General features: G+C 43.6%; 8 protein-coding genes and 1 pseudogene across 13 annotated transcripts; 5 read left to right on the top strand and 4 right to left on the bottom strand.

Annotated features, from left to right (window-relative positions):
- Window positions 1-5,071: 5,071 nt before the first annotated feature.
- fpgt (fucose-1-phosphate guanylyltransferase) lies at window positions 5,072-7,914 on the bottom strand. The gene is made up of 4 exons (XM_035775521.2): window positions 7,640-7,914; window positions 7,304-7,471; window positions 7,057-7,149; window positions 5,072-6,856 (listed from the first exon to the last, which is right to left on the bottom strand). Exons 1-4 carry the CDS (start codon window positions 7,710-7,712, stop codon window positions 5,460-5,462), a joined length of 1,731 nt encoding a protein of 576 aa, XP_035631414.1. The 5' UTR covers window positions 7,713-7,914; the 3' UTR covers window positions 5,072-5,459.
- Window positions 7,915-32,490: 24,576 nt separating this feature from the next.
- Window positions 32,491-62,357, top strand: ssbp3b (single stranded DNA binding protein 3b). 4 transcript variants are annotated; one of them, XM_035775396.2, is made up of 17 exons: window positions 32,491-32,668; window positions 33,379-33,451; window positions 33,591-33,652; window positions 33,744-33,828; window positions 41,194-41,283; window positions 57,105-57,179; window positions 57,750-57,812; window positions 57,963-58,100; window positions 58,352-58,416; window positions 58,498-58,546; window positions 58,933-58,968; window positions 59,192-59,246; window positions 59,436-59,500; window positions 59,843-59,921; window positions 60,301-60,329; window positions 60,586-60,687; window positions 61,074-62,357. In XM_035775396.2, the coding sequence occupies exons 1-17, from the start codon at window positions 32,613-32,615 to the stop codon at window positions 61,101-61,103; spliced, it is 1,152 nt and encodes a 383-aa protein (XP_035631289.1). In that variant the 5' UTR covers window positions 32,491-32,612; the 3' UTR covers window positions 61,104-62,357. The 4 variants fall into 4 exon arrangements, with proteins under 4 accessions (XP_035631289.1, XP_035631282.1, XP_035631307.1 ...); XM_035775389.2 differs by having other exon boundaries at window positions 61,071-62,357; XM_035775414.2 differs by lacking the exon at window positions 57,105-57,179.
- A 4,872-nt stretch (window positions 62,358-67,229) lies between these two features.
- Window positions 67,230-69,913, bottom strand: dio1 (iodothyronine deiodinase 1). Its single transcript, XM_035775388.2, has 4 exons — window positions 69,372-69,913; window positions 69,113-69,256; window positions 68,619-68,818; window positions 67,230-68,011 (listed from the first exon to the last, which is right to left on the bottom strand). Exons 1-4 carry the CDS (start codon window positions 69,709-69,711, stop codon window positions 67,946-67,948), a joined length of 750 nt encoding a protein of 249 aa, XP_035631281.1. The 5' UTR covers window positions 69,712-69,913; the 3' UTR covers window positions 67,230-67,945.
- Window positions 69,914-73,320: 3,407 nt separating this feature from the next.
- On the top strand, window positions 73,321-203,435 carry LOC118387194 (zinc finger protein GLIS1). 2 transcript variants are annotated; one of them, XM_035775371.2, is made up of 11 exons: window positions 73,321-73,922; window positions 74,105-74,421; window positions 149,827-150,052; window positions 151,579-153,010; window positions 172,167-172,328; window positions 175,725-175,823; window positions 179,336-179,513; window positions 182,441-182,627; window positions 200,807-200,949; window positions 202,294-202,452; window positions 202,746-203,435. In XM_035775371.2, exons 2-11 carry the CDS (start codon window positions 74,151-74,153, stop codon window positions 202,880-202,882), a joined length of 2,994 nt encoding a protein of 997 aa, XP_035631264.1. In that variant the 5' UTR covers window positions 73,321-73,922; window positions 74,105-74,150; the 3' UTR covers window positions 202,883-203,435. The 2 variants fall into 2 exon arrangements, with proteins under 2 accessions (XP_035631264.1, XP_035631260.1); XM_035775367.2 differs by having other exon boundaries at window positions 73,323-73,922; window positions 175,725-175,835.
- Window positions 203,436-203,697: 262 nt separating this feature from the next.
- elovl8b (ELOVL fatty acid elongase 8b) lies at window positions 203,698-208,232 on the bottom strand. Its single transcript, XM_035775380.2, has 8 exons — window positions 208,060-208,232; window positions 207,577-207,640; window positions 206,860-207,047; window positions 206,659-206,739; window positions 206,509-206,565; window positions 206,176-206,290; window positions 205,019-205,146; window positions 203,698-204,678 (listed from the first exon to the last, which is right to left on the bottom strand). Exons 1-8 carry the CDS (start codon window positions 208,132-208,134, stop codon window positions 204,511-204,513), a joined length of 876 nt encoding a protein of 291 aa, XP_035631273.1. The 5' UTR covers window positions 208,135-208,232; the 3' UTR covers window positions 203,698-204,510.
- A 6,970-nt stretch (window positions 208,233-215,202) lies between these two features.
- Window positions 215,203-239,808, bottom strand: mutyh (mutY DNA glycosylase). Its single transcript, XM_035775358.2, has 15 exons — window positions 237,600-239,808; window positions 237,130-237,254; window positions 236,575-236,614; window positions 236,416-236,489; window positions 236,240-236,281; window positions 236,065-236,136; window positions 235,412-235,525; window positions 235,190-235,287; window positions 234,585-234,729; window positions 234,372-234,459; window positions 232,310-232,492; window positions 226,121-226,266; window positions 225,730-225,882; window positions 217,668-217,718; window positions 215,203-217,467 (listed from the first exon to the last, which is right to left on the bottom strand). Exons 1-15 carry the CDS (start codon window positions 237,709-237,711, stop codon window positions 217,339-217,341), a joined length of 1,572 nt encoding a protein of 523 aa, XP_035631251.1. The 5' UTR covers window positions 237,712-239,808; the 3' UTR covers window positions 215,203-217,338.
- A 4,181-nt stretch (window positions 239,809-243,989) lies between these two features.
- On the top strand, window positions 243,990-254,396 carry LOC118387176 (galectin-3-binding protein A-like). The gene is made up of 6 exons (XM_035775354.2): window positions 243,990-244,137; window positions 248,779-248,869; window positions 249,072-249,263; window positions 249,889-250,020; window positions 250,629-250,902; window positions 251,032-254,396. Exons 2-6 carry the CDS (start codon window positions 248,809-248,811, stop codon window positions 252,125-252,127), a joined length of 1,755 nt encoding a protein of 584 aa, XP_035631247.1. The 5' UTR covers window positions 243,990-244,137; window positions 248,779-248,808; the 3' UTR covers window positions 252,128-254,396.
- A 3,278-nt stretch (window positions 254,397-257,674) lies between these two features.
- LOC118395560 (DNA methyltransferase 1-associated protein 1-like) lies at window positions 257,675-261,914 on the top strand (annotated as a pseudogene).
- A 432-nt stretch (window positions 261,915-262,346) lies between these two features.
- Window positions 262,347-266,010, top strand: LOC118395543 (uncharacterized). 2 transcript variants are annotated; one of them, XM_035789372.2, is made up of 3 exons: window positions 262,347-262,905; window positions 263,752-264,383; window positions 264,602-266,010. In XM_035789372.2, the coding sequence occupies exons 1-3, from the start codon at window positions 262,888-262,890 to the stop codon at window positions 264,948-264,950; spliced, it is 999 nt and encodes a 332-aa protein (XP_035645265.1). In that variant the 5' UTR covers window positions 262,347-262,887; the 3' UTR covers window positions 264,951-266,010. The 2 variants fall into 2 exon arrangements, with proteins under 2 accessions (XP_035645265.1, XP_035645272.1); XM_035789379.2 differs by lacking the exon at window positions 262,347-262,905 and adding an exon at window positions 263,162-263,529.
- Window positions 266,011-288,358: the final 22,348 nt, after the last annotated feature.

Genomic DNA, 288,358 nt, shown 5'->3' with positions numbered 1-288,358 from the left:
AAAGGGCCTAGCCCTTAACATGAAAAACAGCTCCAGACCATCATTCCTCCTCCACCAAACATTACATTTGGCATGCATTCGGGCAGGGAGCGATTTCCTGGCATCAGCCAAACCCAGATTCGTCCATCAGACTGCCAGATGGTGAAGCGTGATTCATAACTCCAGAGAACACGTTTCCACTGCTCCAGAGTCCAATGGCGGTGAGCTTTACACTACTCCAGCTAACATTTGGCATTTCCCATGGTGATCTTAGGCTTGTGTGCGGCTGCTCGGCCATGGAAACCCATTTCATGAAGCTCCCGATGAACAGTTCTTGTGCTTACGTTGCTTCCAGAGGCAGTTTGAAACTCGGTATTGAGTGTCGCAACAGAGGACAGTCAATTTTTACGTGCTTCATGTAACGGATTTCCTCCTCTTCGTCTGAGGAGGAGTAAGGATCGGACCAAAGCGCAGCGTGGTAAGTGTTCATGATGATTTTTTTATTCAAACTCAGAACACTAAACAGAAAATAACAACGTGAATTTACAAAACCGAAACAGTACCGTGTGGCCAAAACACTCACACGGACACAAACACCCACAAACCAAAAGTGAAACCCAGCCTACCTAAGTATGATTCTCAATCAGAGACAACTAACGACACCTGCCTCTGATTTGAGAACCATACTAGGCCGAACACAAAAACCAACATAGAAAAACAAACATAGACTGCCCACCCCAACTCACTCCCTGACCAGACTAAAACAAAGAATAAAATAACAGAACTATGGTCAGAACGTGACACTTCAGCTCTCGGCAGTCCCGCTCTGTAAGCTTGTGTGGCCTACCACTTTACAGTTGAGCCATTGTTGCTCCGAGACATTTCTACCTCACAATAACAGTACTTCTCCCCTGCTAGCAGCTCTAGCAGGAAATTTGACGAACTGACTTGATGAAAAGGTGACATCCTATGATGGTGCCATGTTGAAAGTCACTGAACTCTTCAGGAAGGTCATTCTACTGCCAACTTTGCCTATTGAGATTACATGTGCTCAATTTTGTGTGGCTAAAATAGCCGAATCTACTACTTTGAAGGGGTGTCCACATCCTTTTGTATATATAGTGTATAATATCAGATAGAGAACATAAGCCAGTCAGTGAGTATGACAGAGTATCCCAGTGATCCCTTTCTCCTCCACTCATCTCCTCCGAGCTGGGAGTACTCATTGCAAGGGGAGTCATCCAGGGGACGCTTGTAGTGTTTGAGCAGAGTGTTTGGCATGACAATGAGTGACAAGGAGTTGACATGATAGCACAAACAGATCAGTGACCTGGCTAAATCTGTACTGCTGATTCCCTGAAACACCAGGACTGGACGCACTCTAGGCATTTTATCGGGAAAGAAAAATAGAACAATAATGTGTATTTGATGTGACTTGCGCTCCACCATGTGGTAACACCATGGAAATATCTCCATGCATCACAATCACTGTATGAAAGGTCAATGGATAGAATCATTTTTACAAAAATATTAGGCAAATTGCAATTCATTACTCACTAAGGAGAACACATTTAATGAACTTGTTAAACACATTATGTCCAATGAACTTGTAAACATATTATAAATGCATTCATATATAGGGGACATATATATACAGTATATATATATATCCCTATTATATATACTGTATATATCCCCTCCTGAAATGACATACATTTCCTTTTGAGAGGAGTGTCACCACACTATCATCTTAAACACAATCAAGGTATAGAGCACTGAGCCCATTCCCGGTCAGTCTCGATGGACACAGGGTCCGTGTGTGGACTCCTACCCAGGACCCAAATCTGTCTGTGCTATATTGTCATGACCTTAGGAGTTGGCTAGACAACATAAATTGATATGGGACCAGGCTAACAAAATACCGCAGCCCAATCAAAGCTGATGAGCTAATGGGTGTCAAGCCAAGAGCGTAACAGTACTGTAAAACACTGTCATGTTTTGGTAATAGGATATTAATAGTAATTGGTCATTCATACCTCCAAACATGCAGCAGAGATGCAACAGGGACAGCCCACTCCCTGCCCGGTAATTGAAGTTCACCTTTTGGGAAGCTTAATCAGAGCTGAGCCATACAAATACAACATACTGTAAATCGAGTGTAAAAACATATAATTCCATTAGTTATTACATTGTACTTTACACTAATGTAAAACATAATCGATGCCATTAAAATATAATATATTTAATAAAACATATACCAATGGTAATAATCATCCCAGAATACATTTTTTTTTAAACTGTTGCAAAAACTTTGGACATTGTCTAGAAATATGAAATGTACATGGAGACTAATATGAGTCTCATATTATTTCTGTGATGTTATGATGACGCGGTATCATGACATGTGAAATACTAGGAAGAGGGATGAATGCATCACTTTAGTCACAGAGAGCTACTGTTTCCTGAAAACCAGTTTGAGGTCTATCAGCTCTCGTCTTTGATGCGTAGGTCATCCTCAAGCCTCTCGATGATCACGCAGTACGACTCACTCAGCTTCTTCCACTCATCTTAATATGAGTTAGCATTATACATTGTTTGCCTGACTTACTGAGTTACAGTGCATTCGGGAAATATTCAGACCCCTTGACTTTTGCCACATTTTGTTACATTACAGCCTTATTCTAAAATGGATTTAAAAAAAAAAACATTTTCCTCAGCAATCTATACACAATAACCCATAATGACAAAGCAAAACCAGGTTTAGAAATTTTTGCAAATGTATTACAAATGAAAAACAGAAATACCTTATTTACATAAGTATTCAGATTCTTTGCTATGAGACTTGAAATTGATCTCAGGTACATCCTGTTTCCATTGATAATCCTTTAGATGTATCTACAACTTGATTGGAGTCCACCTGTGGTAAATTCAATTGATTTGACATGATTTGGAAAGGCACACACCTGTCTATATAAGGTCCCACATTTGACAGTGCATGTCAGAGACAAAACTAAGCCATGAGGTTGAAGGAATTGTTCGTAGCGCTCCGAGACATGATTGAGTCGAGGCACAGATCTGTGGAAGGGTACCAAAATATTTCTGCAGCATTGAAGGTCCCCAAGAACACAGTAGCCTCCATCATTCTTAAATGGAAGATGTTTGGAACCACCAATACTCTTCCTAGAGCTGGCCTCCAGGCCAAACTGAGCAATTGGTGGAGAAGAGCCTTGGTCAGGGAGGCGACCAACAGTGTTGGAAAAGTACCCTATTGTCATACTTGAGTAAAAGTGAAAGTCTCCCTGTAAAATAGTACTTGAGTAAAAGTCTAAAAGTATTTTGTTATAATTATACTTAAGTATCAAAAGTAAAAGTATAAATAATTTCAAATTCCTTATATTAAAACACACCAGACAGCACGATCTTCTTGTTTTTTAAATGTACCTATAGCCTTGGGGCACACTCCAACACTCACACATAATTGACAAACTAAGCATTTGTGTTTAGTGAGTCCGCCAGATCAGAGGCAGTACGGATGAGCAGGGATGTTCTCTTGATAAGTGTGTGAATTGGACCATTTTCCTTTCAAAATGTAACGAGTACTTTTGGGTGTCAGGGAAAGTGTATGGAGTAAAAAGTAAATCATTTTCTTTAGGAATGTAGTGGAGTAAAAGTAAAAGTTGTCAAAAATATAAATAGTTAAGTAAAGTGCAGATACCCCCCAAAACTACTTAAGTAGTACTTTAAAGTATTTTTATTTAAGTACTTTAAACCTCTGGTGACCAAGAACCCGATGGTCACTGTGACAGAGTTCCAGAGTTCCTCTGTGGAGATGGGAGAACCTTCCAGAAGGAAAACCATCTATGCAGCACTCCACCAATCAGGCCTTTACGGTAGTGGCCAGACGGAAGCCACTCTTCAGTAAAAGGCACATGACAGCCCTCTTGGAGTTTGCCAAAAGGCACCCAAAGACTCTCAGACCATGAAAAACAAGATTATCTGGTCTGATGAAACCAAGATTGAATTATTTGGCCTGAATGCCAAGCATCACATCTGGAGGAAACCTAGCACCATCCCTACGGTGAAGCGTGGTGGTGGTAGCATCATGCTGTGGGGACGTTTTTCAGCAGCAGGGACTGGGAGACTAGTCAGGAATGAGGCAAAGATGAACGGAGCAAAGTACTGAGGATTCCTTGATGAAAACCTGCTCCAGAGCCCTCAGGACTTCAGACTGGTGGATATTTGATATTCTCTCTGGTGAAACCAAACAATCATACCAGCATGACATCATAGACTGGAAACTTGCCTCTGATTGAATGCCGATAGGCCACTACCTATATATTACTGTGTAGCAGTGTTTCCCAACTCCTGACCTCGAGTACCCCCAACAGCACACAGTTTTGTTGTAGGCCCCACCTGGACAAACTCACCTGATTCAACTCATCCAGGGCTTGATGATTGGTTGACAAGTTGAATCAAGTGAGTTCGTCCAGGGCTACAACAAAACTGTGTGCCTTTGGGGGTACTCAAGAACTGGAGTTGGGTAGCACTGCTGCAGGGCCGGCGACAGTCGGGGCTCAACTTACTGTTGAGTTAGAAGTAGAATACACAAGATGCAAGTTCGAAATGTGGTTGTGCATCAGCAGTTTTCCTCTTGTTTTGTCAGTCACTGACAGTCACTCAATCAGCCCATGTCAGCTGACAATTTTTAGATTGATAAATTAATCTCGTCAATTTGCTAATCTTGTAGTAGTCATAGCCGAATTACCAACCCGGGCAAGCAGGGCACGTGCCCAGGGGCCCTGACCTCCAGGGGGCCCATACTGATTTTGTTCGTCACTCTCACTCAGATATCATTAACATGGAATAAGTCATGTGTAGAATTGTAGGAAATCAGTTTTAAAACTGCAGAAAATTCTCTCTGCCCCATTGCAAAATGTGTAGAACTGCAGAAAACTTGCTTTAAAACTTAAAATGTTCTCTCCGTTGGGGGGCCACCAAAAATAATTGCTCACTTGGTGGGGGCCCCCCCAACCAAATCTTGCTTCATAGGGCCCCCCAAAAGGCTAGAGCTGGCACTGCTGTACAGGATGTCAAAAGCTGTCCCTTAAAATTGAGCACAGTACCAGAATATATTTTAATTCTGAGGTAAGTGTCCCACACCAGCATAGGACAATGAAGAGAAACACAAATCTAAAATATTTGTCATTATTACAAAATGGATTGTCATTACCCAATCGTTTCCCCATTATTATTTTTTTATATACAACAGAAATAACATTTTTGTAACAAACAAAAGCTACATCCAAATGTCCCGTTTATGTATCAAATAGCTGATCCAACCATTGTACCCGAATGCTACCAAATGCCCACCACATTGTATCCCTACTTCAGTTCAATTTAACACACAATCCTTCCTATCATGATTACAAAAGGCACAATGGTATTACAATCAATAGTAGCCTAATCACTATAGCTCACAGTCAGCTCCATTTCTTCATCTTTACATCCTCCATTAGTTTCTTCCTGTACTTGAGCATCTCCTCCAAGTTTTTACATTGCAGGGCCTCCTGTAGAGACATCAGCTTGGTGCCTGGGGGCAACGTGACAGTGGACCCGCCCGGCTGCAGCATCTCCAGAGTCAGGGAGAAGGAGTTGCGCATGTCCGGGCACACAGGGAAGAGACAGGCGTTCCAAAGACTACAACTCGATGTGTCACCAGAGAACCTCAGGCTCTCGGGACTCAGGCCCCACTTGGCCAGGCACTCGACCAAACTGGCCCCGAACAGGTTCAAGCCCTCCATATTCGCAGGGGACCCCACGCTCTTCTTGAGGTCATCCTCGATGCCGAAGGTGACGGTAACAAAACCGGTTTGGCCCTCCCGGTTCACGCAGAGGGAGTGCATGAAGGTTCCATCAGGCACTTTCAGGCCCGCACCCACCCAGCAGCCACTGAGTATGGTCCGCCCGCCAACATGAGCGCCGGCATCCAGCCTGCAGTACTCTACCACCGAGCCTGGAGTTAAAGAGCAGCCGGGCTTCACGTCACTGAGCATCACACAGCAGACCTTAAAGCTAAAGTTTTGGCTGTAGCCTAGCACCTTGTATAGTCCCAGCTCACCCCTCAGGCACGGGTCCTCTGTGAGGTAGAAGAGGTACTCTGTGGTGGTGCCGATGTGGTAAAACTTGGAGTGGTTGAGAGCCACCAGGTTGAGCGGGGTTCCCTTAAGGCAGTGGAAGATCTTCTGACGCATCTCCACCAGGTTGCTCTCCTGCTTGGTGACGTTGGCAGTGTTGTTGGTGTAAGCCACCGTGGCTTGGGGACCCAGGGCCTGAAGGAAGTCCCCATAGGCATCTATCTCACAGCCCAAAGGACCCACTTCTCGGAATAGACTAAGCAACGACATTGCAGTGTTGTAATCTACATAATATGTACTGTCTGTGTACACAAACTCTGCATCACTCAGAAGTGACATACAGCTATCCTGGCTCTTACACACAGCACCGTTTTCGTGCATCTTCTTGACGCTAGGTTTGTGCAGAAAATGGAGGCAGGTCCTGTATTCCATGTCGGCCAATACAGACTTCTCCTTCCGGTCCAGCACAAAGACTCCGTGGGTTGTTCCAATGGAGATGGGGGAGGGATGGGCTAGAGCAGTGAACCCAGACCTGTCAAACCTGATGTTCTCATCCTCCGCTATACTGTAGAGCTCTATGCAATCCGCACTGGTTACCAGCACACCCGGTTTCATGTGCTTGGGTAAATCCACAAACACGGCCAGTTTGAGCTCCAGCATCTGGTAAAGAGGGTCACCCAAGGGCATGGGGGTGAAGATTTTCCCCAGGGCACTGGCATTGGGCAAACGCTGACTGAATCCACCTAGGAAAATCAAAGTTATTTGAACAATCAAAAATATACACCATTTAGCAGAAACTTTTATCCAATGTGACCTACAATAGACTTACAGTAGTGCTTGCATAATTATGTTCAATAATATAGGCCTACCCTACACTTATATCACTTTGACATAATTTCCTATTAATATACAGTTTTACAATGTAATGAGCGATTGATTATACCTGCATGAATCAGAAGGATCCTGTATCCACCCAGAGCCTTCCCATAGATGTCCTCCAGCCTTTGCAGAGAGTACAGTGTTGCGCCTCCATTTCCTGCGAGAGAAGTTCAATTCAGTCAAAGCGTATCAAGGTTCTCCGAATAGGAATCTAGGATCAGGTCCTCCTTGTCCATGTAATCTTATTAATGTGATTCAAAATGCAAAACTGGTCCATAATCTGCACATAAATCAGGATGGGTTATCCTCACCTATTTTGGCTCCAGGTGGATCTGAGAACACGTGATATGAAATGCCAAGTGGGATCTCTTTCCTCCCAAGTTTCTCTGAGATCTGAAGTTCGTATGCTTCTCTCTGGTTGTCATCTACAGCGGTTAAAACAACTAGATCCCAAAACTCTCCAGGTTGCACCTGCTTACCTAAATGACAAGCAAACATTACTTAAATGACACGGATAGCCTATGACTGGTGACTAGGCTACTGTTGCCTATCAATCAATCTGTCAATCAAATTTTGTAGAAGTCACTGTCCTAAAGCTTTTACATTGAACCATTCAAGTTTGAATAGTTACAACAGGCTACACTTACCACGTAATGTATCGAATCTCTCAAGTTTCTCCATTGTTGCAATTTGCAACTTTTTACTTCCTTGTTCGTTCATTCTCCTGGCTCAATGTCAAGTGGTCTAATGCATACGAAACGGGCATCCGCAGAACAACTAGCATCACATTTGCGTCATTCAATTTTTAAATGTAGCATATTCAGTTCTTGTGGATATGGAATGGATTGAAATTGAAATGTTCTGACTAGAAACTGCTGCAGTGATGTCACCTGCCTAATTTCCGGGTCTAGTCACATGATTATTATTATGCCCGAGAGCTACAATCAGAGAGGGAGGAGGATGCGAGATAACCCACTCCCTCGTTTTTTCTCGTTCATATACATTCAACGAACCAAGTAGACCAGGCCCAGCTGCTATCGCATTGGTGTCTATGGGACCGTAAGTAGACCCGGAAATTAGAAAAAAAAAATCAATGGTAAAGGACATCTTTATTTATCCACCATATTTGACCACAACGTTGTACAAGGCTGCCAAAAGTTGCCATTCTGTCTGGCAGCGAGAGACTAGTTACGAAGTAACGAATTATTTAATCGATTCAATGACACAGAAGGTTTTAGCCCAGCGATTCTCAACTGGTGTGTCGAGAAGTTGAGTGGATTGGCGGTGTCCGAAAAAAAGAAGAAGAATATATATATATATATATATAGGGATTATTCAATGAAGTCATTGTTGTCATTCAACAAGAGACGAATAATTTTAATGCACATTTGATTTCTTGAGAAATTTTTCGGTGTCCGAAAAAAATAAATAAAAAAAAAATAATATTTTTTTTTTTTCTTCTTTTTTTCGGACACCGAAAAATTTCGAAAAAAATACTGAGAAATATTGAGAAATACTGCACCAGAAATACTGCAATTAATGACCGATTTCTTGAGTGATTTTAGATTAATTCTGGCTATTTTGAGGAAGTGTAAACTGCCTATGGCGTCTCAAAATGGACAAACAGTACTATTGCCACTTTTTAAAATGTATTTAACCTGGCAAGTTAGTTAATTACAATGACGGCCTACCCTGTCTATGCTGAGCCAATTGTGCACCTCCCTATGGGACTCCCAATCACAGCCAGATGTGATTCAGCCTGGATTCAAACCAGGGACAGTAGTGACACCTCTTGCACTGAGATGCAGTGCCTTAGACCGCCACTTGGGAGTTTTTCAAGGGAATGTCTTTTCAGGGATTATGCGAGCACACTCGTCTTTATAAATAAATCCATCAGACATGGACACCTGCAAGAACATGTTTGATATAGTGCTACAGAAGGCCGAAAATGACATTGATGAGCAGTGGTGTGTATCCATGGAAGCCAAGGGAAGCCAGGCTTCCCCCAAAAATATATATAAAAATGAATAATAATTGATCTTTTGTCTCTCATATTTTTTTGTGTTTCATAATTTCCCTTCAATTCGCAAGAGGCTGAATGTAACTCACAGGAGAAAGCATCCAGGGGAGCGAAACAGCGCCCCTCTGTCTCTCTACTTGAAGGCCATCTATCTTATGCTGTCTGGTCCAAACGAGTATGACATTGGTGCCGTCCGTTGCATTGAATGTAAGCGAACTCAGTGAGCATTTGGCAACACTTGACAAAAATAGTATAAAACATTTGCCAATCAGCTTTTAGCTCAACTTTGAATGGTCCTGCCTGGAAAAAAGTGTCAAAGGAAGCCAGCTTGGATTTGGCATCTCTCCAATCAAATCACTTAGATAACATAAAGAACTTGAATTGTTGCGTCTCATTGTGTTGTTGTCCTCTGGTGACTAGCTAGCTAGCTAAAATGGTCCCTTTCCTAAATTACCCATGGATGGAGATAGTGATTTGGACTTGTGGTTTTACTTAGTTCTCCGTACTGGCCAATGATTATAATGGCGATTCTGATCCAACCATTAATTTACACATTGTTGTACCCCTGGCCTGTGAGGGTGGAAATGCAATATGTAGCTAGATGTAGAAGGCTAATGTTAGCTAGCTCACGTTGTCCATGAATGGAAGTTAGACTAGGACAAGAAAAAATAAAAGCGTGTACTGTATGACAGAGTGATAGACGTTTCATCAACAAGAAAGAGAGGAGGATGACATTGGCGTTTCCCGACAAGTAAGGTGAGTCAACATGTTTTTCTACTTGCACGAACGCACTCGCGCACACACACATGCGCAATCAGAACCACTGCCAGACACATCATATTTAGCTTATGTAGATTAGACTAAATCGTTTTTGGTATCTTTTAGTTGACACTGTATTAGACTAAGCAGAGGTGATTTGATGATGTTGAAGTTGAAATGGTGCTGGAATATTAGAGGCAGCTCCTGTTTTCTTTGCGACGTGTGGTAAATCTCTGTGGTTCTAAATCAATAGTTGGTTAGTGGTCCGAAAATGTCGGAAACATTAACTTGCTTGACCATGCTGTAGGTCATGTAACTGCTTGTTACATGTAATATGCATTGTGGACTTCACCTGGAAGAGGTTGCTATCCGGTTTTGCAATAAATCAAAGCTGTCTTATTGTCTCGGCCTTTAGGATTCTATATCATAGTCGCAAGGCATATGCATTAACAGGTTATAGAGCAAACAAAGCAATTGTCACAACACATAGGTTTTAATATGGAGGGGGGAGATTGATGAGAAGATGTCATCAATCTCTTTTTTTGAGAAAGCCATTGATAAAAAGGCTGCCCGGCCCCAAAACAGCCCTGCTGTTAACATCAATGAGACAGTCTTTGGGCTCGTGGGGACCGTCCTGGTGAAGATGAAGAGAAAGAAGAGTGCACAACATGTGGATTTGAGTTCGGAGTCCATTGCCCCCGGCACTGAACCCAGAGCATCTTCAGAAACCTCCGAGAAGGGCCTGAGGTGCGGTGACCACCGCCGAGTTCACGCCTGTGGGAGCCCAGTGGGAGTGAGATTTTTGGAGAGAAGGAATCCTTGCCTTCTGGCTGACCCATATGTGGTGTCAGCAGGAGCGCAACTTTGGCTTTAGAAGTGGGGGAGGACATAATTACTATAAACAGCCTACCCGACCGCTCAGAGGTGTCTGAGGGGGGGGGGGGGTTAGAAATGCAATTTCAGAATGTCATGTCCTCCCCCTGTCCCCAGTGAAAGTTGTGCCCCTGGGTATCAGGGTGGGTGGAGAAGAGGTTGGGGACTGTTAAATCGTGATGATTGTGTGTGTGTTGTGTGTTTTTTGTCCAGACGGAGCAGGCACCACGTGCCTCGGGACAAGACCTATGACTTGCTTTGCTTTCCGGATCAGGCCACCATTGAAAGGAGTGATAACTCGAATGATGTTAAGTGTTGAGGAGGACCAACTGAAATGGAAGATTCCCAGTGTCTGTGATGCCCGCCGTTTGGAGCGACGCAGACCTGGCGTAGAGCGTGGTGAAACAGAGAAGGCGCTGTCTGTCCTGCTGAGTTCTGATGCCGTCTTTACCCGACAAAGTCAAGTTAGCATGTGTCAGTTATCCCGTGAGAGCTTCTGTCCCAAACCCATTACAGTTTGCCAAGCTTATGCTTATGTTGCAGCAGGGCGTTAGGAGGGAGATTCATACGTGTGATAAGTGTACGGGAGGGCATGAGACAAAGGAATGTGTAGTATCGGTGGGAAAAGCTGTGAACTGTACGGGTACCCATGGTGCTGGAGATCAGAAGTGTCCGGTGAGAGAAAGGCAGGTCGAGGTTGCCAGGATCAGAGTAGTATCGACCCACGTCACGTCAGTTACATGATCAATGTGGAATAGATGTTCAATTAACGTCTGTGCCCAGTGGGGAAGGTGTCGTATGCTGAGACAGTGAAGAGAGTAGTAGAGGAAGGTGGGTCCAGGGGGAGGGATCCTAAGAGGCTCCCTGTGAGTAGGCCCGAGGCCAATAGAGAGTGATAAGAATAACATGTGTTTCAGTGAGGTTGGCGTCTTAGCATTTATGGCCATGGTTTATCATCTGTACTGCAGAAAGTGAACATAAATCACAGAAAATATATGTTGTGGTGGCAGCGTCAGAGAAGTACTTGGGTGTAAGATGTGTTACTGCAAAGGAGTTACAAGTTGTGTTGGCTGCCAGCCTGGTGTAGGATCAGATAGGGTCAAGTGGTAGAATAGTGGTGAGGTTTTAATGGGTGTAGGGTTAGATGGGGGGGGGCAACTCTTCTTCCCTTTTTTCTGACTTTTTTTCTCTTCCCTTTTGTGTCACAGTGTAAGGAATTCACACTCCAGAACAGTAGGCGGAAACACGGGGCTCGATAAGAGAAATAAATGAAAAGGAACGGCCTCAAACTCCAGCACGGTAGGTGGCGTGTATGCACCTTTCTGTTGGTTGCGATCTGCCTATACAAATTTAAAGAAGAAGAACAAGGAAAAAGTGTCAGCAGGCAACAAGGTGTGGACATCATATCCATCACAAAACAATCAAAAGGGTGAGTTGTGAAAACGAACGTAACGAAGAGCTTTTGGGATTTTGCCAGTGTTTGGGATGCTACTCTTAAAATGTAGTTTACCAAGCTACCAATGATTTCACACTGGACGAAGTTAAGCTACACTAAAGCGACCCTTAAGAAAATATAGTTTACTCAACTAAAGTTTCTTTAAAAAGGTAGTTGGCTAACATCTAAACTACTTTGTGATGAATCATCATATCTAAATCTTCAATGTCATAGACTACAAAATTGCAAAAACAAATCACTTTGGAGTCATATATAGACTACAAAATTGCAACAACAGATCACTTTGGAGTCATATGTTAACAGAATGTGTAATTAAGCCTATTAACACAAAAATGTCAGGTCTGATGCCGACAAAGAAAGCAAATGATTGTCTACCTCACCCATATGTTTTTTATTTTTGCAAAATAAGTAGTGTGTAGTGTCCAGTAGTTACACCGCTACATCACAAAAAAAGTAATTTATTACTAAAAACACTACCAGGATTTGAAATTAGTTAAACTACCACCAAGGCACTGCAAGATGTAGTTAAATTACTAGTTTAGCTACATGTAACTATACTCCCCAACACTGGATTTACCATTAAAGTTTTTGCTCACTCAGGTCAGGGCTGCCATGTGTAAAATGCGCAACATAGGCTGTTAGTGTAGGACTAGTTGTGATGCTTGAAGAAATGTGTATGCTAAAGGTTCAATGATGAATGCAGTTCAATTCATAGCCTACATTCAGAGAAACATTTCTTTTCAACATTTAGTCATCCGTTCGTTTCTTTCAGGCAGGCTTTGCCCCATTACCTACAGCTGTTGGTAGTCTTTTATTGAAACTGGACAAAATGTTATGAGAATACCTTTGTCTTTTACTTGATAGAAGGTGACAACAAAGTGAGAAACACACCTTGCTTGCTCTCTGCCTCTGCAAAGCCAAATGTTTGAAGGTGTGCATATGAATTGTAGCCATGGCAACACGAAACATATTGATGTTCACTGACACTGGGATGGCAACACTGCGCAGTGAATACCTTAATTGTTATCAGAAATCTAATTCTCAACAAAAAAAGCTAAATATTTAACATGATTTCTATTTAATATCATTGTAGGATATTTTCTTTATTGGCAACTTTTGGTTTTATTAAATTTTTTGTGAGATGTAATTTCAAACAAATGTGGCTAAGCTACTACTATTGTAATATTCACGACTAGCCTATAATATGTCTCAACAAATTAGAGGGAAAATATGAATACCCCTGGAGAAAATGATTCACTCAATGCCCAGGGGACTTTATACTGAGCCATGGGCAGGTTTAGAACAGGAAGAGAACGAAACTGACCCTCAACAGGTCGTTATGGCAGCTTACTGCTGAAAAACCTGGACAATCGGGCATGCTGCAGGTCATTTAGAATATGCATCTTGGTGGACAATTTCGTAACCAAGATAGATTATCTTATTGCATGTGTACATCTATTTCGTTCTAATCGACCTAATTAGGACCTAAAATGAGATTGGGTACTTACATTTTTTTAAAGCCTAACCTTTATTTAACCAGGAAGTCCCATTGAGGTCAGACAACCTCTCTGGATACGACTCAATTCACGTGATATTTATGTGGTATATCGTATTCCTTCGCAATACCTGGATGCTACTGTCTCTATCTTTTGTGTATGTGATTGTTTAACATAGTGATCCATTTATATTCTGTATCGTACTATAACATTTATGAGTCATGACTAATATCTTGCTCTCTTAAACGGTTTGTCCCAAATGACACCTTATTCACTATAGTTCCATACAGGCCCCATTGGGCTCTGGTCATGAGAAACAGCCTGAGTTTTACGGATGCTTTGGATGTGTCAGACTTCTACCCCTTTTTTTAAAGGAGTTTTACATTATGTGGAACAACATGTGTGTTAAATGTGTGAAACAACATGTGTGTGACGTGTGGAACACTTGTTCCACATTTTGCAGAACATGAAATGTGAGCATGATGCATTCGAGCTCTGGTCCAGGGCATTAGTACACGTTCCTCCACTAGTGTTCGCTGCTCTGGCTCCCCAATGGTGGAACACACTCCCTCACGACGCCAGGACAGCGGAGTCAATCACCACCTTCCGGAGACACCTGAAACCCCACCTCTTTAAGGAATACCTAGGATAGGATAAAGTAATCCTTCTCACCCCCCCCCCCCTTAAAAGATTTAGATGCACTATTGTAAAGTGGCTGTTCCACTGGATGTCATAAGGTGAATGCACCAATTTGTAAGTCGCTCTGGATAAGAGCGTCTGCTAAATGACTTAAATGTAAATGTAAATGTAGTGTTCATGAGGTGCACTAGTGGTGGAACGAGCACTAACGCCCTGGACCAGAGCTAGATGTTTTCCATCTGTCTTTTCCCTGCCTGGCGTAGTGTTCTAGGACAGCCTGAGATGACTCCAGCTTCTCCATGATAACAACATGGGGACTAGGAAGAACATTGAGGATCTGTCAGGCCGTCCTAACCTCACAGCGTTGACCCTCTACGACAAAGCCTCCTGTGCTTAAAGGGTAAATACAGACACTGCATCGTCAACAGCATCTGGTTACTGAAGACCCTGGATAACTCTGTGATCGCTGACGAGGAGATCATTGAAAACTGGAAACTCATCAGAGGGATGCATTGAGGACAGGTACTGTATGGTCAACAGGTGGATTGTATCTGTTCTCTACCTCTAAATGTACCTTAATCTCATCATTGTCATTCAGAATGATTTCGAAACTCTTTATGAAGCCAACATAGATGCTTCACATGACATTTATAATCATAATGTATAAAATATGTTAAAACAGACCCTTTTCCCCCCACCACCTACATAGCATCGCAAGCTCACTGATAATTTGAGATGCATCTATGAAGATCTTATAGTCGCCGCCTCTGGTACCCCCCGGTATCTATCCTCCATTGCAGCGCTTGTCAAGGGTTAAATGCCATGTACAGTTTTTTTGGGGGGGGGTATTTATTTCTCTTTTATTCTGTTTATGAAACCACAAGGAGTAAAGAACAAGGGAGAGGTCAAACAAAAGGGGTCACTGGTCTATTGTGTTTATTGTTTCGAGTGAAATCATGGCTATTTGTTCACCTCGTGGCGTCTACTCATGTTGAAATACCTGTTGTGAAGCAAAGTGTATTTGGCTCATTCTGAGATTAGATAGTGCACTAGTCTCCCAAATCAAAAACACAAATACAGTAGATGTATAGATGTATATCTCGACTACAGATTCAAAAGGCAAATGGTGGATTAAGAATGTGATTTAAGGAGGTAGAAAATAGCCTATTATAAAACAAATTGCATGTAAATACTCCTACCTGAACTACTCTGCTTTTTTATCCACAGTTCGGTAGCAAGAGACAAGACAAAAACATGTACAAACATGTCAGACTCAACTGCATAGCGAACCAGTTTGCATACTTCTCCTGTTCATAGGGCTACTAACTGTTTAATGTCCAGATAAGACCTAACTAAACACAAGTATTGTTATGTATTGCACGTAATATCAAAAGATGAGGTGAGTTCGATATAATATTATACAAATGGACATTCACCAGCTGACAGTCTTGAGAGGTAAGAGTAACCTGTAGTGTGGAAATGTACACTGGTCTAGAAGATCATGATGTAACCTCCAAGAGAGTAACACACATTAGTAATCCCAAAACTAGTCCCACATTTGAAAATCCCACATTTTAGAAATGCAAAAGTACAGATTTCCTTGGCAGTTGGGGTCGGGGGATATCCCAGAACTGGTGTTCTCAGGTCTCCCAATGATAAGAGTTAGGCTGTTCCTCAGTACAGAATGTGTGTAAAGGGAACTAGCTATCCTGGTCCTTTCCAAGTGCACATATTGGTAGGGGTGCAGGGCAGCAGGACGGTGTCATTTAGTAACAAGGCAGAAAGGTGCTGGGTGATACCATCTTTCACAGGCCAGAGTGGTGCAAGGCGGCCAGGAGAATGGTACCATTCTATCATAGGTCAAAGGGGCAGCACTTCCAGGACTGTACCATGTGTGACAGGACAGAGGGGATCAGGATGATACCATTCCGTCACAGGTCAGAAGGGGGCAGGGTGGCTAGGCTGTCTCTGTTCTCCTCTCGGTACTTGCTGCAGGAGTGAAAGGTGGAAGAAAGGCCTGCGATGTCGTTGGAGATATAATGGAGGACTCCTGGTGTGGCCTGGTTGTAGTAGGAGATCTGAGGCAAAATACACAGAGACAATGAGATCAGTGGTCCATATAGATTTCCACATTCTCAGCTTATAGAATAAGGGTGAATACACAGTGTGAAGAAAAGAAGCAGTTAGCCTGGTCCTAGATCTATTTGTACTGTCTTGTCAACTACGGTCATTGTCATGTTTGGCATGTGAACGACCAAAGTAGGCTTTACAGCACAAACAGATATTGGACCAGGCTAGCTTTTCGCTGAGTTAACAAAGAGCCCCATTGGCCCACCCTGAGTCGGACTCCTCTCAGATACCGAAGCCTGCACAGAGAACTTCTCCCCGGGTGTATTCCTTAGTGGCAGGGCAATCAGGTATGGGTCCCTAAGAGAGACAGAAGAGGCAGATTGTACCATTAAAAAAGTAACACGGAAATGAAATCTGGAAGGTGTAGGTGCACTGTGGGATGCAGTCAAGCAACATTTGGGGGTACAACCAAATCTGGGTCAGTTAGGGTGCAGTGAGAGAACAGAAAAATAAATGCAGTGCCATTGGACATTCGTAAGGATTATGGAAGCATTGGGGAACAGTGACCAAGCAACACCAACAAAAAAGCATACTGGTGATTACGGGAATTAAGTCCTGTCCCTTTCCCCCCTTACTGACACACGGAGTGGCCACACGGTTGATGGTGTCATTCTCATCTGCCTGGACGATCACATCACATTGTCTACATTGGACAAAAGGGACAAGTGGAGGTTGCAATCCAAGGATAAAGACTGGTTATGACTACTTGTGACCGTGTTATAACTAGTTGTAAATAACTGTTGTGACCAATGAATGTATATATGAATGGACAAAGCCGTCGATCACGTGACACCATTCATTCCTATGTGAAGCCGCAACAGTGCAATGAAGCAAAATGAAGTCGGTTAAGATGATGTTTCATGGAGAAACTCATTACTCACTGAGTAGCTCAAATTGAAGGCTGCTATTAGCAGGGTGCCAAATTATCCTTAAAGCTCTTGTGTGCCATTTTAGAATAATCTGTTCAAGGACATACATCTGGTGTATTGTTTTTTTTAAATGAATATTGCCATTTTTCCATTCCCTATAAAGGGGGATCCTGTTTTCTGCAGTACTGTGGTGGGCCTTTAACTTCCGTGGCTTCAATGAGAGGGGCAGTCGTTCTCCCGTGGTTGTGACTAGCTGTGTCTAGTTATGACTTAAAGTGACACGTTAGAGTAACAGATTAAAGTAACACGTTAGAGTACTCAAACACGTTTAGTTTTTCAATTTAAGTAATGAGTTCATTCAAATAAGCAAATCGTTACTTTGAAATATTATTTCCCTTTTTTCTTTCCCCTAAGTTCACGCTCTTCCTGTTTCTACAAGAACGTTGTGGTGGGAAGCTAGCTAGCAATATGGCAGACACAACAGGCGTGGAAGTATTCACAGTATTTTGAATTGGAAGAAGAAAATAAGAAAAACACATCAAATGCAAACTGCCTTTCGACTGCGAAGAACTTAACTTGAAATATCAAGAAGCACCTTCAGGCCAAGCAGGACTGGTGGAGAAAGACCCACGCGCCTGCCGATTGCCATTGATGCTGAGGATGACGGTCTGCTCCAAAACAGCAAAAGCTAGATTTCTGTTCGGCTAAACCTGGAACTTGAAATTGCATGCGTTTGATTATTGTAATTCCTTTGATTGCGTGCCATTTTGTTTCAATGCAACCAGGTCTGATCTGACAGAAGGCATACGTGGTCAGCAGTTTAATGCGTAGGTTATTTTAATTTTCACGTCAAAATTGTGACTTAATAGCCTGTATTAAGTGGCTTTAATGTGTATATGTCATTTCATAAAGCTGCCTAAAATGTTGGTTTGGATTTATGGACAATGTTCCTTTGATTCGTTGGATTCATCAAGATAGAATTTTGTTGTGATGCAGCACTTTTCTTTGCATTCATCATACATTTTGATAGTTTAATATGGAATTTTGTTAGAACACTTGGACATAAGCTATTATTTATACATTTGTATTATTTATACATTGTGTGTGTGTATATATATATTTCTCCTCCATCACACATTTTTATGTGGAACAGTTCCATTTCAATATAGGCTACTGAACTATAAAGGTAAAATAATGCAATTTAAAAAATACTTTGTTTATTGCTGTAATGAGTTTCCTCCTCTTCTTCCGAAGAGGAGAGGCGAAACGGATCAGAGGACCAATACGCGGCGTGGTAATTTTCCATGGTACTTTTTTAATGCTTTAAGGTACACATGAACAAACTAACAAAACAAGAAATGTGAAAACTCAAAAAACAGTCCTATCTGGTGCACACACAGAGACAGGAAACAATCACCCACAAACACACAGTGAAACCCAGGCCACCTAAGTATGATTCTCAATCAGAGACAACTAATGACACCTGCCTCTGATTGAGAACCATACTAGGCCGAAACATCGAAATAACCAAAACATAGAAAAACAAACATAGACTACCCACCCAACTCACGCCCTGACCATACTAACTAAACACAAAACACAGAAAATAAAGGTCAGAACGTGACAATTGCAAAATACACAGTTCAATTAACTAAAACAACTGTAACAACTAGGCTATTAGGAAATATGACAGAGATCTCGGTCTTTAGCTACTCTTTACATGCTGACTAGACCGGGCACACACGTGCGTCCACCATCGCGTGCATGTTGATTTTGTCCATCCACACCAGAAGCGATCTGGGCACGCAGGATGAAATATCAAAACGAACTCTGAACCAACTATATTGATTTGGGGACAGGTCGAAACACATGAAACATTAATGGACATTTAGCTAGCTAGCTTGTTGTTGCTAGATAATTTGGAAATTGCTCCCAAGGATGAACCAGACTTGTGGAGATCTACAATTTGTTTTCTGAGGTTTTGGCTGATTTCTTTTGATTTTCCCATGATGTCAAGCAAAAGAGGCACTGAGTTTGAAGGTAGGCCTTGAAATACATCCACAGGTACACTTCCAATTGACTCAAATTATGTCAATTAGCCTATCAGAAGCTTCTGAAGCCATGACATAATTTTCTGGAATTTTACAAGCTGTTTAAAGGCACAGTCAACTTAATGTCTGTAAACTTCTGACCCACTGGAATTGTGATACCGTGAATTATATGTGAAATAGTCTGTCTGTAAACAATTGTTGGAAAAATTACTTGTCATGCACAAAGTACATGTCCTAACCGACTTGCCAAAACTATAGTTTGTTAACAAGAAATTTGTGGAGTGATTGAAAAACAAGTTTTAATGACTCCAACCTAAGATTATGTAAACTTCCGACTTCAACTGTACATGTACATATTCCCATTCACCCCTTTAGATTTGTGTGTATTAGGTAGTTGATGGGGAATTGTTAGATTACTGCAATATTGGAACTAGAAGGACAAGCATTTCGCTACACTCACATTAACATCTGATAACCATGTGTATGTGACAAATAAAATTAGATTTGAATTAGATTTAAAGACGGGTGTGCCAAGCTTATAGCGTCATACCCAAGAAGACTCGAGGCTGTAATCGCTGCTAAAGGTGCTTCAACAAAGTACTGAGTAAAGGGTATGAATACTTATGTAAATGTGACATAAGTTTTTTAAAGTTTTTTATACATTTGATAAAAAACAGTTTTTGCTTGGTCCTTATGGGATATTGTGTGTGGATTGATGATGGGGAAAAAATGATTTAATCAATTTTAGAATAAGACTGTAACGTAACAAAATGTGGGAAAAGTGAAGGGGTTCGAATACTTTCTGAATGCACTGTATGTGTACATTTATTTTGCAACTCTTCCGCACACAATGCGGCCAACATGTTAGATGCTTGAGCGGATTGTTCCACTTTGAATCCCTCAAGTGCTAAGTAGACAAGCCATTCTCTACTGGACGTAACAATGACCAACACGCGCAAGGCATTTTCAGAGGGTTTTCTGTTTTGGGTAACTCAAAAGTAATGTAACAACTAAGAAGTTACTTTCCACAGTAAGTAACGGTGTAACGTAACGACATACTTTTCATGGCAGTAACATTGTAACCTAACAAGTTACTTTTAAAAGTAACGTTCCCAAACACTGGTTATGACTAGCTGGGATTTTGTTGTGACTAGCTTTAACTAGTTACTACTTGTGTCCTCCGTCTTATGACTAGCTATGACGTTGTTGTGACTAGCTCTAACTAGTTACTACTTGTGTCCGTCTTGTGACTAGCTATGACGTTGTTGTGACTAGCTCTAACTGTTGTGACTACTTGTATCCGTGTTATGACTAGTGGTGACTGTTGTGGCTACAGTAGTTGTGAACAGATGTGACTGTTACCCACGGGTAATGCCTGTCCCACTCATGTCTCCTGCGCAGGTCTGAGAGCAGATGGAAGGCCTGTTCATCGGGGACGTTGACATAAGACACTCTACCTTAAAACAAAGCATTTGGTTCTCCAGAGTGTGCAGACTGACCTGGGAACAGATCAGGAAGGAGGGGGACAATGGAAATTACTATAGAATCCATATGGGTTTAAACAGAGCCTTGTAGGGTTCTGTTCATATACTGCTAGATCATTAAATCATTGACATGTAGTGCAAGTGTAAATGTTATACATAGCTCCTTTAAGAAAGCAGTTGACTTGTTCCACATTGCTTCCATCCAACTTAATCTGAATTCCAAAACACTCACTATGACTGTGCATTTTCAGCTGGCCATCGAAAGTCATAATTGGATTAGCCGGTAGGGAGGAGAGGGGGAGAGTTAGCAGGAAACAAACAATACTATGAGCTTATTCTAATTTAGTTGAATAACGTTTCTAATGATTGATGTCTTTATGTTTAACTGTTCCACAAATGAGACGTACCTTGTTTTTCCTCAGAGCTCAACATCCAGTTGCTTGGAGCAGCCATTATTTTCAGTGCAGACACATTGTTGTAGCTGAGATACAGCTGAGAAAGAAACCGGTTTGGATTCTTCCGTGTAAGTGTGTGTATATGTGTGTGTGCTTAGTCTTACCTAGTTGCTGATGTCCCAGGGTACAGACAGAGGCACCTCCGTTTGTTTGCAGGAGATAATGTACTTCCTGTAAACATATAGTGATCTCATAACAGACGGGATTGCAATTTGAGTTTTCATAAAACTGGTCAAATGGAAAGACACACGGCACAACTATGGTTTAACCCTTACCCTAACTCTAACCATAAACCTAACCCTACCGCAACCATAGCAAGTGGTTGCAACAGTTGATAGTTTGTCGCTAGTGTGAGCATCTGTAGATCATCTATAAGGGACTGGATGAATGAGGATTGGATGAGCAGTGGCATTTGTCTCGTGACATTACTGTAATGGCATTTCTCAATCTACATTCTAAAATGGTACATTTGGATCCTGGATGGTGACTGGTTGATAGCCCTTATTTATTCACAATAATCTACAGGTAATGCCTGTTAACAGTTTCATTTGAATTATCAATGCGCATCTACTGTCCCACAGCCGGGCCAGTCAATTCATAAACTTTATCTCCACATGAAAAAAGCATCTCAACATTATCTCCCCATGCTTCGAGCCTAGCATCTGGTTTGCAACAGTGGGGGGGTTGTCTAAACCTTGCTTCCTGCCTCTCCGACCTCTGCAATAAATGTTTCAAATTACAAATGTGATTTCCACCTTGCCGTAGAGAATGAACATGTCTGGATGAGACAGAACGCTTCTCTGAGCCAGGCGATTTCATGCATCAGCATTCCTTATTATGGATACATCCAAATAAATGGCATTAGAAACAAAAGTAAAACAAATTAATATACACATAGCTTGCTGTCATTTCAGCTGCTCAATGTGATTGTGTTAGCTTTAGTTGTCTAGCTAGCAAAGGAGAAGTGCCAGCCTGCGTAGCAACCTTTTTCACTTAGAATGGACAATGACCATCCACTTGGCTAGCAATCATGCCAATAGAACGGACGACCAGTCTGCTTGGCTAGCAACCTCAGAAATAGAACAAACAACTGGGTTTTGTCCAGACTATATCGTCTGGTGGAAGGATGAAATAAAAAATAATTGACTCATTAAAATAACATTTAATGAAAGTCGTTAATCATTTTTTAAATACAGTTGAAGTCGAAAGTTTACACCTTAGCCTCCTTGTTCGCACACACTTTTTCAGTTCTGCCCACAAATGTTCTATAGGATTGAGGTCAGGGCTTTGTGATGGCCAATCCAATACCTTGACTTTGTTGTCCTTAAGCCATTTTGCCACAACTTTGGAAGTATGCTTGGGGTCATTGTCCATTTTGAAGACCCGTTTGCGACGAAGTTTTAACTTCCTGACTGTCTTGAGATGTTGCTTCAATATATGCACATGATTTTCCTGCCTCATGATGCCATATATTTTGTGAAGTGCACCAGTCCCTTCTGCAGCAAAGCACCCCACAACATGATGCTGCCACCCCCATGCTTCACGGTTGGGATGGTGTTCTTTGACTTGTAAGCCTCCCCATTATGGCCAAACAGTTCTATTTTTGTTTCATCAGACCAGAGGACATTTCTCCAAAAAGTATGATCTTTGTCCCCAGTTGCAAACCGTAGTCTGGCTTTTTTTAATGGCGGTTTTGGTGCAGTGGCTTCTTCCTTGCTGAGCGGCCTTTCATGTTATGTCGATATAGGACTCGTTTTACTGTGGATGTAGATACTTTTGTACCCGTTTCCTCCAGCATCTTCACAGGGTCCTTTGCTGTTGTTCTGGGATTGACTTGCACTTTTCGCTAAAGTATGTTCATCTCGAGGAGTATGACGGATGCATGGTCCCATGGTGTTTATACTTGCGTAATATTGTTTGTACAGATGAACGTGGTACCTTCAGGAGTTTGGAAATTGCTCCCAAGGATGAACCAGACTTGGAGGTTGACAATTTGTTTCCTGAGGTCTTGGCTGATTTCTTTAGATTTTCCCATGATGCCAAGCAAAGAGGCACCGAGTTTGAAGGTAGGCCTTGAAATACATCCACAGGTACACCTCCAATTGACTCAAATTATGTCAATTAGCCTATCTAAAGGCATGACATAATTTTGTGGAATTTTCCAAGCTGTTTAAAGGCACAGTCAACTTAGTGTATGTAAACTTCTGATCCACTGGAATTGTGACAGTGAATTATAAGTGAAATAATATGTCTGTAAACAATTGTTGGAAAAATTACTTGTGTCATGCACAAAGTAGATGTCCTAACCGACTTGCCAAAACTATAGTTTGTTAGCAAGAAATTTGTGGAGTGGTTTAAAAACAAGTTTAAATGACTCCAACCTAAGTGTATGTAAACTTCCGACTTCAACTGTATGTTGCTAACCATTTGATAAAAGCAATAAGGTACTCGACCCATGAATTATGGTGAATAAGACACTCCTAAGGGTTATTTCCCCTAATTATAGCCCTTAGCCGTGTGTTATTCACTATTCTAAACTGGGTGGTTCGAGCCCTGAATGCTGATTGGCTGACAGCCATGGTATATCAGACCATATACCATGGGTATGACAAAACATGTATTTTTACTGCTCTAATTACATTGGTAACAGGTTTATAATAGCAATAAGGCACCTTGGGGGTTTGTGATATATGGCCAATATACTACGGCTAAGGGCTGTGTCCAGCCATTCCGTGTTGCGTTGGCCGTGGTATATTGGCCATATACCAATCCTCCTCAGACCTTATTGCTTCATAATCCAGTGGTTCACGTGCCTTATTGCTTAATTGACCTCCATACACACCTACATGCACACTTTCTTGCACGTACACTACCTCCCTCTCAAACACAGACACGCATACTCACCCCCCCCCCCCCACACACAAACTGTCTCTCTCCACAGGTACAGTAGCTTGTGCATCAGAGGTCATCTGTAGAACTCACCACCAGTTTGGGTCGTATCTGGGGCAACATGCGTGGCTTTCTGCCTTTGTCCAGCACCTCAAATGTTCATAAAGGCGCCGTTGATGTGCCGCAACGCACTCTGGTAGGCCTCTGTACACACACCTACCTACCTCCATACTGAAACATAACACACAGACAAGCAAACACACATTGACAGGTTAAATAGAATGAGACCAGTTTCCCATTTCTTGTTTGTTGTTAGTCCAGTAGCTATACTGAACAAAAATATAAATGTAACATGCAACATTTAACAATTTTACTGAATTACAGTTCATATGAGGAAACCAGTCAATTGAAATAAAAGCATTAGGCCCTAATCTATGGATTTCACATGACTGGGAATACAGATATGCATTTGTTGGATACAGATTTTTTTTTTAAAGAAAATGGGCCTCACAATGGGCCTCAGGGTCTCGTTGTGGTATTTCTGTGCATTCAAATTGCCAATCGATAATCGCCTGCCCATTTCATAACCCCACCGCCACCATGGGGCACTCTATTCACAATGTTGACATCAGAAAACCGCTCGCCCACACAACGCCATACACATGGTCTGCGGTTGTGATGCCGGTTGGATGTACTCCCAAATTCTCTAAAATTATGTTGGAGGTGGCTCATGGTAGAGATATGAACATTCAATTCTCTGTCAACAGCTCTGGTGGACATTCCTGCAGTCAGCATTCCAATTGCACGCTCCCTTAAAACTTTAGACATCTGTGGCTGTCACGCCCTGGTCGAAGTATTTTGTGTTTATCTTCATGTATTGGGTCAGGCCAGGGTGTGGCATGGGGTTTTTGTATTGTGGTGTGTTTTTGTCTTGGGGTTTTGGTGTGTATGTATTGGGATTGTAGCTAGTGGGGTGATCTAGCAAAGTCTATGGCTGTCTGGAGTGGTTCTCAATCAGAGGCAGGTGTTTATCGTTGTCTCTGATTGGGAACCATATTTAGGCAGCCATATTCTTTGAGTTTGTCATGGGTGATTGTCCTTAGTGTCCTTGTTCCTGTCTGTATTAGTTTTCACTAGTATAGGCTGTTTCGGTTTTCGTTACGTTCTTTGTTTTGTAGTGTTTGTGTTTTAGATTCGTGTTACGTTTTTGTTCATTAAACATGGATCGCAATCTACACGCTGCAATTTGGTCCAACTCTCCTTCACCACACCTAGAAAACCGTTACAGTGGCATTGTGTTAGGTGACAAAACTGCGCATTTTAGAAGCCTATTATTGTCCCCAGCACAAGGTGCACCTATGTAATGATCATGCTCTTTAATCAGCTACTTGATATGCCACACCCGTCAGGTGGATGAAGTTTCTTGACAAAGTAGAATGCTCTCGTGAGCACAGGGATGTAAATAAATACATTTGTGCACACATTTTCTGAGAATTAACCTTTGTGTGTATCGAACATTTTTGGCATCTTTTATTTCAGCTCATGAAACAGGGGACCAACACATTACATGCTGTATTTATATTTTTATTCAGTTTTCTTACATGTTTTGTTTACATTTTTGTTCAGTGTACTTTTCAGACTAATTCCTTCTCACTTGTTCTTGAAGGCATTATTAACAATGGCCTTCAGCACCAGCCGGTCACCAATGTGAAACGGAGCCCGAAAGGGGAACATGTCTATGATCCTCAGGGTGGGGTGGGCGCTACACAGACGACTGGAGAATGGATGTGTGTGCGAAAGTGGGGAGAGAGAGGAACAGGGAGGGAGGGAGACTTAATCCAGCTCACTTCTTCTACAGAGGCTCAACCCTGTTGTGGCCAATCTACTACAACTATATCCACATTTTGGCACAATGAGAAACCTCAGTATCTCCATGAGTTCAGAAAGACGGGCAGGTCACAGATATAATAGGACTCAATGGGCTGCGATGGTGGCCACGTTCTTCATCCAGGCCATGATCTGGCCGGCCGACGGTGCTGACCAGGTGGTTGGCATGGGGCGGCAGCACCAGCGCCACACTCTCTACCTGCGTCCGCTCGGCTGGCACTGGGTCCTTGTACTCCTGGCACACAAGTACATACACACATGCACGAGAGCGCAATGCAACTGCTCTGGACAACAGACTGTGGCATGGGTGTGACTACCACTGATAAGGGCAGCTATTTTACATTCGAGATAAGAGGGAAATTGGACGTTTAAAGTATTTTGTGACCTTCCTAGTCAGGTCATGTAAGGAAAAACTCCATGCCTTAGTTCCAACGCTTCCTGTTTGTACTGTACCTAGTTGAGCTGTGCTGCTGCTCAGTAGGTCTGTGATGATCTCAGCGGGGATCAGTCTCATCCTCCTCCTCCTCTCTGCCGCGATGCTGTACTCCATCTGCTCTGTCTGTGTCCGTGGAATCACCTGCATCTGCACACACACACACAGAGTGTTGGTGGGCGGTGTGTGTCCTCCTATTGGAGCATGACATGTTGATATGTCCAACACTGTCAAACAAAGATGGGTGCTTTCTCTCCCTCTTTCTCGCTCTTCAGCCCTCACCTTCCCGTCGCACCACAAAAGATGGCAAAGGCATTTCACACGTTCCACTGGCAATTACTGAACGGGTCCTCACAGCTCACCGCGATGCCCACCTGAGGGCAGTGCCCACATGGCATCACATCCAGACACCAGGCAGTGTGCCAGATATTTTTTTTTACAACACATCTATTACTAAGGCTGTATCCCAAATGGCACCCTATATGCCCTATGGCAATGGTTTCCAAACCTCTTCACTCTGCCCCCTCCTACCCCCCATTCCATCAATGGGTAACTCCCTCCCCCACACCACATCTATTTCTATGGGCACAAGCACTGTACATCAAACAAACTGTACACACCATGTTTGTTGGTGGAGAGAAAATGTTGCAGGTTTAAAGCTCATTTCCTGCAATTCTATACATTTTGCCATGTCTTGTGTGTATTCATGTGATATCTGAGTGACTCAAACATTACAACAGAATCCATGGGCTAAAAACCTAGTAAAAAAAAGTTGCCGATATGGGCTAGTTGATCTGGACATTATTGACAGGCTGGAAATAGCTCTCTAAGGTCTGCATTGACAAAAAGGAAAACCTGCTGAGGCACCACCCAATTTCAAAATTGCTCCTTGTGCCTTGTACAATTACAACTTTCAAGAGTAAGTTGAAAGCCCGACTTGAGTTCCTGCGCCTTCCCCGCCAATGCCTCACGCCCCAGAGTTTGGGAAGCTATGAGCCTTGGTTAAAAGCAGTGCACTATATAGGGAAAGATATGCCATTTGGGATGCAAATATTCTTTTGCATACATTATTCAACCCAGGTCTAGAGGGACCACTTTCTCTTTAGAGGTCATACTATGAGGTCAGAGGTCATAGCTCACCAGACAGACAGGCTGTGGAGTCCATCCACTTGAGCAGCTGGCCTACACTGACCAGTCTTGATCTAGTGCAGTGGTATTCACACTTTTTCAGCAGGGACCCCGTTTTTATACCAGAATTTCTTGCAACCCCACCCACCCCAATGACACAATTTTAAAAATGTATATTTTTACATCAACAAAACCTTAAATTCATTACATTTGAATGTATCTTATCAAAATGAAAAGAAACCAATAAATATAGTTAATCAAACCATTTTTCTAATTATCTTTCTCAAAAATGTTTGTATATCGTCCCATACAGTTATATGTACTTTCGAGATCCCACTGCGATTTGGTCACGGATCATAATACAACATGACATTGACCCCAGGCTCAATTGTTACCCGAGATTTAGCTGTTTGGTGGACGAGATTATATATTATAACGTTTCCTCATCATACAGGTGCTCCGAGAATAGTTTTAAAACACAAACAAGGAATATTGTAGTTGTATCAAGCTCTTTGAATATATTATTTAATTACGCAAAGGTCTTAATGGCACCACATTCATCACATTCGTGGAAATCCTAATATATCATGACTAGGTATGAGGAAAACAGAACAAAACCGTTTTTTTCCTGTCTGAAAACAATTTGGCTCTCAGCAGGATTTGATCTGTCTAAAACAATGCTCGATGTGAACAAGAGGCAATTCCCACCCTAAACTACTATGGGTCTCATCCAAAATTCAAAAATAACTTCTGAAGGAGTCACATTTCTCAATGAAACAAATAACTAAATCATTTATTGCTGTTTTTTACAGTTCAATTCACTCAAGCAGCACAGTAATTTTGGACCAGAGCCACTGCGCCAACAAAAGTTATTGTGCTTCACAAAACAAGATGCTTTACTGGGGAGTAATCTGCAGCTCAGTTTGTCCTCTGACATATGTTTAACACCATTATTTCTTCCTCGAAGAACAGTGAGAAATACTGTATAATATATTTTTGGATTGGAATCTGTTCCATACATTAGTTCCAAAGAAAATCAGTATTTATGTTCTGGATAAAACAGTCAGTTTAAAGACTATGTATCCATCACGGCTAAGAAGGATAGAATTGTCATAGGGCCATTTGGCATAAAGTTACCTGTCTCGCGCTCACCGGACATGGCGACATAGACGTGACCTCCAATAACTGGATTGGTCCCGTTATCAATCTCGTCATTCGACTATCCGGTTATCGTCCCACACTCATGAGATAGGCTATAGGCTATTAGCGTGGTGAAACTACCGAGGGAGTAGAAAACTGTAGGTGTATATCCACACAACAAAAAGTCTCAAGTCTATCTGCAGAGTAATTAGACAGAGCAGACTAAAAACAAAGATTAGGCAATCGCTTATGAAACGTTTTTCATAATTTCCCAAGACACAAAAAATGACTTACCCAAACTGAAATGATATGCAGACGATCCGGTCACATTTGCTTGAATGACTGTGCACAACAAAACGTACGTAGAGGCAGTCTCTCGGATAAAAGTCCGCACACCAGAAACCACCCCCTCTCTGCCCATTCCTCGGACGCAACAGTGTGGTGTCGCGGCTAAACAGATCACACGCCTCCTGTTGGTAGAGTTGCGTGACCAATTTAATTTAAACTTTTTAAGGTGGAACTTTAAGATCAATACCACTTTATTGGTCTATTGCACATAGCGGCGGTTCTAGCTTCTATGGCTCCCCTTCCCTCTTCAACGCCCCCTGCCAACAAAAAAAAGCACCATTCTGCACTAACTGTAATTTTTATTCAGACATTTGGAACAACACAAATAATTATAACATTTAAAACACATATACATATATTAAAACAAATATATATACACAAATTAGACTAATAAATATCAAAGATAAGTAATAAAGACAAATATAAACAAATTTGTGTTGATTTGGCACTTGAGCATCAATCCCCCAACACTGTCAACCAAGAGTCAGGACTAAACCAATTCACCTTGGTGGTGTGCAGACTGGTTTTATATTATTCTTAACAATTTCGCACAAACCAGAAAAAATGCAACAATAGGTCTGTGAAACTATACATTCACAGTATTATGAATGAATTGTGGTATATTTGGTAGCATTTCATAGTGTGACTGATTTTACGAGTTGCAATAGTACTGTACAAAGTTAGAGATGCGCTATTTGATATATTCCCCCGCTCCCCCTACCTCGGGCTTCCAGTGGGGAGACCTGAGGTCAACCTACCCCCGCCCCCCTCCCCACCTCACACTTCAGAGTGGGAGACCTTCCCAGGCAGTAGCCTGCCTAGCACACAAACTAGAATCAGGGCGCCCACTTAATTGATCCACAGTCCCACACGGTGACATGATATCATTGACGTGACGTGCAAATGAGCGATGGAAAACCGATCGCCAAATGTCAACATTCAAATTTTTTGAAGTGCTTCCCCTTGGCGGCTGCCCATGTCGCCTATACCTAAATCCGCCACTGATTGCACACAAGGTCCAACCAAAAATTGACTTCCGCTTTTAACTCAACCCCTCCGAAAGACACACATACATACATACACATACTATATAATGCTCTCGCATTTATTAGAAAAAGTCCATGAAAGGCATGACCCAGCGCCCCCGCGGAAATAGAGAAAGTACATTGCCACCTGTGCCATAGGTCCAGACCTACTGGCAGTGTCCAAGGGAGGTAACAATATTCCTCCACTCTCCTGAAGTGTTCCATATACAAACCCCAATGTGAACAGGGGACACTTCCATCAAAAGCCTTAGGCCTAGGCCCTATTTATATGTACGTTTCAGCCATTTAGCAGATGCTCTCATCCAGAGCAATTTACAGGGGAAATTAGGGTTAAGTGCCTTGCTCAAGGGAACATAGACTGTTTTTTCACAAAGCCGTCTCGGTGATTCAAACCAGCGACCTTTCGGTTGCTGGCCTACTAACAACAATGTAGCGGAAAGAGAGAAAACAACCAAAATGGGGGCTTCAAATCAATGTGTATTTGTCACGTGCGCCGAATACGACAGGTGTAGTAGACCTTACAGTGAAATACACCAATAGTGCAAAAAAGGTGTTAGGTGAACAATAGGTAAGTAAAGAAATAAAAACAACAGTGAAAAGACAGGCTATATACAGTAGCGAGGCTACATACAGAAACCGACACCGGTTAGTCAGCCACACCGGTTAATCCAGATCCAATGACCCTGCACTGAACGAGCGAACGATCAACTGTGCCATAGGGGTTCAGACCTCTTGAGCTAGGCTGTGGTAGCATAGGCACATGTGAATCATGCTTTTTTTCGGTTTAGTCTGTTTGGGAGGAAATTAGGCCCTATACATAAAAAATATAAAAAATGAAACGTGGATATATCACATTAATTACACAGATAGTAAATTCATTTTTGTTATTTGAGTTATTTGTTGTCAATAGATATGCAATATAACTCATTTTATAAACTGGTTGGTTCCAGCCCTGAATGCTGATTGTCTAAAAGCAGTGGTATATCAGACCATCAAACCACATGCCACGTGTATGACAAAACATTACTTTTTACTGTTGGCTGTATCCAGGCACTCCGCGTTGCGTCATACTTCGTTGCGTCGTGCATCAGAACAGCCCTTTAACTGTGCTATATTGGCCATATACCACACCCCCTCGCGCCTCATTGCTTAAATAGTCTATAGTTGTTAGAAGGTTATAAGTTACAGGTTACATTATTTTATAGGTAATATTTACTGTAGGCCTAAAGCCATGTTCTTCATTGCAGAGTGAAACGAGCGCCGCACTATGGCAGGTTTGTCCTGTCACATTTTACCCCTATGAGTAATAGTCTACTGTCGGTTTCAAGTTCCCCCTATAAACCAACTGTGACCAGATAGACAGAATCCTGTGGGTTCTCATAGTGGAACATCGACTGCTTAGTTGAAATTCATTATCATATCTGAAGGCTACTGTAGGCCAATTTGATTTACATAACGCCAGGTAGGATGATACATGTATGTACAACTGAAAAATGTTTTTCAGCGACCTAGTTTGAGTCAAATCGGATTTAAACTAAATGAGAAGACATTAATACATTCTTAAATCATGTTGGGAAAATTATCAACTGCATATGAGCCTACAGTAGGCTATAATTTGCAAAATTCCCAATAGCAGAAGGCTAATGACAACACAAACGGTAGAAATGTGATAACAGGACATTCTAATTGCAACATTTGTGAAAGAGCGTGTAGAACAGTCAGCGGTTTTAAGGAACCCGTGAACTGATTCCATATCAACAACCAATAAGGTCTCTTTTTACTTTGAGTGTCCTTAAAGGGGAAGATGCTGTTACTTCAGTTCAGATAAAGCCGAGTCTCTTGAATGGTCAATTATACATATTAGACTAGATGGAAACAGGTGGTAGCCTAGGCCTACGATAAAAAAAAAAACACAATTTAATAACCTATTTATTAAATTAAGGGAATAAAACCTTTGTATTTCACAATAGTCTATGGTTATGCTATTTTAACCATGGAAATGGAACAGGATATGGGTAAAAATACATAACGTGTTTTATTTGCTTATGTCCTATGGATGAGGTATACTGTGGATAAGGCTATAATAATAACTGACAATTTAATAAGTCATCATAGAGAGGGCTGAAACTGGAGTGTGCTGTTATCTAATGATTGTTGAAATGCTGAAATAATCGTCTAGAGATGATACCTCTCAATGTTGAAGATAGCTTGCCTTTTATTCTAACATTGCATGACAATAAACATTGAGAAGTATATTGCCTACTGTAACAACCACCTCCAATTGGCAACAAAAGGCATGACATAACTTTAGGGCAGGACTAGATGGAAGTACTGTACGCTCATTGGTGAAAAATAATCGCCAGTCAATTTAGCCCCATCCCTTCCCATTGACCAGGCTCGGTTGAGAAGTGCGGTTGGAGTGTGAGAGGGTCGCGGCCGAGGCTGACTGATGGTCTGACAGATGAAATAGCGAAAATACAGAAAGAGAAGACGGGCGTCCTCCTCCCTCAGAAAACCATGTTCCCTAAAGGCAAAGTGTCCGCTGTACCGTCGGATGGCCAAGCACGGGAAAAGTAAGTTTTAAAACCTATGTCTTACCTAATGCAAATTGTTTCCCTCCTCGGGTGTGTGGTTTGCTGGACAGCTGAATTAAAGGAGCGAATTTCCTCATTCGAGGATGGAATTGAATGAACCGCCTTGTCTGCTCGCCATTCCTTCCTTACCCTGCCTTCGGCTTTATATTCTTCCTGGGCCTCATTACTGAACGTACATATGTGTTTGTGTTTGCAATTCAGCATCTAAGTATCTTTGAATTTTTTTAAATATTTTTTTTTAACGGGAAACGTGAAATGAGTAGCGTAAAGAAAATGTACTGTCCAATTTGGCTTTACGTCGTTTCTGTTGCATTAATTGATACACTTTTGCTTCCACCAGTGCTTCGGTTGCTACTTTGTTTCAGTTCGCGGCTATGAGGGCAGTCTCCAACACTCAATCTCTTTTATTTATAATAACGGGTTTTCTTGGTTAGTATTTCCGATTTGAAGTGTTTGGAAAAAGCCATTGTGCGAAAGGCCTTTTGGAGTCGGCGGTCCATGCAAACTACCGAAAAAATGAATGTCTGTCGATCATGTACCCCTAAGTGCAATAAATATTAGTTGATTAGAGACACTCATTAGTCCTAATAGAGTCAAAGTAGTTTAGTTTAGAGTTGGCTAAACTGTGTAGTTCTAACACTTTTTTGTTGTTGTATTCAAACTGTTTTTTTTTTGTAATTTGTTCACAGGTTAGCTTTATACGTCTATGAATATTTGTTACACATAGGAGCACAGAAGTCAGCACAGACCTTTTTATCAGAGGTGAGTGTCGTACTACCAAACACGGTAGCATATTAACAAACACATTTCCATATGAAGCCATTATTAATAAAATTATTATTATTAAGTAGGCCCTATTGTTAATTTACTTTTTAAATATTTATAATTCTCCACTTTCCAGATACGATGGGAAAAGAACATCACACTCGGGGAACCACCTGGGTTCCTACACTCTTGGTGGTGGTAAGTGTTACCTATGTCACTATTAACAATACACCAAGTTCTACAGTGTACAGTATTCTATTGCTTTATGACTTGTGTGTCTTGTCCACAGTGTATTTTGGGACCTGTATTGTGCCGCACCAGAGAGAAGAGAGACATGTGACCACTCCAGTGAAGCGAAAGCCTTCCATGATTATGTGAGTTCTGCTCCTCATGAGACTTGCTGCTGCGCATGTTGCTGGTGTTCTACTCACGAGCCTGGGGCAGTATTTATAAAGGGTCTCAGAGTAGGAGTGTTGACCTGGGATCAGGTCCCCTCCTGAACATGATTGTTTTGAAGATGATCTAAAAGTGGAAACTGATCTTAGATCAGCACTCCTACTCCGAGACCCTTTATAAATACGGACCCTGGTTTCATTTGCACCTACTACATTTTCAAATGTAGAACGAGATTGCACCCAGATGGGCCTCGGCCCAGTTTACGTAACACATTTTAATTTTCCACCAGTCCCTTTTTTGTTGTTAGTGTAGGCCTGTCTTCCTTATTCCACCATCATACCGTTTTGATGCCATGTGTAGTGGCAATGGAGAGATGTTGTTCTGACTTGTTTCTACTCTTAATTTAAATGGACCCCCATGTAGTTTTCAAAAAAAGTGGATTTGGACATGTTTTGGTGTGAAAATGTAAGTAGGGACAACCTCATAATATCCACACAACCTCATAGTGTGGATATTAATTTTGACATGTGCAATAACATTTTGTTTCAATATTTTATTTATTTAATAAAAAATTAAGTACCTTGAGCTTTTAAGAGTTTATTACAAAAATGTCAAAATAAAACTTAACACATTTTTGTGGGTGGGGGGAGTTTATTTTTCTTTTCTAAAAACATTTAATTGAATATCTAAAGTGTAAACTGTAGCCACTTATTTCCCTTTGCTTTTTTGTGTCAGCAACTGGACATTGTTTTTAGGGGGGCTAGTTACCCCATGTTACTTTACACTTCTGCTTAGATGTTTCCAATAATAAATGCTTATTTTGGTTTAACATTTGAAGTGTGTCCTAATGAACACGATCCAGCTCTCCCTTTGTTGTGGCCAGTCACTGTTGCACAATGTTCAAGAGCAGAGATGGGTTCAGATTCTCAACTATCTTGAGGATGGCAGGGGCCAAGAGTTGTTATTTTAAACTCCAGATGAACCCGTCTCCATCTTGAGCTACATTGGGCTTTTTGTCCTGAGCTAACAGGATAGTAGTACTCTATTGCAACTGACATTTATGGAGCCTGTTACTTATTAAAGATTCTTCTGTTCAAATAGATTATTTTCCCCAAAACGGATGCACAGTGCTTGTGGCCTATCACTAAACTCTGCTTTTGCATATGGTCTTTACATGTTCAGAACACAGCATTTGGGGAAATGGCTTTAGGCATGAAGGAAGACTATCTCGTACAACTGCTGGTCCGGTCAGTCTGCCCCAGGATAGGCAGTCAGAAACCCCATTGGAAGCATCCAAATAACCATGGATACATCCCAATTATCTCCTCTTCCTCCCAAAGGGTGTACTTGTTCACTTCCCTGTACTGATTTGAAAATAAATGACTGGTATTAGAAATTTGGTAGGAAGTGAACTACACTGCTCAAAAAAATAAAGGGAACACTTAATTAAACACAATGTATCTCCAAGTCAATCACACTTCTGTGAAATCAAACTGTCCACTTAGGAAGCAACACTGATTGACAAATGTCACATGCTGTTGTGCAAATGGAATAGACAACAGGTGGAAATCATAGGCATTTAGCAAGACACCCCCAATAAAGGAGTGGTTCTGCAGGTGGGGACCACAGACGACTTCTCGGTTCCTATGCTTCCTGGCTGATGTTTTGGTCACTTTTGAATGCTGGTGGTGCTTTCGCCTCTAGTGGTATAGCATGAGACGGAGTCTACAACCCACACAAGTGGCTCAGGTAGTGCAGCTCATCCAGGATGGCACATCAATGCGAGATGTGGCAAGAAGGTTTGCTGTGTCTGTCAGCGTCGTGTCCAGAGCATGGAGGCGCTACCAGGAGACTGGCCAGTACATCAGGAGATGTGGAGGCCGTAGGAGGGCAACAACCCAGCAGCAGGACCGCTACCTCCGCCTTTGTGCAAGGAGCATTTTAAAAGTGCTGTAATCCCATTTTAGGGGAACAAAAGTATTAGGATATTCAGTTAACTTTTTAATAAACATAAGTATTGGGTCCCATATTCAATAGCACGCAATGACTACGTTTTGGTTTCAGATTATTTTCGTGCCCAATAGAAATGAATGGTAAATGGAATTCTAAACCTTTACATTAATGTGGATACTAGCATGATTATGGATAATGAGTGAGAAAGTTGGATGCACCAATATCATACCCCCAAGACATGCTAACCTAATATATTAGTACAAGAAGTGCTGTAATTTCTAAACAGTTCACACGATATGGATGAAAATACCCTCAAATTAAAGATGACAACCTCCTAGTCATTTCAATTCCAAAGTGCTGGAGTACGGAGCCAAACCAAATGTGTCACTGTCCCAATACTTCTGCAGCTCACTGTATATCACATTTGCAGTCAAATAAAACACCAATACAGTACCGTGTACATTTGAGGGTAACTGGTATCTTTATTAGTTTTACTAAGTATTCATACCACTGACTGACTTTGGAGCTGTTTTGACTGCAACTTAGCATATCTCCGAAGGTAATTTAGTTTAGTTTTTGTTTTTTTTACACGGTCAAACCTCGTTTATAACCATTTAAAAGGTGATCTATCTGGTCAAACTGATACAGGGCCCTATCCACCCTCTGTTTTATATAATTTGTAATTGTCTACAGAGAAACCTAGATTCAAATATAGGTCCTGTTCATCAAACATGGGATCCCATTTGGAGTTGGGATCCCTGTGAATCGATGTTGGTTCTGTCTGTGTTCATCTTAGGCTAATACATGTATGTGAGCTCAGTGCTCTCTTTGTTTGCGTCGGCCCAGGCTTTCTCCTTTCTCTGCTCTGTGTTTGCGTACAGTAGGCCTAGGGTTTATCTTTCGTTCTCTCTATCTTTCTCCCTCCATGGCCAGTAGTCCCAGCGCTGTCTTTGTCTCTGTGGGCATTGGGTGGGGGGAGGTGGCTGGCTGGGCTGCTAGCAGGGAAGCAGCGATGCATCACGGCTCGTAAAGCGCAGGGCCCTTCCTCCCTGGCGTATTCACGCCTGGTTGGATGGATGCTCCCCAGGGGCTCCGCGCAGCTGATTGATGGCTGTCAGGGAGCTGAGGGACAGACTAGAAAAGGGGAGTGGCCACTGTGGCATATGCCTGGCAACCAAGGGAGGAGCAGAGAGAATATGTGAAAGGGGGGATGGGGAGTGGTAGAGAGCTTGTTCTTTTCTCTGGGTCTTACTGCCAGACCTTTCACCATCAGGGACAAGGAGACTGCTATGAAAACAACAACAGAAATTTTTATGGAGTTGGTGGATGGTTGAAGATCGACTAGCTTAGGCCCAGGCTTCCTTTTTTTATAGCTTGGTTCAGGTGGATGATTTGAGATGGTAAAGCAGTCCAGGGGCCGTATGTATCAAGCGTCTTTGAGATATCACTGTCCATGAAGTCTTATTCGCTGTGACGTAAAAGACAACTGGTCCTAAATCGGCACTCCGAGACGCTTGATGCATATGGCCCAGGTCAGGACATGGCCAGTTAGTTTAGTGTGGTCTCTCTGGCCTGTCCCTTTTCTCCAAGCTGTGCTGAATCCCCCTTGTCCCTTTCTGTGTCTACCTTCTCAGAGCTACCTTAATCAAACACTTTCCTGTTTTATTTCTCCCCTCTCCACCACTTTCTGTCTGTCTTTGTACAGAGACAACAGCTGCTGTGACCTACCACACACACACACACACACACACACACACACCCAAGGGGGTGGGTCTAGTCTGTCAAAAAGAAGCCCCCCCTAGGGGAGGTTTAGAGATGGGCCCCCACACCACCCCACTCAGCTGCCCCCCAGGCAGCAGAGTCTATGACATCTGCCCCATCCTGTACCAAAGCATCTGGGAGTCTTGGCCCTCCTCTCCCGCAGCAGAACAGTGGCTTCATAACAAATGGCACCCTATTTCCTTTAGAGTGCACTACTTTTCACAAGGGCCCATAGGGTATATGGTGCCATTTGGTGGGGGACACAGAGCTACAGTTGAATATGCACCGCAGTGGGCTCTAGTACCAGAAGATAAGGATCAGAAGGAACATTCCTGGAGACTTTCCATGCACACTAGTGCATTTGAGAGCTTACAGTTCATGTGTTAAGGTACAAGAGCAATGTAGACTTGTTTTAGAACATAAATATGATTGTTACCATTTTGAAGTAACAGATGATTCTTAGGTGCAACACTAACATCCCCATAGTCCATGACGTGTCAACGTGCTAATATCCCTCCACAGCTACCTGACGCCCACATCATGCATAGCAGTGCTTATTATTTGACCATGCTGGTAATTTATGAACATTTGAACATCTTGGCCATGTTCTGTTTAGAATCTCGACCTGTCATAGCCAGAAGAGGACTGGCCACCCCTCATAGCCTGGTTTCTTCCTAGGTTTTGGCCTTTCTAGGGAGTTTTTCCTAGCCACCGTGCTTCTACACCTGCATTGCTTGCTGTTTGGGGTTTTAGTCTGGGTTTCTGCACAGCACTTCGAGATATCAGCTGATCTAAGAAGGGCTATATAATGATCACACTATTCTATGACAACCATCCTAGTCTCCCAGAGAGACATTTATCTATAAGCCTCTGCAGACCTGCACGCAACTACGCAATTCTCTGTCCACGTTCGAAAGTACGAGATCCGAGATCCGAGTTAAAAGTATGTAAAATGAATAGGGCCTGTTTTTTTAATAATTATTTTTTTAAACATTTGAATTACATTTTTTTAATCAACGGAGTAAATCTTAACATCCTGATTCTCGAGCTGCAACACACAGACTTGTACAGACACAGACATGGAGATTAATACATCATTATTCAACGCTACACCGTGTCTGCCCCTCCTGTTTGTTGTGATGCTGAGTCTGCCGACCTTTCAGCTGTACGTAAACGAGGACCAATCCCTTTTCGACTCTGTGCGTTGTGGAAAGGTTAACAGTAATTGTTTCAGGCTAACGTTAGCGAACATACGCTGGACATTCAGTGGGCTCTAAAGTGCTAAATATGCTAGCTAACAGGTAAATCGGTCTAGGAAATGATTTCCTGAACATTTTGAAGGTCTCCAGAAGATTGGATCTCACCCACTGTTTACTATCGTAGCTTTTTTTCATTTTTATTACGGATAACCTATTTAATTGATACTGATCTGCTTCAAACATTTATTTCCATAATATCAGAGTAATAGTTATTTATTTATCGTGGCTAAGACGTTTGTACGTTTTGTACCTCAACTTATTTGTTTAAATAAAAAAAATAAAAACCTCCAACAATAAAGGCCCTTTAGTGTGTTCTAATTAGATCTTGTTGGTGACTGACCGTGTGTGTAAACGGAATGCTGTCAAGAAAGTATTCCAAGCTATAGACTTCATTTGGTGAATCTCCACTTTGCCGTGCGTATCTGGTACTCTAAAAAGTTGGACAGGGTTGGCAGGTCTGCCTCCTGTAGGCTCAAGGCAGGGTTGTTCTCATTAGGGTGCGCTGTTGCAAAACATTTAGCAACCATACCCAGCATTACCCATGACCTTTTTTGTTTTAGGTTAGTCTCTCCATTCCGTTTTTAGTCAATTTTCTTCCGTTTGGTTCCCAGTGAATAGCTTACGACCCATCATACAAAGCAGGATCATGTTAGCCAGCTAACTTAGATAAACAAATACATTGTTTCTGGGTCATTTATCAAATCTACATTTGAATATGGGTCAAATCAATACAGTCCCATTTTTAGCAATATCTTCTTAGAAATGTGAAGTTATTTCTGAACATTCAAGCAAGTTGGCTGGTTGTCATTGATCCTACTTTGTGACCCCCCCCCAGGTGTCCTAGGGTTGAAGGATGCCTCCTGAATGTAGCTAACTTTGTCAGTGTGTTCCAGGTACGACTGGGCTGGATGGGTCCTTCTGGCCTCACTTCTCCCCCTACTGTGGTATTTCACAGTGGACCTGCAGGACCCGGCTCAGATATAATTAGGAAGGGGTGCAGTCAGTCGATATACCAGGGACTGCGAGTGTGTTCTGTTATATCCACTAGTGTTGTCTGTGGAGGTTGAGCACTATAGAGAGTGCAGGGAGGTGAGATGGTAAGGTGTGTGTGTGTGTGTGACTTAATTTTCTCTAGATGTGTTTTTTGATGGTGGTACTTTATATACTGTTACCCTCCTTGTGATTACTCCATGCTCTCACAAGCCACCTGTCATAACTAGCCTTTGATTCCAGATGCTAATACCAGTGTGCAATGTAGGCATTAGCCTCTGCTGAAATGCTTCTACAAAAAAAAAAACAGTAAATTACAAGCATGCGACCAAAGCAAATGGCACATTAGTGAATTATGGCTGTGGTTGGGACAGGAAATGGCCTAGCAGTGAGACCTTGCTGTGTATAAGCACTTTGAAATGAATCCCACAGATTCCTATCAAATCTACTGGATACTTGCTGGATCAGCACGTTTGGCTGTGCAGTTAGATTCCACCCCGGTCAAACTTGAGGCTTGTTCTGTCTGTGGTGTGTGTGATACTTATAACGGCCAGTTTCATGGACACAGATTAAGCCTAGTCTTAGAATGATAAACATGATTTCTTAGTCAGTCTATGCAAATTGATTTAAAGGTTTGACTCCTGACATTTTGCGTAATAGCATACGTTGACCGGTTTTCTAAACTTTTAAAGTGCTCATAGAGCCAACCAGTCAATGATAAACTTGAACGATCAATATGCAAACCTAGTGGTAATTTACCGAAGTAACCATCAATCTATAGTAAATTAGGTGATTTATACTTGAATAGCTTTTAAGAAATAAAATGTTTTATTTGTGTCCAGTGGATAAATCATATGGGTCAAGAGAATTTGCCTAATTAATTTAAAAAAGCATCTGAGAAACGATGACATTATTTTCAATTAACTCTGCAACACTTCCAGCTATTGACTTTTTCAAAACTGCCACCAGTTTGGAGCAAAAACATTAACAAAGACCTTGACAGTTTATTTTACAGTCTCAAAAAATAAAGGATATTTCATGCTGAAACTCTTGTATTAAACACCAATAGTAACTACAAAGTTGATGGTTTATATTTAGGATAATGTTTTACAGATTTGTCATTCTATTTGAAATTCTATTTTGCATATTTTATGTGATAAGGGCCAGAGATAATTAGACACCTGTGATAATCTGAAGTACCCAAAATGACACTAGATTTCCTCAGATGAATTCCTCCCAAAACATGAAAGTTACCAAAATTCTGGTATCTTACTGGTAAACCTCAAGTTTACATAAACACCCTACCTTTGCAACCCTACACAGACAAAATATCCTTATCTCAGTTCTAACCTCTAACTCTTTATTGTCTTATGTTTACAGAGTGCGGCTGCAGCCCCCAGTCCAGTGATGGGGGGGATGCCCCCTGGAGAGGGGATGCCCGGTGGACCCATGCCCCCGGGATTCTTCCAGGTCAGTCTCCTCCTACTCTCACACACACCTCCATCTACACTCTATGGCAGTGGTTCTAGGGTTGGGTGATATATCTAATTAAGTTTGTGCATCAAGTGTCTTTAAAAAATATATTTTTTTCCCCCATTTGAGCGTTTTTGTCCAATTGTTCTCGTTGTCTTTTTAGTCTCGGCTCCTTCTGTGCTGTGTGCACCTTCACACACACACACACACACACACACACACACACACACACACACACACCAAGCTCCTACCCCTGCAATTCACAGTGAAGATGAGAGATCACTTTGTACTCTCTGACAAATGGTTTCAACTTGCTATTTGCGGTTTGGTCCCCAACAGAATAGATCATATGGACACTGAAACACAGTGAGACATTATTTTACTGTAATCGAGGTTAATTTTTCTAATGATACCCTTTTTGTGTCTCAACTCTTCAAAATGCGAGTGGACTACTAAAACTGACTTTCGATGAGCATTTTCCAGAATATCGTACCATGTACTGCTAGCAGCATTTTAAACAGACTTACACTAGCTGTCTAGTCTGTTTTTATAAATGTGCCATTACACATGGAACACAATTACCGTGATTTCGGAATGTATTTGGACCCCTTCCCTTTTTCCACATTTTGTTACGTTACAGCCTTCTAAAATGGATTAAATAAAAAAATATACACACAACCCACAATGACAGTGAAAAGCTTTTTTTATTTTTTAGAATGCAAATTTATAAAAAGCAGAAATACCTTGTTTACATAAGTATTCAGACCCTTTGCTACGAGACTCGAATTTGAGCTCTGGTGCATCTTTCCATTGATCATCCTTGATGTTTCTACAACTTGATTGGAGTCCACCTGTGGTAAATTCAATTGATTTGGAAAGGCACACACCGGTCTATATTAAGGTCCTACAGTTGACAGTGCATGTCAGAGCAAAAACCAAGCCATGAGATCGAAGGAATTAGCTGTAGAGCTCCGAGACAGGACTGTGTCGAGGCACAGATGTGGTGAAGGGTACCAACAAATGTCTGCAGCATTGAAGGTTCCCCAAGAACACAGTAGCCTCCATCATTCTTAAATGGAATAAGTTTGGAACCACCAAGACTCTTCCTAGAGCTGGCCAAACTGAGCAATCGTGGGAGAAGAGGCTTGGTCAGGGAGGTGACCAAGAACCGGATGGTCACTGACAAAGCTCCAGAGAACCTGGCACTATCCCTATGGTGAAGCATGGGTATGGCAGCATCATGCTGTGGGGATGTATTTCAACGGCAGGGACTGGTAGGCTAGTCAGGATCGAGGTAAAGATGACCGTCGCAAAGTACAGAGATCCTTGATTTAAAAACCTGCTCTAGAGCGTTCAGAACTTCATACTAGGGCCAAGGTTCACCTACCAACAGGACAATGATCCTAAGTACACATCCAAGACAATGCAGCAGTGGCTATCGGGACAAGTGTCGATATTTTTGAGTGGCCCAGCCAGAGCCCGGACTTGAACCTGATCGAACATCTCTGGAGAGACCTGAAAATAGCTGTGCAGCGACGCTCCCAATCCAACCTAACAGCTTGAGAGGATCTGCGGAGAAGAATGGAAGAAACTCTCCAAATACAGATGTGCCAAGCATATTAGCGTCATACCCAAGAAGACTCGAGGCTGTAATCGCTGCCTAAGGTGATTTCAACAAAATACTGAGTAAAAGGTCTGAATACTTATGTAAATGTGATTTGTTTTCAATTTTAGTAACAATAAACATTTCTAACAACCTGTTTATGCTTTGTCATTATGGAGTTGTGTGTGTGTGGATAAGGGGGGGGGGGGAAATGTTATGCATTTTTTGAATACTTTAACCTAACAAATTGTGGAAACAGTCAAGGGCTCTGAATACTTTCCGAATGCACTGTATATAGTCAATTGGCTACTTGTTATCATTCTGAGAAATACATTACTTGATTTCGACATAAAAGTGGACAGGCTAGCATTATGTTCAAACAGTTGGAGACTGACCGAAGGGCAGTGGTGGAAAAACTACTTGAGTAAAAGTAAAAATACCTTCATAGAAAATGACTCAAAGTGAGTCACCCAGTAAAATACTACTTGCATAAAAGTCAAAGTATCTGAAATCAACTTAAGTATCAAGTTTAAATATTTTCTAATTGCTTATATTAAGAAAACCAAAATGGCTTAATGTTTTTTTAAATTCTCTTTACAGATAGCCAGGGGCACACTCCAAAATTCAGACAATTTACAATCTAAGCATTTGTGTTTTAGTGACTCAGCCGCCAGATCTGAGGCAGTCGGAACGACCAGGGATGTTATCTTGATAAGTGTGTGTGAATGGAAAAATGTTCTGTCATACTAAGCATTCTAAATGTAGGGAGTACTTTTGGGTGGCTGGATAAATTAAGTAAAAAGTACAATTTCTTAGAAATGTAGTGATTTAAAAGTTGTCAAAATGACTTTTACATAAGCACTTTACACCACGACAGAAGGGTGTGTTTTATAATAATTCAACAGTTCCACATTGTTAGCTAGCAAATGGATTTCAAGTTGGCTAAATTAATATAAAGATTAGCTGGCTGAAACAGGAAAGGGCCTTCCCCAAACTGTTGCCACAAATTTGGAAGCACAGAATCCTCTAGAATGCTGTATGCTGTAGCATTAACATTTCCCTTCACTGGAACTGAGGGGCCAACCCGAACCATGAAAAACAGCCCCAAACCATTATTCCTCCTCCACCAAACCTTACAGTTGGCACTATGCTTTGGGGCAGGTGGCGTTCTCCTGGCATTTGCCCAACCCAGATTCAGCCGTCGGACTGCCAGATGGTGACACGTGATTCAGCACTACAGAGAATGCGTTTCCACTGCTCCGATTGCGGCAAGCTTTACACCACTCCAGCCGACGCTTGGTGTTGCGCATGATGTGGCTGCTCGGCCATGGAAACCCGTTTTCATTAAGCTCCCGACAAACTGTTCTTGTGCAGACTTTGCTTGTTTGGAACTCTGTAGTAAGTGTTGCTAAAGAAGACAGATGATTTTTATGCGCTTCAGCACTCGGCGATCCCGTTCTCTGAGCTTGTGGCCTAACACTTCGTGGCTGAGCCGTTGTTGCTCCTATACATCTCCACTTCACAACAGCACTTGCAGTTGATCGGGGCAGCTCTAGCAGGGCAGAAATGTGAATAACTGACTTGTTGGAAAGGTGGAATCCTTTGGCACTGCCATGTTGCAAGTCACTGAGTTGTTCAGTAAGGCCATTCTACCACCAATGTTGGTCTATGGTGATAGCATAGCTGTGAGCACAATTTTATACACCTGACGGCAAAGGGTGTGGCTGAAATAGCCAAATCAACTAATTTTAAGGGGTTTCCACATGCAGTATGTGCCCAGCAAAAAAGAAATGTCCTCTCACTGTCAACTGTGTTTATTTTCAGCAAACATAACATGTATAAATATGTCTGAACATAAGATTCAACAACCTGATACATAAACTGAACAAGTTCCACAGACATGTGACTAACAAAAATTGAATAATGTGTCCCTGAACAAAGGTGAGGTCAAAGTCTAAAGTAACAGTATCTGGTGTGGCCACCAGCTGCATTAAGTACTGCAGTGCATCTCCTCCTCATTGACTGCACCAGACATGCCAGTTCTTGCTGTGAGATGTTATCTGACTCTTCCACCAAGGTACCTGCAAGTTCCTGGACATTTCTAGGGGGAATGGCCCTGGCCCTCACCTTACTATCCAACAAGTCCCAGACGTGCTCAATGGGATTGAGATCCGGGCTCCTCGCTGGCCATGGCAGAGCACTGACATTATTGTCTTGCAGGAAATCACACACAAACGAGCAGTATGGCTGGTGGCATTGTCATGCTGGAGGGTTATGTTGGGATGAGCCTGCAGGAAGGGTACAACATGAGGGAGGAGGATGTCTTCCCTGTAACACACAGTGTTGAGATTGCCTGCAATGACAACAAGCCCAGTCCGATGATGCTGCGACACACCTTCCCAGACCATGACGGACCCTCCACCGCCAAATCGATCCCACTCCAGAATACAGGCCTCTGTGTAACGCTCAAACGCGAATCCGAACATCACCCCTGGTGAGACAAAACCGAGACTCGTCAGTGAAGAGCACTTTTTGCCAGTCCTGTCTGGTCCAACGACGGTGGGTTTGTGCCCATAGGCAACGTTGATGCCAGTGATGTAAGGCAGGTCCTCACCAGACAACAGGCCTACAAGCTCTCAGTCCAGCCTCTCTTAGCCTATTGCGGACAGTCTGAGCATTGGAGGGATTGTTCGTTCCTGGTGTAACTCGGGCAGTTGTTGTTGCCATCCTGTACCTGTCGCGCAGGTGTGATGATCTGATGTACCGATCCTGTGCAGCTGTTACGTAGTCTGCCACTGCGAGGACGATCAGCTGTCCGTTCTGTCTCCCTGTAGCGCTCTCTTAAGCATCTCACAGTACGGACGTTGTAATTGATTTCCCTGGCCACATCTGCAGTCCTCGTGCTTCCTTGCAGCATGCCTAAGGCACGTTCACACAGATGATCAGGGACCCTGGGCATCTTTCTTTTGGTGTTTTTCAGAGTCTGTAGAAAGGCCTTTTTTTTTGTGTGCGTCCTAAGTTTTCATAACTGTGACCTCAATTGCCTACTGTCTGTTAGTGTCTTAATGACCATTCCACAGGTGCATGTTCAGTAATTGTTTACGGTTCAGGGAAAGCGTTTTAAACCCTTTACAATGAAGATCTGTGACGTTGTTTGGATTTTTTTTTTTTTTTTTTTGCTGTGTGTGTATATACAGTGGGGAGAACAAGTATTTGATAACCTGCAAAATCATCAGTGTTTCCTACTTAGAAAGCATGTAGAGGTCTAAGTTGTCATAGGTACACTTCAACTGTGAGAGACGGAATCTGAAACAAAAATCCAGAAAATCACATTGTATGATTAAGTAATTCATTTGCATTTTATTGCATGACAAGTATTTGATACATCAGAAAAGCAGAACTTAATATTTGGTACAGCGATCATACCATTCCTGTAGTTCTTGACCAGGTTTGCACACACTGCAGCGGGGATTTTGGCCCACTCCTCCATACAGACCTTCTCAAGATCCTTCAGGTTTCGGGGCTGTCGCTGGGCAATACGGACTTTCAGCTCCCTCCAAAGATTTTCTATTGGGTTCAGGTCTGGAGACTGGCGAGGCCACTCCAGGACCTTGAGATGCTTCTTAAGGAGCCACTCCTTATTTGCCCTGGCTGTGTGTTTCGGGTCGTTGTCATGCTGGAAGACCCAGCCACGACCCATCTTCAATGCTCTTATTGAGAGGAGGTTGTTGGCCAAGATCTCGCGATACATGGCCACATCCCATCCTCCCCTCAATATGGTCCAGTCGTCCTGTCTCCTTTGCAGAAAAACATCCCCAAAGAATGATGTATCCACCACCATGCTTCACAGTTGGGATGGTGTTCTTGGGGTTGTACTCATCCTTCCTCCAAAACCGGTGAGTGGAGTTTAGACCAAAAAGCTCTATTTTTGTCTCATCAGACCACATGACCTTCTCCCATTCCTCCTCTGGATCATCCACATGGTCATTGGCAAACTTCAGACGGGCCTGGACATGCGCTGGCTTGAGCAGGGGGACCTTGCGTGCGCTGCAGGATTTTAATCCATGACGGCGTAGTGTGTCACTAATGGTTTTCTTTGAGACTGGTCCCAGCTCTCTTCAGGTCATTGACCAGGTCCTGCCGTGTAGTTCTGGGCTGATCCTTCACCTTCCTCATGATCATTGATGCCCCACGAGGTGAGATCTTGCACAGAGCCCCAGACCGAGGGGGATTGACCGTCATCTTGAACTTCTTCCATTTTCTAATAATTGCGCCAACATTTGTTGCCTTCTCACCAAGCTGCTTGCCTATTGTCCTGTAGCCCAGCCCAGCCTTCTGGAGGTCTACAATTTTATCCCTGATGTCCTTACACAGCTCTCTGGTCTTGGCCATTGTGCAGAGGTTTGAGTGTGTGGACAGGTGTCTTTTATACAGGTAACGAGTTCAAACAGGTGCAGTTAATACAGGTAATGAGTGGAGAACATGAGGGCTTTTTTTGGCCTTTCTAGGGAGTTTTTCCTAGCCACCGTGCTTCTACACCTGCATTGCTTGCCGTTTTAGGCTGGGTTTCTGTACAGCACTTTGAGATATCAGCTGATGTACGAAGGGCAATATAAATAAATTTTATTTGATTTCAAAGAAAAACTAACAGGTCTGTGAGAGCTGGAATTCTTACTGGTCGGTAGGTGATCAAATACTTATGTCATGCAATAAAATGCAAATGAATTACTTAAAAATCATGTGATTTTCTGGATTTTTGTATTAGATTCTGTCTCTCACAGTTGAAGTGTACCTATGATAAAAATGACAGACATCTACATGCTTTGTAAGTAGGAAACACTGCTGATTTAGCATGTTATCAAATACTTGTTCTCCACACTGTGTGTGTGTGTGTGTGTGTGTATCACTGCTCCAAAAAAATAAAGGTAACACTAAAATAACACATCCTAGATCTGAATGAATGAAATATTCTTATTAAATACTTTTTTTTTTTTTTACATAGTTGAATGTGCTGACAACAAAATCACACAAATGATCAATGGAAATCAAATTTATCAACTGATGGAGGTCTGGGTTTGGAGTCACACTCAAAATTAAAGTGGAAAACTACACTACAGGCTGATCCAACTGATGTAATGTCCTTAAAACAAGTCAAAATGAGGCTCAGTAGTGTGTGGCCTCCACGTGCCTGTATGACCTCCCTACAACGCCTGGGCATGCTCCTGATGAGGTGGCGGATGGTCTCCTGAGGGATCTCCTCCCAGACCTGGACTAAAGCATCCGCCAACTCCTGGACAGTAAGATGTGCTCAATTGGATTCAGGTCTGGGGAACGGGCGGGCCAGTCCATAGCATCAATGCCTTCCTCTTGCAGGAACTGCTGACACACTCCAGCCACATGAGGTCTAGCATTGTCTTGCATTAGGAGGAACCCAGGGCCAACCGCACCAGCATATGGTCTCACAAGGGGTCTGAGGATCTCATCTCGGTACCTAATGGCCACCCCACACCATGACTGACCCACCGCCAAACCGGTCATGCTGGAGGATGTTGCAGGCAGCAGAATGTTCTCCACGTTGTCTCCAGACTGTCACGTGCTCAGTGTGAACCTGCTTTAATCTGTGAAGAGCACAGGGCGCCAGTGGTGAATTTGCTAATCTTGGTGTTCTCTGGCAAATGCCAAACGTCCTGCACGCTGTAAGCACAACCCTCACCTGTGGACGTCGGGCTCTCATACCACCCTCATGGAGTCTGTTTCTGACCGTTTGAGCAGACACATGCACATTTGTGGCCTGCTGGAGGTCATTTTGCAGTGCTCCTCCTTGCACAAAGGCGGAGGTAGCGGTCCTGCTGCTGGGTTGTTGCCCTCCTACGGCCTCCTCCACGTCTCCTGATGTACTGGCCTGTCCTCTGGTAGCGCCTCCATGCTCTGGACACTACGCTGACAGACACAGCAAACCTTCTTGCCACAGCTTGCATTGATGTGCCATCCTGGATGAGCTGCACTGCCTGAGCCACTTGTGTGGGTTGTAGACTCCGTCTCATGCTACCACTAGAGTGAAAGCACTGCCAGCATTCAAGTGACCAAAACATCAGCCAGGAAGCATAGGAACTGAGAGGTGGTCTGTGGTCACCACCTGCAGAACCACTCCTTAATTGGGGGTGTCTTGCTAATTGCCTATAATTTCCACCTGTTGTCTATTCCATTTGCACAACAGCATGTGACATTTATGGTCAATCAGTCTTGCTTCGTAAGTGGACAGTTTAATTTCACAGAAGTGTGATTGACTTGAAGTTACATTGTGTTTAATTAAGTGTTCCCTTTATTTTTTTGATATATATATATATATATATATATAAATACTCTCCCAACCCTTTCCTTTGAGGACCAACATATCTTTATCATGTTAGCTTGTGGTCCACACATTCCCCCCCATGTCTCACAGGTTGTAGACCACTGCTCTATGGGCTGAATCTTAACTTGGTATCCGCCAGCATGAAAAACTGACTTCAACTCCTTTGTCGTCAATATAGGGTTGATTTACTGTATGTGTGATTCTCAAGTGAAGAATTTAGCCTGTATGTGCATGAATGCATGGATCACTATTGCGCAACTGCTCCTCACACTGGCATCTGCTCTGTTTCTCACCTGTTCTACCGCCCTGCTGATGTGCATTCCACATTCGTACCTGTGAACTTGGCTGGTCTTATCAGGATGTGTTAAAGCTCTGCGTGTGTCAATGACGCAGTACTTCTACTCTGCTGTGGTCCGAAGGCTGCGTCTCGTCTCTGCGCCTGTCTTCATCCCAAGTGGCACCCTACAAAGTGCTCTACTTTTGACCAAGCCCTATGGGCCCTGGTGAAAAGTAGTGCACTTACTTTATAGGGTGCCATTTGGGACGTGTCCCGTGTGTAGTGCTGTTGTCTGACTGCCCACTCCAGTGTACTGTAGTGAAACGTGGAGGCGTGGTTGGGCCTGGCCCTTAATCGAGAAATTTTAAAGGTGCTGCACCACTTTCCGTTGATCAATATCTCATGAGAATGAACTCTTGGCAGCCGTGGAGGATTTGACTTCAACATTTCATGCAGTATTATTCTGTAGCGCTGTAGTATAAGTCTAAGCATCCACTTCTGTTTCTTTAAAGGCCCAGTGTAGTAAAATGTGATTTTCCTTTGTCTTCTATATATTATTTCCACAGTGAGGTTGAAGTAATATTGTGAACATTATGATAATGAGAAAGGGCTGCATTGGGCCTTTCAGTATATACTGGCAGGTATGTTCTGTATAGGAATTTAGTCAGATGTTTATTGAGAACCAATTCTATGTAGCATGGTGTGGTTGAGAGCCAAAGCACACACGCATTTCTAAAGCATTGCCGCCACTCCTAGAATATATACTGTGCATTCGGAATGTATTCAGACCCCCTCCCTTCTCCTACATTTACGTTACAGCCTTATTCTGAAGACATTTATTTAATTCATTTTAATCTACACACAGTACTCCGTAATGACAAAACAAAAAGGTTTGTATATTTTTTTTAAATGAACGTAAACCGGTGCCTTATTTACATAAGTATTCTCAGACCCTTTGATATGAGACTCGAAATTGAGCTCCAGTCCATCCTGTTTCCATTGATCATCTTTGTTTCTACAAGTTGATTGGAGTCTACCTGTGGTACATTAAATTGATTGGTCCCACAGTTGACAATGGATGTCAGAACAAAACCAAGCCATGAGGTCAAAGGAATTGTCTGTAGAGCTCAGAGACTGTCGAGGCACAGATCTGGGGAAGGGTACCAACACATTTCTACAGCATTGAAGGTCCCCAACAGTGGCCTCCATTCTTAAATGGAAGGAGTTTGGTACCACCAAGACGAGAGCTGGTCAAATGCGCAATCAGGGAGAAGGGCCTTGGTCAAGGAGGTGACCAAGAACCTGAAGGGCACTAACAAATTGCCAAAGCTCCTCTGTGGAGATGGGAGAACCTTCCAGAAGGCCAACCATCTATGCAGTGCTCCACCAATCAGGCCTCTATGGTAGATTGGCCAGACAGAAGCCACTTCAATAAAAGGCACATGACAGCCCGCTTTGAGTTTGCCAAAAGGCACCTAAAGGAGTTTGACCATGAGAAACAAGATGTAACGCTTGGCATTCAGGCCAAAGAGTTCAATCTCGAAGACACCTGGCACCATCCTTATAGTGAAGCGTGGTGTTAGCATCATGCTGTGGGGATGTTTTTCAGGGACTGTGAGACTAGTCAGGATCAAGGTGAAGATGAATGGCTTAAAGTACAGAGGCATCCTTGATGAAAACCTGCTCAGGACCTCAGACTGGGTCCAAGGTTCCTTCCAACTGGACAACAACCCTAAGCACACAGCCAAGGCAATGCAGAAGTGGTTTCAGGACTCAAGTCTCAATGTCCTTGACTAGCCCAGCTGTAGCCCGGATCTGAACCAGAGAGAACTGAATAGCCGTGTAGCAATGCTCCCCATCCAACCTGACAGATTGAGGATCTACAGAGAACAATGGGAGAAACTCCAAATACAGGTGTGCCAAGGTTGTGGCATCATACCCAAGAAGACAAGGCTGTTATCACTGCCAAAGGAGCTTCAACAAAGTACTGAGTAAAGGGTCTGAATACTTATGTACAGTTAGTTTACATACTTCGGTTGGAGTCATTAACTCGTTTTTCAAACACTCTCGAAATGTGTTAACAAACTATAGTTTTGGTAAGTCTGGTAGGACATGAAGTACGTGCATGACAAGTAATTTTTTCCAACAGTTGTTTACAGACTATTTAAATATCACAATTCCAGTGGGTCAGAAGTTTACATATACTGTTGACTGTGCCTTTTTAAACAGCTTGGGAAATTCCAGAAAATGTCATGGTTTAGAAGCTTCTGATATGCTAATTGACATTGAATCAATTGGAGGTGTACCTGTGGATGTATTTCAATGCCTACCTTCCAGCTCAGTGCCTCTTTGCTTGACATAATGGGAAAATCAAATAAATCAGCCAAGACTTCAATATTGTAGACAAAGTCTGGTTCATACTTGGGAGCAACTTCCAAATGCTTGAAGGTACCATGTTCATCTGTACAAACAATAGTAGACAAGTATAAACACCATGGGACCACGCAGCCGCACCAAAGTACATTCAAATCAATCCCAGAACAGCAGCAAAGGACCTTGTGAAGATGCTGGAGGACACAAGTACAAAAGTATCTATATCCACAACCTTTTTTTTTAAAGGCCGTTCAGCAAGGAAGAAGCCACTGCTCCAAAACTGCCATAAAGCCAGACTATGGTTTAACTGCAAATGGTGACAAAGAACATCTCCATGTGATTATTGCACTTCACAAAATAGATTAAAGGAACATTTTTGGATATATGGAAGAAACATCAAGACATCAGTCAGGAAGTTAAAGCTCTGTTGCAAATGGGTCTTTCAAATGGACAATGACCCCAAGCATACTTCCAAAGTTGTGGCAAGATGGCTTAAGGATGACAAGTCAAGGTTTTGGAGTGGCAATCACAAAGTCCTGACCTCAATCCCATAGAAACTCTTGTGGGCAGAACTGAAAAAGTGTGTGCGAGCAAGGAGGCCTACAAACCTGACTCAGTTACACCAGCTCTGTCAGGAGGAATGGGCCAAAATCCACCCAACTTAACATGGGAAGCTTGTGGAAGGCTACCTGATACATTTGACCCAAGTTAAACCATTTAAAGGCATTGCTACCAAATACTAATTGAGTGCATGTAAACATCTAACCCACTGGGAATGTGATGAAATAAAAGCTGAAATAAATCCCTCTACTATCCCTCTACCCATACGTAGAATGTATGCACACATGACTGTAAGTCGCTTTGGATAAAAGCGTCTGCTAAATGGCATATATTATTTATATATTATTATTATTATTATATTATATTATTATATTATATTATATATATTATATTTTGACATTTCACATTAAAATAAAGTGCTGATCCTAACTGACCGAAGACAAGGAAGTTTTACTTGGATTAAATATCAGGAATTGTGAAAAGCTCTGTTTAAATGTATTTGGCTGGTGTATAAACTTGACCTCAACTGTAAAATGTAATTTCTCTCTCTCTGTGTGTGTGTGTGTGTGTGTGTGTATTAAATTAAATGTGGCAATTAAAAAGGTTTTTGCTTTGTCATAGTGTGGAGGGGGTGAAATGACTTAATACATTTTTAGAACAAGGCAGAGGCCCAACAGTCAATAATCAGATACTCAAAAGGTTGGCTGAGTACAGGTATAGGAAACAGTGGTAACAGCTTAATTTGACTAGGTTTACCAGTTAATTGACAGTTGTGACAAGTTTTGATGAACTCAGAAACATCCTTCTTTAACCTAGGCCAAAAGAAATGTCTTAATATGCAATTGTAGGTTTTCCTCACCCATATGTCCAGCAATGTCGTTGTGGGAAGTTTCAACACCAACTAACGAAGCTTAACTGGTACAACAACCTGACTAATCGCCTCCCCCAGAAAAACTACCATGACACACCCACTTTCTCATCAGGTCATCCTCTTGGAGAAAATAGCCAAATAGCTGTGGGCGACATCTCCCAACTGTTCCACAGGCACAATTTGGTCACAACTCTTTCAAATGTGGGGTCAGCCTGTTGCTCCTTGATTAGATCAGAGAGGGGTACAGATCACGTGATAACAGGGAAAGCAGTGACGGATTTCTTTGTGCCATTCTCGTTAGCCGGTACAGTGACCAGTCGCCACGGCTCATAGAACGCATCACTGCACACACGGAACACCTCTGGGGAAACTCTGAGCACTCATCAGGAATCCCTACAAATGACTGCTTAGCAGAAGCCACTAGATATGGAAACAAGACAGGCCATACACGCTCACCAGCCAAGTTATTCCCAAGGATAACGTTGATACCCTCAATAGGCCACAAAGAATGCACCCCCACAACAACCTCACCTTTCACCAGTCCCCTGGGCATGAGACAATGTGTCAGGAGGGAACTGATGTGGGACAGGCGCTGCTAATGCCGTAGGCTTAGCCCCGAGAACCAGACATTAGTTTTTCCAATGACCTGAATCTTGACAGTAGTGACTCTTGACCAAAGTCAGCTTTACCACAGGAGTCAGGCTCAACCCTAGTTGAATGAAACTGCCCATGAAGCAGAGTATCTCGTTGAGCAAGGCCCAAAACTCCCCGAAAGCCCCCACTCACTCAATACGGGGCTCTGCAAAGACACTTGGGAGTCAAAACATACTAGTCCGCCAAAACCGCAGCTTCAGCGACAGTCTTTACATTTCGTTAATGTACATGGCTATACGATCAGGGATTGTGTCCTTAAATTGCTCTAGCATAATAGAATAACACAGCCCTTGGAAAGTCAGAACTGCAGAGGCGGAACATCGGCGATTAAACTGAAGACAGTAGTCGCGCAAACTCAACAGGAGTCTGTGTATCCCTTTTTAAAGTTCTAATTCGTTGGCGGTAAACCTCAGGAACCAATTCGTAAATCTGTAACACAGCCATTTTAACTAACATAACTGAGCTGAATATGCGTCCTGCACTTTACCAGTCAACACACACTGCAACAAAGTGCGGTCAGAATCAGGGCAACTCCTAGCGTCAGCAACACGCTCCAACAAAGAATGTCTCAGGGTCCTTCTCATTAAATTTAGGCAACAACTAAGTTCCTAGGTAAATCTGGGTCACCTTCCCAGAGCAAACTCTCCCTTGAGAGCTTTATATTCCCTAACCAGCTCCAGTCGCAGCTTGATTTTAGCATGCTCCAAATCCTGTTTAAATGCCCATTATTTTTCATACTTTACACGATCATGCTCTAGCTGTAACAGAAGCAGTTATTTCTGCTGTTCAAAAAGAACACTAGGACTAACAGATGGCGTGGCTATTGTAATGTTACCGGGAGATGGCGAGTCCTCAGCAGAGACTGCCCCAGTGGTAACTTCAAGAATAACACTCCATCAGATCTTCAATATTAACCTAATAGAATGACACTTCTCACTAATTTCAACCTTGTCGTGTTCAGCAATCTTCAACAGCTGTTCTTTAGTACATAATTCTGACAGTTCCTCTGACGGAAAACAAATTAACTTGTCTACGTAAGAAACCATAGTCACAAGAAAATCTCGCTTTTCCCCTCTGCTGAGCACACCGGACCACAACCAGAGAAGTAACAATCACACTGGACACCACAGAATTGAAATGATATGGAGTTTCCCCAAAATCTACGATATCTCAAACATAGTCTTCGTGCAGATTTGCGGTGGGTTATCACGCACTGTAGTCCGCTGGCAAGGAAATAAACCACCCTCAGTACGCTGGCAGATTCCCAAGCCACGGATGTGCCCCCCGAGACAACTGCGCCGTCCAGACGCAACACAAAAATAAACAAAATAACCATGCCCAACGTATTCCAAAGTGAAACACATCGCTAAGCCTAACAGGGGGAAAAGGCTATAGCTCCGGGTAGCAAGTTTCACTACCCTACCCAAATCTCCCACTGAGGTACACAGCCGATTATACTCACCTCAGACCGATATCCCAACAGCGAGTAGAGCAAGAGTCTCCAGCCTCGGCAGGGTCCTGGAAACTAACCAATATACTTTCTCCAACGCAGCACACAACCAACTATCCACCTCTGTGGCAAGTTTACCAAACAAAAGCAAACACTACAACTGAAAAGCTGTAACAAAAGTTAAAGCACCTAGAGTTCAACATTAACTCCACGTTTTCTCCCAAACACTAACTACAAGATCCCGGATGAGCCCCCACTTGTCACAAATTGGCTTGAAGTTCGTAAACAAAATATTTATCAACTGAAGTAAACTAAATACAATTAACAATGGTGTGTGTGTGTAAGTAAGTGGTTGCATGCATAAATGTGATAATGAGAAATGCTGAAAGGTGCCAACGCAAACAAACAAAATGACCACAACCAAAATCTATAAGTGTCTCTTTATGGAGAGTCTCCACAATGAATGAATGGGGAAGAGGTCTGTTTATCCCAGGACCCTCCCAGGCCCAGGTGTGTTCCATGTCGCTGACGACCCTCCCGGCTCCGCCCACCAACGTCCTATTAAGGAAAACAAAAGCAAAGAGAGAGAATTCGGAAGACAGTGGGAGGGTCATCACAAACTTATGTGACTTGTTAAGCACATTTTTTTTTACTCCTGAACTTATTTAGGCTTGCCATAACAAAGGGGTTGAATAATTATTGACTGAAGACATTTCAGGTTTTTCATTATTAATTGGTAAAAATTTGGACACAATTCCACTTTGACATTGTGTTGTGTGTACCCCAGTGACCAAAAAAATCTCAATTGTATCCATTTTCAATTCAGTCTAACACAACACAATGTGGAAAAAGACAAGAGGTGTGAATAGTTTCAAATGAATACTTTTGCTAGCATGCTAGCTGTTCCTGTATACTTCCAGTCATTGTGCTAATGCTAATTAGCTATTGCGCTAGCGCCAATTAGAAACATCCTTCAAACGGTATGCAGAGACATAAAAATGGTATCCATGAGTTCATCTGACTCTGGGCAAGTAGAAATGGTGCTTATGTTTGTAGCAAACCGAGCGAGCAGTGGCACGAATGAGAGCCACGAGCGCACAGCCACCGCTTGCTCCTCAGCTCCCTGCAGCGCAGTGGCGCGCATCGGTTCTATTCAGATGGTGTCAACAGGTCCATGCATTTAGGAATAGAATGTCTTTTTAAAGTCACCAGGAGTGACCTCAGTCGTTCTGTAAACCCCCGCTGCTGAAAAACACCCTAGAGGAAACGCTGCAGGCACACACACACGGACAGCTCTCTCTTTGTCAGTCATTCGAATATGCAAGTGGTGTTAATTAGACAACCCTGTCATTAGCTCCATAGTGACAGTGTTTGGGGCAGCTGCTGTAAAGCAGGGCTTAATTGATTCGGTGGTAATTGGCAGTGATCACAAGCTGACTGCTGTTCTGGCTAGCACACATCCTCTCTACCTCTCTCACTTGCACCGTCTCTTTTTTCACACTCTCTTACTGTGCCTGGAAGGAGAGAATGATCAACGGATACACCCAACCCTCTTTCCTAAGCACAGCTTTTAGCATTTGCCCACCACCCTGTTGCACTCTCCTCCGCTCAGTAACCCTCCTTTCTCTGCTTCTTTCTCCCTCCCTCTGTCACTTTTTCTCTGTGACGCCACAGGGTCCACCTGGTCCCCAAGGCTCTCCTCACCCCCAGCCTCCTCCCCCTAACACTATGATGGGACCCCACAGCCAGGTACCGCTGCTCTCTCCGGATGTCCCAAATGATTATAGTACACTACATTTGACCAGGGCCCAGGTCAAACGTAGTGCACTATCTAGGAAATGGGGTGTAATTTGGGACACCGGCTCTCTGTTGGCACTCCTGTTTCTTTATATGCTTTCATATTGGGAAGAGTACGGTCATTTCACCCCACCCATGCCCACTTGATGTATGTCTGTACCCTCTATGTCCTTTGGCTTGATGCTTTTGGCGGCAGTGCATAATCACACTTGTTTTAAAATATGTTATCGGGAACTATACCGTTAAGCCTAATTTATAACCTATGCAATTAGCTACGTAAAAAGGCCCGTTCTGCGTTACTCTCATAGCCTATTTGTAACACGATACAGCTACGCAGGATCGCCATTTTGTGTAGCTAGTTCTTGTGTTGCGTATTTGCATAGGGTAAAAACGAGGCTATTATGTTCTATTAAAAGTGAAACATATTCCTCTGTCTGGAAAATCAGTGAGGGGGAGAAATGCATGGCTGTTCAGTGTAATTGTTGTTGTGAAGGAAATGCTGATAAATGTATTGCGGTTTAGTCTTTCATGAACCTACGTGTCGCTGGAGGCCCGCGAGGTCCCCCTATCAGGATGGGCAACCAGGTAAACAAACTACTGTACCCATAATTCTCCACCACCACTACATTACTACCATCAGTTTAACAAAAGAGCCTTACTTCTGTAAGGTTTGATAGCATGTCTTGTCGTTGTTTTATTTGACGAGTGTTCACCCATCCCTCTTCTTCCTTGTAGCCTCCTGGCGGTGGCCCTGGCCCCCATCCCATGCTCCAAAACATGGACCACACACGACCACAAGGCCATCCTAACTTGGGACCGATGCAGAGAATGAGTGGCCCTCGAGGCATGGGCCCTATGGGGCCAGGACCCCAGGTAGACCACACTACTGATATGCCCCAATTCTATTATTTTTGTCAGGCTTGCCCTGTTACACACCCATCTACGAGCAGCTAGTATTTCTCAACAGTTTGCTTGTAGTTTTTCAGACTAGCCCATTCGTTTTTCAAACTGCCTGTGCAACATCACCCTTCCAGTCGGTCTCCTTGGATTCCAAGTTGTTGATTACAGACACCCTCCCCATGAACCATGTCTTTTGGTAGTCTAACTCTTGGTTGTCATTGCAGAACTTTGGTGGTGGGATGCGGCCTCCACACAACTCTATGGGCCCCGGGATGCCAGGAGTGAACATGTGAGCCTCCTCTCCATCTTAATACATTATACATCACCAGTGTGTGTTGATATCTAACTGGTTTCTCTCGCTGTATTGCAGGGGCCCAGGTGCTGGACGGCCGTGGCCCAATCCAAACAATGGCAACTCTGTGAGTCCAATTTCCACTTTAGACACACACACACACACCATGATGTTATCGGCTCAGATTGCACCGGTCTGTGTCCGTCCTCTCTCAGTAAGAGCTCTGGAGGCCCAATGCATTACCAAGTTCTGGATGTAATTGTAGTATTATGTATCCCAGGCTACGTCCTAAATTACACCATATTCCCTTTCTGGCGTACTACTTTCGCCCAGGGGCCCTTTTGACTCTGTTCAAAAGTAGTGCACTACGTGGAGAATAAGGACACTTGGGACACACCCCGTCGATACTGACGATGATAGGATGATGCTAAAACGATGAATGGTGATGTTTTGAGAGGCGAGTACATAAATCCCTGTTCCTGGGCAGTAATGTTTCTGTTGTGATTGATTCAGATGCCTTACTCATCACCTTCTCCTGGAGCGTACGGGGTAAGCACACTCTCCGATGAGCTCTCACACACAAACACACACACTGGCCATTACGGCAGTGTTTATATTTCACCCATTTGAAGCCACTATTGTAGTATTGTCTTTCAACACTCTTAATTGATTGTATTGGTGCAGGTAGAATCTGACCTGATATAGCTGCATTGCCGGTGTTGTGGTTTCCTGTTGAATTGTAATAGTTTTGTGTTCTCCTGCCACTCTAAAGGGAGGTTCTGGTGGAGGGGGACCCCCTGGAACCCCTGTTATGCCCAGCCCTGCTGGTAGGTACACCAAATCTTCACAGAGGAACAGGAATGCATGTCAAAATGTCTTGGCAAATAACCTTAGTATTCAATGACTGTTTGCCATCTTTGGCTGTTCTCATTTACTTCACTTACTTCACTACACTCGTCTATTGATCATCATCATCATCATAATCTGGAGTGATTTGTGTATGAACCACTTTTCAGACTCTAACAACTCTGGGGACAATCTCTACACTATGATCAACACTGGACCTGGCAACCGATCAAATGTGAGTCTCCTTCTCGCCCCAGCCCTCTCCTCACATCTGTTGCAGTCACGTTGTTTCCTGTTGCTTCATCGCCAGATGTTTCTTCCAGTCATATCTTTCCGAGTTTTCTCGTCCTCCATAATGAAACTGTGCTGCATCCCAAATGGCACCCTATTCTCTACATGGTGACCTACTTTTGACCAGAGCCTGGGGAGGGGGGCTGGTAAGAAGTAGTGCATTATGTAGGGAATAGGGTGCCATTTGGGATGCACACTGTTTCTCCCTGTCCCAGTCTCGTGTGATAGTGGTGCTTGTCCTGTTGACATGTGTACTAAGGCAGTGCTTGTGTCTCCTATGCTGCAGTTCCCTATGGGCCCCGGCTCTGACGGGCCCCTAGGCGCCATGGCGGGCATGGAGCCACACCACATGAATGGATCACTAGGTAACACTCTACTCCGCCACTGTTACAACACAACAACCCCGGAGCTGCAAGTCTCAATTTGGGATTTGGTTTAGGGAATAACAGTATTGACTAGTGTATGACTGGCTGGGAATACTTGCAGACTCAGTCAATCTGAACGTATGGTACGGTACCAAATGGCACCCTATTCCTTATGTAGTGCACTGCTGACCATGGCCCAAAGGGTTCTGATGAAAAGGGGTGCACTACATAGTGAATAGGGTGTCATATGGTGTAATAGTGAAGCAAGGAGACGTATACTCAGCAGAGGTGCCAGACTTTCGTATAATCCGGGGCACCTTTTGCATTATCACTTCAAGGTTTTAATTTTGGACTGTGAATTGTTCTCTCTCTTTCTTAGGCTCTGGTGACATGGACGGACTCAACAAGGTGAATATTATAACATGGCCATATATCTAGATTCCTATCAAAACATGACAAATCATTTTGACTTCCTTCATAAAACGTAAGCAATACATTTGTTTGCATCTACTACTTATTGTTTAGCCTGGTCCCAGATCTGTTTATGCTCTTTGCCAACTTCATTGCTTTCAATGTCAAGAGTGGACATGATGGCACGACAGACGGGCACTGAGGCGACTGCTAGTGGCCCAATTTACTTACTCTCTTTCCTGCCCTATCGTAGAACTCCCCAAACAATCTAAGTGGCATTAGCAACCCTCCTGGAACCCCGAGGGATGGCGACGAGTTGGGAGGAAACTTCCTGCACTCCTTTCAGAGTGAGAATGTAAGCTCCCTACCCTACCATGCAGCTCTATGGACTATTTTCATTAGGGCATGCAATAGAAAATGTTTTTAAAATGAGATGTCCACCACTTTTTCCTGTCCAGTTTTGTTCCGTTTGATGCCTAATGAACACGACCAAGCTGAGGCCACTGTTGCCAGTAACAAAGCCTATGTGTACTGTAGGGCTTAGAGGGCAGTATTGACTCCAGTGGTGGTACCTTGACAGTCAGGCAAAGCCACAGTGACCCCATCATTGACTCTAGAGTGGCGGTGTAGTGTGGGGGCACTGGGCGGTTGCCAAGTAACAGTTTTGGCTTTGTTTGTGTCAGGCCATTCTAATAGGCTTTCCTGATTTCTAACCCTTTTCCCGTCTGTACCCCTCAGCAGTACTCCCCTACCATGACGATGAGTGTGTGACATCCCCCTCCATCTGCCATCACTGAGGATCTGAGCTCATAACAGGACATGGCCAAAACACGTCAGCACAGAACCAGGGACAGAGTGCCATTTTGGTTCCACACAATTCCAGAATGCTGATATACACATTTTCAAAATGGCTGGTGACTTCTGCTCGTCCACGTTCCAAATGAAGGACAGTTGTTCTATAATCACCACCCCAAGTGTGACGAAACCAGCGACGGAAACTACTGCATACATGACACGTGCTTTAATTATTGCTTTGTAGTGCAAGTAGTGCAGAACCCGTTTCGGCTTTTGCCACCTAAAACACTGAAGTGTGCATTGTGAACTAGGAGAAATGTATCTTTTTGTTTTCATTTTTCAGATCCCGCGCTCAGCCACATGTAGTATGTCACAAGACTAGTCTGAAAACATGGCGTCTGAATCTGCCTGTAACTCTGTGACCACTCCTTTGAATGACTTTGTCCCGATGTACTAGCCCCCAACTATTTAGCCACATTTTCAAAGGGAAGTGGTGCGATCGTATTGGGCCTTAGTGAGAATAGGGCCTGTAACAGTTTCGAAGTGCTCAGCGAGGGTTTTTAAAATGTCGGATCGGATGCGATGCGTCGATAGGGAATGTGTTTTGTGGGTTCTGTTTTTGTCGAGGAGAGCGATCTTATTCTGCACTGGTTTTATGTTGCTTTTTATTTAAACAGTCGGACTGCTGTTCTTGTTCTGTCAAGGGGAAAGCTAACTTGGGCTAAACCATGGGTGTGGATGCAATGGGGGGGTGCATGACTAAGATCTTTGTACAACATACTACCTAGTGCTGCTCCAGTCCACATGTGGTGTGTTTAACCTCTTCCCTGCCTGTGCTTAACACTCTGTGCCCTTTTTTCTCGCCATCGTTGTAGCAGTCTGTTTTCCTACTGTTCCATCACGATGATGATGAAAGTTAAAACCCATTGTTACCTGAGATACAGATTGGTCGTTTTTTTCTTTCTTTTTTTTCTCTCAATGTATTTGTTTGGTTATTTTTTTAAATATTTTGATACAAATTTGACTTACGTGTATTGGCCCAGTTATTTCAAGATTAGTTAAAGCTTTGTAAACCAATTCTAGTATCATAAACTTAGCGGCAGTCTTGTAAATGTGAACGTTTATTTCATTTCCTGTGAATATTAAGCATTATACACCTGTTGCTGGTATATATATTATTTTTCAAATTGGGGGAAAGAGTGCTGTTAATATAATTTTACAATAACTTAACTTCTTGTCCATTTCCTTTTTTCCTGTTTGCCACTTTTCAAAGCAAGTAGGGTGATTTGGATACTATTTAGTTACCTTGACACTCTCACTCTCACTCTCATCTCACTCTCACTCTCTAAATCCTATTTTTCCTTACACTAACCTTAACCCCTAACCTAAAATAACCGTTTTATTGTCTGTGTGGAGATTTCTGGTACCCACGAGGATAGTAATTACAAGCAGCCACACACACACGACACACGTTCACAAAACACCCTGACTCACTCCAAATGTCTGACAATAGATATCAGGGAAGTGTCCAAGGGAAGACCTAGTAACAAATATTTAAACCTCTCAACTTGTATACATAAATACATTCGTTTTATTCAAGTACACTCCAAATATGATTATTGCTGTTTTACAAAGAACAGCGGATGAGTCGTTCATACAAATTCGACAGACAGGAAGTGGCTGTAGTGCTGGTGACCTCTAGTTCAAGGAATGCATCCCAAATGGCACCCTTTAACCTATTTAATGCACTACTTTCAACTTGGGACCATAGTGCACTACTTTTGACCAGAGCTCTATATAGGGTGCCATTTGGGATGCATACCCTGTGTTATTTTCTTCGGACCACTTTCATATATCGGATTAGGGCCTTTGTCAACTTCTACCTTACTCGAAGTACAGAACATCTCTTGGCTCTGGTAGGTGTGGGCAACACAGGTGTCTGTATGGGGATCCCAGAGACTATGACCAGCCAGTATGAGCCCTCCATATCCTTGCTGCCCCTCTGGACCCAGCTGGCCTAGCGCCACAGTACACACCAGCCGGTAGCGGTCAGGACACACAGTCCTCACCAGAGCCTTCACCTCCTCACTCAGCGCCTTGACTAGACCACCACAGGAGGGGGCGCTATAATCCATGGCCTCCAGCCGAGATGACAGGAAGTCCTGCAGCATCCGATGGACCAGGCCTCAGGGGAACTTCTCGGCAGGCTGGGCCGAACCCGCTGGCACCTGAAGAGCAGAGGTGAATCCCAAACATATTTCCTTGATTTCTCAAGGGGCACACCATGTGAGCCATGGAAACATGGCTCACTCGAGACGCTATCGGAGTCGGTACAGCTGGCTGAGTCCTCACTTTCTGCTCCAAAGTGCATTGGAGGACAAGATCTGGGATTCCTCCCCTCTGCCGTTCTCCTCCAATGCACTTTGGGTAGGTGAGGAGAGAAGACACGAGAAATCAAGGACCTAAAATTGAGATTGAATCCGAAGAGACAGCCAGGGATGTGTCTTAACAGTCTAAAATGCCTCTGTCTTATCTCATTTATGGGCACTGCTCTGAAAACACAGGAAAGGTGAATGCAACATGACGGTTGGCCACCAGGAATTTGCCTTTGTCTGTCCGGTTTCTTCTATATCAGTGCAGATGAAGGAAATGAGATGAAACAAAGCCACTTTAGACTGAGATATGCCCAGGCCAGGGGGAGGGGTAACTGTTGGCTAAGTGGCTAGACTACTGGTGAAAGATCAGAGCTGTTCTGTTCAAATTTAGCGTGTAGCTATATGTATGTGTTGATCTGACCTGCTCATTGACTATAACAATAGGTTTCCTTGCCGGGATGTTCCTCATTGCAATCTTCAGTGCAATGCGTTCCTGAGTACACACAATTAAACAGAGCGATCCAGTATGACAACAGGGTCATATTTTATTAGTGAACACTAAATACGGAAAACAAAAACAAGGACAAGTTCAGGTCGTCCCATACCGTTGCTTCCATTTTGTTCCTAGTGAATACGACCAATGTCTACTTATGTTCTATATCCATCATTTATTCATCCGAATGAATACAACGTGAAGGTTAAAAAGAGATACTTCACAGGCAGACTGTAGTGATTCAATTAGGTATTCAATGAGAAACACTTGGTCATGTTCAGTAGGGCCCACCATTGCAAAACAGTTTGCATCAACATGCGTTTATATTCATAGTGAACTTCCCAGTTTCACTCTGTTCTTAAACGTTTTCTTCCTACTGAACATGTCCCATTGGTTTGAATGGGTCCTCTGGCTCCTTGGGCTTTACCATGACTGCGTCCCAAATTACAGCCTATTCCCTATGTAGTGCGCTACTTCTGACCAGAGCCCTTGTCCAAAGTAGTGCACTATGTAGGGAATACTGTGCCCCCCACCTTGAGTGCCTTGGAGAACTTCTGGGTGGCGATGAGCCCTTTCAGGCTGAAGAGGGCCTGGGGTTTAGTGTGGGCATGAGCCTGGCTGGGAGCTGGCCTAGACGACGGCCTAGACGACTGCCTATGGAGCAATGAAGGGGCTCCCCCTGACACCTGTGATTAACATATAGACACAAAAGATCAGTGGACACACCATTTGGTGGTAACCATTTGAATAATAAACATCTAGTAGATACGCTAAGAAGACATTCATCATTGTGTACTTTCTGTTTCAAGGCTGGACACAAAAACATTCCAAATTGATCAGGCAACACTCATGTACTGGTTTTTATTTTATTTTTATTTTGTCCCCCTGTTACAATAGTTATAGGTTTATACGGTGCCTTGTTGTACCTCTACTGCTTTGCTGCTCTTCTCCTGGCTCTCTCTCACTGAGGCAGTGGCTGGAACCTCGCTGCCTCTGGCGTGCTTGGCTGCCATTTCTAAACAGTGGCAGTAAGTACAAGTGATGATGTCCACACCACATATTTTTTTGCCCATTTAGCCCATAAACCACAATTTTAAACAACTGTAAACCGTTAAATATGTCGCTGATATTGACGCTAAGCAAATAATCAATATCTACTATACAAAATGTCTTGTTTTACAATGCAACATAGCTTTGATCCAGCTATGCTAATAGTGCACCATCCAATAGAGCTCGGCGACCCACTACAGATGAATAGATGGTTCTGCCGAGGTTTTGCTCTTACCTGCCCAGGTTGGCTCTGCTGCAATGGGGAATGGACAGGAGCAATCGTTACACTCGTACCTGTTCCCTCCCCCTTATATGCTTTCTGTGGGTTGCCTTTGCTACTCAGCCCCCCTCACCTTGCGTTGTAGCACTGCCACAAGTTCCTGTCACTGTACAAAAATATTTACAGCAAACCAATATAAGAATCTGCATTTATTCTGCACACTGTGCAAGCCCATCCCTCTACTATGCTCAGGGCTGTGTTCCAATCGAAAAGCTCATCCACTTGTCCCAGCTATTGCCCACTTCTCTCCTCTCTGATTCTGCAACCACTGGATAGCTGTAGGGATTGGGCAATAGCTTCATATAGCTCTCACCTATTTAGTTATTTCAGATTTTCTAAGGGGGAAACAGTGTGGAAGGATACAACATTTTTGGATTCAAATGCAGCCAGTCTTGTAGGGGAGAGGTCTGACAGACATCTAGCATGTTGACTCCTGCCTCACAATAGGAACTAGGCCTAAACTGTTCCAGTGAATCCAGTCGTTTTTCCTCACTTTACGTGTCCCAAATGACACGCTAGTCCTGTTGCAATGCACTACTTTTGACCAGGGCCCATAGGGATCTGGTCAAAAGCAGTGTACTGTAAAGGAAATAGGATGTGATTTGGGACACTGCAACAGGATGTGGCCTGGCTGGGAACGAGCCAACCAACCTCTCCCTCGCTGGCTTAGGTCTTCCTCACTAGATTGTTTGGAAAGTTGTAGCAACACTAAACAGTTTGTTCACCGTATCCTAGTAATTCACATATAACCTTGAGTTATGATGTTTCCAGGTTTCTCTTTGATTTTCGCATTGTGCTTTTTTTATTTGTGTGCTTATTTATGTCTTACGAGCTCAGGCTGTCATGGGAATACTATACACTGCATGGAGCCAGATTATTGATTTATCTTGTAAAAATGGGTGGATGTTTGTTCCGTTTGTGGTCTTGGTCCCGTTCCAGGCGGACATCGTATTGCATCAACCAATGGTGGCACGCCAAGTAATTGACTGTGCAGTCGGGTATCAGATTCCTATATCATATGATGTGGTTAGCTGAATGTGTAGCACCTATCCAGGCGTTTTTAGATCTGGCAGGCGTCTGCAATGTTTATTTTTACTGCTTGGGAGGTGACCTGTTCAATGACAACAAGGGGAGGCACGGCCTATGTCCCAAATGGTAGTCAATTCCCATATAGTGCACTATATTGGGAATAGGGTGCCATTTGGGACAGGTCCAAGGTGAGGCACAGTCATGTGACGTGCAGATGGACTGATGAGAACAACTTCTTTATGTAACATCTTCTGTTACGATACACTGATTTGACAAATGACATACTGACCAGGTGAAAGCCGTGATCCCTTATCGATGTTGCTGTTAAAATCCACTTCAAATCAGTGTAGATGACGAGACAGGTTAGAGGAGGATTTTTAAGCCTTGAGACATGAATTGTCATTCAGAGGGTGAATGGGCAAGACAAAAGATTTAAGTGCCTTTGAACGGGATATGGGAGTAGGTGCCAGGCACACCGGTTTGTGTCAAGAACTGCAATGCTGCTGAGTTTTTCCACGCTCAACAGTTTTCCGTGTGCATCAAGAATGGTTCAGCCCCCAAAGGTCATCCAGCCAACTTGACAAAACTGTGGGAAGCGTTGGAGTCAACATTGGTCAGCAGCCCTGTGGAACACTGTCAACTGACACCTTGTAGAGTCCATGCCCCCTTGTAGAGTCCATGCCCCGACAAATAGAGGCTGTTCTGAGGGCAACTCATTTTAGGAAGGTGTTCCTATTGTTTGGTATACTCAGTGTATGAAGTCAATAATCTTGTGAGAATTCTGAACAATTAATCATATAATGAAAACATGAAAATATATATATATATATATATATAATTTTTTTAATAAACAATGATCCCAAGGGCAACATCAGTTCATTAAGAGTTTTTAATAAGCAGGTATATCCTCAATCACCACAACAACATGCTCTAAATGCTCCTAAATTATTTAGCAACAAATCTGCTTTCAGTTCATCAAATTACAATGACCAGAGGTTTGCACTGTAATCATCATGGAAAAAGCAGTTGTATCCCAGAGTAACTTATGAACATTCATAGACAATGTATCAAGAGAATGTTTACAGATATGCCAGTGCAATTACTATACGGCTATTACACATCAACTACACCTACCTACATTTGAGAAATTCTTAATGTTATGTAAAGTACAAGATCCCGTACGAAATATATATTGATAATCTAGCAGCCAAAGGGCTTGTTTCACACTCGGCCCTTAGAAAAGGTATGATAGTGCAGTTATGTCAATACAATATAACAACTCTGACCTGAACCGCAACCTGGATTTTTACTAAAGGTCAGAATTAACAACCACCTTTACTTCCTATGATAAGTTCCTTGTTTTATCAACCCACCCATTCTGATTGAATGGTCTCTCTCAAGGTTTCTCCTCATCGGGTTACAGAGGCCATAGGCTTGATCTGTGTCTGTCACTAAAAAACATAGTCTCCAAACTAAAAAGGTGGATAATTGGGATGCCAGAGAGCAGAAATACACATTATAATATGGGCATGAGATAAGATAACAAAAAATAACAGAAAAAAAGTTAGTGACAGATGTGATTCACCTCTTCCTACTTCATTTTCTCCAGGAAGGAACGCACCTCCTCAGGGCTGTAGCCTCTTGGCCCAATCTTTCCCTGGTAACAGACAGAAGACTGGTGATTTAGACAGGAGCAACAAGTGGATTTATTGGTGAACTGTGAGTGACAGACTCCTCTCTATGAGACTCACAAAAGAAAGTGAGAGATTCAGGTGACTAACAGGTCTTATAGGCCTATACCTTTGTATGATATGGTTGTACCTATATTTATGTTATTTATTTTTAGATATTTTTTTTAATCCCTGGCCCCGTCCCCGCAGAAGGTCTTTTGCCTTTTGGTAGGCCGTCATTGTAAATAACAATTTGTTGTTAACTGACTTGCCTAGTTTAAAAAAAGGGTTAAATAAAAATACAATAAAATAACTGTGTAACAGATGTTCAACAGCCTTCTTTCAGTGTTCCAAATATCCTTTCCCATAAGTCTGAAAAACTACTGAGTCAGGATGTGTCCATGTGAGCCAGAAAGCAAAGAATGCTTTGGCAGGATTCCAAAAACTCCAGACAAGAAGTGCACCTTGATTTCTCTTTACCTTTGCACACCATCAGTTTTGTTACGCAATTTAAAAAAATACATTTGATCTATGTGTTGTCTTTTTACTCCTTCCTTTTTTCTTAACTCTTAACATTTTCTTAACTGTCCTTACCTTATAAACAACCTTTCCTGCCTGCAGCACATACAGCCGCTCTGGAATAGCACCATATTTACTAGCTGTGGTGTCTTTCATTTCATCCACTACGATGGGGCACAGGGGGTCCTCTTTGACCAGGAACTGTGCTGCAGCCAGCCGCTCCTCCTGGTTTCGGTGTTTAGTAATGTCAACGTTGTTGGCAAAGACCCAACCGTCTGAAGCAGAGAGAAAATCACAGTGAGGATTGTAGTGGCTTGATATTTGTGAAGCCTAGGCTATGTACCTTATTTTAATACAACCAATTATTTTTTAAAAGCCACAATCAGTTATAATTCTTAAATTAGCATTATAATAATTGCTCCAGGTTTAGGATAGATTACAAAGCCATCATCACATAGGTCTATATGGTCTCGTACTATTCATTTGACCAATAACATCGTCCCCAGGCTAATTGAGCAAAGGCAGAAGTGTCCGGATATTTGACCAATGACCACCTCCACATCATTCACCTGTTGAATGCGCCTCGGCGATGTAGACCACCAGGAAGTCTGCCACATCGCCGAAGTCCTTGACGAGTTGCTTGAACTCGCAAAGTTTATACATGAACGGGGGTCAGGTACAACTTCCAAAACTCAACACCAGTGGTCTGTTGTCTGACAGAAAAAAAAACAGAGAACATTATTGTAGCCTAGTATTTAGAAAGGAAGTTGATAAAATAACTGGCATGATACTACTGACTATACTGCACACGAGCAGTCGTCTACTCACCTTTCAAATAGTTGTAGATACTGGTAATCTTCCCGTCCAATGTAATCACTGGTGAGTCGGGAGCATTGTTGCCCACAAAAGCTTCTTGACCGGCATTAGTCCACATGTGCCCTAGGATGGTCTTGACAAAATTCCATGTCATAAAGGTCGGTCCCCAATCTTCATACTTGAACTTCGGATTCTGGGTCATAGTTACCTTTTCGCCCATTTTTAAGATAAGTTTCTTTGTCAAGCTTCGTGAAATCAAATTCAGAAGCGTGAGAAAGACAAATTGCATGAACGCAAAGCAAAATAAACATGGCATTAACAGATAAATGAACAATTTCCATAGTAATATCATCTTTTTCTTTGGTGCTCAGCGAAACAATAGCCTATGCGTGATTTCTAGCCTATTTTATGGCAGAGTGCAACGTTGTGCAAACAAACACTCCCTCCTCGACCGCCTTTGTGGGCTTTTGACTAAACGTTACTTTTACCCCTGACATGTATGCGATTTGACAGAGTAAAGTAGAATGTTGTTAATAGATTTTGGCCCAATTTTCTTTTTACACCATACTGCTTGAGCCCATCCAGATATTTGAGATCCATTTTGGATAATTTTGACGATTGAATTTACCGTAAACTACCCCTTGTGAGCGCATTTACAAATGTATCTCCAGGACAAGGAATAAGAAGTGCGTGTGTGTGTTGACCAGACACTCAATCATCCACTAGATGTCACTACTCAGCCGTACTTCACTGATATTCATGTCCGCTATTGTCGTCAACCCGTAGCCTATAGGGGCGTTCCATTTGATTTCAATAACTTTCCATACATATTTGCCCATGGTAGAAGTTGTCTTCAAGTGATACCGATACCCCACCCTACCACGAGGCATCCATGTCTTTATCACTTTATCTCTTACAAACAAGGCTGTCAAATTGTCTATAAACATGTAAACTCCTGTTTTTCCCCCCATCTATATGTTGTAGTTTAAACCCTTTTTTAAAAACATAATCTGAGGTGTTTGTGTTGTGCTCACAATCGGTCGAGACATAGCATAGCTAGATCACTGCAATTTAGCTGGTACATTGTTGAAATTCAAGTTGAACAAAAATAAGACAGCTCTCCGCTAAGTAAACTTAAATGAACATATTTTGTATTGCCTTACAAACGTTTTGGGTATGACCCCTTCTTCAGAATGCATAGGAGGCAATGTTACAACAACAAATACAGGCCACACACAAAGGGGTGTAATTATAGATTCACAAAGTCAATATTGGCCCAATCAAAAGATCCCAGCAGAGGGAGCTTTGGGAAAAAAAACATGAAAATTCACTGACTATACCAAACATTAGGAACACCTTTCTAATATTGACTCTACAAGGAGTCGGTCAGCAGCGTTCCACATGGATGGTGGCTCACGTTGACTCCAATGCTTCCCGCAGTTGTGTCAAGTTGACTGGATGACCTTTTGGTGGTCGACCATTCTTGATACACACGGAAAACTGTTGAGCGTGAAAAACCCAGCAGCATTGCAGTTCTTGACACAAACCGGTGCGCCTGGCACCTACTACCATACCCTGTTCAAAGACACTTAAATATTTTGTCTTGCCCATTCACCCTCTGAATGGCACACATAAACAATCAATGTCTCAAGGCTTAAAAATCCTTATTTTAACCTGTGTCCTCCCCTTCATCTGCACTGATTGAAGCGGATCAACAAGTGACATCAATAAGGGATCATAGCTTTAACCTGGATTCACCTGGTCAGTCTATGTCATGGAAAGAGCAGGTGTTCTTATTGTTTTGTATACTCAGTGTATACACAAACACACAATAAAGATACATTATGATATCAGCCTAAATGTTAGGAGCATATGTATACTCAGCCTACATATTTATAGCCTCTACAAAAAAAATATGTATACTCAGCCTACATATTTATAGCCTTCTAACAAAAAAACAAGAAAAGGAACATTATTTTTTGAGACCTGCTGGGGCAAGGTTGCCCAAGCGATCTATCCAATGTGTCTCTCTTTGGAGAAGTAATTTATCCCTATCTCCTATACCCTACGTGGCGCCTTCACTAATCAACGCCCAAATGAACGTAGGGCACATAGTTTGTGATTATGGCAATTGAAATGCTGGCAACAGGGGATTTTTCATTGTGGTTACGAATGGAGGCATCATGCAAACAAATCCTTGTCTTAAGTTCACGTTTGGTCTTACCCACATAATAACAGTTACAGCAACACTTAAGGAGATGTACCACATATTTGTGTCACAAGTTGTTTTTACCTCCAACCTCTGATGGTGGCATTACAGTGAACACTGTTGTGACAAGGGAAATTTCCATCAGGAATGTGAGAAATGAAACTTTAAATTACTACCACAAAGGTGGCCACTGGTCAACCCACCTGAATGTCCACATAAATAGGACGTTCTATTCTATTATCTATATTTCTATGATTTCAATAGGTTTCCCATTGAAGATCGATAGTATAATTTTAAAAAACGGATATATTCCCATTCTAGTCCACATTCGCTGATGTGTGGACCTCCAACCATCTTTGTGCTACCAGTTGAAAGTTGAAAATGTTATTTTATTCCATTTTAGTACATTTATCAGCCAAAACATGGCACGCATGGTTCACCCACACCGTATTCAAGAGCATGCTGTGTCTCAACCAATGGCGGGCACAACACAAACATCTCAGATGATGTAACATAGGGTCTAAGCTACAACATATGCTAAAATGAATAATAAAAACAGAGTTCAGACATTTTTTGACACGTTTTTAAATGATATCAAACTCAAATGTTTATCTTATCCAGAGATGAAGACACACACATATTACATCTGCACCCGTGCTTCTACATATGCATTGCTTGCTGTTTGGGGTTTTAGGCTGGTTTTTTTTTGTATAGCACTTTGTGACATCTGCTGATGTAAAAAGGGCTTTATAAATACATTTGATTGATTGAAAAAATCATTTGATTAATATTATATCTCATGGTAGGGTGGAGTATGCAAAATGAGTCAACTTTGAGCACCTACTTTCTGACCACTTCTACCATGGGCAAATATATATAGAAAGTTTTATTGAAATCAAAAGGGGTACGGTCAAAATGTGATTGAAATCAAATGGAATGACCCTATATCTAATATCGTTGACGTGTTGTAAACCACAAGGCCTAAGACTATTTCTAAATAATTATCTAAATTACGAATATGCTCGAATGGCTATGGGTATTCACATCCTATATTTTATTTAAGAGAAATATATAATAATATAATAAAAATATAATAATATATTTCACATTATTATTATTATTTTCTTTAAAATTTCAATCCTAGACCCTGAACCTCACAGCATGTGCTATCATGCTTATCCAATTCATAGGCATAGGCCTATATTGTTAAGTGTATTTATTTTTATTAATCAAATGCATCATTTGTTTAGGTGATTCATGTTTATATGGATGGACGTCTTTAGGCCTATACTTTCCTCGAACAGGCTTAGTTCACATAGGCCTTATAATTGTAGTCTTTTTTTTGCAACACATGATAATTCTTACTTTTAAACTGACCTAATAAGAGACAGATGCATAGGTGCATGCCTTAACAACTTACGATATACGCTGTAATTTCTGAAAAATAAGCATATAGGCTTTCCAATTCCCTGACCTACACAAACAATTTGACGGAAATAAAAAAAAATACAATTATAACAACTGTTAGGTTAGGCTTACAAGCTCAAATAAAATACATTGAATACTTCAATAATGTGCTTCCTTTGAAAATAAAACGAACAACTAAAAGTCACACATTGAGCTAACAACATCGATGTTTTCACATAAATTAGATTACTTATTTATATTGCCCGTGTGTGCGTGTGTGCGTGCGTGTGCACTGTCTTTTAATGAATAATTATGAAATCATCGACACTTGTTCTATTTCCTTTTTATAGTTTCTTAATAAAAAATCATTAAACAAATCACAATGTGAACCAGAGCTACCATACATTTCAATCAAATCCCCCTCCAACATGTTCCCTTATTTGTCTTTGTCATATAAAATAAATGTTCCCTTAATCCTAATCGATTTCTAACTGAAGTTTGCAGTACCCTACAAGTGCCTGTAGCCCTAAATAACCTAAAGCCATATGTAGTGATATTTGCTCATATTTTACTTGGCAACCTGTCCATGATCTGCTGTTTCGTCAATAGCACATCAGTTTTCTCTCCCTGTAAAACGACTCTCCTCGATCAATATCTTCATATCCTCCCATTGGCCAACTGACAGTGCCTTCATTGGCGCAGAGACGCAATGACTCGAATACTGCCGACTCAGTGGATGCATCAGATGTCAGTCAAAGGGAAGACGCATGTTTTGGATGCTGAGAATTGATACTTCAGAAAAGTGTTAAAAGTTTATGGAAGCAGAAAGGATGCTGTTGGTTAAGACGTGCTTTTCTTCGCATTTGGCCGACGATGTTGATGTACACCGAGTCCGACCATAGGCTATACATATTCTCCCCCTTTTGACGGTTCATTAGTCGGATAAGGTAGGTGTCGTCAAGAGAATGAAGATCATTCACTTCTTGTCAGTGTATATTCTTGCATTTATCATCCCCAAAGATTCCATGTTATTTTACAATTCGGAAAACAATGCCAAACGTTTAGGAGATGGTTTGATGTGTCTTCAAATCTTTTAAAGAGGAAATGTGATTTTCTGTCCCGAAAACAGGTAAATGTGAACACAGAAAATACACACTGGGAACAACGAAATTCCGATGCAGAAATCCTCAGCACTCTTCGGGATGGTCAGTCACTGCCAAACCCCATCGTTTTCAGACTTCACGGGACTGACTCTCTCCATGTACAGCAGTAAATCGGACATCTGCGCCAGACGCATCGGGAACGACGGTTTTGGAGCCCAGAGTCATATGCAATGTCCGAGTCCAAAGCGGCATGCCGCGCCAGAAGAGCGCTATGGATCTCAAGAGAAAGGCCTTTTGACAGCCAAATCTCCCCGCGCCTGCTTCTCTCTCTCCCCCGAACAAGGTAAAGGCCTAACCTTTGATTCAACGTGCTCATCTGTATTGCATAATGTATTTTATCAGTAAAATCTAGTTGTTAAAGCAACAGTATTTTTAGGGTGGTGAAACGTGCGGTCTAAATCTAAATTGTATCATGCTGATATTGGGAAAATATTAACACAATGACTAACATTTGTAGCTTCTAATTTGCACTTTTTATGCTAACAGGGATTATATTTGTTATAAGTGAATCAAATAATATCTTATTATTGTCATTCCTTCCAGCCCTTATTGTCATTCCTTCCAGCCCATCCATCTGGTTACTCTGAAATTGTGCCAGAGTTTCTGGTTGGCCACATATGGAGTCTTTATAAGTGCAATGCTCTTCCTCTTTGATCCACTGTATATTTAGTTGACAGATCTGTGTTTGCAGTTGTGGATTCTACTGTTGATAACAACCTCATTAATTAAGTGCAGAGGTCACTGATGTATAGTCTTGCCAATTTCATGAAGAGCACCACAATCAAAGTCATCTCAGCCACACAGCGCAGCCCTGTGAAGGGATTGAAGTGATACATGTGAAGGGACAGCCCGAGAATGGAGCACTTTGACTTCTCCTCTATGGATCATCAACAGATGTGACTGCACTCACTTTAGGGAACAGTGCTTAATTTAACAGGTTCTGTATGAGGACAGATTGAGGTGGACAGATGTGCACATCTCTGGAGTATATGAGCGGATACCATTTCATTGAGCTGTTATAGATAACATACTGTCATTGGATAGGTACGAACTAACTTCAATAGACACATTTAATAGAACATTATTTATGTAGCCCATTAGCACATGTTTATTTTAAGAAATACATTTTAAGCGTAAATGTAATAGTAGATATTTTAAGATTAAAATGTCATTTGTTTGTTGAATTACCTAAAATAGTTTGAATTTTAAGCATCATTGAGATGAATAAACATCCCTCAAGGCTTTTCTATAATCTAATTTGTAACCTCCTCACTCAGGTTTATTAACAAACATTAAATTGTTTAAATAATTATTGGATATTTTGTACTGGGATGAATGCAGGTAGTGCTTCATGATGTAGCGGTATTATGTGGCAAGTATCTTGTCTGGGACTTAAATACTTGTGTTAGCGCCTATGTCTAACCCCTAAAACGTTAGCTCAGTGGGCTAACATGTTGATGGTGAGTTGTGCAGACGGTCTGGGTTTGATACCCTCCCGTTAGTTACACACGCATACCGTCTGCTTCAAATCTATGTCAAACATACAGTATTATTTTGTATTTTCTTTCTGGCATGCTTGGAAGATAAAATTATATATTTTTTTATCCTTTTCATCATTCAGAAATATAGAATTTGTTGAACTGAAAAATTCAGTTGTTTTGTTTGATATTCTCATTTTTTTCAATCATATATTATTTTGGACTGTGAATCATGCACAGACCTTGAGTGCAGTGAATAGTCTTCAGACCCTTTCATACCCTTGTCTTGAAACAACGGTCAGATACATACAGTCAGGTCCAAAATGATTGGCGCCTTTGATAAAGATGAGGGGGAAAAGACTGTAGAAAATAAGCAATACAAATACTGAGCTATATCTAACATTGAATGCTCAATTTAAAAACTATATATTTTCTACTTATGCATCCTTATTTCAACACCAAACTCACCACTGGTGTACGTGGCTAAAGAGCTCTATTTTCATATCATCAGACTATAGCACCAGTTTCAATCCAAGTGCCAGTGCCGTTTAGCAAACTCCAGTTTTTTACATTTGTTGGATGACATAAAAATAGAACTCTTTGCTGTTGAAATAAGGATGCATAAGCAGAAAAGAATCCCATACCTACTGTAAAATAAAACATGAATAACGATGTTTTAAGTGAGAAGTAGGCATTAGTCAGAGGCCAAAAAAGAAAGGAAAAACACGAGCACTGCAATGCCTACCCCACCCATGCTCTACCAAGGTTTTCCAGCACTACAGTAGCAATGTTGATCTGCAATGTGTATGCAGGTTGCTTAGGATTCAAGCCAGGTTGCCTAGTGTTTGGAGTAATGTTAGCTAATGTTAACGTTAGATGAGCAATGCCCATTAGGTGTATTATACATTAGCAGTGTGGCAGTTTCCCAAAGTTTGGTGTTGACTATGAACTTTACTTAGCTAGCTAGCTAGCTAGCTGTGCTTTTTTGGAAGAATGTGGGAGATATTTTCAACATTGAGTTGTCCCGGTGCATCGCAATCTGTCCATACAGCTAATGTTACAGTCTTGTTGGCTTTTAGCTAACTAGCTAATGTTACTGGCTAATGTTAGTTGGTTAGCTAACTGGCAATAGCAGCTAAGGACATTCGCTATCTTGTTTGTGCATATGTGGTTGTGTTATGATTACACGCAAGTTTCAAGGCCAACAGTTTACACAGATAACTTCAACTACGTGAAACACCTTCCCATAGTAAAGTATAGCTAGCTTCCTTTGCTTGTAGCTTGCCACTCATCCAACTGGTGTTAGCGAGCTACTAGCGCTGTTTCTGTGCAACCCAAGGGCTTTGACCTGATTTTAGAACTGAAAAGATGTTAGCATTGTCGGAAGTTCTACAAAAAGGTAGCACATCATTGGTTCTTAATGGGCAGAAATCAAAACAGTTGCCCCTACAAACATATTCAGTCCGAAAGGTGGCAAGTCTAATGGTCACTTTATGGATGCTGTAGTCTCGTCCTTACTGATGCCTAGATATTCAGCTAGGTCAGGGCAAGAAATTGTATTTTTTTCCCTTAATGCCAATGACCCAATTCGGTATGTGGTTCTTGGTAACGGCCAGATGGCTCATGGCGAGAGGCTGGGAGTGTGTTGTGTACCTCCAATCAAGTTGATTTGCTCATTTTCATCGACATTGGTGTCATATTGGCTTAGATATGACAGTAGGGAGATTGGAATTTAACATTGAGCTTCAACCAATGCATACAGGATACTATTTTAATATGGTGGTGGATTTTGGATGTTATGGGGCTATTTTGCTTCCACTGGTCATGGGGCCCTTGTCAAGGTCAATGGCATCATGAACTTTCTCCAGTACCAGGACGTCCTAGCCAAAGACCTGGTAGCCTCTGCCAAGAGGCCAAACATTGGCCGCAAGTGGATCTTCCAGTAAGACAATAACCCCAAGCACACATCAAAATCCACAAAAAAAAGGTTAATTGACCACAAAATCAACAGTTTGCAATGGTAATCTCAGTCTCCGGACTTGAACCCCATTGAAAACCTGTGGTTTGATTTGAAGAGGGCCGTCCATAAGCGCAGACGAAGGATATCAAGGATCTGGGAAGGTTCTGTATGGAGGAATGGTCTAACACAATCTTTATCTGAGCAATTGTATTCGTATAATATATTATAATTGTCACAAAACATTTCATACAATATGGCTTAGTATTTGTATGACTTTTTGCTCATCTTTATCAAGGGTGCCCATAATTGTATATAGAAAGACACCATTGTATACCTCCCCGGATTATGTGGGGAGAAAGCCTGGTCTACTTCATGTGTGAAATCCTAGGCTACTTTACATCCTGTTGAGAAGATATGAAATTATGTTGTTGTTGTGCAGCAGAGAGAGGGCAGATTTAATTACTCCCTCATCCTAAATTATGATGATACAAAACCCACTTTTATATTAGCAGTCATCCTTTAACAAAAAGAGGCTCAAAGGATTTGATTATTGTTTTTCCTGGCCAAACACAAACCATATGTCTCTCTGAATGTGTCTCAGCATTTATGTGGACTGACTCCTCTGAGCTGAGCACCGTTGTGCCCTCACCATCGTCCCAGACCAACATGAATCATGACATTGTCTTTACGATGCTTTTGTACTGGATTTGTTGTTGAATGTGGGAATGTGGGAATGCAAGATATGTTGTGGATGAAGTTATGGTCTGTGTGGATGAATATTCAGGAGACACATTTATAGTCCTTTTTTCATTTTCTTGAAAGACATTTAGATGATTATTCAGTGTTGTGCATTTAGAAATATTTCTGAAAGGTAAACATGCCCACATATACATTTTTTTTTGCTTGCTTCAGCTGTCTAAAGGTATTTTTATAGCAGACAAAAATATGTTCCGAAGCAATAACAGCGATTGAGTTCTTTGTTTGGGGTAAAGTTTTGTGGAATAGTTTCACATATTTGTTTTAGTCTTAGCAGAGTTCAGCCTCTTTCTTAGGGTAGTGCCTCAGTCCTAATCCCTATGCTCACGTTGTGGTGTGTTTTACAGTACTGAATCTATAGACAGTACATGTAAATGATCTATAGGGCTCATCAGGCTTTGGTATCGTGCTTCATTTCAGCCTAATCTTATTTCATTCGCCTGTCTCTGGATGAGACTATAGGAATGTTGGACCATTATTTTAGATTTATGCCATAGATAGCCTGGACTCAACAGATGAAGAACCTCTCTCTGTGCGAAGGGGAGAAAATGGTTTTAGAGTAAAGAGCATACATTTATCAAACATTTATTCAGAGAAAGTGAACTGTTCTGCCCTGCCTTTAGTAATATTGTATGTCTTTTATACAATAAATGAAACGTTACATGTCATGATAGAAGAATATGGCCAATTTCTTTCCAGACAAAGGGCTTCATCAGAAGAGTTGTAGAGACAACAATGCGAACCACGTGAAACCATCAGAAATGTCCATGCCTTAATCTCGTGTCGAAGCCTTAATTGTTTTATGATAATCATACCATGGATCATTTAGCTATTTGATTTAGAATTGTAGGACCCCTGTAGGTATCCCCCCCCAAAAATATATAGAAATGATTTGATGAAACATTGAATTTGGACTTAATGTTATTAGCCCATAGAAACACGTTGAATAACAGATTCATACATGTAAAAACAGATAATCAAATGTAAGTATGTTTTGAAGTGTCTGTCCTATGTTTGAGATATATAAGAAAGAGTCGGATGCAAAGGATTTACTTCAGACACCGGACAAGGCCCAAATCCCCGTCATTCGCATGAAGAAGAGAGAGAGAGGTATAGGGGACATAGGTTGGGGTGCCTTGTAAGGATCCTGACGGCGAGGGGGAAATCTGCCTCTACCATCCGTCCTATTAGCCAACGTGCAATCATTGTATAATAAAGTGGATGAGTTCCAATCAAGACTCTCCTACCAACCGGATATTAAAAACTGTAATATCTTATGTTTCACCGAGTCGTGGCTTTATGATGACATGTATAGCATACAGCTGGCTGGGTTTTCAGTCCATCAGCAAGATAGAACAGCTGCATCCGTTAAGACAAGGGGTGGTGGTCTGTGTCTATTTGACAATAACAGCTGGTGCACAAAATTTTATATTTAGGAAGTCTTGAGGTTTTGAGTATAAGCTGTAAACCACACTATTTACCAAGAGAGTTTTCATCTATAGTTTTTCGTAGGTGTCTATTTACCTCCACAAGCCGATGCTGGCATTAAGACCGCACTCAAAAAGCTGTATAAAGCCATAAACAAACTAGAAAATGCTCATCCAGAGGTGGCACTCCTAGTTGCCGGGGACTTTAATGCAGGGAAACTTACATCCATTTGACCTAATTTCTACCAGCATGTTACATGTGCAACCAGAGGAAAACAAACTCTAGACCACCTTTACTCCACACACAGAGACGTGTACAAAGCTCTCCCTCGCCGTTCATTTCGCAAATCTGACCATAATACTATCCTGATTCCTGCTTACAAGAAAAAACTAAAGCAGGGAGTACCAGTGACTCGCCCAATACAGAAGTGGTCAGATGACGCAGATGCTAAGCTACAGGACTGTTTTGCTAGCACAGACTGGAATATGTTCTGGGATTCTTCCGATGGCATTGAGGACTACACCACATCAGTCACTGACTTCATCAATAAGTGCATCGATGATGTCGTCAAAACAATGACCATACGTACATACCCCAACCAGAAACCATGGATTACAGGCTACATCTGCACTGAGCTAAAGGGTAGAGCTGCCGTTTTCAAGGAGCGGGACTCTAACCCGGACGCTTATAAGACATCCCGTAATGCCCTCCGATGAACCATCAAATAGGCAAAGCGTCAATACAGGTCTAACATTGAATCCGACTACACCGGCTCTGACGCTCGTCAGATGTGGTGGGGCTTGTAAACTATTACGAACTACAAAGTGAAGCACAGCCACGAGCTGCCCAGTGACACGGGCCTACCAGATAAGCTAAATTACTTCTATGCGAGCTTCGAGGCAAGCAACACTGAAGCATGCATGAGAGGACCAGCAGTTCCGGACGACTGCGTGATCACGCTCTCTGTAGCAATGTGAGTAAGACCTATAAACAGGTCAACATTCACAAGGCCTCAGAGCCAGAAGGATTACCAGGACGTGTACTCCGAGCTTGAGCTGACCAACTGGCCAAGTGTCTTCACTGACATTTTAAACCTGTCCCTGCCCGAGTCTGTAATACCAACGTGTTTCAATCAGACCACCATAGTCCCTGTGCCCAAGAACACCAAGGTAAACTACCTAAATGACTACCGGCCTGTAGCACTCACGTCTGTAGCCATGAAGTGCTTTGAAAGGCTGGTCATGGCTCACATCAACACCATTATCCCAGAAACCCTAACCCCACTCCAATTTTGCATACTGCCCCAACAGATCCACACATGACACAATCTCCATTGCACTCCCCACCTGGACAAAAGGAACACCTACGTGAGAATGCTATTCATTGACTACAGCTCAGCGTTTAACACCATAGAGCCCTCAAAGCTCATCACTAAGTTAAGGACCCTGGGACTAAACACCTCCCTCTGCAACTGGATTCTGGACTTCCTGACAGGCCGCCCCCAGGTGGTAAGGGTAGGTAACAACACATCTGCCACGTTGATCCTCAACACGGGGGCCCCACAGGGGTGTGTACTCCGTACCCTCCTGTACTCCCTGTTCATCCATGACTGCATGGCCAAGCACGACTCAACACCATCATTAAGTTTGCAGACGACACAACAGTGGTAGGCCTGATCACCGACAATGATGATATATCCTATAGGGAGGAGGTCAGAGCCCTTTTTATGGCATGGGTCCTCAGATCCTCAAAAAGTTATACAACTGCACCATCCAGAGCATCCTGACTGTTTGCATCACTGTCTGGTATGGCAATTGCTCGGCCTCCGACCGCAAGGCACTACAGAGGGTAGTGCGTACCGCCCAGTACATTACTGGGGCCAAGCCACCTGCCAACCAGGATCTCTATACCCGGCGGTGTCAGAGAAGACCCTAAAAATTGCCAAAGACTCCAGCCACCCTAGTCATAGAATGTTCTCTCTGCTACTGCACGGCAACCGGTACCAGAACGCCAAGTCTAGGCCCAAAAGGCTTCTTAACAGCTTCTACCCCAAAGCCATAAGACTCCTGAAAAGCTAATCAAATGGCTACCCTGATTTTTACACTGCTGCTACTCTCTGTTTATTATATATGCATAGTCACTTTACCTCTACCTGCATGTACGTATTGCCACAATTACCTAATCTAACCTGTGCCCCCGCACATTGACTCTGTACCGGTACCCTCTGTATATTGCCTCTTTACCGTTATTTTAATGTTGCTCTTTAATTATTTGTGATTTTGCTATTTTCTTCTTTTTTTTTCTTTTTTTTTTTACTTCAGTTTATTTTAGTAAATACTTTCTTAAAACGTATTTTTCTTAACTGCATTGTTGGTTAAGGGCTTGTAAGTAAGCATTTCACTGTAAGGTCTACAGTACACCTGGTGTATTCGGCAGATGTAACTAGTACATTTTGATTTGATCTGCAATGAAATGTCTGAACTCGCTAACTCATGGGATAGCTAAAAAGAAGTTTGGCTACAATATGCTGTCCTAACATTGAAAGATGTTACCGAGGTGACATTGTCCACTGAAACCCCTTTCGTCCTCAAAAAGTCAGTTCATCTTACCAAAAACAATAAACCTGTAGCTAATATTGACAAGTCTTCATTACATAATTATACATCTCGGTAAGATTATTTGTAGTGGTAGAAGCAATATTTCTGCTTGCTGGCTGAACCAATCTCAAATCAATCAATATGAATTGAAAGGCAGGGATGCTAACAACGTCCGTTCATACACTTAATCCTGAATACTCCCTCCAGCTAGCTAGCTAACTTGTCGTGAAGTTCTAGCTAATGCACAAATTAGTTTTCGTGATATCTGTTCTGCCGTGATTAGTGAGCTGAGTTCTACAGCACAGCTGACTCTTCTCTGCGACGTTATCGTGTTGGCCAAATGTTACAAAGTAGTGATGGACAGTGCCAGCTGTCAGAGTCAGATACATGAAGAATTCTGAGAACAGTCCCATAACTTTGGTGCCGTACAACTTCATGACAACAAGCTGGCAAACTAGCTAACGTATGGCCATTCAAAGAAGTTAGCACAAGGCTGCTAGCTGGAGTACATTTGCTCAGTTAATCGAGCATCATTTGCCATAGTAGCCAGTGCGTAATAGCTACTGAGAGCGGAGTGATTTTCACTAGTAGTGCACGATTTAGGGAGTAGGCTGAGATTTGGGACAAAGCCATAGAATCTCCGGCAACATTGTCCAAGCAGGGAGAAACTTTAATAAGGTATCAAATTAAATAAAAAAATACAAGCTTAAAAAACATGATCGCGAGGAGGCCATTTGTCTATGCTAGATTATATTGTATTTGCTGGTGGGCACTGATATGTATAGTGCAGTAGCCTCAAGGTAGGCTACACTGCAGATTAACTGCTGTTTTCTTTGTTAAGTACACTACCGTAACTGAAGCAATACCTGGCCTGCTTCCCTGAAATTCCTATAGAAGGTTCTGTAGACAGTACATCAGGATTCCACAGATAAAACAAAGTATACAGATCTCATGCAAATCTTTTTTCTCCCTGCGACTATAATATCTGTTTCAATTTGAACATTTAACATCATCATCACTATTTGATTACAATTCATTTTCCAAAAGTCTACAACAACTAGGGTTGGACTTTAAGGGACCTAGTTATTGAAACAAAACCGGTAACTGGAGTTTGAGGATTAGAATGAAGATTGTGCTGCACAAAAAGAAGATAATATATCCATCTCATTTCACTTCAAACATTTCTTATGGCATAACAACACACTTTTCTTTGAATATCCCCAATCCCACTTAGCGGTTCTGATGAAATAAGGCCTTTAGTCTAAGCCATATTTGTTATTATCTCTGGCTGCTGGGCCGGTCCATTCTGCTAGTGCGGAGGAAGGAGTCACTATTGATTCAAACCCGTTCAGCTCTGGCTCTATCTCACTGACTCTCACTCTGGGTCTCCCCTCGAGAGCCCATATGGATAATTCCATATGGAACACATTTACATTTTACATTTACATTTAAGTCATTTAGCAGACGCTCTTATCCAGAGCGACTTACAAATTGGTGCATTCACCTTATGACATCCAGTGGAACAGCCACTTTACAATAGTGCATCTAAATCTTTTAAGGGGGGTGAGAAGGATTACTTTATCCTATCCTAGGTATTCCTTAAAGAGGTGGGGTTTCAGGTGTCTCCGGAAGGTGGTGATTGACTCCGCTGTCCTGGCGTCGTGAGGGAGTGTGTTCCACCATTGGGGAGCCAGAGCAGCGAACAGTTTTGACTGGGCTGAGCGGGAACTGTACTTCCTCAGTGGTAGGGAGGCGAGCAGGCCAGAGGTGGATGAACGCAGTGCCCTTGTTTGGGTGTAGGGCCTGATCACATCAGGAATTCAACACACCAATCATATCTCAGTGTCTCTGACTAAATCCCCATTATGTGACAGTTCGGGTCCGAGCGGTAATCTAATTGGCACAATAATTTAAAAAATCCCCATCAAAATCAGTTTTTTTTTAAAGCTAGAGATGTCTTGTTTTCTGCATGGGGCTGCGTCTCAAGCCACCACATCCACTGATATCAGCCTTCTGCGGTGGAAGGTGGAAGAACTATAGCGGTGTTTGTCAGACCAGGAGACATCCCGAAAATCGGTCTTCTCACAAAAACGTCTTTAACATCTGAAAGGTTTCCTTTTTGCTCTGCGACCCCCACAATTGATGTCTGTAGCATCTGATTAGTTTTGGCTACAATATAATAGCTGAGACTCTCACAAGCACGGTGTTCTTAATTTTACTCTGTCCCCCATAAGTGTCACGGACTGGTCTAAAGGTAACCAGGTACCGGGCAATTTTTTTTATGGAAGTGAATAGGGAATTTCCATGCCAAAGGTATACGTTGTCGAGGTCGAGGAAGGATGTGAAAGAAACATCCGCAGTGAGATATTTTACAACATGAAGTCACAATAACAACACAATCAGAACGATCCGGAACTATTATCACGCTGGGAAGATTTTTTACATGACATACGGCATTGTCTCAAGTCAGATGGCGTCACTCATACGCAATGCTCGTCCCGCAACAGATCGGTTTTGTAAGACGTGGAACTCATCTAAAAAAACTCTAGATTTTTCCCATTCGCCTAACACTAGTTCCTAATTCGGACTAGAGCCTCATGGGCTCTGGTCAAAAGTAGTGCACTATATAGGGAATAGGGTGCCGTTTGGGACGCAGATTATGAGCTTATTTGAGGAAAATGTTTTAATTAGTGTAGAGTGCTGGAATCCTACGCTTTCTCAGATAAATGCACCGGTCTGTCTGTTGATTCAGCTCGTGAAAAGATGAGTAATCGACTTTGGAGTGTGAGGCAGCTATAACATTACACACACACACACACACACACACACACACACACACACACACACACACACACACACACACACACACACACACACACACACACACACACACACACACACACACACACACACACACACACACACACACACCACAACTCTTCATGAAGTGGCATTGGCACCCATGTTGAATTCCCCATAACTGACTTAGTTACCTGTGTTTTCCTTTGCAGACGTTTGTGGCCCTCTGATTGAGGAGTGATAATCTGAGTGTTTATGGGAAACAGTCAAACATTATTCCCCATGCTTTTAGTTGCTACTGTGTCATAGAACAGTGCTGCTGTTCTTTACCATCTTGTTTCCATCTTCTGTTCTCTGTGCTGGACTCCAATGTAAGATGCTTGCATACAAACACCAAGGTTGTTTCTCAAATGGCACCCTATTCCCTATATCGTGCACTTTTTCTAAATGTTTGCAATAGGTGCTTTGGTCAAAAGAAGTGCACTGTAAAGGGAATGGGTGCCAGTTGGAACGCAACCCAAGTGTTGTTGTGCACACACACACACTTATCCCCCCACCCACACACAAACACCACTGACTCCTTTTGCCAGGAGTCCCAACGTCAGCCCACGTCTCTCACAGTGTGTGAGACACATGACCTCAGCCGTGAGGCATGGGTAAATGGGATGGTGCTTCCTCGGACGTTGGGACGGAGGTGTGTAATGTTTGCAGTATGTTCCATTGATTCATAAAGCCAGGGTTGAGGATGGCTCTGTTGCGGTATTCCAATAAAAACCTGAAGTCAGACCTGAGAAAAGGAGGGGAGGGAATGTTCACTGATGTGATGAAAGCACTTCCTTAGTCATCAGAGAGAGAGAGAGACACAGAGTGAGAGACAGAGAGAGAGAGGGGGAAGAGATAATAGAGAGAGAGGGAAGCGATAATAGAGAGAGGGAAGATATAATAGAGAGAGAGACACAGAGAGAGAGAGGGAAGAGATAATAAAGAGAGACACACAGAGAGAGAGAGAGAGAGAGAGAGGGAAGAGATATATAGAGAGAGAGAGGGAAGAGAAAATAGAGAGAGAGCGTACGAGAGAGACAGAGAGAGAGAGAGGGAAGAGATAATAGAGAGAGGGAAGATATAATAGAGAGAGAGACACAGAGAGAGAGAGGGAAGAGATAATAAAGAGAGACACACAGAGAGAGAGAGAGAGAGAGGGAAGAGATATAGAGAGAGAGAGAGAAGAGAAAATAGAGAGAGAGCGTACGAGAGAGACAGAGAGAGAGAGGGGAAGAGATAATAGAGAGAGGGAAGATATAATAGAGAGAGAGACACAGAGAGAGAGAGGGAAGAGATAATAAAGAGAGACACAGAGAGAGAGAGAGAGAGAGAGGGAAGAGATATAGAGAGAGAGAGGGAAGAGAAAATAGAGAGAGAGCGTATGAGAGAGACAGAGAGAGAGAGGGAAGAGATAATAGAGAGAGGGAAGATATAATAGAGAGAGAGACACAGAGAGAGAGAGGGAAGAGATAATAAAGAGAGACACACAGAGAGAGAGAGAGAGAGAGAGAGGGAAGAGATATAGAGAGAGAGAGGGAAGAGAAAATAGAGAGAGAGCGTACGAGAGAGACAGAGAGAGAGAGGGAAGAGATAATAGAGAGAGACACACACAGAGAGAGAGGGAAGAGATATAGAGAGAGAGGGAAGAGAAAATAGAGAGAGAGCGTACGAGAGAGACAGAGAGAGAGAGGGAAGAGATAATAGAGAGAGACACACACAGAGAGAGAGGGAAGAGATATAGAGAGAGAGAGGAAGAACACTGATTTTGGCAGTAGAGTGGGTTGAATCTCTTCAGTCACACAAAGGTGTCCCAGGAATACTCATTGCGTTTTGTGGAAATAAGAGCTGATCGGAGATGGAACTAGTGTTGCATCAGCTTTGCTGAGGTTGTTTTAAAGACCTTGCGATGTTTATTGGTGTGAGGTTATGTAGTGAAAGAGCATTTCCTCTTGAGTGTCCTCTGAAAAAGCAACTGTGACACAACCATCGGGGAAACACACCTACGCAAGAATGTGCGCGCACAAACACACGCATGTGAGCAAGCACACACACGCACACACCGTGCGCACACACGCACCAACTCACACCATCAGATACGAATTGGGGGGGTAATACTGTTTTGTGCTGAAGATGTAGTGTGAAACACTTTTTACTGCACTGTTTCCTTCTCAAATGGCAGCAGTTCTCTCACCAAGGAGGTTTTTCCACTTGTTTCGCTGTTCTGTGAGTAAACTAGTACAGTATGTATTGTCTCTTGGTGAATCCTCTCCTCAAAGTGATTACATTAGTGTGGTATGACTGGCATGTCACACTAACCAAAGGCATCCTGACTTTCCAGAGCCAGAGCACTCTGCCAATGTAGCCCCAGCAGTCATTCTGCAAAAATCTGATCTGCTTTGAATGAGTGTCGAAATCTCTTCGGAATACCAGAGGAATTGCGCGTTGGACCTTGGTTTAATCGAAGGAAAAAACAGCACTGGCTCAGATATGTCATCATAACATGTATTTTTAGCATGAACTTTGCCTTGAGAATCACTCATAAAGTTTCATCCACACGTTCCTCCTTTTTTTTTTTGTTGGTCTTGATATGGCGGATTAAATTCCTCCGTGTGAAATGGATCTGATTGTTTTGCCTGGACTCTTTCACTGACTCTTAGCTGATGATTCTCTCTCTCTCCATCTCCTCTCTCTTTCTCCCTCTGTGCCAGGGGAGGCATTATATGCCTTTAGCTAACCACACGTCCGTAGAGCCTGTATTACTCATGCATTTTCAGACGACAGCGACTGCGTCTCCCAGGCCTTTCCGTGTATGACTTTAGCGCACGGGTGGTTTTTTGATTTACATCTCGGCTGTGGCACTTGCTGTTCTTGGCTCACCTCTGCCTTGCTTCATCAAAGAGGGGAGAGAGAAGAAAAAAAATCAGCTCGGCTCTGGACGGCAGTTCGATAGGCTGTGCTAGCAGAGGCCCAAGGAAGATGGATGGGTCCAAAGGCCGACGGAGATGCGGTCATCAGAGCCTTGTTTCACTTGACCCTTGACCTCCTCCTCCCCGGGGCCAGGCTGATAAAAATAAAAAAAAAAATTACCGCGCTGAGTTGGTGGGTCAGCTTAGTTCTCTCCTATTGAAGATGTGGTTAAGTGCTCCTCTTGTGCTCCAGAATATGCCTTATATCTAAGCTGGTATTTATTTACCTGTAGTTACTGGTATGAGCAAGTTTTACAACAAGCAAATATAGCTTTTGAGGCCAAACCTTATTGCAGCAGCAACTCGCTCTCCCTTCCAATGTACAGTACAATAACAGTGCACAGTCTCTTGTTGATAGTGTCTGAAACCAACGGCCCCAGCTTTTACAAGGCTGGGCATGTCACCGACTAATCACCAAGCCAATCAGCCATTGGCTTCATCTGAGTGGTCAAAAACAGAACGGGCAAACATGATGCTTGCAGAGCTGTTTTATGCCTTCATTAGCGAAGGGGAGAAATCAGCCAAAAGGCTCAGTTTTATCCTCTCTGTTGTTCACTGTGCGTCTGTGCCAGGAAGCTGCCATGGGGCAGTGCCCACTGAGCGGACGACGCGATTGGCTGGCTCGGCCCCAGAGGACTATGAAAGACATTATAAAGTCTAATAGTGCAGTTTATATATTTTATTACTGCTCGTTAATAAAAGCCCAGCGTTCTGGAAGAATTAGTTATTCTCTAGTCCTGGGTAATCCAATCCAGCCTTGCTGCAATATTAAATGACACTCCCAAGCTTTCCCCTGCCTGGACTAATAACCGCACATGAGCAAGCACTGAATTAAGTTTGTTTAGAGAAAAAACACTTTGCTTCTTTCGCAATGCTCGTGAACGATGTGGGCTGTCGTCCATCATAAACCGAAGAAAGACAAATTGTATTACTGTCCCTCGCTACATTTGACTTGTACGTTCAGAAGAGTGCTGTGTGTTAAGCGTTTTTCAAGATACAGATGTGTCTATATCATCTCGTAATATTTGGGAACATTTGAAACGTAATGAGTGATTGCGTCATAGAGTAAGACAAAATAGCCTACGTTTTAATTCTGTAACATTGCTTGCCTGCCTTACGGGTATGGTGCAGTTATGAGGCATTCGTCTCTGTTTCGTCCGCCTGTCAACATGTGTTTGGGGCAAAGGTTTTGGATTACTTTGTTGTTCTCTCCAATTTAAGAACAGGGTGCACTTTGACAACTTGTTTGACACCACACCAAGGCTACAACGTTGTCCGTGCCAAAGCGCCAATCCAACCGATGAGGCTGTGTAAAGACAACAGGCCCTATTCAATCAAAACGGGTTACAGGTCTCCGAGGAAAACTAAAACAACATTCTGCTCCAAGAGAGCATGTTTGAATTAACGTGCTGCCCAGTTTCTTTTTGCTTCTTACAGTGAAGATTGTTTTATTTATTTCACGAATTCAAATGCAATCTCGCATTGCTTGCAGTCTCGCAATGTGGATACTGTTTTTGACTCCGACCAGTTTTACTCGATGAGAGTCCAATGACAAGACCTCAGACACATAACATACTTAAAGATGGAATATTGAAAATGGTATTAATTCAGGCAGATGCACAAATATCTTCTCTCTCTTACACACACACACACACACACACACACACACACACACACACACACACACACACACACACACACACACACACACACACACACACACACACACACACACACACACACACACACACACACACACACACACAGAGAGAGAGAGAGAACACTTAACATACAGGTAATAACAGCCAGCAACTTTGAGGTATACAGGTGTCAGTGCCTCTCATTTAGTCCTCACTGTAATACACTAATCATATCCCAGACATACTAGTAGACCATATGCCGGGAGGAAGTGGAGTAGTACTGGGACGTGGGGTGACGGTGGTTCCCTGTCCAGGTTAATCCACCAGCATGGTTGAACTGGGACTAGGAACCGACTGAGAGCCCAGCTCAACGCATGGGCTGCGTCCCAAATTGTACCCTGTTCCCTATATGGTGCACTACGTAGGGAATGGGGGGCCATTTGAGACATGGCCTGGGATGTTAATAAAGTTCGTAGGCTCCGTGCCAGTGCTGTGATTACCCGGTACGCTTTGGGTTATTTACACAGACTTCAATTAGATTTGAAATGAGAGGCCGCTGTTGGGATGGTTAATATTGTAGGGGAGAGATGCCACAATTTGATAAGGACATGCAATTTCCCACGATGGGCTTCTTCTGCATTTTCTCCCGCCTTAATGCTGTAGATTGTCTTCGCTCTCCTACCTGTCTGGGACCTAGAGGAAGAGACTAGCTTCGTCCCAAATGGCACCCTCTATTGTACTATACGTTTGACCAGAGCCCTGTGGGTAGTGCACTAAATAGGGAATAGGGTGCCATTTGGGACGGACTCTTCGAGACTCTCTTCATATCCCTATGTATACTTCTAACTTATTTTCTGTCTTATTTTTTGTCTGCATTTTGCCAACATCCAGCTCCCAGAATAACTAACCTAGTGATATAGAGCGGCAGGTAGCCTAGCGGTTAGCGCGTTGGGCCAGGAACCAAAAGGTCGCTGGTTCGTGCTGACGAGTTGAAAACTCTGTCGATGTGTCCTTGAGCAAGGCATGTAACCCTAATTTTCTCCAGGGGCGCCGCACTACTATGGCTGGCTGACCCTGTAAAACAAAACATGTCACCTCACCTATCCAGGGAATGTGACAATAAAACTAAAAAACTCAAATAATTCTATCCACTTTAAACAAGAAGATTATGTTTCTGAAGTTTGTCAGATGTTATTTCAATCTTAGTGTTCTGTGGACTTCTGACCAAACTCATTTGAGATCATGACATAGGTCTTTTTAAAAAAAAGCGTTTACACTGATGTTTCTGACTGCTCTCCCAGAGATGTTTGCCAGATCTCGCCCTCTGGAGCTGGATACCACATCTCACAGATGAGCTGCTGTCTCCTTCCAGAAGTTTCCACTGGAATAGGAGAGGCATCATCGCATCACTCATCTGTTTGACTCATTCTATTTACTCTGTCTTTAGTAAGAGCTCTGGGGCCCGATGTTGCTTTTCTATGTCGTCAATTTCTGTCTGACACAAGCCGACCTACCCCGGCCAATGGAAAGTGTTTAGTAAGATTAAAGCTGCTATATAATTGAATCAACTTCTTAATATCAAAGATGAACCTCCTATGATAAACCCCATTGAAATCCATGATTACTCTCCTAGTCAGTCTCCTTGTAAATGTGCATTGGGGGAAGTTGCGTCACCCAGAGTTTGCACCACCACCTCTTCACTTACATGTTAAACCTTTTCCCCCCCCAAGGCTCAGCAGTCCGTTTATATAAAAAGCTACTTAATGCAAACATCATGTTAGACACTTAGGATCTCTTAGGGGGTTATACTGTTGGCAGTTACAGGAGCGAGCTGGGTTTAACAAGTACGGAGCAGAGCTGAAGTCGGGTGCACAGTGGGGGGAACCGGAGACAGACAGATACATGAACACCGAATGTGACTGGAGTGGTATGTGCGTGCGATACTGAGTGTGTATACGTGTATGTGCACCAGTGTGTACACAACACTATATGTGCTTCTGATTGGGAAGAAGAAGAAGAAGAAAAACATATCTGACTGAGCCGAGCTTTGAAACAGAGCTTAATCCCACGCGGGGGCTCATTGGGGCTGCAGCCAACATGGAGAAGCAAAACAATCTCACTCTAGTAAGAACCAGGTCATTAGAGTGTCCTAGCTGGCCTGACGTTTATGGCCTTTCCCCCAGCCCTGTGCTGTACTCAGCATTTACGACAGAGCCACGGCCCATCGAGAGAAACTATGCCATATAACTGATTTGCTGGCATTCTCAGGATCGACATAGAATGGACACGTAGGCTCACACGGCTCCCATTTTAAGGTACACGCAACAGGAAACAATCCTTGTATATCACTTGGAGTTTTTGACAAGACTATTTGGGAGAAACGTCTGGCCTTGGCCCCAGGATGGGCTCGAGGCTGAGTCATAGGATTGGGGAAGGGGAGCTGGGTAGCTTTTTTAGTTGTTGTTCTTTTTTTCAATCTGTTTATTTAACTTCTGCCCTTAAAAACTCAGCATGCAGCATATGTTGACTAATACTGATCAAAAGCCATATCAGCCTCTTTGAGCTTGTATCGACAGTGATCTAATAGGGTCGCGTTTTAAATTGAAATGAAGTTCGGCAGCGCTGAGCCTCTGACGAGCCAGGTGCTGAGCAGTTGGCTCCGAGCACGGCAGCGGCGGCCAATTGGAAAATGCTTTGGAGAATTTATCTGCACCCTTTTCCCTTGACAAATTATTGTATTATTCCCGCACAGTTGGTTTTCATTTAGTCTTTTGGCTATTGGCTAATGATTAGGTTAAGAGCATGTGGGCCATTCCCCTGGTTGAACAGCTCATACATACCCTAACTGGGGCTAGTCAAATCTGACAGAAACATTCAGTCTGAGAAAAACATGCAATGTTACCGGAAGACTACTCCTGTAAACAAAAGTCAATCATGACAGCATTTATCAATCACAACTACAGTACAACACCCACAATCCACCATGCCCTGTATGGCATGACATTGACATTTGACTGTCAAACTAGGCGACCAGACCTGAAGACCTAGCCTCCTGTAAAGGTCATCCCCCACTGTGACCACATGCCCTTAATTACATTACAGACCTGTGCCTCATGTATACACAGGGCAGACGGCCTGTGTAACTGCCTAACTGGCCTGCCACAGATGGGAAGAAAAGATAGGATCTGGAAGTTACTCACCCCCGCCGCCTTCCCTTGTCTGCATGCCTGCCTGCTGCACTCTCCTTGACCTGGGACTCACTACACCGGGCCTAGGCCGCTAATATTTTACAAATGCTAGGAGTCTCCACGCCCGGGCCCTCTCTGAGATGGCTTAGTCAAAACAGTTGTGAGCGCTTGGCGCTCCTGAACGAGTGTATGCATAGCTGCTTGAGACCGGGCCTAATTCAAACAGTGGCTAACTAACAAATACCTGCTGCTTTGCTCCACAGCGTCACACAGCCAGGCTCATTGGGAACGATCCATCGAGTTTGACAGTGTGTTTGTTGTTCCGTGGGCGTAACACATAGGCCTACTGTGTCGCAGTGGGTTCAGAGATGGTTGGAGAGTTGATGTCTAGGATTGAGACATCGAAGGTGTGTAGTTCGATATATATAGCCCTGGCTCAAGAGGATTTGAATGTTTTGCATTTTGAAACAACTCTGATGATTCGGAAATACTAAATGTGGATCTAAGTGTTGACTATGTCTTGAGATGACTGCTACAACTCATGACAACTCTAATGCCAGCCCTCAACCGTGTGGCTAACATTTCCCTTAACTGATATAGATAGAATCAGTGGATTACATGGCAGCTTGCCTGACACTCGGCATTGAACAAAACTCCACATGCACTGTAATCCCAAAGTCAATGGATCGCCTAATTTTCTCGAGAGATTACATGACAGCGACTTCCTACGACAATCTACAATATAATTAAGGCAAACTTTTTATCGGAAGATGTGGGTTTAGAATTAGATGATAAAAGACATAAATAGATAAAAGTCTCGTCTAAGGTTTCATTGTTGCCTCTCTCGGTCTCTTGAAGAAAAGCCCCTTATGGTTTCCTAGATGGACATGTTTCACATTCCACATGTGTGGTTGGCAGCGTTTTACTCATCTTTCATCTTTAAGAGGACTCGTATTCTGTCTTTTCATACGCTCTCTTTGTTTACATGGGGTTAGCCACATCTTCAGAATACTCAGTGTCCTAATCATCTCCATACAGTTTAGGCTCCTCCAGCAACCTGGTCTTAAAGCATTTCGTATTATTCTGTACGTAAATCCAAGACACTCTATTTAGTATTATATGTTACGTTTTGTATGGTATGTAATCATTTCGGGAAGTCCATCACCCATTTCGTATGATATGTTGCAAATTTGCAAAATTATGTTACGAATTCTCTAGGTGGCTAATGTTAGGGCTAAGCTTAGGGTTACGTTTAGGAGTTTGGTTAAAGGATTAAGGTTAGGGTCAGGAGAAGGGTTAGCTAAACCGGTTAAGGTTAGGGTTAGGTGAAGGGTTAGCTAAAGGGGTTAGGGTTAGAGGAAGTGTTAGTTAAGTAGTCACAGAGTAGCTAAAAATAAGTAAGTAGTTGAAAAGTTGCTATTAGCTAAAATGCTAAAGTTGTCTGTGATGAGATTCGAACTCGTGACCAATCACTCTACTTTCATTTTTGCCTTAAGTAACTAACTGTCTTGTGTAATCATACCAAACGTAACATATCATGGACTGGATGGAGTGTAAATGGAGTGTCTTGGATTTACGTACAGAATAATACGAAAATGCTCTGACACCAGGTTGCCTCTCCAGGCACAAACAGAGTAGAGAGCTGTTTTAGGAGATTTGTGAAGCCAATGCACAACACTTTGAATAAAGCATAACTGTTTACACTTGAAGTTGATTGCCTCTATAGAATTGAGAGAATATTCAAATGACATTTGGAGTATAGCTCTATTAAAGTGGGCATAAGCATTAAAAGTGAAACAGGCTGTTTTGTGCATTTAAAAAAAAAAATTCCTTCAATTGGTTTTGGAAGAAATTTGATGAGGCGAAGAGTGGAATTATTAAAGTCTTCAGAGTTTGTTTTATTTATCAAAATTCCTCTGTCATGTTTTTTGTTCTTTGTTATTTTGATGCACATAGTGATATCTGATTACAAATCATTCAATATGGTGTATTGGTTTACAACTAAACGACAAGCATGTGTCTCTTTATGTGTAAATGTTTCAGGGGTTTGGGTATACTTTATTCCGGGAACAATAAATCTTTTGTGATTTTTAGAATAACAATCATTATTGTTTTCTGCATTTTGCTTTGGGCTCCAACTAGCAACAAGCTGGGACTATAAACTAAACGGGACAATGACCTATGTATTTAATAAGTGCATATTTTGAAAGCAGGTTAGCCTAGCCAGAGCCATATCCCTGTAAAGCAAAGTGGTCTGGAGAAAGGTGTAATCAAAGAAACGTTTGGTGTTTACCCTGAAAACCTCAATTTGAGTGAAAAGTCGACTCTTGTTAGCCATGTTGTATGTAGATAGCATTAGCAGTTGATCTAAATGCCCATTTAGCTACGCAGACCTCATTTTACATGTACAGTCCTGTTACAGTCCTATCATTGGACATCAAGCCCTTTCTAATCTGGCCACTGTAAAGGCTTCCACAGGCCTCTTGAGCTGTGGGGGCATGAAACGAGTCCAGTAAGAGAGAGAGAGAGAGAGAGAGCGAGAGAGGCAGAGCGTAAGGATATGTACACTCCTCGCTGCCAAGGTACACTGATTTAAGAGCACAAAACGAGTTGCACCGTAAACCCAGCATTTTCTCTTCATGTTTGTGTTAGGGATGATGTAACATGGCGAGAATTCATATTTCACATCAAATTTCGCTTTTAAGATAATTTTCTCTCTCATTTTTTTATGCGTAAGGAAACAAACATTTGCATTTCAAAGTTCTTCAAATAAAAATAAATGAAAATCAAACCCTTTTATGGGCTTGGAGTCTATATTGGAAAACAGTTCAGGGACGAAATGAATATTTTTTTAATAGTTCGTATAAAGTCCTTCACAATGAATGCCAGGTTATGTGAAAGACTTGACACATGGTAGAGCCTGAAGCCCTCAGAGAATCCCTCCTAATTCAGCCTTTAAACTCACGGCCCATGCAACGCCAACAACACAGATGGCTAGGACGGAGTGATTCATTAAGTAAAGAAGAATGATTTCTTTATTTCTCATCATTGTCGTCTACTTATGCTGCCTTTCGCCACAAAACCAATCGCAAACCGATCCAATAGCTGTTAAAGGCCAGCATTTCCTTTGCGTTTCCTCCCACCTGCACCTGGGTAGGTGAAAGCGATCGTGAGTCCCAAACCACCCCCACGCCCTACCAACTCGCACGGAGGGCCCTCCATTGTCACGTGCTGTTGATGGAGACTCAGAGGGTAAGGGTGAACTTTGAGAGAGTGGCGATGGGATCAATAAACCTGGGACACACTCCTGACTTAAATTATCCAATTCATGTTCCACTTTTAAATAATTGAACAAGCATGAAATTCTAATGAACAAATCCCTCCTGTCGTTTTACAAGATATAAACCTAAGTAACAGTTAAACATTTAATTTAGGAGGTATTTCATCTGTTGCGCGTGTCAGGTGTTGAAATCAGACATAAACAAATGCCCGTGACATATAATTAGGCACACTTCTCCATTCTTTAGTACGAAATTAGGCTAACTCAAAACATATCGCAGTGCATGTCGTGATAGCACGTCGCTCTGAAGCCTGCAGCCTTGCTGGCTCGGTCAAAGTGGCCATCTGAGGATCTAATTAGCTCATACACCCTTGATCATTTTCACTCCCTCAGCTTTGGGACACTTGTGCAAAGGGCAGAGGCACACATGAATGTGCAAATGGAGGGCCGAGGGGATAGGGGAATGGGGTGGTTTGGGGTTCATCCCTAGGTGGCCGACAAAATGGCCGACATTCTTCTTTGCCAAGTGGGCGACTTGTTGCTATGGGAGAGTCTCAATTGGTAATTAATAATCAGTCCTCTCCTCCTTAACCTGGACACAGATAAGTGGTCGAGTGGTTGGAGAGTCTCAATTCGTTAGTACTGTAGGCTCCTCGATAGCCTCCTCTCGCTGAGGATACTCATGAGTATTCTTTTGGTGCCTGGCGCGGAAGTGTTTGAAAATCCGCCACAGCCCGTTTGAATCAGCTGTTGTTTTCTCAAAGGAGAAAAGCATGCACGCATTTAAAAATGATATGCTAATTATCTCCTTTTATCTATAAAATGTCTTGCACAACTAGCTAAATTAGTTTTTTTTTATGACTTTGCACATTTAGTTTGGGATTCCACTTCCACCCCTGTAAATGTAATTCGCCTAATGATGCACAAATAGAAGAGAGGCTCATCTCATACAAGCACATTTGTTTCCATGTTCTCTCTCCCTTCGCTGCCTCTCCTCAATTACCTTTGACTTTTTTTCAAAAGCAGGCAAGAAGAGGACGGAGGAGAGAACCAATTGAGGCAGGCAAAACCAATGGAGATTCTCTCTATATCCTGTCAGATTAACAAATAGGTGCGGCGATTGGATGTTGAAAAGAGTGCTACGTCCCAGCATTGAGACGCAGCCCAGGCTTAATCTCAGCATACCGGGACCTGATTCACACCGCATCCGGTGGGAAGAGCGCTGTGAGAGCAAGAAGTAATAATAAAAGGCTTCTTATTACAGCCATTAAACAAGAGAAGGGAAAACACAGAGGGCTTGAATGTCTGGACATCCAAATGTTTACACAGTGACAATATATTTGCTTGTAAATTCTTTGATGGTGGCCCTGTCTTTCCTCGGGCACTGGACTGCTGTCTGAATAAATAGCTTGTATATTAACCCCTCACCATGCAAGATTGAACATGTTTCCATAGGTGTCATTCAGTACCGCAAAAAAAATATTTCATTGGCCCCACGTTGGCCAACCCCCAGAAACACCATGGTTCCTAAGTCATGCCATCATTTCTCATGTGGTGGCCCATCATGGGTCCTTCCTGAGTTTGCCGTCAGATGAGTACTTGGACTCAGATTGGTGCCCCCCCCCATCCTACTCCTGCCTGTATTGTGAGACGCTGTTTGATGTGAGATGATATATAATGTCTGCTGGACTGTCTATCTCAGGTTACCTGCAGGGGCCTGAGAAGGCCCGGGTGTGTGTGTGTGTGTGTGTGTGTGTGTGTGTGTGTGTGTGTGTGTGTGTGTGTGTGTGTGTGTGTGTGTGTGTGTGTGTGTGTGTGTGTGTGTGTATAAGGAGCTTAGATTCAGAGCAAAAACCTTTGGTGAGAAATAACCCCCCCCACAATAAAAGAGAATCGTATTTCTCACTTCCTTAGGTATATGTGGTTTGAAACTCAACACAGGTTTACACAGTGGAAAAGCGCAGGGTTACTCTTATTTATTCTGTGGCGTTATTAAGACTTATGATACTCTTGCGCCTTCAGTCCCACTAGGGAGGTCCCAATTTTGTCATTTTTCCCAGCAGGCCTCTTGGCCGCCTTCCCAAAAGAGAATAATATTGATTGGTTGGATTCACAACAGCCGATTGATGTTTAACCACATCACCCAAGTGTTTGCCTGTAGGCCATTTCCTGAATTGACTGAGCAGATAGAGAAGAAGCATTGTCCAGGTACTGTACTGTGACAGTGTAACCGAGGGTATGCTGTACTGGACTGTGGGCCAACACTACCCTCACACAACATGAAAGTGAATGGGATTAGGGCTGTGACATCTGTCTTGAGTTGTGAGATGACATTTGTTTTGAGGATAGGCTGGGGGATTTAGTTCCTATGTTTGCAGATCAGTTTACTGTACTCTCTGAAACCCGAGGGCATGGAAAATGGCGACATGAAACAATACCAATAATCAAATCAAAATACAAGCTTCCCCTCTCTGCCTCTGCTGTCAAAGCAAATTGTGCATTTTACAAAAAAAACAAGTCATTCCTCCCCAAAGAGAAACATTATGGGGCAAAGTCCTTCCCTAATCATCTTGATGACCCAATATAGCCTATTCATTCGGGCATTCTGTCTCAACCCTAGCCGGAAATATCAAAGTCAAAGCCATTACAACGCATGCTTTGAACGTATCCTAATCAGAAGACACATTCCATTGTTTTAGTGCGTGAGGAACAATCATAAAACAATAGGATGTAAAAATAGGATTCCGTCTCTCGTTTGCCGTGCAAACATCGGTTTTTTAATAACGAGTATCCCCTCTGAGAATGACAGAAGGTTTGTGTACTGTGTAGGTAACAAACTAATACTTTTCAAATGTATTCCATTTAAATGCAATATAATTACCACCACTTAAATCCAACCCCTCATTTGGACCGTGGTCAGTCGGACCAGCGAGGGAATTTCCCCCTGACTCCACGTTCCTCCACGCAGTCAGCTAAACATTCGTTCATTTCTCCCTACGCCCCTTCAAACCATTAAAAAATATACAATAATTGCTGCAAATTGATTACTCGTTTTACAGAAGTCCTATAAATCTTCCCGCATGTCAAACGGTAATCAATGGCAGACACGCAGTGAGCGGCTAGCGTAAAGAAGATCCATACGACGTGCTCAGGCGCGTCTACGACTCTCTGGGATACTCTCACGTTTTGCGGTCTAGTTTGGCCAATGTCATTTCGGGGGAATTTCCTGCCATCTGTGTTTAATCGAATTCTCACAGATTTGGGCTTGCTTGTAAATATTAGAAATTGGCTGAGGCTGGGTGGACTGTAGCGTGCCGTTGTGTTGCGTTGGAACACTACCACTATCAGCCAGTTGAGTTGAGTCAAACTGTGAACATGATGTTGGCTGAGGTTTGGGATCGGCTAACAAAGCTCTGTTAATCTGAATTGTGAGACAAGAGCAGGATGTGCTGCTCTGAGGGCTCAGAGTCCCAGGTCTGTGTGACAAAGAGGAAACATGATCTGTCACAGGGTACCTTTGCTTGCTGTCGTCATACTATAGGAATGCTTAGAAGCTGCTCTACTACTCATGTGCTTCACAAATGTCACTTGGGATCTGTGGTACAAGTGAAGGAAACCATCATAAAAACATAATATGAGTCAACCCTTGTTTGACAAAATAAATGTAAAGAAAATTATCAGTTTTCAGCAGGTCAGTACAGTAATTGTGACAAATAGAGCTACATGCTGATGTTTGACAACTGGATAAGATCTAACATAAGTTTCACAGGGAATACAACAGTGTTTTTATGTGGTTTTAGCAGGCGCAGAGAGAGACTGAGGCCTATTGTTCTAGAGGAAAGCTCTGTTTCTGCGCAAACGTTGTCTTGTTTATTTTTTCACAGCAGATTTATATACAGTGGTTATTCTCATGAGCGATTGTAGAAGGACACACACACACACACACACACACACACACACACACACACACACACACACACACACACACACACACACACACACACACACACACACACACACACACACACACACACACACACACACCAACAACCATTCAAATTCTAAACACATTTCAAATCATCTCCAACAGTAAAATCCAAGATGGTTTGTCCACGTGGAAGCAAGTGGAAATATTATTATTCAAATTAAATTCAAATTTAGAGTGAAATGTTAAGTGTTGTTTTTTTGTGAAGCAGCAGGGTGTGGTGATGCTTTTGACACTGGTCAGACCCGACACACTCCTCCATCACTACATCACTCTGTCACTATTTACTGCTGCTGCCTTCCCTAACAGACGGACCTCTTGTTTGGCTTTGAACCGCGTCCTGACCAAACCTGGGTTCAAAAACTCTTTGAAATCATTTCTGGGCTAAATTGAGCTTGCCGGGGACCAATCGAAAAAATGGAATAGCCTTAAAAGGGCAAGCTCCTACTGTTTGCCAGATCTAAGCAGGCTAGCACAAACGCTAAAAGCATTTGCAAGCTGTCAAGTAGTATTTGAATCCAGGTTTGACCCTAGCTTGGCTTAGTCCTGGCTCTGTGTCGCTCACCTCGTAAAGGCGTCTGTCACCCGGCCAGCGGCTCCTGTCATGTCTGGTTCTCAGTGCCATCACACACACACACACACACACACACACACACACACACACACACACACACACACACAGACAGACAGACAGACAGACAGACCAGACAGACAGACAGACAGACAGACAGACAGACAGACAGACAGACAGACAGACAGACAGACAGACAGACAGACATCACATCCTCTCAGGAGTCAGTCAGGATACCAGTCAGACAGACAGACAGCACATCCTCTCAGGAGTCAGTAAGGATACCAGTCAGACAGACAGACAGCACATCCTCTGAGGAGTCAGTCAGGATACCAGTCAGACAGACAGACAGCACATCCTCTGAGGAGTCAGTCAGGATACCAGTCAGACAGACAGACAGCACATCCTCTCAGGAGTCAGTCAGGTCACCAGTCAGACACATCCTGCTGTGGCTGCAGACAGATGGAGACCTGGTTGTGAGCAGTGAGTGACATGACCTCGGTTGACTTAGTCTGAGTCTTGGTAGCTAAGCTACGACTTTTCGTTTAGATACTGTGTGGCTGGATAGATTCACATTGACTGAAGTAATTCAGTTTGAGGATAGCTGGACGGTTGAACTTGGATTTGGGATAATGGTTACATTCCCTTGTGTTGGCAAGAGGACACATGGCTTCCCAGAGTGGACCATCTGAGTACAGAGACTCAGGGAGATCCTTACTACGAGAAGCTGGTTTTGGGGACAGTGGATTTGACAGACAGACAGATGGATGATGGAGGAACTGTTAAGGTGTCTTGCATGCCTTTCACAAGTTTCAATTAATAGCTAACAGTGTATGAGCCTCAGTTAATCACCTGAAAACTTGTACTGATGTGGGCACATCCCAAAATGGCACCCTATTCCCTACGGAGTGCACTCCTTTTGACCATAGCCCATAGCCCATAGCGCTCTGGTCGAAAGTGGTGCACTGTATAAGGAATAGGGTGCGATTTGGGACGTAGAGCCTGCTGTGTTGATGAAGATGTGGAGCAGTCCGGTATATCTGGTATAGCTGCCCATGGACAGGTTGCACACTGAACACACACATACACACATCTCACCCTTGTCACATGACACCCACCCACATGTCGCCTGTGTGGGGAGACGACTGGGCACCACCAGTGACATTGTGTGACCACCAGGTGGTGACATGCACAAGTGTAAAGTTGTAATTACAACAAAGGAGAACAACAGAGAACAGTGATTGGCTTTGGGCTGGGAGAGGAGAGCTCTGTCATTGGTGATGGAGTTTAATCAGGACTGGCCACTCAGTTTATAAGAGCACTGATGGATATGTAATTTGGGTGTGGCTTGGGGTTTGGGGGGGGGGGGTGGGAGGGTAAGGTCAGTGTGTGTGTGTTTGTCTTTGAGCGCTTGCACATTCGTGTGTGTGCCCGCGTTTGCTTGCTGGTTTGTGTGTGTCAGTATTAGCACATTATTGTGTGTCCCTGTGCGTGCGTGCGTGCGTGCGTGCGTGTGTGTGTGTGTGTGTGTGTGTGTCCCTGTGCGTGCGCGTGTGTGTGTGTGTGTGTGTGTGTGTGTGTGTGTGTGTGTGTGTGTGTGTGTGTGTGTGTGTGTGTGTGTGTGTGTGTGTGTGTGTGTGTGTGTGTGTGTGTGTGTGTGTGTGTGTGTGTGTGTGTGTGTGTGTATGAAACTATAGCCTTTTATGTTGTTTTCTCCAGTATGTGGGCTTTGATTTACAGTGACCCCTTGTGTTGTCCGGCCATGCGGTGAACTCATTGGGTTGTGGTAGGGATGAGGATGCAATCGTTGGGCTGAAGGCTGCGGGCTGGAGCCTGGGGACTGGGGACTGGAATCTGGGGGCTGGGGACTGGGGACTGGAGCCTGGTGGTGCGTTTACTGCCGGCTTTTTGTTTGTGTTCAGACTGCGGTCAGCCCTGCTCTGTTTAGAAAGGCTGGTGTCTGTTTCCTCTGTAATGCTGGGGACCCATTCATTCATCTGACCACTGTTATATCAATCTGACTCTGGACTCTACTAGCAGTCAATTCTAATGGCCACAGACTGCTAAGGAGAACACTGTTAGGGAAGCCTTGTCATGTATTTTAGGGTAAAAAAAGGATCCAGCATTTTCTGGATGACATGTGAAATGACGGAAAGAGAACCTATCAATTTGACTAGTCATTACACCATGCAGGGGAATGCAGTGATTGGACAACAGACTTTAAACAGAGTTTGGAGATGTTTGACTAGTCATTACACCATGCAGGAGAATGCAGTGATTGTACAACAGACTTTGCACAGAATTTGGAAATGTTTGAATATTCATGAGACCATAGAGAGGAATGCAGCGATTGGACAACAAACTTTAAACAGAGTTTGGAGATGTTTGACAAGTCATTACACCACAATGGGAATGCAGTGATTGGACAACATACTTAACACAGAGCTTTGAGATTTATGACTATTCATTACACCATGCAGGGGGATGCAGTGATTGGACAACAGACTGTACATAGTGTTTGGAGATTTTTGACTAGTCGTTACACCTTGCTGGGGAATGCAGTTATTGGACAACAGACTTTACACAGAGTTTGGAGATGTTTGATGAGTCATTACATCTTGCAGGGGAATGCAGTGATTAGACAAAATACTTGAAACAGAGTTTGGAGATGTAGTCATCACACCATACAGGGGAATGCAGGTTATTGGACAACAGATTTTGCACAGAGTTTGGAGATGTTTGATGAGCCATTACACCATGTAGGGGAAAGCAGTGAATATGTACAACATACTTTACACAGAGTTTGTCTATGTTTTAATATTCATTACACTATGCAGGGGAATGCATTGATTGGACCACAAACTTTACACAGTGTTTGGAGATGTTTTACTATTTATTATGCCATGCAGGGGACTGCATTTATTGGACAACAAACTTTACACAGTGTTTGGAGATGTTTTACTATTTATTACGCCATGCAGGGGAATGCAGTAATTGGACAACAGACACAGTGTTTGGAGATTTTTTACTATTTATTACGCCATGCAGGGGAATGCAGTAATTGGACAACAGACTACACACAGAATTTGGAGATTTTTGACTAGTCGTTACACCTTGCTGGGGAATGCAGTTACTGAACAACATACTTTATACAGAATTTGAAAGTGTTTGTCTGTTCATTACACCATGCAGGGGAATGCAGTGATTGGACAACAGACTTTGCATAGAATTTGGAAATGTTTCAATATTCATTAGACCATGCAGGGGAATTCAGTGATTGGACAACAGACTTTACACATAATTTGGAAATGTTTGAATATTCATGACACCATGCATGGGAATGCAGGAATTGGACAACAAACTTTACGCAGAGTTTGGAAATGTTTGAATATTCATTACACCATGTAGGAAAATGCAGTGATTGGACAACAGATTTACACAGAGTTTGGTGATTTTTGTCTATTCATTACACCATGCGGTTTATGCAGTAATTGGACAACAGACTCTACACAGAGTTTGGTGATTTTTGACTCGTCTTTACATCTTGCTGGGGAATGCAGTGGTTGGACAACAAACTTTTCTCAGAGTTGGAGATGACTGACGAGTCATTACACCTTGCAGGGGATTGCAGTGATTGAACAACCACATTTACAGAGTGTTTTGACATTTTTGACTTGTTATTACACCATGCATGGGATTGGAGTGATTGGACAACAGACTTTACATATCGTTTGGAGATTTGTGTCTCGTCATTACACCATGCAGGGGAATTCAGTGATTGGACAACAAACTTCATACAGAGTTGGGAGATTTTTGACTAGTCATTACACCTTGCAGGGGAATGCAGTGATTGGACAACAAACTTAATATAGAGTTTGGTGATTTTTGAATAGTCATTACACCATGCAGGGGAATGCAGTGATTGGACAACAGACTTTACACAGAATCTGTAAATGTTTGTCTATTCATTACACCATGTGGTGAATGCGGTGATTAGACAACAGATTTAACAAAGCATTTTGAGATTATTGACTATTCATTACACTACATTTACATTTAACATTACATTTAAGTCATTTAGCCATTATCCAGAGCAGGGTGCAAACACCTTATGACAACCAGTTGCATCTAAATCTTGTTGGGGGAGAAGGGGGTGAGAAGGATTACTTACCCTTACTTACCCTATCCTAGGTATTCCTTGAAGAGGTGGGGTTTCAGGTGTCTCCGGAAGGTGGTGATTGACTCCGCTGTCCTGGCGTCGTGAGGGAGTTTGTTCCACCATTGGGGGCCAGAGCAGCGAACAGTTTTGACTGGGCTGAGCGGGAACTGTACTTCCTCAATGGTAGGGAGGCGAGCAGGCCAGAGGTGGATGAACGCAGTGCCCTTGTTTGGGTGTAGGGCCTGATCAGAGCCTGGAGGTACTGAGGTGCCGTTCCCTCACAGCTCCGTGACCATTCTTGTAGCGGATGCGAGCTTCAACTGGAAGCCAGTGGACGGAGGAGCGGGGTGACGTGAAAGGTTGAACACCAGACGGGCTGCGGCGTTCTGGATGAGTTGTAGGGTTTAATGGCACAGGCAGGGAGCCCAGCCAACAGCGAGTTGCAGTAATCAAGACGGGAGATGACAAGTTGGATTAGACCTGCGTCATTACCTGTGTGAGGCAGGGTCGTATGCAGGATGTTGTAGAGCATGAACCTACAGGAACGGGACACCGCCTTGATGTTAGTTGAGAACGTCAGGGTGTTGTCCAGGATCACGCCAAGGTTCTTAGCGCTCTGGGAGGAGGACACAATGGAGTTGTCAACCGTGATGGCGAGATCATGGAACGGGCAGTCCTTCCCCGGGAGGAAGAGGAGCTCCGTCTTGCTGAGGTTCAGCTTGAGGTGGTGATCCGTCATCCACACTGATTTCTGCCAGACATGCAGAATGCGATTTGGTCATCAGAAGGGGGAAAGGAGAAGATTAATTGTGTGTCTCTGCATTGATAGGAGAGACCATGTAGGTTATGACAGAGCCATGACTTGGTGTATAGCGAGAATAAGAGAGGGCCTAGAACAGAGCCCTGGGGGACACCAGTTTGAGATTGAGGAGACAGATTCACGCCACCACTATGCAGGGGAATGCGGTAATTGGACAACAGACTTGTCACAGAGTTTGGAGATGTTTGACTAGTCTTTACACCATGCAGGGGAATGCAGTGATTGGACAACAGACCTGTCACAGAGTTTGAAAATGTTTGTCTATTCATTACACCATGCAGGGGAATGCAGTGATTGGACAACAGACTTTCCACAGAGTTGGGAGATTTTTGACTAGTCATTACACCTTGCAGGGGAATGCAGTGATTGGACAACATACTTTACACAGAGTTGGGAGATGTTTGACTAGTCATTACACCTTGCAGGGGAATGCAGTGATTGGACAACAAACTTAATACAGAGTTGGGAGATTTTTGACCAGTCATTACTGTCACGCCTTGGTCTTAGTATTTTGTGTTTTCTTTATTTATTTGGTCAGGCCAGGGTGTGACATGGGTTATTGTGGTGTGTTTTTGTCTGAGGGGTTTGTGGGGTGTCTACGTAGTCTATGGCTGCCTGAGGCGGTTCTCAATCAGAGTCAGGTGATTATCGTTGTCTCTAATTGGGAACCATATTTAGGCAGCCATATTCTGTGAGTGTTTCGTGGGTGATTGTTCCTGTCTTTGTGTTTGCACCAGATAGGGCTGTTTCGGTTTTCGTTATTTAATTTCGTTATTTTTGTAGTTTCTGTATGTATAGTTTTCCTTCATTAAAAAATATCATGAATCATCATCACGCTGCATTTTGGTCCGATCCTTGTTCTACCTCTTCGTCAGAGGAGGAGATAGAAGAGAGCCGTTACAATTACTCCTTGCAGGGGAATGCAATGATTGGACAACAGACTTTATAAAGTGTTTGGATATTTTTGTCTGCTTATAACACCATACAGGGGAATGCAGTAATTGAACAGCAAACTTTACACATAGTTGGGAGATTTTTGGCTAGTCTTTACACCTTGCAGGGGAATGCAGTGATTGGACAACAGAGTTTACATATTGTTTGGAGATTTGTGTCTCGTCATTACACCATGCAGGGGAATGCAGTGATTGGACAACAGACTTTCCACAGAGTTGGGAGATTTTTGACTAGTCATTACACCTTGCAGGGGAATGCAGTGATTGGACAACAAACTTAATATAGAGTTGGGAGATTTTGACTAGTCATTACACCTTGTAGGGGAATGCAGTGATTGGACAACAAACGTAACACAGAATTTGGTGATTTTTGGCTAGTCATTACACCTTGCAGGGGAATGCAGTGTTTGGACAACACACTTTACACAGAATTTGGTGATTTTTGACTATTCATTACACCATGCAGGGGAATGCAGTAATTGGACAACAGACCTGTCACAGAGTTTGAAAATGTTTGTCTATTCATTACACCATGCGGTGAATGCGGTGATTCGACAACAGACTTTACAAAGTGTTTGGATATTTTTGTCTGCTTATAACACCATACAGGGGAATGCAGTAATTGAACAGCAAACTTTACACATAGTTGGGAGATTTTTGACTAGTCTTTACACAGTGCAGGGGAATGCAGTGATTGGACAACATACTTTACACAGAGTTTGGAGATTTTAACTATTTATTACACCGTGCATGGGATTGGAGTTATTGGACAACAGACTTTACATATCGTTTGGAGATTTGTGTCTCGTCATTAAACCATGCAGGGGAATGCAGTGATTGGACAACAAACTTAATACAGAGTTGGGAGATTTTTGACTCGTCATTACACCTTGCAGGGGAATTCAGTGATTGGACAACAGAGTTTACATATCGTTTTGAGATTTGTGTCTCGTCATTACACCATGCAGGGGAATGCAGTGATTGGACAACAGAGTTTACATATCGTTTGGAGATTTGTGTCTCGTCATTACACCATGCAGGGGAATGCAGTGATTGGACAACAGAGTTTACATATCGTTTGGAGATTTGTGTCTCGTCATTACACCATGCAGGGGAATGCAGTGATTGGACAACAGAGTTTACATATCGTTTGGAGATTTGTGTCTCGTCATTACACCATGCAGGGGAATGCAGTGATTGGACAACAGAGTTTACATATCGTTTGGAGATTTGTGTCTCGTCATTACACCATGCAGGGGAATTCAGTGATTGGACAACAGTCTTTCCACAGAGTTGGGAGATTTTTGACTAGTCATTACACCTTGCAGGGGAATGCAGTGATTGGACAACAAACTTTACACAGAGTTGGGAGATTTTGACTAGTCATTACACCATGCAGGGGAATGCGGTGATTGGACAACAGACTTTACACAGTGTTTGGAGATTTTTGACTGTTTATAACACCATGCAGGGGATTGCAGTGATTGAACAACCAAATTTACACAGTGTTTTGAGATTTTTGACTTGTCATTATTACTCCATGCAGGGGAATGCAGTGATTGGACAACAGACTTTACACAGAATCTGTAAATGTTTGTCTATTCATTACACCATGTGGTGAATGCGGTGATTGGACAACAGATTTAACAAAGCATTTTGAGATTATTGACTATTCATTACACTATGCAGGGGAATGCGGTAATTGGACAACAGACTTGTCACAGAGTTTGGAGATGTTTGACTAGTCTTTACACAGTGCAGGGGAATGCAGTGATTGGACAACATACTTTACACAGAGTTTGGAGATTTTAACTATTTATTACGCCATGCAGGGGATTGCAGTAATTGAACAACAAACTTGACACATAGTTGGGAGATTTTTGACTAGTCTTTACACCATGCCGTGAATGAGGTGATGGGACAACAGACTTAACACAGCGTTTTGAGATGATTGACTATTCATTACATCATTCAGGGGAATGCAGTGATTGGACAACAAACTTTACACAGAGTTGGGAGATTTTTTACTCGTCTTTACACAGTGCAGTGGAATGCAGTGATTGGACAACAGATTTACACAGAGTTTGGACATTACATTTACATTTAAGTCATTTAGCAGACGCTCTTATCCAGAGCGACTTACAAATTGGTGCATTCACCTTATGACATCCAGTGGAACAGCCACTTTACAATAGTGCATCTAAATCTTTTAAGGGAGGTGGGGTTTCAGGTGTCTCCGGAAGGTGGTGATTGACTCCGCTGTCCTGGCGTCGTGAGGGAGTTTGTTCCACCATTGGGGGGCCAGAGCAGCGAACAGTTTTGACTGGGCTGAGCGGGAACTGTACTTCCTCAGTGGTAGGGAGGCGAGCAGGCCAGAGGTGGATGAACGCAGTGCCCTTGTTTGGGTGTAGGGCCTGATCAGAGCCTGGAGGTACTGAGGTGCCGTTCCCCTCACAGCTCCGTAGGCAAGCACCATGGTCTTGTAGCGGATACGAGCTTCAACTGGAAGCCAGTGGAGAGAGCGGAGGAGCGGGGTGACGTGAGAGAACTTGGGAAGGTTGAACACCAGACGGGCTGCGGCGTTCTGGATGAGTTGTAGGGGTTTAATGGCACAGGCAGGGAGCCCAGCCAACAGCGAGTTGCAGTAATCCAGACGGGAGATGACAAGTGCCTGGATTAGGACCTGCGCCGCTTCCTGTGTGAGGCAGGGTCGTACTCTGCGGATGTTGTAGAGCATGAACCTACAGGAACGGGCCACCGCCTTGATGTTAGTTGAGAACGACAGGGTGTTGTCCAGGATCACGCCAAGGTTCTTAGCGCTCTGGGAGGAGGACACAATGGAGTTGTCAACCGTGATGGCGAGATCATGGAACGGGCAGTCCTTCCCCGGGAGGAAGAGCAGCTCCGTCTTGCCGAGGTTCAGCTTGAGGTGGTGATCCGTCATCCACACTGATATGTCTGCCAGACATGCAGAGATGCGATTCGCCACCTGGTCATCAGAAGGGGAAAGGAGAAGATTAATTGTGTGTTGTCTGCATAGCAATGATAGGAGAGACCATGTGAGGTTATGACAGAGCCAAGTGACTTGGTGTATAGCGAGAATAGGAGAGGGCCTAGAACAGAGCCCTGGGGGACACCAGTGGTGAGAGCACGTGGTGAGGAGACAGATTCTCGCCACGCCACCTGGTAGGAGCGACCTGTCAGGTAGGACGCAATCCAAGCGTTGGCCGCGCCGGAGATGCCCAACTCGGAGAGGGTGGAGAGGAGGATCTGATAGTTCACAGTATCGAAGGCAGCCGATAGGTCTAGAAGGATGAGAGCAGAGGAGAGAGAGTTAGTTTTAGCAGTGCGGAGCGCCTCCGTGATACAGAGAAGAGCAGTCTCAGTTGAGTGACTAGTCTTGAAACCTGACTGATTTGGATCAAGAAGGTCATTCTGAGAGAGATAGCGGGAGAGCTGGCCAAGGACGGCACGTTCAAGAGATTTGGAGAGAAAAGAAAGAAGGGATACTGGTCTGTAGTTGTTGACATCGGAGGGATCGAGTGTAGGTTTTTTCAGAAGGGGTGCAACTCTCGCTCTCTGGAAGACGGAAGGGACGTAGCCAGCGGTCAGGGATGAGTTGATGAGCGAGGTGAGGTAAGGGAGAAGGTCTCCGGAAATGGTCTGGAGAAGAGAGGAGGGGATAGGGTCAAGCGGGCAGGTTGTTGGGCGGCCGGCCGTCACAAGACGCGAGATTTCATCTGGAGAGAGAGGGGAGAAAGAGGTCTGAGCACAGGGTAGGGCAGTGTGAGCAGAACCAGCGGTGTCGTTTGACTTAGCAAACGAGGATCGGATGTCGTCAACCTTCTTTTCAAAATGGTTGACGAAGTCATCTGCAGAGAGGGAGGAGGGGGGGGGACGGGGAGGAGGATTCAGGAGGGAGGAGAAGGTGGCAAAGAGCTTCCTAGGGTTAGAGGCAGATGCTTGGAATTTAGAGTGGTAGAAAGTGGCTTTAGCAGCAGAGACAGAGGAGGAAAATGTAGAGAGGAGGGAGTGAAAGGATGCCAGGTCCGCAGGGAGGCGAGTTTTCCTCCATTTCCGCTCGGCTGCCCGGAGCCCTGTTCTGTGAGCTCGCAATGAGTCGTCGAGCCACGGAGCGGGAGGGGAGGACGGAGCCGGCCTGGAGGATAGGGGACATAGAGAGTCAAAGGATGCAGAAAGGGAGGAGAGGAGGGTTGAGGAGGCAGAATCAGGAGATAGGTTGGAGAAGGTTTGAGCAGAGGGAAGAGATGATAGGATGGAAGAGGAGAGAGTAGCGGGGGAGAGAGAGCGAAGGTTGGGACGGCGCGATACCATCCGAGTAGGGGCAGTGTGGGAAGTGTTGGATGAGAGCGAGAGGGAAAAGGATACAAGGTAGTGGTCGGAGACTTGGAGGGGAGTTGCAATGAGGTTAGTGGAAGAACAGCATCTAGTAAAGATGAGGTCGAGCGTATTGCCTGCCTTGTGAGTAGGGGGAAGGTGAGAGGGTGAGGTCAAAAGAGGAGAGGAGTGGAAAGAAGGAGGCAGAGAGGAATGAGTCAAAGGTAGACGTGGGGAGGTTAAAGTCGCCCAGAACTGTGAGAGGTGAGCCGTCCTCAGGAAAGGAGCTTATCAAGGCATCAAGCTCATTGATGAACTCTCCGAGGAACCTGGAGGGCGATAAATGATAAGGATGTTAAGCTTGAAAGGGCTGGTAACTGTGACAGCATGGAATTCAAAGGAGGCGATAGACAGATGGGGAGAGATAAGGGGAGAAAGAGAGAATGACCTGGAGGGAGGCACTGAGATGAACTCTGGGAGAGATGAGGAACTCCGTGGGTCGGTGGGACCACCAGCCACCACCCTGTTTGATGTTTGATGAGTCCAGAAATGCTTGATTGGACAACAAACTTTAACCTCTTAGGGTGTGCCTCAAGCTCAGAACACGTTTCTGGGCGGAAATAAATATGCCTGAAGAGAGCTTTAGCAGAGAAAATCAGGTGGTGATAGCTAGCATTTAGTGTTATCTGTGAAGAACTGATCCATGTTTCCGTCAGTGCCAAGAAGTCGAGGGACTGGAGGGAGGCATAGGCTGAGATGAACTCTGCCTTGTTGGCCGCAGATCGGCAGTTCCAGAGGCTACCGGAGACCTGGAACTCCACGTGGGTCCTTCAAAAATCCTGTTGATTTCCTGGTCACTCAAACATCTTGCGCTGGGACCACCAGAAAATTAGGGAAACGTCAGAGTGTCTTCTTTCCAAAACCACCAAGCATAGTGGAGCATCTTGTATGGTCTGTTTGATGTTTGATGAGTCATTACACCATGCAGGGGAATGCATTGATTGGACAACAAACTTTAAATATAGTTTGGAGATGTTTGACTAGTCATTACACCATGCAGGTGAATGCAGTGATTGGACAACAGACTTTACACAGAGTTTTGAGATGTTTAACTAGTCATTACACCATGCAGGGGAATGCAGTGATTGGACAACATACTTTACATATCATTTGGAGATTTGTGTCTCGTCGTTACACCATGCAGGGGAATGCAGTGATTGGACAGTAAAGTTTACACAGTTTGAAAATGTTTGACTATTCATTACACCATGCCGTGAATGAGGTGATTGGACAACAGACTTAACACAGCGTTTTCAGATGATTGACTATTCATTACACCATTCAGGGGAATGCAGTGATTGGACAACAAACTTTACACAGAGTTGGGAGATTTTTTACTCGTCTTTACACAATGCAGGGGAATGCATTGATTGGACAACAAACTTTAAATATAGTTTGGAGATGTTTGACTCGTCATTACACCATGCAGGGGAATGCAGTGATTGGACAACAGACGTTACACAGAGTTTTGAGATGTTTGACTATTCATTACACCATGCAGTGGAATGCAATGATTGGACAACAGACTTTACACAGTTTGAAAATGTTTGACTATTCATTACACCATGCCGTGAATGAGGTGATTGGACAACAGACTTAACACAGCGTTTTGAGATGTTTGACTATTCATTACACCATTCAGGGGAATGCGGTGATTGGACAACAGACTTTACACAGTGTTTTGAGATTTTTGCCTTGTCATTACACCATGCAGGGGAAGGCTGTGATTGGACAACATACTTTACACAGAGTTTGGAGATTTTAACTATTTATTACACCATGCATGGGATTGGAGTTATTGGACAACAGACTTTACATATCGTTTGGAGATTTGTGTCTCGTCATTACACCATGCAGGGGAATTCAGTGATTGGACAACAAACTTAATATTGAGTTTGGTGATTTTTGTATAGTCATTACACCTTGCAGGGGAATGCAGTGATTGGACAACAAACTTAATACAGAGTTGGGAGAATTTTGACTCGTCATGACACCTTGCAGGGGAATGCATTGATTGGACAATAGAGTTTACATATCGTTTGGAGATTTATGTCTCGTCATTACACCATGCAGGGGAATTCAGTGATTGGACAACAAGTCTTTCCACAGAGTTGGGAGAATTTTGACTCGTCATGACACCTTGCAGGGGAATGCATTGATTGGACAACAGAGTTTACATATCGTTTGGAGATTTGTGTCTCGTCATTACACCATGCAGGGGAATTCAGTGATTGGACAACAAACTTAATATGGAGTTTGGTGATTTTTGTATAGTCATTACACCATGCAGGGGAATGCAGTGATTGGACAACAAACTTAATATGGAGTTTGGTGATTTTTGTATAGTCATTACACCATGCAGGGGAATGCAGTGATTGGACAACAGACTTTACACAGTGTTTGGAGATTTTTGACTTGTCATTACTCCATGCAGGGGAATGCAGTGATTGGACAACAGACTTTACACAGAATGTGTAAATGTTTGTCTATTCATGACACCATGTGGTGAATGCGGTGATTGGACAACAGATTTAACAAAGCATTTTGAGATTATTGACTATTCATTACACTATGCAGGGGAATGTGGTAATTGGACAACAGACTTGTCACAGAGTTTGGAGATGTTTGACTAGTCTTTACACAGTGCAGGCGAATGCAGTGATTGGACAACATACTTTACACAGAGTTTGGAGATTTTAACTATTTATTACGCCATGCAGGGGATTGCAGTAATTGAACAGCAAACTTTACACATAGTTGGGAGATTTTTGACTAGTCTTTACACCATGCCGTGAATGAGGTGATTGGACAACAGACTTAACACAGCGTTTTGAGATGATTGACTATTCATTACATCATTCAGGGGAATGCAGTGATTGGACAACAAACTTTACACAGAGTTGGGAGAATTTTGACTCGTCATGACACCTTGCAGGGGAATGCATTGATTGGACAACAGAGTTTACATATCGTTTGGAGATTTGTGTCTCGTCATTACACCATGCAGGGGAATGCAGTGATTGGACAACAGACTTTCCACAGAGTTGGGAGATTTTTGACTAGTCATTACACCTTGCAGGGGAATGCAGTGATTGGACAACAAACTTAATACAGAGTTGGGAGATTTTTGACTAGTCATTACACCTTGCAGGGGAATGCATTGATTGGACAACAGACTTTACACAGAGTTTTGAGATGTTTGACTATTCATTACAACATGCAGGGGAAAACAGTGATTTGGCAACAGACTATACACATAGTTTGGAGATGTTTGGCTAGTCATTACACCATGCAGGGGAATGCAGTGATTGGACAACAGACTTTACACAGAGTTGTTAGATTTTTTACTGTTGATTAAAACATGCAGGGGAATGCAGTGATTGGACAACAGACTTAACACAGCGTTTTGAGATGATTGACTATTCATTACACTATGCAGGGGAATGCAGTGATTGGACAACATACTGTACCAGAGTTTGGAAATGTTTGAATATTCATTACACCATGCAGGGGATTGGAGTGATTGGACAACAAACTTAACACAGAGTTCTTGATTTTTGACTGGTCTTTACACCTTGCATGGGAATCCAGTGATTGGACAACAGACTTGTCACAGAGTTTGGAGATGTTTGACTAGTCTTTACACCTTGCTGGGGAATGCAGTGATTGGACAACAAACTTAATACAGAGTTGGGAGAATTTTGACTAGTCATTACACCTTGCTGGGGAATGCAGTGATTGGACAACAGACTTTGCACAGAGTTGGGAGATTTTTGACTAGTCATTACACCTTGCAGGGGAATGCAATGATTGGACAACAGACTTTACACAGAGTTTGGAGATGTTTGTCTAGTCATTACACCATGCAGGGGAATGCAGTGATTGGACAACATACTTTACATATCGTTTGGAGATTTGTGTCTCGTCATTACACCATGCAGGGGAATGCAGTGATTGGACAGTAAAGTTTACACAGAGTTCGGTTATTTTTGTCTTGTCATTACACCATGCAGGGGAATGCAGTGATTGGACAACAGATTTACACAGAGTTTTGAGATGTTTGACTATTCACTACAACATGCAGGGGAATGCAGTGATTTGGCAACAGACTATACACGTAGTTTGGAGATGTTTGGCTAGTCATTACACCATGCAGGGGAATGCAGTGATTTGACAACAGACTTTACACAGCGTTTGGAGATGTTTGACTAGTCATTACACCATGCAGGGGAATGCAGTGATTGGACAACAGACTTTACACAGAGTTGTTAGATTTTTTACTGTTGATTAAAACATGCAGGGGAATGCAGTGATTGGACAACAGACTTAACACAGCGTTTTGAGATGATTGACTATTCATTACACTATGCAGGGAATGCAGTGATTGGACAACAAACTTTACACAGAGTTGGAAGATTTTTACTCGTCTTTACACAGTGCAGGGAATGCAGTGATTGGACAACAGATTTACACAGAGTTTTGAGATGATTGACTATTCATTACACTATGCAGGGAATGCAGTGATTGGACAACAGACTGTACCAGAGTTTGGAAATGTTTGAATATTCATTCCACCATGCAGGGGATTGGAGTGATTGGACAACAAACTTAACACAGAGTTTGGAGATGTTTGACTAGTCAATACACCATGCAGAGGAATGCAGTGATTGGACAACAAACTTTACACAGAATTTGGAAATGTTTGAATATTCTTTACACAGTGCAGGGAATGCAGAGATTGGACAACAGACTTCACACAGAATTTGGACATGTTTGATGAGTCATTACACCATGCAGTGAATGCTTTAATTGGACAACAGACTTTACACAGAGTTGTGAGATGTTTTACTATTCATTACAACATGCAGGGGAATGCAGTGATTGGACAACAGACTTAACACAGAGTTTGGACATGTTTGATGAGTCATTACACCATGCAGTGAATGCTTTAATTGGACAACAGACTACACAGAGTTGTGAGATTTTTACTATTCATTACAACATGCAGGGAATGCAGTGATTGGACAACAGACTTAACACAGAGTTTGGACATGTTTAATGAGTCATTACACCATGTGGTGAATGCTGTGATTGGACATCAAACTTTACACAGAGTTGGGAGATTTTTGAATAGTCTACACAGTGCAGGGGAATGCAGTGATTTGACAACAGACTTTACCAGAGTTTGGAAATGTTTGAATATTCATTACACCATGCAGGGATTGGAGTGATTGGACAACAAACTTAACACAGAGTTCTTGATTTTTGACTGGTCTTTACACCTTGCATGGGAATGCAGTGATTGGACAACAGACTTGTCACAGAGTTTGGAGATGTTTGACTAGTCTTTACACCTTGCTGGGGAATGCAGTGATTGGACAACAGACTTTACACAGAGTTGGGAGATTTTTGACAAGTTATTACACCTTGCAGGGGAATGCAGTGATTGGACAACAAACTTAATACAGAGTTGGGAGATTTTTGACTAGTCATTACACCTTGCAGGGGAATGCATTGTTTGGACAAAAGAGTTTACATATCGTTTGGAGATTTGTGTCTCGTCATTACACCATGCAGGGAATGCAGTGATTGGACAACAGACTTTCCACAGAGTTGGGAGATTTTTGACTAGTCATTACACCTTGCAGGGAATGCAGTGATTGGACAACAAACTTTCCACAGAGTTTGGAGGTGTTTGGCTAGTCATTACACCTTGCAGGGGAATGCAGTGATTGGACAACAGACTTTCCATATCGTTTGGAGATTTGTGTCTCGTCATTACACCATGCAGGGGAATGCAGTCATTGGACAACAGACTTTCCACAGAGTTGGGAGATTTTTGACTAGTCATTACACCTTGCAGGGAAATGCAGTGATTGGACAACAAACTTAATACAGAGTTGGGAGATTTTTGACTAGTCATTACACCTTGCAGGGGAATGCAATGATTGGACAACAAACTTAATACAGAGTTGGGAGATTTTTGACTAGTCATTAAACCTTGCAGGGAATGCAGTGATTGGACAACATACTTTACATATCGTTTGGAGATTTGTGTCTCGTCATTACACCATGCAGGGAATGCAGTGATTGGACAGTAAAGTTTACACAGAGTTCGGTTATTTTTGTCTTGTCATTACACCATGCAGGGAATGCAGTGATTGGACAACAGATTTACACAGAGTTTTGAGATGTTTGACTATTCACTACAACATGCAGGGAATGCAGTGATTTGGCAACAGACTATACACGTAGTTTGGAGATGTTTGGCTAGTCATTACACCATGCAGGGGAATGCAGTGATTTGGCAACAGACTATACACAGAGTTTGGAGATGTTTGGCTAGTCATTACACCATGCAGGGAATGCAGTGATTGGACAACAGACTTTACACAGAGTTGTTAGATTTTTTACTGTTGATTAAAACATGCAGGGAATGCAGTGATTGGACAACAGACTTAACACAGCGTTTTGAGATGATTGACTATTCATTACACTATGCAGGGAATGCAGTGATTGGACAACAAACTTTACACAGAGTTGGAAGATTTTTTACTCGTCTTTACACAGTGCAGGGAATGCAGTGATTGGACAACAGATTTACACAGAGTTTTGAGATGATTGACTATTCATTACACTATGCAGGGAATGCAGTGATTGGACAACAGACTGTACCAGAGTTTGGAAATGTTTGAATATTCATTCCACCATGCAAGGGATTGGAGTGATTGGACAACAAACTTAACACAGAGTTTGGAGATGTTTGACTAGTCAATACACCATGCAGAGGAATGCAGTGATTGGACAACAAACTTTACACAGAATTTGGAAATGTTTGAATATTCTTTACACAGTGCAGGGAATGCAGAGATTGGACAACAGACTTCACACAGAATTTGGACATGTTTGATGAGTCATTACACCATGCAGTGAATGCTTTAATTGGACAACAGACTTTACACAGAGTTGTGAGATGTTTTACTATTCATTACAACATGCAGGGAATGCAGTGATTGGACAACAGACTTAACACAGAGTTTGGACATGTTTGATGAGTCATTACACCATGCAGTGAATGCTTTAATTGGACAACAGACTACACAGAGTTGTGAGATTTTTACTATTCATTACAACATGCAGGGGAATGCAGTGATTGGACAACAGACTTAACACAGAGTTTGGACATGTTTAATGAGTCATTACACCATGTGGTGAATGCTGTGATTGGACATCAAACTTTACACAGAGTTGGGAGATTTTTGAATAGTCTACACAGTGCAGGGGAATGCAGTGATTTGACAACAGACTTTACCAGAGTTTGGAAATGTTTGAATATTCATTACACCATGCAGGGGATTGGAGTGATTGGACAACAAACTTAACACAGAGTTCTTGATTTTTGACTGGTCTTTACACCTTGCATGGGAATGCAGTGATTGGACAACAGACTTGTCACAGAGTTTGGAGATGTTTGACTAGTCTTTACACCTTGCTGGGGAATGCAGTGATTGGACAACAGACTTTACACAGAGTTGGGAGATTTTTGACAAGTTATTACACCTTGCAGGGGAATGCAGTGATTGGACAACAAACTTAATACAGAGTTGGGAGATTTTTGACTAGTCATTACACCTTGCAGGGGAATGCATTGTTTGGACAAAAGAGTTTACATATCGTTTGGAGATTTGTGTCTCGTCATTACACCATGCAGGGAATGCAGTGATTGGACAACAGACTTTCCACAGAGTTGGGAGATTTTTGACTAGTCATTACACCTTGCAGGGGAATGCAGTGATTGGACAACAAACTTAATACAGAGTTGGGAGATTTTTGACTAGTCATTACACCTTGCAGGGGAATGCATTGATTGGACAACAGACTTTCCATATCGTTTGGAGATTTGTGTCTCGTCATTACACCATGCAGGGAATGCAGTCATTGGACAACAGACTTTCCACAGAGTTGGGAGATTTTTGACTAGTCATTACACCTTGCAGGGGAATGCAGTGATTGGACAACAAACTTAATACAGAGTTGGGAGATTTTTGACTAGTCATTACACCTTGCAGGGGAATGCAATGATTGGACAACAAACTTAATACAGAGTTGGGAGATTTTTGACTAGTCATTAAACCTTGCAGGGGAATGCAGTGATTGGACAACATACTTTACATATCGTTTGGAGATTTGTGTCTCGTCATTACACCATGCAGGGAATGCAGTGATTGGACAGTAAAGTTTACACAGAGTTTGGTTATTTTTGTCTTGTCATTACACCATGCAGGGGAATGCAGTGTTTGGACAAAAGCCTTTACACAGTTTGAAAATGTTTGACTATTCATTACACCATGCCGTGAATGAGGTGATTAGACAACAGACTTAACACGGCGTTTTGAGATGATTGACTATTCATTACACCATTCAGGGAATGCAGTGATTGGACAACAAACTTTACACAGACTTGGGAGATTTTTTACTCGTCTTTACACAGTGCAGGGAATGCAGTGATTGGACAACAGATTTACACAGAGTTTTGAGATGTTTGACTATTCACTACAACATGCAGGGAAAACAGTGATTTGGCAACAGACTATATACACAGAGTTTGGAGATGTTTGGCTAGTCATTACACCATGCAGGGGAATGCAGTGATTGGACAACAGACTTTACACAGAGTTGTTAGATTTTTTACTATTGATTAAAACATGCAGGGGAATGCAGTGATTGGACAACAAACTTAACACAGAGTTCTTGATTTTTGACCAGTCTTTACACCTTGTATGGGAATGCAGTGATTGGACAACAGACTTTACACAGAATTTGGAAATGTTTGAATATTCATTACACAGTGCAGGGAATGCAGAGATTGGACAACAGACTTCACACAGAATTTGGACATGTTTGATGAGTCATTACACCATGCAGTGAATGCTTTAATTGGACAACAGACTTTACACAGAGTTGTGAGATTTTTTACTATTCATTACAACATGCAGGGGAATGCAGTGATTGGACAACAGACTTCACACAGAATTTGGACATGTTTAATGAGTCATTACACCATGTGGTGAATTCTGTGATTGGACATCAAACTTTACACAGAGTTGGGAGATTTTTGAATAGTCTAGTGCAGGGGAATGCAGTGATTTGACAACAGACTTTACCAGAGTTTGGAAATGTTTGAATATTCATTACACCATGCAGGGGATTGGAGTGATTGGACAACAAACTTAACACAGAGTTCTTGATTTTTGACTGGTCTTTACACCTTGCATGGGAATGCAGTGATTGGACAACAGACTTGTCACAGAGTTTGGAGATGTTTGACTAGTCTTTACACCTTGCTGGGGAATGCAGTGATTGGACAACAGACTTTACACAGAGTTGGGAGATTTTTGACAAGTTATTACACCTTGCAGGGAATGCAGTGATTGGACAACAAACTTAATACAGAGTTGGGAGATTTTTGACTAGTCATTACACCTTGCAGGGGAATGCATTGTTTGGACAAAAGAGTTTACATATCGTTTGGAGATTTGTGTCTCGTCATTACACCATGCAGGGAATGCAGTGATTGGACAACAGACTTTCCACAGAGTTGGGAGATTTTTGACTAGTCATTACACCTTGCAGGGGAATGCAATGATTGGACAACAAACTTAATACAGAGTTGGGAGATTTTTGACTAGTCATTACACCTTGCAGGGGAATGCATTGTTTGGACAAAAGAGTTTACATATCGTTTGGAGATTTGTGTCTCGTCATTACACCTTGCAGGGGAATGCAGTGATTGGACAACAAACTTAATACAGAGTTGGGAGATTTTTGACTAGTCATTACACCTTGCAGGGAATGCATTGTTTGGACAAAAGAGTTTACATATCGTTTGGAGATTTGTGTCTCGTCATTACACCATGCAGGGAATGCAGTGATTGGACAACAGACTTTCCACAGAGTTGGGAGATTTTTGACTAGTCATTACACCTTGCAGGGGAATGCAATGATTGGACAACAAACTTAATACAGAGTTGGGAGATTTTTGACTAGTCATTACACCTTGCAGGGGAATGCAGTGATTGGACAACATACTTTACATATCGTTTGGAGATTTGTGTCTCGTCATTACACCATGCAGGGGAATGCAGTGATTGGACAGTAAAGTTTACACAGAGTTTGGTTATTTTTGTCTTGTCATTACACCATGCAGGGGAATGCAGTGTTTGGACAAAAGCCTTTACACAGTTTGAAAATGTTTGACTATTCATTACACCATGCCATGAATGAGGTGATTAGACAACAGACTTAACACGGCGTTTTGAGATGATTGACTATTCATTACACCATTCAGGGGAATGCAGTGATTGGACAACAAACTTTACACAGACTTGGGAGATTTTTTACTCGTCTTTACACAGTGCAGGGGAATGCAGTGATTGGACAACAGATTTACACAGAGTTTTGAGATGTTTGACTATTCACTACAACATGCAGGGGAAAACAGTGATTTGGCAACAGACTATATACACAGAGTTTGGAGATGTTTGGCTAGTCATTACACCATGCAGGGGAATGCAGTGATTGGACAACAGACTTTACACAGAGTTGTTAGATTTTTACTATTGATTAAAACATGCAGGGAATGCAGTGATTGGACAACAAACTTAACACAGAGTTCTTGATTTTTGACCAGTCTTTACACCTTGTATGGGAATGCAGTGATTGGACAACAGACTTTACACAGAATTTGGAAATGTTTGAATATTCATTACACAGTGCAGGGAATGCAGAGATTGGACAACAGACTTCACACAGAATTTGGACATGTTTGATGAGTCATTACACCATGCAGTGAATGCTTTAATTGGACAACAGACTTTACACAGAGTTGTGAGATTTTTTACTATTCATTACAACATGCAGGGAATGCAGTGATTGGACAACAGACTTCACACAGAATTTGGACATGTTTAATGAGTCATTACACCATGTGGTGAATTCTGTGATTGGACATCAAACTTTACACAGAGTTGGGAGATTTTTGAATAGTCTACACAGTGCAGGGAATGCAGTGATTTGACAACAGACTTTACCAGAGTTTGGAAATGTTTGAATATTCATTACACCATGCAGGGATTGGAGTGATTGGACAACAAACTTAACACAGAGTTCTTGATTTTTGACTGGTCTTTACACCTTGCATGGGAATGCAGTGATTGGACAACAGACTTGTCACAGAGTTTGGAGATGTTTGACTAGTCTTTACACCTTGCTGGGGAATGCAGTGATTGGACAACAGACTTTACACAGAGTTGGGAGATTTTTGACAAGTTATTACACCTTGCAGGGGAATGCAGTGATTGGACAACAAACTTAATACAGAGTTGGGAGATTTTTGACTAGTCATTACACCTTGCAGGGGAATGCATTGTTTGGACAAAAGAGTTTACATATCGTTTGGAGATTTGTGTCTCGTCATTACACCATGCAGGGGAATGCAGTGATTGGACAACAGACTTTCCACAGAGTTGGGAGATTTTTGACTAGTCATTACACCTTGCAGGGAATGCAATGATTGGACAACAAACTTAATACAGAGTTGGGAGATTTTTGACTAGTCATTACACCTTGCAGGGGAATGCATTGTTTGGACAAAAGAGTTTACATATCGTTTGGAGATTTGTGTCTCGTCATTACACCATGCAGGGGAATTCAGTGATTGGACAACAAACTTCATACAGAGTTGGGAGATTTTTGACTAGTCATTACACCTTGCAGGGGAATGCATTGATTGGACAACAGAGTTTACATATCGTTTGGAGATTTGTGTCTCGTCATTACACCATGCAGGGGAATTCAGTGATTGGACAACAGACTTTCCACAGAGTTGGGAGACTTTTGACTAGTCATTACACCTTGCAGGGTAATGCAGTGATTGGACAACAAACTTAATATAGAGTTTGGTGATTTTTGACTAGTCATTACACCTTGCAGGGGAATGCAGTGATTGGACAACATACTTTACATATCGTTTGGAGATTTGTGTCTCGTCATTACACCATGCAGGGAATGCAGTGATTGGACAGTAAAGTTTACACAGAGTTTGGTTATTTTTGTCTTGTCATTACACCATGCAGGGAATGCAGTGTTTGGACAAAAGCCTTTACACAGTTTGAAAATGTTTGACTATTCATTACACCATGCCATGAATGAGGTGATTAGACAACAGACTTAACACGGCGTTTTGAGATGATTGACTATTCATTACACCATTCAGGGGAATGCAGTGATTGGACAACAAACTTTACACAGACTTGGGAGATTTTTTACTCGTCTTTACACAGTGCAGGGGAATGCAGTGATTGGACAACAGATTTACACAGAGTTTTGAGATGTTTGACTATTCACTACAACATGCAGGGGAAAACAGTGATTTGGCAACAGACTATATACACAGAGTTTGGAGATGTTTGGCTAGTCATTACACCATGCAGGGGAATGCAGTGATTGGACAACAGACTTAACACAGAGTTTGGACATGTTTGATGAGTCATTACACCATGCAGTGAATGCTTTAATTGGACAACAGACTTTACACAGAGTTGTGAGATTTTTTACTATTCATTACAACATGCAGGGGAATGCAGTGATTGGACAACAGACTTAACACAGAGTTTGGACATGTTTGATGAGTCATTACACCATGTGGTGAATGCTGTGATTGGACATCAAACTTTACACAGAGTTGGGAGATTTTTGAATAGTCTACACAGTGCAGGGGAATGCAGTGATTTGACAACAGACTTTACCAGAGTTTGGAAATGTTTGAATATTCATTACACCATGCAGGGGATTGGAGTGATTGGACAACAAACTTAACACAGAGTTCTTGATTTTTGACTGGTCTTTACACCTTGCAGGGAATGCATTGATTGGACAACAAACTTAATACAGAGTTGGGAGATTTTTGACAAGTTATTACACCTTGCAGGGAATGCAGTGATTGGACAACAAACTTAATACAGAGTTGGGAGATTTTTGACTAGTCATTACACCTTGCAGGGGAATGCATTGATTGGACAACATACTTTCCATATCGTTTGGAGATTTGTGTCTCGTCATTACACCATGCAGGGAATGCAGTGATTGGACAACAGACTTTCCACAGAGTTGGGAGATTTTTGACTAGTCATTACACCTTGCAGGGGAATGCAGTGATTGGACAACAAACTTAATACAGAGTTGGGAGATTTTTGACTAGTCATTACACCTTGCAGGGGAATGCATTGATTGGACAACATACTTTCCATATCGTTTGGAGATTTGTGTCTCGTCATTACACCATGCAGGGAATGCAGTCATTGGACAACAGACTTTCCACAGAGTTGGGAGATTTTTGACTAGTCATTACACCTTGCAGGGGAATGCAGTGATTGGACAACAAACTTAATACAGAGTTGGGAGATTTTTGACTAGTCATTACACCTTGCAGGGGAATGCAATGATTGGACAACAAACTTAATACAGAGTTGGGAGATTTTTGACTAGTCATTAAACCTTGCAGGGGAATGCATTGATTGGACAACATACTTTCCATATCGTTTGGAGATTTGTGTCTCGTCATTACACCATGCAGGGAATGCAGTCATTGGACAACAGACTTTCCACAGAGTTGGGAGATTTTTGACTAGTCATTACACCTTGCAGGGGAATGCAGTGATTGGACAACAAACTTAATACAGAGTTGGGAGATTTTTGACTAGTCATTACACCTTGCAGGGGAATGCAATGATTGGACAACAAACTTAATACAGAGTTGGGAGATTTTTGACTAGTCATTAAACCTTGCAGGGAATGCAGTGATTGGACAACATACTTTACATATCGTTTGGAGATTTGTGTCTCGTCATTACACCATGCAGGGGAATGCAGTGATTGGACAGTAAAGTTTACACAGAGTTTGGTTATTTTTGTCTTGTCATTACACCATGCAGGGGAATGCAGTGTTTGGACAAAAGCCTTTACACAGTTTGAAAATGTTTGACTATTCATTACACCATGCCGTGAATGAGGTGATTAGACAACAGACTTAACACGGCGTTTTGAGATGATTGACTATTCATTACACCATTCAGGGAATGCAGTGATTGGACAACAAACTTTACACAGACTTGGGAGATTTTTTACTCGTCTTTACACAGTGCAGGGAATGCAGTGATTGGACAACAGATTTACACAGAGTTTTGAGATGTTTGACTATTCACTACAACATGCAGGGGAAAACAATGATTTGGCAACAGACTATATACACAGAGTTTGGAGATGTTTGGCTAGTCATTACACCATGCAGGGAATGCAGTGATTGGACAACAGACTTTACACAGAGTTGTTAGATTTTTTACTATTGATTAAAACATGCAGGGAATGCAGTGATTGGACAACAAACTTAACACAGAGTTCGTGATTTTTGACCAGTCTTTACACCTTGTATGGGAATGCAGTGATTGGACAACAGACTTTACACAGAATTTGGAAATGTTTGAATATTCATTACACAGTGCAGGGAATGCAGAGATTGGACAACAGACTTCACACAGAATTTGGACATGTTTGATGAGTCATTACACCATGCAGTGAATGCTTTAATTGGACAACAGACTTTACACAGAGTTGTGAGATTTTTGACTATTCATTACAACATGCAGGGAATGCAGTGATTGGACAACAGACTTCACACAGAATTTGGACATGTTTAATGAGTCATTACACCATGTGGTGAATTCTGTGATTGGACAACAGACTGTACCAGAGTTTGGAAATGTTTGAATATTCATTCCACCATGCAGGGGATTGGAGTGATTGGACAACAAACTTAACACAGAGTTCTTGACTTTTGACTAGTCTTTACACCTTGCATGGGAATGCAGTGATTGGACAACAGACTTGCCTCAGAGTTTGGAGATGTTTGACTAGTCAATACACCATGCAGAGGAATGCAGTGATTGGACAACAAACTTCACACAGAATTTGGAAATGTTTGAATATTCATTACACAGTGCAGGGGAATGCAGAGATTGGACAACAGACTTCACACAGAATTTGGACATGTTTGATGAGTCATTACACCATGCAGTGAATGCTTTAATTGGACAACAGACTTTACACAGAGTTGTGAGATTTTTACTATTCATTACAACATGCAGGGGAATGCAGTGACTTGCAGACTTAACACAGAGTTTGGACATGTTTAATGAGTCATTACACCATGTGGTGAATGCTGTGATTGGACATCAAACTTTACACAGAGTTGGGAGGTTTTTGAATAGTCTACACAGTGCAGGGGAATGCAGTGATTTGACAACAGACTTTACCAGAGTTTGGAAATGTTTGAATATTCATTACACCATGCAGGGATTGGAGTGATTGGACAACAAACTTAACACAGAGTTCTTGATTTTTGACTGGTCTTTACACCTTGCATGGGAATGCAGTGATTGGACAACAGACTTGTCACAGAGTTTGGAGATGTTTGACTAGTCTTTACACCTTGCTGGGGAATGCAGTGATTGGACAACAGACTTTACACAGAGTTGGGAGATTTTTGACAAGTTATTACACCTTGCAGGGGAATGCAGTGATTGGACAACAAACTTAATACAGAGTTGGGAGATTTTTGACTAGTCATTACACCTTGCAGGGGAATGCATTGTTTGGACAAAAGAGTTTACATATCGTTTGGAGATTTGTGTCTCGTCATTACACCATGCAGGGGAATGCAGTGATTGGACAACAGACTTTCCACAGAGTTGGGAGATTTTTGACTAGTCATTACACCTTGCAGGGGAATGCAGTGATTGGACAACAAACTTAATACAGAGTTGGGAGATTTTTGACTAGTCATTACACCTTGCAGGGGAATGCATTGATTGGACAACAGACTTTCCATATCGTTTGGAGATTTGTGTCTCGTCATTACACCATGCAGGGGAATGCAGTCATTGGACAACAGACTTTCCACAGAGTTGGGAGATTTTTGACTAGTCATTACACCTTGCAGGGGAATGCAATGATTGGACAACAAACTTAATACAGAGTTGGGAGATTTTTGACTAGTCATTACACCTTGCAGGGGAATGCAGTGATTGGACAACATACTTTACATATCGTTTGGAGATTTGTGTCTCGTCATTACACCATGCAGGGGAATGCAGTGATTGGACAGTAAAGTTTACACAGAGTTTGGTTATTTTTGTCTTGTCATTACACCATGCAGGGGAATGCAGTGTTTGGACAAAAGCCTTTACACAGTTTGAAAATGTTTGACTATTCATTACACCATGCCATGAATGAGGTGATTAGACAACAGACTTAACACGGCGTTTTGAGATGATTGACTATTCATTACACCATTCAGGGGAATGCAGTGATTGGACAACAAACTTTACACAGACTTGGGAGATTTTTTACTCGTCTTTACACAGTGCAGGGGAATGCAGTGATTGGACAACATATTTAAACAGAGTTTTGAGATGTTTGACTATTCACTACCACATGCAGGGGAAAACAGTGATTTGGCAACAGACTATATACACAGAGTTTGGAGATGTTTGGCTAGTCATTACACCATGCAGGGGAATGCAGTGATTGGACAACAGACTTAACACAGAGTTTGGACATGTTTGATGAGTCATTACACAATGCAGTGAATGCTTTAATTGGACAACAGACTTTACACAGAGTTGTGAGATTTTTTACTATTCATTACAACATGCAGGGGAATGCAGTGATTGGACAACAGACTTAACACAGAGTTTGGACATGTTTAATGAGTCATTACACCATGTGGTGAATGCTGTGATTGGACATCAAACTTTACACAGAGTTGGGAGATTTTTGAATAGTCTACACAGTGCAGGGGAATGCAGTGATTTGACAACAGACTTTACCAGAGTTTGGAAATGTTTGAATATTCATTACACCATGCAGGGATTGGAGTGATTGGACAACAAACTTAACACAGAGTTCTTGATTTTTGACTGGTCTTTACACCTTGCATGGGAATGCAGTGATTGGACAACAGACTTGTCACAGAGTTTGGAGATGTTTGACTAGTCTTTACACCTTGCTGGGGAATGCAGTGATTGGACAACAGACTTTACACAGAGTTGGGAGATTTTTGACAAGTTATTACACCTTGCAGGGGAATGCAGTGATTGGACAACAAACTTAATACAGAGTTGGGAGATTTTTGACTAGTCATTACACCTTGCAGGGGAATGCATTGTTTGGACAAAAGAGTTTACATATCGTTTGGAGATTTGTGTCTCGTCATTACACCATGCAGGGAAATGCAGTGATTGGACAACAGACTTTCCACAGAGTTGGGAGATTTTTGACTAGTCATTACACCTTGCAGGGGAATGCAGTGATTGGACAACAAACTTAATACAGAGTTGGGAGATTTTTGACTAGTCATTACACCTTGCAGGGGAATGCATTGATTGGACAACAGACTTTCCATATCGTTTGGAGATTTGTGTCTCGTCATTACACCATGCAGGGGAATGCAGTCATTGGACAACAGACTTTCCACAGAGTTGGGAGATTTTTGACTAGTCATTACACCTTGCAGGGGAATGCAGTGATTGGACAACATACTTTACATATCGTTTGGAGATTTGTGTCTCGTCATTACACCATGCAGGGGAATGCAGTGATTGGACAGTAAAGTTTACACAGAGTTTGGTTATTTTTGTCTTGTCATTACACCATGCAGGGGAATGCAGTGTTTGGACAAAAGCCTTTACACAGTTTGAAAATGTTTGACTATTCATTACACCATGCCATGAATGAGGTGATTAGACAACAGACTTAACACGGCGTTTTGAGATGATTGACTATTCATTACACCATTCAGGGGAATGCAGTGATTGGACAACAAACTTTACACAGACTTGGGAGATTTTTTACTCGTCTTTACACAGTGCAGGGGAATGCAGTGATTGGACAACAGATTTACACAGAGTTTTGAGATGTTTGACTATTCACTACAACATGCAGGGGAAAACAGTGATTCGGCAACAGACTATATACACAGAGTTTGGAGATGTTTGGCTAGTCATTACACCATGCAGGGGAATGCAGTGATTGGACAACAGACTTTACACAGAGTTGTTAGATTTTTTACTATTGATTAAAACATGCAGGGGAATGCAGTGATTGGACAACAAACTTAACACAGAGTTCTTGATTTTTGACCAGTCTTTACACCTTGTATGGGAATGCAGTGATTGGACAACAGACTTTACACAGAATTTGGAAATGTTTGAATATTCATTACACAGTGCAGGGGAATGCAGAGATTGGACAACAGACTTCACACAGAATTTGGACATGTTTGATGAGTCATTACACCATGCAGTGAATGCTTTAATTGGACAACAGACTTTACACAGAGTTGTGAGATTTTTTACTATTCATTACAACATGCAGGGGAATGCAGTGATTGGACAAGAGACAACGCAGAATTTGGAAATGTTTGAATATTCATTGCACAGTGCAGGGGAATGCAGAGATTGGACAACAGACTTCACACAGAATTTGGACATGTTTAATGAGTCATTACACCATGTGGTGAATTCTGTGATTGGACAACAGACTGTACCAGAGTTTGGAAATGTTTGAATATTCATTCCACCATGCAGGGGATTGGAGTGATTGGACAACAAACTTAACACAGAGTTCTTGATTTTTGACTAGTCTTTACACCTTGCATGGGAATGCAGTGATTGGACAACAGACTTGCCTCAGAGTTTGGAGATGTTTGACTAGTCAATACACCATGCAGAGAAATGCAGTGATTGGACAACAAACTTTACACAGAATTTGGAAATGTTTGAATATTCATTACACAGTGCAGGGGAATGCAGCGATTGGACAACAGACTTCACACAGAATTTGGACGTGTTTGATGAGTCATTACACCATGCAGTGAATGCTTTAATTGGACAACAGACTTTACACAGAGTTGTGAGATTTTTTTACTATTCATTGCAACATGCAGGGGAATGCAGTGATTGGACAACAGACTTTCCACAGAGTTGGGAGATTTTTGACTAGTCATTACACCTTGCAGGGGAATGCAGTGATTGGACAACAAACTTAATACAGAGTTGGGAGATTTTGGACTAGTCATTACACCTTGCAGGGGAATGCAGTGATTGGACAACAAACTTAATACAGAGTTGGGAGATTTTTGACTAGTCATTACACCTTGCAGGGGAATGCAATGATTGGACAACAGACTTTACATAGAGTTTGGAGATGTTTGTCTAGTCATTACACCATGCAGGGGAATGCAGTGATTGGACAACATACTTTACATATCGTTTGGAGATTTGTGTCTCGTCATTACACCATGCAGGGGAATGCAGTGATTGGACAAAAGCCTTTACACAGTTTGAAAATGTTTGACTATTCAATACACCATGCCTTGAATGAGGTGATTGGACAACAGACTTAACACGGCGTTTTGGGATGATTGACTATTCATTACACCATTCAGGGGAATGCAGTGATTGGACAACAAACTTTACACAGAGTTGGGAGATTTTTTACTCGTCTTTACACAGTGCAGGGGAATGCAGTGATTGGACAACAGATTTACGCAGAGTTTTGAGATGTTTGACTATTCATTACAACATGCAGGGGAAAACAGTGATTTGGTAATAGACTATACACAGAGTTTGGAGGTGTTTGGCTAGTCATTACACCTTGCAGGGGAATGCATTGATTGGACAACAGACTTTCCACAGAGTTTGGAGGTGTTTGGCTAGTCATTACACCTTGCAGGGGAATGCAGTGATTGGACAACAAACTTAATACAGAGTTGGGAGAATTTTGACTAGTCATTACACCTTGCAGGGGAATGCATTGATTGGACAACAGAGTTTCCATATCGTTTGGAGATTTGTGTCTCGTCATTACACCATGCAGGGGAATGCAGTGATTGGACAACAGACTTTACACAGAGTTTGGACATGTTTGATGAGTCATTACAGCATGCAGTTGAATGCAGTGATTGGACAGATTTAACACAGCATTTTGAGATGGTTGTCTATTCATTACACTATGCAGGGGGATGCAGTGATTCGACAACAAACTTTACACAGAGTTTGTCTATTTTTGAACAGTCATTACACCATGCGGTGAAGGCGGTGATTGGACAACACATTTATCACAGAGTTTGGATATGTTTGAATATTCATTAAACCATGCTGGGGACTGCAGTGATTGGACGACAAACTTTACACAGAATTTTGAAATGTTTGAAAATTCATTACACCTTGCAGGGGAATGCAGTGATTGGACAACACATTTATCACAGAGTTTGGTGATTTTTGACTAGTCATTACATCTTGCATTGATTGGAATACAGTGTTTACATATCGTTTGGAGATTTGTGTTTCGTCATTACACCTTGCTTGGGAATGCAGTTATTGGACAACAGACTTTACACAGTGTTTGGAGATTTTTGACGAGTCGTTACACCTTGCTGGGGAATGCAGTGATTGGACAACAGACTTTACACAGAGTTTTGAGATTTTTGACTTTTCATTACACCATGCAGGGGAATGCATTGATAGGACAACAGAGTTTAAATATCGTTTGGAGATTTGTGTCTCGTCATTACACCATTCAGGGGAATGCAGTGATTGGACAACAGACTTTTCACAGTGTTTGGAGATGCCTGACGAGTCATGACATCATGCAGGGGAATGCAGTGATTGGACAACAAATATAACACAGAGTTTGGATATGTTTGAATATTCATTACACCAAATCAAATCAAATCAAATCAAATGTATTTATATAGCCCTTCTTACATCAGCTGATATCTCAAAGTGCTGTACAGAAACCCAGCCTAAAACCCCAAACAGCAAACAATGCAGGTGTTAAAGCACGGTGGCTAGGAAAAACTCCCTAGAAAGGCCAAAACCTAGGAAGAAACCTAGAGAGGAACCGGGCTATGTGGGGTGGCCAGTCCTCTTCTGGCTGTGCCGGGTAGAGATTATAACAGAACATGACCAAGATGTTCAAATGTTCATAAATGACCAGCATGGTCGAATAATAATAAGGCAGAACAGTTGAAACTGGAGCAGTAGCACAGTCAGGTGGACTGGGGACAGCAAGGAGCCATCATGTCAGGTAGTCCTGGGGCACGGTCCTAGGGCTCAGGTCCTCCGAGAGAGAGAAAGAAAGAGAGAATTAGAGAGAGCATATGTGGGGTGGCCAGTCCTCTTCTGGCTGTGCCGTGTGGAGATTATAACAGAACGTGGCCAAGATGTTCAAATGTTCATAAATGACCAACATGGTTGAATAATAGTAAGGCAGGACAGTTGAAACTGGAGCAGCAGCATGGCCAGGTGGACTGGGGACAGCAAGGAGTCATCATGTCAGGTAGTCCTGGGACATGGTCCTAGGGCCCAGGCCAGTTGAAACTGGAGCAGCAGCATGGCCAGGTGGACTGGGGACAGCAAGGAGTCATCATGTCAGGTAGTCCTGGGGCATGGTCCTAGGGCTCAGGTCCTCCGAGAGAGAGAAAGAAAGAGAGAAGGAGAGAATTAGAGAATGCACACTTAGATTCACACAGGACACCGAATAGGACAGGAGAAGTACTCCAGATATAACAAACTGACCCTAGCCCCCAACACATAAACTACTGCAGCATAAATACTGGAGGCTGAGACAGGAGGGGTCAGGAGACACTGTGGCCCCATCCGAGGACACCCCGGACAGGGCCAAACAGGAAGGATATAACCCCACCCACTTTGCCAAAGCACAGCCCCCACACCACTAGAGGGATATCTTCAACCACCAACTTACCATCCTGAGACAAGGCCGAGTATAGCCCACAAAGATCTCCACCACGTTACAACCCAAGGGGGGCGCCAACCCAGACAGGCCGACCACAACAGTGAATCAACCCACCCAGGTGACGCACCCCCCCCCCAGGGACGGCACGAGAGAGCCCCAGCAAGCCAGTGACTCAGCCCCACCATGCTGGGGACTGCAGTGATTGGACAACAAACTTTACACAGAATTTTGAAATGTTTGAAAATTCATTACACCTTGCAGGGAATGCAGTGATTGGACCTAAGACTTTACACGTCGTTTTGGGATTTTGACTTGTCATTACACCATGCTGGGGACTGCAGTGATTGGACAACAAACTTTACACAGAATTTTGAAATGTTTGAAAATTCATTACACCATGCAGGGGAATGAAGTGATTGGACAACAGACTTTAAACAGAGTTTGTAAATTTCTGACTATTTGTTACACCATGCTGTGAATTAGGTGATTGGACAACAGATTTAACTCAGCGGTGTGAGATGATTAACTATTCATTACACAATGCAGGGGAATGCAGTGATTGGACAACAAACTTTTCACAGAGTTTGGAAATGTTTTAATATTCATTACACCATGCTGGGGTATTCAGCGATTGGACAACAAACTGAATACAGGGTTTGGAGATGTTTGTCTCGTCATTAAACCATGCAAGGGAATGCAGTGATTGGCCAACAGACTTTACACAGAGTTTGGAAATGTGTGAGTATTCATTACACCATCCAGGGGAATGCATTGATTGGACAACAGACTTTACACAGAGTTTGGAGATTTTCGACTATTCCTTACAACATTCAAGGGAATGCAGTGACTAGGCAACAGACTTTACACAGAGTTGGGAGATGTTTGACTCGTCACTACACCATGCTGGGGTATGCAGTTATTGGACAACAAACCTGATTGGATAATAGAATTTACACATAGTTTGGAAATGTTTGAGTAGTCATTTTACCATGCAGGGAAATGCAGTGATTGCACAACAGACTTTACACAGAGTTTGTCTTCTTTTTAATAGTCATAACACCATGCAGGGTATTGCAGTGATTGGACAACATACTTTACACATCGTTTGGTAATGTTTGAGTAGTCATTTATCATGCAGGGGAATGCAGTGATTGCAAAACAGACTTTACACAGAGTTTGGAGATGTTTGACTAGTCACTACACCATGCTGGGGTATGCAGTTATTGGACAACAAACCTTTCAAAAAGTTGAGAGATTTTTGACTCGTCATTACACTATGCAGGGGAATGCAGTGTTTGGACAACAGACTTTACACAGAGATTGGAGATTTTTTACACCATGCTTTGAATTAGGTTATTGGACAACAGATTTGACACAGCGTTTTGAGATGATTAACTATTCATTACACCATGCAGGGGAATGCAGTGGTTGGACAACAGACTTTGCGCAGAGTTTTGAGATGTTTGACTATTCATTACAACATGCAGGGGATTCATTGATTGGATAACAGACTTTACACAGTGTTTGGAGAATGTTTACTATTTATAACACCATGCAGGGGAATGCAGTGATTTGACAACAGACTTTACGCAGAGTTTGGAAATGTTTAAATATTCATTACACCATACAGGGGAATGCAGTGATTGGGAAACATACTTTACACATATTTGGGAGATGTTTGACGAGTCTTTACACAGTGCAGGGGAATGCAGTGATTGGACAACAAACTTTACACAGAGTTTAAAAATGTTTGACTATTCATTACACCATGCTGTGAATTAGGTGATTGGACAACAGATTTAACACAGCGTTTTGAGATAATTAACTATTCATTACACCATACAGGGGAATGCAGTGATTGGACAACAGACTTTACACAGAGTTTGGAGATTTTGACTATTTATTACGCCATGCAGGGGAATGCAGTGATTGGACAACAAACTTTACACAAAGTTGGGCGATTTTTGAGAAGTATTTACACAGTGCAGGGGAATACAGTGATATGACAACATATTTTACACAGAGTTGGTCTATTTTCGACTAATAATTACACCAAATAGGGGAATGCAGTGATTGGACATCAGACTTTACACAGAGTTGGTCTATTTTTTACTAGTAATTACACCAAGCAGAGGAATGCAGTGATTGGACAACAAACTTTACACAAAGTTGGGCGATTTTTGAGTAGTATTTACACAGTGCAGGGGAATGCAGTGATATGACAACATATTTTACACAGAGTTGGTCTATTTTCGACTAATAATTACACCAAATAGGGGAATGCAGTGATTGGACAACAGACGTTACACAGATTTGGGAGATGTTTGACTAGTCTTTACACCATGCAGGTGAATGCAGGGATTGGACAACAAACTTTACACAGAATTTTGAAATGTTTGAAAATTCATTACACCTTGCAGGGGACTGCAGTGATTGGACAACAAACTTAACACAGAGTTTGATGATTTTTGAATAGTCATTACACCATGCAGGGGAATGCAGTGATTGGACAACAGACTTTAAACAGAGTTTGAAAATGTTTGACTATTCGTTACACCATGCTGTGAATTAGGTGATTGGACAACAGATTTAACTCAGCGGTTTGAGATTATTAACTATTCATTACACAATGCAGGGGAATGCAGTGATTGGACAACAAACTTTTCACAGATTTTGGAAATGTTTGAATATTCCTTACACCGTGCTGGGGTATTCAGCGATTGGACAACAAACTTTTCACAGAGTTGGGAGATTTTTGACTAGTTATTACTCCTTGCAGGGCAATGCAGTGATTGGACAACAAACTGAATACAGGGTTTGGAGATGTTTGTCTCGTCATTACACCATGCAAGGGAATGCAGTGATTGGCCAACAGACTTTACACAGAGTTTGGAAATGTGTGAGTATTCATTACACCATGCAGGGGAATGCATTGATTGGACAACAAACCTGATTGGATAATAGATTTTACACATAGTTTGGAAATGTTTGAGTAGTCATTTTACCATGCAGGGAAATGCAGTGATTGCACAACAGACTTTACACAGAGTTTGTCTACTTTTTAATAGTCATAACACCATGCAGGGTATTGCAGTGATTGGACAACTGACTTTCCACATAGTTTGGAGATGTTTGTCTTGTCATTGCACCATGCAGGGGAATGCAGGGATTGGACAACAAACTTTACACAGAGATTGGAGATTTTTTACGATTCATCATACCATGCCGAGGAATGCAGTGATTGGACAACATACTTTACACATAGTTTGGAAATGTTTGAGTATTCATTTTACCATGCTGGGGTATGCAGTGATTGGCCAACAGACTTTACACAGATTTGGGAGATGTTTGACTCGTCTTTACACTGTGCAGGGGAATGCATTGATTGGACCACAGACTTTACACAGATATGGGACATTTTTATGATTCATTACACCATGCAGGTGAATGCAGTAATTGGACATCATACTTTACACAGAGTTTGTCTATTTTTGGCTAGTAATTCCACCATTCAGGTGAATGCAGTGATTGGACAACATACTTTACACATAGTTTGGAAATGTTTGAGTAGTGATTACACCTTGCAGGGGAATGCAGTGATTGGACAACATATTTTACACAGAGTTGGTCTGTTTTTTACTAGTCTTTACACAGTGCAGGGGAATGCAGTGATTGGACAACATATTTTACACAGAGTTGGAGATGTTTGTCTTGTCATTACACCATGCATGGGAATGCAGTGATTGGCCAACAGAATTTACACAGAGTTCTGAGATTTTTTGACTAATAATTACACCAAGCAGGGGAATGCAGTGATTGGACATCAGACTCTACACAGAGTTGGCTTATTTTTGACGAGTAATTACACAAATCAGGGGAATGTAACGTCGTTCTTCGTTTGTAGAAAGAGAGTCGGACCGAAATGCAGCGTAGTGGTTACTCATGACTTTCATGAAAAAAGTGACACATGAAATAACTATACAAAATACAAAAACAACAAACGGAACGTGAAACCTAATTACAGCCTATCTGGTGAAACTACACAGAGACAGGAACAATCACCCACGAAATACAAAGCGAAACCAGGCTACCTAAATACGGTTCCCAATCAGAGACAACGAGAATCACCTGACTCTGATTGAGAACCGCCTCAGGCAGCCAAGCCCATACAACACCCCTACTCAGCCGCAATCCCAATAATACAAAAACCCCAATACGAAATACAACAACATAAACCCATGTCACACCCTGGCCTGACCAAATAATAAAGAAAACACAAAATACTAAGACCAAGGCGTGACAGGGAATGCAGTGATTGGACAACAGACTTTACACAGAGTTGGGAAATGTTTGAATATTCATTACACCATGCAGGGGAATGCATTAATTGGACCATAGACTTTACACAGAGATGGGAGATTTTTACGAATCGTCCCACCATGCAGGGGAGTTCAGTGATTGGGAATCCAACTTTACACAGAGTTTGGTGATTTTTGTCCCGTCATTACACCATGCAGAGGAATGCAGTGATTGGACAAATGACTTTACACATAATTTGTCTATTTTTGAATAGTCATTACACCAAATCAAATCAAATCAAATTTTATTTGTCACATACACATGGTTAGCAGATGTTCGTGCGAGTCTAGCGAAATGCTTGTGCTTCTAGTTCCGACAATGCAGTAATAACCAACAAGTAATCTAGCTAACAATTCCAAAACTACTACCTTATAGACACAAGTGTAAGGGGATAAAGAATATGTACATAAAGATAAATGAATGAGTGATGGTACAGAGCGGCATAGGCAAGATACAGTAGATGGTATCGAGTACAGTATATACATATGAGATGAGTATGTAAACAAAGTGGCATAGTTAAAGTGGCTAGTGATACATGTATTACATAAAGATGCAGTAGATGATATAGAGTACAGTATATACATATACATATGAGATGAATAATGTAGGGTATGTAAACATTATATTAGGTAGCATTGTTTAAAGTGGCTAGTGATATATAGGTCCTAATCCAGGCACTTGTCATCTCCCGTCTTGATTACTGCAACTCGCTGTTGGCTGGGCTCCCTGCCTGTGCCATTAAACCCCTACAACTCATCCAGAACGCCGCAGCCCGTCTGGTGTTCAACCTTCCCAAGTTCTCTCACGTCACCCCGCTCCTCCGCTCTCTCCACTGGCTTCCAGTTGAAGCTCGCATCCGCTACAAGACCATGGTGCTCGCCTACGGAGCTGTGAGGGGAACGGCACCTCAGTACCTCCAGGCTCTGATCAGGCCCTACACCCAAACAAGGGCACTGCGTTCATCCACCTCTGGCCTGCTCGCCTCCCTACCACTGAGGAAGTACAGTTCCTGCTCAGCCCAGTCAAAACTGTTCGCTGCTCTGGCCCCCCAATGGTGGAACAAACTCCCTCACGACGCCAGGACAGCGGAGTCAATCACCACCTTCCGGAGACACCTGAAACCCCACCTCTTCAAGGAATACCTAGGATAGGGTAAGTAAGGGTAAGTAATCCTTCTCACCCCCCTTCTCCCCCCCCAACAAGATTTAGATGCAAGTGGCTGTTCCACTGGTTGTCATAGGTGTTTGCACCAATTTGTAAGTCGCTCTCGATAAGAGCGTCTGCTAAATGACTTAAATGTAAATGTAAATATATTTTACATAATTTCCCATCAATTCCCATTATTAAAGTGGCTGGAGTTGAGTCAGTGTGTTGGCAGCAGCCGCTCAATGTTAGTGGTGGCTGTTTAACAGTCTGATGTCCTTGAGATAGAAGCTGTTTTTCAGTCTCTCGGTCCCAGCTTTGATGCACCTGTACTGACCTCGCCTTCTGGATGATAGCGGGGTGAACAGGCAGTGGCTCGGGTGGTTGTTGTCCTTGATGATCTTTATGGCCTTCCTGTGACATCGGGTGGTGTAGGTGTCCTGGAGGGCAGGGAGTTTGCCCCCGGTGATGCTTTGTGCAGACCTCACTACCCTCTGGAGAGCCTTACGGTTGTGGGCGGAGCAGTTGCCGTACCAGGCGGTGATACAGCCCGACAGGATGCTCTCGATTGTGCATCTGTAGAAGTTTGTGAGTGCTTTTGGTGACAATCCAAATTTCTTCAGCCTCCTGAGGTTGAAGAGGCGCTGCTGCGCCTTCTTCACGATGCTGTCTGTGTGGGTGGACCAATTCAGTTTGTCTGTGATGTGTACGCCGAGGAACTTAAAACTTACTATCCTCTCCACTACTGTCCCATCAATGTGGATAGGGGGGTGTTCCCTCTGCTGTTTCCTGAAGTCCACAATCATCTCCTTAGTGATTGGGAAACAAACTTTACACAGAGTTTGGTGATTTCTGTCTAGTCATTACACCATGCAGAGGAATGCAGTGATTGGACAACAGACTTTAAGCAGAGTTTGGAGATTTTTAAAAACTTTTTATTACACCATGCAGGGGAATGCAGTGATTGAATATCAAAGTTTACACAGTTTGGAGATTTTTGACTATTCATTACACCATGCAGGGGAATGCAGTGATTGGACAACAGACTTTACACAGAATTTGATGATTTTTGACTATTCATTACACCATGCAGGGGAATGCAGTGATAGGCCAACAGACTTTACACAGAGTTTGTTGATTTTTGACAAGTCATTACACCTTGCAGGGGAACAACAGACTTTGTCTATTTTAGACTAGTAATTCTACCATGCAGGTGAATGCAGTGATAGGACAACAGACTTTGGAAATGTTTGTCTCGTCATTATACCATGCAAGGGAATGCAGTGATTTCCAACAGACTTTAAAAATGTTTGAATATTCATTGCACCATTTATTTAACTAGGCAAGTCAGTTAAGAACAAATTCTTATTTTCAATGACAGCCTAGGAACAGTGGGCCTGTTCAGGGGCAGGAAGACAGATTTGTACCTTGTCAGCTCGGGGGTCTGAACTTGCAACCTTCCGGTTACAAGTCCAACGCTCTAACCACTAGGCTACCCTGCCACCCCATGCAAGGGAATGCAGTGAATGGAAAACAGACGTTACACAGAGTTTGGAAATGTTTGACTCGTCTTTACACTGTGCAGGGGAATGCATTGATTGGACCACAGACATTACACAGATATGGGACATTTCTACGATTCATTACACCATGCAGGGGAATTCAGTGATTTCAGTGAAACACACTTTACACGTAGTTTGGAAATGTTTGAGTAGTCATTTTACCATGCCGGGGTATGCAGTGATTGGACAACAGAATTTACACAGAGTTGGTCTATTTTTGGCGAGTAATTACACAAATCAGGGGAATGCAGTGATTGGACAACAGACTTTACACAGAGATGGGAGATTTTTACGATTCATCCCACCATGCAGGGGAGTTCAGTGATTGGGAATCAAACTTTATACAGAGTTTGGTGATTTTTGTCTCGTCATTATACCATGCAGAGGAATGCAGTGATTGGACAAATGACTTTACACAGAATTTGTCTATTTTTGAATAGTCATTACACCATGAAGGGTAATGCAGTGATTGGACAACAGACTTTACACATCGTTTGGAGATGTTTGTCTATTCATTACACCTTGCTGTGAATGCAGTGATTGGACAACAGACTTTACACAGAGATTGGAGATTTTGACTATTTATTACACCATGCAGGGAAATGCAGTGATTGAACAGGAAAGTTTACACAGAGTTTGGAGTTTTTTGACTGTTCCACACAACATTCAAGGGAATGCAGTGATTAGGCAACAGAATTTACACAGAGATGGGACATTTTTTTACGAATCATTACACCATGCAGGGGAATGCAGTGATTGGACAACAGACTTTGCACATAATTTGAAAATGTTTGTCTATTCATTACACCATGCGGTGATTGGACAACAGACTTTACACATAGTTTGGAGATGTTTGACTAGTCATTACACCATGCAGGGGGATGCAGAGATTGGACAACATACTTTACACAAATTTTGGAGATGTTTGACTAGTCATAACACCATGCAGGGGAACGCAGTGATTGGACAACAGACTTTACACAGAGTTTGGAGATTTTTGTGGGGATTTGCTATTACTTGCTTTGGTTCTTTAAATTGTCATAATGTTTCAGAAAATAGTTTTTCTTCGTCACACATAGTTTGAATTCAAGGTGAAGTTGTTCATGACAAATCAAGGAGAAACATGGGATACCTTTACGAGCACAGCTAATATCCATAACAATCTTATTTCATCCTCATGAAAATTCCTTGTTTGCTCGTACTGGTAATCCTTCTAAGTAAACAGAGACATTTCTGTCCTCCTAATTGAATTGTTTTTCTTCTTCCCCCTCTTTTCCCTCACTCCGTCGAGCACCTGTTTAAAGTAGCTGTCCTTTCGAGTTTGTTATTTTTCATTTACTTGTGCCCCCAGGTTTTTCAATCATACATCCATTACTAAGCAAACAAATACGTTCTGGGCCTATGCAGCAGACACAAATATAGATGAGTTATGAGATTTAAACCAGGAGAAGGCAGCTTTGGACTGTAATACACAACATCTGCGGAGGACAGCAGTCACACAACACAGAGCATCCCGCAAACTTCTCCAGCCTGTCATCTCCCACCCCAGTCATGCTGTGTGTTATAAGTGTTATATAAATCGAGAAGAGAGGAAGAGGAAGAATGAACTGATTATTATTAACCGTTCGTGTGCTCATCTTATGATTTATGGAGCCCAATGTGGCAACGGGTTGAATTGGCACGCTGGATTTCCAGGTGCATCCGTCTTGTGGTTTTGGCAGCTTGTTGTTTCTTGAGTTGAGATATTTTAGCGTCTGGGCCCTGACATGGGTTGTGTCCCAAATTGTGCCCAATTCCCTATATAGCGCACACATTCTTTTTTTTTTACCAAAGCCCATGCCGCCAGTTCCCTCCGGACAAAGCTAGCCTCTCTCAGTACAGTACACCTCTTGAACGCTTCCCGTCTTCTCCTCCCTCCTCCTCTTCCCTCCTCACCTCCTCCTCTTCCCTCCTCCTCTTCCCTCCTCCCTCCTCCTCTTCCCTCCTCACCTCCTCCTCTTCCCTCCTCCTCTTCCCTCCTCACCTCCTCCTCTTCCCTCCTCACCTCCTCCTCTTCCCCCCTCACCTCCTCCGCTCCCCCAAAAACATCTGCACATCTGTTTTTATTCAGAAGACTTAAACACATTAAACACTGGCACAAGCGCAGTCTCACCCCAGCACTTGAAACAGCGCTTAGGTGACTTAAAAGGCAGAGGCGAGAATTATAGAAAATCAAGTGTCACCGGGGGAAAAAAAATCGCCTGAGATTACCACCAATTACACTTAATCATGTACCGCACCAGGACATCTGCTGATCAGATGCAGCAGTACTATTGTCCATAGAGACTATAGAGAGAGCGCGCGCGAGAGAGAGAGAGATCAGATAGACAAAGAACAGAGAGACACAGAGAGAGAGAGAGAGAGAGAGAGAGAGAGAGAGAGAGAGAGAGAGAGAGAGAGAGAGAGAGAGAGAGAGAGAGAGAGAGAAGAGACTGTGAAAGACGGAGAAAGAGACCGAGACCCGAAAGAGAGACCGACGATCAGAATCTGAATCCTATCGTAATTTGTGTGAAATGAGAGCGATCCATTATTCAAGGAATGCTGGGTTCAGAATGATAGCATGTGATGTGATATGGTGACGTGACTGAATATCAGGTCATTCTGAGTGTAGAATGCATTGAGGAATACAATACAGGACATGCAAATCTGGAGATAATAGTCACTTTTTTGTGGGGTTAGCCATGCCCTTTCTTTGTTGGAGACATGTGGGATGTTCTGTTTTATTAGTCATTTATTAGTCATTCAGATAGAGAGGGAGTTAGCCAAAGCACAAACTGATTTATCTCAACATGACTCTCTGATGATTTGCCCCTTTGGCAACAAGAGTACAGCCTTACTGTACACATGTGCATGCCAAATGGCACCTTATTCCCTTTAGTGCACTGCTTCTTGCCAGGGCCCATAGTGCTCTGGTCCAAAGTAGTGCATTATATGGGAATATGGTGCCATTTGGGATACAGATGTGGCACTCATATGGAAATACGTTTTTCTAAACCAGATCAACGTCAACGAGTCAAAAGAGAGAGCATGACATTTGTTCTGGTTAATTGTATTTGTTTGCCTGTCTTGTCTCTTTATCTCCAAATGCAGAACCGGATGAATTCATCCATGGAAATAGTTTGTAAGGACTTTCCATTTGTGGTTTGTCGATGCGTCTGATTTTTTTTTTTATGGCTTTGCTTTGTGTTCTCGAGGGGGTTTGAAACAGAGGAAGCGTGACAAATGGATGACCTAAGAACACCGAATCAATAAGGGTGTGATTGGAACCTCATTTCTCCCCTTGACACAAGCCAAAATAAGAATCACATATGTCCCTCAATAGACGTTCTCCAGTAACCACATATATCCCTTTATAATTACCCCATGTCTGCGTCTATAGTTTATGTGTTTGTTCCTGTGTAATAGAGAGATATTCTTCTCATCTAATCTCACTATCTCCCCCCGTGGGGGGGGGGGGATCCGTGAGCTCAACCGTTTCTAATCATCCCACAATGATAGTAATAGATCTATAACCATGGTATCAAACAGGGTATCTTCGTGTGGTCCTGCTCCACAAGTTTGTTTTTCTGGGAGGTGTGTAAGAACAAGAAGGGGGGATAACAATAGAGGCCTTCTTCGGGGCTTCGTCTCAGCTCTCTCTGGTTGTGAATGCTGACATCAGTGGGTGTTTGTAAGGATGGGCCAAAAGCACATCTGTACATGGTCTTGATAGAGCAGCACAGTTGCCCGCGGTGATTCTGGCATCGGCATGTAACGAGTCTCTCCCTGATCTCATGCCCTGAGATTGTCACCTCTAATTGGCTCTGAAGGCTTGCAAGTGTGCATATCATTATCAGAGCAACCAATGAACCCCCCTCTTCAAAACGATTTCACTTACAAAATACACGACTGAAATCATGGAGTTCATTTCAGCTCACATTTTGGAGAGAATTGGGGGGAAAAAAAGCCCTAAATGGTTCCTTAGAGACCACCCGTGACCACTGTTACAGGACCCAACCGCAACATGACCAGTCAGCACTGATCTGACCCCTGCGTGTTCCCATCACTGTGTCAGCGCAACAATGGACCTCTCTCTCACCCTCCCTCCATCTCTCTCTCTATCTCTGTCACCGGCTCTGTGTGTCTTCCATTTCACCTCGGTCCCAGGTGCTTCCACTGGCTTCCACCTCCTGATCAAGCCAGCCCTAACACACAACGAAATACTCGCAATGTTGAATTACCATGGCATATTCAATATAAACTGAATTTACGGTTGGTTTCCTTCCAAGCCACCATATGTTGAGAAGCCTGTTTCTCCTACTAGCCTGAGCATGACTGATTCTGTTAATGTAGCAAAGCTTTCAGCCGGGCGTTCAGTCTGTATGCTTTATGGAATATAGAACAACTATAGGACTTTAGAACAGACACAGTGACTGGAGTGGAGGCACCCTGGTTTATTTTAGAAGAGTGACTGTTCTAATCTAGATCTAAAGATAGACTAGTTATATGGTGTGAACTGATCAGGGAAAACTCCTTGTCCTACCAATTGCCTACAACTAGGGACAGTTTTTCCTGATGATATACCCTAAACCCTAGTCCTAATCATCTCCATACAGTTTAGGCTCCTCTCGCAACCTGGTCTCAAAGCATTTCGTATTATTCTGTACGTAAATCCAGAACATGGCATTTTATAGTAGGATATGTTACGTTTCATATGGTATTTATTAATTTATGGATTCCATCACCCATCTTGTATATATTATGAATAACAATTTGTTTTATATGTCATTTACAATATGTTACGAATTTTCTAAACATAGAAGATGTTACGAATTTGCTAAATGTATGATATGTTACAAATTCTGTATAGGTGGCTTATATTAGCTAGCTGGCTAACGTTACCTAGGCTAAGGGTTAGGATTGGGGGTTAGGGTTAAGTTTAGGAGTTATGGTTAAGGTTAGGGGAATGGTTAGCTAACATGCTAAGTAGTTGCAAAGCAACTAAAAAGTAGTAAAAAAAGTAGCTAATTTGCCCGTGATGAGATTCAAATTTAGAATCTTTGGGTTACTAAAGGTTTGCGTTATACACCCACCGATCCACCCCGACTTTCATTTTTGCCTTAACCTGTTGCGACGAGCAATCCCGTATCCGGGAGTGTAATTATAGCCTCAAGCTCATTACCATAACGCAACGTTAACTATTCATGAAAATCGCAAATGAAATGAAATAAATATATTGGCTCACAAGCTTAGCCTTTTGTTAACAACACTGTCATCTCAGATTTTCAAAAAATGCTTTTCAACCATAGCTACACAAGCATTTGTGTAAGAGTATTGATAGCTAGCATAGCATTAAGCCTAGCATTCAGCAGGCAACATTTTCACAAAAACAAGAAAAGCATTCAAATAAAATAATTTACCTTTGAAGAACTTCGGATATTTTCAATGAGGAGACTCTCAGTTAGATAGCAAATGTTCAGTTTTTCCAAAAAGATTATTTGTGTAGGAGAAATCGCTCCGTTTTGTTAATCAAAAACCCGTATCCGGGAGCGTAATTATAGCCTCAAGCTCATTACCATAACGCAACGTTAACTATTCATGAAAATCGCAAATGAAATGAAATAAATATATTGGCTCACAAGCTTAGCTCCGTTTTGTTCATCACGTTTGGCTGACGCAAACTTTTTTCCAAATTAACTCCATAATATCGACAGAAACATGGCAAACGTTGTTTAGAATCAATTCTCAAGGTGTTTTTCACATATCTATTCGATGATAAGTCACTCGTGGCAGTTTGGTTTCTCCTCTGTTCAAAATGGAAAAAGGCACGCGCCTGGAGATTACGCAATAGTTTTGACGGAGGACACCGAGTGGACACCTGGTAAATGTAGTCTCTTATGGTAAACTTTCCAATGATATGCCTACAAATACGTCACAATGCTGCAAACACCTTGGGGAAACGACAGAAAGTGTAGTCTCTCTCCTTGCGCATGCACAGCCATATAAGGAGACATTGGAACACAGCGCCTCAAAAATCTGGCTCACTTCCTGTATGAAATTTCATCTTGGTTTCGCCTGTAGCATTAGTTCTGTGGCACTCACAGACAATATCGTTGCAGTTTTGGAAACGTCAGAGTGTTTTCTTTCCAAAGCTGTCAATTATATGCATAGTCGAGCATCTTTTCGTGACAAAATATCTTGTTTAAAACGGGAACGTTTTTCATCCAAAAATGAAATTACTGCCCCCAGAGGTTCAAGAGGTTAAGTAACCATCTGTCTTATGTAACCATACCAAACGTAACATACATCTTCTCCTTTTCCCGATGTCCTCTCCTCCTGCTGCAACATCTCCTCTATACCTCACTATTTCCTGATCCGGAGCCATGTTCCTCCTCTCATCCTCTCCTTCATAGATATGGGTATCTCTTGGAGTGCCAGGTCAAAGGTCCGTGCTCAGGAAGGCAACTCCAAAGATTGCCAAACACACCGTAGCAAAGCTTGAAACAATTGTTTGTATTTTATTGATTTAAATTTTACTAGGCAAGTCAGTTAAGAACAAATTCTTATTTTCAATGACTGCCTTGTTCAGGGGCAGAACGACAGATTTTTACCTTGTCGGCTCGGGGATTCGATCTTGCAACCTTCCGGTTACTAGTCCAATGCTCTAACCACTAGGTTACCTGCCACCCCAATCTCTTTAAAGAGAACAAATCATAGGTCATCACTCCGCTGGCATGTTTGCGGTGTTCACGCAGCTTTGCCTTGATTTACATAAAGTACTTTCTACTGGCAAACAGCAACTGTTTCCAAACAGGGAAGCAGAGAATGCCTCTTCTGAAGTGTGTTGTATTTTACTTGGCTTGAATGTGTGGCTGGGTATATGTTGTATTTCATTGTTCATCGTACCTGATCCGAACATAAGCTACATCTTAAAGACGTACCGTACAGAAAATATTAAATGGTATGGTTAGACCATAGGCTTTATGCTGTTCTCACTTTGGCTGTGTATTTTATAGGGTGCTTGGAAGTGCACATACTAATACAGTTGTAGGATCTTAATTTGATTACTCTTTTTCTGCTGAGAATTTTCCTGTACAGCAGGAAATGCAAACTTGAAGTGTATTTCAGTTTTTAAAAGGCTTCTAAAGTTGGTAATTTCCACTTAGAAAAGTCAGGCTTGGCCTCCCGAGTGGCGCATTGGTCTAAGGCACTGCATCGCAGTGCAAGCTGTGCCACTAGAGATCCCGCTTCGAGTCCAGGCTCTGTCGCAGCCGGTCGTGACCGGGAGACCCATGGGGCGGTGCTCAATTGGCCCAGCGTCGTCCGGGTTAGGTGAGGGTTTGGCCTGCAGGGATGTTCTTGTCCCATCACGCACTAGCAACTCATGGTGGCAGGCCTGGCGCAATGCACGCTGACATGGTCGCCAGGTGCACCATGTTTTCGCCGACACATTGGTGAGGCTGGCTTCCGGGTTAAGCGGGCATTGTGTCAAGAAGCAGTGCGGCTTGGCTGGGTTGTGTTTCGGAGGATGCACGGCTCTCGACCTTCGCCTCTCCCAAGTCCGTACGGAAGTTGCAGCGATGGGACAAGACTAACTACAAATTGGATACCACGAAATTGGGGAGAACCATTTTAAAAGAAATAAATACATATCCGACTTGATTTCCTCAAAATGAAAAAATGTCCATGAATTATAATCAACATAATAATTCACATTTCTGGTTACTGCAGGATTATTTTCCCGCTGTAGCAGAGTGGCTCAAATTAAGATCCTACATCTGTATATTCACTCTTTAGAACATGTGGTGCGTGTTTGCGTGTGCGTGTGCACCTGTGTGTGACTGTACATAGTGAAAGGTTACACACGGTCAAAGCCATGGTGTACACGCATTTTGAATTCTCTATCCTGACTCATGTCACCATTGGCCGTCCTGATTGAATCACTCTTATTCCAGATGAGGCAAGAAATACTTGGCCGTCAATCAACAGGCCTTGAAGTTTTCAATACACAAACACAGTTGGATATGCTAACTGTGGAAACGCGCAGCCAAGAAGAAAAAGAAAAAAAAGAAGAGGCAGGACACTCCAGAACTTTATAAACAGAACCATTTGTATTCCTTGAAAACAGAACAGAGCTGAAAGAGTTCTTGCCTTCTGTTTATGGCTCTGAGTGAAACCAGCATGCCTCTCAAAGTCCCTCAGCGAGCGACACTGCAGCGGTTGCACTGACTTTCTATACCGGTCCCCTCTCGCTCCCTGTGCATCACCTCTCCCTCTCGCCACCTCTCCCCTAGTCTCTTTTTCTCTTTCCAATGCCAACCACACATCTCCACCGTAACTTGTTTTTCTGTGACTTCTTCACAACCTCTCCCTCTCTCTGTCCGTCTGCCTCTCCCTCCCTCCTTCTCTCTCGCTGACTACTATCGTGTTTAAAAGAAGAAGAAAAATCTTTCTCTGCCTGTTATTTCATCCTCGTCTTTCTGTTTTCTCTATCCTCATGCCTTCCTCCTCCATCTCTTTTTTCCTTTCATTCCTTTATATCACTTAAGGAGTGTTTGGGTGCCTGCATTGATAATAGCTCAAGAGATGTGATAACATTGTCAATAACATCATTATGAGCTAAATTCAATTTGAGAAATTGAGTTAGGGAGGTTGGAGCAGGGACATATGGCCTCCTACACACGGACAAGCATCGGGGGTATTGTCTTTCCTTCTGGAAATATTTCGACATACACAGCCACCCCCCTTCACTCACTTTCATGTGTCAAATTTCAGATCTCTAGTCATATTCTGATGTGTTTTATGGAAACATTTTGTTAGACACAACCACCCCCCCCAAAAAATAAAAAAGCTTTTCTTGGTTATATTCATGTCATGTGGTGCTAAATATATATATTGTTTATGCTAGTGGTTCAGCAAACTCTCTCACAATTTCAACACAAAACACATTTCCTGTAATCGAAATAGAATTACCCGGTTGTGGATTGACTGAGTGTCTCTTCAATAGCAAAGTGACAAACACATGGAACATTTTGGAACATTCATCAATGCAAATAATTAGCTAATTTCTCGCTCTTGTTTCGTTTTCCCACAGTACTAATAATATCAATGAGATCCACGCTATAAAGTGTTATTGTCTACACACTGAAGAAGGCTGTGAAGCCAAAACGTCTGTTGTATATGCTAACTGGATGCAGTAAAAAATAATAATAATAATAATCACGCTTTTTTGTTTTTGCTTATCTGTACACAGTTCAACAACAACTTACACAAGTCTAATCTTTTGACGTCATCAGCTTTTTTAAAAGTTCACCAAAGAGCACAAAACCACTCCATATCTCAACGGGTCCACAAACTTCGAAGCCAGCGATTGTTCTCCTGAGATCGATCGTAATTTGATACACTTTCAACATGTCACTGATGGAAGCGTCTCAGAGGAGATCTGTTGCACTCTATGGCAGTTATTAATCTCTCTGTTCTGTCGTTAGAGTAGCGAAACAGGCTAGCAGAGCCAACTTCCAGCTAGAGGGGGACTCTGAGGGGTTTACAGTGCTGTCATTGTCATCATAAGTGTTGTATTTATTGGTGTTGTGTGTATTTGCTTGTGCAAACAAACTTCCCCTTTGGGAATGAATAAAATCCTATCTTATTTTAGGGAATTTGAGGGTTACAGACAGACAGACATTTTCATCCCTTCTCTTCCCCTTTTCCAGTGAACGGCAGCTGCAGCGGTGCGTACTGCCCAGAGAAGGAGAGTGGGCCAGAGCTGGGGGGCAGTGAGGGCACACTGATGCGCTGTGGGCAGAGTCTGGCGGTGCCGGTGCCACCAGGGAGCCAGCCAGGTCCAGTGGGTCATTACCACAGTGTCCACTGTGAGCGGCCCACACCCACACACAACCTTCATCTGCAGGACAGCCAGCAGCAGCACGCTGAAGCCAGGTAAGAACGACAAGACAGGTTCTGACAAGAACACCGGCAACATAGGGGTCAGTGCAGGCCTGAAACAGTATAGCCGTCTGTCGATTGTTTCTGTTGATCAGATTGTTTTGTATTTTTTGAAACACCTGAAATGATGTTAGCAGTACACGTTCTACTATCGTATTAACACTAATAACATTATCATACTGATAAAATGAACAGTAATCATTCTACGCAGGTAATGGTATTGATAATAATCCCCATATAAATGCGTACTTCATCTGTCAAATGTAATTACCTATAGCATGTAATGACATTTCTCATAGAGGAGGCAGGTACACTACGTAACATCTATTCACTGGTCAGAAAAAGATTCCTATCACCCTCTCTGGCCTCTATACACTCCAAAGTGCTTCTGGAGAGACATTCAATTCTCCCATATTGTCTCCGAATGCCATCGCTGCAGCCAAACAGGAAATAGCGCTCATGAAAGAAAGGGGGGGCACTCTCTCTCTCTCTCTCTCACACACTCTTTATTGACTACGAAAAAGTCCATCTCTGGCTCTATCTAGTACTTTTCCCCAGTGTGCGTCGAGAGAGAGGGAGAGATAGAGAAAGAGAGAGCGAGAGGGAGAGAAGAGAGAGAGAGAGAGAGGACAAAGGCAATTCCTTCATGGAGACAGGAGAGAGAGAAAGAGGGGCCTTCTCACATCACTCAAGAGCTTTGCACAAAATCCATAATGAGCGAACTGACAGGAATTATTATGTAGGACATCACAGCGACGCATGGAGAAATACGACCTGGCTCCCCATTCACCGGGGGCAAGATTCCCACCATAATACACAGTATTGTAAACGCTGACCCTTCACAGGCCGCCATTATGCCAACAAACCAGGTGACTCCTATTTATCCCAACATGTAGGCTTAGGTTTAACCCCTTTGTGTCATCAAAGCCTGTCAAACTAGTGACACACAAGAAGGCTCATCCATCGCCTCTTCTTCTGTCCTCTCTATCTGCCGCTCTCCTATTCTTAGCCATAAATGCCCATTCATAACTGCTCACAGGGCTCAAGGTCCCCTTTCATTTATTCATGAAATCACTCCCGGATCATCTGCTTCTGGTGGATGCTGCCTTGTTTTGAAAGGGACACCACAAGTCACTAACTAACCTTCCGTTTCTCTCTGAAAGTCCGCTGGCTGTGTGAAGTGGATGTTAGACCCCCTGACTAAAATACTTTTAGTTCTGTGGGGGCTCTCTGGGGTGAGATGTTATTCTTGTAGCCAAAGAACGAGAGCACGGGAGAGCAGAGAAAGAGAGAGGGGGAGAAAGAGAGCCCACTCTAGGCCAGGTCTGCAGCTCACAGCCTTGCTGTTGTGCGAGGGCTGAAAGCTGCGGCGTGTGGGAAGGATGGCTTGGCAGGACCCAGACAGCCGTGGCCTTTATCTATCAACAGCGGGCGGCTAATAGTGCTCATATTCGCCCCTGTGTTGTCCTAATAGCCTCGCTCTGCTCAGATTCCCTGCCGTGTGTTTTTCCCCTCTACAGGTCCTCTGCCTTCCAGAGATCCCTGGCCTCTCCCGACCCAGGCTGCGGAACCTCCAACGGGACCAGGGCACTTCCTCTCTCCTATCCCATCAAACAGGAGGCATCCATGGGCTACAACATCTCACAGGGACCAGGGGTCCCCACCACAATCCAGGGTGCCTTCCAGAACAGCCGGGGAAACATTGGGGTCCGGCGGGGGGAGATGGAGGGTCCTCTCGGTGGAAGCGGTGGTGGCAGTGGCTTAGGCAGTGCTCTATCGGCAGACTCGGCGTACCCGTTTAATAATGAAGATGACTCCTCCCCGCTGTCTTTGTCCCCAAGCGGCTCCCGTCATTCAGCGCGGCTGCTCACTACTAGCAGCCTGAAGAGACGCTGCCTGTCCCTGGCTTCCCAGTCTGCCGCTGCCAGCAGTAACGCTAGCGCCGTCGCGAACGCCGTCGTCACCGCCACCGAGGGGATCGATATCACCGCCATTATCTGCTCCTCCCAGATGTCCGTGGTGGCCTGTGTCAACGGGCTCCGGACAAACCCCTCACCCCAGCCCAGCGGCGGCTTCTCCTCCCGGGCTGGCCCCCACAAGCCCCCACCCCCCCAGCAGTGCAGCAGCCCCCAGCAGCCCCTCTCGCAGGAGAGTTGTCAGCTGCCCTCGCCTGCCGCCTGCCTGCTGTCCCTCTCTTCGGGCTCCTCCTCGGGCTCCTCCTCCTCCTCCGTGTCGTCTCTGGACCCGGAGCAGCAGAACCAGGGACTGTGTGAGGAGCCCGGCTCCATGCAGCCGGGGGGTGGAGGAGGAGGAGGAGCAGGCGCCGATGGGCTGGGTCTGCTGATGAGTGGGGCCCTGATGACGGGAGGCCTGCTTGGGAACGTGTCTATGCTGGAGGGCTGTCAGAGGGCCGGTGGAGGAGCTCTGAAACAGGAGCCTCTAGATGACTTCTCTCCCAGCGAGGAGGGGCTCTTTCAGCACCACTACCACCATCACCACCATTATAACCACCTGACCGGCCGCACTGCTGCCAGCCACCTCCGTCCTCACCCCCACCACCCTGCCCCCCCGCGGCCCTCCATGCCCCCACCCTACCACCTGCACCAGTACGGGGGCCCAAGCCCGGGGGGCTTGCTGCACCTTCAGAACCAGCCCACATCATCTTCATCTTCTCTCCTCTTGAGCCTCAAGACTTCGAGCCCCGTCGGGGGAGAGGACGGTGGGCCGCTCAGCGACAAGCAGGTTTGCCGCTGGATTGACTGCAGTGTGGCGTACGAGCAGCAGGAGGAGCTAGTGAGGCACATCGAGAAGGTGCACATCGACCAGCGCAAAGGGGAGGACTTCACCTGCTTCTGGGCCGGCTGCATCCGCCGCTACAAGCCCTTCAACGCCCGCTACAAACTCCTCATCCACATGAGGGTCCACTCGGGAGAGAAGCCCAACAAGTGTATGGTAAGTCCCTCTCCCCACCATAGAAATATAATTCATTGAATGGAAATCCCCATTCAAGTAAACGTGATGGGTGTGCTGGCGGCCATATTGAATGTACCCATGCCATTCTAGTAATTCCCCACCCTGAGTAGAGAACCAAGCCATTACGGTTGGTGTCGGCAGTCAATGTTGTTCACAGCCCACTTTTCTGAATGGAAGCCATTTTTTTATGGTCCATTGTACTGTAGGTTACATTTCTTGTTTCCGCAGTATATTTTAACTGTGTGAAATTGACACTTCCCAGCTTGTGCAAACAGTTTGATTGTATCCCTGCATATGACTTTTTCCAGTTTCCACAGAGCAGGCCAAGAGAGCCTGCTCCCTTTTATTTAAACATACATTTTGGAGCTGCTGTGTACAGTACATGTGTAATACATGAACAGGTGAAGTTGATGGTAGACTAGTTCCTAATACAGTATATCCCTTATTTGGTATTTCATTGAAATATATATATATCCTCAGAGACTGATGGTCGATTGTGATTCAAGGAAACATCTACATCAACAAGATGCATTCTTTCCAAAAGCAATACGGGTCATTTCTTCATTGCAAAGTTTTTTTTTCCAATGATAAAATCAGACTAGTTTTTTTATTGAAAATGGATACATTTGTAGTCACAGTATTTTTTTGCAGTATGTTTCAAAGCACACATTTTCCATTGAAGAAAAGCATTATAATTGGAGCAGTGTAGCTCGTTGTATAAATTGCTTTGTGGTTGTATTCTTTACAGGTGAAGCTCTCCTATTCCACAAGTCAACACACCAATCAACGTCAAACTGTCACTCCCCAGCATCCCTTAGCAAATGGAAAAAGCCCTCCAACCTAGAGAAGGATTTCGTCCAAATACACAATAGTCCACAATTTGTGTTGGGCGATGTCATGTTTATTTTCTCTCACTTTGCCGTTTTTTAAGAAGGGATTCAGATCATGAAAAACTAACACATCTGGTTAACATAACCAAACAATGCATACACTTGATCCCTTTAAATGGAAGGTTTAAATGTTTAGCTGTCCCACAAGTATTAAGTGAACTGGCTTTTTTTTATCCAAACCAAACACAGGGAAATACGTAGTAGTCTAGCAGAAGAAGAGGCTTACGAAGCAGAGGGATGGATGGTAAAATATCTTGTCTTGCTCAATTCAGAGTTTCACCCAACCCCTGTCCGAAATGTTCTTCCTCGTTCTAGGAAAACCATCCAAAATAGAATTATTATTGTGCAATACGATCGTAGCCTTACACCACAAAAAAATACCTGTTTTATTTCTACTTATGTTTTATGAAATCCCAGGCGATATATAGAAAAAGAGAATCATATTTTGTATAATTTACTGGCTGCTCATTATTGTGAACTTGTGAAAACTGGCGAGCGTCATAAGTTGTTAAGTGAAATGCAGTTAAAGTGTTTAAGTGTTAAAGTGACACTTAACACTGCTTTACATTGTTAGCTACATTTTATAGGATTTTTTTTTACACGAAGGCGTCGTGTAGTATTTGAATGCATAATGAGCAATGGAAGTTACTGGAAGTTCCTCAGAGCCATCGTTCATTAGTGCGTGTGCATGTTGAAGCTCAAAATGTGCTCAGGCTGTGAATCTTCTCTCAACTCTGTTGTGCTGTTTTTCACGCAAATTCTGGGAATTCTAGGGAGTTCTGGGAACAAAATTCCCTGTGTTTTGGTCCAGCTGTTGGTTTAGATTTTTTCAGAGAGTGTTGCATATACGTTAAACACTCACATTTTTTTCTTCTCTTGTGACTGTTCATGCCAGTATAAGCTGAGTGTGTCTCAAACTCTGTCACGGAGGTCAGTTTGGTGCCACGTGGGACAGGAAGGGAAATAGACGGAGTGTGTGTTCGTGTGTGTCTGTATGCATACGTACTGTACTACATGTATGTATAAATGTGTGTTTGTGTGTTTGTGTGGGGAGATGCTTACCAGATGCTAACACTAGAACAATTCGCCTCAGTGTAATGGAACCGCTGGGCTCTATCTCGGGACCGGAGGCAGTATGTGTGTGTGTGTGTGTGTGTGTGTGTGTGTGTGTGTGTGTGTGTGTGTGTGTGTGTGTGTGTGTGCGTGTGCGTGTGCGTGTGCGTGTGTGTGTGTGTGTGTGTGTGTGTGCGTGTGTGTGTGTGTGTGTGTGTGTGTGTGTGCGGGTCCAAGCAACACATCACAGCCTCCCAATCACTCAGACCTCAGCAAGGCCTCAAACATACATACATACATGCGCACACACACACAGACAATAGGAGGTATTGATTCTATCCATGTTGGATTCTAACACTCAGTTCTCAAACTGAACAAAAACAGAAATGTATTCAGACTTGCATAAACACTTCTAATGAGTATGTATTTAGATTCAGCTCGACAGAAAGCCTTAGAGAAAGTGGAAGAAAGTCTGCACGTGTTTTGCATGTGTCTGAGGCAATGAGTTTGTGTTTGAATAATGGTTGAGAGTGTGTGGTCATTCACGTGCAATACTATGGCGATAGATCCCTGCCATAATTTGTCACAAATGTGGGCTATGATTTGTAGTGGGTAATGCATTTATACGCACAGCATGTGTGTGTATATGTCGTCGTATCTTATTTCGTATCCTTATTTAGCCCTTTTATGCGTCTGTGACCACTGCAGTCAGAAGCATTTGACTGATGCCTGTTGTGTTTGCTGTACTCATGCAATAGACAAAGGCATTTAGGAATTCCAGCTATTCGCACAGAGGAAACAGATGAGACATTTTGATTCAGGACCAAATGCTCCAGAAACCCCCCCCCCCAGCTAATTCCTTTATTATCTTTCCAGCGGCAGATTCCAGTGGGCGCTCATGAGTTGGAGCTGCGCTCACATCCAAGCATAACACTCCCCTCCCCTCCAGCCTCCTCCAGCTGCACAGCATTTGTTTCGTGCGGTGTCTTGGCAGGAAAAAGTCATTATCACAACACAAAAGTCGTTCTCCGACCTCTCGCTTGTCACTGTCCATACCTGGCTATGTTTAACGCGGACCTATGTTTAACGCGGTCCCCCATAAAAATTGCGACTCCATCTGTAACCATTGAGTTCGGAGAACTTGTAAAGCCCCCCACTACTACAATTAATGCAGGCCCCAGGGCTGTTGTATAGTAGTCTGGCAGCCAGGGACACACGGGCGAAAAGGAAATGGCATAATCTCTCTGCAATATCCTGTTATGTTTCATGCCTAATTCGGAGTGTTGTTTTAGTTTATTACATTTTTTTTTTTTTAAATCTTGTCTGCATAAATATTAAAAATATATCCAGCAACCGGAGACCTGACATAGTCACCGGCTTTGATAACTTAGTGGGTTATATCGAGACGGTCCTGCGGGCTTAATGTCTCTGAGTCAGATAGCTCCACTCTGCACCCTGAAGTTCAGATAAATATTCATCTAAACCCTATATAATGTAGAACTTGATGAGACACGTCATGCTGGACCATATCTTGCGTTTGGTTCTTGACTTGGTTCTCTCCGAGTCTCCACAGATTAACTGAATGGCAAAATTGTATGAAATTGTTTTGAAATCCTGTCCATTGAAAGTATTGCACAATGTTGGACTATATGGACGTGGAGAAGGCCTGTTGAAGGATTCGCTTGTGCTTCCCTCAATTTTTTGTCAGTGACTTACCTGAGAAGTTGACTGGGTCAAGTTGCCTTTTAGATACATACTCATTGTGGTTCAGTTGACTCTTTAACCTACAAGTGCCTTCAGAAAGTATTCATACCCATTGACTTTTTCCACATTTTGTCGTGTCACAGCCTGAATTTAAAATGGATTCAAATGAGTTTTTTTTTTGCTCACTGGCCTGCAAACAATACCCCATAATGTTGAAGTGCAATTATGTTTTTACAATTTTTTACAAATGAATTAAAAATGAAAAGCTGATTTGTCCGGAGTCAATAAGTATTCAAACCCTTTGTTATGGCAAGCCTAAACAAATGAATGAGTAAAACTTTGCTTAACAAGTCAAATAATATATTTCATGGACTCATTCGGAGCATTAATAGTGTTTAACATAATTTTTTTGAAGGACTACATCATCTGTACCCCACACATACAATTATCTGTAAGGTCCCTTGTTTGAGCAGTGAATTTCAAACACAGATTCAACCACAAAGACCAGGGAGGTTTTCCAATGCCTCGCAAAGAAGGGCATCTATTGGTTTCTGGAGCATTTGGTCCTGAATCAAAATGTCTCATCTGTTTCCTCTGTGCAAATAGCTGGAATACCTAATGGTTAAAAATATCAAAAAGAAGACATTAAATATCCCTTTGAGCATGTTGAAGTTATTAATTACACTTTGGATGGTGTATCAATACATCCAGAAACAACAAAAATACAGGCATCCTTCCTAACTCAGTTGCCGGAGAGAAAGATAACTTTTCAGGGATTTCAATGGTGACGTTTAAACAGTTACAGAGTTTAATTGCTGTGATAGGAGAAAACTGAGGATGGATCAACAACATTGTAGATACTCAGCAATACTTACCTAATTGACAGAGTGAAAAGAAGGTAGCCTGTATAGAATACAAATATTCAAAAACTGTTTGCAATAAGGGACTAAAGTAATACTGCAAAAAAAAATGGCAAAGAAATGAACTTTTTGTCCTAAATAGAAAGTGTTATGTTTGGGGCAAATCCAATACAACACATTATTTAGTACCACTCTCCATATTTTCAAGCATAGTGTTGGCTACATCATGTTATGAGTATGCTTGTAATCGTTAATTAGGGACGTGGTCCCGTGGTGGGAACATCAATCAGCGGAAATGTTCAAGAGCGCCACCTATAGAGGTTGATAAAACTCAAACTTTCATTAAAATGGACATACAATGTACTGAATTAAAGCTACACTCGTTGTGAATCTATCCACCAAGTCAGATTTGTAAAATGCTTTTCGGCGAAAGCATGAGAAGCTATTATCTGATACCATGCACCCTCAAAATACTGCAACGTCACCTAACACGACAGATTTTGCGTTAGCCGGCGCAAACCAAAACGCAGAAATAAAATATAAAACATTCATTACCTTTGACGAGCTTCTTTCTTGGCACTCCTAGATGTCCCATAAACATCATTTAGGGTCTTTTTTCGATTAAATCGGTCCATATATAGCCTAGATATCGATCTAAGAATACTGTGTGAACAACGGAAAAAAATAGCTTTTTCTAACGTAACGTCATTTTTTTTAATTAAAAAAGTTGACGATAAACTTTCACAAAACACTTCGAAATACTTTTGTAATGCAACTTTAGGTATTAGTACACGTTAATAAGCGATACAATTCATCAGGAGGCGATGTAAATTCTATAGATGTCCGTCTCGAAAAAATGTCTTGGAGAGAGTTCGACCAAAACATCCGGTCGGAGACCGGAGGGAATCAGTTCCCTTGATTCGGTTAGACCAAGAATCAAAGCTGAATCAAATGACAAGACTCTAGACAACGTGTGGAAGCTGTAGGCACTGCAACCTCGGCCTAATTTAATTCGGTTCACTTTGAACAATTCCTTGAAGTCGCGCATGAATATTTATTTCCATTTTCAGTGATCAGATTTTCATGCACTTTTCGATGAAACGCACGTTCTGTTATAGTCACAGCCGTGACTTAACCAGTTTTAGAAACGTCTGAGTGTTTTCTATCCACACATACTAATCATATGCATATACTATATTCCTGGCACGAATAGCAGGGCGCTGAAATGTTGCGCGATTTTTAACAAAAAGCTGCGAAAAGCTGCTTAAATTCTCGACTTCCCTAACAGGTTATTAAGGACTGTTGAGTTTTTCAGGATAAAAAATAAACGGAATGGAGCTAAGCACAGGCAAAGTCTACACTGAAGTTGTTTACCAAGAAGACAGTGAATGTTCCTGAGTGGCCGAGTTACAGTTTTGACTTAAATCTGCTTGAAAATCTATGGCAAGACCTGAAAATGGTTGTCTAGCAATGATCAACAACCAATCTGACAGAGCTTGAAGAATTTTGAAAAAATAATAGGCAAATGTTACTCAATCCAGGTGCGGAAAGCTCTTAGGGACTTACCCAGAAAGACTCACAGCTGTAATCGGTGCCAAAGGGGATTCTGACATGTATTGACTCAGGAGGTTGAATACTTATATACTTATCTTGTTTTTCCCATAATTATTTCTACAAATGTTAGAATTTTTTCTTCCACTTTGACATTACAGACTGTTTTGTGTAGATCGTTGACCCAAAAAAAAGACAATCAAATCAATGTTTATTGCACTTTGTAATACAACAAAATGTGGAAAAGGTCAAGGGGTGTGAATACTTTCTGAAGGCACATATTTTTCAGGTGTGTGGAGACTTTTTAGGGCCAGAGGCATAATGCCCACTGAAACTGAGGGGACGTGTGCCCCCCTCAATTATCCAATTGTATAATAAAATAGAAGATATGGTTTGTTTTACATATAATTAATTCAAAGATATTAGATATAGCCATCAACAGAATTAGGACAGATGTAATTACCGTTTTACCATGTACTTTCCAAGTATATACCTGGTAATCTCTGTCAACAATTAAAATAGTGTTACCCATTTTACTTTAAGAACACATTTGGTATTTTACCCTCCAAATTGAATAAAGTTTCGGTTTTAGTTTTGAGAACGATTGAGAATTCAGAGTTGCACCGATGCCACCCACGTCATAATGATAAAACACACCCCAGCCACCACCTCACCTGCCTAATGAAACCACTCTCTCGACACACACACCACCATATGCTGAAGGAAAATTGACTGCAGTCAGCCAGGGACCTGCTGGAAAAAAAAGCATAGATCATGGAATTTCCTTCTTTTTTTCACAGGTGTGAAACCAGCAAACATATATATTTAGATTTATTAGACTGATTTTTGGAAGAGAGTGGCCCAAATCCCCCACAAGCAGACGTTGAGACATACAGCGGCGTCCGTTGCCAAGATGGCGTGGTGTTTTCTCCGGGTAAATGGAGTCTTTTGTGAGCAATCAGCTCCGACACAGGAGATGAAACGGCGAGTGCCATTAGCTAATTAAAACTGAGGTTCTACACATGACCCGGCTTTTCCCCTGAACGCTGTCCTGAAACCGGAGCCGTCTGTGCGTAGGGCGCAGGCGGCGACTGACGTTGATATTAATGTGTTTGTACCAGTACGAGCCGCTGACACTCCGGCCTGTCTGGACTGCTTAGCCAGCGCAATCTTTCAGAGGCTGGGACTCTGGCCCGGTAGCAGCTACCTGCAATGAAGACATATGATTCAGAATTTTAACCTAGACGGCCAGGTCTGTAGGCATGAGCCAGCTCAGCGCTCACAGAGACCCACACACCTCTGTACTGGAGGAGAAGGGGAGGGAGAACTCTGTACGATGCAGTTAAACATGAATACTCAGAAGCAATAGGGGAGAAAGGGAGAGAGGAGGCTTCTTTTTTTTTTTTTTTTTACATGTCAGGACTAAATGGATAATTGTATGGGGAACTTGAGTTCTGATAGCTTGCCTAGAATTTGAAAGCGCAGAGTAATTGAATTCGGAGCACAAAAGCAATGGGAGCCCACAGTAACCGCCTGCGGCGTATCTGGAAAGGACAGTGTCAACCCATGGTTACCGTCGCTGTATGACTGTGGGTCCAGAGCGTCCCCGCCTGCTGTCAATCATTTATGTACCCACCCTCCCAGTCTCTTATCAATCAAGCCTGTGGGCAACCGTGTCCAATTGTTATTTCATGTATTCTATTGGTGCAATGAAGCCATATTGTCATGCCATCGTTATCTTCTGCCGTCTGTCAGATCCTATGTGCCACTTGGCTGTCTCGGGCGTCATGCTAATAGTGGAGAAACACTGACCATATGCGATACATATATTAGTATGATGAAACTGCTGGCAGAAATGGTCTGAGACTGATGTTTTGGCATGGTAATGAAAGGCCTGGATATAGATGGATCTTGCTTGTTTTCCTTGTCGAATAGGCCAGGCCAAGTTCTTGTCAAACCATAAAAGTTTTCCAGTCAATCTCTTTACAGTAATGCAATCCAGTCTTTTCTCTCTCTCTCTCTCTCTCTCTCTCTCTCTCTCTCTCTCTCTCTATATATATATATATATATATATATGTATATATATATATATATATATATATATATAGCCTCAATAGTCATTTTTATATTTCATTTCGCTACAGCTGACACAGATAAAAGTATTATGAAGCCACAGTGAAACAAAGTTAGAGATGCAGTGAACCAGCTCCCCTGTCTCAGACTGCGTAACCAGGTATCAAAGCAGGGACAATCCACTATATGCGATACCCTAATTACATTTGTCTGGAATGCAATGTTTTGAGTTTGTAATTTCCTTAACATTTAATCACGGTTTTGTATCAGAAACCTGATCGACCGGGCTGAAGTTGACAGGCTTGACTCTAACATAGCGCAGTGGTTGTGTCATAATTGTGTCCCATCCAAGTCCTTAATCAGTTTAACCTCACCAGTGGGCCAGATCAGTTTACTAATACGTGGGAGAGACGAACAGAGCCGTGTTCAGGGTCTATTGTCCAGGCACGTTCCTGGGATCTCTGAGGGGATGGGATGGGGACCTGAACAGGTCTGTTGTAGAACACTGGTCTAACATGTGTTCTGGGATCTCCAAATGACACCCTAGTTCCAAATGGCAGCCTACTTTTGACTAGGTCCCATAGGGCTCCCATAGGACTCTCGTCAAAAGTAGTGCACTATATAGGGAATGGGTTGCCGTTTGGGATGCTGCCACAGTTCCTAAACGATTCCAAACAAAGCACTTTGGGTTCTCTATTGCTGCAGTGTCAAGGGTCATATAAAACATGGGGTCTTGCTTGTAAACCATTTAAATCCTCAGGACAGACAGGCTTCTTATGGAAACATTTGGAGGCAGTTTACCAGGAAAAAAGAAAAATATACTTTCTCGAGCGTCGTACTCCCTACGTAACACTAGCCTCGTTTTGTACTGACCGACGAGACACCATTTGTGACCGAGCAGCAGCCGTTCCGCAAACCTTCTCTGTGAGCCGGGCCTGTTGGGAGTGTGTGGGACAGTGTGTGAACAGTATGTGGACAGAGGTAAATCTCTCAGTACCCAGAGGTGGAGTGGGTGTTGTTGAGGTATTGATGTAGCAGGGGGGGCTGGGTGTCAGTGGGACACGCATCACACAAACCACTGAGCCCAGAGAAACATCATCTACCTCGCCTAGCCTGACCGCCGTCACATCTCCCAATAAACAGAGCAACAAGAGACACCTTTATATTCCCTTCTCCAGACCCAGACCATGTCTGCCTCAGAGCCAGGGGCCGCCAGACCACAGCCCCTGGACTACGCCTCCACTCAGACCAGTCCAGACTCCGGAGTCAGACCAGGATCCAGTGTCACTCTGGGCCAGCAACTAATATAAAGTAGCTACAGTACAGACACTGGTACTGTCGAGAGAAGGATGGATGTTAGCATTTTTTTTTAATGAATTGAAATAAAATGTGTTATGTGGTAGGGTTATGTTGACATACGCACTGTAGTGTTCAGTGGCTCGGTTGGCTAGCTAGCAGGTGACATTTGAAGGTTTTGAAAGGAGGAGGAGGCCCGAAGGAAAGTAGAAGAGAGATTAGTTGAATCATTGTATAAAAATAATGTCATCCCCAAAGTATTCAGCCCAGAATCAACTCAACACACTGTATGATATACCTGAAAATGATGTGAATGTGATCCATATTTGGGAGCTTTTTCATAGCATTCATAGCGTTGGCAGAACATTGCGCTCTGTAACGCTGACTCACAGCTGGAATCCAGCAGGGCAATTAGAGCTGGGAGCGTTCCCCAGCAAAGTGTTCAGTCCTCCAGGCCAATGAGGCTGTCCACACTCCCTACAGGCTCTGTCTCTTTACACTGTCAAGCCTTCACTCTGCCTGTTATAATGGAGATGCGGCAGGGTAGCCTAGTGGTTAGAGCGTTGGACTAGTAACCGAAAGGTTGCAAGTTCAAATCCCCGAGCTGACAAGGTACAAAATCTGTCATTCTGCCCTTGAACAGGCAGTTAACCCACTGTTCCTAGGCTGTCATTGAAAATAAGAATTTGTTCTTAACTGAGAGAGAGAGAGAGAGAGAGAGAGAGAGAGAGAGAGAGAGAGAGAGAGAGAGAGAGAGAGAGAAAAAAAAAAGTAGGGTTGCAAAATTCCAGGAACTGGTTTTCCCAAAATCCCGATTGGAGGGTTCCCAGAATCAGGAGGGAATAAACGGGAAATCCTGAACTTCCAACCAGGATTTCTGGAAACCCAGAGAATTTATTGAACGTTCTCTGAATTTTGCAACCCTAGACCAGAGAGAGAAAGAGAGAGCGGGAGAGGGGTGGGGGGGAGCAACGACATCACAGTAACTTCCCCATCTGAAGATGGGGTACGCTTTGTCACAGTGGAGAATTCTGTCATAACACCGGCGCCTAGACTGTTTAACCTGCTGTGTTGTGGCGTTGCACAGACCCCATTGTTTGGTGCTACTGGCTTGGTTTATTCAGAACCAGAGAGTTCGATTGGTAGACATCTGATTTACATTCCTCCCGTAGAGTTTTACACCCCTCCAGTGACGCTGAAGAGTCTCCAGAAAAGGATCCCAGTACAACTTCAAAACATGTGTTTCATATTTGATCAGTTCAGCCTCGGAATTAGTTTAACATAGACGTAAAAGGGTTTATGCTGGATTTATAACCATTGGTTTTGTTTCCTTACAGAATGAAGGATAAGTCTGGGAACTGTTTTATTGTTTCCCGTCTTATGCTAGCTTTGGTTTCTGTAATAACAGCGATTACGTTTGTGGCACGTAGGACCGATCCTTTCAGGTTGTCCGTTTTCACCGAAGCAAAATGAAACCAAAATCAGTGTTGCCGATGTGCCAAGTTTCACATTTTAAAGGGACAAAGCCACGCTTCACATTAGGTCGTGCACAATTTGGTCAACCCGGACGGTACTGCGAATGGAAATTGCACGTGAGAGAAAAAAAAAAACACTGTGCGGGCCGTGGTGTGCGGCCACGGCAAGTGCCAGGCCCGGACTCATATTACTGGCTAACGTAAACACGTGTCGGATGAGAAATGTCATGGAAAATATTCCATAAATATAAAAACGTTTACTGTGGAATACCAATCGGAACGCTGGAACCTCACAACTCCTGCAGTTGGCAGGTTGCTTTTGTCCAAAGTAATTGCTCAGGAACAGAGACTGTTTTTGCACTTAAACGAATGTGTTTGCAGCCAGGCATTAGGAACATGGGCCAAAACAGTAATGCAGATTGGTGGTGAATGGGGATAGACTTAATTACACGTGAACATGGAACCACTTACTGAAACGTTGATATGAATTGATTTATTCAGAAGTGAATCCTTGGACGTCTGCAGTGAGGGGTGATATACTTGAGCCTTGGTAAGGACTGACACATTGAAGCCCCGGTAGCAGGCTGATATATCACAGCCAGCCGTATCCCCCCCGCTTTCGCGTGAAACTGGACTCCCCGACGCCCAGAGAGAGAAGACAAGAGAGCATGACTTTGGCACACTAAGAACTGAACAAAACCGAGAGGGCACTGTGAGCAGTTCAGTTTCACCACGTCTTGAGCAGCCGCCGCTCCATTCTCCATTACCCAGAAGGCTCTAGTGGTCTGGACATTCTCCAGCAGAGTGAATGATGCCCGCCCGCTGTTCGCTGTTCGATCTCTTTTCCGAGGGACTGTTAGTTGCGCAAAATGCCCTTTCTCTCTCTTCGGCTCTTCGCCTTGCTGGGCCAGTGCTGGGTGGTGATCACAATGCCATCTTGACCTATTGTTTAATTTCGCAGCGACTGTTTTCTCTCTGAATATTATGGGGCCTGCGGCGTCAAGGCGTTTAGCTTGGCAGCACGCGGCGCCTCTGAAATGTTTATTTTGTTGCGTGGACAAGGAGCAGTTTGCCAAAAGGGAGAAGGGTACAGAGAGGGAGAGAGGGTTACTTTGTACATTTACGTTTGAGTCATTTAGCGGACGCTCTTATTCAGAGCAACTTACAGTAGTGAGCGCATACATTTTCCTACTTTTTCAGAGTTAGGGAGAGCCGGGTGACACAGGAGAGACTGATGTCAGAGGTACACGGGAGGAGGGAGAGAGGGACAGTGGTGGACAGAGAGAGGGATTCGAGAGATGAAGAAATGGTTGATTGAGTTGAGAGAGAGAGAGAGAGAGAGCCGGTGTGAGTCAAGTTGCTTTGACATAGAACAACCTGGAAGAGAAAAGTAGCAACGTGATCAACTAATAAATGCCATCTAGTAGGTGTCTGAATCCATCCACGTGTAGAACAGTCCCCCACTCTGGAACCCACTGAAGCCTCGGAGGAAGAAGAGCTTTGCCCGGATAAGGGGTGTGGAGAGGAGAGAAGAGGTGCAGAGGGGAATGGAAGCAGGTGTGAGGGAGAGGTCCTGGACAGATTGAGTCCGGGTTGGCAGAGAGAGGAGAGAGGATGCTGCTCTCAGACCCGTCACAGATGATACGGTATTGACTGGGAGTAACATCAGTCCAGCAGCCGGCTCAAAGCACATATCGTGTTAAGGATTTTCACTAACGTTCCCCTCACTCCGGGGGTTCGAGTTACGGCGAAAAGGTTTATAATTAATGCCTTGATGGTCTACTAATGGTCATGGCACCAGGGCTGTGTAATACACTCTAATTAGCTATTAGAAATGGTTAGGGCAGCTAGGGTAAACACAGGGCCAGCAATCAGAGAGAGAGATTCAGCGCCATGAAACACAGTCATGACGTACCAACTCTGAGTAATGAGTTTCAATCACCTCTCAATGAATGGTTATTCACAAGAGTAAAGATCCTGAATGATTTTCGTCCACCAAAAACCAACGTCTTTCTTTTGCCTTCCTCCGTTGCTGTAACCAGAGCCTTACGTTGAGAAAAAATACAAGGGCTCCTAAATATAAGACTCTGGCTGTAACCAATACACAAGCCCTCCAACTGAACTTCCCTCAATCTCAAATGGACTGACGTTTCAGAAACCCCTTCAGAAATATTTTTTGCTTGTTGGCGCAACCATGATTTAAAAGTCAACTTCTGCCCTGTAACATCTAAAGTCCGCCAAAAAAAAAAAAACCTGACTACTGTTAAGGCTTTAGTACTGGTGCAGTCTAAACATTGTCCCCTCTCATTTCAACGCATTGATATGGATGCGGTTGGTCACTTGGCTGAAACGTGACCCCATTTGTGTTGGAAGTTGAGTGCATTTCAATGGGAACTCCTGCACAGTTTGTCTGTTTTCATACAGGGGGTACGAATGAATACGGGCCAGTTTCAAGATGACACACAGACAAGGTGTGCCACTGAACCAATGGCACATTGAGGGCATTTTCGCTTTTATGTGGAAAACGGAGTTCGGCTTGGGAATGAAGAGTTGCTGTTGAACGCTAACAGTGAAGGTCATCGGATCAGCAAATAAGATATATCCTTTTGACTTTTATCAAAGAGAGAAGGGCTGTACTATGGTACGCGTGTGTGACCCCACTTCCCTCTCCCTCTCAAACTGGGCCATAAACCCAGCGATGCCCCGATCACGAGGAAATGACATCTTAGCTCTTTAATGTAATACAGGGCCTGGAAGCTGGCACATATGTAAACGCAGGCCCCTGAGTCTCAACAGGTTAAGTGCTTCCATGACGACTCGACTCACCATGTATTCTGGAGCCAGACGTACCCAAAGTAGTTCTATAAGTTGTTCTATACCAGTCCCGGTTCAAATCCATCATATAGTTCCCCCTCAATCTCCATCAAAAGTGCTAGGATTAATTCCAAATGGTACCCTATTCCCTTTATAGTGCACTACTTTTGGCCAAGGTCCATAGGGCTCTGGTCAAAAGTAGTGCTCTATATCGGGAATAGGGTGCCATTTGGGACGCAGCCCCTTGTTGTGGCAGAGAGCAGCTGGTGGGCCATTATGCTGGATGCCTCATTTAGTCATCATAGGAATGCTTCCTGTTGTAGACGATGCCATTCACAAACTTTTTCATCTGCCCCAAACTATGCGGGGAAAGTGTTAGTGCAAAATGGCTGCTCGGAACAATTTCTTTAGTCATTTACATGACTACTTCCTTCCACCAATTTATCGGCTGAGCGAGCTATCGCCTCGGCAGCGCTCGCTCACTCTGTTCCATCTGGACAACAGTCCTGCCTTAGTCACTGCTGTGTATGTGTGTACTCATATCTCACCATTCATAAATCAAGTGCTGTGAGAGTTTGGGCTGAGGATAAGGGGGAATGACGCAAAAGAAAAACAAAGTAAAGTGTGTGTGAATTCATCTCAATCCAGCATTGAGAAATGGAAAGGAGAAGAAAAAAAAGTCATCCCCCATCTTTGATTCAAATTAGGGCCTCTATTCGCAACAGATGAGTCTGGCTGCTAAAAGGGGTCCTGCTTGGCTGTGGAAATGATATGTGTAAACTATGTAATGCAAATGTTTTAGCGAAGCTGGCTTTAATTTGGTACCCTGACGAAGCACATGAGAAACCTGCCTCTCCTTAGCTGTCTCGTTGAATCATATGGATATAATTTCATCCATTTACGTTTTTCTGCTCTTTGCTGTGGTTGCCACGGGGCATTTGGAAGCAGGCAGATTAAACACACATGTTTCCCCGAGCCGCAGCCTGAACACTCCGCTCCAGCAGTTTTCAGCTGAACAGATCCTGAAGTGTTGGTGGTTTTCCTCGTCGGTCAGCGTATAAAAAGGCACCTTGTGATAAATGAACACACTTCCAGTACCTATTTTTTTTTTCAGATTAGAATAATACTGAAAAGCAACCAGTATAACTTTTTTTTTTATCTAAGGTTATATTCTGTGGTGGTGTGTTGGATTCCCAGATTAGGCCTTAAGAGAACACCTCACCCCGTTAGAAGCTTAGGCAATTACAGAGCCTCGATGCGTTAGCTGAAATTAATCAAAGCGGATAACCGGTGGGCCTCGTTAAGCCCCGGAGTACCTTATTGCGTTGACTGAAGGTCCTCCCAAAATGAGTTAAAGGGATTTCATGCTAGTTAGCAGCCACACATTTTAATCCCATTTCTTTCATCATTAGTCAGAAGCCGCCGGTCAAACGGATGGTGGTGAGAGCAGGCCAGAAACATGGGGTTTCACTGATATCAAAGGATTCCCTCCTGTCAGCAGCAACACTGGAGACTGTAGCTGTCGAGAGAAAGAACGTTCGAAAGTCATTCCTCACAACAAGAAAAAAAAGCACATCGAGGAGGTGAGGCTTTCGCTTACATGACCTCGATGCAGTCGAATAGAGTGCATTTCTAAAGAAATTAACCTCTTGAGAAAACTCTTGTCTCTCTCTCTCTCTCTCGCTCTATATTTACCTCTCTTTCTTTCTCAAGGCTTTCTATCAAAATGATGTCTGAGATGTCAGCGGCAACTTTTTTCCCCCCAACGCCATGCAATAAACGGGCGGTTTGTTTCGATCTTCTCCGGCATCTCAGTCAGGCTCTTTCTAATGAGCTCTTTTTAGTAGGTTAGCGGTACACTGCGGCCATTTAGGCGGCCAACTGTTTGGGCTTCTCTTTGCCAGTCAGCATTCATTTCCCATGAAGGCCTCAAGCTCGCTGTACCTTCACAGCCCAGCTCTCTGGGCCCATAAGCTGTCTGTTGTGATCGGCTGCCGGCCCCTCGGCCATGTCAGAACCCACCGTCACCCCAATGTTTACCGAGCTGCCCGAGCCGCCGGTGTCAAACGTGGCTCAGGCCCTGCTCGCCAGCCCCCTTCGTGTGGTTATCGAGCCCGTTTACCTTAGAACCAATCATTCAGAGGGGAAAGCCAAACATGTTTAAAGCAATTCATGTGATTAGCGTCTAAACTGCTTTCACAAATCATATCAAAGACGTGTTTAGAAGAAGCTGAAGTTGTCCTGTGTGGTTACGACACATCGGCTGGCTCCACATGTCTTCCCACCCATACCTTCTTCCTTGTCATCCTGTTTTACTTCTTTGCTCATCCATTTTACGGAAAAATAAACAACCAAATTCTTGGTGACATCCCCCTCCCGTACAAAATAGCTTCAATAGCTCTCACACAGCAGCAAAGTTATACGCACGCTGTGGAATTTCAACCTGTGCCCCAGTCCTGCTTTCGACTTTGCCGACACCTTCCCAGTAACCCACTACACTAACAGATGCCATTTTGACTGGCAGGTTAGCAACACCTGACCATGCACAGTAAATGCTCTATGAGCCGGTCAGTAAACCAATGTCCTGTGAATCATGTGCCCTTGCCCAGCGGTGGGAGTAGGCTCTCAACAGGCGGGGAAACTTCACCCTCCATGCCTGCATCCCAAATGGCTCCCTATTCTAGGGCTCTGTGTGGGCTAAAGGGTGCCATTTGGGACACAGAGCACCGTCTCACTGCCAGCCGACCTCGGGCACTTTAATATCCAGAGCAACACGATTAGCACGCTTTTCTCCACGGACCTATAACTCTCATTTAGCTTCAAATTTGTATTGCGTCAAAGAAAGAATGAAAGACTGATTATTTCCCTTCTACATAAATACACACATTTGGCCCGTCAATAAGGTTTATATTTATTTTCCAAACTCAAATGTTCGGCACGGTATGTGTCTGTCAGGCCTGGCATGCTCGTATAGAGGGCTTCTCCTCTGAGATTTTATTGACCCCCCCCTCAGTCCTATACTGTTGATGACCCTGCCTCTAGAATAATACGACTCCAGTGTGTATTGTGTGGTCTGACACTTTTAGATGTTTCCCAAGCCCTCGGGTCGAGGAGGCCCATTTCTCTGCCCTGTGTTGATGCAGCATGGTCGGTTTGATCTCATGACATTAGTGGGCTGAAATCTACTGTACATTACATGCCGTATCATGTCTTCTGTTGTGATATTTATCCTTGCCCTTTCTACATTCCAAACGACTGCCACTACGTGTGTGTGTGTTAACAGCTTTAAGGTGTCCACTTATCACAACAAAAACTCTCTATGGGGTTGCTAAGTACGGAGCTGATGAGGAAGCTATGTGAGTGTGATGAGACAAAGGAATCTTCTGGTCTCTTTTTTTATTGTTTGAATAGCACATTTAGACAGGCACGGACACACACACACACACACACACACACACACATACAAAACCTCGGTCACCTGACCCAGCTCTCCCATGACAGGGTTAGGTTTCGTCCATATTAAATGGCGGGGGCTGTGAATAGAGGGCGCTTCCTGCCCGTGCTGTGAGTGAATGAAGGAGGCCATGTATGAGCATTGAGCTCAGATCAGGACTGAAGGGCCATTAGAAGAATGGTGTGTCTCTCTCCTTGGGCGTAACCCGACACTCCCCAGCCCAGTGTGCGCGCACACACACACACACACACACACACACACACACACACACACACACACACACACACACACACACACACACACACACACACACACACACACACACACAAACACACAAACACAACACACACGCAGAGGCTTCACTAAAGGTCAGGGGACAATAGAGAGCAGTTCCTCCCATGTCAGGTACCACTGCTGCCCAGGCCACAGAGTGAGACGACCCTACTAATCCCGTCCCTACACTTGTGTGCGTTTGCTCGCATGCATGTGTGTGTGTCCACGCCCCTGATCGAGGCATAATGGCCAGGGAGGTGGAGCCGGCAGAGCCCTCAGATAGGGTAACAGGAAAGTAATTGTAACGGAAAGGGCCTTGATGCGATGCTCCTCAGTGGCCCCAAAGGCTCCCATTGTTGTGGACCATGATAGCAACCATGACTGGTATTGATGTCAGCCACTGCCGCGAGTCCCCGTGAATAGTTAAGGCAGATTAATGAAGCGGGATATAAGTTACATTGAGGTGTACTGTACTGTACATGTACAGTGGTGCTCCATTCACTTAATGGCTGTATGCATAAGAGGAGGAGGAGGATGGCCACTGTCTCAGCCAATCAGTCCTGTTTGTGTTGATGAGCGGGGGAGGATATGCGAGCAGACTCATGAATAATGGGTGTGCTAGCAAATCTGTGGTGTCCATTGGCTGAGTGGATAGGATCAAATGGGCTGAGTGGCCAGTCAGGATCAGATGTAATGGACTTGTTTACACTCACTGCCACTTATCTAGTTCATCTACCCTCATATACTATGCTCCGCATGTCACCCATTAACTGTCACGGTACAGTATAGGTTTACTGTCGTTTCTCCTGCAACCCCACTACCTGTCTCTTGGTAGTACGGGCTTACTATCGTCTCCCTGCACTGTAGCCTCACAGGGAGCTACATAGCAAGTTGTAGTAACACTAATACTGAAGGCATGTATATACAGATGTGGGATCTAAATTTGATCACCCTGTTGCAGAAGAACATTCCTGCCAGGCAGGAAATGTAAAACTGGTGGTGTATTTCAGGTTTGAAAAGGCTTCTGAAGTTTGTAATTTCAATTTAGAAACAATAAATAATAAATAATTATGTAATAATAAATAATAATAAAGATGTACCATCTGCTAGAAAAATGTATATTAATTGTAATCCACATAATAATTCATATTTCCTCCTTCTGTAGGATTATTTTCCTGCTGTAGCAAACTGGCTCAGATTAAGATCCTACATCTGTAAAATACAGATGTGAGGAGTTCCTGGCTCATATGACAATGTCTGAGTAACAAATGGCACCCTATTCCCTAAATAATGCACTCTTTTTGACCAGAACCCCATGGGCCCTGGTCAAAAGTTGTGTACTGAACAGGGGAAAAGGTGCCATTTGGGATTAAATCAATGTCATTTGGTTACTAATAGCTTTTTACAGTGGTCTGTGGAAACACAAGTGCCCAGACCATGTGAAAATGGAAGATTTTGACCATGGCTGGTACAATATCTGTTAGTTTCCATGGCCTGGTGTCATTGTAAGGAAGGGACTCATCCAGCTGTGTGACTGATAGAAGGAGTGGGGGAATGAGTGGGAGCATACGCTGCTCTGAGTCACAGAGGTACATGGACACAGTGGCTTCATTGTACAGCCTTCCTCTCTTATTGATCTCTCCCTCTCTCTCCCTCTGTGTGTGTGTTTCTCTTGTCTATCCTCTCCTGCAGTTTGAGGGCTGCAGCAAGGCCTTTTCCCGCCTGGAGAACCTAAAGATCCACCTACGGAGCCACACAGGGGAGAAGCCCTACCTGTGCCAGCACCCCGGCTGCCAGAAAGCTTTCAGCAACTCCAGCGACCGGGCCAAGCACCAGCGCACTCACCTGGACACGGTCAGAACACATGGAGACAGCCTCCACTCTGGTTCTACTACCCACAATTCCTACCTCCTGGTTCCTTTCAGCTGTAGATCATGGATCAAGGCTGTTATAAGGGGTTTGAATCAGGGTTCATTTTAGACACTCGCTGTGGGTGTGAGTGCCCTAAAAGTAGTGGGAGGGGCCATTGTTAACATTTGAACTCTGATAGGGGTGACCTGATTACGGTGTATGTGTACGGGGGATTTTTATTTAACAAGTGTTTGTTTAGATTTCCCTTCTTTTTCCCTCCCTTTCCAAGGCTGCCATTCACTAAACCAAACCAAAAACCAAACTAAACCTAAAGGAAAATGGAATTGTACACATGAAAGGGTCGGTGCCCATTTCCAAACCTCAATGCCCATTTCCATCCCTTGACAGTGTCACAGTTCAATAAGCGAACCATCAGTCGGGGAGTAACAGTCCGTTCCCACTCGCCCCACACTCCCTCCATCAGCCAGAGGCTGTGCCGGTGCCACGACATGCTACAGATCATTAAAATATCACTTCCATTAGTCCGTTTCGAGTCACAGTATGTGAAATAAGCAGCAGTTAGGTTAGCATGGAGCGTTCGGCTCAGACAGGGCTTTGCCTTGTCTCTGTCTGTTACAGGGGGGAAACCAATGACTGTATATAGAGGAAAGGAAAGCCTGAGTCAGCCACGACTCATTCCCCCTGTCTCTGTTACTCCTCCAACGTCTTACTTTATCACAGTCCACAGGCCTCAACCAGCCTCAGCCCCCCAGCCTCACTACCGTACTGACACAGCCAATTCCACCACCAGCCCAAGACGTTGATGGCCGCACATTAGCGCCCCGCCGAGAGCCTAATTTCGCTGCCCGCCACCCTGACAAACACACTTTGGGGGAAAAATCATTTTCAACTATGATATTTATACTAGAAAGAAGTTGTGTGTGTGTGTTTTTTTTTTCCCTTCTCCCTCGCTGGATATTTTCTCCACTCGTCGGGTCTGTGTCGGATTGGCGTTGCGTAGGAATAACAAACAGGGCAGAGATGAGTGGTGTCGAGAGCGGCTTGGAACAACAATGTGTTATTTACAGAAATGAGCGAGGTACAAGCGGAGAACCAATAAAGAGGCGTAGTATCACCTTTCACTTTAATGGCCACCTTATTTTCCACCGTGTGGAGGGAGAAAATACAGACACATTACAAAAGTATGTGGACACCCTGTTTCAAATGAGTGGATTCGGCTATTTCAGCCACGCCCGTTGTTGACAGGTATCTCTCAGAATCGAGCACTCATCCATGTAAAATCTCCATAGACAGACATTGGCAGTGGAATGGCCTGTACTGAAGAGCTCAGTGACTTTCGACGTGGCACCGTCATAGGATGCCACCTCTCCAACAAGTCAGTTCGTCAAATTTCTGCCCTGCTCGAGCTAACCCCGGGTTTCATTGTAAGTGCTGTTATTGTGTAGTGGAAACATCTAGGAGTATCAACGGCTCAGCCGTCAAGTGGTAGGCCACGCAAGCTCACAGAACGGGGCCGCTGAGTGATGAAGCGCAGAGCGGGTAAAAATCGTCTGTCCTCGTTTGCAACACTCACTACCGAGTTCCAAACTGCCTCTGGAAGCAATTTCAGCACAAGCACTGTTCGTCAGGAGCTTCATGAAATGGGTTTCCATGTCCGAGCAGCCGCACACAAGTCTAAGATCACCATGCACAATGCCATGCGTTGGCTGGAGTGGTGTAAAGCTTGCCGCTATTGGAGCAGTGGAAACGCGTTCTCTGAAGTGATGAATCACGCTTCACCATCTGGCAGTCTGACGGATGAATCTCGTTTTGGCGTATGCCCGGAGATAGCTACCTGCCCAAATGCATAGTGCCAACTGTAAAGTTTGGTGGATGAGGAATTGTCTGGGGCTGTTTATCATGGTTCGGGCTAGGCCCCTTAGTTCCAGTGGAGGGAAATCTTAACGCTACAGCATACAATGACATTCTAGACGATTCTGTGCATCCAACTTTGTGACAAGAGTTTGGGCAAGGCCCTTTCCTGTTTCAGCATGACAATGCTCCCGTGCACAAAGCGAGGTCCATACAGAAATGGTTGGTTGAGATTGGTGTGGAAGAACTTGACTGGCCTGCACAGAGCCATGACCTCAACCCCATTGAACATCTTTGTGATGAATTGGAACAACGACTGCTAGCCAGGCCTAATCACCCAACATCAGTGCCCCAACTCACTAATGCTCTTGTGGCTGAATGGAAGCAAGTCTCCGCAGCAATGTTCCAACATGTAGTGAAAAGCCTTCCCAGAAGAGTGGAGGCTGTTATAGCAACAAAGGGGGGACCAACTCCGCATTAATGCCCATGATTTTGGTATGCGATGTTTGATGAGCACGTGTCCACATGCTTTTGGTCAGGTAAACACAAGGGGAAAATATCTCCATCACCAGGCTGCATGCTGTGTTTTATTCAGTAATATTGTGTGACAATGAGGAAAGTTAATGACAGGGAGTGCAGTCGTTTTTACACCACTGGTGTAGTGATCCAATCAAATGTTATTGGTCGCATACACATATTTAGCAGATGTTATTGCGGGTGTAGCGAAGTGTTGTTGCTTCTGGTGATCATGTTTAGTGACCCCCCTCACATCTTTTGGCGTAATTTGCACGATAACTTCACGAGAATATATCTTTATAAACCTTATAACAAATGTGACCTTTTTAAAATGTATTTTACCTTTATTTAACTAGGCAAGTCAGTTAAGAACAAATTATTATTTTCAATGACGGCCTAGGTTAACTGTTCAGGGGCAGAACGACAGATGTCAGCTCGTGGGTTTGAACTTGCAACCTTCCGGTTACTAGTCCAACGCTCTAACCACTACCCTGCCGCCCCGGGGTAGCCTTTATGCCGTCAGTCATCTATGGAGCACCAATGTGCTACTTTCAATGTGATTTCTTGAAAGTGCTTAAAAATGTTGTCAAATTGAATATTTTATTCAATTTATGTTTTATATTTTCTCTTCACTCTCTTTCTCATTCCTCCTCTCTTGCCCTCAATTTCTTCAATTGCTCTCTGTATTCTCAGCTGAAAGGTAGGAGGCTCTCTTTGCCTTCTTATTTCATCGCATTTCATTACTCTTCTGCCTGTTTTTTTTGTTGTGTGCATTTTTTGTGTGCATTTTTGTTCTTGATTTCTGCTCTTCTTTGGTAATGTAACATAGTGCCTATGGCCAACGCAAACATGTTCTTGAGTTCACATGTGGTTTTGTATTAATCCATTTGGAAAAGTTTCGGTTGCTTTGACTTGTGGTTGCTTCACTGCTTCACTGTCGTTACGCAACAACTAGTTGCTTTGAATCAGACACTTACCCTACACTATTCATATGTTCATCATGTTCTATAGAAACCGTACGCGTGTCAGATCCCGGGATGCACCAAGCGCTACACCGACCCCAGCTCCCTACGCAAACACGTCAAGATCCACTCGGCCAAAGAGCAACAGGTGCGTAGAAAGGTAAGAGTGAGAGAATTTACTGACGACCCCTCCCCCCCACCCCCCAAAAAACCTGTCACTTTAAATCAGAAGATGGGCTCATTGTAATGGCCAGAATGCAATGAAGGAGCCATCCTCCCTTCTCCAGCCTTCACTTTCTCACACTGTACATCTTTCGACCAGTTAACTCAAATCAAATCAAATTGTATTAGTCACATCTGCCGAATACAACAGGTATTGTATTCGCCTTACAGTGAAATGCTTACTTACAAGCCCCTAACCAACAATGCAGTTTAAAACATAAGAATAAGAATAATAAATAAAAGGAACAAGTAATTAAAGAGCAGCAGTAAAATAACAATAGCGAGGCTATATTCAGGGGGTACCGGTACAGAGCCAATGTACGGGGGCACCGGTTAGTCGAGGTAATTTAGGTAATATGTACATGTAGGTAGAGTTATTAAAGTGACTGTGCATAGGTAATAACAGGGAGTAGCAGCGGTGTAAAAGAGGGGGTGGGGGGGTGGGAAATGCAAATAGCCTTTTGATTAGATGTTCAGGAGTCTTAAGGCTTGGGGGTAGAAGCTGTTTAGAAGCCTCTTGGACCTAGACTTGGCGCTCCGGTACCGCTTGCCGTGCAGTAGCAGAGAGAACAGTCTATGACTAGGGTGGCTGGAGTCTTTGATAATTTTTGGGGGCTTTCCTCTGACACCGTCTGGTATAGAGGTCCTGGATGACAGGAAGCTTGGCCCGGTGTTGTACTGGGCCGTACGCACTACCCTCTGTAGTGCCTTGCGGTCAGAGGCAGAGCAGTTGCCGTACCAGGCGGTGATGTAACCAACATGCTCTCAATGGTGCAGCTGTAGAACCTTTTGAGGCCAAATATGCCAAATATGCCACATGCCAAATATTTGATCTCCTGAGGGGGAATAGGTTTTTGTCGTGCCCTCTTCACGACTGTCTTGGTGTGCTTGGACCATGTTAGTTTGTTGTTGATGTGGACACCAAGGAACGTTAAGCTCTCAACCTGCTCCATTACAGCCCTGTCGATGAGAATGGGGGCGTGCTCGGTCCTCTATTTCCTGTAGTCCACAATCATCTCCACCCCAGCGGGAGGACCCTAGATATTAGCGCTAGTTCTTGGTTCTCGTTTCCAGGTAAGTAGTGCGTAGCACATCGATGACTTGTAAAAGCAAAGCCAGAAAAGGGTCCCCTCCGCCATGCGGATCAACCGAATGTTAAATGGCTGACGTTCAAAAGAGACGAGCCCCGTTTCGCCGTTGCTCTTCAAGTCAAAGTGAAGAAATTCAATGACGACTGAGAGCATGTCAGGACTCTTTTCGATCTTGTCAGACCACATGCGTCGCAAATGTCCCCAGTAGGTGTAATCATCTCCGCTTTAGTACTTATTCTTCCTCGCGGCTCCGCACAGTTGGTTTAATTTAGCAGAGCCTTTGAAAACCATTTCTCTGACAATAGATCAGGTTGGACCACATTTCGTCATGTTCATGGTCAACAGCCCACTCTTCTGCTGATCGGGCTCGGTAAATATGGGGAGAATGGAGAGACAGAATGGTCTCATTGTGTCTAAAAATGCTTGAGTGGTGGTGGCCGGGCCTGGATAATGTGTTCCTTTGCTTACCATTGCTGTTAAACAGAAACATGTTGAGGCTTGCACCATTGTTAATAAGCTGGAGCTCGAGCCGAATACCCCAGTGGCCAGATGTTGTGGACACATGTCAAACAAACCCCCTCCCTCTATCTCGGAACAGAAAAAAAAAAGACAATCCAAATCTGTTATAGCGTCATGTTGTGAAAGGCAGAGGCCCAATTAGACTTGATGAATTGCTGCAAGGCGCTCGTAAGGAACGGTTGCCAATCCCCACATGTGTTCGGTCACTTACTGACGTTGCCCGGGTGTCAACTTACAATGTGATGATTGTCGAATCGGTCTGTGATACGTAGAGACAGCGATCCATCTGGAATCTTGATTCAAGGGCTCAGATATAACAGGAAAAGCCTCATGCCAACTCGAATATCAATCCAGACGGGCTATTAAATCCATCCTGAATGAATTCCATTGAATTAGTTCCGATGGCCGCCCTGGCATACTAATCTGTTGGGGTATCTGTGAGCGAGGTAGTGCATGCTTCGAACCGCGTACCTCTCCTCTTGGCTTGCTCCGTTGGCTTGTCAAACATGTAAACGAGAGAATGGACGAACAGAACGACAGCTAGATGGACTAGTGGTCCTGATCCCTTCTCTTTCTCCGTGTCCTAATAAGTGGGCTGCCTGTGGTCGGGAAAACGGGCCTCTAGGCCTGTCATTTCCTCTCAGTCTCTGTGGATGAGATGCCAACGCTAACGAACTGATTCACTGCTTTTATGAAAGACTTTTGTGCTTGTGGGCCAGTTTACACAAATGTTCTTTTATTCTTACCGTAGCCCTGGTGTTACTTATATGTCAGCTCTTACTGGCAGAGCCTCGGCGTCGCTGTCCTCGTAGAGAGGGTTGACATGACACTACAGCCTTTTTAACTGATTCAGTGTAGTTTAATGTAGCTTATATGTTGTAGCAATCTATAGCTAAATATAGCCTCATTTGGGATCAAACCCCACAGCCTTATATGGGTTAGCGCTGTGCTCTAGTCAACTGAGCTAACCAGCCCACTAGACTAAAGAACAACGAGATTTTCATTTGAGCCATAGAAGGATCACACCTATCCCTTCAGTCCAGCCACTGTCCAGCCACACCATAGAATCATGTTGGATTTTTAAAAAATACCTGCCTTTACCTTCAGATTAAAACCAGGCATTCGGTGTGATCAACCATGTCCTGACGTCACCACCCCGCTGGGCACACACGGGTTGGATCAACATTGTTTCCATGTCATTTCAATGAGCTGACGTTGAGCCAACACGGAATAGACGTTGAATTGACGTCTGTGCCCAGTGGGACAGCTCTGAAGGTACTTCTGCAGATGAAGGGGAAGAAAGACATGGTTGTTAGGATTCCTGCAATGCACTGCCTTGGCATGTACCATAGCCTACGATAACATTTTACTACAGCGCAAGCCACTGCACTGATGTACAGACGAGAGTAAACCATTTCACTGATCTGTAAAACAGACTACCTAGCTATCATTCCAACTGATGTAGATTACCTTGAAACCACTGCTAGCTTAATATACCCAGGGTTGGAATTTAAAAATGTGGATTTAGATTGGTAACTAAAACCACTGGGAATGCAGGAAATCAGCTCAAAAACACGTTTTTCATGTCATAGTAATGTTTTCACTTTGGGAGCAGTGTTCCCGAATATGCTGCCCCAATTCCACCCTGGCATGGAATGGGTGATAGACTGCAGTTTCATGTGTGTTTGCTCCCCCAGATACAATTTGCAGAAAGACAGTCATGCCACATGTCATGGCTTGGTGTTGGTATGAAGATGTCCAACCAAACTCTGAAATGTATTGTATTGTATTGTCCAACAACTCCTCCCCTTCTCTGCTTGATTGACAGCTGAGGCCCTGCCCCCACCTGGAGCAGGACGTCCTGAGTGAGTGTCTGTCTGTGCACCACCCGCAGGGCTCCGCCCCCTCTCAGCACCAGCACCTGCACTGCCCCGCCCCCTCGCAGCAGCATTTGTTCAACGGGAAGGATGGCCGCTCCCCGGGACTGTGCCAGGACATCTTCACAGGTGCACGGAGGTCACTCTACCCCCCCTAACCCCTCACCCTTAATCTGCGAACCCATAACCCCAGACCCTAACGCTCCAGGTAAAAGGTGCCTGTAGGATCTAGGATCAGCTCAGCTTTCAGATCTAGGATCGTCTTTCTTTAAAATTCTAACGCAAAACTGACCTCAGCTCAGCCTCTAGGCCAGGACAACTTCATCCTACTCCAACCCTTAATCCCCAATTCACCAACCGACACCCTGACCTATCTTTAATATTACAGTAAATGTTGACATTTTGACATGATAGACTGGCAGTAACTGTCTCAGTGCTGATTTTCAGCTTTGAGGACAAATTGGCCTGAGTGCCTTCTGCTCAATCTCATGCTGAATGTGATACCTGATGCATTAATTAGAACTGATTCGGTTTGGAAACAAGTCCTTTGTGTTTTACGAGAAACTTTCGCCTCACTTCCTGCTGGTTGAGAGTTATTTAGGACTGGAAATCAAACTGAGAACATCTACAAATGGCTAACATTTATGATTTGCAATTAATGCTGAATATGAACATTTTCCAATTCACATTCTTTTTGGTTTAACTTGGAAGTCTCTCTATGGAGATCCCATAGACTATACTACAGTCAAATGGCTTGCGAAAGAGAGGTTGATGAGCACGATCAAATATAGGGTTACTATGGAGGAGAGGAGAGATGCCCTGCAGTGTCCACAGTTTATGGACACATCTGTCATTGTTTGCTCAGTTTGTCCAATCCAGACTCCCCATCTCTCTCTGTTATTGTTATGGGACTATGAAAGCTCCAGTTGTCTTTGATTATTGAATCGATGCTTGAAATACTGGCATCTTTTCTTCTCCTCTCCCTCTGTTTTGAGTGGATGTGTTGCTAGCTCCAATTGTGACAAAATGTGCAAATGGTTTCTAGCCCGCAGGAGCTGTTGTGTTGCTGTGGCCGTATTGGTTGATTAGGAGGCGTTCGAGGACGACGGGTTTGTTAGGGTTTACGCCAGGCGAAATGAAATGAGATTCATCATTGCATGTGTTGAGCTTTGTTCTCCAGCCAACAGAGGGAAGAGAGTCAGCAGGATGGGCAGAGTAGGGAGGCTCTTCAACGTTAACACTTCTATAGCTGACAATGAGTCGCACTTCTAGTTGCGGTGAATCTTATGTTTACTGTTGGTTGGTTTTTAAAATGGCTTGGTATTTGGTATCTGTAGGTTTTAGTTTCTGAGGCTAAAGAGATGTTCATTAGGCTCAATCTTACTCAGGAAAATATCTTTGGTCCTTTTAGGACCTCAGTCAGTGTGTTTCTGAATGTAATTCATCTGCTAGAGCACATTACTGCAGATGACCATAGGTCCATCTCAGTGTGACAGGCTTCAAGTCAGTCTATGTTGCCTACTAATGCCACCACAAACACCGCCCTAACCACTCATAACCCTACAGAACCCCCTCCTAACTCACAAAGAACATTCACAAAACTCACAGAGAAAACTCTCTGAACCGTCACAGATACGTGTCAGAACCGCCACAACCAAATGTTCTCAGGCCCGTCACATAGCCTTCTCAGAACCCACATGAAAAGAAAACACTTAGAATCGTCACAGAGCACTCCTACGATCATCCCAAAACGCGCGGGGGAAACCCTGCACCGCTGAGGCTTGCGATGAAATTGAAGCAATCGCAGCGATTATTTGTAGAATGTTTGCTGGTCTGGTAGCAGATGTGGGGGCTAAAGGGGAAACCATTTAAGGTCTGTGATTGATGATTTTGGGGGTAATGAATCAAGCTTGTAACCATTTCAGAGAGCTGTCAGATAGGCCCTGCTTCCACTTGAGCACAGCTGGGGGAACAGTACTGCAGAAACCAGGAGCGCTCCTCTCGTCTCCGCACCGCCTCGTTGCCCTGGACAGTCAACGACACTACGCTGTCCCCCAGGACACTGGCAAATACATCGCAGGCAGGGCAGATTGAGGAGAGGAGAGACGAGAGAACAGATTTACAGTACAGGAGGAGGAGTGAGAGACAGAGGGGGCTGCTGACTTCACTGCCTTGACCCTCTTAGGCAATCTGAGAGCCCCTTGGACAGAGCTGAGCTCTTTCAACTGGAGCTCTCAGTAGAGCATTCAGCTGTCATTGTGATTTGTCATGAGCCTGAATCGCTATCCAACTGAAGTACAGATGTGGAATCTTAATGTGATCACCCTGTTGCATGAAATGTAAATGTAGTGTTTTGACATTTAAAAGGGCTTCTAAGGTTTGTAATTTCCACTGTGAAATTTCAGACTTGCTTTTCCCTTGTGAAAATATACTGTATATACCGCTGCAAAAAAAATGTGCATTAATTATAATCCACACAGTAATTCACATTTCCTGTTGCTGCCAGATTATTTTCCTGCTGTAGGAGACTGGCTCAAATTAAGATCATAGATCTGTAGACTGACTATTTTCTGATGCTCAGACAGGAAGGTCAGAGGCATTTAAACTGCTACAAATACTTAGGGACTGGCACAGGGGCACACACACATACGCTCACACACACACACACACACACACACACAGATAGATGCACACATACAGAGAGATCCCGAGCCAGAGTGCCAGTTCTCTCAACTCCACTCATGTTCAAAATTCCTATAAAGTCTTCTCAACAGAAATCGTAACACTATTGTACTAAATAGTATTGTAACCAGAACAAAACAGTTTGAGGACAACCGAGGACAACCCCTGTGGCAGCACAAACAATGTACTGTAAATCACAAAACACAAAACAACACAACATTTTCTTTTTCCAAAGCTCTCACTGATTGGACGATCAGTTGTGAAAACAAAAGCTCGTTGCCTTGAAAAGCTTTTTAATTTGGTCAAAGGGGAAGGTGGTCGAGTGAGGGACTCAAATTGGCACATTTAGTGAATGAACTTTGTTGGTCTTTCAGGCCTGTACACTGGCTCCAGCACTCCCCACCACGGTGTCTCAGTGGAGCTCCTCTCCCCAGGACCAGCCCCCACCCCTGGCTCAGCCTCCGCCCCTGACCTGCCCCCCAGGCAGCCCCGTCTGGACCGGGACCTGAGCAGCCCGCATCATCTGTCCCCTCTGTCCACCATGGAGAGCACACGTGACGGGTGAGTCCCCTATAACATACTACTGTGAAATCATATATGTACATCATATCACACATGGAATTGTGGCCACAGGTCACATACCGCAGGAGGTTGGTGGCACCTTCATTGGGGAGAACGGGCTTGTGGTAATGACTGGAGCGGAATATGTGGAATGTTCTCAAGTACATTAAACACATTGTTTCCAGGTGTTTGATGCCATTCCATTTGCTTCATTCCTGCCATTATTATAAGCCGTTCTCCCCTCAGCAGCCTCCTGTCACATACCTACTGATTTGTTTAACGCACACATAAACACAGACAGACATGCACACATAAACACAGACAGACACGCACACATAAACACAGACAGACACGCACACATAAACACAGACAGACACGCACACATAAACACAGACAGACACGCACACGTAAACACAGACAGACACGCACACATAAACACAGACAGACACGCACACATACACACGCACACATAAACACAGACAGACACGCACACGTAAACACAGACAGACACGCACACGTAAACACAGACAGACACGCACACGTAAACACAGACAGACACGCACACGTAAACACAGACAGACACGCACGCGTAAACACAGACAGACACGCACACATACACACGCACACGTAAACACAGACAGACACGCACACATAAAGACAGACAGACACGTACACATACACACGCACACATAAACACAGACAGACACGCACACATAAACACAGACAGACACGCACACATAAACACAGACAGACACGCACACATACACACGCACACATAAACACAGACAGACACGCACACGTAAACACAGACAGACACGCACACGTAAACACAGACAGACACGCACACATAAACACAGACAGACACGCACACATAAACACAGACAGACACGCACACATACACACGCACACATAAACACAGACAGACACGCACACGTAAACACAGACAGACACGCACACGTAAACACAGACAGACACGCACACGTAAACACAGACAGACACGCACACGTAAACACAGACAGACACGCACGCGTAAACACAGACAGACACGCACACATACACACGCACACATAAACACAGACAGACACGCACACGGCACACGTAAACACAGACAGACACGCACACATAAACACAGACAGACAAGCACACATAAACACAGACAGACACGCACACATAAACACATAAACTCAGACAGACACGCACACATACACATGCACACATAAACACAGACAGACGCGCACACATACACACACACACATAAACACAGACAGACACGCACACATAAACACAGACAGACGCGCACACATATACACGCACACATAAACACAGACAGACACGCACACATACACACGCACACATAAACACAGACAGACACATACACACGCACACATAAACACAGACAGACATGCACATATACACACACACACATAAACAGACAGACACTCACACATAAACACAGACAGACACGCACACATAAACACAGACAGCCACGCACACATAAACACAGACAGACACGCACACATACACACGCACACATAAACACAGACAGAAATGCACACATAAACACAGACAGACACGCACATATATACATGCACACATAAAGACAGACAGACACGCACACATACACACGCACACATAAACACAGACATGCACACATACACACAGACAGACACGCACACATAAACACAGACAGACACGCACACATAAACACAGACAGACACGCACACATACACACGCACACATAAACACAGACAGACACGAACACATAAAGACAGAAAGACGCGCACACGTACACACGCACACATAAACACAGACAGACACGCACACACAAACAGACAGACACACACACATACACACAGACAGACACGCACACATACACACGCACACATAAACACAGACAGACACGCACACATAAACACAGACAGACACGCACGCGCACGCACACGCTTTCTTTCTCTCTCGCTCATTACACACACACACACACACACACACACACACACACACACACACACACACACACACACACACACACACACACACACACACACACACACACACACACACACACACAATTATAGCATACTGTACACTTCATCAATATTATCACGCTGATCCCAGCGCAGTGTGAGGACACTTGCGAAATAGAAACTCTGTTATGTGTCATCCAAAATCAATTCCCATTTTAGTGCAAAAACTATATTAGGGCCCACCGTCAGATACATCCTATCACTTTAGCTGTCGTAATCCAAATCCAAACCTATCTGAGTCCCAAATGGCACCATATTCCCTATGTAGTGCACTACTTTTGACCAGGGCCCATAAGGAGTCCCGTAGGGCTCTAGCCAAAAGTAGTGCACTGGGGTGTTCCATTTGGGACGTAGCTTAACCGTGACCCTTCAGATACAGCGCTCACAGGAAAGGCCACGGTGAGGTCAGAATGATGCGGGCCAATAAGATCCGCTCTGTTTCTGGCATTGTGTCCAATGATCCACAGGTCCATTCGAGTCCCAGCTGGGGGTTTACAGAGTACTCCCAATGACCTAACGGTTTGGCCCAGGATTTAACAAAAGTTTTAAATATGAAACTGTCAAAGCAGTGTGGTGATGACTCCTCTTGTGGGTTTGTGTAGCTCATTAACAGCACTTGACCTTCAGCTCTTTAAACATACTCCATAGCTCTTTAAACATACGTTTAGCTCTGTCCGCGTAACCTGTCGTCACTTTTATTTGACATGTACTGTCCGCGCCGACGTGTGTCAGCCAGTTCACTCTGAACAAGTGTCGATTGTATTTAGTAGAGGCACAGTCCTAATAAGAATCCCCTTTTCGAAAATACATTTTGGCTAGAATTACAGTATAGCGGCGTAATGCTAATACAATACCTATTGTATTGTAATTTGTAGCATTGGTGTATGATAAGTGCAGTACCAACTAGGCTCCTCTGTGTTTAGCATAGAGTGATGCTAACAGAGCGCTAGCTACCGTCTGTTCCATTGAAGAGGCACTAAGTCCTGCTGCAGATTATCAAACACATTTCCCACCATTGCTCTCTCTCTCTCTAGGTTTACTTCAGTTCCTCGGAGAGAGATCAGGTCCAACTCTCTCTCTCTCTCTCTCTCTCTCTCTCTCTCTCTCTCTCTCTCTCTCTCTCTCTCTCTCTCTCTCTCACTCTCTCTCTCTCTCTCTCTCTCTCTCTCTCTCTCTCTCTCTCTCTCAGCATGCATGTTTCCTATTAATGTCTATGATTTCCCCAGAGATCCAGCAGAGCACAGTAACAAAGCCAACGTGTTGTCAGGAGGCACTGTGTGTACCGTACAAAACAACCAGAGGGAGAGAAAGTGGAGAAAAAAGAAATTCGCCATTAAAAAAACATTTGGAGGCAATGGGGATACAATCAAGCATTGCAAAAAGTGTAACAAAAGAATAGTTTTACATAAGCATGGTGTGTGTGTGTGTGCGTGCGTGCAGTGAGATGTCATGGTAGGCCAGGCCCTTTCTGGAAGGTGCTGTGTTTTGTCAAACATTGAAACAGCAGGAATAGAACTGTGTAGAATTACAATGTGGTTTCAGGATTCCTTGGTAAGTAGCACTACATATGCACACAGTTACTGCCACTGGGAGAGAGATGCAAAGTGTGTTGTTAGGATATTGTAACACCAGTTAGACAACACACACATACAGTTGAAGTCGGAAGTTTACATACACTTAGGTTGGAGTCATTAAAACTTGTTTTTCAACCACTCCACTTGCACGGTGTCACCAGTATGCGCTCATAGCCCGGTTGGCTATAGGCCTGCCCCCCGCAAGTGCCAAGTGAGAGTGGGCATGAACAACAGCAAAGGAAGGACCTTGCAGGAGGAAATAGGTACCAAAGTATCTATATCCAAAGTAAAACGAGTCCTATAGCGACATAACCTGAAAGGCTGCTCAGCAAGGAAGAAGCCATTGCTCCAAAACCACCATAAAAACCCCAGACTACGGTTTGTAACTGCACATGGGGACAAAGTGTCACGTTCTCACCTTAGTTTATTTTTTACGTCTTTGTGTTAGGTTGGACAGGGCGCGTGAGTTGGGGTGGGTTGTCTCTTTTTTCTATGTTATATTTTCTACGTGTTTGGCATAGTATGGCTCTCAATCAGAGGCAGGTGTCGTTCATTGTCTCTGATTGAGAATCATACTTAGGTAGCCTTTTCCCACCTGTCTTTTGTGGGTGATTATTTTCTGTTTAGTGTTTTCTGCACCTTACAGGACTGTTTCGTTTTTTTCACATTGTTATTTTGTATTTCAGTGTTCAGTAAATAAACATCATGAACACATACCACACAGGGAGTGTGGCAGAGTCAGGTTGGAGACCTGAGCCCACTCCTCATGCTTACCGGAAGAAGCGCAGTACTGGTCAGGCACCGTGTTATACGGTCAAGCGCACGGTGTCACCAGTACACGCTCATAGCCCGGTTGGCCAGCCCCCCGCAAGTGCCAAGTGAGAGTGGGCATCCAGCCAGGGCGTGTTGTGCCGGCCCAGCGTGTTTGGTCTCCAGTACGCCGTCTTGGGCCAGAGTATCCTGCGCCGGCGCTGCGTGCTGTGTCTCTGGGGCGTTGGGAGGGTGCAGTGCATCCTATGCCTGCGCTCCGCCCGTGCCGGGGGAATGTGGGTATTGAGACTAAGGGAGAGGTGCGAGTGGTATGCACCAGATCTCCAGTGTTCACCCACAGCCCGGTTCAACCTGTGCCAGCACTATGGATGGTCAGGGCTAAAATGGTGATCCAGCCGGGAGGAGTGGTGCCAAGGCTGCGCGCCAGGGCTCCAGTGCTCCCCCACAGCCCGGTGCCTCCTCCAAGCACCAGGCCTCCTGTAGGTCTCCCCAGCCTGGTGGATCCTGTGGCAGCCCCACCTACCAGGCTGTCTCTCCATCTCCTCCCTCCAGGTCCGCCCGTCTGTCCTGAGCTGCCCAAGCCGCTCGTCTGTCCTGAGCTGCCAGAGCCGCCCGTCTGTCCTGAGCTGCCAGAGCCGCCAGTATGTCCTGAGCTGCCAGAGCCGCCCGTCAGTCAGGAGCTTCCAGAGCCGCCCGTCAGCCAGGAGCTGCCAGAGCCGCCCGTCAGCCCGGAGCTGCCAGACCCGCTGTCAGCCAGGAGCTGCCAGGAGCTGCCAGAGCCGCCCGTCAGCCCGTAGCTGCCAGAGCCGCCCGTCAGCCCGGAGCTGTCAGAGCCGCCCGTCAGCCAGGAGCTGCCAGAGCCGCCCGTCAGCCAGGAGCTGCCAGAGCCGCCCGTCAGCCCGGAGCTGCCAGACCCGCTGTCAGCCAGGAGCTGCCAGGAGCTGCCAGAGCCGCCCGTCAGCCCGTAGCTGCCAGAGCCGCCCGTCAGCCCGGAGCTGTCAGAGCCGCCCATCAGCCCGGAGCTGCCAGAGCCGCCCGTCAGCCCGGAGCTGCCAGAGTCGCCCGTCAGCCCGGAGCTGCCAGAGCTGCCCGTCACTGCGGCGGTGCCGGAGTCGCTCTTCACGCCGGCGCTGCTGGAGTCTCCCGCCTGTCCGGGGCTGCCGGAATCTATTCGGGACCGGCTGCAAGGGTCCCCAGTCCGAGCTGGGCAGCGAGGGTCCAGTGCTCCCCCACAGCCCGGTGCCTCCTCCAAGCACCAGGCCTCCTGTAGGTCTCCCCAGCCTGGTGGATCCTGTGGCAGCCCCACCTACCAGGCTGTCTCTCCATCTCCTCCCTCCAGGTCCGCCCGTCTGTCCTGAGCTGCCCAAGCCGCTCGTCTGTCCTGAGCTGCCAGAGCCGCCCGTCTGTCCTGAGCTGCCAGAGCCGCCAGTATGTCCTGAGCTGCCAGAGCCGCCCGTCAGTCAGGAGCTTCCAGAGCCGCCCGTCAGCCAGGAGCTGCCAGAGCCGCCCGTCAGCCCGGAGCTGCCAGACCCGCTGTCAGCCAGGAGCTGCCAGGAGCTGCCAGAGCCGCCCGTCAGCCCGTAGCTGCCAGAGCCGCCCGTCAGCCCGGAGCTGTCAGAGCCGCCCGTCAGCCAGGAGCTGCCAGAGCCGCCCGTCAGCCAGGAGCTGCCAGAGCCGCCCGTCAGCCCGGAGCTGCCAGACCCGCTGTCAGCCAGGAGCTGCCAGGAGCTGCCAGAGCCACCCGTCAGCCCGTAGCTGCCAGAGCCGCCCGTCAGCCCGGAGCTGTCAGAGCCGCCCGTCAGCCCGGAGCTGCCAGAGCCGCCCGTCAGCCCGGAGCTGCCAGAGTCGCCCGTCAGCCCGGAGCTGCCAGAGCTGCCCGTCACTGCGGCGGTGCCGGAGTCGCTCTTCACGCCGGCGCTGCTGGAGTCTCCCGCCTGTCCGGGGCTGCCGGAATCTATTCGGGACCGGCTGCAAGGGTCCCCAGTCCGAGCTGGGCGGCGAGGGTCGCCGCTCCTAAGGCGCCACTTAATTGGGCAAAGACTATGATGGAGTGGGGTCCACGTCCCGCGCCAGAGCCGCCACCGCGGACAGACGCCCACCCAGACCCTCCCCTATAGGTTCAGGTTTGCGTCCGGAGTCTGCACCTTTGGGGGGGTATTGTCACATTCTTACCTTACCTTACCTTACCTTACCTTACCTTACCTTACCTTTTTTTATGTCTTTGTGTTAGGTAGGTCAGGGCGTGGGTTGTCTATGTTCTTTTTTCTATGTTATATTTTCTATGTGTTCGGCCTAGAATGGTTCTCAATCAGAGGCAGGTGTCGTTGTCTCTGATTGAGAATCAATCCTTTTCCCACCTGTGTTTTGTGGGTGATTATTTTCTGGTTAGTGTTTTCTGCACCTTACAGGACTGTTTCGTTTTTTTCACGTTGTTATTTTCTATTTCAGTGTTCAGTAAATAAACATCATGAACACATACCACGCTGCGTATTGGTCCGATATTTCAAACTCGTCGTCAGACGACGAAGACAACCGTTACACAAAGATCATAGTTTTTGAAGTATGATCTGGTCTGATGAAACAAAATATAACTGTTTGGCCATAATGACCATTATGTTTGGAGGAAAAAGGGGGATGCTTGCAAGCCGAAGAACACCATCCAAACAGTGAAGCACTGCGGTGGCAGCATCATGTTGTGGGGTGCTTTGCTGCAGGAGGGACTAGTGCACTCCACAAAATAGATGGCATCAAGAGGTATGAAAATTATGTGGATATATTGAAGCAACATCTCAAGACATCAGTCAGGAAGTTAAAGCTTGGTCACAAATGGGTCTTCCAAATGGACAATGACCCCAAGCATACTTCCAAAGTTGTGGCAAAATGGCTTAAGGACAACAAAGTCAAGGTATTGGAGTGGCCATCACAAAGCCCTGACCCCAATCCTGTAGCACATTTGTGGGCAGAACTGAAAAGGCGTGTGCGTGCAAGAGGCCTAAAAACCTGACTCAGTTACATCAGCTCTGTCAGGAGGAATGGGCCAAAATTCACCCATCTTATTGTGGAAAGCTTGTGGAAGGCGAGCCGAAATGTTTGACCCAAGTTAAACAATTTAAAGGCAACGCTACCAAATACAAATTGAGTGTATGTAAACTTCTGACCCACTGGGAATGTGATGAAAGAAATAAAAGCTTAAATAAATAATTATCTCTACTATTATTCTGACATTTCACATTCTTAAAATAAAGTGGTGATCCTAACTGGCCTAAAACAGGGAATTTGTACTGGGATTAAATGTCAGGAATTGTGAAAAACTGAGTTTAAATGTAATTAGCTAAGGTGTATGTAAACTTCCAACTTCAACTGTACATACACACACACACACACCAACATGATGAGATATTGGAAGTGAGACAGGGGTCTCTTTTTCAGTAAGGTTGATGAGAACCTTCTGAAATATACCGCTGTGAGTAGATGATGTAAGTGGAGAAATCTTCCTAAATTTCCATACAAATGAAGATCAAGTGCCTAAGTGATCGTTCTTGTCCACGCCTGTCTCTTTGCCCACCCAAAGTTCCTACTTGTACGTCTGTGATGTGATGACAGCGTTTCATTGCGAGAATTGCGGCAATTTGTGGATTTCATCAAATTGCAATACCTGACCAAAAATGCATGTACTATACACATACATACAGTAACTGCACAGATTTATCTGCCCATCTGAGAGAGAGAGTTGTGCCAGGACCTACAACAAGCTGCGCATGAAACGTCTACTCACATTTGCCTGAAGATTGAGCATTTGATTTACATGTTTAAAGCCTTGAGTATACAGGCCACTGCCAAAGTCAATAGCCGTGCAGCACTTGTTTTTCCCAAACGGTTTAGCAGGACATTCAACATTTTGACAAAATTATCTAACTAACCTGACTCTAGTGCTGCGGCAGCCTCTGACCTCATAGTTAAATGTGTTTACTCTGGCTCAAATGGGCCATTTAGACAAATTTGACTTTGTAAATATCAGTGTCATTTTTCTGAAGCTGATATTAAAATATGCCAGTTAAAATATGATTTCTGTGACCCGTGGCATGCATATGGAGCTCGGAGCAGGAGCTAGAGACACTCGGGGCTTCTCTCACAGACACTGCCATTCTACAGTTGGTGAGGGGCTTGTGAGCGACGATGGGTGGTAAAGGTTGTCATTCAGTGCCTCTTTACCATATGCCATTCTATAATTACAGGGGCAGGGCAGACATGAATTTTTCCTGTGTATTGATATTAGAGCCCCTCGGCAAATATTAGTTTGACATGGTTTGGTACCTTGTGGAGTACAAGGAACTGTGATTGACACAATCTAATTGAATTAGAGTGGCTGCAGAGACGGCATTAAGAGATATACGGTTCTGAAGGGAGACAGTCATTCATAGTCAGCGAGTAACTCCATGCCATCAATCCATCCGTCCATCCATCCCTCCCTCCATTCATTATCACCCCTAAATCATCTGCACGGAGTATCAAATCTCCCAAGTCAAACAAAAACATTCCATCATAGTCATTCATTCAACAGACAGGCCGGAGTCATATATACGTTTCTGAACGTGGTAGTAGTAGGACTCATCGTGGTTTTGAACTGCCTTTGCTAAATGGCTGATTCAAAGAACAATTCAGACAATTCAAAGTCAATATTCCTTCACCAGCGATGGCATTTATGTAGTGTTTCAGTGTTTCCTCCAGTGTTTTCAGAGGTTCTCACTAAAACTAACAGAGAGCTTTTATCGGCCCAGGAAAAGCTCCTTGACTGCTTCGTCTTGGGCCGTAGGGTTAGCTTAGCTCGGCACGGCCCGTCTCTCACGCGTGGCTTTAGCGCGCTAACCAGAACCAGGCGCGTTCCCACCGTCCCGCGCCAAGCCGCCCATGCCCATCCATCAGAGGGGCTTAATGGTGGGCCGCCAAGGGGGGGGCGGAAGGGGATCTGATCCATGGTCCCCAGTGGGACAGTAAGGGCAGGTGAAGGAAGACGAACGAGGAGCAGAGCAACTTTCTTCATGAATCTTCATCCTGAGCATCCATCTCTCTTCCGTCTTTCTTCCCATCTTTCCATCCCCCTCAACCTTGTAGACAGAACCAAGACTTAGAGGACAGATCCTAGAACGGCGAAGGATTGCGTCACTGCCAATTGTATTTTTTGCTTATTATAGATTGTATATATAGCCTGACAGATAGTCCAGTGCTGATAACGTCCATGTCCTCCTTACATACCTGCTTGGGTTGTAGGAATGTGAATCATTTTGACTGGATTGTTTTAGCCCCAGGGTGATGTTACAGTGTCCCGGTTGGAATGCATAGTCCTGATCCGTTTGCTCTGTCGTAGAGGTTCATGAAGCCAAGTTTATTGCAGGGCTCAGTCTATGTCTACTGAATCAAATCGTATTCCCGGAATCAAATCAAAGTTTATTTGTCACGTGCGCCGAATACAACAGGTGTAGACTTTACAGTGGAATGCTTACATACAAGCCCTATCCAAAAGTTCAATTTGTAAGTAAAAAAAATAGGTATTAGGTAAACAATATAATAAGTAAAGGGGGTACTGGTACAGTCAATGTGCGGTTTGTCGAGCTAATTGAGGTAATATGCACATGTAGGTATAGTTAAAGTGACTATGCATAGATGATAAACAGAGAGTAGCAGCAGCATAAAAGAGGGGTTGGACACACACACACACACACACATAATGCAAATAGCCCGGGTAGCCATTTGATCAGGAGTCTTATGGCTTGGGGATAAAAGCTGTTGAGAAGCTTTTTGTCCTAGACTTGGGACTCCGGTACCGCTTGCCATGCGGTAGCAGAGAGAACGGTCTATGACTGGGGTGGCTGGGGTCTTTGACAATTTTTGGGCCTTCCTCTGACACTGCCTGGTGTAGAGGTCCTGGATGGCAGGCTTAGCCCCAGTGATGTACTGGGCCGTACGCACTACCCTCTGTAGTGCCTTGCGAGGTCGAGCAGTTGCCGTACCAGGCAGTGATGCAACCAGTCAGGACGCTCTCGATGTTGCAGCTGTAGAATCTTTTGAGGATCTGAGGACCCATACCAAATCTTTTCAGTCTCCTGAGGGGGAATAGGTTTTGTTGTGCCCTCTTCACAACTGTCTTGGTGTGCTTGGACCATTCTAGTTTGTTGGTGATGTGGACACCAAGGTACTTGAAGCTCTCAACCTGCTCCACTGCAGCCCTGTCGATGAGAATGGGGGTGTGCTCAGTCCTCCTTTTACTGTAGTCCATAATCATCTCCTTTGTCTTGATTACGTTGAGGGATAGGTTATGATTCTGGCATCACCCGGCCAGGTCTCTGACCTCCTCCCTATAGGCTGTCTCATCGTTATCGGTGATCAGGCCTACCACTGTTGTGTCGTCTGCAAACTTAATGATGGTGTTGGAGTCGTGCCTGGCCATGCAGTCGTGGGTGAACAGGGAGTACAGGAGGGGACTGAGCACGCACCCCTGAGGGCCTCCAGTGTTGAGGATCAGCGTGGCAGATGTGTTGCTACCTACCCTCACCACCTAGGGGCAGCCCGTCAGGAAGTCCAGGATCCAGTTGCAAAGGGAGGTGTTTAGTCCCAGGATCCTTAGCTTAGTGATGAGCTTTGTGGGCACTATGGGGTTGAACGCTGAGCTGTAGTCAATGAATAGCATTCTCACGTAGGTGCTCCCTTTGTCCAGGTGGGAAAGGGCAGCGTGGAGTGCAATAGAGATTGCATCATCATGTTCACTTTGACGTATTACCTTATTACCATATTCACTCAGTATTATACATTAGGTTAACTGGGTGAGAGATGTGGGGGTGAATCACTAAATCAGGTCAATTGAGTCACAGTCACTGAACCATAGTCTATCCACTGTACTATTGCCAGTAATCGGAGTCAAAGCTTATCTGGCTGAATGCTCCAAGCAGTGAGGTCCCTCAAACACTTGGCCCTCAGTTCTTTTACACTCACCCCGTCACTCTGAAACGCTCACCTCAACATCTCTCCCCGGCCCTCGTCATCCCGCCCCTGATCTCGACCAATAGCCAGTAGCCTATCTGTTAATAGCCTCTATATCAATCTTTCAGGGGTCAGGGGTTAAACCACTCCTTCACAGCAGAAGAAGGGGTCAGGGACGGCCGGTTGGAAAAAGGCAGTAATGACAGGAGGAGGAGGAGAAGGAGGATGGAGGATTATCAGGGAAGGTGAATACCAGGGGAGAGATTTATACTCGGTGCAGCGTATGAAAGATTCCCCTCATTCCTTGAGCCTGAGCGTGCGGCAGCTGGCAGTGATTAGCTTATGATTCACTTTAGCTGCACATAGAGGCTGCTTGTAAAAATATGAACAGTATAACTGTTTCCTGAGTTTGTGCTGACAGCAGCTCCCGGGGGAGCGCCGCTCTCCGCAGAAACACATGGCCGTGGCACTGGGCCCGTGCCAATGAACGGATTAGCCACGCTCGCTGCTAGCAAGCGTTCTAATGCTCTAATGCTAACGCTAGGCAGGGAGAAGACGTTGGTTCGACACTGCGCTGGTTCAAATGGTTCCGTGTGTGTTCAGTGGAGAGGCGTGTGGCTCTCTAAGCTCAAGAGGCAGGAGAGCGACAGAGAGGGTTTGCTTTAGGATATGTGGTAGCATAAGAGGACGTGCATGAGTCCGTTGTTAGTGCAGAGGGTGAGGTTTCAAATAGAAAGGTCTATATATGGACACAGTCGAAGTACGTATCTCTAGCACGTCTTTCTTTTATTAGACATAGCCTTATTTATTCACGTATGCATCCTTTATTTAACCAGGTGATGCCCATTGAGATGAGAATCTAGTTTTCAAGGGAGCCCTGGCCGTGCCTGAAACATAATCTGTTCCTGTGGGGTGTAGAAAGGCTGTGCCAGGTGGTAGCACTGGGTGGTACTGACCTAGCTTTCTCACACAGTTAGAGCTATGTCATCCTGGCCTTAGAGGTGAGCAGTCATCTGAGGGCTTCGCTGCCTCCGGTAACTCTCTGTCATCACATTCACAGAGCCCGTACTGCAAACCATATGCATCCATCCACGGCACATAGTAACACAGCAACAGTTTATGTGTTGGCATTCTTGAAACGCAACTGGAAAAAGGGTACTAAGTGGCTGTTGGATTTTTGTGAGGAGATTTTGCCTCTTTATAGAGATTTGTGTCTTACTGGTCTGGATATCTGTTTTGTTCAAAGTTAGGTGTTGGGAGCAGAGCAGAAATGTGATATTTGTTTCTGGAAATGGACTAAGTACAATTATTTTTCTCTTCAAAAAATAGGCATGGTTGTTTTTTTTGGGGGTTGAAATGCACTCAGAAGACATCTTAAATGTATCACCCAGATCTCCTTTAATACTGACAAGGGCCTACTGGGTTTCCATGTGTGCAGTTGATATCGGAGGTTTACATACACTTAGGTTGGAGTCATTAAAACTAGTTTTTCAACCACTCCACAAATTTCTTGTTAACAGACTATAGTTTTGGTAAGTCGGTTAGGACATCTATTTTGTGCATGACACAAGTAATTTTTCCAACAATTGTTTACAGACAGATTATTTCACTTATAATTCACTGTATCACAATTCCAGTGGGTCAGAAGTTTACATACACTAAAATGAAAATGATGTCATGGCTTTAGAAGCTTCTGATAGGCTAATTGACATCATTTGAGTAAATTGGAGGTGTACCTGTGGATGTATTTCAAGATCTACCTTCAAACTCAGTGCCTCTTTGCTTGACATCATGGGAAAATCAAAAGAAATCAGCCAAGACCTAAGACAAAAAATAGTAGATCTCCACAAGTCTGGTTCATCCTTGGGAGCAATTTCCAAACACCTGAAGGTACCACGTTCATCTGTACAAACAATAGTACACAGGTATAAACACCATTGGACCACGCAGCCATCATACCGCTCAGGAAGGAGATGTGTTCTGTCTCCTAGAGATGAACGTACTTTGTGCAAAAAAAAAAAAGTGCAAATGAATCCCAGAACAACAGCAAAGAACCTTGTGAAGATGCTAGAGGAAATAGGTACAAAAGTATCTATATCCAAAGTAAAACCTCTACGGGTCCTATATCGACATAACCTGAAAGGCCGCTCAGCATGGAAGAAGCCACTGCTCCAAAACCGCCATAAAAAAAAACAGACTACGGTTTGCAACTGCACATGGGGACAAAGATCGAACTTTTTGGAGAAATGTCCTCTGGTCTGATGAAACAAAAACAGAACTGTTTGGCCATAATGACCATCGTTATGGTTGGAGGAAAAGGGGGGAGCCTTGCAAGCCGAAGAACACATTTACATTACATTTACATTTAAGTCATTTAGCAGACGCTCTTATCCAGAGCGACTTACAAATTGGTGCATTCACCTTATGACATCCAGTGGAACAGCCACTTTACAATAGTGCATCTAAATCTTTTAAGGGGGGTGAGAAGGATTACTTTATCCTATCCTAGGTATTCCTTAAAGAGGTGGGGTTTCAGGTGTCTCCGGAAGGTGGTGATTGACTCCGCTGTCCTGGCGTCGTGAGGGAGTTTGTTCCACCATTGGGGAGCCAGAGCAGCGAACAGTTTTGACTGGGCTGAGCGGGAACTGTACTTCCTCAGTGGTAGGGAGGCGAGCAGGCCAGAGGTGGATGAACGCAGTGCCCTTGTTTGGGTGTAGGGCCTGATCAGAGCCTGGAGGTACTGAGGTGCCGTTCCCCTCACAGCTCCGTAGGAAAGCACCATGGTCTTGTAGCGGATGCGAGCTTCAACTGGAAGCCAGTGGAGACTGCGGAGGAGCGGGGTGACGTGAGAGAACTTGGGAAGGTTGAACACCAGACGGGCTGCGGCGTTCTGGATGAGTTGTAGGGGTTTAATGGCACAGGCAGGGAGCCCAGCCAACAGCGAGTTGCAGTAATCCAGACGGGAGATGACAAGTGCCTGGATTAGGACCTGCGCCGCTTCCTGTGTGAGGCAGGGTCGTACTCTGCGGATGTTGTAGAGCATGAACCTACAGGAACGGGCCACCGCCTTGATGTTAGTTGAGAACGACAGGGTGTTGTCCAGGATCACGCCAAGGTTCTTAGCGCTCTGGGAGGAGGACACAATGGAGTTGTCAACCGTGATGGCGAGATCATGGAACGGGCAGTCCTTCCCCGGGAGGAAGAGCAGCTCCGTCTTGCCGAGGTTCAGCTTGAGGTGGTGATCCGTCATCCACACTGATATGTCTGCCAGACATGCAGAGATGCGATTCGCCACCTGGTCATCAGAAGGGGAAAGGAGAAGATTAATTGTGTGTCGTCTGCATAGCAATGATAGGAGAGACCATGTGAGGTTATGACAGAGCCACGTGACTCGGTGTATAGCGAGAATAGGAGCGGGCCTAGAACAGAGCCCTGGGGGACACCAGTGGTGAGAGCGCGTGGTGAGGAGACAGATTCTCGCCACGCCACCTGGTAGGAGCGACCTGTCAGGTAGGACGCAATCCAAGCGTGGGCCGCGCCGGAGATGCCCAACTCGGAGAGGGTGGAGAGGAGGATCTGATGGTTCACAGTATCGAAGGCAGCCGATAGGTCTAGAAGGATGAGAGCAGAGGAGAGAGAGTTAGCTTTAGCAGTGCGGAGCGCCTCCGTGATACAGAGAAGAGCAGTCTCAGTTGAATGACTAGTCTTGAAACCTGACTGATTTGGATCAAGAAGGTCATTCTGAGAGAGATAGCGGGAGAGCTGGCCAAGGACGGCACGTTCAAGAGTTTTGGAGAGAAAAGAAAGAAGGGATACTGGTCTGTAGTTGTTGACATCGGAGGGATCGAGTGTAGGTTTTTTCAGAAGGGGTGCAACTCTCGCTCTCTTGAAGACGGAAGGGACGTAGCCAGCGGTCAGGGATGAGTTGATGAGCGAGGTGAGGTAAGGGAGAAGGTCACCGGAAATGGTCTGGAGAAGAGAGGAGGGGATAGGGTCGAGCGGGCAGGTTGTTGGGCGGCCGGCCGTCACAAGACGCGAGATTTCAACTGGAGAGAGAGGGAGAGAGGTCAGAGCACAGGGTAGGGCAGTGTGAGCAGAACCAGCGGTGTCGTTTGACTTAGCAAACGAGGATCGGATGTCGTCGACCTTCTTTTCAAAATGGTTGACGAAGTCATCTGCAGAGAGGGAGGAGGGGGGGAGGGGGAGGAGGATTCAGGAGGGAGGAGAAGGTGGCAAAGAGCTTCCTAGGGTTAGAGGCAGATGCTTGGAATTTAGAGTGGTAGAAAGTGGCTTTAGCAGCAGAGACAGAGGAGGAAAATGTAGAGAGGAGGGAGTGAAAGGATGCCAGGTCCGCAGGGAGGCGAGTTTTCCTCCATTTCCGCCGGCTGCCCGGAGCCCTGTTCTGTGAGCTCGCAATGAGTCGTCGAGCCACGGAGCGGGAGGGGAGGACCGAGCCGGCCTGGAAGATAGGGGACATAGAGAGTCAAAGGATGCAGAAAGGGAGGAGAGGAGGGTTGAGGAGGCAGAATCAGGAGATAGGTTGGAGAAGGTTTGAGCAGAGGGAAGAGATGATAGGATGGAAGAGGAGAGAGTAGCGGGGGAGAGAGAGCGAAGGTTGGGACGGCGCGATACCATCCGAGTAGGGGCAGTGTGGGAAGTGTTGGATGAGAGCGAGAGGGAAAAGGATACAAGGTAGTGGTCGGAGACTTGGAGGGGAGTTGCAATGAGGTTAGTGGAAGAACAGCATCTAGTAAAGATGAGGTCGAGCGTATTGCCTGCCTTGTGAGTAGGGGGGAAGGTGAGAGGGTGAGGTCAAAAGAGGAGAGGAGTGGAAAGAAGGAGGCAGAGAGGAATGAGTCAAAGGTAGACGTGGGGAGGTTAAAGTCGCCCAGAACTGTGAGAGGTGAGCCGTCCTCAGGAAAGGAGCTTATCAAGGCATCAAGCTCATTGATGAACTCTCCGAGGGGACCTGGAGGGCGATAAATGATAAGGATGTTAAGCTTGAAAGGCTTGAAACACCATCCCAACCGTGAAGCACGGGGGTGGCAGCATCATGTGGTGAGGGTGCTTTGCTGCAGGAGGGACTGGTGGAACTCCACAAAATAGATGGCTTCATGAGGTATGAAATTTATGTGGATATATTGAAGCAACATCTCAAGACATCAGTCAGGAAGTTAAAGCTTGGTCGCAAATGGGTCTTCCAAATGGACAATGACCCCAAGCATACTTCCAAAGTTGTGGCAAAATGGCTTAAGGACAACAAAGTCCTATTGGAGTGGCCATCACAAAGCTCTGACCTCAATCCAATAGAAAATGTGTGGGCAGAACTGAAAAAGTGTGTGCAAGCAAGGAGGCCTACAAACCTGACTCAGTTACACCAGCTCTGTTGGGTGAATTTTGGCCCATTCCTCCTAACTTATTGTGAGAAGGTTGTGGAAGGCTACCCGAAACATTTGAACCTAGTTAACCAAATACTAATTGAGTGTATGTAAACTTCTGACCCACTGGGAATGTGATGAAATAAATAAAAGCTGAAATAAATCATTTTCTCTTCTATTATTCTGACATTTCACATTCTTAAAATAAAGTGGTGATCCTAACTGACCTAAGACAGGGAATGTTTACTAGGATTAAATGTCAGGAATTGTGAAAAACTGCGTTGAAATGTATTTGAGTAAGGTGTATGTAAACTTCCGACTTCAACTGTATATTGTAGAATGCTACATTAAAAATAATCTGACATTTCCTGTTTGTTTGAAATGTAAATGACTGGACACAGCAGGAAGAGGTTAGACTAAAACGTTTAGAGAGTGCAGCTTTCTGAATAGGTAGAAGAGCTGAATGGATGACATCCAATTGATGCTTTCTGTGACAGTATTTATGTAAGAGCATGTGGTATCCTTTTGACAATCTGCTGTCACAACGCTTGAATGCAATAGAAGTTCACCAAAAACCCACTGCCTTCCATGACTTCTTTCACGTTGATTGCAGGTTTTTCCAACGTCCTAATAGCGTAACCATGTTTCGAATTCAAGCGGTTGGAACAAGTTCCCATCTGTTAGTTATAACTCTATTTTAAAAAGCAATTCAACCCCTTGTTGTTGTTTTCCTTCCTCTGTGAAATGCGGTGAACTCAACGCAAAGTGTGACCCTTTGAAGTGTGAACTGAAGAACATGGGAAATACACTCCACAGATCTTTCGGGTATTTGGCACAGTCCCGTCTAGTTGGAGCTATTCGGCTTAACGTTTCTAACTATTTGCTTGCACACATCTGTGTCTAATACCACCACGGACAAAGCTTGATTTACTTCATCACAATCCAGAAAGCCTATGAGGAAGCATTGGTCGTTGCTTGCCCGCCCCGAGCCGTTCTGTGACAAACATGTCATGCTCATATGCCATCTCTAAAATATTGGAGAAAGTAAACACGAATAGGCTTTCTCCTCCCAGGCCACAAGGCAAGGAGTTAAAGGAAACGGGGAGCCCGGTTTCAGTCGAATGCACCCTCTCGTGTTTGTTGACTTTAGATCGTAACATGTGATAGGTGGAGGACGTTTCCATTTACTGACTACAGTACATACAGTCCAACATGTGTTCTTCTGAGGGGTGTTCAGGACTCTTTAACTGCCCCAGTGTGTCGGTTAGATCACGTGTTGCCGAGTGCGTAGCACTTTGATAAAGTGAGACATTTGATTCAACAAATCATATGTAGCCACAGTTGTTAAGAGTGTACACAGGGAACCATTGTCTTGATGCACTTTTGAGCATCTGATTAGGCGTAACTATTTGGAAATTAGACAATGAATTATGTCTCTCACTCTCGCTCTCCTGTAGGGTGTCGGGTCCTCTGCTCTCCCCAGGGATGAAGGGTACAGGCACTCCTCCTCCCTTGGAGAAGCAGCAGCAGCAGCAGCAACAGCACATCCACCCCCACCACAAGCCCTACTCTCATTACCACCACCAGGCTGCCAGTGACGGTAAGATCAGCCCTGACCAGACTCAATACAACCCAACTGGACTATTTAGTGGGCTGGAAGCCTCAGAGCATTGGTTAAAGATTCAAATGTGTTTTACGCTATCGACTCAACTTTCTGTCATGTAGAATAGATCATGCAAGCAGTTCTATGCAATACATGTCTAACGGCACCTTTTAAAACATTCCATTCCATGGAATAGGCCTCACACTTTACCACCATATGAACATGAAAGGACACAAGTAGAGGAAGCGGTGTTGTAGAATTGGGACACGGCCCGTAGGTCTGTCAGAGCGTTTAGCGTTGCGCAGAGAGAGAAGATTGCTGTCAGAGAGACAGAGCAGGCGAAACCACAAGCGGAAGCCTCCTCTGCTCTGAATTAGCCAACAAAACGCTGCCTTCTGTAGTCAGCTGTCTCTCTCTCTCTCAGAGCTCCACCAAGGCTGCTCTAGTTAGCTGTCACTCCAGACCCGCTCCCTAATGCCTTAAACACAGCTTTCCCTGTTAAAGATCTACGCATGGACGTCTCTCAAACCACGCTGTGGTCGGGGAGTTGCGTAAAGCGCTCCAGAAATGGGCTGCTTTCACATTATCATTTACTTGAGTAGAAAAAGAGAAGGGGGACAATTGACAAACGCTACCACTGAGGAACTGGAAGAGTTTGCGCGCTAACACAAATGTAGCGTTATAATAACTCGAAGCCACACAGTATATGGAATCACTTTGCAAACATAATAATCACTCCTTAACATACCATATTGTATGGTCACAAGGAATGCCCCTTTCATACACTTTTATTTCCTTTTCTACCCCCCTCTTTACCTCACTCTTACTGACAGTTGTGGCTGCTTTGCGCGATATATTATTGTCTCTACCTTCTTGCCCTTTGTGCTGTTGTCTGGGCCCAATAATGTTTGTACCTAGTTTTGTGCTGCTACCATGTTGTGTTGCTACCGTTGCTGTGTTGTCTTTAGGTCTCTCTTTATGTAATGTTGTGTTGTCTCTCTTGTGCTGATGTGTGTTTTGTCCTATATTTTTATTTCATTTCTTTTTATTTTGAATCCCCTGGCCCCGCAGGAGGCCTTTATCCTTTTGGTAGGCCATCATTGTAAATAAGAATTTGTTCTAAACTGACTTGCCTAGTTAAATAAAGGTTAAATAAATAAATCAAACGAATAAATAGAAATAGATTGACTAAAACAGGTATTCCCATTCAAGTCTTTGCGTCTAGCAGCCATATTTAGTGTATCCATGAGTGTTCCAGTTAAATTGCCATGGGGAGAAGGGCTTTTCCCATTCTAGTAATTCTATTTCAATTCTCCACTCTCTCCTTCCTTCTCTCCTTAGATTACCAAGGCAGCTTTCAGAGCTGCTTCCATTTTGGAGACTCCTACAGAATGGAGCAGTCTGTGAGTGGTGGTCACTTACCAGCGGACTCACATGGCTACACTTCCCACCAACACAATGGCTTCCACATGTCCAGCACCAGCGGTGGCTCTGCGGCAGGTGAGACTCTAGGATATATCACCTCTACTTCCTCCTTTTCATCCTCCTCCTCTGACATTTCATGTGCACCCCCTTTTTCTGCAATTTAGTGTTTATTCTGTCTTTTCGCCTACTTCTTCACTTCCTAAACAAGAAGTATCTTGTATGTGCCTGTGTGATAAGGCAATTCATGACTTTTTAAAGACAGAATATTAAGATATCTTGATGTCGGTTAGATCAACCACACGCACACACACACCTAAGCGTAGCATCAAAGCTTGTAATCTAAGGAGTCATGACTTCTCCTCCCTCAGGCTTCAGCTTGGCCCAGGACCTCCAGGGGCCAGGGGGGTGCCAGTTCTCCTCCAGCCCAGAGGAGAGCATCTTCTTCCAGGTGAACAGCTTCGACCGCAGCCTGAGCCAGATGTCCTCTGTCTACACAGAGACATAGAGGACCGTAAAGCTGCCCTATGTACCGTTATACGGGCCTCTCATGGAGTATGCATTTCAATAGTCTGAGGTGATAGCCTTTCCTTGGTCTCCGTTCCAGTTTGTACTGATCTAAAGGAAACAAGCTGAGTGAAAGCAAGCCAATCGGTAGCTTCCAGACCTCCGTGTTGCTTTTTTTTTGTTAGATCAGGGTGGATGAAGGGGGACTAGGAAATGCCATTTTAGAGTATTGAGATAGACCCTAGTATAATACGTTATTCCATGGTTCCGCTGGTCAATGGCCATCCTTTGTAGCTTTTTCTACTGCTCTGAAAGAACTGTCGTACCTCTGTAGTACGACAGAGCTCCCTACAGCCCTGCCCGAACAGATACCAAGTGGACACAAACGGAGACATGACCTACTCCAGAACTCCCTCCTCTTTCTCTCTCCTTCCGTCTCTACATCATTCAATCTACTAAGAACTGAAATGTAGACAAATATATATCATTTTGCCGTGTTGTTTTTAACAGTGGAAAATAAATGTATTGTTTGCATTCCTTTGTGTGTTTGTTTATTTGTTTTGAATTGTCTTAAGATATTTCTGGATGGTAAATGGAAGGGTGGTGGATGGTCATGTGTGAAATATTCTGGAACACAGTCAAAATCTACTTTATCATGTGTATAAATGTACAGTTTGTTTAAAGCGATCTTCTGAATGTTTGTTATTCCCAAGTTTAAGAAATAAATGCTAATTACAATAATACAGATGGTGACTCTTCTTCTTACGGTGGTATGCACATCTATGGAATTATCGCAGGTGCAGGGTAATGCCATGGCACAGTAAAAGAAGACCATTTTAATTATGGGAGCAATTCAAATAAAACAGTGTTCAGGAATTCTTCTCATTTTCCGATGATCCTCACTTAGTGTTATTACATGGTTATAGCACAAAGTGCACGATCCTTGCCTAATTACAAGTTTCAAATAACTAAAGCACAATATATCTTGCTATAATGTTAAATGTATGTGCCCAAGATATAACCAGCAGTACCACATAAAGTAGTGTATACAGATGGGAATTTTCAAGTGGCAGGCAAATTAGATAAGTGGCGAACAGTTCCACTGCAGTTGACACGCTGGTAAGTGAAGCACCAACCATAGACAGACACTGCCCTCTTGTGGGCATTCTCAAATGCTGCATACAAACCAAATGTTTCACGCTAGCACTCTGAAAAGTAATGCCGCTGAATTGAGACAACCTGCAAAATGTCTCCTCTAACTCTACACATCAGTTGTATGGCGCATTACGTGACAAACAAAAATACCCATGTCGGTCTCGTTCCTTTCAATGAATGACAAAGATGTATTCATTGGTACACAGCCAGTCAAGGCCATCAATAACACACTGGGCACACACTGGTTGAATCAACGTGGTTTCCACGCAATTGAAATGAAATCACGTCAAACCAATGTGGAGTGGACGTTGAATTGACGTCCGCCCAGTGGGAAGTAGAGACCATAGGGAACATTGTAGAACGCTTCACAAAAACAACGCATCTCCAGATACTGTATTAAAAATGTTTTACATTTGACAGTGAATTTAATTCAGGTACAGCACGACACAGTGAGTGCGTGATTGTCCATAGCCTTTATGTCTTCTTGCTCTTCCTGTTGAGGTAGCTCTGATAGTAGAAGTTGCTGAAGAGAGCAATGAGACTGACACAGTAGGCAAACACCACAGCATTCATGGAGTCTGGGAAGTCACACTCAGTGAAGAGGTTGTAGCCAGTGTGAGTGGTCAACAGGACAAACTGGAGCTGAAACACCAGGCGGCAGAACATTGGTTCGGGTTCAGAAAGTTTCCAGATACGTTATTACACTATATCCATTCATAGACGTAACATGATCTGTTTTGTACCAATACCCTAAGCTCTCAAATAATCTCATCCACAGACTCAAAGGGCCAGTTTCCTGGACACAGATTAAGCCTAGTCCTGGATTAAAAAGCATGCTCAAAGACGTTTCTCCATTGAAGTAGTTTTTTCATCCACGATTAGGCTTAATCTAGGTTCAGGATACGAGGCCCAAGTGCAAGCCTACCCACTTTATGTTTGAGCCCTACTAGATGTATCCCGAGCTGAAGCTAAAGCCACTAACCAGCTGCAGTGAGGTCAGATAGCGCTTCCACCATAAGTACTTCTGCGTGTGAGGCCCCAGGGCAGCCAGTCCGTAGTAAGAGTACATCACGATGTGCACAAAGGTATTGAGCAGGCCGATGAAGAATGCTATGAGGAGACAGAGGAACACAAAACGTCTCGGCCATCTGCTGCACAACCTCTACGTCATGACAGGTTTGGACAATTTGTTATAGGATACCATTGTGATACTATTATGAATATATTCTCCCAGGTAATGAGAAGTGCCTACCCGGGAGTTGATAACAAAATGTTATAAGATGTTAATGAAGCAGGTATTGAACAAATCTATGGCATTAACAAGTATGGTCCAGAGTTTTTCCAGGTCAGGACATGTGATTAGGAAAAACTTCTGGGCTACAGTCCAAACACTTAAAGACACACCCTATCCCCTCCACCCTCAAATGAAGTGGACACGTCTGACGAGTGTACACTTGCGGGGCGAGGGAGGAAGGAATGATTTTTAAATGGACCACCCTTGGCCGGAAATTCGTCACTTGTTCATCCCGCGATGATTGTGTTTTCAGCCACCGGTAGTTTGGGGGTGCTTTATATGCGCTACAGTCAATTAGCAGTGCAAGTCTACTTATATTAAATATAGCATTATTAATATACACCTACTGTATGATAGCTAGTAAATTAATTAACTGATGTTAGCCCGCCTAGCTGGAACTTCTGAAGAAGGAAAATGTTCTATTTCAACAATTTCAAAAAGTTAACCAAACAAAAACACATTTACGAGACGTGTTTGTGCCGTCATGTGCATTAATAGCACAATTTCTAACTTATTTGCATTCGTTTTTACTTACACTTGTATGTTGACTTCTCCATTGATGTTAAGTTTTCGCTGACTTTTCTTAGCGGATGTACAATCGTAGTGAATTGAATTATGGGAAGTTTCAGGGCCCGGAGTGAACATACTTGTATACTCGCAAAGACGACTAAAAACGAGGGCTGAGGGGCTTATGTTGCAAACTACCCTTGCTTGGATAATCATTTGGACCGCCCTCCAAATGGCGACTGGGATTCCCCCAAGGGCATAAGATGAGGGTAAGTGGACGAGGGTGTATCTTTTAAATGTTTGGACCGCAGCCCTAGTTTCTGTCATGCAAGTCTTACATTGGCCTCCAGCCAGATACTTGACCCCTGCCCACCAGTTGAAGATCATGGTGCCATGGTGATAGACATGCAGGAAAGTCAGCTGACTGTTCTTCTTCCTCAGGATGAAGAACACCTGCCAATTAAGAGTTTGAAATGGGTTTAGAATGGGCTTCCAGTGTTTCTCTTGACTCTGATGCTAATACTGGCCTGGGCTATATTCATTAGTGCATACTGTAAGAAAAAGTTTTGGAATGGAAAACAAATGTTTGTTAATTAGTCGCTCCCCATTTCAGTACTTTTTCCTCCGTTTGGTGCCTAGTGAATACGACCCTGATTTTCAATGTGCTTTACCGTGTCAGCCAATTCTATGACCTTGGAGAAGAAAAACCACCAGCATACTTTGGCCATCTGGTGAAGAAACAGAGTTTAGGCCACTTAGGTCAACTATATCAGAGGTCCAACGGTTGTTGTACAATAGGGAGTTTTCAGATGCACTCTCACCCTCATCGCCAGTGGACTAGTGCTGTAATCCACAGGTTGACACAGGTAACTGTAGTTAGACAGCAAGGACGTGACCAAGAACTGCAACATCAAAGCACTTTATAAGTCAGGTGAAACATGTCATTATAAAGCATAATGAGTCCCAGTTCTGTGGCTGCCACAGACACACACATTTTTTTGATGGGAGTAGGAAAAGCACACCTCGTGGAACATGTAGACAGACAGGCAGACCATGGCGAAGTTGTAGACAATGAGTACAGCCTTGAGATCAACTGGTTCCCTGCGTTTCATCAGCTTGGGCCCAGCCCAGACCACACCAAGATAGAGGAGGAATATAATGGCCACTGGCATGGGGGAGTAGACCAGTAGCCATGGGTCTGTCCTTTTATCTGAAACACATCACTGTAGTACTAATACATACGACTGAGTCATATTGACTAGGCACCAAACAGAAGAAAGCAGACTGAAACAGGAAGGGGAAACCTGAACTTGTCCAATAAGAGCCACTCATGTTCACTTTCTGTTTGGCTACGGTTTGAAACGGAGTGCACTAATGAATACATGGATTGATTGTATTTGTAGTAGCCTATATTCCGATATCTGTTGACTGTGTGAGGGAGGCTAGTGATGCATGTTCTACAGTGTGTGTATCAATTGCACCTAGATAATCCAATTTTCATGTCAGTCCTGTGATGTACTGTGTTCTTGGCCACAAAGCAGACATTATGTAAGAATTGGCTGCATTGCCAGCTGTGATACACATCCACCATTTCATTCACTAACCCTTCACACTAGAACAGCACAATGTGACAAGGTCATAGGCTTTATTTTCTCCTGATAGGACAGGCTGAAGGAAATGAGTGCACTTTTGATTAACAGTAGCCTATCATAAAGACTGTACACAAATTCTGAAAATACCTCCATTCTCTAAAATCCACTGGCGCATGGACTGAACGCTTTGCCATGTTGAAGCCATTTGACACTGTTGGAACAGAACGTTGGTCATTGATAATTAACGACGGAGGTCAGTCGCTCTTTGCATAATCAAGTTGTGAGACAGACCACACAACGACCAAAGTGTAGGATTTACACTTTCCCATTTCGCATTCTATATACCTTGGTCAGTCTGATACAATTCACTGAAATCACCAAACAATTTGTCAATTGCTGGCACATGAGAGAGGTGCAGTATAACCTCGATGCATCTGGACTTTAAACATTGTTTTAGTACGCAAGTAATAACATTGTTAGCGTACATTTCATTAGGCTTTCTTGGCGTTTCACGCGCGCCATAAATTCATATAGTTATAAACATCCATATTTGTGAAGATATTTAGGTTAAGTTTTTCGCAGGAATATAAATAATATACAGAGCTGTGCTGCGGAATGAACTGCACTTACCCGACTAAAGCGTTGGACTAGTGACAGCGCGCGCTCCACACAGCATTTTGATTGGACAACGCGACAACAGCTCATATAGGCAGGTAACGCAAAGTTCTTCAAGAATATGGAATTCGCAGTTCATATCAGTGATGCCAATTTAGCAATTTTGTTGCTAGATTCAGCAACTTTTCAGAGTACCCTGGCAACCTTTTTTTCAAACAGTACCTAGAAACAAATGTAGCTACTTTTTAAAATATATTTGTAACTTTTAGCAACTTTTGAAAAGTGACTTAAACGCTAAAATGCACGCATTTTCTCTCTAAATGACACAAAAACGATTTTTTTCTGTCACACACTCAGTTACAACACACGTGCCTGGCTGCAAAAGTGCATTGTGAGTGACGTCAGCAGCAGGCCAGCAGCAATTTCAGCAAATTGCAAATAATTGTTGGCTGACTTCAGCAGCAGTAGCATGGGTTCGATGAGCCAAACCCAATGAATATAGTTGGTAACGAATGTTTGATCATGAACAGAACTTACGACATCAATCAAAAAGTTTAAATCAAAATTGTACAGCCAGAAATACAGAAAAGAGTGGGAGTCTGTACCTGAACAAATGTCAAATCATATTTTTTGCAGATGGCCAGTCAATTTGAGTGACGTTATTGTATATCTTACGTCATGACGCAGTTTTACGTTATCACGCAATGACATCACAACGTCATTTAGCAACTTTTAGCAACAAATCAACCTGCCTCTAGCAACACCCTGAAAATCAGTTGGCAACACTGGGGCTGACTGCAGCAGCAGTAGTATGCGTTCGACGAGACGAGACAAACCCAATGAATATAGTTGGTCACAAATGTTTGATCTTGAACAGAACTTACAACATCAATCAACATGTCTCAATCACAATTTTACAACCAGAAGTACAGAAAAGAGTGGGAGTCTGTACCTGAATTTAAAAGGGTGGCTGAAGCCAGTAATTGGGGATGATTGTCGGGCATACTGTGCGTACTGCAAATCAGATATGCTTGAAAAAAATGTATGACATCAAAAAACATTGTGCTACAGCAAAGCATATAAATAAATAAAAACCGAACAACTCCACAACGCAGTCTACATGATCACAGTTGGTTAAGAAAGTGGATAACTGCAAAAGCTAGCGGCTAGCATGCGACCATTTAGGTATATGGCTTGCAGAGCTGCCTTTTCAGATTCTGTGGCAGCAACAAACTTCCAAATGCACTGCACCAAGTGCACAGAAATTATTAGGGGAGTACTGGCTCCTCATGTTCTCAAAAGGGTAACATCAGATGTGGGGGATGAGAAGTTGAGAGAATAAGTTGTATGTTTAAAATAACAACTAAGATATTTCACCCTGAAACTGTATCCCTGTGTGTGAAATGCATTAGACACGTAAGACTATAAGTTGATCATGTGTGCAGTGCAGGCAGGATAGAATTAGAACATTGTGTTCCTTACAGGACATTCTGTCCCCATCCGTGAAGTGGAGAAACTGTTAGGCTTGCAGAAAATCATGAAACATGTTGCAGAATATGATAAACAATGTAAGTGTACAGTGGAATAATACAGCCCGCCTAAAGCGGGGTGGGGTTCTCGACTGACGTGTATGTGTGTGTGTGTGTGTGTGTGTGTGTGTGTGTGTGTGTGTGTGTGTGTGTGTGTGTGTGTGTGTGTGTGTGTGTGTGTGTGTGTGTGTGTGTGTGTGTGTGTGTGTGTGTGTGTGTGTGTGTGTAAAAGTTGGGCTCTGAACTTGAGAGGGCAGAGCTCTCTGAATAAAGAACTGACCAATTGTATGCTGGGACTCTGTTTATTAAAACGTAGAGCCTTACAACCTCTAGGATACAGATGGCGTTATAAAATAGTTCAGTTACAACATTGAGATTGAGATTGAGATTCCCGTGACAGAAGTGCAGTCTCCTTTTGGATGAGTCCACTGATGTCAGTGTCTCGAAATACCTGGGTGTGGTGATTCGGTATTTCAGTGCTAAAAAAAATAACTGTTGTGTCCACATTTCTTGGGCTGGTTGAAATTGGAGGGGGGCGATGCCAGATCAATAGCAAAGGCGGTAGTCGAGTTTCTGGAGAATTGTAACCTTAAAAAAAACAGATTATTCGGGGTATTGGTACTGATAATGCGTCCGTGATGGCTGGGGTGCACAAGATTTGTAAGGAAGAATGTGCATTGCCCAATTTGGTACTCATCCGCTGTGTGTGCCATTCTTCACAATTGTCTGTCAGTGCAGCATCCAAAGAAACCATCCCTAGGATTGTTGAGTACTTAATCAGGGAAACCTACAACTGGTTTTCCATTTCCCCAAAACGGCGCGAGGTGTACAAAGCAGTGTATGCCACCATTAATTGTGGCCAGAAACCCCTGCAAATCACCAAAGTGTGTGCTATACATTGGCTATCAATTGAGCCTGAGGTAACTCGTATATTGTGCCAGTAGGAAGAACTGAAACTCCACTTTGAGGTGACCAATACCAGTGAGCGTTGCTACATGGCGGATGTGCTCCACGCCATATACGTGGACAAGACCAACTATGTCTACCTGACATTCTTGAAATCAATCCTGTCCGACATACAAGTTGCAGTGAAGACATTTGAGGGAGAGCAAACCGATCCTGTCAAGCTTTTTGACAATCTGGCACACCTCTTAACATCAATTTGCAGCAGAGTAGTCAACTCTATGGCAAAAATTGATGTCCTGAAGGATGCCATTGATGGACATCTCAGTCCATCACCATACCTTGGGTACCTTTTCGAGAGCACGGTTGTACCAACTCAGTTTTGCGCTAGTGGAGAAAAGGTCATTCGGAGATGGTGCATCAACTGCATTGTTGCTTTAAGCAAGGCTCCAAGACAACCTTGAAGCCTTGTGAAACATGGCCTTGTTCAGTGTTAAGGAAACGCTAAAGCACAATAAAGGCACCACTGAAATTATTAACGTAGCTACTGGAATACCAGCCCCAAACAATTGATACAATTGTTTCCCAATGGAGAAACATCCATCTGTTTAGGTGGGAATCAACTGAAAATACAGTCGAGTTTTGGAGTGAAGTCAATAACTACACGGACTCTTCCGGGTCAAATCCATTTGAACTGTGCAAAGCTGCACTCGCTGCCCGCTCCTTGCCACACTCAAATGCGGAGGTTGAGTGTGGTCAAGTCAAAGTTAAGTCAAAGTTAAGAAATAGAATGTCACTGCACACTCTCAACTCCATACTCCTGGTGCGGTACGGACTGAAGCTGGCTGGTGATACTTGTTACCAGCATAAACTACCAGGTGAAGTTCTGCTGCAGTTTGGCACCACAGCAGCATACTGTGGCCACTCCATCCTCTACTGCTGGTTCCAGCTCTGTGACAATGCAGTTGGACAGTGAAGATGAAGAGGATTTCCTTACCAATCTATGATTCATCATATTTACAGTACGTATGCAAGGAGTGGACTGTCTGGAACTGGCGGAGACACACAGCTGATGGTGACAGTGTGTACTGCAGTGTGTGCGAGAACAGTGGCAATATCTGAAGGAAACCATTGAGCAGCTAGCCAGCCAAGCAGCACAACAACCTGGAGAGAGCTGGAGAGTGATACCTAGCGCACACATCATTATTTGAGTTAAGTTGCTTGTTCAATAAGATAGCATATATATACCTTGTTATTAGCTTGTACCTATAATTGTTGATCAGTTAGGTAGCATGTTAACTACCAATACACTGCTTAAAAAATATAATTGTTCAGAATGTGTAGGTTTAATACTTGAAAATAAATCAAATGTATTTGTCCAATAAAGTGTAATTGTTTAATAATTCAATGTGTTGTGTTTAAAAAATTAAAAATATCTGATCATATAAAATGTGTTGTGTTTATATTACTTTTACAAATAAAAAATATGATAATAAATAAACAAATCTAAACTTCCCCTGAAAAACAGTTGGCAACACTGGTTCTTATTGACCATTTGAGCTTGCGTTCAGCAAGACGAAACCCAAAGGCTGCCATGATATTTATGTAGGCTAACAGAAAAATAAACCACATCCTGTTTTGTTTAAATTATTTTATTGTGCTCAAGATGGAGATGATGGTATGCTAGATATCAACAACAATAAAGATATAGTGTATCTTCCAACTTTAGTCCGTCTACACGTCTTTAGTCTCCTCAATGCATGTGCATCTTTGATTATATCATGACAAGAGGTTTTATGCACCAAAGCATATTTTATGCACCATATAGGAGGCCACTGTTGCAACTTATTATGGAAGGATGAAATAGTATGAATGTATTCATCAAAATAAAGTGAATTAAAATATGTAAATCATTATGTATGAAATGAATAATGCCCCCGAAGCCGGTGTTTGCCGGCCCGAGACAAACAACACCAGGGTCAATCTCGTTAAAAGTGTTATTTTCTGTCCTCAAGATAAATCATTCAAAATTGTATATAAAAACAATATACACTGGATGAAATTGAAAAAGGATCCTTATGTGTGTATGCCTTCATGATAATAGAAGCGCAATGACAGACTTCAAACTAAATTTGATACATTTTAACCTATTTTATTTCCGTGGAAGGATGCAAGTTTTAAATGTCCTAAGTGCTGCTCAATCAACTTCAACGAGAATAATTAGGAATAAATGTATACATTAAAAATGTATATATACATTTCCTATTTTTAAAAAAAAATTAAATGTTATCCTATGTATAGTCTTTATGTAAAATGCTGCACTTTTTATAAGAATACTGACTATTTTCTGTACGTCCTCAAAGTTGTTGTCCACCCTGTTACGTTGTGGTTACTGGCACTTTAAGAAAATATATATTTTCTACAATGACATCACAAACAGGAAATTATGTCACTTCTGTTGCAGGAAAACAACTGTGGTGAACCTGGATTTCATACAATTACATTTTCATCATTATGTGTTGGTGATGTGATGTGGGAAAGCATAACATGTCCACCCTGTTAAGCAAATTTACAAAAGATGTTAATCAAATTTCATAATTTCAAAATATATTTGTCAAACAATGCACATTCCTTTTCAAGTGGCAACCATTATACTCGCTTAATCACAATCACTTGGAGCATAGTTGCTCATTTTAGCTCAAAATGTCCACCCTGTTATTATCCACATAACAGAGTGGACATGCACTCAACAGTGGAGAAATGGTGGAGAAATGGATATCTTGCAGTAATGGGTTGCAAAATATGTTTTTCTTCATAAATTGTATCACATAATTAGTATATATATAGCATGTATAGTATTTTAAGAATAAATAAATATCAGTTGAAATCAGGTCGTTCTGAAGGAATGGCAACTCCTTCTAGTGCAGCTGAAAGACAGCGGCAAAACAGAGAACGACGCACTGCTGACCCAGAAAGAAGGAAAGAGTATCTAGAGAAAGAGCGGGAGAGATGGAAAGATTAAGAGACAGGGAAGAAGGATTCAGTGACAGAGTGCAGCGTACAGAAAGGAAGAAATAGAGAAATTCAAAAAGGATACTCAAGAGCCAGTGCGTTGCTGCCGTCCCAAACACCCCCCCTCAACTCCTGAAAATCAGCCTGGGCTCCTCTCTTCCTCTGCGGAGATGTTCTTCATTACTGATAGTGATGTTGAGGCAAGAGCCGAAGTAACCCCCCTTCCTCCCCATACACACATACATTTTTCTTGTACAGTAACTGGTTGAGTTTTGAAATATATAAAGTTGTTTGTTACTCTTTATATCGTATCATATGCTATATCTCTTCTCACCTCAGACGCCTGCCTGAGATGCCATTAAAGGAATGATGAAGATTCATCAGGTTATCAGTGTCTCACCAGGCCAGATAAAAAAAATTCAAAAACAGGGACATTACTTGTCTGTGCAAGAAGGATAGTGGCATGTTGGACTGTCCTTGACCCTGCATTATCTAGCCAGCTCCCTGCATCTCATGACAAGGCTGACACCACATAGCGACCTGGCACCAGTGAACTTAATCACGTAGGGGAGTGGTGTGTCAATTATGACCATGAAGGATACCCTGGCATCATCATGGATGTAGAGGAACATGACATTAAGGTGAAGTGCACGCACCGGAATGGCATCAACAAATCCTTCTGGCCAAGTCCAAAGGAAGATGTTTGTTGGTACTCTGATGGACAGATCATTTGTCTGATGTCAGAGCCACAGGCTGTTAATAAACGCTCTGTGCAGATGGAAAAATCCACTTGGAAGAGCATTTGGGGTGAAAGGAGGGAGAGATGGAAAGAGGGTGAGCGCGAGAGGAAGAGAGGGCCAGGAATGTGTTCTAATGCTAATTCCAATTCCAATTTTTGTAGAGGCAATGTATTTTTGTTGTTGTTTTTCACAATGGATATGTAACTAAATAGCAGTTCCAATGTTGTTACTGTAACGGATGTGAAACGGCTAGCTTAGTTAGCGGTGTGCGCTAAGTAGCGTTTCAATCGGTTACGTCACTTGCTCTGAGACCTTGAAGTAGTAGTTCCCCTTGCTCTGCAAGGGCCGCGGCTTTTGTGGAGCGATGGGTAACGATGCTTCGAGGGTGACTGTTGTTGATGTGTGCAGAGGGTCCCTAGTTCGCGCCCGGGTATGGGCGAGGGGTTGGACGTAAAGTTATACTGTTACATTACTACATGTACTACTTACTATGTAATGTCTATTCAGTGTTCAGTGTTTAATTTATGTTCTGTCCCGTTATAGCTGTGCACCCTGTTATCTTGGCATCTTTTTCAAATGAATTCAGTTACATTGTCAAATATAAAGAATTTGTGGAATATATTTTTCTTCCAAGTGGATTTTTTTGTTGTTGTTATACTCTTGTGAATTCTATGGTTTTTACTCGATTACTTGTAGTTTTTCTTGTTTGTCTGTATATTTTGTAATGACTTGGTGCTGCCTATCTTGGCCAGGACGCTCTTGAAAAATAGTTTTTAAATCTCAATGAGCCCTTCCTGGTTAAAGAAAAAAAAAAACATTTTTAAAGAGTAAGACACGGCCAACACCACACAATTATAAACTTGGATAAAATATCATTAATACCCGTCTCAATTTAGAAAGATACGGTGCAAATTAGATTAAGTTTTGTATAACACTTAATACAAAACTTCTTATTTCAGAACAAATGGACAGAGTTGACAAGGGTACACAATAGCTTTATGAAAATGTAAACATTATTAAAATAGATCAATGAAAGTAATTAAAGACAGTTAAGTGTATGTCCATAACAGGGTGGACTTATCATATGGGTGATTCACTGAAAATGGGTTTATAATTATCTAAGTGCTGGAGCTTAGCCAACAAGTTTCAAGACAAGTCTAATATTTCCATAAAAGTAATACAAATGCTAAATGTTGCATGGTCCAAATGGTATGGTTTTGTGATATTGACCCACCTCCAAACATCAGCTTCTCGTGCATTATCACCTAAATATATCATACGATCGAGGTTAAATGAACGAAGCATATTTTATGCAAGATACAGTCGGAAGTTTACATACACTTAGGGTGGAGTCATTAACACTTATTTTTCAACCACTCCACACAAACTAGTTTTGGCAAGTCGGTTAGGACATCTACTTTGTGCATGACACGTCATTTTTCCAACAATTGTTTACAGACAGATTATCTCACTGTATCACAATTCCAGTGGGTCAGAAGTTTACATACACTAAGTTGACTGTGCCTTTAAACATCTTGGAAAATTCCAGAAAACGATGTCATGGCATTAGAAGCTTCCGATAGGCTAATTGACATCATTTGAGTAAATTGGAGGTGTACCTGTGGATGTATTTCAAGGCCTACCTTCAAACTCAGTGCCTCTTTGCTTGACATCATGGGGAAATCAAAAGATATCAGCCAAGACCTCACAAGAAAAATTGTAGACCACAAGTCTGGATCATCCTTGGGAGCAATTTCCAAATGCCTGAAGGTACCACGTTCATCTGTACAAACGATAGTACACAAGTATAAACACCATGGGAACACGCAGCCATCATACCGCTCAGTAAGGAGACGAGTTCTGTCTCCTAGAGATAAAAAGTACTTTAGTGCGAAAAGTGCAAATCAATCACAGAACAACAGCAAAGGACCTTGTGAAGATGCTGGAGGAAACGGATACAAAAGTATCTATATCCACAGTAAAATGAGTCCTATATCGACATAACCTGAAAGGCCGCTCAGTGGCCATAAAAAGCCAGACTACTGTTTGCAACTGCACATGGGGACAAAGATTGTACTTTTGGGGGAAATTTCCTCTGGTCTGATAAAACAAAAACAGAACAGTTTGGCCATAATACCATCGTTATGGCTGGAGGAAAAAGGGGGATATTTGCAAGCCAAAGAACACCATCCCAACCGGGAAGCACGGGGGTGACAGCATCATGTTGTGGGGGTGGTTTGCTGCATGAGGGACTGGTGCACTTCACAAAATAGATGGCATCATGAGGTATGAAAATTACGTGGATATACTGAAGCAACATCTCAAGACATCAGTCAGGAAGTTAAAGCTTGGTCGCAAATGGGTCTTCCAAGTGGACAATGTCCCCAAGCATACTTCCAAAGTTGTGGCAAAATGGCTTAAGGACAACAAAGGCAATGTATTGGAGTGGCCATCACAAAGCCCTGACCTCAATCCAATAGAACATTTGTGGGCAGAACTGAAAAGGCGTGTGCGAGCAAGGAGGCCTACAAACCTGGCTCAGTTCTCTGTCAGGAGGAATGGGCCAAGATTCACCCATCTTATTGTGGGAAACTTGTGGAAGGCTACCTGAAACGCTTGACCCAAGATAAATAATTTAAAGACAATGCTACCAAATACTAATTGAGGGTATGTAAACTTCTGACCCACTGGGAACGTGATGAAAGAAATAAAATCTGAAATAAAATCACTCTACTATTATTCTGACATTGACCAAACCAACTGACCAAAAACAGGGAATTGTTTTCTAGGATTAAATGTCAGGAATAGTTAAAAACTGAGTTTAAATATACTTGGCTGAGTTGTATTTAAACTTCTGACTTCAACTGTATGAGAGGCCACTGTTGCAATTTGTTATTTTTTAAATTAGTTTAAAATTGTATTCAGCATTCAACTCAATGACACACTTTTTGCTCTTAAAGTATTCCACTCATGGGATAAACACCCAGACCACTTGTGGCAGTTATCCAGACAGCAAGACACAGTAGTAGTCCTTGCATGGTACTTGATCAGCTTAAAAAAATAAATAAATAAAACAACATTGTTATTCATTGTGAGTAAGTATAAATTGATCAAGTTTCTTGTTTTGGGCTCTTGAAGAAGGAACTGAGTGACAGCTGTCTGGTCCCGCTGTTTGTTGAATTGTCTTTGAGCTTTTTAGACTTGTGCTGTCCATCACTCTTAGTGTTAGTAGCCTTCTTCTGTTTCCCATCCGGACAGAGACAAGAACAGAGAAGAGTTACCACTGGCATCAGTATGGGTTATCAATGGGTCATTTAGTCTAGGTGTCAATGCAGAAGGATTTCAGGTAGAAATTCAGAAAGTACTGTATAGCAGACCGGATAATCATATTCGCTCTGGATAAGGGTGTCCTGCTAATGAATGTGATGTAGTGAAATACCTTGGTAGCTTGTCCCTCTTGATCCTCCATAGTGTCGTACAGCTTCATGATCTGCAAGAGATAAATGACGCATGACTATTCTTGCTCACCTTAACAGTGCTAAATTAGAAAACACTGCGTGCACACACGCAAGCACACACACGCAAGCACACACTTAGATCAAGGGTGTCAATCAAAATGTTGTATCTGGGGCCTCAGTCGGTCTTCAACGAAGTCCGGAGGGCGCCCCCAAAAGAGGGTTATTATATTTCCTCGCTGTCCAAATTTTCAAAAGATAGTCCTCTATCCATCTTTTCTGCAATTTTAGATACTCTGACTGTCTTGCTTTAATTTTGGTGATTATTAGTGAGCTAAAATGTAGGGTCCGTTATAATTTCTACACAGTTTAGATGTATTTTTTTGTCATTTTAAAAAGGGCAATGAACTCCCCAAAAATAATTTCCTGTTTTTCTTAGATATTTCCATAACGCTCTGAAATGTAGAAAATTATGATAAAGCCCTTTTAGTGTACATTTATTTTTGATTTATTATAGTTTATTTCAGGTGGGACTGAGTTTTTGGCCCACAGCATGACATCAAATCTGATTTGGTTATTCTGACCAATGACGAAAAACATTTATTTGCATATGTCTCCACTTTGAAGGGGATATATCCATAAATCAGGGATATGCATGTAAATATATGAACATTTGTAGCATCATGCCAACACGATCCAACAGAATTGCAATGGCAAAAGGAGGCTAAGGGAAATACAAATAAAATATGTTGCGAGTTGTTTTCATGAAATAAGCACAGTGATTTATTAGACATACAGTGATGATTTGAAAATACAATTGAAAAGACTGCATGGGCACGAGTTAGTTTCCTCTGTACTCTGGATTTGAACTATGTTCTCCTGAGTTTCCCTATCGATTCAGTGGGTGCACTGTTTTGTTCAAAATTTAGTTGAAGAAAATGAGACAAGAGGAACATGTCTCACTTAGGAACCGTTATGGACTTCTAAAGTTACTCAGTACATTTTTTTGTTGTCAAAATAACAAATCCTTATTGTAAATATCAGAAGATATGATACAATGGCAAATTCAAATCAAACTTTGTCATATACGCCAAATACAACAAGTGTAGACTTTACCGTGAAATGCTTACTTACAAGCCCTTAACCAACAGTGCAGTTCAAGAAGAGTGAACAAAATATTTACCAAGTAGACTAAAATAAAAAGTAATAATAAAAAGTGATACAATAAGAATAACGAGACTATGTACAGGGGGCACCGGTACAGAGTCAGTGTGAAGTGACTATGCATAGATAATAAACAGTGAGTAGCAGCAGTGTACAAAAGGGAGGGGGGGTCAATGTAAATTGTCCGGTGGCAATTGTATTAATTGTTCAGCAGTCTTATGGCTTGGGGTTAGAAGCTGTTGAGGAGCCTTTTGGTCCTAGACTTGGCACTCCGGTACCGCTTGCCGTGTGGGAGCAAAGAAATCAGTCTAGAAATCAGTGACTGAAGTCTGACAATTTTATTAATTTTAAATTAAAATGGTTTTATTTATTTAAAAATGTTTCTATTTTGTACTACTATGTCATAATAAAAATAATACAGTGTACAAAACATTATGAACATGCTCTTTCCATGAAAGACTGAGCAGGTGAATCCAGGTGATCCCTTATTAATGTCACTTGTTAAATCCACTTCAAAATCAGTGTAGAGGAAGGGGAGGAGACAGGTAAAAGTATGTTTAAGTCTTGAGGCAATAGAGACATGGATTGTGTATGTGTGCCATTCAGAGGGGGAACTGGTTTGTGTCAAGAACTGCAACGCTGCTGGGTTTTTCCCACAACAGTATCCCATGTGTATCAAGAAATGGTCCACCACCCAAAGGACATCCAGCCAACTTGACACAACTGTGGGAATCATTTAAAGTCAACATGGGCCAGCATCCCTGTGGAACACTTTTGACACCTTGTAGAGTCCATGACGTGATTAATTGAGGCTGTTCTGAAGGCAAAAATGAGTGCAAACTCAACAGTAGGAAGGTGTTCTTAATGTTTTGTTCACTGAGTGCATGTTTAATTTGAATACAATCTTTACAAATCCAAGAAGGATGCTGAATGAAATAAAACTAGTTAAACCAACAAAGTAGGCCTACATAGACATGTGTTAATTAAGGGAGGAGTTACACACACCGGTTAATGGATAACTGGTGGTACAAATATAATACTGAAAAGAAGCCAGCTGTAGACAAATCAAATGAGAGTTCAGCCAACTGTGAAAGTAAAATGCAACAAAAACCGTTGATTAGTACTCAAGAGTCAAATTTTCTTCACAATATTCTACTAATGCAATTCCTTTTGGACAGATTTCACAGGTTATTACCACCACTCCCTTCTTACAATAGCTCTCTGCCTGCTGCTTCAGTTCCGACAGACAGAACTCTTTGCTTTCCCAAGACTACATCTGTTAATGGTGGTGCGAGGTGAAACACAGGAGGGTCACAGTGAGAATGCTGTTCATTGACTACAACTCAGTGTTCAACACCAGTGCCCACAAAGCTCATCACTAAGCTAAGGACCCTGGGACTAAACACCTCCCTCTGCAACTGGATCCTGGACTTCCTGACGGGCCACCCCCCAGGTGGTAAGAGTAGGCAACAACACGTCTGCCACGCCGATCCTTAACACTGGGGCCCCTCAGGGGTGCGTGCTTAATCCTTTCCTGTACTCCCTGTTCACCCACGACTGCGTGGCCAAGCACGACTCCAACACCACCATTTAGTTTACTGACGATAACGGTGGCAGGCCTGATCACCAACAACGATGAGACAGCCTATAGGGAGGAGATCAGAGACCTGGTAGTGTGGTGCCAGGACAACAACCTCTCCCTCAACATGATCTAGACCAAGGAGTTGATCGTAGACTACAGGAGAAGGTGGGCTGAACACGCACCCATTCACATCGACGAAGCTGTAGTGGAGCGGGATCGAGAATTTCAAGTTCCTTGGTGTCCACATCACCAAAAAACTATCATGGCCCAAACACACCAAGACAGTCGTGAATAGTGCATGACAACACATTACCCCCCTCAGGAGACTGAAAATATTTGGCATGGTTCCCCAGATCCTCAAAAAGTTCTACAGCTACACCATCGAGAGCATCCTGACCGGTTGCATCACCGCCTAGTTTGGCAACTCCTCGGCATCCGACCGCAAGGCGCTACAGAGGGTAGTGCGCACAGCCCAGTACATCACTGGGGCCAAGATTCCTGCCATCCAGGACCTATATATTAGGCGGTGTCAGAGGAAAGTCCAAAGAATTGTCAAAGGCTCCAGTCACCGAAGTCTAGGTCCAAAAGGCTCCTTAGCTTCTACCCCCAAGCCATAAGACTGCTGAACAATGAATAAAATGGCCACCCGGACTATTTGCATTGACCCCCCCCTTGTTTTTACACTGCTGCTACTCGCTGTTTATTATCTACGCAATATCAAATCAAATGTATTTATATAGCCCTTCTTACATCAGCTGATATCTCAAAGTGCTGTACAGAAACCCAGCCTAAAACCCCAAACAGTAAGCAATGCAGGTGTAGAAGCACGGTGGCTAGGAAAAACTCCCTAGAAAGGACCAAACCTAGGAAGAAACCTAGAGAGGAACCAGGCTATGAGGGGTGGCCAATCCTGTTCTGGCTGTGCCGGGTGGAGATTATAACAGAACATGGCCAAGATGTTCAAATGGTCAAATAATAATAATCACAGTAGTTGTCGAGGGTGCAGCAAGTCAGCACCTCAGGAGTAAATGGCTTTTCATAGCTGATCATTATGAGTATCTCTACCGCTCCTGCTGTCTCTAGAGAGTTGAAAACAGCAGGTCTGGGACAGGTAGCACGTCCGTTGAACAGGTCAGGGTTCCATAGCCGAAGGCAGAACAGTTGAAACTGGAGCAGCAAGTCACTTTAGCCCTACCTACATGCACAAATTACCTCAAAAACCTGTATCCCCGCACATCCCCTTCCAAACTCACATTAAGCATCTCCAATCCAAAATGAAATCTAGAATAGGCTTCCTATTTCGCAACACAGCACCTTCACTCATGCTGCCAAACATACCCTCGTAAAACTGACCATCCTACCGATCCTCGACGATGTGATTTATAAAATAGCCTCCAACACTCTACACAACAAATTGGATGCAGTCTATCACATTTCCATCTGTTTTGTCACCAAAGTCCCATATACTACCAACCACTGTGACCTGTACGCTCTCGTTGGCTGGCCTTCGCTTCATACTCGTCACCAAACCCACTGGCTCCAGGTCATCTACAAGTATCTGCTAGGTAAAGCCCCACCTTATCTCGGCTCACTGGTCACCATAGCAGCACCCACCTGTAGCACGCGCTCCAGCAGGTATATCTCATTGGTCATCCCCCAAAGCCAATTCTTCCTTTGACCGCCTTTCCTTCCAGTTCTCTGCTGCCAGTGACTGGAACGAACTGCAAAAATCACTGAAGCTGGAGACTCTTAACTCCCTCACTAGCTTTAAGCACCAGCTGTCAGAGCAGCTCACAGATCACTGCACCTGTACATAGCCCATCTGTAATATAGCCCATCCAACTACCTCATCCCCATACTGTATTTATTTATTTATCTTGCTCCTTTGCACCCCAGTATCTCTACTTGCACATTCATCTTCTGCACATGTACCATTCCAGTGTTTAATTGCTATATTGTAATTACTTAGCCACCATGGCCTATTTATTGCTTTACCTCACTTATCCTACCTCATTTGCACATGCTGTATATTATACTTTTTCAACTGTATTATTGAATCTGTGTCACGTTCTGACCTTTATTTCCTTTGTTTTGTCATTATTTAGTTGGTCAGGGCGTGAGTTGGGTGGGCAGTCTGTTTTTCTATGTTTTGGGGTATTTCTATGTTTCGGCCTAGTATGGTTCTCAATCAGTGTCATTAGTTGTCTCTGATTGAGAATCATACTTAGGTAGCCTGGGTTTCACTGTGTGTTTGTTCCTGTCTCTGTGTTTTGCACCAGATAGGGCTGTTTTGGGTTTTCACGTTTCTTGTTTTTGTTAGTTTGTTCATGTGAAGTGATTTATTAAAACATTAAATCAAAATAACCACGCTGCGCTTTGGTCCACCTCTCCGTCAATGGAAGAAATCCCTTACAATCTGTTTGTTTATTCCATGTGTAACTCTTTGTTGTTCTTGTTGTTGTTGTGAACTGCTTTGCTTTATCTTGGCCAGGTCGCAGTTGCAAATGAGAACTTGTTCCCAACTAGCAGACCTGGTTAAATATATATATTTTTTAATTGACTCAGTACCGGTACCACCTGTATAGAGCCTCATTATTATTGTTACTTTATTGTGTGACTTGTTTTGTTTATGTCCAGCTAACAGTGAGCAAGAAGAGCAGCTTGGAGTCCTGTCTTCTTCAGTTTCTCCACTAATTCAGCCAACATGTTATTTTTCCTTCCGAGCAGGCCTTGGGGTGAAGGTCTGCAATGGGAGCAGCTGTAGACACGTTTCCGATCATCCTGATTCCAGTTGTCACTAATACACAGTAGCTGTGTCTACAGGAAGTAGATCCTTCACTATATCCAGACAGATCAAACAGAATAGCTCTCTATCATCTGAAATATTAGCAGCTACAGATTTAAAATGAGTTCTAATTTCTTTCTGAACGTTAGACTCGGCGCACTCAAAATGCTGTCTTTGTGTTTTATATCATATTGTAAAACGGCTGATGAAACAAACACTGTAAACATGTTTGTTTTTTAAATGCATCAGTGATATTTGCTTATAGTTGCTGGTTGAAAATACAATCTACACAGGACCTTCTAATCAGCAGGTTTGCATTGGCCGGGAGTTTCGGCTTTCCATGGTTGCATCACCATGTAGTGAATTAGTTAGACATAACAAAGTTCTAAACCGCTAATTTTCAGTTTTCCCCTCCCCACTCAGACCACTTCCAGACAGTACGAGCTAAATTCTGGCTTGAGAAATTAATGGAAATAAGGTGCAGAAATGATTTGATATAAAATGGCTGAATTGGGCCTTTAAGACGTAGAGACCGAGGCATAGAGGCAGAGACCATGTCCAATGTTGTGTCATAGAGTGAAGGTGAGTGAGTTAAATGATATTTTCAGATAAGGAGTGGTTTATGGACCAAAGTTTGTGGACCAAAGTACATGCAATAGAAAAGCTAACTCATATGTGCAGTAGACATATGGCTATATTAATTGCACAACATATTTCACTCCATTTGTGAAATGTGAAACAACAATGCCTTCCAAAAGTACTCACACCCCTTGATTTTGTTGAGTTACAAAGTGGAATTAAGATGGATGTCTTTTTTTGTCGACGATCTAAAAAAAATACTTGAACGTCAAAAGTGGAAGATTTAAAAAAAAATGTTTTTTAAAGAATGAATGAAAAATAATGGGAAGGCATATAAAGCGAATGTCTTGCAACCAGAAGGTTGCGAGTTTGAATCTCATCACGGACAACATCAGCATTTTAATTAATTAGCAACTTTAACTACTTACTACTTTGCAACTACTTAGGATGTTAGCTAACCCTTTTAGCTAACCCTTCCCCTAACCTAGCTAACGTTTGCCAGCGAGCTAACATTAGCCACCTAGCTAAAATTCGTAACATATCATAGGTTCAGCAAATTCGTAACATATAGTACATTTTGCAAATCCATAACATATTCTACGTTTGCAAATACCTAACATATAATAAAAAAAATGTCATTCGTAACATATCATACGAAATAGGTGATGACATCCACACATTAATACATACCATACGACATATCATACTAAATGCAGTGTCTTGGATTTACATACAGAATAATTCAAAATGCTCTTGAGACCAGGTTGATTTTCAAGCAGATGTAAGTAAAAACTGTAACTACGCCATTTAGGAACATGCAATGTCGTCTTGGTAATCAAAGCAGTGTAGATTTGGCCTTGTGTTTTAGGATATTGTTCTGCTGAAAGGCAAATGTCTCCCAGTGTCTGTTGGAAAATAGACTGAACCAGGTTTTCCTCTAGGATTTTGCCTGTGCTTAGCTCCATTCTGTTTATTTTTATTCTGAAAAACTCTGCAGTCCTTGCCGATGACAAGCATACCCATAACGTGATGCAGCCACCACCATGCTTGAAAATATCAAGTGTGGTACTCAAGTCATGTGTTGTGTTGGATTTGCCTCAAACATTCTTTGTATTCAGGACATAAATATAGTTTCTTTACCACATTTATTTTTGCAGAACTACTTTAGTGTCTTGTTGCAAACAGGATGCATGTTTTGGAATATTTGTATTATGTAAAGGCTTCCTTCTTTTCACTCTGTAATTTAGGTGAGTATTGTGGAGTAACTACAATTTTGTTGATCCATCCTCAGTTTACTACCTATCACAGCCAATAAACTCTGTAACCGTTTTAAAAATCACCATTGGCCTCATGGTGAAATCGCTAAGCTGATCCCTTCCTCTCTGGCAACTGAGTTAGGGAGGATGCCTGTATCTTTATAGTGAATGGGTGTATTGATACACCATCCAAAAGTGTAATTAATAACGTCACCATGCTCAAAGAGATATTCAGTATCGACTTTGTTTACTAACAATCAGTGCCCTCCCTTACGAAAAAAGATTGCAATCAGAGAGCAGTATAACTGCAGTTTGCTGCAAAAACTGCATCCAAAATAAATAAAAAATGTACTGTAGAAATGTTGCAGTGTAACGGCAGTTACAGTGCAGTATAACTGCAGTTATTACTGCATCCCAAATACCGCAGTTCATGCAGTTTTACTGAAGCTTCTAAACTGATATTTTTCATTGTAGGGGCTTCTTGCGAGGCATTGGAAAACCTCACTGGTCTTTCTGGTTGAACCTGTGCTTGAATTTCACTACTCGACTGAGGGACCTTTCAGATAATTGTATGTGTGGGGTACAATCTTAGTGGTAAAAGATCATGTTAACCACTATTAGTGTTAGGGTTAGCGCACACACAAACACACAGTAGATCATAGCAAGTTACGATTACTAACCTTCTTCACTCCAGTGGATACAGCAGCTTCCTGCAGGGAAGGTCTAGTGAGCCAGCGTGTAGTACTCTGGGCTTTCCCTCCCTCTCCAGAGACATTCAAACACAGGCTGTACACAACATATGTCTGGTGGATGTGGGAGAAGATATGAACCACCTGTACAGTAGAAAAACACCAACAGTCAACTGCAATGCTAGGGAGAAGCCTAGCTTAGCATACTAATACAAACTTAGAATGACACGAGTCCAAATAAGTCATTTATTCCGAATTTTGACGGGGAAATGTATAATAATACTCATAGGAACTATGGGACAATAGGGTGCAATTTGGGACATATTCTTTAATGTCCCTGATAGGCAAAACATAACAGTAGGCCCTGTTCTCCTGTACATACCTCCCCCACATACTGGAGCAGCCCGTTGTCCAGCCGAACTCCCAACAATCTCCCCACCCCAGCACACAGCGCCCCCCTCTGTTTCATCTCAGAATTCTCCCCCTCTAGGAGCAGGCTAGGGAACTCCCACATACCAGCCAAAAGTCCTACAAGGAAGTAAAGAAGGAAGGAAAAAGGCAAGCAGACAAGACAGTTAATGAGTGTGCTCAAAATTCCCAACTGATAATAAAAGGTTACCTTTGATAAATATGTTAGTGAAAACAATGGTAAAGATATAGTAAATACACCCACCTTGGAGCTGTACAACGGCACAAACGTCATGCAGAAAACAACAGGAATGGTGCGAAATTAAAATGCTTGGAAGGTGTGTTTTAGTGCTATACTAGAGCCCTGTCCCAAATGGTACCCTATTCACGATATAGTGAATGTATGGACCAGGGCTCTAAACTAACCATTTTCATTGGTAGCACTGGTGCTCCCAACTTTAAAGTTACTGCGCAATAGCGAGCAGTAGTTCTCCGATGGTCTAGCTAGTTAGCTTTTTTTGTAGGCTAGTTTGCAGCAGCTGCAGCAGGTGTTATCGAAGATGTTGTTGCTCATTTGTTAGCTTCTCCCTTTTCAAGAAACACTTTCAACAAGAAGTTAAGTTTCAAATGATCCTCATCTGGTAGGTGGAACTGTGTTTTTTATTGCAGCTCACTCGCTGTTGCCTGCCATCTCTTTGAAAATAACTGGTGTGTGAAACATTGTTGCATTTAACATTTTGGATCACCGGCTACTTTGTGCGCTAAGCCTGAAAAGTTTTTTTTTGCAATGGGAAGTAATATTTGTACATTTCGATTGGCAAATGCTTGGCCTAATGGTTGTGTCTTGGTATTCTTATGATTGGGACCTACTGGATAAATATGTCTGAGTGAAGGGCCTGCTTATCCTTTAAAATCATGTTGTGTATGACTCTGGTCTGGGTATACTGCCCGGTGAAGGAAAGGTGCCCTGTGTGAAAAATCCTATATTTTCCTATGTTCTTTTAACGTGTTTTCCTGTAGATCTTTCATATTTTCACAAGATGCATTCAGGAGACCATTTGAGGTCTTGTAAAAATCCCCCAAAATATATTTTGAGGGTGAAGTTGCCCTTTAATTCAATTGAGCAAAAATAAATGCCCTCCCCATTGATACAAATTAGCATGACACCATTATGTCGGGTCGGCCTACTTTGCAGTCAAAGTTTGACTGGGAAGTTTTTTTGGGAAAGCTTTTCGAAAATGTTCCTGCAAACAGCGTGTTCATGAATTAGTCTGCTAACCAAGACTTTAGTTAGCATTTACTGGAAAATATCATAAGTTGAAATGTCTTTCCTACCTACCCTAATGGCTACTGATGTCATTCTTCTGTGAGCTGCTCCGTGAGACAACCAGTTGAGAGCTGTGTGCTCTTGATTTCTCCATTGTTCTACATAATTGATAAGTCCTATACCTCCACCACGCTGCTTTGATGTGGATCAGAGGGGATTAAGAAGTGAGTAGAAGCAAAGCCCACTGAAAAAAATAAATAAATGGGTATACGGCCTGCGTATAGCCTCCAATACACCACTGGCCCTTTGTGTTTGACAAAAAGTGAACTCTCCTACGTGAGCGCGCTGGTATTATGGTTGTTGTTCTTTCAGCATCACGAGCCTGTCACACACTGAAGGCCTGGGTCCAATAGGTTCGCCACTGTACTAACCTGTCACACACTGAAGGCCTAGGTCCAATAGGTTCGCCACTGTACTAACCTGTCACACACTGAAGGCCTAGGTCCAATAGGTTCGCCACTGTACTAACCTGTCACACACTGAAGGCCTGGGTCCAATAGGTTCGCCACTGTACTAACCTGTCACACACTGAAGGCCTGGGTCCAATAGGTTCGCCACTGTACTAACCTGTCACACACTGAAGGCCTGGGTCCAATAGGTTCGCCACTGTACTAACCTGTCACACACTGAAGGCCTGGGTCCAATAGGTTCGCCACTGTACTAACCTGTCACACACTGAAGGCCTGGGTCCAATAGATAAGCATGCTCCGTTCAAAAAATGCAGAACCAAGAACAGATACAGCCCTTGGTTCACTCCAGACCTGACTGCCCTCGACCAGCACAAAAACATCCTGTGGCGGACTGCAATAGCATCGAATAGCCCCGTGATATGCAACTGTTCAGGGAAGTCAGGAACCAATACACGCAGTCAGTCAGGAAAGCTAAGGCCAGCTTCTTCAGGCAGAAGTTTGCATCCTGTAACTCCAACTCCAAAAGTTCTGGGACACTGTGAAGTCCATGGAGAACAAGAGCACCTCCTCCCAGCTGCCCACTGCACTGAGGCTAGGAAACACGGTCTCCACCGATAAATCCATGATTATCGAAAACTTCAATAAGCACTTCTCAACGGCTGGCCATGCCTTCCGCCTGGCTACTCCAACCTCGGCCAACAGCTCCGCCCCCCCGTAGTTCCTCACCCAAGCCTCTCCAGGTTCTCCTTTACCCAAATCCAGATAGCAGATGTTCTGAAAGAGCTGCAAAACCTGGACCCGTACAAATCAGCTGGGCTTGATAATCTGGACCCGCTATTTCTGAAACTATCTGCCGCCATTGTCGCAACCCCTATTACCAGCCTGTTCAACCTCTCTTTCATATCGTCTGAGATCCCCAAGGATTGGAAAGCTGCCGCAGTCATCCCCCTCTTCAAAGGGGAGACACCCTGGACCCAAACTGCTATAGACCTATATCCATCCTGCCCTGCCTATCTAAGGTCTTTGAAAGCCAAGTCAACAAACAGGTCACTGACCATCTCGAATCCCACCGTACCTTCTCCGCTGTGCAATCTGGTTTCCGAGCCGGTCACGGGTGCACCTCAGCCACACTCAAGGTACTAAATGATATCATAACCGCCATCGATAAAAGACAGTACTGTGCAGCCGTCTTCATCGACCTCGCCAAGGCTTTCGACTCTGTCAATCACCAAATTCTTATCGGCAGACTCAACAGCCTCGGTTTTTCGGATGACTGCCTTGCCTGGTTCACCAATTACTTTGCAGACAGAGTTCAGTGTGTCAAATCGGAGGGCATGCTGTCCGGTCCTCTGGCAGTCTCTATGGGGGTGCCACAGGGTTCAATTCTCGGGCCGACTCTTTTCTCTGTATATATCAATGATGTTGCTCTTGCTGCGGGCGATTCCCTGATCCACCTCTACGCAGACGACACCATTCTATATACTTTCGGCCCGTCATTGGACACTGTGCTATCCAACCTCCAAACGAGCTTCAATGCCATACAGCACTCCTTCCGTGGCCTCCAACTGCTCCTAAACGCGAGTAAAACCAAATGCATGCTTTTCAACCGATCGCTGCCTGCACCCGCATGCCCGACTAGCATCACCACCCTGGATGGTTCCAACCTTGAATATGTGGACATCTATAAGTACCTAGGTGTCTGGCTAGACTGCAAACTCTCCTTCCAGACTCACATCAAACATCTCCAATCAAAAATCAAATCCAGAGTCGGCTTTCTATTCCGCAACAAAGCCTCCTTCACTCACGCTGCCAAGCTTACCCTAGTAAAACTGACTATCCTACCGATCCTCGACTTCGGCGATGTCATCTACAAAATGGCTTCCAACACTCTACTCAGCAAACTGGATGCAGTCTATCACAGTGCCATCCGTTTTGTCACTAAAGCACCTTATACCACCCACCACTGCGACTTGTATGCTCTAGTCGGCTGGCCCTCACTACATATTCGTCGCCAGACCCACTGGCTCCAGGTCATCTACAAGTCCATGCTAGGTAAAGCTCCGCCTTATCTCAGTTCACTGGTCACGATGGCAACACCCATCCGTAGCACGCGCTCCAGCAGGTGTATCTCACTGATCATCCCTAAAGCCAACACCTCATTTGGCCGCCTTTCGTTCCAGTACTCTGCTGCCTGTGACTGGAACGAATTGCAAAAATCGCTGAAGTTGGAGACTTTTATCTCCCTCACCAACTTCAAACATCAGCTATCCGAGCAGCTAACCGATCGCTGCAGCTGTACATAGTCTATTGGTATATAGCTCACCCTTTTTCACCTACCTCATTCCCATACTGTTTTTATACTGTTTTTATTTATTTACTTTTCTGCTCTTTTGCACACCAATATCTCTACCTGTACATGCCCATCTGATCATTTATCACCAGTGTTAATCTGCAAAATTGTATTATTCGCCTACCTCCTCATGCCTTTTGCACACATTGTATATAGACTGCCCATTTTTTTCTACTGTGTTATTGACTTGCTAAATTGTTTACTCCATGTGTAACTCTGTGTTGTCTGTTCACACTGCTATGCTTTATCTTGGCCAGGTCGCAGTTGCAAATGAGAACTTGTTCTCAACTAGCCTACCTGGTTAAATAAAGGTGAAATAAAAAATAAATAAATAAAATAGGTTCGCCACTGTACTAACCTGTCACACACTGAAGGCCTGGGTCCAATAGGTTCGCCACTGTACTAACCTGTCACACACTGAAGGCCTGGGTCCAATAGGTTTGCCACTGTACTAACCTGTCACACACTGAAGGCCTGGGTCCAATAGGTTCGCCACTGTACTAACCTGTCACACACTGAAGGCCTAGGTCCAATAGGTTCGCCACTGTACTAACCTGTCCCACACTGAAGGCCTGGGTCCAATAGGTTTGCCACTGTACTAACCTGTCACACACTGAAGGCCTAGGTCCAATAGGTTCGCCACTGTACTAACATGTTTATAATAGATATAAAGACTAACAATTTCCTCCGGGCTCCACTGTACTAATAGTGAGTGGACAACTTTCCAACAAGTTCCCCCACTCTTCCCCACCAAGGGGGTCAAGGAAATACTGACAAAGATGAAGGATATTTTTCTACAAAAGTAAAAAGGACAGTTACGAGTAAAGTAGGAAGCCCTGGTTTCAATAGGCTGTTAAGACATTCATGGTTTCAAGGAAGGAGTGTATATATTTGGCCTGGCAAAGCGGTTTTATGCGCTGACTGAATGGAAGCTGATTGAGTTTTTTAAAATTTTATTTTTACTCCGCTGGTATCTCACAGCGACAAGACACCCAATATGTAGTCTCGGGTACTACAATATTGACAGCTACTTCGCGAATATGAACTCGTCATGGCCAGAAAATGTGAGGAATGGTTATGATATCTGTATTAGGTTCAACAATTAAATATTGTCTACACAAGAAATGGCACTTTACAGTATTCAGACGTAGCCTACAAACGCCAACGGTGAACCGCATATTCTACCGTTAAACTGCGCTTCTGATCGCATAGAGCAAAATAGGCTGCTTGAAATATCTCATTTATTTACTACTGTAAAGTGGGACCAACTAAAAGAGAAATGGGATGAATAGTAGCCTGTCCTAACTTGTTTTTGGTCTACAGGCTATTTCGTGAGTCGTCTATGAAACCATCAGTCAGAAAAGGTGAGGAAGTTATTTAGCAAAGAAAGAAATTACAGGCCTATTTCTAATTATTTTAGAATGCAAAGATAAATAGATCTCGTCCCACTAACGGCTAATGATTGCATCTTGTCATTATATTTAGCTAGACCTACCTGTTCTTTTGATATGAATAAGACCTTTATCATATATTCCCCATTTCCACAAGGCTACTACTAAGCTACTTTTGGCTTCTTGCAATGCTTCAGACTTCAACCACTAGAAACTGTTCGTACGCATGGTCTAAAGTTTGCGGGAGGACAAGCACATTCTCACGGCAAGTTCAATTTTTCTAAGTGGCAACTTTGCGTTAAAAACTGGCGCACGCATGATTTGAGGCGGATAATGTGCATAAGAAACATTTAGAAATGAGGCCCCATGATCTTTTTTAAAAATCTAGAAACTAGATGTTTCCTCTGTAGTAAATGGGGCCACCATGGCACTAACAAATCTGCACTTCTTTCTCTAGGGCACTCGGAAACAAAAGGTCCAGCGAAGCCTAATCAATACAACAATTAATTATTATCTAGAAGTTGTTGTTTTTTTCTTCTAGGGGCACCGGTGCTCCAAAATAGAAATTCCAAGTCGCACTGCAAAATATTTAGGAGCATATGCAGCCAAAAATGTTCACTCTTTAGAGCCCTGATAGGGACTAGGGTGCCATTTAAGACACAGCCTATATTAAAGGGCAGCTGACCTTTGCTCGGCCTTTGGGTGAGCAGGTACTCGACATCTCCTCCTGCTCCTGGCCGGGACACCACACAGGTGAGTGTGCGCTCCACACGAGGAGCTTTCTTCACCGGCTTCCTGGGGAAGTTCTGAACGCCCAGTTGGCTGTCCCAGGGTTCCGTGGGGCACAGGTTACATGTTCCTGAGGTCACTGGAGGGGGGACAAAATTAGGGGAGGAGTCAGGAAGTGTTTACACGTTGCGCAATAATTATTTGGTGACATCAGGGAGGCACACACATACTGGGAGCTAGAGTATCTACAGTGCCTTGCGAAAGTATTCGGCCCCCTTGAACTTTGCAAACTTTTGCCACATTTCAGGCTTCAAACATAAAGATATAAAACTGTATTTTTTTGTGAAGAATCAACAACAAGTGGGACACAATCATGAAGTAGAACGACATTTATTGGATATTTCAAACTTTTTTAACAAATCAAAAACTGAAAAATTGGGCGTGCAAAATTATTCAGCCCCTTTACTTTCAGTGCAGCAAACTCTCTCCAGAAGTTCAGTGAGGATCTCTGAATGATCCAATGTTGACCTAAATGACTAATGATGATGAATACAATCCACCTGTGTGTAATCAAGTCTCCGTATAAATGCACCTGCACTGTGATAGTCTCAGAGGTCCGTTAAAAGCGCAGAGAGCATCATGAAGAACAATGAACACACCAGGCAGGTCCGAGATACTGTTGTGAAGAAGTTTAAAGCCGGATTTGGATACAAAAAGATTTCCCAAGCTTTAAACATCCCAATGAGCACTGTGCAAGCGATAATATTGAAATGGAAGAAGTATCAGACCACTGCAAATCTACCAAGACCTGGCCGTCCCTCTAAACTTTCAGCTCATACAAGGAGAAGACTGATCAGAGATGCAGCCAAGAGGCCCATGATCACTCTGGATGAACTGCAGAGATCTACAGCTGAGGTGGGAGACTCTGTCCATAGGACAACAATCAGTCCTATATTGCACACATCTGGCCTTTATGGAAGAGTGGCAAGAAGAAAGCCATTTCTTAAAGATATCCATAAAAAGTGTCGTTTAAAGTTTGCCACAAGCCACCTGGGAGACACACCAAACATGTGGAAGAAGGTGCTCTGGTCAGATGAAACCAAAATCGAACTTTTTGGCAACAATGCAAAACGTTATGTTTGGCGTAAAAGCAACACAGCTAATCACCCTGAACACACCATCCCCACTGTCAAACATGGTGGTGACAGCATCATGGTTTGGGCCTGCTTTTCTTCAGCAGGGACAGGGAAGATGATAAAAATTTATGGGAAGATGGATGGAGCCAAATACAGGACCATTCTGGAAGAAAACCTGATGGAGTCTGCAAAGGACCTGAGACGGAGATTTGTCTTCCAACAAGACAATGATCCAAAACATAAAGCAAAATCTACAATGGAATGGTTCAAAAATAAACATATCCAGGTGTTAGAATGGCCAAGTCAAAGTCCAGACCTGAATCCAATCGAGAATCTGTGGAAAGAACTGAAAACTGCTGTTCACAAATGCTCTCCATCCAACCTCACTGAGCTCGAGCTGTTTTGCAAGGAGGAATGGGAAAAAAAATTCAGTCTCTCGATGTGCAAAACTGATAGAGACATAACCCAAGCGACTTACAGCTGTAATCGCAGCAAAAGGTGGCGCTACAAAGTATTAACTTAAGGGGGCTGAATAATTTTGCACGCCCAGTTTTTCAGTTTTTGATTTGTTAAAAAAGTTTGAAATATCCAATAAATGTCGTTCCACTTCATGATTGTGTCCCATTTGTTGTTGATTCTTCACAAAAAATACAGTTTTATATCTTTATGTTTGAAGCCTGAAATGTGACAAAAGGTCGCAAAGTTCAAGGGGGCCGAATACTTTCGCAAGGCACTGTATCTGTTACAAAGACTTGTAGACAACAATAGATATTTCTATCAAATATGCTTTAATAACCGTATTCAAAATACCAGGTATATGACTACCATCCTTATATGCGCCAACCTTTGAAACAACGAAAAGGAAAAAAATAAAACACTTACCACAATCCTCTACATCTGGCAGAGATGCAGGTACCCTGTTCAATTTACCCAGAAGCTTTGTTGAGTTCTCCTCTCGTTTGACGCTAACCTGCACAGAGAGAGAGAGACACTAACACAGTAGCGACATATGCACTGGAGACTCATCACCACTGGTCTGGAATAGGCCAATGCCTATTGGTCTTGTTATCAAGGTTGATGACTTCGGTGTGGTACCTTCCTGTAGGAGTGGCAGAGAGTCTGTATGGGACACTGGTTGCACTGGGGGCCTTTAGGGGTGCACACCCTCGCCCCCAGCTCCATCATGGCCTGGTTAAAGTCCCCTGGTCTCTCTTGGGACACCAACGTGTTGGCAGTGCTCCTAGAATACACACAGAGGAACAATGAATCCTTAAAAACAATTACCAAGGGAACCATACAGTATCTAACCAGGTAAGAATACGCATCAAGTCGAAAACAAGAGACTGAGTATGATGATTTAGGTGTTGGGATTGGTCAACTATGTCTTCATTGTAACAGCTTGTATTAAACATAGATGACCCCCACTGGACCAGTGGAGGCTGCAGAGGGGAGGACAGCTCATAATAAACGGACTGAACGGAACAAATGGAATGGCATCAAACACCTGGAAACCGTGTGTTTAATGTATTTGATTACCATTCCACTGATTCCGCTCCCGTCATTACCACAAGCCCGTTCTCCCCAATTAAGGTGTCACCAACCTACAGTGCACTGGACAGATGTTAAATATCCACTGAAGAATCACCATTAGAAAAACTTTTTTTTCTTCTTCCTCACTTCAACTATGAGTTCAACCTCACCATAGAGCTTCAGTCACTGCTGGGCTTGTACTGTCGGCCCCTATAGCCCGCACCCGACACAGGACCCGGATCACATTCCCATCAACAGCTCCCGTCACCTGGGCAACAGAGGTCACAGGTCATGTCAGTGAACGATGATGCCAAAGAGGGAGGGGTTTAAAAAAAATAAAAATAAACTTTAAGGTGTGTGTGAGCATGCGCGCGTATAGAGAGAGCTCTGACCTGGCCCAGCGCGATGGAGCCCACAGCTGCGGCGGTGTAGCGGCCCACTCCAGGCAGCTGCTTCAGCAGAGCCTCAACCGTCCTGGGCATCTCTCCCCCCAGCTCTGCTACCACCTGTAGTACAAATCACAGCCAGACAGGACGACAAAAACAACACACTCAGAAGTCACTATAGACAGAGAACAGGCGCTCAATGGTTCAAGCAACACAGTACATGTCACCAGCTTGTCGATTTTGGCATTGGCTAGAACAATGTCTACTCTTACCAGTCACATTGGCAGATGGTCACCCAGCTCAATCCAAAACCTCACATCCAAGAAATCAACAGCGTGTTTGTGTGTTGTTTTAACATTACAAAACATGTGCATGCGTTTTCTGAGATTTGTCTTCATTCAAAATAGTGGCTGGTAAAAATTTGGGCATCCACCAGCCACCAAAAAAGTACATTTCCCACCCATGTCCCCAACTCAACAGACAGGTAAGGACCTAACATCAAAGATAAAATCCTGTTTTTATCTTTAGAGAGGCAGAGGCAGTCGACAACATGACCCAAAGACAGCTCTCCACTTGTCAGAGACGTGTCCCGTTGGTGTGGCGGTAAGCCTCGCTTGAGCCAGGACATACTGTAAATAATATATGCCATAGACACAGACCTTCTGAGCTCCTTCCTGAAGTCTCTTTCCCCGGGAGTAGTACCCAAGCCCAGCCCACATCTGATTGACTTCCTGTGCGGATAAAAAAAAAAAAGATGATAATTGACGACAAGGTGGTCAGAACGCACAGGCATTTTCAACCTCACAGACCCTCATTTGCATTCATTGTAATCACCTCCAACGTAGCCGCTGCAAGACCCTGTACTGTTGGCCACCGCTGGAAAAGAATGAGGGAAAGAAGAAAAAAAAATCGCAAGGAGAACAGATGAAACCAAATGCATTGTTTCTGTGATTACCAAGTCTGCTTAAATCAAGTTCAGACTTCATACGAGACCCGACGGACTGGCCCACCTTCATCCACTTATTGTAGTAGTCGATCACAGTGGCAACCTGGGTCTGCTGTAGCATGATTTCTGAGACCCAAACTAGAGAGGAAACCAGGTCAATTTAGGATAACACAAAAGGCCCACTAGTTATTATTATATGAGAGTTGAGCACGTGGTGTCTTACCTGCATATGTCCTAATGTTGATGTCCGGTTCTGTCAGAGCCTATTAAGGAAACATTAAGTGAAAAGTAACATTTATTCCAGCTAAGCAGTTCTATATGTAATGGAAATAAGAACTCATTCCACAGCTAGCTTGAAATGCCGTCAACCGTCCTGTCAAATTGGAGCCAACAGGTGGTTCAATTGTCAAGGAGGGCGGTTATGTGTGTTAGTGAGGCAGAGGGCCCCGGGTTCGAGCCGTGGTACGGCCACTTTACCCAGAGTTGAGAGGGAGGAAACTAAATACTGCTAAAATAGCCCACCGATGTAAATTTCATATACCATATGTCAAATTATGGATTATATTCATCATAATATTTGGACACTATCGAAAATTAGATGGTGCATCTCAAGAGATTTCATCCTGCAAAATATATAATAAATATTCTAACAGATGTTCCAATGGTATAAAGGAGTACATTCATTAGTACACACTCAATCATCATGGTCATGCCTTGTTGTGCGTGTAAGGCATCAATGAAACCGTAATGGGAAAATATATTATATAATTCTCTTTACCACAGTTCTCCAGGGTAACTCTCTCTTCCCCTGGTCATACCAGTAAAGGATGCGTGTCCTAAAGAGTGTAATGTCAGCAGGATCATGGAATGAATGGTATGTCGACGCTGCAGTCTCATCGGGCTCTGAGGGGAGGGAAGACGTTACAGCATGCCATTGTGAAATCACATGTTTGGTTGTGGCAATCACTCAAATCCATCAATAGTCAATAGAGACTCAGGGCAGAGAGAGACTAGGAGACAATGATTGAGAGAAACTGAGACACAGATCTCGAAATAAAGATTGAAGACTGAGAGTAAATGCACAGAGAAAGATTGGGAGAGGGGGAGAGGCATGTTGCATAACTTGCGCCAGGAGTCTCCACCGTTGTCCTGACGTATTCAAAGATGTTGCTGATATTCTGCTCTGTTCAACAATTTTTTTGTGACTTTTTTGACTAGTGAGACAAAAGTCTCAACGTGTAGGCCTACCTTGTTTCACAGTTGCATTCGCTCTTTTCCGCAATGGTTTTGCTGACGACGACTCGGTTTTGTCCAGCGCAACTCTCTTCCTCTTCTGCATCGCTGATCGAAGCCTGCTCATAATAACAAACTCTCTCCCCGCTTTGGTCCGTGTAGTTGGCAAGTTAAACTAGCTACTAGTGGATGTATTATCCACAATCAACAACAATGTTCACTATTGTTGTTCACGCAATACTCCGATCAAGTTGTTTGTTTACCTATAGACAGCGCACATGACATCTCCCGCCACTGTAGCGAATTATGGAGGGACAGAAGCCGTTTGTCCAATCCGCTACTAGCTAAAACACTAAAACGCCTCCGCTATATTTAAAGGTGCATAGCCTTTACGGTGGATTTATTGTTGATTTAGGTGGAAATAAAAGTGAACGTTTTGATAGGGGACACTGCACTTAAAATAAGCTACTGTGGCAAACATGTATTTATTTTCTACAAGAATGGAATACATCAGGACCCTGGCGCAGGCCCTCTAGTCTAGCTGGTAGTGCGGAGCTATTACCGGAGTTATTTTTCGTTTTTTAAACAACTAATTGACCTACTTCGGTTCAATTATTTGAATTCCATTTCGTTATTTTTTCCCCTGTAAGCCCAATGCTCACATTGCACCGTTTCCCTACAGATAAATCAGATCCAACCTGGACTGTGCAATATTCTCTACTGAAAAATATATATAAATGCAGTAAACATGTAAATTGTTGGTCTCATTTTTCATCAACTGAAATTAAAGATCCCAGATATTTTCCATATGCACAAAAAGCTAATTTCTCTCAAAATGTGTTTACATCCCTGTTACAACAAAGCGTTCTTAGTGTCCAACAAGCTTTCTCTACCCTTAACCTTGTTCTGAACACCTCCAAAACAAAGGTCACGTGGTTTGGTAAGAAGAATGCCCCTCTCCCCACACGTGTGATTACTACCTCTGAGGGTTTCGAGCTTGAGGTACAAGTATTTGGGAGTATACTTTTTTTTAAAGACAGAAAGACAGTACACTGTACTTCTCTCAGCACATATCAAAGCTGCAGGCTGAAGTTAAATCTAGACTTGGTTTCCTCTATCGTAATCGCTCCTCTTTCACCCCAGCTGCCAATCTAACCCTGATTCAGATGACCATCCTACCCATGATAGATTACGGAGACATAGTTTATAGATTAGCAGGTGAGGGTGCTCTCGAGCGGCTAGATGTTTTTTTTACCATTCGGCCATCATATTTGCCACCAATGCTCCTTATAGGACACATCACTGCACTCTATACTCCTCTGTAAACGGGTCATCTCTGTATACCCGTCACAAGACCCACTGGTTGATGCTTATTTATAAAAACCCTCTTAGGCCTCACTCCCTCTTACTTGAGATATCTACTGCAGCCCTCATCCTCCACATACACCACCTGTTTTGCGAGTCACATTCTGTTAAAGGTCCCCAAAGCACACACATCCCTGGGTCGCTGACATGACATTCTGAAGCTGTGCTGCGGCCTTCAATATTGGAGGAGACAAAACATGAACGTTGCTATTTAATTATTTGCAAACAGCAGCGGTTTGTTGCAAACAAGAAACTCTGGTTTGACATTGGAGAAATATGGTAAGAATCTCTGTTTCTCTGTCCATTCTTCCCCGAAACTTCTATTTTCATTGTCCACCTTTCTTTTGAGACATTTTGATAGAACATCTTCTGTTGATTGCAATCTGTTTTTCCACAATCAATGCACAAAGAAATGTAAAACTAATTGAATAGAGATATTGGTTATTTGGTCAGTGTAATCAGATCGAACACATTAGGATATGTTAGTGACATTGAACTGATTATATAGCCTGCTTTCCAGATGTGTAAAAAAACGTGTTTAATTAGCCTATGAATTAGGCCAATAATATATTCTGTTCCGCTGACTATTAGCTGACCTATTGCTGACCCCTGCTGTACACTTGCCTATTTTAGTTGAGCTGGGATAGGAGGGTGCCCATTTTTTTGTCTCATCTACATTTTTTTGGTGCATGTGAGTGGAGGGTCATACTATGGGATCAATATCATGCCAAATGTATTCACAAATGTAAATCACCAATCCACAAATGTATATCACTTTCCACAAATGTAAATCACAAATCCACAAATGTAAATCACAAATCCACAAATGTAAATCACAAATCCACAAATGTAAATCACAAATCCACAAATGTAAATCACCAATCCACAAAAGTAAATCACTATCCACGAATGCAATCCACTATCCACAAACAAACACCTTTTGATTTGTATTTGTAAATCGATATATTGCATTATAATTTTTTATAACTGCAGATATTCAGGTAATTTCCAAAGGCCTTAAGTAAAATGACTGCCATAAAGACAAAAAGTTGTCATGTGTAGAAAGAGATTTGTAGTCGAAGAAAAAAAGTTGATCCCATAAAAGTTGATTTCATTGATGCTGTTGACCCGGATCACTGGTTGCTGCGGAAAAGGAGGTCAAAGGGGTTGAGTGTAACCAGTATGAAATGGCTAGCTAGTTAGCGGTGCTCGCTAATAGCGTTTCAATCGGTGAGGTAACTCGCTTTGATAACATGAACTAGTTTTCCCCCTGCTCTGCAAGGACCGTGGCTTTTGTGGACGATAGGTCTGTCAATGTGTGCAGAGGGTCTCTGGTTCAAACCAGGGTTGGGGTGGGACGAGGAGAGGGACGGAAGCGATACTGTTACAAAGTCTGATCCCACATCCTACCCCTCCCTTTTACCTTTTGCATGCCTCTCCTGGGGAAATGGTTAGAGGCCTCAGGAATACTTATGTCTCCTTAATGCTCATCCTCCGTGCAACATGAGACAGGGGATGGATTATAATCACTTACAATGTATGACATATCCTTCCCATTTAGTGGTGCTATCACACAGCTAATTCAACTATTTGGGTGATGAATGGGTGTTCAACGCAATAGTGTTCCAAATTTAGAGAAATCTAGGGCCAGGATTTCGATTATTTACATTGGACATACTATGGTTGCACATATGGTTAACATATTATGGTTACCATACTAAACTCAGCAAAAAAAGAAATGTCCTCTCACTGTCACCTGCTTTTATTTTCAGCAACTTAACGTGTAAATATTTGTATGAACATAACAAGATTCAACAACTGAGACTAACTAATGCCTGTGCCATTAAACCCCTACAACTCATCCAGAACGCCGCAGCCCGTCTGGTGTTCAACCTTCCCAAGTTCTCCCACGTCACCCCGCTCCTCCGCTCTCTCCACTGGCTTCCAGTTGAAGCTCGCATCCGCTACAAGACCATGGTGCTTGCCTACGGAGCTGTGAGGGGAACGGCACCTCAGTACCTCCAGGCTCTGATCAGGCCCTACACCCAAACAAGGGCACTGCGTTCATCCACCTCTGGCCTGCTCGCCTCCCTACCACTGAGGAAGTACAGTTCCCGCTCAGCCCAGTCAAAACTGTTCGCTGCTCTGGCCCCCAATGGTGGAACAAACTCCCTCACGACGCCAGGACAGCGGAGTCAATCACCACCTTCCGGAGACACCTGAAACCCCACCTCTTTAAGGAATACCTAGGATAGGATAAGTAATCCTTCTCCCCCCTTTTAAGATTTAGATGCACTATTGTAAAGTGACTGTTCCACTGGATGTCATAAGGTGAATGCACCAATTTGTAAGTCGCTCTGGATAAGAGCGTCTGCTAAATGACTTAAATGTTAAATAAACTGAACAAGTTCCACAGACGTGAATAATGTGTCCCTGAACAAAAAAAGGGGGGGGCCCTAGATCCAACAGGTCCCAGACGTGCTCAATGGGATTGAGATCCGGGCTCTTCGCTGCCCATGGCAGAACACTGACATTCCTGATTGCAGGAAATCACGCACAGAACGAGCAGTATGGCTGGTGGCATTGTCATGCTGGAGGGTCATGTCAAGATGAGCCTGCAGGAAGGGTACCACATGAGGGAGGAGGACGTCTTCCCTGTAATGCACAGCATTGAGATTGCCTGTAATGACAACAAGCTCAGTCCGATGATGCTGTGACACACCGCCCCAGACCACGATGGACCCTCCACCTCCAAATCAATCCCGCTCCAGAGTACAGGCCTCGGTGTAACGCTCATTCCTTTGACGATAAACGCGAATCCGACCATCACACCTGGTGAGACAAAACCGCGACTCGTCAGTGAAGACTACTTTTTGCCAGTCCTGTCTGGTCTAGCGATGGTGGGTTTGTGCTCATAGGCGACGTTGTTGCTGGTGATGTCTGGTGAGTACCTACCTTACAACAGGCCTACAAGCCCTCAGTCCAGCCTCTCTCAGCCTATTGCGGACAGTCTGAGCACTGATGGAGGGATTGTGCGTTCCTGGTGTAGCTCGAGCAGTTTTTGTTGCCATCCTGTACCTGTCCAGGTGTGATGTTCGGATGTACCGATCCTGTACAGGTGTTGTTACACGTGGTCTGCCACTGCGAGGGCAATCAGCTGTCCATCCTGTCTCCCTGTAATACTGTCTTGGGCGTCTCACAGTACGGACATTGCAATTTATTGCCCTGGTCACACCTGTAGTCCTCCTGCCTCCTTGCAGCATGCCTAAGGTACGTTCACGAGATGAGCAGGGACCCTGGGCATCTTTCTTTTGGTGTTTTTCAGAGTCAGTAGAAAGGCCTCTTTTTAGTGTCCTAAGTTTTCATAACTGTGACCTTAATTAATTGCCTACAGTTTGTATGCTGTTAGTCTCTTAACGTCCGATCCACAGGTGCGTGCGTGTTCATTAATTGTTTATGGTTCATTGAACAAGCAAGGGAAACAGTATTTAACCCCTTTAGAATGAAGATCTGTGAAGTTATTTGGATTTTTACGAATTATCTTTGAAAGACAGGGTCCTGAAAAAGGTCTCTCTTTTTTTGCCTAGTGAGAGTCTGCCAGTGATTTGTAGAAATGTCTTACTATGGGAACAAACATTTTTTCTATTAATTCAAATTGCTTTCAACGGTGAGAACCTTTTTTCTACGTGTGAGAACTTTTTGTATTTTTCTTGTCAAATCGCTGCTTAAAGTCAGGTGACCTAAGCGCCTCCAAATATGGAGTTCCAGGTTTGCCACTTCTGTCATGTTTGCACATATCTCTCTGCTCTGTGCACATCTTTATGGTAGTCATTTTACTTGGAAATAACATGCATATCTGAAGTTATATAAAAAAAAATGTACAAATACAAATCAAAAGGTGTTTGTTTGTGGATAGTGAATTGGATTTGTGGATAGCGACGTACATTTGTGGAAAGTGTTTTACATTTGTGGAAAGCTAATTTACATTTGTGGAAAGTGATTTACATTTGTGAATACATTTGTCATGATTTTGATCCCATAGATATGCTGTAACGGGAAGAAATTAAATATACTTTCACCCCCGGGCAAATGTATTGATAAAACTACATTTGTCACGTAGCGAATTACACAGTGATCAAAACGTCACGCCAAAGTAAACCTACACTAAACACATACTTAGTTTTTGAAGTTTTTGTCAAATCTATGATGTGAAAAATGAACGGTGAAAAAACGATTTGAACCATTTTCGTGTTTGACTGCTCGGCTTCATGGTTATTATGATGACGCGTCCACTGGTCCGGACAATTAATCCTGCTATATGACTCATTGCGTCTAGCACTAATAACAGGTCAAAAATGAACGAGTCACTCAGAAAGACGAATCACGACTCTCGATTCAGTAAAAAATGTCGTTCAAAATGAACGAATCGTTGGCGAACTGCAAATCACTACCATCCAGGTAGTGAACCGAGCCTCTAAGAGACTAGCAATTTGTGCAAACTTTAGTTCTACTCAAACCAAGTCTTTCCAGCGTTTTGAGTAGAAAATGGTCAGCATATGCGGCTGCTCACCGGCTTGTTGCCACGATCCCACTCTTGAAGAAGATAGCTGTTTTGTTCCTTGCTTGTGGACATCATTACTGCTTTCCACACCGTCGAACAGCAAGGGCAAAGGAGTTCTGATGTGGATATGTAGCTAGCCAGGCAGCTAGCTAACATTAGTAAATTAGATGATATAAAGTGGCCACAGCTTTTCAAGTTGTTTGATTCAACTGTTTAGCTAGCTAATCCGAAATGTGGGGGGTCCCATTCACATACAGTGATGTACGGGATATGTAAAAACAATGTAATTACACGTTTATAACCCAGCGTTCGTGGCAATGCAATTTTGGGCATCCAGCGTGCTTGGTCATGAATACATTTGCGAAACACATGGCATAATCATAGCCAGCTTGACCTACATAGGACGCTGCATATTGAATGCGTTGCATCGTCCCATGTAGGAGTCTAGGACTAGCAATGCATGCATATCCTATTCAATGTCATTTGAGCATTCTGAAGAAACGAAACTCATGGATTTGGCCAGCCCTCAAGTTTCGAGCAGGGAGGAGATTATGTAGAAAAAGTGATTATCAACTCCAACCGGGGTATTTATTTAGAGGTACCAGTATCTTAACTGCGAGGCAATTGGTAAAGTATTATTATTTTTAACATTTGAATGTACAATGATTTAATGTGACTGAAATACAAAAAGCTAATAATACTGGAGGGAACAATTAAAATAAGTGATCAAGCAAAATCAATGATGAAGAGAGACGGAGACAATAGGTTGCTCTCAGTGGTTAACTATCGTAACAATCTACAGTGTAAATTGTCTGTCTTTAAGATTGTAGTAGTAGTTCTGATTTTATATGTGAAGTAAGGTATACCTCTGCAATGGCTTTATTATGTTTTTAGTGTGCATTTCAGTCTGTCATTTATTTGATTGGTGGATGTTTTTGGAAATGTTGCACAATATGTTCCTTTAGTGTGTGTTTAGGAATGCACATTTCGGTCAATTTTGGTGCCAACGGGCGGCAGGTAGCCTAGTGGTTAGAGCGTTGAAAGGTTGCAAGATCGACAAGATAAAAATATTTCGTTCTGCCCCAGAACAAGGCAGTCAACCCACTGTTCCTCGGCCGTCATTGAAAATAAGAATTTGTTCTTAACTGACTTGCCTAGTTAAATAAAGGTAAAACAAATATAAAACATTTACCGGTTAACAAATGGTTACTTTTTTCCAAACAGTAAAATTATGTTACCAACAGAAAATACTATCAGAGATCTGTATATAATGACGAGATACGTATTTCTCTGCCCGAACAATGGTAGTCGTCCCACCACTGGAAGGCAGGAGACATAGAAACGCATTGGGCGTGTTCTGGACAGATTTTGGCGAGAGCGAAACCTCTCGCTTCGCCTCTTCCTCTCGGATACAATGTTTAAGCGTTATACTACGGGGCGGTCTAATCCCGAATGCTGATTGGTTAAAAGTCAAATAAAATCAAACTTTATTTGTCACTGGCGCCGAATACAAGTGTAGACCTTACCGTGAAATGCTTTACTTACAAGCCCTGAACCAACAGAGTGAAGTTCAAAAGTTAAGAAAATATTTACCAAATAGACTAAAGTAAAATAATAATACAAAGTAACACAATAAGAATAACAATAACGAGGCTATATACAAGGGGTACAGGTACAGAGTCAGTGTGCGGGGTACATGTTCGTTGAGGTATTTTGTACATGTAGGCAGGGGTGAACTGACTGCATAGATAATAAACAACGAGTAGCAGCAATGTACAAAAGGAGGAGGAGCGGGGGAATCCATGTAAATTGTCCGGTGGCGATTTTATTAATTGTTCAGCAGTCTTGTGGCTTGAGGGTAGAAGCTGTTGAGGAGCCTTTTGGTCCTAGACTTGGCACTCTGGTAGCAGAGAAAACAGGCTATAACTTGGGTGACTGGAGTCTCTAACAATTTTATGGGCTTTCCTCTGACACCAGCTATTATATAGGCCCTGGATGGCAGGAAGTTTGGCTCCAGCAATGTACTGGGCCGAACGCACTACCCTTTGTAGCGCCTTAAGGTCAGATGCCGAGCAGTTTAAATACCAGGCGGTGATGCAACCGGTGATGGTGCAGCTGTAGAACCGTTTGAGGGGGGAAAAGGTTTTGTCATGCCCTCATCACGACTGTCTTGGTATGTTTGGATCATGATAGGTCGTTGGTGATGTGGACACCAAGAAACTTAAAACTCTTGACCCTTTCCACTACAGCCCCGTCGATGTTAATCAGCCAGTCTTTTCCTGTAGTCCAAGATCAGCTCCCTTGTCTTGCTCATGTTGAGGGAGAGGTTGTTGTCCTGGCACCACACTGCCAATTCTCTGACCTCCCTATAGACTTTCTCATCGTTGTTGATGATCTGTTGTGTCGTCAGCAAACTTAATGATGGTGTTGCAGTCGTGTTTGGCCACGCTGTCGTGGGTGAACAGGGAGTACAGGAGGGGACTAAGTACACACCCCTGAGGGGCCCCAGAGTTAAGGATCAGCGTGGCAGATGTGTTGTTGCATACTCTTACCAGATGGGAGTGGCCCGTCAGGAAGTCCAGGATCCAGTTGCAGAAGGAGGTGTTTAGTCCCAGAGTCCTTAGCTTAATGATGAGCTTTGTGGGCACTATGGTTTTGAACGCTGAGCTGTAGTAAATGAACAGCATTCCCACATAGGTGTTCATTTTGTACAGGTGGCAAAAGGCAGTGTGGAGTGTGATTGAGATTGTGTCATCTGTGGATCTATTGGGGCAGAATGCGAATTTGAGTGGGTCTGGGAGGATGCTGTTGATGTCTATTCTACAAGTTACCACTGGGTAAATCTATGACGTTAATATTCCTATTACTCTGTTCCATCTGACTGCACAATCCACTGTCTCATCAGCCTAGCCAGGGAAGTTATAAACTTGATCTCCACTATAAAAAGCAACTATACGTGATCTCACATTTATTTTAGACTAACATTTAGTTTTCAACAGTGGAGATTTGTATAAACAGTATAAACTGTCTGTCTCCGACATACGCAACATTGTTTCAATATTCAAATTCTATCTCCAGCTGGCCCATAGTAATGAACGTGTAGGGGTCGGGAGTCGAGACAGGCAGCGTTTCTCAGACAGTCGAAATCATGAATCAGCTGGCATCATTTTTATCAATATATACAAAGAAATGTCAATTGAAAAACGGTGAAAGGAATGAAGGGCAGCTAGTTTGCAGTTTCAGTTTGAGGTTATTCTGTTAGGTTTGTTGATAGCTAGCTCCTCTGAGCAACAGTGTCCATAACGAGAGAGCACATTTTCTATGCCAGGTGAAATCGTGCCTCATTAGACCCTTGTTATGGATGTATCCAAATGTCACTAGAAAACAGCTTAAACAAATGCAGGTAATGTTGCTATTCTGTCTGCACTGTTTGATGTGATTGTAAGTTAGCCGTAGTTGGCTAGCTAGCAAGCAAGGGATAAGAACGTTGGCAGCCAGTATGGCAATGGAACATTTAGAACGAACGACTGGGTCGCGTCCAAAGATGCAGAATAAAACGTCCAAAGATACAGAACAAAAACACTGAACAACTGGGTCCCATCTCTGGCAACCTAACCAATAGCAAGAACGACCAGCTGGCTTGGGTAGCAACACTCGATTTGTTTTGGGACTATATCTTGTGGAAGGATGAAATAGTATGAATAAATTCATCAAAATAACATTGCATTAAAATATGTCAATCATTATTTGAATATGTTGGTAATCCGTTGAATAAAAGTGATAATGCCCTCGAAGCCGGTGTTTGGAGGATATATTGGCACGGTTTGCCTGCCCTCGACTTCGTTTCGGGCCTAACAACACCCGTGCCAATATATCCTCCAAACACCGGCTTTGAGGGCATTATCACTTAAATAAGGCCTGAGGAGGTGTGGTATAGGGCCAATATACCACAGCTAAGGACTGTTCTTCCGCACGACACAACGCGGAGTGCCCTGACACAGGCCTTAGCCGTGGAATATTGGCCATAAATCACAAAACCCAGAGGTGCCTTATTGCTATTATAAACTGTTTACCAATGTAATTAGAACAGTAAAAATACATGTTTTGTCATACCCGTGGTATACGGTCTTATATACCACGGCTGTCAGCCAATCGGCATTCAGGGCTCGATGCACCCAGTTAATAAATGCATATAAGGGCCGGACATTTTTCATTAAGAGCTTAATGGAAACATGCAACAATAGCAAGCCTATCGCCTTACAGTCAAAATGCTATAGCCTATTATTGAACATGCAACTCCTGTAATGAAGTAGTTAATAAAAAATGAATTTTCAAACATTTGCAAAAATGGAATTAGCTGGGAAACACAGTTCAAAACATTGCACTTAATGCGAGCGGTTCCTTATGTGACAGATGGAAATCTCTGTTAGAAACTTAGAAAGAGGGAGAATCTATAACAACAACTAGGATTGGTTGCTAATATAACTAGGATTGTGCCTTCGGCTTCTGAACAATGAAGAAAGTTGATATGAAAACCAATAGAACAGGAGAGAAATGCTGTTTAATGGCACCAGGAAGTCTTTATAAAATAATTGCCGCCTCGTTTCTATGGATGGATTTTCTCAAGGCTACTTTAAAGCAAGGTAAGACATGCCTCGTTATTTTAAGTGAAGCTTTCAGACAATTCCTGCCTCAAGCTCACATTGCCAAGTGGTGGGTGACGCGCTGATAGCCTGCCTACGGTTGACTATAGCCTATGCACTGGAATGGCAAATGGGAGGCGCTTTAAGTACTAGTTGAGAAATAAAAATTGTTCATTTTAATCGTGGCCGTCAAAGTTTTTAACACAGGATTGTATTTAGAGTTGTTATTTATTGCGCAACGACTGGGTTGACAAAAGCACCTTTCACTCCATTGAGGACCTACTCTCTCTGGCAGGTGATAGGATATTTTACTTTCAAACCAGGCTCTGTGTGCTCTGCGCGTGTGATAAATAAGATGCATGGCGACTAAGGAAAATACACACTCAAATGTCATTCTACTAAATTATGCAAATAAAACCATAGATTGATAGCATGACCGGTCAGATGTATTTTCGACAGCTAGGTTAACCGTTAACATCCGTAGTTTGTGCGGGGGGGCTTAGGGAAAGTCAAAAGACACATTTCTGGTCTTACTAATGGGCAATAAAATTGTATTTTATTATTTTCTATTCTGTATTCTAATCACTTTTATATCTCAACATTCTTCCTTGCCCATGTTTTTCAGATACTTATCACCTGGAGCCTGGCTAGAAACATGTCAGGGGAGTATTGCCTAATTTCCTGTGTCCTTCTGCTCATGGTCAGCTTGTCTGTGGGTGAGTTCATGCAGTGGTCATCCTCTGCAGCTGGAAACCCTTAAAACTGGTTTTCCAAGTGCAATTTATTTCCCGGAGACAGGTTAAGCCTAGGCTTGGACTGAAGCTATTTCAATGGAGATTTTCCACTGTCCAGATTTATCAGTGCTTTTGGGGGACTATTTGACTGACTTACTGACTGTATTCAAATGCTTCCATTCAGGGTTACAGAATGGGAACATGAGGCTGGTGGGGGGTGAGCTGGCCCTGGAGGGCCGTGTGGAGATCTACTATAATGGACAGTGGGGGACCGTGTGTGACGACAACTGGGACATTACTGAGGCACAGGTGGTGTGTCGCTATCTCAACTACCCTGGTGCTCTTACTGCTGTGGTGGGTGGGACATACGGACAAGGTAGGTTAGATCTGTATGACCTCACCATTCAGAACCATATACACTTGAGTGTACAAAACATTTTAACACCTAATACTGAGTTGCACCTCTTTTTGCCCTCAGAACAGCCTCAATTCGTCGGGGCATGGACTCTACAATGTGTCGAAAGCGTTCCACAGGGATGCTGGCCCATGTTGACTCCAATGCTTCCCACAGTTGTGTCAAGTTGGCTGGATGTCCTTTGAGTGGTGGACCATTGTTGATACACACGTGAACTGTTGACCTTGAAAAAATCCAGCAGCGTTGCAGTTCTTGACACACTCAAACCGGTGTGCCAGGCACCTACCATACCCCTACCATATTTGTTGTCTTGCCCATTCACCTTCTGAATGGCACACATACACAGTCCCTTCTTAATTGTCTCAAGGCTTAAAAATCCTTCTTCAACCTGTCTCCTCCCCTTCATCTACATTGATTGAAGTGATATCAATAAGGGATCGTAGCGTTCACCTGGACTCACCTGGTCAGTCTATGTCATGGAAAGAGCACGTGTTCCTAATGTTTTGTACATTCAGTGTATAGCATACAATGGAGGTCTGCACTGTTTGTTTGCATGACCCGTGACACGTTTGTATTCCGGCCTTAGGATCTGGTCCTATCTGGATGGATGATCTAAACTGTGAGGGGACAGAGAAAGACTTGTCCCACTGTCTCTTCAAAGGCTGGGGCGTTACTGACTGTCAACATGCTGAGGATGCTGGTGTGGTCTGTGAAAGAGGTACATGTGTATTTGATTATTTGATATTTAAATACTTGTTTTAGTATGTTCAAGTAATGTGGCTGGAATCAACTTCTATTGTAAGTATTGGAAAGTATTTTCAAATAGTTTACTATAAATAGCCTGTTATTTTTAAGGTATTTTCAAATACTTATTTCCAAATACATGATTTCAAATACCAAACTGATGAAATGTATGGGTGTATTCGAGTCAGTGTATATGAGTATTTTCAAATTCATACCAATACTTTCCAAGTGTATTTCCAAATGCATTCCAATATTCAACTCCTTGTCTTTGAAAGTTATTGAAATACCCTAAATAATATTTGAACCCAGGTCTACAGTGACTGATACACGAAGCCCTAGAAACCAGACACAGTGTAATTGAAAGGCACAAAGACAGAATTGAAGTATCCAGTAGCAGAAGTTACTGGCTCACTTTGCGATGCTAATAGAGATGTTACAACTGTTAAATGTTCAAAGAGGTTTACAATGAATGGCTGTTGGATTTGAAGAAAATATTTGATACATTTCTGATATTTTGTTGATAAACTGTTTGTGCTATTCAGCATATGATGTGCTTAATCAATATTTGTTCTGTTTGATCAGAATCGTCTCGGAATAGCAGTCGCGTCTACACTCTGGACCACAACACAGGCCTCAGTAACCACATGGGGGCGCTGTTTGACAGTGGACGCGACTGTGACTTTGACATCATGGTGCGGGTTGCAAACAGCGCTGTGGAAACCATCTGTGTTCACAAGCTGATTGTCACTTTGGACCCAAATGCCTCCATCTTAAACAGCACACAAGAGGAGAACCTCAGTAACCTCAACCTAGACGTCAGCCTCAACTGCCGGCCACATGTCACCGACTTCCTGAGGTAAGGCTGCACCAACCTGCTAGCAAACCTTAATCTAGTTACTGTTACATCAACAATATTGTTCTGCAAAGCAAAGCTTTGCCGTGGCAGAGAATCCATGTATTTTTGTAATATTTGTATCTTCTTCAGGTATCTGTACACGCGGCAGATTAACGTGACCATGTCCTCTGCCCAGTGCATCCACAAGATGGCGTCCGACTGGGGTCTGAAGCAGCTTCAGGAGGCGGCAGGGAGGCTTTTCACCTGGCTGCTCCCCGATGATGCCTCCTTCCAGACCCAGACCTCTCTGTACGAGTACTCAGTCCACACAGGCGACACAGTTCTGCAGGAAACCTGTCTGCGTTTCCTTGCCTGGAACTGTGAGTCACTGATCCGTTCCCCAGCCTGGACTGGTCTTGCCCTGGGCACAGTAAAGGCCCTTGTAGCTCGTTCAGACGTGGTAGTGCCAGATGAGGCCTTCCTCCTAAAGGGTTTGGAGGACTGGGTGTTGGAACAGGGTAACTCGTCCACCCACGAAGACCAGGTCGCCATTTTGAACCACATCCGTTTTCCCATGATCGCTGCTGAAGATTTGTTCAACCTCAAAGCCAAGTCTGAACTGTACATGGACCAACAAGAGCGTTATAATGCCGGCATGTTGCAGGGCTTTCAGTTCAATGCACTACCCTTCCAGACGCTAGCTGGGGGCCTCCTCCTTAAAAAGGTGGAATACACACCCAGGATCTACACTGGCAAGCCATGGAGCTTCACTTTCAGCTCAAAGGATCTCAACACGTTCCGAAACCTCGGACACTATTTCCACTCAGGTCAGAACCTCTACAGCCTCAGTGCTAACTTTGGCAGCCCTGTGCACAACAGTGCCTTTTTTTCCCTGTTCAAAAAGCTCAACTGGAACACCAGGGTCTTTATCCACAACCATGAATGCTCAAACAGCGGCATCCTCTGTCCGTCGCTGCCGATGGTCTCGCTAACTGCCCAGAATAACAGGGAGTTGCCCCAAGAGTATCAGGACAGCATCCGCTACCTCAACAAGGTTGTCCTGATGTGTGAAGGGGAGTTTGTATTCCATGTCCAGGACTTTGCATCCACGATTGGCAATGGCGGCAATCAGGCCCAGATTCCAGCAAACATCTCTGCGGGCCAGGCCTATCCGTGCCACTCAGACCAGTTCTCCTACCGTGTGGTGGTTCAGCCTGTCTACACCACTGAGATCAAGGAGAATTAGCAGGAAGTAGAGGGACAGGAATATGAGGAGATAAAGTGAACGAAGATCACTTGGTAGTTAGTAGTTCTTTTTCAATTATCCAAGTTTAACAAAGCAATTTTAGCAACGTCAATGTATGTAATCCTAAGTGTTTTGTTTAACCCATCCAATATCTTCTGAATGTCACTTCCAGGCAACATTGCATTATCATTCTCAGTGGCGATTTTAGCATGTAAATCTTGGTGTGGCAAAAAAAACAAACAAATGGGATGCATGCCAGCAAAGCCACAACACTAAACAATACATTAATTGCACTATAACGGTGACAAACAGTGCCCACAAACTGTTAGGGCCAACTTAAAGCGGTCCTAACAGCAGAGTCCCAACAGCAGTCCCAACACCTTACCACTGCAACACCTGGCTATCAGCGTCTTTGTCTGGCAGCGAAACAGTTAATTCAGCCTCATTTACTGCCTTTAAAAAAAAAACAGCTGTCATGGCTGACTTGCTTAGACAAATGTAGTTTCTACTGACAATTGAGATGTACAAACTATTATGGAATAAGGGGAGGATAAGAGGCAATCCATAATTTCGATTAAGACGTTAATGAGCGAGCTAGGACGGATATAGTCAATATAACTATTTGTTTAGCACTTTTGAAATGTACAGCGACCGAATTCAGAACATGGGCCGTTTTTACAGTGTTCTCCCTGTACACCAAGTCAAGTGTAGGATAAATAAAGGGGGCATTTAAGCAGACAATGAAAGCTCTTCCAAAATTTGATGATTACATTTCTCTAAAACAGGTTATAGGCTACATGTGCATCACCAAGTCAGAACAGTAGGCGAAATTAAGAGGGGTATAAATAGACCAAATGATCAATCAATCAAATGTATTAAAAAGCCCTTTTTACATCAGCTGATGTCACAAAGTGCTATATAGAAACCCAGCCTAACACCCCAAACAGCAAGCAATGTAGCAGCACGGGTGAGGCACATGGGCTGCTAACAGCTTACTACACAACATACACTTAGTATTACTTTCTTAGATACAGTAAACATATCTCCCTGGCATATTACATCATTTATGCAGGAACATACAAGACATTTTTGGACTCACCTTGTTGTGCTGTGCTCAGTTGAACAGGAAGGTGGCACAGTGGTCCTTTGTGGGCTTTTGTGATCAAAGTCTCTGGATTTATGGTGCTTTCAAGACAACTGGGAACTGGTTGAATCATGATGACTTCAGTGATCTTCAGGTCGTAGCTCTAGAAAGAGGCCAGAGTGCCCGATTTACAATTCGGAGTTGAATGTCCGTTCAAAACGTATTTCCCAGTCAGAGTTCGTTTTTTCCGTATTTCCCAGTTGTCTTGTACTCAAAGAAGTCAGGTTTTTGCAGTTCCGAGTTAACGGTTGTTTTGAGCGCGGCATAAATCATGCTTCATTGATAGCATGGCCAATGTTGAATGTTTTCATTTTAAACGTGGAAAAGAGCCCCTTTATCCCAGATTTGGGACCACACAGCCACTGTCACTGATTCCTTCCAAACCATTCATTGTTGAATTTGCGATTTCAAACTAGTTGTGTAATGTTTATATCCAATGGCCGATGAGCACTGACACATTTTATCTATAATTTCTCTTCATTATTTCTCTACATATGACAAGGATTAAAAAGATTTGACAGTAGATTGTCGACTTGATTCATGGTGATGACTGCTAGCTAAGATTTTGAAAGCAGTCCAATCAAAGCTACTGTACATATACTGTGAATTGATGTAATTTTATGGGTGGCCAATGACATTGATCCTTCTTGTCAAATCAAATCAAATCAATGTATGGGCACTTCTAATGTAACATAGTGTCCCCATGAGTGACAGAACACTGAGCCAATCATGGTGCAACGCTCGTATTTTCTGCTGGCCAGCCCCACCACCACAGAAAACACCGAGCTCGGCTGAAACACCTGCATTTTGGAGCTGCCTTACTCAAGAAAACTAAAAAGAGACCATGTTTGTATGCAGCTTTATTAACTCAATTTTATATATATATATTATTATTTTTTACATTGTTTGCAAACTGATACGTGACGTGTATTAATACCAAAATAACATGCAAAACAGGCAAAGACACCCCCCCCCCCCCCAAAAAATGCGGGGCTTAAAACAGGGTCACCACTGATCGTTCATAATGTTTCATGTTACTTTGAAAAATGTGGGTCATGATCATATGTTCACGACAAATAACTTTCTATGTATGGTTGTTTTTAATAAAAGTTTTAGTGAAGTTAATACGTCTCTTTGTTCTCTATGATTAAACAGGACCATCTCACTGGGCACAGACATCAATTCAATGTCTATTCCATCTTGGTTCAAAGTCATTTCATTTAAAAGACTTGGATACATTGTTGATTTAATCAGTGTGTTGCAAAGCAATTGGTTCTTAGCTTAAGCCAATATTACACAGATTAGCTCACAGTTACAGAAATCAGGACTGCAGACAGGCTCTATAGAGGCTCTATAGAACTCAATATCTATGTGAGTGGCTGTCTCCCACCCACCACCACATGTTATGTTGGGCACCTACAGACTAAAAAGGATGTTATTGTCACAGTCTCCCTAGGCATACGTCATTTCCTACAATAATGAATATACCCAGATGAAAGGGGTTAATTATAATATTTGGTACATCACTGGTTGCCTCCCACAATGTTAACAATGTTCCAGGACATTCTGGTCTCATAGACTAGACGTAACATAGTAAACGTAACTGACACAGAAATTAGTAAGATATGTTGTGTTTGGTATGGTTACATAAGACAGATGGTTACTTAACTCTTGTGCAGTCTTAACATTGTCAATATGTCAACATGCCTCATCTACTGCTGTCTCAGCTAGTTCTTCCTATTTTTTTCCCACTGTAGAGCTCTCAGTCCTGCTCAACTTGCCTTAGATAGCTCTTTTGTCCCACCCTACACACATGCAGAGACCTCACCTGGCTTAACTGGTGCCTTCAGAGACAAAACCTCTCTCATCGTCACTCAACACCTAGGATTACCTCCACTGTACTCACATCCTACCATACCATTGTCTGTACATTATGTCCTGAATCTATTCTACCACGCCCAGAAATCTGCTCCTTTTATTCTCTGTTCCCAATGCACTAGATGACCAGTTCTCATAGCCTTTAGCTGTACCCTTATCCTACTCCTCCTGTTCCTCTGGTGATGTAGAGGTTAACCCAGGCCATGTAGCCCCAAGTACCACACCTATTCCTCAGGTGCTCTCATGTGTTGACTTCTGTAACCATAAAAGCCTTGGTTTCATGCATGTTAACATTAGAAGCCTCCTCCCTAAGTTTGTTTTATTCACTGCTTTAGCACACTCCACCAACCCTGACGTCCTCGCCATGTCTGAATCCTGGCTTAGGAAGGCCACCAAGAATTCTGAAATTTCCATCCCCAACTACAACATTTTCCACCAAGATAGAACTGCCAAAGGGGCAGAGTTGCAATCTACTGCATACATAGTCTGCAGAGTTCTGTAATGCAATCCAGGTCTGGGCCCAAACAGTTCGAGCTTCTACTTTTAAAAATCAACCTTTCCAGAAATAAGTCTTTCACTGTTGCCGCTTGTTATAGACCGCCCTCAGCCCCCAACCGTGCCCTGGACACCATATGTGAATTGATTACCCCCCATTTGTCTTCAAAGTTCGCACTGTTAGGTGACCTGAACTGGTATATGCTTAACATCCCGGCCGTCCTACAATCTAAGCTAGATGCCCTCAATCTCACACAAATTATCAAGGAACCTACCAGATACAACCTTATATCCGTATACACGGGCACCATCATAGATATCATCCTGACCAACCTGCCCTCTAAATACACCTCTGATGTCTTCAACCAGGATCTCAGCGATCACTGCCTCATTGCCTGATTCTGTAATGCGTCAAACGACCACCCCTCATCACTGTCAAACGCTCCCTAAAACACTTCAGCGAGCAGGCCTTTCTAATCGACCTGGCCCGGGTATCCTGGAAGGATATTGACCTCATCCCGTCAGTAGAGGATGCCTGGTTATTCTTAAAATTGCTCATTCCTCACCATCTTAAATAAGCATGTAGAACTAAGAACAGATATTGCCCTTGGTTCACTCCAGACTTGCCTGCCTTGTCCAGCACAAAAACATCCTGTGACGTACTGCATTAGCATCGAATAGCCCCCACGATATGCAACTGTTCAGGGAAGTTAGGAAACAATATATGCAGTCAGTTAGGAAAGCAAATGCTATTTTTTTTCAAACAGAAATTTTCATCCTGTAGCACGAATTCCGGAGAATAAGAGCACCTCCTCCCAGCTGCCCACTATGCTGAGGATAAGAAACACGGTCACCATCGATAAATCTACGATAGTCGAGAATTTCAATAAGCATTTTTCTACGGCTGGCCATGCTTTCCACCTGGCTACCCCTATCCCGGCCAACAGCTCTGCACCCACCCCGCAGCAACTTGCCCAAGCTTCCAGGAATTGTGTACAGATCCTTCCTGCATGGGGCGGTGCATTGTCCTCTACGGCATGGGTGTCCCTAAACTGGAACGGTTGTTGCTAACGTACGCTAATATGACTAGAATTACGTTTTTTACAACAGCCAACTTTCTGGGACATAGAGATGTCTTATATTGGCAGAAAGCTTAAATAAGTGTTAATCTAACTGCAGTATCCAATTAACAGTAGCTATTACAGTGAGAGAAAAAAACATGCTATTGTTTGAGGAGAGTGCACAACAACAAAAAAACTTTATCCCGGTAACTGGTTTGATACATTCACCTCTGAAGGTAAATAATGTACTTTAATCTTGCTCTGATTTGTCATCCTGAGGGTCCCAGAGATACAATGTAGCATAGTTTAGTTTGATATAATCAATTTTAATGTTCAAATGTAGGAACTGGGGTCTATAGTTTGACCCCACTGCTGACTCTGGCTCCACACCCACCCCGCTCAGCCATCTAGCTGTGTGAAAGTTAGTGTATAAGCTAATGATCCATCATGTATGATATTCCTGGGAGTGTGTAAACAACAATTTGGGCAGTAATGTAATTCTTCACTGGATCAGTCTGAAACTTTAGACACACTGCTGCCATCTAGTGGCCAAAATCTAAGTGACACCTAGACTCCTACATGAAAGTCTGGCCTATTTCAAAGATTATGGGGGAAAAAAGCATGTTTTTGTTTGTATTATCTTTTACCAGATCTAATGTGTTATATGGCAAAGAAGAATACTGAATGGAAGCTTGTTCACAGATACTGTATACAAGGATGAGATGGTCCTACCTCCGCCCTGACAACGCTAATTAGGTCAGAGCAATGGCAGATGGACTGTTTGATTCTGTTGGCGCGAGTGCAGATGGAGAAAATGTGTGTAATACTGTAACACCTAATAATGGAGCTAAAAGGGCTAAAGTTGTAAATTAAGATAATCCTCAGTCTGATAATGCCTAATTCCCTGTTGGAGTGTGATTCATGAGCAATAATGTTTTTGGGGGGAAACTTGTTTTTGCGGTCACAAAGATGGTGAAGGACCCATTGGGAGAAGTGGAGTCAGAGTGACCAGGAGTAGTATGATTTTGATTTCATCCCACTGGGCACAGATGTCAATTTAACATCTATTCCACATTGATTTAACGTAATTTCAATGAAGTGACGTGGAAACAATGTTGTTTCAACCAGTGTGTGCCCAGTGGGATGTGTGTCAAAAGAACAAAAGGAGAAAGCACTGTAGCTCTACAGAACATATCATATCATACAAAATGGATGATGGACATTCACAAATTAATACATACCATATGAAATCTAACACACAGTATATTCAGAAAGTATCCAGACCCCTTGACTTTTTCCACATTTTGCTACAGTATAGCCTTATTCTGAAATTGATTAAATAAAACATTTTCCTCATCAATCTACACACAATACCACATTATGACAATGCTAAAACACCCTTTGCTATGAGACTCAAAATTAAGGTCAGGTGCATTCTGTTTCCATTGACCATCCTTGAAATTCAATTGATTGGACATGATTTGGAAAGGCACACACCTGTCTCCCCCGTCTCTCTCTTTTCCTCTCCCCCTGTGTCTGTCTCTCACCCGCTTTCCCCGTGCTCCCCGTGCCCCCCCCTCCGCATCTCTAGGCAGTGCAGGTGCCAGTGTACCCGGAGCAGGAGTATCAGATGTATTTCCATGACGACGGCTGTACCAAAGCAGAGACAGACCAACTGTTTGACCTGCGTTTCATCGTCGTCCACAACCGCTCCTACACACACACTTTAAATACTTCATTTGAATCCACAAATCACATTGCAGTCAGGAAGCCAGGAGACATTTCAATTTGAATATTGGCATTTTTAGGTCCGGGCTGTAACATGGACAGAGCCCAAGATCTACATATTTGTTGCGCGTCACGAGAGTCGCAGGAAACCGCAGTAGGACTAGCTGTGAACTGGATGTGCTACCTTGTCCCGGACCTGCTGTTTTGGACTCTCTCTCTCTCTACCGCACCTGCTGTCTCTAAATCTGAATGATCATCTATGAAAAGCCAACTGACATTTACTCCTGAGGTGCTGACCTGTTGCACCCTCTACAACCATTGACTATTATTATCTGACCCTGCTGGTCATCTATGAACGTTTGAACATCTTGGCCATGTTCTGTTGTAATCTCCACCCGGCACAGCCAGAAGAGGACTGGCCTTTCTAGGGAGTTTTTCCAAGCCACCGTGCTTCTACATCTGCATTGCTTGCTGTTTGGGGTTTTAGGCTGGGTTTTTGTACAGCACTTTGTGACATCGGCTGATGTAAAAAAGGGCTTCATAAATCAATGTGATTGATACAACTTTAGAGACATGTCTAAGGATATGCTCAAGTCTGACATGTTTTCCCTCCCTGGCTGGACCCTCGACACCACCTCCACTTAATCTACTCCTTTAATGAACTGCATCATCATCCAGCTGTGGAGGACCATATCCCATGAACTGCCATCTGGCTGGCAGATTCTGTTTTTAATTATATTTTTTTGTGAGGTTCTGTATGAAAAGCGCTATTCAAAATACATCTATTATTATTAAGACAATTCCACTGTTAGTGTTTTGAAGGTGCAGCTTATTCCCCAGTTTGGATCCAACATTTCATGCTGTGTTATAGTTCAGGGTCGTATTCATTAGGGCAAAACGTTTTGCAACGGATAACTCAAATAAGCTTTCTGAGTAGACAAGTTCACACAGTACCTCCCTGTTTCAGTTCATTTTTGTCCTGATGAACATGACCCAGCACTCACGTTGCACTTCCCCGTTTTGCCCTGCAGGTGGAAGAAGAGGAGTATCTAATGCAGGAGCTGCGGATGATTGAGAGCAGGAAAAAGGAGCGTGAGAAGAAAGCCCAGTCCCTGCAGGAGCTCATCACTGCCGCTGACACCAACACAGATGAGACGTGTATAGCGCAAGGCCAGCAAGAAGAAGCTCCCACTGAAACGAGAGACAGAGAAACTGGTAAATCAACCATCACACCCACCCCATGTTTTTGTAGAGATCTGAGAGAATCTTGATAGTTGTGAGAAATATGGTGAAGGGCTCCACCTTGCCCTCCAATAGGCCCTGTGCAATTCTCAACTCCTATCAATATTTTTTTTGTGTGGTTACGATTTCAAGTGTGTTTTGCATTTAAAAGGACCCTGCTTTAAAAAAAAGTGACTAAGTCTGTCTTGCTCACCGCTCTACTGTCTCCGTCTGTCCACAACAAGCTGTTCCTGAGATAGCAGGCATCATATTCCCCAACTTCAAATCAGCTGGAGTCTCACTGCGCAGTCAGAAGGTAAGCATGGCCATTCACTAAAACGATCAGTTGCATATGATTTGTATATAGGAACAGCATATGGGTTTTTGCTTAGATTGTTCCCCTCCAAAAATATCATCCTAGGACCTCAACTTTACAAAAGGACAATATAAAGCACTCGTCTCAAACAATCAATTTGAGATGGTTTTGGAAAACTCTCCACCAACGTTCCATTTTTACAAGGGTCCAAAAGATCCATTTATTTTACTTTAAGTCACCGGTCTAGCATGCGTGGTCTCATAGCTTGTGATGTATGCTGAGAGTGGTTGGAGCATGTTAGACCTGGCTCTAAGTCCCAAATAGTACCCTATTTCCTATGCAGTGCACTACTTTTGACCAGGGCCTATAGGATTCTGGTCAAAAGCGGTGCACTTTATAGGGAACAGGGTGCCATTTGGGAGGCGGGACACAGTCCCAGCTCTCATTAGCAAAAACCATGATTTATGCCGCTAGTGGCGCACTAATATCTGTAAGACGTAGCAGCAGAGGGAGCTTATTCGTCTGAAAGACTGATGGGGAGCCGTTACTCTCTATGCAAAATGCATTAGGGCTAAAGGAGTGGAGTTCTCCTCGGATAATCTGTCAGTTTATCCCCATATTCCTGACATCCCGACTTATTGTGTGTGTGTGTGTGTGTGTTACAGATGAAACTGCCGAGCTCGGTAGGCCAGAAGAAGATCAAGGCCATTGAGGAGTTTGTGACGGAGTGGGAAGTGGGTGAGTGCGCAGCTAGCCATACCACCTACAACCACCGTATTCTTGGACTAAATGATACGGAAAGCAAACCAAGGCACTATCTCACACAAGCGATAGAAATCACATCTACCACACCAACCTGAATAGAGAAAACAGACCAAAATTTGGCTCAACCTGTCAAAGAGACCATCCCAAAAATAGCAACGCACTCTTACCAGGTAGTGGAAAGATTACACCTTGATTGAGTTTGCATATCCATGTAGGAATAGTAAAACCAGGCAAACAATTTGGTTACTGACGATGGATTGCGGTTTCACACAACCCAAATCAGGGCCTCAAAGTGGTACGCGGGATACGTCCTGCGTGTTTCTAACTCCATCTTTCCCTACTCTGTTCTCTCTGTGTAGACCTGAATCCCATGCCCACAGAGGAGATACTCCAGATGTCCAACGAGCTGCTCATTGGCATGATGCTGGTCTAGGAGCTGAAGCAGGCTCATGGTTTTCTGAGTACGAACAACAGATGCTCTGCCACTTCTTCAAGGCCCTGCTGCTGAAGGCTGGAGGAGGGGTGGGCCCTGTCAGGCCCCCAGGGGGTGGAGGACTGGGTGGTCTGTAGGTGCCCGGCCCCGATGACATCAATGGGGAGGCCAAGGAGCAGATCATTGATGTGGTGGGAGCCCCACTCACCCCCAACTCAAGTCTTTTAACCCACCCCACGCACACAAACCTTGGTTGTTTTCATTAGGCACCATATGGAATAAAACGGATATAAACCAGGGACGACCGGAGCTTGTCTTATGAGGAATGCCTGTTTTCGGTGTCCGTCGCTATATGTTTTGATATAGTATACCCTAATGAATACAGCCCGGCTGTCGAACAGGAGTTGGCTGAATATAACTTGTCAAAGAGAATGCATTTAGGCAGTGTTCCAATGGGCACTGTCATAGTTGCATGTGAAATTATGCAGATATGTTCTGGACCAATGGCTGACAGCGTTCAGTGCATTCTTTGTCATTCCAGCATAAACGCAGAGAGTCCGCCTCCAGTTCCTCGTCCATCAAGTAGGTGAAGAGGCTTTGACGTGGAAAATGAGCCCTGGGGTTTTATGTGACTGAGGAGGAGAGGAGAGAGGATGAGGTCACATCCCACCCTGGCCTCAGTGGAGTGGCCTGTAGAGCGGAGGGCTGGAGAAAGGGGGAAGGGGGAGGGTTTGTCATCCATCACCCCCCCCAGACAAATAACAAATATAACAAACATCCCACCCCCCTAAATGTGACTGATGCTCCTGTACAATAACCCCCCTAACCACCACCACCACCCCAGGCCCAACATCCACTCTCCCCTTTACAGCAATACCATGACAAATACAACGACTGACATTCCTTTTCATTACTCTTCCTCTCCCTCCTTTGTGAAGGCTGAGATGAGGCCAGATAAACTGTAAATAGCCAGACCGAGCTAATAGAGCCATGGCGGAGAGATGAGCCTACTCTCTGTTTGAGATTGGGCCTGGTTTCCCAAAAGCATTTTAAGGCTAAATTCGAACAATTTAATTTAGCCTCAATATGCTTTTGGGGAAACCGGGCCCAGGCCCATAAATAAGGGCAATCTCTGACCACAGTTGTTTCATCATGCTGTTTTGTTACCTTGCTTATGTCGTTTTGTGTTCCCTCTTAGTGGAGGCACCCCCTGTCATTGCATTAAAAGCAACAGCCATGGAAAGTGCCATTTCAGATAAGTCAAAAGGTTTTTGCTTATCTTGGCTTGTGGGAGAGTTTTTGATCAAGCTAAAATGGGCTGCTGTCCTCGCTGAATCAGAAAAGAGTTGAAAGCAACCTACAAGATTGACCAAATCAATTAAACCTTTTTTTTTTTCAAATGGTCTTGTGTGTTCTGATATCTCATTTGTAGCATAGTTCCCGTATTGAAGTCATGCTAGAATCGGTGTAGTATAATCGGTCTGTAATCAGCACATAAAACATCTAAAGGCACGAGCTTGAAGCTAACACCAGAAGATCCGGCATGGAGTGGAACGAGATTGAGAAGACAGCGCAGAACAGTGTGAGACGGGGAGGAGTTGAAAAGCTGCTTTTCAATGTCTTTCCAGCAACAACAACAAAAAAATACGTATTTTCAACGTGTTGTGCTCATAGACACGTCGCTTTACCAGGGAGCATCCCAAAGTCTAAATGTAAATCATGCTCTGCAGCAGTGATGTAAGATTTATTCCGAAACAATTAATGTTGAAAATAAATGGGATGTAAAGCTGTAAGATCATGACATGTTGGCCTTGCCTGCCATTCCAGTGAAATTACAAATTAGTTCATTAATATGTTAATTCGACCATGTTATTTTTTTGTTTACGTTGGCCACTGGAACAGCATTAGATTTCTCATAATATTTCTAATTGCATGTCAATGATGCTATTGAGCACATTTGGGCAGGAATTTGTATGCAAATGTCACGTAAAAGGGGTTGGCTGGTGAAGTATGCACGTTTCTTTGAATGAGAATTATCGATATTTAATATATATATATTTGGGGAAGATTTTAATGATATCACACAGGGATAACTGCATACCTGGACATATTAGAAAACTCAGTGCAAAAGCTGATAAGGTTTATAAGGTTGCGCATTGAAATGGAGGCAACGCCACTATTCCATGCGCTCTTTTATGACGTTTCATTCCAGAATCTGTAGGTAGATCAATTCCAACAAACAAATTCGATAGGCTATCACTTGGATGACATTTCAAACAAGATCTTTCATCGCAGACTTCCATTCAGCGCAAACTAAGATTTATCCAAACTTCTCAACAAAGGAATTCAAAAATGGGCAACGTGAGTAGGCAAATGTACTTGCTCGTTTTTCAGTTGTTGACAGGTTTACTGTTTTGAGGTAACCCTAATAATACATTTTTTTAATAAACAATTCGACAGGTTTGGCCTGTAGGCTTAAAAAAAGCCATCCTTACTAGTGTAGAAAAGATTCCCAGAGCCTTTCAAATCACGATGTCCATGTATTTAGAAATTCCAATTGTTAACTCATAACACACTTTTCAGATTTGGGAGTCCAACCTGTGTGTCCATCCCACAAATCCCTCAGCAATCAGGATGATCCTGAGAAGGGTTGGTTTGCCCGGCTCATCTCAGAAGGCTGTGTGGAGTCCTGTGCTGACCCAGCTGTCCCAGAGTGCTGTACACCATGTGGAGGCCAATGCCAGTCATGACCTTCCCTGTCCCCTGACAGTGGAGCTGTTGAAGGCAAGAAATCTTTACATTCCTTGGTTGAAGGATAGTCCTACTGTCAATCAGGAAGTGAGCCAGCTCAAGAGACCTAAACTGTCATGCCCCAAGTTGACCCAGCTGTCCCAGGGTGCTGTGCAGCATGTGGAGGCCGGTGCCAAAGCCAGTCCGGTATCCTCGTACCTTTCTTGGAAGAGGCTGAAGGATTTTATTGCGAAACAGAAGAAGGTGAGCCAGCCCAAGAGGCCTAAACTGGTCCCCAGCATCAGGGCCCCCAAGGACCCCAGCCCACTACGACAGAAGCAGCAGCGACAGAGGAAGAGGTCAGCCGATAAGGTGTATGGCAGCAGGGGGTGCACGAGAGCAGCCAAGAAGGACATCTCTGGAGATCTGGCCCAGCTCAAGCCTGGTCAGTCCACAGGAGACGCCTGGAACAATACAGACACTGGGTAAATATCATTACAGCTAATACTGTATTATGGAATTTGTATGATTTTGTTAATTTAATGACCCAATATAATTCAATAACTGATTTCCCTTGAAGACTACAAACAAGGTAGGTTCCATACTGTACAATGATAGAAGAGTTGGCGACAACACATGCCAGTACAGTATGGAACCAGGCCAGGAACAAGGTGTTATGTGAGGCTGTGTTTGTATCCTATAGAGCTGAAGAACCTCGTCGTCTGGAGGTTATGAAGAACCTGACAGGTCTGTGGGGCAGCACTGGGCAAGGCCAGCCTCAGCCGACTCCACGAGCCAACCGTCTCAGCCCCTCCCTGGCCCAGTACTTAGCCTCCACTGTCACACCGAGGACCTTTGACCTCCAGATAATGGGCATGACCTCTGACCTAATGGACTTCTTGGACATGCCCGAGGAGAGACTGTCTATAGAGCTTTGGGACCTCAGGGAGGGCACAGGGGACCAGCGCTACAAAGCCAACTGGCAATTCTCAGAGGAGCACGGCAATGTGCTGATGGAGGGAGTCTGGCTCCAGAAAGATGACAACTGGTAATTTGGAGACCTCAGCTCGCCCAAACGCTTCCTCAGTAGGAAAGAGGAGGGAGCTTATCTGCTGATATTCATTCATTCATTAATATGCACACATCAGTAAAGGCTTTGAGGAAAATAGAAATTGCAATTGGAAGTTCAGTTTACTTTCTGAATTTTAAAGGAATTGACACTAATCCCGGAACAAATACACACAGGCTCACAGGCACACACAAAAAAAGGATGACTCTTGAGGATTGCAGTATCTTATCATTTTTATATACAATTAATATTTTCATTAGCATAAATACAGTCATTTTTGTGTTTTTATTCTTCTTTAAAATCCTGCTATGACAACCCAGAGAAGTGTAGCATTGTGGGGTTGCTGTGTCTGTGCATTTGATTAGTCTAAAACATCATGAACTGATGGTGTCACAGGTGGGATCTGAACCCTGGTCTACTGCGTGAGAAACCACCATCTTAACAATTAGGCCAATAGATAATTCCTCCATTACACTGGCATAAGGGCCACTTATAGGAATGAATCTCTACCAGGTATAGTAGGACAACATATTTAATAACTGATGTGTCATATTACTTCCCCGAAAGGAATATAGATGTGTTGATCCCCAGGATGGGATATATGAGGATGATATGTCCACCCAAGCATCCAGACGCATGAAATAAATTAGCTTCCAAAATGCACTTGATTGCTGAAATAAATGGATTTACGTTAATGATTCTATATTTTATTTGCTTTTATACAGCGCATGGTTATCTTTGAGCTTGTGAAAAAGTGAGTTTGTTTCAGTGTCAATTGGCGCTTTTTTTACTCATTCATCTAGAGTGTGTTATTTAAATGACAGATTTACGTTGGGGTTTTGGTTCATTCAGATGGTATTTACAGTGCTTTCAGAATTCACACCCGTTGACTTTTTCCACATTTTGTTGTGTTACAACCTGAATTTAAAATGGATTCAATTGAAATGTGTTTTGTCACTGGCCTGCAAACAATACCCCATAATATCAAAGTGGAATTTAGTTTTTTATAAATGTTTACAAATTAATAAAAAAATTAAAGTTGAAATGTCTTGAGTCAATAAGTATTCAACCCCTTTGTAATGGCAAGCCTAAATAAGTTCAGGAGTATAAATGTGCTTAACAAGTCACAAGTTCCATGGCTAAGTTCCATGTGTGCAATAATAGTGTTTAACATGATTTTTGAATGACTACCTCATCTCTGTACCCCACACATACCATTATCTGTAAGGTCCCTTAGTCGAGCAGGGAATTTCAAACAGATTCAACCACAAAGACCAGGGAGGTTTTCCAATGCCTGACAAAGAAGGGCAATTATTGGTAGATGGGTAAAAAGAAAAAGAAAGCTGACACTGAATATCCCTTTGAGCATGGTGAAGTTATTAACTACACTTTGGATGGTGTATCAATACACCCAGTCACTACAAAGATACTATAGGCATCCTTCCTAACTCAGTTGCCGGAGAGGAAGGAAACCGCTCAAGGATTTCACCATTAGGCCAATGGTGACTTTAAAACAGTTACAGAGTTTAATGGCCGTGATAGGAGAAAACTGAGGATGGATCAACAACATTGTAGTTACTCCACAAGACTAATATTAATGACAGATTGAAAAGAAGGAAGCCTGTACAGAATAAAAATTTACCAAAACATGCATCCTGTTTGCAAAAGGCACTAAAGTCTTCCTCTCTGCATTTATAAAATTTCTTATTCCAGTTATTAATAAGCATGCACTCCTTAAGAAAAGTACTTTAAAAACTGTTAAATCCCCATGGATTGATGAGGAATTTAAAAATTGTATGGTTGAGAGGGACCAGGCATAAGGAATGGCAAATTAGTTTGGCTGCACAGCTGTCACTTGTGCTCCCTCTCCGGCCTCTAGGTCACCAGGCTGCTCATTATGGCGCACATCTGTCACCATTGTTACGCGCAACCTGCAGGTCATCAGACTCACCTGTACTCTATCACTTCCCTGATTACCTTCCCCATACAGTGGGGAGAACAATTATTTGATACTTACAAAGCATGTAGAGGTCTGTAATTTTTATCATAGGTACACTTCAACTGCGAGAGACTGAATCTAAAGCAAAAATCCAGAAAATCACATTGTATGATTTTTAAGTAATTAATTGGCATTTTATTGCATGACATAAGTATTTGATACATCAGAAAATCAGAACTTAATATTTGGTACAGAAACCTTTGTTTGCAATTACAGAGATCATACGTTTCCTGTAGTTCTTGACCAGATTTGCACACACTGCAGCAGGGATTTTGGCCCACTCCTCCATACAGACCTTCTCCAGATCCTTCAGGTTTCGGGGCTGTCGCTGGGCAATACGGACTTTCAGCTCCCTCCAAAGATTTTCTGTTGGGTTCAGATCTGGAGGCTGGCTAGGCCACTCCAGGACCTTGAGATGCTTCATACGGAGCCACTCCTTAGTTGCCCTGGCTGTGTGTTTCGGGTCGTTGTCATGCTGGAAGACCCAGCCACGACCCATCTTCAATGCTCTTACTGAGGGAAGGAGGTTGTTGGCCAAGATCTCGCGATATATGGCCCCATCCATCCTCCCCTCAATATGGTGCAGTCGTCCTGTCCACTTTGTAGAAAAGCATCCCCAAATAATTATGTTTCCACCTCCATGCTTCATGGTTGGGATAGTGTTCTTGGGGTTGTACTCATCCTTCTTCTTCCTCCAAACACGGCGAGTGGAGTTTAGACCAAAAAGCTATTTTTGTCTCATCAGACCACATGACCTTCTCCCATTCCTCCTCTGGATCATCCAGACGGTCATTGGCAAACTTCAGACGGGCCTGGACATGCGCTTGATAATTGATAAGATAGTTGGAGCTGTTTTGTTAGACTTCACTGCAGCTTTTGACGTTATCGATCATAATCGGCTACTGCAAAAACGTACGTTTTATGGCTTTACACCCCCCGCTAATAGCATGGATCGAAAGTTATCCGAACACAGATGGTGTTTTTTAATGGACGCCTCTCCAACATCATCTAGGTAGAGTCAGGCATTTCCCAGGGCAACTGTCGAGGCCTCTAATTTATTTATTTATTACTAATGACCTGCCACTGCCACTGAATAAAGCCTGTGTGTCTATGTATGCTGTTGACTCAACACTATACACGTCAGCCCTCCACAGCAAGTGAAATCCCTTCAACACTTAAGAGCTGCAGTCAGTTTTAGATTTGGTGGAAAGTAATAAACTAGTCCTACATTTTTCCAAAACTAAAAGCATTGCATTTGGGACAAATCATTCACTTAACCCCATATCTCAACTAAATCTTGTAATGAATCATGTGGAAATTGAGCAGTTTCCGCAACAGTAGCTAAGATGAGGAGAGTTCTCTCCGGAATAAAGCGTTGCTCTGCATTCTTGACATTGCCATCAACAAAACAAGTCCTACAGACCCCTAGTTTTGTCACACCTGGACTACTGCCCAGTTATATGATCAAGTGCCACAAAGAGGGACATAGGCAAATTACAGTTTGCCCAGAATAGAGCAGCACGGCTGGGCTTAAATGTTCACGGAGAGAACAACAAGATGCATGTTAATCTGTCCTTGCTCACAGTGGTGGAGAGATTGACTGCATCACTACTTGTCTTTGTGTGAGGTATTGACATGTTGAAAGCACAGAGTTGTCTGTTCAAACGACTAGCACACAACTCAGACACCCCATGCATACTCCACAAGACATGCCACTAGGGGTCTCTTCACAGTCCCCAAGTCCAGAACAGACTGGAAAAAGTACAGTACTACAAAGGGCCATGACTACAGGGAATTCTATTGCACATCAATTAACTCATGCAAGCAGTCAAATCATATTTTTTTTAAACAACGCCTTATGGGACAATGCGGACTTGAGGAGACCCACACACATGCACCCACACACACACACACACACGCCAGAGCATGCACTCTACACGTGTATGTATGGTGCTATTATAAATGTTGTATTTTAGATATGTAGTGGTGTAATAATGTTATATGTACTGTTTTATTGAATTTTAGTTTTTTTCCATCATTTGTTTGGACCTCAGGAAGAGTAGTTGCTGCCTTGTCAGGAACTAATGGGGATCCATAATAAACCCCAGGTAGAGTAGTTGCTGCCTTGGCAGGAACTAATGGAGATCCATAATAAACCCCAGGTAGAGTAGTTGCTGCCTTGGCAGGAACTAATGGGGATCCATAATAAACCCCAGGTAGAGTAGTTGCTGCCTTGGCAGGAACTAATGGAGATCCATAATAAACCCCAGGTAGAGTAGTTGCTGCCTTGGCAGGAACTAATGGAGATCCATAATAAACCCCAGGTAGAGTAGTTGCTGCCTTGGCAGGAACTAATGGAGATCCATAATAAACCCCAGGTAGAGTAGTTGCTGCCTTGGCAGGAACTAATGGAGATCCATAATAAACCCCAGGTAGAGTAGTTGCTGCATTGGCAGGAACTAATGGGGATCCATAATAAACCCCAGGTAGAGTAGTTGCTGCCTTGGCAGGAACTAATGGAGATCCATAATAAACCCCAGGTAGAGTAGTTGCTGCCTTGGCAGGAACTAATGGGGATCCATAATAAACCCCAGGTAGAGTAGTTGCTGCCTTGGCAGGAACTAATGGAGATCCATAATAAACCCCAGGTAGAGTAGTTGCTGCCTTGGCAGGAACTAATGGAGATCCATAATAAACCCCAGGTAGAGTAGTTGCTGCCTTGGCAGGAACTAATGGAGATCCATAATAAACCCCAGGTAGAGTAGTTGCTGCCTTGGCAGGAACTAATGGAGATCCATAATAAACCCCAGGTAGAGTAGTTGCTGCCTTGGCAGGAACTAATGGAGATCCATAATAAACCCCAGGTAGAGTAGTTGCTGCATTGGCAGGAACTAATGGGGATCCATAATAAACCCCAGGTAGAGTAGTTGCTGCCTTGGCAGGAACTAATGGAGATCCATAATAAACCCCAGGTAGAGTAGTTGCTGCCTTGGCAGGAACTAATGGGGATCCATAATAAACCCCAGGTAGAGTAGTTGCTGCCTTGGCAGGAACTAATGGAGATCCATAATAAACCCCAGGTAGAGTAGTTGCTGCCTTGGCAGGAACTAATGGGGATCCATAATAAACCCCAGGTAGAGTAGTTGCTGCCTTGGCAGGAACTAATGGAGATCCATAATAAACCCCAGGTAGAGTAGTTGCTGCCTTGGCAGGAACTAATGGGGATCCATAATAAACCCCAGGTAGAGTAGTTGCTGCCTTGGCAGGAACTAATGGGGATCCATAATAAACCCCAGGAAGAGTAGTTGCTGCCTTGGCAGGAACTAATGGGGATCCATAATAAACCCCAGGTAGAGTAGTTGCTGCCTTGGCAGGAACTAATGGGGATCCATAATAAACCCCAGGTAGATTAGTTGCTGCCTTGGCAGGAACTAATGGGGATCCATAATAAACCCCAGGAAGACTAGTTGCTGCCTTGGCAGGAACTAATGGAGATCCATAATAAACCCCAGGTAGAGTAGTTGCTGCCTTGGCAGGAACTAATGGAGATCCATAATAAACCCCAGGTAGAGTAGTTGCTGCCTTGGCAGGAACTAATGGAGATCCATAATAAACCCCAGATAGAGTAGTTGCTGCCTTGGCAGGAACTAATGGGGATCCTTGATAAATACAAAGTAAAACTGCAAAAAAATGTGGCAAAGAAAATAACTTTATGTCCTGAATACAAAGCGTTATGTTTGGGGCAAATCCAACACAATGCATCACTGAGTACCACTCTTCATATTTTCAAGCATGTTGGAGGCTGCATCATGTTATGGATATGCTTGTCATTGGCAAGGACTAGGGAGTCCTTTTAGGATCAAAATAAACGGAAAAGAGCCAAGTCCAGGCAAAATCCTAGAGGAAAACCTGGTTCAGTCTACTTTCCAACAGACACTAGGAGACAAATTCACCATTCAGCAGGACAATAACCTAAAACACAAGGAGTTGTTTACCAAGATGACACTGAATTTTCCTGGTTGGCCTAGTTACAGTTTTGACTTAAATCGACTTGAAAATCTATGGCAAGATTTTTAATTCAGGCTGTAACACATAAACATGTGGGATAAGTCAAGGGGTATGAATACTTTCTGAAGGCACTGTAAATACCATCTGAATGGTTTATTTCTAACTGTGGTTGCGTGAGTTTGTAATCATGCCATATGCTTTTCATTTGGAGGAACCTGCTGGAGTTGGACAGGAGAGAGCATATCTGAGGGACTCACAAGCTTTTTTCGGTGGAAGGAGGTGTACATTTGCCCCGAGATGCTGATCTGGGGTCAGTTATGCATCTTCTCCACTAATGGTTACGGTTAGGGTGGGGGTGGGGGTGGGGGGGGTGATCCTTGATCTGTACCTAGGGGAAACTTCATCCCTGAGCGTGGGAGGTGGTGAGAGGCTGGTAAACATGGGTAAATGGATTCCTGGTGTCTATATTTCATGTTGAAAATTGGCTCGTAAATCCACTGGTTTTGATCTATGGAACCCTTCGCCGCTTGAAAAAACCTCCGTAAATGTGTAATTTCTCCCTTGACGGAACACAGACGAGAAGCGATCCTTCTTATTTTCTCTCTCTCTCTCTCTCTCTCTCTCTCTCTCTCTCTCTCTCTCTCTCTCTCTCTCTCTCTCTCTCTCTCTCTCTCTCTCTCTCTCTCTCTCCTCTCTTTCCATCCCCCTGCATTCAGTGTGGAGCGCTAGGCTCATGTTGGATTAATGCTCTCCTTTCCTCTCTCTCCTTTCATGCTCTTTTGATACCTTCTTTTCATCACTGCTCATCCATTTATCAAACCTGCTCCGATGAGAGTGACGTTGCTTCTGAGATCTAGAAGGTGTGTGTGCGTGCGTATGCATGTGTGGTGTGTGCGTGCACCTGCATGCGAGTGTAGAGTAAATACACAGACATGATATTAATAAAAAATATATATTAATAAAAACAGGTCGAAGATGGGTAGGTGGGATGACTCGCTAGTCATGTGTGAATGGTAAAGACTCCCAACCAAATCCATCTGGATCAGCTGTAAGCTACACCACGCTCTCCCCTGCTCCAGTATGTGTGTGTGCGCGGGCGCGCGCGTGTGTGTCCACGTGTGTGGTGGTGATGTGAAAAGCATGAGGCAGAACACTATGGCAGAGTGGTTTATAATCGAACAGCAATGGCTGTTAGGTGATGGGAGGCAGATGGGATCTCTTTATCAACCCCGTGGACTGCGCCTTTAATCAGGGCCTAAGAGGTGTGAGGGGGGTTTATCATAATTGAACTGTATCCTGGATAATCGTAGCTATATGTCACTGTTGCATGGCTGTGCCGGCTGAACAAGCTATGACTGGGAAGCGGGGAGGCATGATTGAACACAGAGTTAAGAGGAGAGACGTCTGGTAAAAGAAATAGACAGAATAGGGTTGCATCTCAAATGGCACCCTATGGTCGTTATATAGTGCACCATTTTTTGACCAACGGCCTCTGGTAAAAAGTAGTGCATCATAAAGGGAATAGAGTCCCATTTGGGATGCAGACAGGTATTACAGGAGGTGATATAGAAGGGCTGTTCTTGTCTGACGATGGTGGATTCCTCTGCTGGTTACATTAGGTTTTGTAGGTGGTGTGTTACATTTTCTCAATCTCATTTTTCCCAACACAAAACTCTGTGGTCAAGCTCTGTTCCATCCTATTTCCCTTCAATTAACCTGCGAATGGACAAAAGTGTTTATTGACCTCATGTCTCCTACCATGATAAATACCTATACAATGTGGTCATATACAGTATGAAATTAGTGAAATATTTTATTAAGATGAGCAAAAATGACTGTGGGGGGTTCTAAGCTAATATATGGAATAAAAATACCATGTTACACCCTGATCTGTTTCACCTGTCTTGTGCTTGTCTCCACCCCCTCCAAGTGTTGCCCATTTTCCCCATCATCCCCTGTGTATTTATACCTGTGTTTTCTGTTTGTCTGTTGCCAGTTCGTCTTGTCTCGTCAAGACTACCAGCGTGTTTTCCCATACAACTGCTTGTTTTAGTCCCTGTTTTCTAGTTCTTCTGGTTTTGTCCATTCTGCCAGCCCTGACCCTGAGCCTGCCTGCCGTTTTGTACCTTTTGACACTGCCCTGGATTACTGACCTCTGCCTGCCCTGTCATTTGCCTGCCTACTGTTTTGAAAATAAACTGTCTGCATCTGCGTCTTATCCTGAGTTCTGAGAGTACGAACTTGCCATGACTGCCCCAGCAGACTTCCGTGGATTGTTTGTTAGGTGGCCAGCCACGACAGTAACCTCCCAGGCCCTGAGTAACCCCGCTGTCAGCAGTAACCCTTCAGTAACCCCGGCTTAACTCGCTTAACTCCTCCTAAATGCTTTGCTGGAGAGTCAGAAACCTGTTGGGTGTTTCTCTCTCTGTGTTCCCTCATCTTCGAGCTGCAGCCCCATACCTCATAATGCTGATGCCTGGGAGGGCCCTTGCTTGGGCTACAGTGGTGTGGGGACAACAATCTGCCGTATGTTTCAGTCTGGAGGACACTCCCGTTGTCCGGGAGAGAGGCTGCCCAGAAGTTACTCCAGCTTTGTCAAGACTCCCGCAGTGTGGCAGACTATGCTGTTGATTTTCGTATGTTGGCTGCCGAGAGTGCCTGGAACCCAGAATCCCTGTTCGACACGTTCCTCCACAGATTATCGGAGGAGGTTAAAGACGAGCTCGCAGCCTGGGAGCTGCCTACGGATCTCGACTCACTCATCGCCTTGATGATCCGGATCGATGGGCGGCTAAGGGGAACATAGGAGGTAGAGATCTAATTCCGGTCCCACTCGCTCGCCCAGGGATACCACCTCACCTCTGAGTCCCCGGCGTCTACGTTTCAGAGAATCCGAGGTTATCCGAGTTCCCCTGAGAGTCTCCGAGGTCTGGCGACTCGCCTCTTCCGGAGCCGATGCAACTCAGCAGATCTAACATCAAGAGTTGTCTGTATTGTGGCACTACCAGTCATTACATGTCTACCTGTCCATTAGAATACATCAGTAGGTATGTGTACTCTGGTAGGCCATATGGAGAATTTTCCTTCTCCCCTTACTCGTACCCATCCCCATGCAATCCTGCGGTGGGGCGACCAGTATAAGTCTCTCCGGGTACTCATTGACTCTGGGGGCAATTAGAATGTCATGGACACCTGGTGTCAGAGCTGGGCAACCCCACTCAGCCCCTCTGGATGGGGGCTCTACAGGCAGTCACCCATAATACCACTCCTATCAACCTGCGAGTGTCAGGGAACCACAGTGAGACTATGCAGTTCATGCTCATCAAGTCTCCTCAGGTACCCGTGGTATTGGGGTTTTGTTGACTCCAGCGTCACAATCCCCTCATCGACTGGACTGCTGGTGCTATCATGGGCTGGAACCCATTTTGCCACTCTCAATGCCTGAAGTAGGCGCAGCTCCGGGACACCTTCTTATGGGCTCGGAAGAAGCCTCACACCTTCCCGCAGAGTACCAGGACCTCTGGGAGGTTTTCAGTAAGGCCCGGGCCACTTCGCTTCCTCTGTATCGACCCTATGACTGCGTGATAGACCTTCTCCTCGGCGCTACACCCCCATGGGGACAGCTGTTTTCACTGTTGGGTATAGAGACCAAGGCTATGGAAACGTGCATTGAGGACTCCCTAGCTGCAGGGTGTATTCGTCTTTCTGCTTTCCCCGCCAGCATACCGGGGCCTCAATGACATCACGGTTAAGAACCGCTACATGCTACCACTCATAGCCTCAACTTTTGAGCCGCTCAGTGTGCGGAACACCTGCGACAGAGAAGTTAAACACCCCTTCACCACAGCTCCTATATTAATTCATCCGGACTTGTCCCGTCAGTTTGTGGTGGAGGTCGACGCTTCGGACGTCGGAGTCGGGACTGTCCTGTCCCAGTGTTCTGTGCCTTCTTCTCCCATCATCTTAATGTCACAGAGAAGAATTATCATGTGGGAAATCGAGAACTACTTGCGATGAAGATGGTGTTGGAGAACTGGAGGCACTGGTTAGAGTGGGAGGAACATCCATTCATTGTGTGGACGGATCACAATAACCTGGATTATCTCTGCACCGTCTCAACTCCAGGCAAACTCGATGGGCCCTGCTTTTCACTTGGTTCAACTTTACTATCTCCTACCGCCCGGGGTCCAAGAATGTAAGCCAGATGCGCTTTCCCGCTGCAACAGCCCCGCTGCTTCACCCTTGGACCGGGAGACCATACTTCCTACCTCGTGTCTGACAGCTGTACTCATCTGGGGAATAGAGAACCAGCTCTGTGAGGCACAGCGTTCCTAGCCGGACCCAGCTAACTGGATGTTTGTCCCAGACGTTGCCCGCTCCCCGGTCCTGGAATGGGCTCATTCCTCCAGGCTTGCCTGTCACCCTGGCTCCCATCGGACCCTGGCCTTTGTTTGACAATGCTTTTGGTGGCCCACCATGGTCCCTGACATCTCCGCGTTCATCACTGCCTGTACTGTCTGTGCTCAGAATAAGATTCCTCTACAAGCTCTGGCTGGCCTCCTTCAACCACTTCCTGTCCTTCACCATCCCTGGTCACATATATCTCTGGACTTCATCACTGGTCTCGCTCCGTCTGATGGCAACACCACTATCCTTACAGTGCTGGACAGGTTTTCCAAAGGCGCCCATTTCATTCCCCTCCCCAAGCTACCCTCAGCCAAGGAGACGGCCCAGCTCATGGTGCAGCATGTCTTCCGGATCCATGGACTTCTGTTGGACAAATCAAATTAGATTTGATTTGATTTGACATGGTCTCCAACCATGGTCCTCAGTTCTCGTCCCGGTTCTGGAAGGCGTTCTGCACACTCATTGGGTCCTCCGGGTTTCACCCCCAGTCTAACTGCCAGTTGGAGCAAGCCAATCAGGACCTGGAGACAACTCTTTGCTGCATCGTCTTTGCCAACCCCACCACCTGGAGCCAGCAACTTGTGTGGGTGGAATACGCCCGCAACATCCTCTCCTGCTCAGCCACTGGTCTCTCACCTTTTGAGTGTCCGATAGGTTACCAGCCCCCACTCTTCCCTGAGAAAGAGGAAGAGGTCAGCTTACCCTCGGCCCGCTGTCGCTGTACCCGAAAGAGAGCCCGTTCTGCTCTTCTCAAGACCACCTCCAGGTATCGACGACAGGCGGACCGCCACCGGACCCCGGCTCCCCGGTTTTATTGGCCCTTTCCCCATCTCTAAGATTCTTAGCCCCTCTGCTGTTCATCTTCTGTTGCCCTGCACCATCCGTATACATCCCACTTTTCATGTGTCAAGGATTAAACCTCACCTGACCTGTTGTTTGTCTGCTCCCTGTTTTGTAAATAAACTTCTGTGAATCGAACTGTCTGCATTTGGGTTTTATTCTGAGTTCTGATATACAAAGGATTATTTAGCTATCACAAACATATAGAAACAAGTTATTGGACAAAACATTGAATTTCACATTACTGCTAATAGCCAATAGAAACGCATTGAATAACAGATTCACTACATGGAACAACAGATAGTCCAAAAACAAAACAAAAGGAAGTTTGTTCTGAATTGTCAGTCCTATATCTATTTTTTACTGTTTTTCACATGTATTTTTCCCCTTATTCTAGGCACTAAACTATCTCCATACATACCGTACTTCCATTCATTTTTTTAAACAGGTACTGGGAATCTTCAGATAAGTCGTGTGAGGCTTGTGGGTGTCCTAGAGCGAAACAGAGAACACCGTCGTGTTCATGAGAGTCTCCGCTTTCCACAGAGGTGACACATTAGTGTTAATTTGGGTCTAACAAACACCACTCTATCCAAGTGCCAATGATGTTTAGCAAACTCCAGGTGTTTCCATCTGTTGAAGAACATGAAAATAGAACTCTTTGGCCACGTGTGATAAAGCACATTGAATTTCATCCTATCTGATATCCAAGCTACATCAAGAGGTGCTTTATAGTGTATATACTGTATTACCCTGTCCTATAGCCGTTCCCCATTTCTCCATGGCTCTGTCCAATGTCATTCCGACTTCCACCTCTTCCTAGCTGAGTCACCTGGGAGAAAAAAACTTTTAATTGTGCTTTTATATGTTTTGAAGTTCAACTAATTTCATGAGCTACTTTACAGCGATGTAGTTGAATTCTTAGACGGGCATAATCGCAAGAATCGCCCGAAGGCGTACAGCTGGAATGAGAGGTCATTTCCACTGCTTTTAGCCCATTGGATAAGGCTCAAGCTAGAGTACACAACACATTCCCAATCACCAGTCAAGAGCAGTGCTGACAGCTAAGCATTAACCCCTCGGTCCACTTTCAACAGTCTCCCTGCATTTGTGCCCTAAGTACATGGTAGGAGAGAATGGTGTGGAGAGAGGAAGGAGTTGAGTGACTCTAAAAGTAGACTTCTCATCCCCTGGAACTCTATCTCTAGGGAGCCTGTGACTGAATAGAGTGTCGGACATTTTGATAGGGTCACCTTTGGAGTGTCATGGAAAGATCGACTTCCACACACAGGAGTCCAGATATAGTCCAAGCCAAACTTGGTTGATACACTCGTTGAATGTGGAAGGGGTGTGTGTTTGCAGGCGTGCGTGCGTTAATGCTTGCATGCATGTGTGTGCATGCTTCCTTGTGTGTGTTTGCCAGAGGCTGAGAGAAGAAGAGTGTCACGGGGGGCATCCCAGTCTGATCCGTTAAGGCAGTGCCCTGATTGGAGCCTGACCATAGATGAGATTAGGTTAGACCTCCACTGCCCTGTCCCATCAACTGCCCGCACACTGAGAGAGAGAGCTGATTTGATTTGTCAGAGAGAGATAGAGAAGGCTCTCAACAATACCTGACAAAGGGGAGGCAACACTGCACGTCTTCTTTACCTGCTTCAGCGCAATTCCCCAAAATCCAATTTACCATGTGGCTCGGCAGCTGTCACGGAAGGGAATTAAACATTACCCATAATTCATTCTGGGCGCTCCTCGGGTCACGTCTCTGGCAGAGCCATGGCAGGCGTAGTGACATCACTCTAGGGTGCAATAACAGTGTCACGGCGAGGATGGTAACCTTTAACCCCGTCTGTTTCATCCTTTCCTATTTATGGTGTCCATAATAGGACAGCCTCAGCAGGATTTTACCTGTCAGGTTCTTTTGTGGCTTAAGAACGGTGGACAATTCAACAAAATTCACCTGAATTGCCTGTCCGTCACATTTCTAACGAACGCAGGCAAAGGAACTGTTATCAAAATGGCGTCCCCTCAACCTAAATGCAATGTTTTCCACCCTACCGAGTCAGTAGCCTGTGAATTGGTGGTAATGCTGGGAGTTGCTACTGTTAAGGTAGCGTCTCGCTAGTCTTGCTAGCGTTCCTGTGCCATCACCCAGGTTGCGTCCCAAATGGCACCCTGTTCCCTATATAGTGCTGTACTTTTGACCAGAACCGTATGGACTCTGGTCAAAGGTAGTGAACTCCATATGGAATATGGTGCTATTTGGGATACTGGCTCTGTCTGTCTGCCTGGCCACCCGGAAGCCACCGAAGCCTCAATTACCTGACTGACGTTTCATTAGGGGCTGCAGCTGATCCTGTGGCTAAGAGGCAGCGAGGCGCACCGCGGCGTGGAGAGGAGAGGAGAAGAGGAGGAGAGAGGGAGGGAAGGAAGGAGAGAGGGAGTGAAGGAGAGGTAAAGCTTCATGTCTCACTGCCTTACAACCTCATGAGCTGGCAGTGTCAGAGTCACACACACGTTATGTTATAGTTGCTTAACTAATGCTCTTAAAGCAGGAAGTGCGTATAGGGAAGACTGTGTGTGTGCACCAATATAGAATTGTAAAAGGATGTTACATTAAATGAAGTGCCCTTTAATGTAGACCACATGGAGAATTCAATACATCTGAATCAAGGCACAAATGTAAAATGTTGACATGCCCTTCCGTGCACCTTCTGTGACTTCCAGGAAGAATGATACCCACTTAACCCAAACATTTTCCCAAGTTTCCACCGTCATTGTAAAGCCTTAGTTATTTTGTTGCTCTAACAAAGTAATTCTGAAGATGATTATTTATTTCATATGATTAGTGGTTCATTTACGTCTGTCCCTCATTTTAAGGTCAACCCTGTTACGTGAACTGAACTTTTAATATAGTGAAATTATTCATTAATTTTTTTGTTGTTTTTTTGATCAAAGGAAAAATTGAATATCTAATAGTCAAATCATAGTTTAAAAGCATGTGAGCTGGTTCCACTCCTTTTTGCCATGTTCTGGTGTTTTGTGGTGGAAAACTGAGCGGGTCGGGTAGAACACATCAACCCTGTTACCCATAGACAGGCTACAAATGTTTTAACAATAATAAAATAAATCAAAATGAAGCTTGCATTCAATTGCCCCTCCCTGTTGCACGCAACAAGCTTCCATTCCCTCTGTCACAAGGGGATTTCTGACTGATATAACATGAATTGTTCAACCCTGTTACTTTATTTGACACTTAATAGGCACTTACTATAGTCTTATTTTTTTTTTAAATGTAACCTCTTGAGATGGGACTTTTGTAAATGTTTTATTAAGTTGAACATGTGCTCTTTAAGACACGATTTTCAAATTAGGTTAAAAAAATGTTTTTTGACCAAGTTACACTTCTCAAAAGGCTCCGAAGGACCCAGCTACTAACTAGGGTCCTAACCAAGCGCACACCTTGACTTTGGTCATTGTCGGTTTAAGCCAGAGGGTGTGTGTCTGTGTCTCTCTGTGTTTGTGCCTGGATACATGCACCCTCGTGTTACTGCGCTCGACGGGGTCAGGGATGATCCCAGGCGGTGTGTGTGGGTAGGCTTTGTGACACCCCCCCAGACTGAGCTGTTCCTCCACAGACACCACCATGGTTGACAGACTTCTGCCTTCCACACTGTGAGTGTGTATGTATGTGTGTGTGATCCACAGACACCATGGTTGACTGCCTGACACACTGTCGCCCAGGACCGGTAAGAATCCACAGTAAGACCCACCAGAGATTAGGGCCGAGGAGAGAGACTGGAGGACTTGGTGAATAAGAGGATCACTTTGAATCTGAGATAAGTTTTTTGTCTTTCCCTACTTTGGTACAACTCTATTAATGATCCTGTTCCAGTCCAATTTTTGTAATTTAGACAGAGAAAATTGTTGTTCAAATGTACAGTGTAAGAAGTACTGCAAGGAACTTGTGGGGAAAGTGCTGTGGTCTCTCTCTCTCTCTTTCTCTCTCTTTCTCTCTCTCTCTCAACCATTTGTGTCTTTCACAGGTATGTTCTTGGTGTGAGCCTGCATTCCATAGCACTATACATCGTATATTCAGTGTTCAACACCCCAGTAAAGTGGATATCTGATTGACCTCTTTGGATCCCACCATAACTGAGAGACTCTAGTTTACCCCCACGTAAATGTCAATCAATCAATGCTATTGGACGTAATGTTTCCTACAGTATCATTAAACTGGTCATAAGCTAACTGAGCAGAGAGCAGAGAGCAGAGAGCAGAGAGCAGTCACACTGACCTGGGGTGATGACCGGTGACCAATGTCCTATTTCAAATTCCCTACATACTGTACTACAGTAGTACACTACTTTTGACCAGGGCCCATAGCACTTTTTTGTGAATCGGGTTCTATTTGGGACGCACCCATAGAAAACCTCCCCTGCCTCTGCTCACATGAACCCAAACCTCAAAAGCACAAAGGTTTGCTTCTAATTAGGCTCTCATACTATGGAATAATGAACATTATGCTAATACAGAGAGCTTCTTCATTTCCATATTTTTGAATATTCAAATTAATTATGCAGGCGAATAGAGAGAGGGAGATGGGGATACACTGACTTTTAAGAAAGCCTCATAAAGTCCTTATTAAGAGAGGATGGGAGTAATGATGTTAAATACGAGGGCAATCAAACATTTAATGCAAAGGGCCTCCTGCAGGCAAACAGCATTTAAATGAGTCAATTAGACAGCCATTATCCACTGGTCTAGGAGCACTAGAAGCATGCACACACACACACACACGCAGACACACACACACACGCACACGCACACACACACACACACACACACGCACGCACGCACGCACACACACACACACACACACACATACACACACGCAGACACACACATACACATGCACGCACACGCACACGCACACACACATGCACGCACACGCACACGCACACACACACACACACACACACACACACACACACACACACACACACACACACACACACACACACACACACACACACACACACACACACACACACACACATACACACACACGCAGACACACACATACACATGCATGCATGCACAAAAACACACACACACACGCACGCACGGAAAAATGGTACTAATGAAATACTAAACTAGTTAACAACTTAGACATGGAAAATGTGCAAATATTGATTGCTAGAGGGCTGGTTAGTTGTTGTCCTCAAATCGGGACGGAAATGTGTAATATCTGCCTGAGATTGTGTCATAAATCTAAATTATTGAGTTAACGGGATCTCTCCTCCCAATTAGCGATGTGCGTATTAAAACGGGAATGAGTGAGGAGGCCAAAAGGGGCCGGATGTACACGCAAAATCATGCCATACCTGTGACATTCTACATGTAGTAAATGATATCTAAATAATAAATCATAACGAAATGAAGCCTTGTCGACCGTTATTGCATTATAAACATGTTCTCCCATAATGTATTGAAATACGTCTTCAAATCCAAGAGACAGATGGTTTAATGTACCTATGTGGAAATGGTGTCATTACCTCTCCCTCTTCTCGCCCCCCTTTTCTCTCTCTCTCTCTCTCTCTCTCTCTCTCTCTCTCTCTCTCGCTCTCTCATTTTCTCTCTCTCCTTTTCTCTCTTTCTCCCTCCTTCCTTCTCTTTCGCTCTGTTGTCTGAGTCCCACTCTGTCAGGCCCTGCACACAATTACAGAGTGTGATTGCTATCAGGCGGGATGGGGAGCCACCTAAATGAGGGCCTAAATAGGATTTCCTACATGGCGAAGCCCACGGTCACCCGGCCCCGGACATGGTAATGAAACACTATACATCACAATCAGGCCCCCGATCCTATTCATACTGAGACACATTACTCTCACCTCTCATAATTACAGAGGAGTGACAGACACGAGGAGGAGGAGGAGGAAGAGGAGGAGAAGGGGGAAGTGGAGGAGGAGTGGGAGTGGGAGGAGGCGTTCGATGTCTGGAAGGTGCAGAAGAAGAGAGGGAGGAGGTGAGAGGGAGGAGTGGAAGAGGAGGGGGAGGACAACATTGCTGTCTGGGAGGAGGTGCAGACGAGGAGGAAGAGGTGACGAGGTGTGGGGGAAGCGAGGGCTGTGTCACAATGATTTCAAGTGGCTTCTTTTCCTTGCCTTTTTCCAATCCTTCATATTGGGGTCCACACACACACATACACACACAAACCAATGTGACGAGGACCGGGACGGACTTGCGATCAATAGCTTGGGCAGGAATCAGCGATGGGGAGAATAAGACAAAGGCCTATCAGATTGAGGTTGACTTCTCCATGTGTCCATGGCTGGTCTGCAACAATAGATTGGCAGAGAAATCCGGTGGCGTGCTCCAACAAAAAAGACGGATGAGAAGAGAGATTACTAATGCTCTCCAACCGGACATTTTAGGATGCAACCCAAGTGACACCATATTCCCCATATAGTGCACTATTTTTGACCTGAGCCCTATCGACCCTGGTTAAAAGTAGTGCACTATATAGGATACAATTTGGGACGCTGCCTGTGACAGAGCAGGGATTTGGTGAAAACCATTATCACACAGGTAGCCCCCCCCGTCCCCCCGTCCCCCCGTCCCCCCCGTCCCCCCCCCCGTCCCCTCTTGATAAGAGTACCTTATCTGACTATTGCTGGGGGTATTGAACGAATGCATTGGGTGCAGTTTGTGTTTGTGTGTGTGTGTGTGTGTGTGTGTGTGTGTGTGTGTGTGTGTGTGTGTGTGTGTGTGTGTGTGTGTGTGTGTGTGTGTGTGTGTGTGTGTGTGTGTGTGTTTTACTAATACTTGTAAGTACCAGAAGTGCTCACAAGAACAGTAAACCAACTAAAAATGTGACAAGTGAAGACATTCTACCAGTCCTCACTTGTAAAAAGGCTATTTTGGGCTGTGTTTGTGCGTGAGTGTGCGTGCGTGAGTGCGTGTGTACATGGTGTGTGTGCGATTGGAGGTTGCGAATGAGATTGTTGAGTATTTCAGAGAATCCAGCGTCTGGAAGAGGACCACTTGAACAATATAGTAAGTGATGATAATCAGGAGATAGTGAAACATAGCAGGAAGACAACACACAAAAAAGCCAACATGCAAAAAATAGACATTCCACAGTGGATGCCCATAGGGATCATCCACCTTCCCTAACCCTAACCTATCTCTGTGCTCTTAGCTCCAGGCATGGATATGTATCCAATTTCATCATCACACCATCCTGATATATAGATAAAGACGATGATGTCTGCTGCTACAGGTCGCATATCCATGTCCATTTTACAGCTGTGTTTATGGACTGACAGGAGAGGGGTTCAGGTGTATGAATGGGCTAGTATAATACACTAGGGGTGGGTGCTCTGCGTGTTTGTTCAAACCATGTGATCTTTTGTAATGGATTGGATTAAAATGAAGACAAAGTGTGTGTGTGCCGTGAGGGGTGTGTCTGTCTGCTCGTAGTGTCCACCGTGGTGTCCCTCTAGTGATCGGGCCAATCCATCAGGCCCTCTCGCTCATTAATCATTGCGCACACGGGCGTGTGCACGCGCATTCACTCACACACACACACACACACACACACACACACACACACACACACACACACACACACACACACACACACACACACACACACACACACACACACACACACACACACACACACACACACACACACACACACACACACACACAGTTTCAAGTGGTAAGTTGTCTTATCCTCTAGATCCCCGTGCTGTGGGATCAGGGGAGGTGATGATGAACAGTAAGGTTAGTTTAGTGGAGTGCTCGCTCACACCTGCAGCTCGACTCGGAGAGAATGATGGGTAGGATGATGTCATAGCCCCTCCTCTTCCTCTTCGACAATCCACTATATCTGAACTGGGCAGGGGGGCTTGGAACCACTGCAGAGGTCCCTTAGAGCCACAGAATGTGCAGGCTTTTGTCCCAGCCCAGCTATAACCCGCCTCATTCAAATAATGTAATTGCCTAACCTGAAGGCCATGTTTAATTGGTTAATTGAGTCAGTTAGTGCCAGGCTGGGATGAGACAAAAACCTATGGAGTCCATACTGCCCAGCCCACAAGCCCCAAAACTGACCCCTAAACTCCTGCTGAGACTGAGGCTGTCCTAATATGGACACTGTAACCCATGTCCTATAGTTGGAACACTGTATGGACACTGTAGCCCATGTCCTATAGTTGGAACAATGTATGGACACTGTAGCCCATGTTCTATAGTTGGAACACTATATGGACACTGTAGCCCATGTCCTATAGTTGGAACAAGTGTATGGACACTGTAGCCCATGTCCTATAGTTGGAACAGTGTATGGACACTGTAGCCCATGTTCTATAGTTGGAACACTGTATGGACACTGTAGCCCATGTCCTATAGTTGGAACACTGTATGGACACTGTAACCCATGTCCTATAGTTGGAACAGTGTATGGACACTGTAGCCCATGTCCTATAGTTGGAACACTGTATGGACACTGTAGCCCATGTCCTATAGTTGTAACACTGTATGGACACTGTAGCCCATGTTCTATAGTTGGAACACTGTATGGACACTGTAGCCCATGTCCTATAGTTGTAACACTGTATGGACACTGTAACCCATGTCCTATAGTTGGAACACTGTATGGACACTGTAACCCATGTCCTATAGTTGGAACACTGTATGGACACTGTAACCCATGTCCTATAGTTGGAACACTGTATGGACACTGTAACCCATGTTCTATAGTTGGAACACTGTATGGACACTGTAGCCCATGTCCTATAGTTGTAACACTGTATGGACACTGTAGCCCATGTTCTATAGTTGGAACACTGTATGGACACTGTAGCCCATGTCCTATAGTTGTAACACTGTATGGACACTGTAACCCATGTCCTATAGTTGGAACACTGTATGGACACTGTAACCCATGTCCTATAGTTGGAACACTGTATGGACACTGTAACCCATGTCCTATAGTTGGAACACTGTATGGACACTGTAACCCATGTTCTATAGTTGGAACACTGTATGGACACTGTAGCCCATGTCCTATAGTTGGAACACTGTATGGACACTGTAACCCATGTCCTATTGTTGGAACACTGTATGGACACTGTAACCCATGTCCTATAGTTGGAACACTGTATGGACACTGTAACCCATGTTCTATAGTTGGAACATTCTATGGACACTGTAGCCCATGTCCTATAGTTGGAACACTGTATGGACACTGTAACCCATGTCCTATAGTTGGAACACTGTATGGACACTGTAGCACATGCCCTATAGTTGGAACACTGTATGGACACTGTAGCCCATGTCCTATAGTTGGAACACTGTATGGACACTGTAACCCATGTCCTATAGTTGGATCACTGTATGGACACTGTAGCCCATGTTCTATAGTTGGAATACTGTATGGACACGTTAACTCATGTCCTATAGTTGGAAAACTGTATGGACACTGTAACCCATGTTCTATAGTTGGAACACTGTATGGACACTGTAACCCATGTCCTACAGTTGGAACACTGTATGGACACTGTAGCCCATGTTCTATAGTTGGAACACTGTCTGGACACTGTAACCCATGTCCTATAGTTGGAACAGTGTATGGACACTGTAACCCATGTTCTATAGTTGGAACACTGTATGGACACTGTAACCCATGTTCTATAGTTGGAACACTGTATGGACACTGTAACCCATGTCCTATAGTTGGAACACGGTATGGACACTGTATCCCATGTCCTATAGTTGGAACACTGTATAGACACTGTAACCCATGTCCTATAGTTGGAACACTGTATGGACACTGTAGCCCATGTCCTATAGTTGGAACACTGTATGGACACTGTAACCCATGTCCTATAGTTGGAACACTGTATGGACACTGTAACCCATGTCCTATAGTTGGAACACTGTATGGACACTGTAACCCATGTCCTACAGTTGGAACACTGTATGGACACTGTAGCCCATGTTCTATAGTTGGAACACTGTCTGGACACTGTAACCCATGTCCTATAGTTGGAACAGTGTATGGACACTGTAACCCATGTTCTATAGTTGGAACACTGTATGGACACTGTCACCCATGTCCTATAGTTGGAACACTGTATGGACACTGTAGCCCATGTCCTATAGTTGTAACACTGTATGGACACTGTAACCCATGTCCTATAGTTGGAACACTGTATGGACACTGTAGCCCATGTCCTATAGTTGGAACACTATATGGACACTGTAACCCATGTCCTATAGTTGGAACACTGTATGGACACTGTAGCCCATGTTCTATAGTTGGAATACTGTATGGACACTGTAACCCATGTCCTATAGTTGGAAAACTGTATGGACACTGTAGCCCATGTTCTATAGTTGGAACACTGTATGGACACTGTAACCCATGTCCTATAGTTGGAACACTGTATGGACACTGTAGCACATGTTCTATAGTTGGAACACTGTCTGGACACTGTAACCCATGTCCTATAGTTGGAACAGTGTATGGACACTGTAACCCATGTTCTATAGTTGGAACACTGTATGGACACTGTAACCCATGTTCTATAGTTGGAACACTGTCTGGACACTGTAACCCATGTCCTATAGTTGGAACACTGTATGGACACTGTAACCCATGTCCTATAGTTGGAACACTGTATGGACACTGTAGCCCATGTCCTATAGTTGGAACACTGTATGGACACTGTAGCCCATGTCCTATAGTTGGAACACTGTATGGACACTGTAACCCATGTTTTATAGTTGGAACACTGTATGGACACTGTAACCCATGTCCTATAGTTGGAACACTGTATGGACACTGTAACCCATGTTCTATAGTTGGAACACTGTATGGACACTGTAACCCATGTCCTATAGTTGGAACACTGTATGGACACTGTAACCCATGTTCTATAGTTGGAACACTGTATGGACACTGTAACCCATGTCCTATAGTTGGAACACTGTATGGACACTGTAACCCATGTTCTATAGTTGGAACACTGTATGGACACTGTAACCCATGTTCTATAGTTGGAACACTGTCTGGACACTGTAACCCATTTCCTATAGTTGGAACACTGTATGGACACTGTAACCCATGTCCTATAGTTGGAACACTGTATGGACACTGTAGCCCATGTCCTATAGTTGGAACACTGTATGGACACTGTAGCCCATGTCCTATAGTTGGAACACTGTATGGACACTGTAGCCCATGTCCTATAGTTGGAACACTGTATGGACACTGTAACCCATGTCCTATAGTTGGAACACTGTATGGACACTGTAACCCATGTTCTATAGTTGGAACACTGTATGGACACTGTAACCCATGTCCTATAGTTGGAACACTGTATGGACACTGTAGCCCATGTTCTATAGTTGGAACACTGTATGGACACTGTAACCCATGTCCTATAGTTGGAACACTGTATGGACACTGTAACCCATGTCCTATAGTTGGAACACTGTATGGACACTGTAGCCCATGTTCCATAGTTGGAACACTGTATGGACACTGTAACCCATGTCCTATAGTTGGAACACTGTATGGACACTGTAGCCCATGTTCCATAGTTGGAACACTGTATGGACACTGTAACCCATGTCCTATAGTTGGAACACTGTATGGACACTGTAGCCCATGTTCCCCATAAACCAGTTAAGTAACATATCAATAACGCAGCAGTGGAACGACTCACAGATGCCCAGAGGTCCTTGCTGTTGTCGTTATGCCACTCTGGTGTCTCCTGTAGCAGCGTGAGCCAGAAGGGAGCAGGGATCAGCAGGCCCCGCCACCGACCCCACCACAGAGCCAGTCTACTGGCTAATTCACTATTGATCTCAATGCTGGGCCAGTCTTCTCTTCTGCTCGGTTTGGAACTGAGTATCTGTCACAGTTGGTCTAGCTCCCACAGGGGGCATGGAAAAGAGAGAAACCATATGGCTGTGCCCCAAATAGTACCCTATTCCCTATGGGGGTCATAGGGCTCTGGTCAAAAGGAATGGACTAAATAGGGAATGTGGTGCCATTTGGGATGCAGGCAATGACTGCCTTATAAGTATCAAGGTACACACACTGTCAACACAGCAAAGAA

The sequence above is a fragment of the Oncorhynchus keta genome, chromosome 1, assembly GCF_023373465.1.
Source record: "Oncorhynchus keta strain PuntledgeMale-10-30-2019 chromosome 1, Oket_V2, whole genome shotgun sequence".
NCBI classification, from domain to species: Eukaryota; Metazoa; Chordata; class Actinopteri; order Salmoniformes; family Salmonidae; genus Oncorhynchus; species Oncorhynchus keta.
Note: the sequence above shows the minus strand (reverse complement) of the source record. Positions and strands in the feature narration are given on the sequence as shown.

Bases quoted from the DNA above. Each gene is read 5' to 3' on its own strand.
- elovl8b (XM_035775380.2), bottom strand. From the start codon at position 208,134: ATGAGCTGTTGTCGCGTTGTCCAATCAAAATGCTGTGTGGAGCGCGCG. The intron at 207,048-207,576 runs GTATTTTCAGAA...GATGTGTTTCAG, and splicing joins GTGGATTTTAGAGAATGGAG to ATAAAAGGACAGACCCATGG. The intron at 206,566-206,658 runs GTGAGAGTGCAT...TTTCTTCACCAG, and splicing joins CTAGTCCACTGGCGATGAGG to ATGGCCAAAGTATGCTGGTG.
- fpgt (XM_035775521.2), bottom strand. From the start codon at position 7,712: ATGAACGAACAAGGAAGTAAAAAGTTGCAAATTGCAACAATGGAGAAA. The intron at 7,472-7,639 runs GTAAGTGTAGCC...CTTGTCATTTAG, and splicing joins GAGATTCGATACATTACGTG to GTAAGCAGGTGCAACCTGGA. The intron at 7,150-7,303 runs GTGAGGATAACC...CTTCTCTCGCAG, and splicing joins TCCACCTGGAGCCAAAATAG to GAAATGGAGGCGCAACACTG.
- LOC118395543 (XM_035789372.2), top strand. The intron at 264,384-264,601 runs GTAAATATCATT...TGTATCCTATAG, and splicing joins TGGAACAATACAGACACTGG to AGCTGAAGAACCTCGTCGTC.
- LOC118387194 (XM_035775367.2), top strand. From the start codon at position 74,151: ATGCAGAAATCCTCAGCACTCTTCGGGATGGTCAGTCACTGCCAAACC. The intron at 172,329-175,724 runs GTCAGAACACAT...CATGTTCTATAG, and splicing joins AGCGCACTCACCTGGACACG to AAACCGTACGCGTGTCAGAT. The intron at 182,628-200,806 runs GTGAGTCCCCTA...GCTCTCCTGTAG, and splicing joins ATGGAGAGCACACGTGACGG to GGTGTCGGGTCCTCTGCTCT.
- ssbp3b (XM_035775389.2), top strand. From the start codon at position 32,613: ATGTTCCCTAAAGGCAAAGTGTCCGCTGTACCGTCGGATGGCCAAGCA. The intron at 59,501-59,842 runs GTGAGTCTCCTT...CCTATGCTGCAG, and splicing joins GACCTGGCAACCGATCAAAT to TTCCCTATGGGCCCCGGCTC. The intron at 60,330-60,585 runs GTGAATATTATA...GCCCTATCGTAG, and splicing joins ACATGGACGGACTCAACAAG to AACTCCCCAAACAATCTAAG.
- mutyh (XM_035775358.2), bottom strand. From the start codon at position 237,711: ATGAGCAGGCTTCGATCAGCGATGCAGAAGAGGAAGAGAGTTGCGCTG. The intron at 236,137-236,239 runs GTGATTACAATG...TTATCCGCACAG, and splicing joins TTGCAGCGGCTACGTTGGAG to GAAGTCAATCAGATGTGGGC. The intron at 225,883-226,120 runs GTATGTACAGGA...TCTACTGTACAG, and splicing joins TGCTCCAGTATGTGGGGGAG to GTGGTTCATATCTTCTCCCA.
- LOC118387176 (XM_035775354.2), top strand. From the start codon at position 248,809: ATGTCAGGGGAGTATTGCCTAATTTCCTGTGTCCTTCTGCTCATGGTC. The intron at 249,264-249,888 runs GTAGGTTAGATC...TTCCGGCCTTAG, and splicing joins GGGTGGGACATACGGACAAG to GATCTGGTCCTATCTGGATG. The intron at 250,021-250,628 runs GTACATGTGTAT...CTGTTTGATCAG, and splicing joins TGGTGTGGTCTGTGAAAGAG to AATCGTCTCGGAATAGCAGT.